At 34.4% G+C, this 232,742-nt stretch overlaps 46 protein-coding genes, 2 long non-coding RNA genes and 1 other non-coding gene across 93 annotated transcripts; 23 read left to right on the top strand and 26 right to left on the bottom strand.

The window, feature by feature from the left end:
* Positions 1 to 8,776: 8,776 nt before the first annotated feature.
* LOC143183659 (uncharacterized) lies at positions 8,777 to 32,318 on the bottom strand. The gene is made up of 3 exons (XM_076385318.1): positions 32,180 to 32,318; positions 17,090 to 17,180; positions 8,777 to 9,390 (listed from the first exon to the last, which is right to left on the bottom strand). Exons 1-3 carry the CDS (start codon positions 32,219 to 32,221, stop codon positions 8,777 to 8,779), a joined length of 747 nt encoding a protein of 248 aa, XP_076241433.1. The 5' UTR covers positions 32,222 to 32,318.
* Positions 32,319 to 35,431: 3,113 nt separating this feature from the next.
* Positions 35,432 to 43,132, bottom strand: LOC143184017 (apyrase). 2 transcript variants are annotated; one of them, XM_076385939.1, is made up of 13 exons: positions 43,035 to 43,067; positions 41,475 to 41,488; positions 41,205 to 41,394; positions 39,557 to 39,788; positions 38,723 to 38,839; positions 38,578 to 38,658; positions 37,814 to 38,015; positions 37,309 to 37,414; positions 37,126 to 37,220; positions 36,614 to 36,768; positions 36,322 to 36,507; positions 35,902 to 35,996; positions 35,432 to 35,831 (listed from the first exon to the last, which is right to left on the bottom strand). In XM_076385939.1, exons 3-13 carry the CDS (start codon positions 41,333 to 41,335, stop codon positions 35,594 to 35,596), a joined length of 1,638 nt encoding a protein of 545 aa, XP_076242054.1. In that variant the 5' UTR covers positions 41,336 to 41,394; positions 41,475 to 41,488; positions 43,035 to 43,067; the 3' UTR covers positions 35,432 to 35,593. The 2 variants fall into 2 exon arrangements, with proteins under 2 accessions (XP_076242054.1, XP_076242053.1); XM_076385938.1 differs by having other exon boundaries at positions 41,205 to 41,488; positions 42,945 to 43,132.
* A 4,905-nt stretch (positions 43,133 to 48,037) lies between these two features.
* On the top strand, positions 48,038 to 54,869 carry LOC143184015 (protein 5NUC). Its single transcript, XM_076385937.1, has 7 exons — positions 48,038 to 48,501; positions 50,834 to 51,080; positions 51,756 to 51,987; positions 53,082 to 53,681; positions 53,780 to 54,217; positions 54,288 to 54,477; positions 54,638 to 54,869. The coding sequence occupies exons 2-7, from the start codon at positions 50,950 to 50,952 to the stop codon at positions 54,823 to 54,825; spliced, it is 1,779 nt and encodes a 592-aa protein (XP_076242052.1). The 5' UTR covers positions 48,038 to 48,501; positions 50,834 to 50,949; the 3' UTR covers positions 54,826 to 54,869.
* A 59-nt stretch (positions 54,870 to 54,928) lies between these two features.
* LOC143184014 (protein-lysine N-methyltransferase SMYD4) lies at positions 54,929 to 58,404 on the bottom strand. 4 transcript variants are annotated; one of them, XM_076385935.1, is made up of 6 exons: positions 57,710 to 57,970; positions 56,504 to 57,610; positions 56,164 to 56,444; positions 55,906 to 56,064; positions 55,675 to 55,818; positions 54,929 to 55,599 (listed from the first exon to the last, which is right to left on the bottom strand). In XM_076385935.1, the coding sequence occupies exons 1-6, from the start codon at positions 57,807 to 57,809 to the stop codon at positions 55,351 to 55,353; spliced, it is 2,040 nt and encodes a 679-aa protein (XP_076242050.1). In that variant the 5' UTR covers positions 57,810 to 57,970; the 3' UTR covers positions 54,929 to 55,350. The 4 variants fall into 4 exon arrangements, with proteins under 4 accessions (XP_076242050.1, XP_076242049.1, XP_076242048.1 ...); XM_076385934.1 differs by lacking the exon at positions 57,710 to 57,970 and adding an exon at positions 58,368 to 58,404 and having other exon boundaries at positions 55,675 to 56,064; XM_076385933.1 differs by having other exon boundaries at positions 55,675 to 56,064.
* A 1-nt stretch (position 58,405) lies between these two features.
* Positions 58,406 to 62,833, top strand: LOC143184013 (uncharacterized). Its single transcript, XM_076385932.1, has 7 exons — positions 58,406 to 58,543; positions 59,564 to 59,993; positions 60,069 to 60,302; positions 60,379 to 60,650; positions 60,725 to 60,883; positions 60,969 to 61,185; positions 61,261 to 62,833. Exons 2-7 carry the CDS (start codon positions 59,605 to 59,607, stop codon positions 62,291 to 62,293), a joined length of 2,304 nt encoding a protein of 767 aa, XP_076242047.1. The 5' UTR covers positions 58,406 to 58,543; positions 59,564 to 59,604; the 3' UTR covers positions 62,294 to 62,833.
* Positions 62,834 to 62,959: 126 nt separating this feature from the next.
* Positions 62,960 to 64,723, bottom strand: LOC143184018 (dimethyladenosine transferase). Of its 2 annotated transcripts, none has more exons than XM_076385941.1 (5): positions 64,527 to 64,723; positions 64,022 to 64,388; positions 63,552 to 63,897; positions 63,376 to 63,482; positions 62,960 to 63,281 (listed from the first exon to the last, which is right to left on the bottom strand). In XM_076385941.1, exons 2-5 carry the CDS (start codon positions 64,324 to 64,326, stop codon positions 63,239 to 63,241), a joined length of 801 nt encoding a protein of 266 aa, XP_076242056.1. In that variant the 5' UTR covers positions 64,327 to 64,388; positions 64,527 to 64,723; the 3' UTR covers positions 62,960 to 63,238. The 2 variants fall into 2 exon arrangements, with proteins under 2 accessions (XP_076242056.1, XP_076242055.1); XM_076385940.1 differs by having other exon boundaries at positions 62,961 to 63,281; positions 64,478 to 64,723.
* Positions 64,724 to 64,956: 233 nt separating this feature from the next.
* On the top strand, positions 64,957 to 69,237 carry Rassf8 (ras association domain-containing protein 8). Of its 5 annotated transcripts, none has more exons than XM_076384300.1 (10): positions 64,957 to 65,056; positions 65,135 to 65,373; positions 65,776 to 65,886; positions 65,977 to 66,288; positions 66,367 to 66,729; positions 66,805 to 66,966; positions 67,031 to 67,147; positions 67,217 to 67,356; positions 67,431 to 67,738; positions 67,813 to 69,237. In XM_076384300.1, the coding sequence occupies exons 2-10, from the start codon at positions 65,302 to 65,304 to the stop codon at positions 67,911 to 67,913; spliced, it is 1,686 nt and encodes a 561-aa protein (XP_076240415.1). In that variant the 5' UTR covers positions 64,957 to 65,056; positions 65,135 to 65,301; the 3' UTR covers positions 67,914 to 69,237. The 5 variants fall into 5 exon arrangements, with proteins under 5 accessions (XP_076240415.1, XP_076240416.1, XP_076240417.1 ...); XM_076384301.1 differs by having other exon boundaries at positions 65,043 to 65,141; positions 65,247 to 65,373; XM_076384302.1 differs by having other exon boundaries at positions 65,046 to 65,373; positions 66,814 to 66,966.
* Positions 69,238 to 69,677: 440 nt separating this feature from the next.
* On the top strand, positions 69,678 to 71,192 carry Rfc38 (replication factor C subunit RfC38). Its single transcript, XM_076385685.1, has 5 exons — positions 69,678 to 69,809; positions 69,945 to 70,082; positions 70,204 to 70,369; positions 70,442 to 70,760; positions 70,832 to 71,192. The coding sequence occupies exons 1-5, from the start codon at positions 69,723 to 69,725 to the stop codon at positions 71,187 to 71,189; spliced, it is 1,068 nt and encodes a 355-aa protein (XP_076241800.1). The 5' UTR covers positions 69,678 to 69,722; the 3' UTR covers positions 71,190 to 71,192.
* Positions 71,193 to 71,309: 117 nt separating this feature from the next.
* Positions 71,310 to 72,504, bottom strand: LOC143183904 (succinate dehydrogenase cytochrome b560 subunit, mitochondrial). Its single transcript, XM_076385699.1, has 5 exons — positions 72,400 to 72,504; positions 72,272 to 72,328; positions 71,883 to 72,082; positions 71,663 to 71,805; positions 71,310 to 71,558 (listed from the first exon to the last, which is right to left on the bottom strand). The coding sequence occupies exons 1-5, from the start codon at positions 72,417 to 72,419 to the stop codon at positions 71,454 to 71,456; spliced, it is 525 nt and encodes a 174-aa protein (XP_076241814.1). The 5' UTR covers positions 72,420 to 72,504; the 3' UTR covers positions 71,310 to 71,453.
* A 260-nt stretch (positions 72,505 to 72,764) lies between these two features.
* Positions 72,765 to 75,262, top strand: Phb2 (prohibitin 2). Of its 2 annotated transcripts, none has more exons than XM_076384077.1 (6): positions 72,765 to 73,022; positions 73,210 to 73,472; positions 73,544 to 73,861; positions 74,250 to 74,327; positions 74,397 to 74,493; positions 74,730 to 75,049. In XM_076384077.1, the coding sequence occupies exons 1-6, from the start codon at positions 72,896 to 72,898 to the stop codon at positions 74,921 to 74,923; spliced, it is 1,077 nt and encodes a 358-aa protein (XP_076240192.1). In that variant the 5' UTR covers positions 72,765 to 72,895; the 3' UTR covers positions 74,924 to 75,049. The 2 variants fall into 2 exon arrangements, with proteins under 2 accessions (XP_076240192.1, XP_076240193.1); XM_076384078.1 differs by lacking the exon at positions 74,730 to 75,049 and adding an exon at positions 75,058 to 75,262 and having other exon boundaries at positions 72,768 to 73,022.
* Positions 75,263 to 75,395: 133 nt separating this feature from the next.
* Asprs (aspartyl-tRNA synthetase) lies at positions 75,396 to 78,315 on the top strand. The gene is made up of 12 exons (XM_076385680.1): positions 75,396 to 75,563; positions 75,782 to 75,819; positions 75,885 to 75,969; positions 76,053 to 76,236; positions 76,321 to 76,423; positions 76,486 to 76,807; positions 76,874 to 77,045; positions 77,126 to 77,273; positions 77,347 to 77,536; positions 77,612 to 77,692; positions 77,773 to 77,884; positions 77,968 to 78,315. Exons 2-12 carry the CDS (start codon positions 75,782 to 75,784, stop codon positions 78,129 to 78,131), a joined length of 1,599 nt encoding a protein of 532 aa, XP_076241795.1. The 5' UTR covers positions 75,396 to 75,563; the 3' UTR covers positions 78,132 to 78,315.
* A 1,719-nt stretch (positions 78,316 to 80,034) lies between these two features.
* Positions 80,035 to 83,670, bottom strand: Fest (wurstfest). Its single transcript, XM_076384913.1, has 8 exons — positions 83,585 to 83,670; positions 82,163 to 82,586; positions 81,771 to 81,974; positions 81,403 to 81,693; positions 81,092 to 81,216; positions 80,914 to 81,031; positions 80,553 to 80,719; positions 80,035 to 80,471 (listed from the first exon to the last, which is right to left on the bottom strand). The coding sequence occupies exons 1-8, from the start codon at positions 83,668 to 83,670 to the stop codon at positions 80,246 to 80,248; spliced, it is 1,641 nt and encodes a 546-aa protein (XP_076241028.1). The 3' UTR covers positions 80,035 to 80,245.
* Positions 80,597 to 86,279, top strand: LOC143183899 (prostatic acid phosphatase). 3 transcript variants are annotated; one of them, XM_076385684.1, is made up of 10 exons: positions 80,597 to 80,744; positions 81,081 to 81,253; positions 81,331 to 81,871; positions 83,535 to 83,910; positions 84,101 to 84,177; positions 84,678 to 84,776; positions 84,852 to 85,091; positions 85,169 to 85,354; positions 85,429 to 85,764; positions 85,848 to 86,279. In XM_076385684.1, the coding sequence occupies exons 4-10, from the start codon at positions 83,859 to 83,861 to the stop codon at positions 86,022 to 86,024; spliced, it is 1,167 nt and encodes a 388-aa protein (XP_076241799.1). In that variant the 5' UTR covers positions 80,597 to 80,744; positions 81,081 to 81,253; positions 81,331 to 81,871; positions 83,535 to 83,858; the 3' UTR covers positions 86,025 to 86,279. The 3 variants fall into 3 exon arrangements, with proteins under 3 accessions (XP_076241799.1, XP_076241797.1, XP_076241798.1); XM_076385682.1 differs by having other exon boundaries at positions 80,598 to 80,744; positions 84,101 to 84,186; XM_076385683.1 differs by lacking the exon at positions 81,331 to 81,871 and having other exon boundaries at positions 80,598 to 80,744; positions 84,101 to 84,186.
* A 98-nt stretch (positions 86,280 to 86,377) lies between these two features.
* On the bottom strand, positions 86,378 to 92,489 carry LOC143183893 (putative ATP-dependent RNA helicase DDX23). Of its 2 annotated transcripts, XM_076385673.1 has the most exons (10): positions 92,364 to 92,489; positions 88,877 to 89,475; positions 88,462 to 88,794; positions 87,977 to 88,399; positions 87,774 to 87,900; positions 87,576 to 87,699; positions 87,400 to 87,515; positions 87,070 to 87,330; positions 86,813 to 86,987; positions 86,378 to 86,738 (listed from the first exon to the last, which is right to left on the bottom strand). In XM_076385673.1, exons 2-10 carry the CDS (start codon positions 89,467 to 89,469, stop codon positions 86,515 to 86,517), a joined length of 2,376 nt encoding a protein of 791 aa, XP_076241788.1. In that variant the 5' UTR covers positions 89,470 to 89,475; positions 92,364 to 92,489; the 3' UTR covers positions 86,378 to 86,514. The 2 variants fall into 2 exon arrangements, with proteins under 2 accessions (XP_076241788.1, XP_076241787.1); XM_076385672.1 differs by lacking the exon at positions 92,364 to 92,489 and having other exon boundaries at positions 88,877 to 89,745.
* LOC143183903 (DAZ-associated protein 2) lies at positions 90,598 to 103,994 on the top strand. Of its 7 annotated transcripts, none has more exons than XM_076385698.1 (5): positions 90,598 to 90,714; positions 98,943 to 99,017; positions 99,109 to 99,206; positions 99,418 to 99,570; positions 99,679 to 103,994. In XM_076385698.1, exons 1-5 carry the CDS (start codon positions 90,699 to 90,701, stop codon positions 99,850 to 99,852), a joined length of 516 nt encoding a protein of 171 aa, XP_076241813.1. In that variant the 5' UTR covers positions 90,598 to 90,698; the 3' UTR covers positions 99,853 to 103,994. The 7 variants fall into 7 exon arrangements, with proteins under 7 accessions (XP_076241813.1, XP_076241812.1, XP_076241811.1 ...); XM_076385697.1 differs by having other exon boundaries at positions 99,103 to 99,206; XM_076385696.1 differs by lacking the exon at positions 90,598 to 90,714 and adding an exon at positions 93,346 to 94,470.
* Positions 103,995 to 104,097: 103 nt separating this feature from the next.
* Positions 104,098 to 106,174, bottom strand: LOC143183905 (protein FAM136A). 3 transcript variants are annotated; one of them, XM_076385702.1, is made up of 4 exons: positions 105,850 to 106,174; positions 104,804 to 104,971; positions 104,506 to 104,646; positions 104,098 to 104,426 (listed from the first exon to the last, which is right to left on the bottom strand). In XM_076385702.1, the coding sequence occupies exons 2-4, from the start codon at positions 104,888 to 104,890 to the stop codon at positions 104,226 to 104,228; spliced, it is 429 nt and encodes a 142-aa protein (XP_076241817.1). In that variant the 5' UTR covers positions 104,891 to 104,971; positions 105,850 to 106,174; the 3' UTR covers positions 104,098 to 104,225. The 3 variants fall into 3 exon arrangements, with proteins under 3 accessions (XP_076241817.1, XP_076241816.1, XP_076241815.1); XM_076385701.1 differs by lacking the exon at positions 105,850 to 106,174 and adding an exon at positions 105,671 to 105,754; XM_076385700.1 differs by lacking the exon at positions 105,850 to 106,174 and adding an exon at positions 105,047 to 105,205.
* Positions 106,135 to 109,362, top strand: Atpsynbeta (ATP synthase, beta subunit). Its single transcript, XM_076385681.1, has 7 exons — positions 106,135 to 106,292; positions 107,120 to 107,326; positions 107,453 to 107,716; positions 107,787 to 108,130; positions 108,205 to 108,430; positions 108,511 to 108,740; positions 108,828 to 109,362. The coding sequence occupies exons 1-7, from the start codon at positions 106,187 to 106,189 to the stop codon at positions 108,999 to 109,001; spliced, it is 1,551 nt and encodes a 516-aa protein (XP_076241796.1). The 5' UTR covers positions 106,135 to 106,186; the 3' UTR covers positions 109,002 to 109,362.
* A 46-nt stretch (positions 109,363 to 109,408) lies between these two features.
* Positions 109,409 to 111,352, bottom strand: Nse4 (SMC5-SMC6 complex kleisin component Non-SMC element 1). Of its 4 annotated transcripts, XM_076385689.1 has the most exons (8): positions 111,097 to 111,256; positions 110,784 to 110,899; positions 110,618 to 110,710; positions 110,419 to 110,549; positions 110,233 to 110,347; positions 109,867 to 110,157; positions 109,676 to 109,791; positions 109,414 to 109,606 (listed from the first exon to the last, which is right to left on the bottom strand). In XM_076385689.1, exons 2-8 carry the CDS (start codon positions 110,884 to 110,886, stop codon positions 109,547 to 109,549), a joined length of 909 nt encoding a protein of 302 aa, XP_076241804.1. In that variant the 5' UTR covers positions 110,887 to 110,899; positions 111,097 to 111,256; the 3' UTR covers positions 109,414 to 109,546. The 4 variants fall into 4 exon arrangements, with proteins under 4 accessions (XP_076241802.1, XP_076241803.1, XP_076241801.1 ...); XM_076385687.1 differs by lacking the exon at positions 111,097 to 111,256 and adding an exon at positions 111,276 to 111,352 and having other exon boundaries at positions 109,409 to 109,791; XM_076385686.1 differs by having other exon boundaries at positions 109,412 to 109,791; positions 111,097 to 111,259.
* Positions 111,353 to 111,487: 135 nt separating this feature from the next.
* Lt (vacuolar protein sorting-associated protein light) lies at positions 111,488 to 117,018 on the top strand. The gene is made up of 14 exons (XM_076385671.1): positions 111,488 to 111,585; positions 111,652 to 111,789; positions 112,042 to 112,324; positions 112,396 to 112,594; positions 112,676 to 112,830; positions 112,905 to 113,145; positions 113,230 to 113,494; positions 113,567 to 114,058; positions 114,133 to 114,487; positions 114,563 to 114,799; positions 114,869 to 114,913; positions 114,998 to 115,071; positions 115,155 to 115,213; positions 116,945 to 117,018. Exons 1-13 carry the CDS (start codon positions 111,565 to 111,567, stop codon positions 115,206 to 115,208), a joined length of 2,559 nt encoding a protein of 852 aa, XP_076241786.1. The 5' UTR covers positions 111,488 to 111,564; the 3' UTR covers positions 115,209 to 115,213; positions 116,945 to 117,018.
* Tyrrs (Tyrosyl-tRNA synthetase) lies at positions 116,954 to 124,079 on the top strand. 2 transcript variants are annotated; one of them, XM_076385679.1, is made up of 16 exons: positions 116,954 to 117,088; positions 118,512 to 118,592; positions 118,659 to 118,883; positions 118,956 to 119,145; positions 119,220 to 119,354; positions 119,426 to 119,621; positions 120,153 to 120,254; positions 120,314 to 120,435; positions 120,510 to 120,599; positions 121,488 to 121,891; positions 121,961 to 122,223; positions 122,314 to 122,529; positions 122,603 to 122,797; positions 122,870 to 123,134; positions 123,208 to 123,349; positions 123,425 to 124,079. In XM_076385679.1, the coding sequence occupies exons 1-16, from the start codon at positions 117,069 to 117,071 to the stop codon at positions 123,536 to 123,538; spliced, it is 2,760 nt and encodes a 919-aa protein (XP_076241794.1). In that variant the 5' UTR covers positions 116,954 to 117,068; the 3' UTR covers positions 123,539 to 124,079. The 2 variants fall into 2 exon arrangements, with proteins under 2 accessions (XP_076241794.1, XP_076241793.1); XM_076385678.1 differs by lacking the exons at positions 116,954 to 117,088; positions 118,512 to 118,592; positions 118,659 to 118,883; ... (4 more) ...; positions 120,314 to 120,435; positions 120,510 to 120,599 and adding an exon at positions 121,029 to 121,111 and having other exon boundaries at positions 121,505 to 121,891.
* Positions 123,807 to 125,343, bottom strand: LOC143183389 (neuropeptide Y receptor type 2). Its single transcript, XM_076384912.1, has 5 exons — positions 125,245 to 125,343; positions 124,762 to 125,171; positions 124,460 to 124,685; positions 124,187 to 124,389; positions 123,807 to 124,101 (listed from the first exon to the last, which is right to left on the bottom strand). The coding sequence occupies exons 1-5, from the start codon at positions 125,341 to 125,343 to the stop codon at positions 123,807 to 123,809; spliced, it is 1,233 nt and encodes a 410-aa protein (XP_076241027.1).
* A 576-nt stretch (positions 125,344 to 125,919) lies between these two features.
* Positions 125,920 to 130,048, bottom strand: LOC143183895 (uncharacterized). 3 transcript variants are annotated; one of them, XM_076385676.1, is made up of 8 exons: positions 129,656 to 130,047; positions 129,236 to 129,349; positions 129,065 to 129,167; positions 128,674 to 128,993; positions 128,235 to 128,603; positions 127,810 to 128,164; positions 127,426 to 127,730; positions 125,920 to 127,351 (listed from the first exon to the last, which is right to left on the bottom strand). In XM_076385676.1, exons 2-8 carry the CDS (start codon positions 129,236 to 129,238, stop codon positions 126,800 to 126,802), a joined length of 2,007 nt encoding a protein of 668 aa, XP_076241791.1. In that variant the 5' UTR covers positions 129,239 to 129,349; positions 129,656 to 130,047; the 3' UTR covers positions 125,920 to 126,799. The 3 variants fall into 3 exon arrangements, with proteins under 3 accessions (XP_076241791.1, XP_076241789.1, XP_076241790.1); XM_076385674.1 differs by having other exon boundaries at positions 129,236 to 130,048; XM_076385675.1 differs by having other exon boundaries at positions 128,728 to 128,993; positions 129,236 to 130,048.
* A 505-nt stretch (positions 130,049 to 130,553) lies between these two features.
* Bug (thioredoxin domain-containing protein bug) lies at positions 130,554 to 131,985 on the bottom strand. Its single transcript, XM_076385549.1, has 5 exons — positions 131,936 to 131,985; positions 131,737 to 131,803; positions 131,446 to 131,660; positions 131,140 to 131,366; positions 130,554 to 131,062 (listed from the first exon to the last, which is right to left on the bottom strand). The coding sequence occupies exons 2-5, from the start codon at positions 131,780 to 131,782 to the stop codon at positions 130,708 to 130,710; spliced, it is 843 nt and encodes a 280-aa protein (XP_076241664.1). The 5' UTR covers positions 131,783 to 131,803; positions 131,936 to 131,985; the 3' UTR covers positions 130,554 to 130,707.
* Positions 131,986 to 132,339: 354 nt separating this feature from the next.
* On the top strand, positions 132,340 to 136,151 carry LOC143183811 (uncharacterized). 3 transcript variants are annotated; one of them, XM_076385547.1, is made up of 5 exons: positions 132,340 to 132,595; positions 132,669 to 132,908; positions 134,356 to 134,545; positions 134,691 to 135,074; positions 135,168 to 136,151. In XM_076385547.1, exons 3-5 carry the CDS (start codon positions 134,519 to 134,521, stop codon positions 135,924 to 135,926), a joined length of 1,170 nt encoding a protein of 389 aa, XP_076241662.1. In that variant the 5' UTR covers positions 132,340 to 132,595; positions 132,669 to 132,908; positions 134,356 to 134,518; the 3' UTR covers positions 135,927 to 136,151. The 3 variants fall into 3 exon arrangements, with proteins under 3 accessions (XP_076241662.1, XP_076241660.1, XP_076241661.1); XM_076385545.1 differs by having other exon boundaries at positions 134,306 to 134,545; XM_076385546.1 differs by having other exon boundaries at positions 132,340 to 132,908; positions 134,306 to 134,545.
* A 641-nt stretch (positions 136,152 to 136,792) lies between these two features.
* On the top strand, positions 136,793 to 143,283 carry Rcd1 (Reduction in Cnn dots 1). The gene is made up of 8 exons (XM_076385508.1): positions 136,793 to 137,260; positions 137,419 to 137,795; positions 137,870 to 138,455; positions 138,538 to 138,819; positions 138,890 to 139,582; positions 139,656 to 140,022; positions 140,117 to 140,308; positions 141,970 to 143,283. Exons 2-8 carry the CDS (start codon positions 137,542 to 137,544, stop codon positions 143,106 to 143,108), a joined length of 3,513 nt encoding a protein of 1,170 aa, XP_076241623.1. The 5' UTR covers positions 136,793 to 137,260; positions 137,419 to 137,541; the 3' UTR covers positions 143,109 to 143,283.
* Positions 143,284 to 143,532: 249 nt separating this feature from the next.
* Noc3 (Nucleolar complex protein 3) lies at positions 143,533 to 148,213 on the bottom strand. 2 transcript variants are annotated; one of them, XM_076384500.1, is made up of 11 exons: positions 147,612 to 148,213; positions 147,024 to 147,096; positions 146,560 to 146,828; positions 146,202 to 146,484; positions 145,834 to 146,122; positions 145,418 to 145,752; positions 144,972 to 145,342; positions 144,738 to 144,902; positions 144,315 to 144,672; positions 144,102 to 144,199; positions 143,533 to 144,026 (listed from the first exon to the last, which is right to left on the bottom strand). In XM_076384500.1, the coding sequence occupies exons 2-11, from the start codon at positions 147,027 to 147,029 to the stop codon at positions 143,804 to 143,806; spliced, it is 2,397 nt and encodes a 798-aa protein (XP_076240615.1). In that variant the 5' UTR covers positions 147,030 to 147,096; positions 147,612 to 148,213; the 3' UTR covers positions 143,533 to 143,803. The 2 variants fall into 2 exon arrangements, with proteins under 2 accessions (XP_076240615.1, XP_076240616.1); XM_076384501.1 differs by lacking the exons at positions 147,024 to 147,096; positions 147,612 to 148,213 and having other exon boundaries at positions 146,202 to 146,479; positions 146,560 to 146,666.
* On the top strand, positions 147,433 to 160,648 carry Mino (glycerol-3-phosphate acyltransferase mino). 3 transcript variants are annotated; one of them, XM_076384498.1, is made up of 14 exons: positions 147,433 to 147,647; positions 153,694 to 153,812; positions 154,210 to 154,388; positions 155,901 to 156,056; positions 156,139 to 156,533; positions 156,616 to 157,039; positions 157,133 to 157,304; positions 157,385 to 157,569; positions 157,647 to 157,833; positions 157,895 to 158,118; positions 158,185 to 158,295; positions 158,374 to 158,566; positions 158,662 to 159,168; positions 159,664 to 160,648. In XM_076384498.1, exons 2-13 carry the CDS (start codon positions 153,704 to 153,706, stop codon positions 158,847 to 158,849), a joined length of 2,523 nt encoding a protein of 840 aa, XP_076240613.1. In that variant the 5' UTR covers positions 147,433 to 147,647; positions 153,694 to 153,703; the 3' UTR covers positions 158,850 to 159,168; positions 159,664 to 160,648. The 3 variants fall into 3 exon arrangements, with proteins under 3 accessions (XP_076240613.1, XP_076240612.1, XP_076240614.1); XM_076384497.1 differs by lacking the exon at positions 147,433 to 147,647 and adding an exon at positions 148,619 to 149,650; XM_076384499.1 differs by lacking the exons at positions 147,433 to 147,647; positions 153,694 to 153,812; positions 154,210 to 154,388 and adding an exon at positions 155,656 to 155,701.
* On the bottom strand, positions 159,397 to 161,816 carry LOC143183090 (tektin-3). The gene is made up of 9 exons (XM_076384506.1): positions 161,664 to 161,816; positions 161,446 to 161,600; positions 161,112 to 161,363; positions 160,791 to 161,023; positions 160,616 to 160,725; positions 160,380 to 160,528; positions 160,081 to 160,303; positions 159,852 to 160,006; positions 159,397 to 159,781 (listed from the first exon to the last, which is right to left on the bottom strand). The coding sequence occupies exons 1-9, from the start codon at positions 161,709 to 161,711 to the stop codon at positions 159,571 to 159,573; spliced, it is 1,536 nt and encodes a 511-aa protein (XP_076240621.1). The 5' UTR covers positions 161,712 to 161,816; the 3' UTR covers positions 159,397 to 159,570.
* Positions 161,817 to 161,910: 94 nt separating this feature from the next.
* LOC143183091 (uncharacterized) lies at positions 161,911 to 163,969 on the top strand. Its single transcript, XM_076384507.1, has 3 exons — positions 161,911 to 162,252; positions 162,330 to 162,680; positions 162,765 to 163,969. The coding sequence occupies exons 1-3, from the start codon at positions 161,983 to 161,985 to the stop codon at positions 163,305 to 163,307; spliced, it is 1,164 nt and encodes a 387-aa protein (XP_076240622.1). The 5' UTR covers positions 161,911 to 161,982; the 3' UTR covers positions 163,308 to 163,969.
* LOC143183088 (heparanase) lies at positions 163,963 to 167,094 on the bottom strand. Of its 2 annotated transcripts, XM_076384503.1 has the most exons (9): positions 166,881 to 167,094; positions 166,675 to 166,775; positions 166,515 to 166,599; positions 166,179 to 166,422; positions 165,617 to 165,936; positions 165,291 to 165,537; positions 164,859 to 165,218; positions 164,341 to 164,785; positions 163,963 to 164,276 (listed from the first exon to the last, which is right to left on the bottom strand). In XM_076384503.1, the coding sequence occupies exons 4-9, from the start codon at positions 166,246 to 166,248 to the stop codon at positions 164,114 to 164,116; spliced, it is 1,605 nt and encodes a 534-aa protein (XP_076240618.1). In that variant the 5' UTR covers positions 166,249 to 166,422; positions 166,515 to 166,599; positions 166,675 to 166,775; positions 166,881 to 167,094; the 3' UTR covers positions 163,963 to 164,113. The 2 variants fall into 2 exon arrangements, with proteins under 2 accessions (XP_076240618.1, XP_076240617.1); XM_076384502.1 differs by having other exon boundaries at positions 166,580 to 167,094.
* Positions 166,631 to 167,296, top strand: LOC143183387 (uncharacterized). The gene is made up of 3 exons (XR_013002592.1): positions 166,631 to 166,720; positions 166,838 to 166,861; positions 166,959 to 167,296. It is a non-coding gene; the product is annotated as an uncharacterized LOC143183387 (long non-coding RNA).
* Positions 167,297 to 167,556: 260 nt separating this feature from the next.
* On the bottom strand, positions 167,557 to 171,737 carry Brd8 (Bromodomain containing 8). Its single transcript, XM_076384494.1, has 3 exons — positions 171,574 to 171,737; positions 168,220 to 171,275; positions 167,557 to 168,143 (listed from the first exon to the last, which is right to left on the bottom strand). The coding sequence occupies exons 1-3, from the start codon at positions 171,590 to 171,592 to the stop codon at positions 167,967 to 167,969; spliced, it is 3,252 nt and encodes a 1,083-aa protein (XP_076240609.1). The 5' UTR covers positions 171,593 to 171,737; the 3' UTR covers positions 167,557 to 167,966.
* A 73-nt stretch (positions 171,738 to 171,810) lies between these two features.
* Positions 171,811 to 174,457, top strand: LOC143183093 (tetraspanin-33). Its single transcript, XM_076384509.1, has 5 exons — positions 171,811 to 172,146; positions 172,311 to 172,514; positions 172,584 to 172,757; positions 172,837 to 172,968; positions 173,052 to 174,457. Exons 1-5 carry the CDS (start codon positions 172,054 to 172,056, stop codon positions 173,286 to 173,288), a joined length of 840 nt encoding a protein of 279 aa, XP_076240624.1. The 5' UTR covers positions 171,811 to 172,053; the 3' UTR covers positions 173,289 to 174,457.
* Positions 174,458 to 174,562: 105 nt separating this feature from the next.
* On the bottom strand, positions 174,563 to 175,763 carry LOC143183094 (AN1-type zinc finger protein 1). Its single transcript, XM_076384510.1, has 3 exons — positions 175,624 to 175,763; positions 175,117 to 175,549; positions 174,563 to 175,041 (listed from the first exon to the last, which is right to left on the bottom strand). The coding sequence occupies exons 2-3, from the start codon at positions 175,540 to 175,542 to the stop codon at positions 174,661 to 174,663; spliced, it is 807 nt and encodes a 268-aa protein (XP_076240625.1). The 5' UTR covers positions 175,543 to 175,549; positions 175,624 to 175,763; the 3' UTR covers positions 174,563 to 174,660.
* A 961-nt stretch (positions 175,764 to 176,724) lies between these two features.
* On the top strand, positions 176,725 to 183,673 carry LOC143183085 (uncharacterized). Its single transcript, XM_076384495.1, has 12 exons — positions 176,725 to 177,145; positions 177,298 to 177,559; positions 179,627 to 179,840; positions 179,906 to 180,139; positions 180,233 to 180,364; positions 180,440 to 180,639; positions 180,718 to 180,841; positions 180,910 to 181,016; positions 181,945 to 182,123; positions 182,183 to 182,643; positions 182,715 to 183,467; positions 183,538 to 183,673. The coding sequence occupies exons 1-12, from the start codon at positions 176,998 to 177,000 to the stop codon at positions 183,655 to 183,657; spliced, it is 2,934 nt and encodes a 977-aa protein (XP_076240610.1). The 5' UTR covers positions 176,725 to 176,997; the 3' UTR covers positions 183,658 to 183,673.
* Positions 177,543 to 179,414, bottom strand: LOC143183092 (uncharacterized). The gene is made up of 7 exons (XM_076384508.1): positions 179,266 to 179,414; positions 178,902 to 179,145; positions 178,623 to 178,818; positions 178,416 to 178,543; positions 178,147 to 178,329; positions 177,913 to 178,082; positions 177,543 to 177,842 (listed from the first exon to the last, which is right to left on the bottom strand). The coding sequence occupies exons 1-7, from the start codon at positions 179,277 to 179,279 to the stop codon at positions 177,710 to 177,712; spliced, it is 1,068 nt and encodes a 355-aa protein (XP_076240623.1). The 5' UTR covers positions 179,280 to 179,414; the 3' UTR covers positions 177,543 to 177,709.
* LOC143183089 (peroxisomal N(1)-acetyl-spermine/spermidine oxidase) lies at positions 183,648 to 185,996 on the bottom strand. The gene is made up of 9 exons (XM_076384504.1): positions 185,792 to 185,996; positions 185,451 to 185,706; positions 185,162 to 185,375; positions 184,840 to 185,076; positions 184,643 to 184,774; positions 184,372 to 184,574; positions 184,169 to 184,289; positions 183,941 to 184,107; positions 183,648 to 183,881 (listed from the first exon to the last, which is right to left on the bottom strand). Exons 1-8 carry the CDS (start codon positions 185,994 to 185,996, stop codon positions 183,970 to 183,972), a joined length of 1,506 nt encoding a protein of 501 aa, XP_076240619.1. The 3' UTR covers positions 183,648 to 183,881; positions 183,941 to 183,969.
* Positions 185,997 to 187,339: 1,343 nt separating this feature from the next.
* Positions 187,340 to 189,506, top strand: LOC143182821 (serine protease snk). Its single transcript, XM_076384072.1, has 4 exons — positions 187,340 to 187,777; positions 187,858 to 188,137; positions 188,211 to 188,458; positions 188,626 to 189,506. Exons 1-4 carry the CDS (start codon positions 187,723 to 187,725, stop codon positions 188,967 to 188,969), a joined length of 927 nt encoding a protein of 308 aa, XP_076240187.1. The 5' UTR covers positions 187,340 to 187,722; the 3' UTR covers positions 188,970 to 189,506.
* LOC143182820 (palmitoyltransferase ZDHHC16A) lies at positions 189,335 to 191,330 on the bottom strand. 2 transcript variants are annotated; one of them, XM_076384070.1, is made up of 6 exons: positions 190,853 to 191,330; positions 190,631 to 190,778; positions 190,189 to 190,498; positions 189,913 to 190,103; positions 189,544 to 189,854; positions 189,335 to 189,472 (listed from the first exon to the last, which is right to left on the bottom strand). In XM_076384070.1, exons 1-6 carry the CDS (start codon positions 190,897 to 190,899, stop codon positions 189,382 to 189,384), a joined length of 1,098 nt encoding a protein of 365 aa, XP_076240185.1. In that variant the 5' UTR covers positions 190,900 to 191,330; the 3' UTR covers positions 189,335 to 189,381. The 2 variants fall into 2 exon arrangements, with proteins under 2 accessions (XP_076240185.1, XP_076240186.1); XM_076384071.1 differs by lacking the exon at positions 190,853 to 191,330 and having other exon boundaries at positions 190,189 to 190,505; positions 190,631 to 190,765.
* Positions 191,331 to 191,507: 177 nt separating this feature from the next.
* On the bottom strand, positions 191,508 to 198,205 carry LOC143182822 (A-type potassium channel modulatory protein KCNIP2). Of its 3 annotated transcripts, XM_076384074.1 has the most exons (6): positions 197,875 to 198,205; positions 197,662 to 197,805; positions 194,640 to 194,867; positions 194,105 to 194,175; positions 193,803 to 194,021; positions 193,537 to 193,676 (listed from the first exon to the last, which is right to left on the bottom strand). In XM_076384074.1, the coding sequence occupies exons 2-6, from the start codon at positions 197,672 to 197,674 to the stop codon at positions 193,566 to 193,568; spliced, it is 642 nt and encodes a 213-aa protein (XP_076240189.1). In that variant the 5' UTR covers positions 197,675 to 197,805; positions 197,875 to 198,205; the 3' UTR covers positions 193,537 to 193,565. The 3 variants fall into 3 exon arrangements, with proteins under 3 accessions (XP_076240191.1, XP_076240190.1, XP_076240189.1); XM_076384076.1 differs by having other exon boundaries at positions 191,508 to 193,676; positions 194,640 to 194,834; positions 197,662 to 198,204; XM_076384075.1 differs by lacking the exon at positions 197,662 to 197,805 and having other exon boundaries at positions 191,510 to 193,676; positions 194,640 to 194,834; positions 197,875 to 198,204.
* A 1,843-nt stretch (positions 198,206 to 200,048) lies between these two features.
* Positions 200,049 to 202,780, top strand: LOC143183386 (uncharacterized). Its single transcript, XM_076384910.1, has 4 exons — positions 200,049 to 200,132; positions 200,260 to 200,475; positions 200,829 to 202,113; positions 202,215 to 202,780. The coding sequence occupies exons 1-4, from the start codon at positions 200,049 to 200,051 to the stop codon at positions 202,778 to 202,780; spliced, it is 2,151 nt and encodes a 716-aa protein (XP_076241025.1).
* A 1,659-nt stretch (positions 202,781 to 204,439) lies between these two features.
* Positions 204,440 to 205,373, top strand: Mrps26 (mitochondrial ribosomal protein S26). Its single transcript, XM_076384379.1, has 2 exons — positions 204,440 to 204,852; positions 204,925 to 205,373. Exons 1-2 carry the CDS (start codon positions 204,608 to 204,610, stop codon positions 205,349 to 205,351), a joined length of 672 nt encoding a protein of 223 aa, XP_076240494.1. The 5' UTR covers positions 204,440 to 204,607; the 3' UTR covers positions 205,352 to 205,373.
* Positions 205,374 to 207,796: 2,423 nt separating this feature from the next.
* On the bottom strand, positions 207,797 to 213,215 carry Med (Smad/Smad4 homolog Medea). Of its 6 annotated transcripts, none has more exons than XM_076384373.1 (12): positions 213,098 to 213,215; positions 212,822 to 213,027; positions 212,572 to 212,720; positions 212,200 to 212,479; positions 211,759 to 212,016; positions 211,160 to 211,300; positions 210,766 to 210,951; positions 210,514 to 210,687; positions 210,198 to 210,452; positions 209,837 to 210,118; positions 209,623 to 209,753; positions 207,797 to 209,547 (listed from the first exon to the last, which is right to left on the bottom strand). In XM_076384373.1, the coding sequence occupies exons 2-12, from the start codon at positions 212,886 to 212,888 to the stop codon at positions 209,467 to 209,469; spliced, it is 2,004 nt and encodes a 667-aa protein (XP_076240488.1). In that variant the 5' UTR covers positions 212,889 to 213,027; positions 213,098 to 213,215; the 3' UTR covers positions 207,797 to 209,466. The 6 variants fall into 6 exon arrangements, with proteins under 6 accessions (XP_076240488.1, XP_076240487.1, XP_076240491.1 ...); XM_076384372.1 differs by having other exon boundaries at positions 207,798 to 209,547; positions 210,766 to 210,954; XM_076384376.1 differs by having other exon boundaries at positions 207,798 to 209,547; positions 210,766 to 210,924.
* Positions 213,216 to 213,878: 663 nt separating this feature from the next.
* Positions 213,879 to 218,180, bottom strand: LOC143183653 (uncharacterized). Of its 4 annotated transcripts, none has more exons than XR_013002628.1 (4): positions 218,104 to 218,156; positions 217,853 to 217,897; positions 215,557 to 215,626; positions 213,879 to 215,478 (listed from the first exon to the last, which is right to left on the bottom strand). It is a non-coding gene; the product is annotated as an uncharacterized LOC143183653 (long non-coding RNA). The 4 variants fall into 4 exon arrangements; XR_013002631.1 differs by having other exon boundaries at positions 213,882 to 215,463; positions 217,735 to 217,897; positions 218,104 to 218,180; XR_013002629.1 differs by having other exon boundaries at positions 213,884 to 215,463; positions 218,104 to 218,127.
* Positions 214,124 to 214,195, top strand: Trnaa-cgc (transfer RNA alanine (anticodon CGC)). The gene has a single exon. It is a non-coding gene; the product is annotated as a tRNA-Ala (tRNA).
* A 4,451-nt stretch (positions 218,181 to 222,631) lies between the features above and the next one.
* Vps51 (vacuolar protein sorting 51) lies at positions 222,632 to 226,005 on the bottom strand. Its single transcript, XM_076384622.1, has 10 exons — positions 225,888 to 226,005; positions 225,680 to 225,814; positions 225,318 to 225,539; positions 224,627 to 225,222; positions 224,340 to 224,553; positions 224,037 to 224,258; positions 223,630 to 223,964; positions 223,387 to 223,564; positions 223,050 to 223,162; positions 222,632 to 222,973 (listed from the first exon to the last, which is right to left on the bottom strand). Exons 1-10 carry the CDS (start codon positions 225,966 to 225,968, stop codon positions 222,865 to 222,867), a joined length of 2,205 nt encoding a protein of 734 aa, XP_076240737.1. The 5' UTR covers positions 225,969 to 226,005; the 3' UTR covers positions 222,632 to 222,864.
* A 170-nt stretch (positions 226,006 to 226,175) lies between these two features.
* Positions 226,176 to 228,720, top strand: LOC143183051 (uncharacterized). The gene has a single exon (XM_076384426.1). The coding sequence runs from the start codon at positions 226,533 to 226,535 to the stop codon at positions 228,462 to 228,464; it is 1,932 nt and encodes a 643-aa protein (XP_076240541.1). The 5' UTR covers positions 226,176 to 226,532; the 3' UTR covers positions 228,465 to 228,720.
* A 375-nt stretch (positions 228,721 to 229,095) lies between these two features.
* Positions 229,096 to 229,623, bottom strand: LOC143183385 (uncharacterized). The gene is made up of 2 exons (XM_076384909.1): positions 229,372 to 229,623; positions 229,096 to 229,298 (listed from the first exon to the last, which is right to left on the bottom strand). Exons 1-2 carry the CDS (start codon positions 229,508 to 229,510, stop codon positions 229,096 to 229,098), a joined length of 342 nt encoding a protein of 113 aa, XP_076241024.1. The 5' UTR covers positions 229,511 to 229,623.
* An 88-nt stretch (positions 229,624 to 229,711) lies between these two features.
* On the bottom strand, positions 229,712 to 231,158 carry Vps24 (vacuolar protein sorting 24). The gene is made up of 4 exons (XM_076384283.1): positions 230,943 to 231,158; positions 230,823 to 230,883; positions 230,365 to 230,759; positions 229,712 to 230,286 (listed from the first exon to the last, which is right to left on the bottom strand). The coding sequence occupies exons 1-4, from the start codon at positions 230,985 to 230,987 to the stop codon at positions 230,122 to 230,124; spliced, it is 666 nt and encodes a 221-aa protein (XP_076240398.1). The 5' UTR covers positions 230,988 to 231,158; the 3' UTR covers positions 229,712 to 230,121.
* Positions 231,159 to 232,742: the final 1,584 nt, after the last annotated feature.

Below are 232,742 nucleotides of genomic sequence, written 5' to 3'. Positions count from 1 at the left end.
TATCGAGGAATCGACGTTAATTGCCATCTGGTTTAACCCAGTGACCAGGCAAAACACACTTGGAGCTTGACATACAGAAGCATTTAAATATCATTTTCCTCTTAAGCGGGAAAATTCTTTAGGGATACCTTCCACTCCCAACATTTTACGTTACATAAATTATTATCGAATAGTAAAACCTACAAGAATTCAGAACATTAATTTTTCCTTAATTGCAAAATACTTATTTTAAGGAAGAAAAGAGAACCTTCATGAATAAATACAAATTTCCAAGTTCTATTATCAAAGTCTTCTCAGGATAGCTGTAAGCTCCAGAACTCACCATGAAAAATAAAACTCGTCGATTCTAATTGTAATTAGAGGTTTTATTACAAGATTTTCTTATCAACTGTGCAAATAATAATACTTTATGCTCATCAATTTCTGTTCTCAACTTTCTCAGACACTGTCAATTCCTATGTTCCAAAAAATTCCAAAGATTCGAAGATCACGCAGAATGGAGGACAAAATTCCTGATTTACTACTGACAATCTGAATTCCTGCAGCCGGAAAATCAACGATCGGAGGCGAAAATGGACCCCGTTCTACTCGAACCGTCTGCATTCCTCGACGTCCACGACGTCGTCATGGGATCTGCTGCAACCCATTGTGGAACGTCGAGGGAATCGAGTAAATTGGCTGAATTGCCACGTCCGAGAATCGTGGCACGTCGATGCAGACGCGAGATAGAATCGCTCGAATTACAGCATGGAATAGTTCGGGGACAGAGACGATGCAGTTTCCATAGACAATGTGCCCGGATCTTCCGGGATCTAGCTAGCTATCCTGCACTCTCTTCTAGAAACGAATTGCTTCGTTTTAGTTTTTCCTTCAAGCTGAATAAATGAAGCTGATAGAAATTTATATGGAATTTACAGAAATATCCTTCAAACAGTATCAATGCTGCGAGAATAACTTTGAATTATTTATATTTTGATTTTCATTGATAATTAGACATTGTTGAAATATTTCTATGGTACGAGAATAATAAATAAAATTTTTAAAGGTTCTTTGTTTTTCGTATAAAATAAGTCGAAAACATTTTACTAATACCTACTGTAAAGTAAAACCATTTAACCAGCACACGGAGTCTGCTCATTCAGACACGTTTGTAAAAGCCTTGAATCGGAACGGAGCCTATTTTCCTAGTGGAAGAGGGAAAAAGCAGCTCGCTATAAAACTACTGAAACACAAAGTACGACGCGTATACCGACAATAAAAGTCTCGGCAGCAATAACTACGAAAGTGAAAAGTTCCGTGGAGGCGACAGATGGTTCCAACATGTGCAACGAGTTGCAAGATATTAAAAAAACAGTTCGACGTTCCCGCGTTGCCGCGGAATAAAACAGCATACATATTTTGCCCTGCTATGCAGTGGAACAAACTTCTCAATCAAATAATAATCCTCGTAATCTCGATCATTACACGTTGCACCTGTTAATAGAACTACCAATGAGTAGATTATAATGATTATTAATTGGCGTGAATGTATATCTTATGATCAAACTTTGAATAAATTTGAGTAAGTTAAAAAACCAGGAAGCATATTTTTGTTAATGGAGTCGAAGGATCGATAACCTTACATCAGTATTTCGAGAATCTGTCAAATATATCGAAAATTGATTTCGCTGAAAATCATCGAATCCCCACCAGCTGCGCCTATTCTTTAATGGCCAATCGGCGCGTGCAGCATAAAGGCACACGACACCACTCTTACAGCTGCCGGAAGTATACATCTGCCGGCTTCTACTAACCGTACCGTGGAGTTTGGCCCACCTTGCCACTGCGATAGACAGTCATCGAAATTTCGTTTTAAACCAAATTCCATGGAATCGATCGCAACGTGGAAATCGAAATGATTAGTTTCCATTTGTGAGGGAAAGTGATAGTTAATCTTGATAAGGGGAACGATATCAACGTGCAAGCGAAGAACGTGGAGTAGGGGAACCCTCCTTTTGGAAAATCAGAAACATCTGCCAGGAAACACTGATCCTTGATTAGGGCCAGGCTCGTGCTGAACACCTTGGCATCCTGATCGCTGGATCTCTTGGAATTTTTGACGGCAGGCGGCCAAATTCAGACAAAGGATCGCTTGAATTCAATCGTTGGTTGATGGTATTTAGAGTTTAAGACACTCACAATGAAAACCTTGAAAATTTCGACATTGAGAAGATTGGAAACTTGACGATTTCAAAGTATGGAGAATTTGAGAAACTAAGAATTTCGAAGCTGAAGAGAATTTACACTAATTGAAGCATAGTGAGAAGATATTGAGAATTCGTTACCACCAGCAATTAAAATACTTGGCAATTCCTTGTTCAAAATTTTTACCATCAGGATCAGACTCAAGACGGCGCTTTTACTTTCGCCCCAACAGTTCACGAATAATTATGTATTTTTGTCTGGTCACAAACCAGACACGCTTTCTCAAGCGTCGCGCGTCCACGAGCGAACGTGTTCAGCATCAACAAAGTTACTGTCCAATTAATCTCATCGAAGATGCGTGTAACCGGTCCCTTCGGGTTTAATTACTGCTTTACGAGAGATAAACGTTTCACTGATCAGACCTCAAATTTTTAACTCAAATGTTCTTATCCAAAAGATTTAATCTTCAATTAACAACAGAAGAAGGGTCTCGTCTTGTGTTCTGCTTTTTCGTGTTTTCATACTATATAACCGAGCTTATCTTCTTTCAGGTGGCAGCAGGGGGGACGAGACTTGCCTTTGAAGACCAACGAGAGAAGAAACTCTTTGAAAGCAGTTCAATGCGGTCTGCAGAAGTTCGCCACAAAGAAACGGGTTGCGCGTTGAACGTTTAAGTGTCTTTTCATGCTTAATGGAAAAGTCCACCGTCCTCAGTCTAATTGTGAGTTTCACCCCAATTGACTCTTCAATGGAAATCTCTTTCCCTGGTCACCGATAAGAGAAGGACCCTCGTGAATGCATCACATTCAGAACGATACTCGACTTCTTAGATTTCTCAGTACATATTCCATACTTTCCAGGCAGTTCTACTACTACCTTATTCTGAAGTATTATTATACAAACATTTATTATATCGTGTTAGTATATTATCATTGTGATCCACCAGTGATTGTGAAACAGCAACGAGATACTAAACGTAGGTATGAAATATTTTACTAGTGATTTTAAGGGTCAATACGATCACATGTTTGTCTTTGTTTTCTCAGTTACAAACAACGAAGACAGACATAATCGCAACGAGATCGTGCGTCAAAATATCGCTCGCGTGCATCGAGTCTATAAGGAACAAGAACGAACCAGAGAGGCATTTCGGGAATTCGTCTCAATTTTGAAGTTCCAGCATAATAAACAGATTTAAATTTTATCGACTATCTACGAGAATCATCAAGGGAATTTAAAGAATCCAGAACTACCTGACCGAAATTCGTCCATATCGTAATTTCATATGTGTCCTAGTTTCAAGCATCTGCTGGACACTTTACACCATACTCATACGATCAGAGGTTAAAAAAAAAAAGTCGAAGAATCTTGATCTCACGAATATTCGTGTCTCGATTTTCCGATCGACCTGGTCCAGAGAATTCGGCTATCGCTGGACCTGGAGCTCCTCTCCTCAACCCTTTCTCGCATTCTCACCCCCGCAGCTGACGAGTACGGAATACCACCTGACGGTTGGCCAGGAACAGCTGTTCCCTCCTCTTCCAGCCACCCTCTCCGTGGCCACCGTGGCCCACGAGCCCCACCAAAAAATCGAAACGATTTCGGTTCCGAGAAAGAAAGCAGAAAAAACGGCGACAGACAATCTGAACACCCGGCAGGATGTTCCTGCTGGGGTGATTAGAGATCGTTGGAGAAGTTAACGCCGGAGCGAATTAAGCTTTGAGGAAACTCGGCTCTCGCCGGGGTGTAACGACCAGATAAAAGGATTCGCGTTTATGGATGAAATCTACTGGCCCGAGGGAGCGCGAAATTCAACGCCAGGTCAATTGGAAAGCGGGCATTATTCGAGTTCGCGAGTTTTCATCGTGATTGTGAACTCGATCGCTGGAAGTTGTTTCTGATAGCAGTTTGCAAGTTCTGAACTGAAATGATAGTTCGGGATTGTAACTGATTCGGTTAGATAATACTGTTTGCCAAGAATCTGAAATTCTGAAATGGAGAGAGTTGCGACAGGAATTATGCAATTCTAAAATATGGATAGTAAATGGGTTTGGCAGCTCTTTGTGAAGTTATAAGTACAGATTAAGGAGCGTAGAATTATAAAAAATGTAAATTAATAAAACGTAGTCCAAATGGACTTAGTCCTGAATTTTACAAGGATTCAAATTTTAAATAAACTATTGACCATGTACCTCCAAAAGAAGATACAATCCAGCAAGTACATACATACTCAGTAAAAGCCTCACATCTAGAACTCTCTATACTCATCAAGAAAAGAATCACCCCTCAGACAGCTGTCAAACATCGTACCAATCTCTAGCAAAAGATGCTCTCAATCACAAACAGAAGCTGTTCTCGCAGGACTACACAATCTCCACGCAAAACAAGTGTCCTCAACGTCGATACAATCTCCCCTCAAAATCAACCACAAGAATCCAGCAATCGCTATCCACATTCCTCCAAATTATCAAACCTTGCTCGAGCTTCCAGTCAGCCGAGATCCCTGAACGAAAAATCCCAAAGATTGATCAGAATCGAGGAAGGCTCGGGAGCCGACAAAGCCCCAGGCTTGCTAATTACGCGGGCAACGGTGGGATGTAGATCTTTAACGGAAGATCGACGGTGGATGATTCAGTGGCGGTAAGAAAGCGCATAGATTCCCTTGGTAACAGCAGCCTCGACTTATTTTCGCCGGACGAACGTCGAAGACAACAAAAGTACCTCGACGGAGCAGATGCATGGCATGTGCTACGAACCGACACCAGATGCCCCATTGGCGTAGAGATCCCCGAGGCAAGCTGCCACGATAAAGCTGCCCATGGGATCCTTTTCAAGCTGGTCGCGTGCCAGGTCCTTCCTACGAGCTGTGCCACAGCCCGATGGCGTCCTTTTCCGGGCTCTAGCCCCTGGATTCCCTCGAATCTCCATCGATAGATCTGTTACACGAGTGGAGTCGTTCAAGCGGCAGCTGAAGCTGGGAAACAGCCTGGAAAATTATCTTTCTGGCGAGTGAAGTGTTGGATGACCAACCTTCTGTTGGCCCTGCGTCGTCGACAACCGCTGCTAAATAGTCGCTCAGGTTTTCAGTTTCTATGTCAAAGTGCAAACTCGTCAGGGTTACTCATAGTTATCTGAGGACTCTGGTGATCCTCTTCCTATCATTCGTAATAGTCTGTAGAAGAACACATCCTTAGACGTTCTTAGACATTATACTAGACTACTTCAGTCTACTCTAACTCTCTGATCAAGCTCATCCATACACCACAGTCGTGTACTTCAGTTGCACTTACTACGTGTCGTTACATCGATTACCTTAGTATTTTTAGTTGTAACTGGTGTTGTAAATAGAAGTGTTACTGATATATATTATATTTATACAATAGAAGTGACGGGCTTTTGTTACTGAAGCGATTCGTGGAATGCTGTTGAACCATGGTGACAGTGACTCGCATTGTGAAGAGAGACTCATGGTTAGAATTTAGAACATTTGGCAATGTGGGTTTGAGGTAGCAGAGGTGTCTAGAAATGAGAGGATTAATTAACTTAGCGCTCGTTTATTTACTGGTCAATGTTATCTACAATGATTTATTGTAAAAGTAACAATAGTCGTGTATAAGTTAAAACGATATATCATACATATGTACAGGGGGATGTGTATCATGGAGATTAGGTGGAGGAACGTCCGCTTCTTTCTATGGAGAACGAAAGATCTCGATGAAAAGTAGGGGACGTCGTCCTTCACAGAATCCATCGTGCCGAAAAGTTTCCTTCGATTTTCTGGGCGAGTGATTCCTGATCGAAATCGATCGTCGATCCTGAGCCACTCGCTGCCTACGTTTTCTTCGCTACGATTTCTCTATCGATCCAATGTCGACGTTGAACACAGTTCGTCTCGTGTATCAGGAACGATATTTCTTGTCGATTTTTAAATTTACATGTATACGTGTCGTACATTTATCTAATATCGATGAACTCTTGTTTAAGTAAACTAAGTTGTAATTAACCTCCTCTCCAGGCTAAAATATCCACTTTCTCAGCGCTCGACACTGGATCCAGTTACTCGTATACAATTTTCCAGTCGTTTTCGTTAAACGTTGCACCGTATTAAACTATTTTCGTCTGTGGTAAACTTGGAACAAGAAGTGAAAAGTTTCACGAGATGAAAATCAAGGGAGTGATACTCCAATACGATGCCACGTACGATTAAAAATTTTCTTTTGAATCCTGCAATTTACCTCCAAACTCTCACGCACTTATGGTAAAATAGTCTACGAATTTCTCCTAGGGTCATTTGAATTCTAATTTCGAACCTTTTCAAGGTTTCCCACTTTTCAACCCTCCAAACGAGTGATTCAAGTCTTTAAATTTTTAAATATTTCCACCCACAGAATCTGTTCAAAACAACGAATGGAATTCGATCCCAATCCAAATGAACTTTTCCTACCAATCGTGACTCGATCAGAGGGTCAAAAGGCTGGAAACGCCGCGCCAATAAAAATTTGAAAACCTGCGTTTCGAGGAAATAGTTGCTTCCGAAAAGATTATCCCTTAACAGACTTAAGGGATTCACTCCATCAGGGTGTGCGAGTCCCCAGAAGAAAATCTCGTTCATATCGATCCAGCGTATGAACCTATATCGCATTGACATCGCTTATTGACATTCGTTTCCCGCGGAGTGAATCTAACGTCCAATGGGTCGGAAGCGTTTGAGAATGAACGTTCGCGGTTTCCTTATCCTAAGACGATTATCGTAAAATAAATAACGATATTTATATAAGAATGATAATAGCTAATAAAGAGCAGCGACCACGATTACAATAGCGCTAACGACGATATCATAAAAAGGGATACAAAAAAGATAGAGAAAAAAGCAACTCACTCCTCGCGAATGTTAATTAATGAGAAAACAACGCGTGCTAATTTGATGGCTGAACGCAAATTACGCGAGTTAAGCGCCATTGGATGTTAAGTTCAACCTCCTTCCGTTTCCGCGGCTCCTTCGCCTAAGAACCATGGATTCGTGGAGCCTGGATTATCGATTAATCACCGATAAGACATTTTGGTGAACGTACATGATTCTAGTATAAAACGAGGGATCGCTTCTTCGCTGGAAGATCGACAGGAGCTGAATTTCAACCCTTCCATCGCTGGCCACTCTTCAGCTTGCTTAAACACTTGCTAAACCCATTTATTATAAACTTCTCTGCGTAAAAGAAAAGTATGTAAGATAAGCGTAAGAATGTAATCCAAGCATTTCTGTAGCCAAGAGATCTTTGAGACCCTCTAAAAAATGATATCACGGATTTCAGCAGAATTAAGTACGAATTAATTCTCGTGACGAGCGGTCGAAGGGTTGAAGTTCATTATTGATCCGATAGTCGAAGACAACACGAGGCGAAATCAGTCGCCTGAGATTCTCACGGTAATTGCTCGGCGAGAAAACTCGTCCACGAAAGTTGCCCGGATAGAAGCACAGCCACGTCCTCCAGAAACTTCTGGAGAAGTTCGAATCCACTTCACGAGCACAGTCTCACGGTCTGAAAGCGCGTCGTTTGCTTCACAAACACACCGTGAATGCATGTTAATCTGAATGAAAAGAGATTCCTCTTTTATCGCGACAGGAACTTCTGCTTGCGCGAGATCGTCGCGCGGTCGATCCGTGAACGCTCCGTCGAGGCGATTGAGGGGCGAATCTGGGACAAGTTTCAAGCACCAGTTCGTTAAAATTTTGCTTAGAGCATAAAAGGGAACGAGGCACCTTAAGATAAACCTTAATTTTCTTCTTAAAAGAATTCTTCTACTAGTATCATACCTTCCAGTTGTATTCAAAATTGAGGACTCGGAGAACTGATAAGGATAATAATTTCTGTAAATGATAGGCTGATTTACTACTCGCGATAATAACTTGAAATAGTTTAGTATCTATGTTTAAACTATGGTTCGTCTTTTAACCAATAACTTCTGGTTGTATTCTAGCTTGCTACGACTAAAAAACCTTGTAAAGCAAGGGACTATGTAATATTTAATTTCCTGAATATTCACTATTAATCATTTGTCTAACTTATTCGTGACTATCGCCAATGTAAAAGTATCTAGTTATAGTTACGATTTCTGACCTTAGTTAGTTGGGTTAGTTCTTTTTGCCATCTCCATCAATCTGTTAAATTTTTAAATGTTAAAATATTTCAGTATTAGATTCTCAAATATTTTAATATTCAAATACCCATAATTTCGCACGGCTACCTAGAAATGTAACTATAACAGGAACCTCTGTACTTCTGCCTTTAAGCTCCATACACACAAATTAGTAACAGCCCTACTAAAGTCCAATATCTCCAATCAAACTTAGCATTCCTCTACTAATACGGAAACAGCAGGTGCTAAATTAGCTTTCTTAGTCCCAAAAGCGTACAGATTTTGGCATCGTTTAGCCCATGTTCGCTCCTCGATCCCCAACTGCAAGCAAGAAACACCCTCTCGCCCCAATCGGTCCCGATCGCGACTGACCCTCCCTGAAAGCATCTCTTGGCAAAAGGCAGACTTCCTTAAAAAAGAAAACACCGTCTCGGGCGATAAAATCGGGGCGATTCGTTTACGTGGTGTACTGGGCGAAGGCTCGTTCCCTCTGCAGCTCCAGATGGTCCTTCATGGCGAGGACCGTGGGATGATGAGGCGGCAGGCCCTCGTCCTCGACGAGGTATCTGAGGGCTTCCGTGGCGCAAGCGTCCCAGCCTGTGCTCCAGGTCGCTGAGACTTGCCCCTGATGGCTCCTCTGCTCCTCAGGCTCCACGTCCATCCTCAGACGCTGGTCCAGGCACTCCACCAAGACCTCCTTGCCGAACGAGCAGGTCGTCTCTTGCCTCTGACGCTTCTCAGGGACGCTGTCGTGAAAACGACTAGCCCCCTTGAGGTCCTGACCCTGAAGGCAACTGTGCTCCAAGTAACTGGTGTCCACCAGGTCCATCTGGTCCCTGTCGAAGGGACTTCTCGCCAGAGGCCTCGTCGCGGACTGCTTCTGATGAGACTGCTTCAGCTCCTTAGCCAAAGAAGCGGCCAGCTGGTGCAGCAGCCTACTATTCTCCCGCTCATCTTCCTCGTCCTCCAGCTCGTCGACGTCCAGCTCCACTCCTTCATCTTCAGACGAAGACACCAGGTCATCGTCGTCCTCGTCCATGCCCAGCAGCGTGAGCAATCTCTCCGCGGCATCTGTGCAGACGAAGGAACGGATTTGTGACAAGAGGTAATTAAACTTAACAGCAAGTGATCTCCCTGAGAAACAGGGAGATGGGATCTATTGAAACCTGTCGGGTGCTTTGTGTCAATGTCGACTGTTCAAAGAGTGGCGGAATAATTGTGTACGCGTCGCGGATTCATGTCAGAGAAACGGAAACATTGGAGGGCGCGAACCAGATCGCGTGAAAAGCCAGAGAACTCGATTCTCTGGTCGCGAGAGAACGAAGCAGACTCGATGAAGAGGCTGAGATCCGTGAGGATGAAAAAGGACCGGAATTCGGCTCGACTCGGTGGCCCGGTTTCGCGCTCTCCTGTGGGAATCCTGCACCATGAGCCTCCCATGGGAACTACCTGTCGCTACCCACCCCATCATCCGTCCTGCGAATCATCGAATTTCGCACGAGCCCCTCTCCGTGTCGTGGTGAGGGGCCACGCTGTACACGTACACGCGCCCCCTTATTCGCACACCCTTGTGAGAATCCTTCGGAGGAAGGGTCGTCAGGTACGGCCAGTTCGGCTTACCTGTTCCTGGGAACTACATGGATACCATCGACGCAGGGGGTGTTCAATTAAACTATACTTTATGGGATGATATTTCGGGGATCGGTGGCCAGGCGAACTGTGGCTCGGTAGAAGGGGACGATGAGAAAGAGAGCTGATTAGAGCACTGGATACACTTTGTGAGAGGAAAGAAGTGGGAATGAGGGAAGATGAAGCTTGGAAGACAGGGAGGTTGAAGGGAAAAGCGATTGGGGTTCATTGGGGAAGGGTGAAACATGAGAGGATTTAAATCGTGGGTTTTACCTATTTTGGGAAACTGTGGATATCCATTTTTTGTTAGATCTCTTAAAGATGGAGGGTACAAAAAGAGAGCTTCTGAAATGTAGCATTCAGTATCTGTTATTTTATGGATCTCGTTAGGTTGAATACATCATTATCCATTTGTAGAGTATCTGACCAATTTAATAAATAAATATCTATCTAACAATCACAGATTCTTAAAAAATTAAAAAATTCGAATATCTATTAATTCGACAATTTCAGACTTTCTTAAGTCTATCGATTTCTAGGTTTTACAAATCGACAGATAAAAATTCCACAAGCAAAGTAGCAAACCTGCAAAACTGCAGAAGCCAATTTTCAAAGAGTGTAACGCGGTATCATAAAAATATCTCGCAAAATTGAATCGAAAGGGGAAGATCCAGAAGGCAATCTCGCAAGTTTGAACAAGTTATTATTTTTCGTGGGAAGGCGGGCAAGAGGCAGGAGGGGTCTCGGGCTTGTTATGAATTATGTAACAACATGTTGTCGTTGGGCGAGAGCAGTTGAGAAGCAAAATTTGCGTCCGCTTATGGAAACGGCGTTCGTATGGATACATCGTATTTACCTGCACGATGAGGGAAGGATACAGCTGTTGATAAATGGCGAGACGAAGGAAGTAACTTCAGAGAAGTTGAATCTTCCATTTGGCCACGGAAATAGAACTTGTACCATTTCAAATGCCATTAGGTGTCTCTGCTACTCCAACTGAATCCTCCGAGCATCGATAAAACCTCAAACGATGTACGCAATAATGCAAATGAACTAAATTCCGCCAAGAAACGCTTCCCTCTGTCCCCATCGCTCCGTGAACGACCTAAGCTACCTGACTTTTCTATCAAAGGACTTAGATCCCGATTATGATCTCAGGTCGCACAGCTCGTTCAACTCGACGTCCCGCGTGTCGAGCGATCTTTTTCTCGATGGGACACTTTTTCAGGGGGCTCGCGCATTAGCAGCTCCCTTTTTTCCTTCGTCCCCATCGACACCGACAGAAGAGAGTCCAGACCAGCCAGAAACGAGTTCATTGTTTTTTCTCCCTGCGAGGACAACCCCCTAGGACGTGGACGCCGGACGTTCCCACAGGGATACCCAGATTTAAATGCCTCTCCTTTCTATGGCCTCCGAGACGCGTTGCGGCTGAATTGAGTTAGGTTAGTCAACGATTTAAAGGGCTCGGGAAGGGCGACGTATCCGCGAAGGCTTCGTCCCACGGATGAGGCCCAAAAACGATGTGGAAGCTCTTGAAGGCTTCCGATCGCCTTTCAGGAAATGGATCAAGCGAAAATAGAAATTGTTTGCGATCTGAGAGAAAAGGGTCTGAAATATTCCCTCTGATTTCCACCTTTGGGGAGATACTAGTGCGCGAATACGCTACTGTGCTTAAGTATTTAGACACTTTCACGTATTTCAAATATGTAAAAGACACTGGGTAGTAAAATTCTATAATATATTTTTAGCTACAAATCTTATCTCAGACGATTATATAAGGTCCACAAATATCTTTGAGAATACCATTAAATATCAGTTAGTATAAATATAAGAGAGTAGGTATTTTATGCGTTTCCAATAATGTGAAAGTGTCCAACTACGTATGCATGGTAGAGTATATATTACTATGCATAAAGTATTATATTAGGTGGAGTTATTCGTCAGGTACAAGGGATCCTATATCTGTGGCTGTAAAGTAAAACGATCTGTGTCACATTTTCTAAAAAATTTCAGTTGATGTCTCAACTGAGATTTAGAATTATAGAATTAAAAGGAAATGAGCATTAAAAGAATTCTTTACTTAAAAATAAGGGAGTCCATAAAACACTATGTATTAAAATTAAAAAAAAAAAATGTGACTTAAGTAATTTTACCTTACAACCTACATCTTCAAAGAAAAAGTGGGAAAACTACTTTCTAGCGAAGGGATGTCTTCCTATCCAGCTTTTTCATTAGCAGAAGAAAACACTGTTGAAACAGTATCGATAAAAGTTATCAGGTGAAATAGAGACAGACGTGAAGTATCATTCCAGTGGGTCGTTAAAAAGTCCAAAGGGGGCATAAAGCACTCAGGGAAACGAGAAATAAACTCGTTCCCTTAACTTCTCCTACCCTTGAACGTCGATCGAGGATCACGTAAAAGTCGACCGAATAAATTCTCCGAGGAGCATCTTCTGCAGCGAACAATCGCCAGAATCCATCGGAAAAGGTAAAGGGCGAAAGTGGGATGGCTCTGTTTGGACGAGCACGGAATTTATAGATCGTAAATCGATGGGACGAGCTCGATCGAAGCTGGTCGCTCTATTATTCAACTGCTGCCCCGATGAAACTGCACGATGCAATTTTCGTTGGGAAGATTGAAATTCCTACGGTTTGTAACCGAGCGTGGATACAACCGACCGACGCCATTAGCATGTAAAATTCATATTTCAAAAAGGAGCCAGCGGATACGGAACGAAAGCTGCTTTGCCCTGTACACGAGACACGTCTACATGTCGTATCGTTTCTCGTGATTAATGGTAACGATCCACGGAACTTTAATGAGTCTTATAAATGGACTTCTAGACTCTCTTTGAGATTGAAGGATCGATGGAGGGCTTGCCTTGAGTTCCATAGCTTTCGAGGAGTTCAAGGAAGCTTGCTCAACTTCCCTGGAAATTTGTTTATCCTTGTTTGAGGGTAATTCGTGGAACATGCTGTAGGATACGTTAATATTAACACGGATAAAGTTGGAACGATTAAATGGAAGTGCTCGGATGAGAGAACGATGAAATTGTAATAAGACGTAATGTAATGAAAATGGAATACCGAGACTTTAATATAAACACTTATTTAATATTCTAAGGCAATATTTAAATACGAATTATATTTTATTATTTAAGATAAAAGTGGATGCATAAAGTATAATCAAACGCAAAATTTATTCCTAAGGTAAAATAACTCTTTCAGTAAAGATGTTACACGAAAATTCGAGGCTACCAAGAAAAGTTTAACTTCAAACATCAACAGCGAAATGGAAACTCAAATGGTAGTCTCCTCGCAACTTCTGAACTGTCCTTATTTTTATCAGAGCGCCTAGGGAGTCTCGGGTGAAACTTTTATGTAACTTTCGATGGAAACTGTTAGAAGAACCATCTCGCTTTTTGACGAGTTGCAGATAGCAATTCTGCGCATTCCCCTTTCAAATTTTTAAATTAAAGAAAGAAAAAAATCTCTCTCCATAAAAAGTTAAATTTCCCAAGAAAAGCATACTCTCTAATTAAAACTACTGCGAAATAGAATAATTTGAAATATCATCATTGAAGTAGTTCCCTTAGAATACATACAAAAATTAGGTCGTTCAAATTTTTCCAGGTGTCAAAAAAGCATGGGAAGTAAAAAGTTCCCCAAAAGGTGTCCAACCTTTCCCACTGGGACGTCAAATAAAAATTTCCTTGGGATTTTGACGCATCCTACAGAAGCAGGTAAAAGGGATCGAGGAAACGTTCCTGACTTGCAGGAAGGCTACAGAATTTCCCATATTCCCGAGGAAACTCGATTACCCCTGTTTCCTCTGACAAAGAGCCGCGTTTAACCACCGAAGAAGAGAGGTAGTGCTTGTCTTTATTTTTACGACATTATAAAGTCAAGGGAACGAGGTCCGTAGCGACATTCACAGATTGCTGGGGTCGAAGAATTGTACAAACAAGATTTAGAGGGTTACTCACTAATTATGGAAAATAATTTATGGAAATAACTTTGAGCAATTTACAACAAATTACTTTCTTATAAATACACATGCAATATCAATAGATATGTATCTCTAAATTAAATTATTCCCTATTTATATTAAAATTTGTTTGTACCACAAATTAAAAATTAAGATTAAGGTTTCTCAATCAGCTGTAAATCCCCAGCTAGATAACGAAATAGAAATCAATGTCACAGATTTAATTATTGAACTACATAAAGCAGATTGCGTAGAATGCACCTCAAAAAAGCTTAAACGAGTCAGAGGCTATTATTAAAATTACAGCTTGATTTCTCCAACCTCAATTATTCCTTCGTATTGAATCCTCCAACCCAACCGTACACAATCACAATAAAAACTTTCAACAGAAGCTGCAATTTACTTCGAACTATAAAATTTCATTACGAAGACTCCATTGAAATCATTGTCCACAGTCCACAGCAAAACCTCTCAGGAATCAGTAAACTCTGTTAACAAGGATATTCAAGACGACCCAAGACAATCAAAACGTCGCGCCAATTAGTCACTCGGAGCATCTTCTTCGCTGAACTGTAGACCGATGACATTCCCCTCGAAAACAACGCTGTTCTCAAGCCAGAACGAAACCAGCGTGCCGAATAATCAGTACTGCACAGCTTCTTCGATTCCTTTAACAGTAACGAGACCCATTCAGGAAGAATATAAGCTGTCTGGAGCGCAGGCGATCCGACAGGCGAGGTAATCACAGCCTGAGCCAATTAAAGACACTTACAGGGGCGACTCGATCGCTTGGATCTCCGATCCCTCTCGTCCTCTACAAATTATCGATCGAGAACCGATCCACGCCACGAGGGTAGGCAATTAAACGCGGTCCCAGGGGACTCAGAAGAATTCGAAGGTGGAGCTGGGCCAGGACGGAAGGCGAGTCATTTCACGCGTGAAACCAACGTCCAAGGGACACCTCGTGATCGATGCGGGTTTCGAGGGATCGCGTGACCGAAAATCGCCCCCAAGACGAGACTCGAAACGGCTTCCAATTCGACAGTGAAAGACCAGGAGAGGAGACCAGGTAATTAGGAACGATTACGGGACGCGTTTAAGCGGACAGCGAGAGCCACGGGAGAGGGAGGCGAGCTGGCTGATTATAAAGTGGTAAACCGAGGGTATACTTTGTCGTGAAGTCGCTGGGACAGCGGGCGCGATCCAGGGGGACGTAATTACATGGGATCCTGGACGATTTCGCCTGACACGCTCGCAAGGAATTTGCTCCGCGAAGAAATTGCCTCGGTTCCCTTTTCCTCTCTTCGTCGTATCGGCTCCTCGAGCGTTGACTCGGCTTCGTGGGACCGAGAACACGGAAGCTACTACACACGCCCCGTCGCTCGATTTTACTCCCCTGTGTAACCATTTGAGTATACTTCACAAGAATTGCGAGCTTGACGGTGTTCTTTTGTGTGGCCCTGCTGTTTCCTTCTTTCCAGTTAACGAGAATTTACTGTCAGCGTGTGGAACTTCATGAAGCTCTGTTAAAGGGGTTGTAAATGGAGTGTCTGTGGCATTTTGGTGTGTACGTTGGCAATTATTGGAGAGTCTAGAAAAAGGACTTTTTAAAGACGATAATATAATTGGGAAAATAATTAGATCGTAGAAAATACACATTTTGTGAGTAGAATGATGGCAGAAGGTTGGACGAAAAGAAGATTGAAAGAAGAAGCGATCAAAAATTTGTTTGGGGGTGAGTGTGAAGGAATTTAAAATGAGAAGATCTTTTACAAGTACTTACTTATCCAACTCGTAAGAAAAACTCCCACAATGTAACAATTACTTTCTTATATATAGATACATATGTCTCTGCCAATTTATAGAACTCGTTAAGCGAAGACATAATAACCCAGTCAAGTATACTAGAATTTCCTAAAAAAGAATAATAACCTAACTACGAATCATTAAAAAAAAATTCTACCACAGAATATTGTCCCAGTGACCAGAAGCAACCTCGTCCAGCCTCCCTTCTTGTGCCATAAACGAAGCCGTTTCGTGACCAGCACACTTTCCTCAAACCTGAAACCAGACGAGGAAAGCTTTTCCTCCGTTTTCGTGAATAATCCAGTGTGTCAGAGCTCCGAAAGGGACGAAACGTTTTAATGATACGTTTATAACGCGCTACCTGCGAGCGGTTTCTCTATTGCGAGACGGGGCACAAAGTGAAAGGCCGTGACAAAGAGTTTTCTTGCGGCTGTAAATAATTATTCCGTCTCGGGGATATTCGGGGAGCGAAAACATTCCCCTTTGTACGAACGGCGGGAGGGAGGGGAGGGAGTAGGGGTCCAGTAATTGCATTCCTGCCAATTTCCCCCTTGCAGTCGAACGTTTGTTTGGCTTAACAATTTCGCCCTCCCCCCCTCCAAGCACCCCCGTCATTCAGACAGCGTTATTCTGTCTCGTTACACGTTGGACGTTCTCTCTTACTACCATCGCCCCTCGCGATCTAATTAACGAGTAAATAAAACGTGCGAGCGCCGTCAGTTTCTGGGGGTAGGAGGGTGTAAAACAAGAGGGTAGTTAGGAGTGGAAGTGGGACTGAGGATATTGCGAGGACCGTTTGAATTACGAGGGACTTAGGTAGTTGGAGGCTTTATGAGAATCTCGGGAAGATAACTGCTGTTTGTTGCGAGGAGAGGAAGCTGACAAAATGAGGGAAGCAGTTGTAAGCAGAATGTTTCTTTGAATTCTTTGTGCAAAGATGAGTCAACGGGGGACGTGGACGTTTGGTACCTTTGGAAGAGTATAATAAGTTCTGAATTGGTTTAGATTCTATGTGAACGTAAAATTGTACGTATTCATTAAACGATATTTAATTTCTTCAGAGAGATTTACAGATATATGGAAGTGTGTACGCTTAATTTTTTATTTCAAGTTTTGTTCTGTATTTCGTAAAATAGAATGATCTGATTCGAGTTTGAATCAGCTTCAATTTCTGCTACAATTATTATATTAAGTATTATTGAACTTGTGTTTTAGTCATCAAAACTTTTTCACCCTTAATTGTGTGCACCCTCAAAGGACTTCTCGGTTTAAACAAAGACGCTGCAGTCAGCATCCTCGAAGTATATCTTGCCACCAAGAAGCAGAGAAAAAAAGGAGTTTAATTACCTCGAATCGTCGGGGCCGAATCCGCGACGTCAGTAGCGAGGTCGACAAAGTCCTCAAGCCCTCCGTCACCACCACAGTCCATCATCGTGTCCTGAAACACAAAAATCACCGATAAGTATACATACATATATATATTTAAACAGGATCAATTACCTTGCTCATCATTTCCCTAAATTTCTACTGAATTTTTTATCACCTGCTCCGATACATACCCCTCCTTGATTCTCCAAGGCATTAACTTCCCAGCAAAAATTTCTTATACATTCAAACAAGAAGACTAACCAGACAAGCTACGAAATCGTACCACACACTACACGATGTTACTTTGAAAGCAATTTCGCGTACAGACACGGTGCATCGACGGTACAGAATGTTAATCTTCATTAACGAATCCCAAACGGAGTCAATCGCCAGGGGGTGGGGCGCTTAATATAGTCATAAAGGGCGACAGACGCGGCGAAGGCCAAGGGAATGCAACGAGAGCCACGGGAACGTGGGCACTGGCCGTGGCCCGAACGTCAGTTTCGTCGAAGAAAAAGGAAAAAGTGTCCGTCAGATGACTTAACGAGATTCCGCGGGGCTGTCAGCGCCTCCTGTCGACACGGGGGGCTGGCCAGGCGGTCGTTTCCAAAAATTGAAACGCACAAAAAGTCCGGATGCATTTATATTAACCGAGCAGGGTTCGGTCGTATTAACGTGGCACTTTGTGATCGGGGAACACTCGTTACGACTTTCTCCCGAAATGACGCTTATTTGCAACAAAATTGCACGGTGCACGGGACCGTGACTCGTGGCTCGTCCCGCCGCGAACGTTTAATTACCCCCGATTTTCCATAAAACTCCCCGCCCCACCGATCCCCGACTGCGCAGCGCTAATTCGAGCGGCGTTCGTTAACCAGCGAATTAAACAGTGCCCTTCGAATTCCTTGACGAGCACCGACCAGAGGATGGGGCGGGAACGAGGAAGAAACGCTGGACACCGTAAGACCATTTGGGAATTTTATAAGGTGCCGAGCATCTGCCTTGAGAAAGCGAGAATCTGCTATCGGGAACGTGAGTGCTCTTTTTCTTGGATTTGTTTCGCTACGCTTTGGGCGGGACACGATCTTTCACTGATATTGGTATTGCCTTTTTTTGCGAGTAAAGCTGGCTGCAAAGGCGGTGTGTGCTTGTTAGCAGCTCGTGCAATCGATGCAGACGACAAGTTTATAGAGAATAAATAGATAGTTTTGTTATTTAATTATATCCTGTGAAAAGACTTGTTTAGAGAGTAGTCAAGTTAGTTGAATTCGAGACATTTGGATTTGAGTAGTTTGATATCAAGTTTATGTTCACACAGGTCAAGTTATTTCGATTGATGTGATAGTACACCTTGTACTTCAAGGCAAGGGAAAGTTGAAAGGACCTCTTCGCTTGAAACTTGAAAGGATATTCCAAGTCAAGTAAAGTGAGTTAACTCAAATCATTTGCATTCAAGCTACTTGTATTGAAGTAACTTGAATAATCTGAACAGGCCTTGTGGCACAAATGAAAAAATGAAGCATCAGTGGGTACAGGTGAGACACTTATATGGAGAAAGTACCTACCTACTGTATTATTTAAGTGTTTTTATATTTTTAACAAGTACTCGTCTCGTACCTTCTTCATTTATCCGAATTTTACTGCAAGATAGGATGATATACACCAACTCCCTCGTTAATTAAACATCAAAGAGATCCACCTACTTTTAATTACCGAGAGTGCCAAATTACGACAAAAAAGAAAGAATTAAAACAACAGTAGTTAACTTCCTGGAATTCCCAGTTCTCTCTTCCAATTGCATAATATAAGTAGAAATAGTAAACGATAAACAGACAAAAAGAATCTTCAAAAACGCAAATTTTCCCTTCATTTTCACACGAAAAATCAGTCCCTTCCTGCTCCCAGAACGAATTACGCCTCACCCTCTGTGCTCGAACAGAGCTGAGAAGGATCAACGAACCCCATATCCGTGTACAGTGCCAACTTTTCCAAGCAAATTCGCTACCGAGTGGCCGGTTTATGGCTGACCTTGGTCGTCCGTAAATTCAGGAAATTTATTGCGAGCAGTGAGGGTAGCGGTGGCGGTGAGGGAAAATGCGTGGCACCCAGTGACCCAGAGACACCAGGGCAGTAAACGTGGAAAGCTACGGTGGCCGAGTTATATTGCGCCTGTGTCCAGTGGCGATTTTTCTTCTGGGACGATCGGGCCTAATTTTACGGTGGCTGGGACCCTTGGCCCAGGGTCGATCGAAAAATCCTCGACGCGCCGAGATTTATTTCCGAGGCTGTGGAACGTGATGAGAATAACGGATGGTCGTTGAAGGGCGAAAGGAAGCTGCTTGCGTGGCGAAAAGCGATGGAGTTGGAAATTAAAAAGGGGAGGCTTTCATATTGCTCTCCTGTCGTTTTAGCCCTCGTTATTGCCTCATTTTTCATCGCTGTAGTTTTTTCAATGGGAAGGCTGTATTTCTGCAATTTTTCTGTTTCAGGGGAAACTTGGGAATAAATCTGCACCTGAGAGCCAGACTAACCCGAGTCCATATTTTTCAACATTAAGTTTTCTACAGGATCTTACTGCTTTTTCTTCGTTTTATTAGAATAACGGGGACTTAGTTAAGATATGTTATAAGTGAATGAAATTGAATAGTATAGAGTAATTTAAATACTATGTTAAGGAATGGGTAATCGTATTTGCTTCTCGACTCTCCTGAAAAATAACAGAGAGGGACTTAGGTCACGTTGGATCTTAGGTACAGAAATGAGAGGTTCTTGAATTTATTTGCAACTTTTGTTTGGTGAATTTTGGAACATCAACGAAGGAAAGAAGATGTTAAGGGAGGGACTTTTTTAGTCGTTTACGAGGTCTGAAACCGGTGCAAAATTCTTGAAAATCCTTGGTGATTTCGTCGCCAAACGAGGTAATTCACGAGATGACGCGAAAGCGCATTAAACAGGCGGTCAGGGAATCTTCAAGCGCGTACAGTTTTAATCGAGCAAAAAACTTAATCTTGCATGGGAATATGTATGTATGTAAATCCTCGCATACATATTTTATATTCTTTAATTATCTGCTTGGCCAAGGGGTGGGAATTTGTGGACTTGCTCCACCCATAAGAACTCATCAATATTTTTTCCTGAATACTGTGTTGTATCAGCAATTCAAATTAGTTACATTTTTTGGAGCACACAACATTTTAAACATTTAAATTACCTAGTTAAAAATTTATGCGAAATTATAACCGAGTGGGTACCTCCTGCCTATAATTTCAATACTCAATACATACATTACAAAGAGGCCTTACTTTATAACACAACCGTAGATAATTTTCGTTCAATTAAAAGGACTTCTTAAAAAATAATAAAACTCAATAATGATAGTATCAAGTAACTTAAAATACCACTATCAGTCATCGTCGAACACAACGATCCCATCTTACTTGCGAATTACGAAACTCTTTTTCATAAAAAAAAGATGGAAGAAAACATTCAATTTCTTCAAAAAATATACATATACGATTATAAGGTAACACTGTTATAAAGTGTGCCCATTTGAATGTATCAGGAAGCATGTCTCAGACAGATGCTCTGCAAAAGTGGCTCGGAATACATAAATACATATTGGGGCGCAATAACTTCTTTCCACGGAACGTCGAATTCGTAATTAAAGTGGATTGCTCAATTTATGCGTGATTAAACGGGAATCGGATCGATCGAACGGTTGGGGCCGAGCACACGAGTCGGTTCATTGTAATTTCAACGAAGGAAACACCCTTTGGTAGCAGCTCCGCTGGCTAGGAAGGTAAAAAAGGGGATTTTGTTTCGTTTCGCGGCCAGCACCCTCGGGCAGAGATGGTGGACATTGTACGCGAAACGAGGGTAATAAACGCCGATAGAATAAGTCGAACAAAACGCAAACGAGATGACTTTCAACGCGACTCCGTTTTAGAGACTGAAACTTCTGGTCGGAGTGAAAACTTGGCAAGGAGATAAAAACGGAATTACCTTTCTATTACGACGGGAAGGAAATTTGTTCCTCCATCTGATTCAATCTTTTCATTCCCCTGTGTCCGTATTTTCCTGCCTTATCCTTCTCCTCTTCCAGCCTTAAATTACTTTCCAGGACAGCTCTCTGCTTTTCGGTTCAATGGAAGAATAACGATGGCAATTCTTGCTCTAGTTGGAGAGAGTGATTGCTTGAGTAAATAAGAGAGAACCAATCGGTGAAAGGAGGATTTCGTTTATAAAGGCTTTGCTAAGGGGAAGATTTTCTTTGATCCATTATCAGCCTCAACTTCAACGTTGGTGATAAATATAAAGGATATCGACGAATTAATAATTCAACTACAACGGATGCTATTTTATATTATGTAATAAATTTCAATTGCAGAACAGTATTCCTCAATTTGGTAATAAAAATTGCTCAATTTTGGAGTTTCTTAAAAATGAGATATTGGAGAGAAAAATGTTTTGTGCTCGAACATATCTTTTTATGTATGCGGGATTATTTCTGTTGGTCGTAAGATTGATAGCACATCTGCAATATTGATTTCACAAGCAAATAAAACTCCTCTACAAACTGACCCGGTTTCCACATCAGAACTAAAGTTAATTGAGGCCTTGACACGGACAAGGATACAACCATCAGAAATGCAATTTTACGAGAACAAAGAAGCAGTACAAGTTAAGAGGACTACTGTGCAGTACTGTGTATGTACACTACAGTGTATCAACTTTTCCATTTAACGGTGATCCCATTCTAAGTTCGTCACGGTCGAAATGTTAAATTTCCATTATCTTCTTTGAATAGGGAAATCTGCAATCCTCTAAAACCTGAATAAGCACGAATGCTGATGGCAGCACTTTGAACTTCAAGAGAGTTAAGAGTTTAATACTTTATCAAGATCCAACAGTAAAGTTTTACTGATTATTAAAATTATTTCATTTCGTAATTTCTTATCTGATGTCCACAATTTTCTCATTGCTTTTCACCCAGAGGGAACTTTCTTATTTTTGATCAAATTAAATTAGTAATTTTTTTATGAAATAAACATTCTCCTAGGCCAGAATTCAACTCGAATCGTTTAACAAGAGACTGAATCATATTTCATAGAGAATTATTCACCACTAATCACAAACAAAAAATAAAATCACTGACAATGAACGCCCGCGACAGAAGACGCTATCAAGGGTTTGTTCTTTTTAAATCAGTATACTTTACGTAACAAAGCGTCAGCTTTCTGCGACGAAAACAAGAGAAGGAAGCGCGGCAGGCCACTATGTACTCGTTAAATAAAAGTCTGTAACGAGGTAGAAAATGAACGTAGGAGAAGATGGATTAGCGTGGAACAGAGGCGTACGAGTAAGCGAGAGTACAAATAGCCTTGTGCCAACATTAAGTAGAACCGTGTCTTTATTCTTTCAGATTCGTCCTCTTCACTTGGAGTATGAAATATTTAAACTCCAAATATGTTCAATAACAGGATTTTATCAATAACTTATAGTCTCTTGACATACTGGGAGAAACACAAGATAAATAATATGTACTAAGTAAGACCTTTACGATAAGTCTAAAGTGAAAAAAAGAAATAATAATATAAGAAAGATTGAAGTATAATGCAGTAGAAATGAGAGTAATAAGATTACAAGCAGCTATCAACTAAACGACTAACAATATTAAAAACTTGAGATCTAAATGAATCACATGAACAATTGAAGGAATTTAATACATTAGAAACGACGCTGACATTCATAGATATTGAATTGAGTAGCATTATGTGACTATTACATTTATGTTCAACAACAGTAATATTCGTTTAAAGCAATGAATGATGTCAAAGTACTTAAGTAAAATATACGACTTGAAAAGCTGCACGCCAGGAAAGTATAATTTCAAAGTAGCATGGTACAATTTAACATTTAAATGGCGCAATTAAGAATAAAGGGTTTTAATTAGGACTCGATTTCTCCGGATCGAAATTTCCGAATGAAATCTTCGTTTCCATTCCATATTATTTCTGGACGAATCAGACTAATTTAACCATGAAACGGTAATCGTGAATCAACCTCGTTACGGATCGGGCAACCCCTCATCAGACTTATCAATTTTAAACGCGCATAAATGCCCGATAAACGCAACTAATTTGCCCCATAAAACGCTCGCGCAAATTAGTTCCGGTGCACTCGTCGCCCCGTCATCAATCTAAATTGCAAATCCAAAGGAATTTTAACAACGCCTCGGGTCGTTCACCCCCGCAGTGTCTTAGTGTGAAGTAGATTAATTAATTATACTCGAGAAACTGTCTTCCTCATTCGTTCATTTAACTCCCGAAATATTCAACAAATTCTAATAACAGAAAAAACTCACAAGAAAATTCTTCATGAGCAGGTATTGTTCACAATTTTAGAACTTTGAATGACACAGTCTTATTTCCGTCAGTCCTTTCTGTACGAACTGCTCCAGTACGCTTAAACGAACATTTAATTACACTAAGTAATAGATAAAAGTGTCGAAAGTCAGTTATTCAGAAGTTAAATACATTCTACAGAATCCATTCTCAGAGATTCAACTGACACGCATACACACAGAAAAAATATAGTTATCCAAGCACACATAATATTTTCGTAAAAATATATCATCCATCAATTTCAATATTTATGTATATAAAACAGTTAAAGTATTCTATCAAAAATCTACTTTACCAGATAGGAGAGGCTCCAGCAAAAAAGCTCCGCTCCATATTCTCCATGAATTTTTCCACATAAAATCTGCTTTCATAGAATCGGATAACATAGTTCCGGAATTATAGTTAAGAGCAGAACGAAACGAATCCAGTCCAACCGTGTACAGTTTCGAGTGAAAGCCACAGTCGCGATCACCTGCGATTTTTTCCATTTCTGACGCGTTCGTGTCGGGCAATCGCGTAATGGGGACGTAATAACGATCAGACGGAAGCTCGATACGGCCTATAAGATTAATAAGCAACGGTCGTTAATGAATGCGCATTCTCGGGTGAACGCACCGTTTTTATCCACGTGTTCCGTGTACCGTTTAATTCTCGTAGCTACATTGTAGCCAGGTCGATGCACTACCTCGTATCGAAAACCAATATTTTTACCTCGTAGGGGGAAAGCGTGCAGCGCAGAGAAAGAGGCGGTAAAATATTGACTCGATACAATAAACGGTCCCGTCGATGGCCGCGCCGAATCCTCCTCGTATCGAATCATCGAATTTAAATCTATCCGTGCTCGCGTGTCGCCTGTAATTAAAGGGGCAGGAAGGAACGAATGGCCGAGCGATAATACGACGCACCTCGGGGGAATAAAAATTCATGACGGATTATGGGAATTTAAATATCAGATTTGTACGCGCACGGGCGAACGTAACAACTGAAGGGGAGTTATAAAATCACGGAATCGAGATTTAACAATCTCTTAACTGACTAGAGTGAACTATTATAACATACTATGAAACTTCGAGCACTTTATGACTGCGTACGTTCTGTAAGGAGGGATTTAGAGTTCCCTAATGGGAGACAATATTGCTCCAAGGAAAGTACTTATTGCTCTGTAGTAAAGAAAGTTTATTTTGGAGCAGCGAGAAGAAATATTTTTGTTCAATCTGAGGCATCAAAATGAAATAGATAGTTTAAAGTAAATGTTTTGTCTTCTTCTGGTAGTAGGTATTATGATTAAATAATAAGTAACTGATTGAACGAAACTGTGAAGAGCTTACTATGTGCAAGCACGAGTGCTGATATAGGTAATTGACTAATCCACAGGAATAAAAGTCTGTAAGGAGTTTCGAGTTGTAATTTTCTCCTAGTATTTTTATAGATTGGCCGTTTTATTGAAACGTAGTTATCGGGCAGGTAGTGATATCGAATATCGATACCTTTACGCGAAGCGGATGCGCAAGGTGTTCGTAAAAAGTGCAACAAAACATAGAGTTCGCCTCGTAAACGATATATTGATATATCGTAAATACAGATATGGAGCTCGTTCGTTTTTGCATGTTATAAATCGATTTTACACCGAGAAGCGATAAAACGGGACATTTAACAGAGACACCGTTGTATAGCTCCGATAATGCTCTCTCAGCATTAAGAGAGACAGTATGTATATTTGATTCTGATCCAACATGCACATAAGCAAGGAAATATTATCATCACTTAGGTACGTGCCAATTCATACTGGTGCATGCAATCTACCGATAGTCAGTAATAATTTTATGACACTATTAAATGGGGATTGATATACCTATCGTGGAAATTGAAATGCACAAGGTCTTGAAAACTATAAAATATTCAAATTTTTAGATCTGAAATATTCAAATTTTTTAATTTTAAATATTCAAATTTTTAAATTTCAAATATTCGAATTCTAAATATTCAAATTTTTAAATATACAAATTTTTAAATCTGGAGCATTTTCAATTTGCAATAGTTATATTTTCTCAACCTTATCTTTTCCACACTATTCTACGAATAGCAAGAAAAGTAGAAGTTACAATATTCCGAAATACAAAACGTATTTACGTACAAATTATATATTACCCATTTCAAACAACTCTTTATTTGTTCAGGAGCGGACAGTATTAAAAGTTTCCAAAGAAAGTCGTAGCTTCGCGCCAGATTGAATTCACGGGAACAGCTAGGTGGCGGGAAAAGAGGGAAGAAGTTCAAAGAGAAGTTTGGCTGCGCAAAAAAGCGGAAAGTTTTCGGTCACGAAATAAGTTTCCATTTGAAATTTAGATTCTACGTCAGCGGAATGAGAGTCGAGGGTGGCAGGGGGGTCTGATAAGGGATTCAAAAGAAGAGATGGAGAGCGGGTAAGGTCGAAGGAAGTTGCTCAAACTTCTATGAAACATAACAGACTTAGACAATTCTTGCAATAGCTCGCTGGAGTCCAATTTTGAGAGAAATTTTTGTCGTTGACGAAAGTTGGAGGACCTACAACTTTCAAAGTCTATTTGCAGATCCTTCACGAAAGTAATTGTAACCCTAGCGAACGAATCATCGTGAATGAAGCATGCTAGAATAAAATGCAATTTAATTTCTTAAGAAGATTTAAGAGCATCATTGAAAAGGAAGAAGAGCTCTTAGTGGAATTAATCTTCCACGACGATCGATTACTTTCACCAAGTCCCATAAATAAACATCATTGAGCGCAATTGAACAGTTTCCCATCGTAGAATAATGACAAAAGGAGTGAAACACCCCGTGGAAATTCGAATCGATCCATGAGGAAGCATTGTGGCTCCGATTAAAGTTGCAACTACGCGGAAAACCGCAATCTAGCTGGAGATCGACATCGTATGTACATATAATGTATACTGGGTGGGCAAAAGCTATTGGATTCGACTTCCATTGTACCTTCCATGAATAGAAGTAAATGCAAACAGCATGGTATTCAAAACTGTACATACTGTGTGCCAACGCAGCGACATCGATCAAAATTATACCTATCAATCGTCTCCATTGTTTTACACAATAAATACATGTACACATCTCGTAAAAACAAAATAAATAAGCTCCAAGATTGTTATCCAAGAATTGCAATTAACACTTCAGACTCGGCTTTTCACTCTCATAACGCACCACCAAAACGACCATCCATCATTTATTATCATTTAATTTTGGAACACCCTGTACATACACGTACCTGGCCAGAAGGGAGAAGTTCAAAGAGGAGAGAATTCGCGGTTGGAAAGTAATATCTGCTGGCGGGAACTTATGCGGCAGCCGGCGTGTAATCGCACTTTGTATTTTATCAAGATCCTGATGCGACGGTGAATTATGTAATTGCGACTCGCCCCCTCGGGTCTTTGGAACGCTGAAAACCTCCACCCCCGCCCGCCACCGTAACCAGTGGCAGAGGGAGGCGAAGAAGAAAATGTTTTTCCTCCCTTTGACGCGCTGTTTAATACGGAAGAATTGCGGATGAAACGTTCCCAGCAGTGGAAATTGGAGAATGGAGAAACTACAAGGAAAATGTGGCCCCGTTTTTCCTCGTGCAACTGCTTTCGAGGAGATTGGAATTGAACTTTTTCATTCGAACGCAGCTTTAATTAACGCCAATCGATATCTTTTTACCCTGGCTATTCTGGATATTTGCTTTAGCTTTGATTGTGATTTGAAAGCTAAAGCGACTGTAACGAGGGAAGCTAGTGTATAAATCCACTAATGGTAGCTACGAAGTGGATAATGTAAAGTTTTATTGTGTCTACATATGGTCATTTCACTATTATATAAAACTTTTCAGAAATGTTTACTTTAAAATAGAATAGAACCTCCGTCATCCAAGTCCCAATTATTCACAACTGAATCAGTGAATTGAAGGACAGTACTCAACAATCCAATTTCTATTATTTAAATTTCAAATTAAAGATATCCCAAGTACATAATAAGTAACAATAAGAATTCAGTAGAACATTGATTGATACTTAAACAATTATTTAACAACAGTCTGTCAAAGATAAGAAAACTAGCTATCAAAAAGGTACTTCAGGTTTGAATCTTCTTATATTTCAGACAATCAGAGGTTTTGCTGCATTCCATTACAGACACAAAGGGACAAAAGGAGACAGAAATTTCTACATACGTGTAATTACATAGGTAATTTCGTAAGGTAAGTTACGAACTCACGACAGACTCCTCGTTTTTCCGCGGATCGGCGAAATCATGGAGCCCCGACAGAGGCACGTTAATTGAATTGCTAATCGAGCCAATGGAGCAGCGTTTTCGAACTTTGTCATTCGAGGCAGCGAACGCTTGCATAATTTCCTAGGTCGTTACGTCAGGGAAACAGTGTTTCTTCAGTAATAATTGCTAACGCTCGGTGAAGAGGAATCGAGCGGAGTTACAGCAGAAATAACAGACGCTTGGGACCGTGATTTTCCTTACACATTCGCGGCCGATCGTTCCGCAAACAATTCTAGCGGTAGATTTATTTATCTACGAGCTCGCCGAGACTCGAAGTAAGTCAGAATTCGCAAACATAGAAGACTTCCTTGAAATCTTTGTAACAATAGAACCTGAAGATGTACCTAGAGACTAAGGCTCCAAAACTGAATTTCCTTAAGCTCATGTTTCAACAGTGAAGCCTTCTTCGAAATTTCGAGAATATTCAGAGACCGATACGTTGATCTAGGATCTCTGTTCACAGAAATTTGAGACGTTCAGTAATGTCATCAACTCTCAATACTTAATAGCTGCAAGATCATAGAGAGACTTATCATGGAATCAAATATTAGCTAACAAAATTTCCAGTTTCTATTAACCAGATCCTGTAAACAATAATTAATAAAATATCTAAATATCAAGATCTCAAAATTATCAAAGAATCAATTTTGAAACATTCTCTAAATCACAGTTTCTCAACCCTCTTTAGCTTGTAGCTCTCTCTCGACCATCAACCACCTCTATGACCTCCTCCCTCTTTTTTTCCTATCCTCAATTTTCATTTCGTCCTCACCTCCCTTTTCATCACGTGTCCCCGAAAATTCTGTGTTCAACCCCTAGGGAGCCACATGGCCTCCATTGAGAAACCCTGCTCTAGATCCTGGAACCATCAGAAATACCAGTTGCCTTTAATTAAAATTTCATACAGATTCAATGCAATCTTGGGTCGTTCAAATAAATGGGAAAAGTTTGACGATGAAGTTTACCATTTAGCCGAGTTTCAGGCGTTCCAGAAGGCAACCCCGCGGGGTTCAAGCTCAGAGAGGGACATTCTCTCGACACGACGATTATTAAACGCACCGTGTTACTGTTAATACACTCGACACGGACGCGTCAACTTTAATTGATACACCGCGAGTGCCATTAACGTTTTAATTAGCGACAAGCAAGCCTGATATGTACGTCGGCCGACATTTCCTCCGCGCGATCGATGCATTACCCGCTAAACGGCAAGCATTCTATTTATAGGCATGCAACAAACACATTTTGTTCCGTTAACAGAGGAGGCTGCTACACTCCACGGAAAGTTGCGCACGATTGGAAACTCGATGGAATCCAATTAACGGATTTCATCGGTTTTCGCGACTTCCCTGTTCACCTATGGACAAAATCCTTCTCTAGACATTTTGTTCTATTACGCTTGGAACTAGAACTGAGGGAAAATAGCTGTCTGTTTCAAGTATTTTTATTTTTATCGACTGTTTTTATAGTAAATTATACCATCTCCGTTTCGAATTTTTTGTTCCTTGTATTTGTTTTAAATTGTATTCGCTTCTTCATTATTACCGAGTAAATTAATTTAGACTAATTTCGAGATTAATTTAGTTTGCTTTGAAACCTTGATGAGACTTTCTGTGTTCTCCTTTTGCAAATTGTCTTTCGGTAACAGTGAGTTTAATTAACTAACTCACTTTCCTGTAAACGAAATAATTTTCTTCTATGCTATTTTCAAATACGCTCGTGTAATTAAAGTTCACTATTTTCTTTCTCCAGCGTACAAGTATTATGCACACAATTTAAACCTATTTTATATCTCCCCCAGCTCAGCTCGGAACGTTCTGTATTCTCAACGAGCTACGTTCCTCCAAGTGGCTCCGTTTTGGGTGAAACTTTAACGAAGACCAGCTTGAAGAGTTCTTTAGTTTTCAAAGGAGGGTGCACGGACAGAATCTCTTCCACTGTGTTAAGTCCCTGAAGTTCAGGCACTTCGAGTCATTTAGAAAACAAGAATTCCCTTTCCAGCAGAAAATATATTTCTCAATTATAATATTTATCTTACGAATTATAGTACATAATCTAAAGACAAGCTAATTAAAGAAAAAATTAATTGCTTCTTTAGCGAAAGTGATCGTGGATGCTCAAAGAAATTGAATCGTGAGAACGTCGGTTGATTGTAGCGAACTGGTTCTGTGGGAAGAAGGAAAATTGTCTTCTAAAGTCGAAGTCCTCTTAATTGGCGATGAAATTGTAGCGAAGCAGCTTCTGTAGTAGGAAAGAAAGTTGTTTGTCACGACATTGGTATTTTCTTAATTGAATGTGAACCATTCGATGGATTTCACGAGAGAAGAAGTCTGTCTTTTCAATCGATCTACGACAATGAACATAGAATATATTTTCTACGTATTTGTGACGAAGAGAAACTGTAGAGAAACTACTTCTCTTTGCGACGAAGTTGCAAAAATATTGAGAGGCAAATAATTGTATGCCACGAGATAGAAACTCGTCGTACAGAAGGGTCGAATGAATCGCGCATAAAGGAAGCCATAGAAGTCGAGCGAGTGTATCCGAATGCAAAACGAATGCAAATTTACCGTAGACACGGAAGAGCATAACCGATAATGGTCCTGGATTCATGATCCCGTGCGCATACGTGCGAAATTCAATGCGCCGATGCAACGGGAAAGTGCATCGAATCCAAAATAACACGATCGGCCGACAATGGTGAACCGAGCAAATCCAAATACAGTAATTTATCACAGGTGATGCAAACAGGTGCAAATTCGCGCGCAGGCTCGTTCCCAAAAATATCCCGCGAAAGGAAAGTACACGTTTCCTTCTCGATTATCTGAGACAACTTCATTTTTTGGCGTTCCATGTCGCTATGGAATCTCAAGATTTCGAAGAAAGTTAAATCTGCTTTTAAAACGAAACCTCAATATTCTATGTCATAGAAAAGCAGGATTAAAAGAAACACGCAATAGTGTTAAATTTTATAATTGCTACCATAAATCTGCAGGTCTTAAGTCTTTATAACTGCAACCTTTTTTTTCCTGCATTCATTTATTCATTTGATGAAAGTTCCTCTTGCAATATGCATACGTGTACTGTAAGTACGCGGAGCATGAAACGTGTTAACCCTCTATAATGCTATGTAAGTTGATAGTTACGCATGTCCCATGTGTGCAGTATACATATGCTTTAAGTTTAAATGTTATTTCGTTTCCTCGGTATTATAAACCGTTTTATGAACTCATTTTCTTTACCTTTGTGCTCTCAGGGATTTTATGAAACGAATTCAAGAAAAAATTTACTTTAGTGTATATTCGACCAGACATACAAATGTTTATCTGTGATACATTAAGACTAGTAGTTATACATTTGTATAATATTACATAAAAAACACTTGTTAGTCAATGTACTCGTGTGACTTTTAAATTCATACTTTGAAGTTTAAACAAACTGTATATCCGAGAACATAAAGATACGAACCCTGAACATACACTCTAATAAGTGTTAAAGTTAGCATTCACGTTGCAAGGAAATATTCATCAACTGCTATCCAGCTACCTAATCTTATATTCAACAAGCTACATTCCTGATGCCCCTGTTGCATAATAATAATTTCCAAGCAAAGAGAGAAATCAAGTTACTCGAAGTTAATCTCTTTACAGGAAATTATACAAAAGTACATTACGCGCGAGAAAAATGTTCGTTTCCCCTATCGAGTGAAAAATCTAATCGACAACAGCGCGAAGGAAATTCCAGCCCGAATATTTAGGTAAAACGTGAGTCACGCAATTTTCTTCCCCCTCCCATTAAGAGGGAGTAATCAGCATTAAAGCGTTCAAGGAATTTCTAGTAGAGCACTCGCTACTTCTCCGCGCGTAGAAAATTACTTCCGCGAAGCAGCGGGCGAAAAGGGAGGGCATTTTTCCTTCCTTCAGACGCGTGTAATCAGCGTCGATGGTTGCATTATTGCAACGTTAGGGCCCCGTATAAACACAGCGTTGAAAGATCCGCTCGGAAATTAGAGTGGAGGCTTAATGGTGGAAGACACGGAGCGTAGCCCCGTTTCCTCGCCGGGACCTCCATAAACGGGCCACTACACAAGGTGTTTCTAAATCGCGGAGTTAACTCTCTCCAGCGCAAGTGTCCCGTAATCTTGCCCCGTTCCTCCTCCGCGGCATTATTCAGTACCACGTTCCTCTCGTTCCCAAAGCAAGAGGCTCCGCGACACATCGTCGTGTCCCAAGGAATCGACGCGAAACCGAGCGAGACCGCGAGCAAAGGACCCACCGATCGACACTGTCCCGTGCAACGGGTTAAACGAGTCCGATCGGAGCAGGCTGGAGGGAAACGAAACGAGGCCGATTTATCAGCTATTACATACCTCGGACAAGGCGTCCTCCATCATATCGCTGGTATCTCTCATGACTCCGAATGGAAACTGGCACCGACAACAATCACTCAACGCCCACGTTTTATCCGTTTCTAAGACGTGTCACTCTCGTCCTCCTTCTTTCGCAGCTACGACACGGGGAGGAGGAGATCGAGAAGGAGCACGCAGGAACAAAGACGCGGCCGATCACTATCCTCCGCAGAGCCCTCCGTGGATCTCGACTCCTGTGGGACCCCCGTCCTGTCACGAGCACATTGTCCCGTCCGCTCTCGCGAAGCCTGCCCGTTTAAACGCGCGTAACAACTTCGCCGTTGGTTGAATCGATCGTATCGCAACGTGTCACGTTCCCTCCCTCTCCCCAGGTGCAGACCCCGTTCCCGTACGGGTCCTCCGCGACGTCGCGCGACGCAGAGCCTCCGAATTCCGCGGTTCCTCCGGCGGTTCCTCCGGCGGGCCGGTCTCGCGGCCCGACACCGTCGTTCGGTGGCGTGAAGGGGATGACGTGGTGGCGTCTCCGAGCGTGGCGAGCTCACGGGGCTCACGGGGCGATCGCGGGCCGATCCATCGGTGTACGCGGCTTTGGAAACACTGGCGTGCGGTGTCAGGTAAGCCAGGGAGCAGGTCGACAGACAGCCAGCAGGCCAGACCTGCCTCCATGACACTGCTCCCGTCTTCCTTCTACCCTCGCCGCGTCTCTCCCTTGCACCGACTGCTTGCAGCTGCCTTTCCTCCCCTCCCTGTCCCTGCCCTACCCTTCGCTCCGCGCCACCCCGACGTTTTCTACGTTTCGCCCTCTCTGCGTTCCCCTTTCGCTGGAACCGACCAGCCTCTCCCTCGTAGCCGCTGTTTCTCCTCTCGTTCTATCCACCACGACGATACCCCGCCGTCCCCTTCCTACGGTGCTTCTCCAGCCTGCATTTTCCTGCCGTTTCCCCTCCATCGACTCCCCCACCCTCTGCTACGGTCCTTCACTCCGGCCCCCTCTCGCCGACGAGCCGACGAGTTTCCCACAGACTTCGACACGGACGCTTCTTCCACGCAGACTGTTCAGACGGAGACGTCGGGCCAGCGTAGGACCGCGGATTTCAAACGCGGGGAAGGATGGTTGTGTGCTCGCTGGGTTGGCGGAGTTTGGGGATGGGACTATCTGAATATACGGATCATGGCGTTGTGGATTATTCGTGAGCCGAATTTCGAATGTCTGAATTTCTTTTAAGTAACCGGGTAAACGAATATCGGTTCGATTTACGTAGCTACGTCTTTAAATAACGATTTAACTGTGTGAGTTTTATTCGAGAACGTAAACTACAGGGTGCCAGGCTTGCAATCATGCAGAAATACTCGATCTACCTCTATTTCTGTCTTAAAAAAGATTTTTTTAGTTATTTGAAATATAGGAAGGATCGTATATATTTTAGAAACGACAGTAATAGCAATAATTTCGTTTTTATGTATTTGTTATTTAGTATTATACAGGATTACTCGTTTCAAGTTTCGCGTGTGATTTATTATATAGGTAGTTGTATTATGTTAGCTACGGCTTATCTTACCTATTCAGATTATTCCATTATTGTTTTGAATATTCGAATATCTGGATTATCAGGATAATTAAATAATCCGGACCATTAGCCCAGCCATAGTCAAATTGTGGGGGAGTTGGATTAATTTCGATAGCTGATTTCGATTAGATCATAGAGGATGGTTGGGATTTGAAGATTTGAGATTTGATGGTAGGTAGAGGAATCCTAAGAAGGCAATTATTAGAATTTGTGGAGTTAGAGTGATGTGCAGCCAAATCGGTTGCATCACTGAGAAGCTGTCTTGTGGGGATCTTGAATAGCAAAGGATTGTTATACAATTTGCCTTTTTACGAGTTTGTTTATAGAGTTATTTTTTTTAATTGTTTCTGATTTATTTTTTGGAGCAGGACCTGCTCTTTTTGGAGTGTATTGTTTTTTGATAGCTTATGTAATCCATGGTATTTTTGTGGTTGACAGAAAGCAGCTCCTAAGTATAAATATTTCTACTTGCATTTTTGAGTATGCTGATTATTTAAATAAATTACTCCAAAGAAATAATTGAGTATACTAGCTTTTATATTTAGCTATTTTAAAAAAGTAACCTTATTTAATTGCAAAACATTGTTCATTACTAATAAGTAGTTCTGTAGGAAAAGAGAAAATTGATGTTAATTATACCATCAAGCCTGTTCCCTAATTAATAACCGTCATAAAGCAATAAACATGCATTTTAAAGACCACTCGATGCACATTTGCATTCAATTATTCCCTTAGGCATTCATTATTTACTTATTACTAGATTTATTCGCCCCATTTTCTCTCATGTCACAATACCTGCGCTACAGCTGAATGAAACAGCATCATACATATTTCTTATAAATTCTCATCGATCATTTTTTTCCAGATTACTGCCATTAGTCTCCTCTCAAATTTTCTATCCAGCCTGTGAACAGTGGAACTACTAAAATTGTCGAAGTAATTACATTAAAATGTTTTAAAAATTTTATCAGTTCATTTTCGCTTCTCTTTCTCTGCAAGGATAGATCGAGGGTAGTTTTTATCTTGGAAAAAGATATTTTATTCCTCATTCAAAGATGAATGATGATGTAATCGAAAAAGTTGTACAGAAAAAATCTTCCAAAATAATCTTCACCCTCGAATTATTCCTCACTATCGCATCCTTGCAATGAAAAATTAACAAAATTTATTAAATGATAAATTTCCATCGTTGGAAAAACGAAACTGAAAACGATGTCGCGACAGAGGGAATTTTTGGCTGAAAAAAAAGCATCCTCGCGGTGGTACAAAGCGGTTCACGCATCCTGGCGCAGGGCAACGATGCAGACGAACAGCTGCTATTTCACCTGTTCGATATATTATTTAAATGCTTCACCTGCCGCGATGTCAAGATACCGCGAGATAAGCAGCCAACGTTTCCTGCTTTCTCGCTGCGATATCACGCGAGATTTTCGGCGCTGTTTCTTTCTCCGAAGCTCCTTTTTTGCGAGGTGCTCGAGAACTCGCAAAATTCGCCACCAAATGAGGATAATCGGTCCTTGTTTCTTCCTTTTTTGGCCGCAGAGACAACGAAGAAACGACGTTTCCCTGCGGAGACAGAAACTACTTTGTCGATCGTGAGAATCTCAAGTACATTTTTCACCATGTAACTTTCAATGGAGGATATTAATATCACTGATATTTTCATTAATAACCGGTATTTACAATCGTATAACAAATTTATTGAACATATTATTATAGGTACAATGTACTTATAGGAATTTAAAATGGTAATCAATTTTTGTAACATGCTACCAATTTTTATTGTATTGATTTTTCGAAAATTATAGTAAAAAAAAGTTAGACATTTTTTATAAGAAATTTCATGTCAATGATTCTCTAAGAATGTCATTCTACGATCCAGCCCGACTAAAATTGGGCTGATCTTTTTCATGTAATTCATTAATAGCTCCCAGTCTACTGATGTCCCAACTTTATGATTTCTGCCGCAATTTGGGAAAGTAACAAATCCATCGCCGCCTTGGATTAAAAAAGTTGGAGTTACAATTCTGTACCATTGATTGTCTAGCAGGTTCTCATATCTTGGCACTTCACAGGCTTGACATCTTAAAAAGAAAGGTAAATATTCAAGCTCTCAGTGAAGCACAAACTTAGATGAATTTGGATAGTGATTACCTTATTTTAACATCTATTACTCCTCTAGGATATTTTGTACTATTATATGTAACTTTTAACCCTGACCAGACCAACGTAGTTTTGGACTCTAAAATCTGGAATTAGTAATAGTTATTTACTATTTATAGTCTCAAGAGCAGTCACTTTGGAAGTAGGAGTGGAAGGGATGAAGAGCCTTAAGACTGCAACCATCACTACTCTTCAGTAGAGAAAGACACTCCTCGATAGGAGACAGACAAATAAGTGTTACGTAAAAAATCAGTTTCTAATACTAACAATATTTCTATAAATCAAACACAGAGTTTCAAAATCAAAGTACCATTTAAAATTTCTATCAAATATAATCTTAAAAAAGTCTCTAGTAAAAAAATAACAAAGAAGATTAATCCCAAAAATGAAATGCTTTGATGTTTCCTGTACCTCCATAATACAATTTCCTTTCAATTCAATAGTATCCCACGTGTTTTCAAAAGGCTGAGCCATTATCAGCTGACCAAAATTGATGTCCCTCTCTGAGGAATCGATGGGAGTTCGTATTCCTCCTGGATTCATACAAGCTACAGCAGCGTGCGTCCAGTGACTCTTACTTTCTGCATATTCCACATACTGAAATCATTTAAAATATCAATTAAAAGGATGTTGATCTCTTCTAATATACACTTTAATCCATTTGCATCTAATTGTTTCTGTTTCAGGTACAAATTTCACGCACAGCATCCACCATTGCGTCGACGATTAGGTTCCCAAGATTACATTCGCTTATGCGACAGTTGTTATCTAAGTAAACCCTTGTCTGTCCAACCTTCGACAGTGCTACCTTATCTACCCCTTCTTTCCAGGGTGCTAGAGCCTTTAGTATTTCAGGATCTAAAATAAGAAGAAAAGGCTTAAATACCAAAAAGAAGTTTTCATTAGTGAAACATATCTACTATTAAACTCGATTCTTTATTGTCTCTGCTAAAAAAATTGTGACTTAAAATTCAATTAAACAGAACTATATTCTTAGTAAACTTGTTCTTCACTTTATGAGGTTATTCCCTTTTTCTAGTAACTACCATTAAATATTCTTAATATTCATTTTACTATACCAAATAAAAAAATTAAAAAAAAACACTTTAATCTTTCTCCTTTTTCTATTACAAGAAATCACCCCGTATATTGAGAGTACGTCGAGAAAACCATTTGCTCGAGTAGATTTGTTCAATACCATTCATTTAAGCTTACCTTCTTCGATAGAGTAATCAAGAAGAATCGGATTTCCGCTCCAATCAACCACCTCGCCCTTCTGGTCGAACCACACCGTCAGATTCCCGAGATACCTATTGGAAACAGGCAACGACTTCTTCACTCTTGAGAAGAGAAACACAAAGTTTAAACGGAGGGTTTTGTCGAGAACGAATTACCAACTTGGTGAACGCTGCTGCCTGAACAATCAGCACTGTCCTGTTGGTCTTTTCCTGCACTACCACCACAGGGTATTCATCCTCAGGGGTGTCAATAAATGGAGGTGGTCCTGTGAACGGCACAATTTACTCTAGAAAACAATTAGTAGAACGAAACCTCCTCAAAATGTACTTCTCAGCAACTTTGTGGCTGACTGACTCTCTAATCAAATCGAGGAAGAGTTAGTCAACTTTTACAGAAGGTGTGGGTAAAGAAAGTTGAAAGGAACTGCTTAAGGTATCAAACTTCATCGAAAATTTTCGTTTACCTTTTACGTTTCAGATCATTATACATTTTTCATCGACGCTTTAACGAGAAGCTTAAAATTATTACTTTCGTTAAGATCAATTTCGTTTCGTTTGGATCTTCGATTTTTCATCGGCGATTAAAGATAAATCAAGCAGATCGATATCTCCTCTGCAGGAGAAGTGAAACCGATAATTAAAAAGAAGTTTTTCTGGACACGTGCCTGAGTACAGGAACGTGTGTGAGTGTCCCCCGACGATCACATCGATTAAAGGACACTTGGCTGCCATTATCCTGTCCACGTCCAATCCACAGTGACTTAGAACAATGATAACGTCGACACCCTGAGCCTTCAGTCTCTGGGCCTCGTCGTTCACTGACTCCACCTCGTCCAGGAACTTCAATTTCCCGGTATTGGCAATTGTCTGGCGATTTGCAAAGGATCAATTTGAAGAGCGAAAGGAAGCGCAGAGTCACTCTTCCGGTTAAACCTTCGTCCCTGCAATCGGTTCAGCCTCACACCATTGTTCGTAACGATGTCTACTTTCTTAGAATTCGTTTGATCAGATCGTTCAGGAATGAACTTTAATTTAGCAAAAAAACTTGACGATGTTCTTTCTTTCAATCTTAATTGCGTAATTATCGTGAAAAGAGTGTGAATGAAATCTTAGATTTTTCAGAATTTATTCGACTGGAACTGTACCAATTTTTTTTAAGTAGAGAAACTACAAATTTTGAGATGGTTTCGTTTTAATGATCTAGATTGGCAAAAAGCTTGATTTCATTATAGCTGGTGGTCGAAGCGTGGCGAACATTTCCCGTTTTGGTCGATTAACATCGACGGAGGTTTAAGCATTACGAACAGAGTATGTTAAAGAGGTCCATAAAATGATCTGAATGCTTCATCTAAATTACTACGTAAAAAGGCGTTAACAAGACGTATCGTAAAAAAACATTAAAAGTTAATGGAGACAAATTAATACGAACGTTGGTGGTCGATAAAATGACGCCGATGACCCCGATTTTTGTACCATTCCTCTCGAGGACCGTACTGTTTCTGTAGAGGCCCTGAGTATCAGTAAGAGAATGTTTTAACAGAATATCCAATAGGCATTTTACTAAATTAACCAACCTTCATTGTAGGTTCCTCAGTGTCGTCTATATTAGTTACTACTACTGGAGCTTTCACCATTTCCAAAAAGGGAACGACACCCTCGACTCCATTGTCGAATTCGTGGTTTCCTATTGTCTGAAAGAAATTTAACAATTGCCTTCAGTACCTATTTCTATTTATTAGGTTATTAAATTATTTCATAAGTACTGTCATCTTTAAAAATTGAATTCAATTATCAGATAATTTAGTATTGAAATTCCCTATTGAAAAAATTTTTACTTTCTCGACTCAAAACACGTAAATTTTCCCCTTTTCACTCTTCATAAAATACTTTCTTTAACCTGGGATCACTGTTATAATTATCGATAAGATCTCAGGTTACTTCAAAATCTAGGTCATCTTACCCACAAATTAATTTTATGAAGATAATATTAATCGATACTATCTATAGCATCAATTATCGCGACTCGATCCAATAACTATCATTTGCGAGACATTGTAAGTGGAACTGAACAGAAAGTAGCACTTCTCTTATTTTTTCTACACTATGGGACTAATATCTCAAGATTCGCTCTCCATTCACACCCTCTTAATCTAGACTTGACTAACTGAGGATTAGATAACGTAGTACTTGCAAAGGAGGATCGAGTTCTTGTGCTTTTAACGAAATTTGGACGAGATTTTTTCATTTTGACGACGAGGAATTTCGTTAAGTAACGGAACAAGACTCTGCTCTCGAATAATCGATCGTTAAACTCTTTGACCCAATTAAGCGAACCGAGGCTGAAAGAATCCACCGTTTATTCCATGCGCTTTTTTTCTCGACACGTTACTCCCTCGTGGTCGTTTTACCATAACATCGTGAGGCAGCATGTTCATGAACGTCCCAGTCACGTTCCAACGATAAACGTTGTACCATAGCGTCCCCTGGAAATGATCGCCTGCATTCAGAAAAATCGGGTTCGGTCTCTCGTCGATTAATCGATTCACCGCGGTGGCTACCCTCGCTAGTCCACCCACGCAATTCCCACTTTCCTTGTCTTCTTTGTTACAGAGGTCTGAATGGGAACTTGTTTGCTCGAATCTGAAAGAATTTCAGATAGTAATTAGGGAAAAAGGGGCAAGAATCACTCTTAATTAATTCGACATCCTTTTTACTTCTGTTCCTTCTAAAAAGCTAAGTGCAAGTGTCTTTTCAAGTGGATTTCGAGCTTTTTTCTTTATTAATGAATTATAACTGGTGACCTACAATTCATTTTTTTTTTTAATTTTATTTTTTTCTAGCTTATTTATATAGAACATAAAAGTATTCTTTTTTAGCTAAATCTATGAAGAATTAAAAATATTGTGAAATTATTGAGACATCTTTTTCCCAAATTTCAGTTTAACTGTACCAAATACAGATTTCTCAATTCGTTTATTTATACTTTAACTAAGAACCCGCTCTGCCACCTGTTGCTACCTGTAGCCTCGACATGCAGGGTGGTGCACTCACTTTATCCACCCTGAAGTATTTTTACTACTTCATACGTTTAGGAAAAATTAAAAATAGATAGTGCGATGACAATGAGTCCGATGAAGAAGGCTCCAAAGTGAAGTCAATCCATTTAAACGCAGTGACTATTTTTAGAGTGGTGAATTCATATCGAGTTTTTCCATAAGTTGTTTTCAGAGAAACGCAGTAGCAACAAACGAATATAATGGAAGTAATATTCCCAGAGTCACGCGTTAGTACGGACGTTAAGCAACAACTCTGATGTATAGAAAAAGTCACGATTAACCCGAATCATTGCCACCCTGACCCTGAGATTTCACTTCTAGCCTCGTGCCAAGATCGTGCTTAGACCTTTCGATTGTTCGTATATCCCTCGATTATGTAACGATCGTTACCATCTTCTTAATAACGAGACTCCGATTCTACGCGATTCGACCAGCGATTTCACAATCGAAACCACGTTATCGGTGTTACTGTTATCGATGCATCGCTAACGATCGCGACTGATCAGCATACTCGTTCGCGACGAGGCGGCCAAATTAAACTATGCAAATTTCTATAATAAATCTTAAATGGAAATTCGAACCAGGAATATTAATTAGCCTATTGCGAAATAATATTCAGAATGGAATATTCTATCTTTAAACAAAAGATTTAGGGAAATGTGGTCTATGAAAAATTAATGTGTATTTGAAAAAAACGTTTTTTTATCTAAGTAGGTATAAATAAAGGTGAAGAAAGGTAATTTAGTTAACAATATTCCTCATTGCTTTTCTTCTCGTCGTTTTACTCAGTTCTAATAAACATCAAACTGTAAGGCGCTCAAAGTTCACTTAGCTTCTAAGTTCGACTGCTACTAAACACGATAACTATGCAAATAACAAATCCTTATGGGGGTCACGAGGCAAATGTTTGTCGCTATTAGCAATAATTAACCAGAAACATTTTCAATGACCCCCTTTCACATTTACGGCGTCATTTATGTTTCCATTCGAATCGACCTACCTTGCGTGAAAATCGTTCAAGTGTATCACCGATAGCTCAAATAAATCTGACCGTCCCGGGTAATGTAGCCCTCTTCCGGTGAATCCCCAGCATACGTGGAACAGAAAAAGCAAAGGCCAAATGAGCTTCATCCTGGACTTGGAGCAATCAGGAACGCAAATCACGATATGCGCATAGAATTGCAGCTTGTCTTAATCAGAAGACTTTTTTAAGATTCGTTTACTGCAGCCAGACGCTGGACTAACTTAATGTCGGATCAATCTTGACTACCTAGAGTTCCTTTTCTGAAACATAAAATAATAGCTGAAGTATATCAGTGTTCATCAAGATCTCTGTAATAAGCTTTCTAATGTTTTTATTTTTAATCACTTCCGTTATAGATTAATCAGCGTTAGTTCTGTTTCTTCCATCGTTAAGGATATTACAGAATTTTTTCATAAATTTCACAATATTAAAAACAAGTAGTGATAATAAATTCGAAACACAGTTCGAAATTGCTGTAGATAAAATTTTATTCAAGAAATATACAGGAAAGTTAGAACATGTCGTATTTATATCGCTGATGCGCAAATGATTAATTGTGTGCTCGATAAAATCAATAAAATATTCAACCTTTCCGAGATCGTACTTTCAACGACACTTGGTTACGATCAATCATCTATTGTTATTAGATTTTATTCTGATTTTAATGAGTTACCTGTAGCTATTTTTTCCTTTCATAGTGATTCATTGAACTAATGAAAAAATTAGGTGAATGAAAGTCCACGTAATAGTCAGAACTTTCTTTACGAATAATCACAATGAAAGTGATACAAAAAAAGCGTTGATAGAAGAGAAAAAAGTCATTTTTATCTAACACTCTAAGCACAGGCAATTCACTGATAAGTCTATTAGAAACAATAAGAATGAGATCCACAATGTCGCTGACAATAGGATTCACGATATCGACTGTCTGTGTCTTCTTTGCTGATAAGCTTATCAAGAGGAAAGAACGTCGAACATGACAAGACGTAGAACAAATTTTCGTTATTATCCCCTGTTCTGAGATCCGCTGAAGGTTCCTCGAATTAATTAAATTTGTTTGAATTATTTTTCTGTTCGCGATTGGGTTAACAAACAAGACCGAAATAAAAATGCTCCTTTCATTCGCTTCTTATCGCGCGTACCACTTTTATCGGAAACGGTACCAAGCGGAAATGGTCGAATAATGTCACGAAGAGTACTCAACCCCCCTGGTTTAACGTTTACGAACATCCAATTGGGAGAACGAATGCCATCTTCAGGGGATACAATAAACGTTTCCATGATCAATTGAAAACGATTACGACATCGCTGTCGCGGTATTCTATAGACTTACAGCGAATTAATCATTTATGTGGCAACAGTAACAGAAATAACATGACATTCAGCGAACAATAAATTATATCGAAACACTTGTACGTTTGTATCACAGAAATTTTATTTGTTCCAACTGGAATGGAAGAAATGGTTCTCTTAACAAACATTATCTCTGTGAGATTCCTATTCGGTGAGCAATGATTTGTGAATGGCAGTAAGATAGTGTGAATTACGGAAGAGGAGCACTTTGTAAAATACACAATGCGCTGAGGATCTCATTGTGACGTAATTGAGAGAAAATTAAAGTGACTAAACAATAGAGGTGAGGTTCTAGAAGAGAGCACGAAATAATCGAAACGATTCCACACAATCAGAGTGAAGTTTCAATGGAAGGATACTTACATTAAGCTTGTAATGTAGCAGTTTGCTGAAACACGACTCTACTTAATCACAAATCGCTATAATTAATCAGAAATCGAATGTGTAACGCACCTGTCGACCGCGAAGGCTCGAGAAGAACTGGCTACCTAAAAGCGACTGTATCTTTTCCTCCGTTCACGAGACAACTCAATTATCCGAGTAAAATGATGCCTGTCGTGATAATAGAAATCGCCGGCAGTATAAATTGCCATTTTGCATTTCGAGACACTGGAAATATTAACCCATTTGCATCGTTAGCGCGTATATGAAACATGTATCAGAACGCGTGTGTGCATTCTAAATCCATTTGCACCAGTGCATATATGCGATAATAAAGGCGTATTTTTTATTTTTCTGTATAACACAAATGGCTTAACGCGATGAAGTTTTGCATTTTTCACAATACAATAAACTATTCATTAGATGTATTACTCAGTTTTTTTCTCAAATGGTGTATTTCCATTTGTTTATTTTATTTTATTATTTCAAGTAATAGATGAAACTATTTTCTGTAATCATATGTAATTATTGAACATTACTTCGTATTATTTTATGATTTTAATTGGAACTACAATTACTATTCCTTACTATCTTTTCAATTATCTCATTTTTCATTATATAATGTAGATGTCAGCTAAGTGAATGTCGAATGTGTTTACGCATGTCTCATGACCAGAAATTGAAAGACTATCACGCACCTGATAGTGATGCACAAGAAGCCTATCAGAAAATTCTACGTTCAATACTTTTCATTAGTTTATTGTTTCAGTTTACCTCAAACCGTACGTATAAGAGAATTAGTGAGTATCGACACGTATCCTGCTTATCTGATAATGATGAGACAAGACAGTTTTGCAAGAGACTACGCAGATCTTTATTCTCATAAAAATTTCAAACTGTTCGATCAGAAATTCAAGTTTTCACCATGACTCTGACAAAACTGTAACTATTAATTTTTCAGAAAAACGTTTGAAAAATACTTACACTTTTAACAGCAACCAATCTTGATTGTTTCAACTCGCCAGCGGTGGAAGATGTGTAACCACTAAATCGTTCTCGGGCCAATAGCGAAAGAAATCAAAAAGGCAAACAATTCGGGGAATCCCTTGCTACTAACAGCTTTAGCTATTTAGAGGCAAAAAGGGATACACGTGTATGCGTGTGCACGTGTGTTCAGCTAAAGGGCAAGAGGGGGAAGAATTTGAAACAAAGGTAGGAATTCTTGGATGCTAACCGCGGGTTCTCTTTCTACCTGGCTCACTCAGTCGGTGCATGCCCTTCGAACAAGCTGTCTTGTGGGACAGGACATACGTGACGCACAGTGTATCGCAACCCCTTGACACTCGACGTCTTCGCGTCGAATGGGGATGAGTGACGTACAGTCAGGTGAAGTGTTACTACTATTAATAGTACTGAAATGTACATTTATTTGTTAGCAATTTTAGGTACACACTATTACTTGTGAATTACAGATACCATTACTGCCATTATATCATTTCCATAGTGGATTTCAGTGATAAAGAGTTGGTTAAAAGCTGGAAAAATTTGTGAAGGAATAAGGTGGAATTTTAGTGAATAGATACTCTTATTTTTTTTACTAGCAAACTAAATAAAAAGTCTTTGTATTAAAAATAGTGTAATAGAATAAACGCAAACGGAGAGATTCAAGAAGAAACATTTTTAAGAGGGTGAGTTAGTAATATAACTAACAGAAATCAAAGAATTCATTTTATTCAATAAAATATGTTTTTTAAATGTTAGTATTTATAGAATTCTAGTAAAGCCTGATGCAAAAACTAGGAAAATAAATTATCAGGATAAATGTTCTTTCAATTTTATTTCTTCGAATATTTAAAATTTAGAATTGCCCAAGTGCTGAAGGAGCTGAAAAACAAGCTATCTACGCAGTGCAGTTGTTTCGTTTTCCCGTAAACTGGTTGTTAACATATAGCACATGGTTATAATATGAATAATTTATCCACCGACGCAAGATTTTTGCACGTACTACCAGATAAAAATAACGATTCAACATAGAACACGATGATAAACTGCGTGACGAATCAGTTTCACATTACGATTATCTTGTCAACGGGAAAATCTAACGATATCCGGGAAAATTCCAATCATTGCGCGCAATTAGCGAACTAATTAACTTTTAAGTGGATATTTACACACTCGTGATAGTACAAATCTATTTCCATGGTGTAGACTCCCGCTACTTGGATCTAAGTAACAATTTATTCTAAAAAAACGAATTAGTAAACGTAACATTTAAATTAGAAGCATTGAAATAATGGGAAATAATCGCGAAAATTACCGTATATTACGTTTATTATAGAGACATTTGCGAAGACACGAAAAAACTTTTACGAACCTCTTTCATTGCCAATAAGAGCGCAATAATTTTTACTGAAGTTTACGATCACCTCATGCTGCAATTATTATTTTATTTCGCCAATTCAATTACGTCAACCGTTCGAAATTAATCTCTTAAACCGCCTTAAATTTACTGACCTCCAAGCTTACTCTCTAAAATTCAAAGCGGCAAAAATCCTCGAAGAACTTTCTCATAGCAAACGTTGTAAAATCTGTCAGCATTAAGTAGTCATTTATAGCACTTACGGTACTGACTTTTTTGCATCCATAAACGTCATCGCGATTAAATTTTACGTCAAACTACTTCGAGCGTTGCTCGCGGATTTCTTTCACTGAAATTGATCCAATTTGAAATTAAATGCTAAACGAGTCCCGTTGCTATTATGAATTCTGAATGCATACATTTCTTAAGATCCGTTGTTTCTTCGATGAATCAAGAAAGGACGTTTCCGCTGGGCTTTGGGGAGACGAAAAACGATATTAAGCGATACTCGTCATCACTTCTGGCACGCTGTCAAAAAGATCATCCTATATTCGAGCTCTGACCATATACCATGATTAATAAAATACCGACTGCGGGAAATGGTTCAAGGAGAATTTCTTAGACGATAATATCGAAGAAGATAGAAATATTGACATAAATTCAGATATTATCATAATTACAGATATGATCTGACAGTGAGGTAGAGTTACGTCACCCTAGGATACTACTTTTTGCTTCCTTTCGGATTTCTTACCAGATCTGGTATTTGCTCAAAGGAAAAGGAAATAGACGAAAGCTTCGTTGATTCCTCGTTTAACTCCGTTATGGTTAATTAGTAATGGGTGGACGTTGACCTGGAAAATATTTAGAAAGCAATAAAATACCAATAAAATAAACCAATAAAATACAATATTAGGAATAGATAAAATCTGGTTCATTAGAAAATACGGCTGAACTTTTTCTATGAAAGTTATCTATTAACATTTTGACTACAACATTCTATTATCTATTTTGAAATATAGCTGTTTACAATTACATGCTTTGCTTGTTTTATAATACCTTTTTTTCTATTTAGCAACATGTAAGTAGAAAAAGCAATATGCCCCACAGCGATAGATATAAATTAAGGTAAATTGAATATATGTATATATTATCTACAAGATACTTATATAAACTAGTTTCCAATATGACTTTCATGAACCTTCAGTGACAGCAGTATTATTCCACGCATGTAATACCTTAAATTACAAATGTTCATGTCATGTGTCGCGATATTATTGAATGCGTATATTAAAGCTTCTGGTTTCTGAAAGACAATGTGTACTCAGTCAACAAATCGAGCGCGAGGTATTGGGAGACAAGTAGTCGTTTCCTAATCAACGATCGGACCATCCATATAAACGAGGGGACAGGTATAATTTCTACTGTCTGGTTGCGTTATGTAGATTCGAAGCGTTGAAATCACTAGATAAGAAAGCGTTGCGAAATAAGCATATATTTTCGTATTATCTTTACCTGTTTATAAAATGCAGTAAATCACGATAATATAAAATGAAAAACATTTTCTATACAAATTTTGATTAATTATTGTCCAATATCATTGCTGTGATAGTAAAATTGAAACTAATAACGTGTCCATTTGTACAACAATTAATAAAATGAATGTTATCTGGAAAACACAGATGCGCTTATCTTTATAATTTATGTACTCCAGATGTGATAAGAAAGATTGTTTGAACTGAAACTCGAAAATGTTTAAGACTGTCTCCATGTGTAGAATAACGAAAAATAAATAGGATAATGTGTAATAAGAAAAAAAGGACAATACTATTAGAAAACCTTATTAGACCTCATTGATCGTGACATAACAAAACGTATCTTTGAACCAGTCTTTTTCCTCAAATGATGTACAGCATACATACTAAAACCTGTCCCTATTCAGATAACATCGTATCATTCTCCAGTGAGCAACTCAATTATCGAATGCCAGTGTAACAAATTATCAACTTTTTCTTTTAGAGGTGGACTGATAATTACTACAACTTCAATAATCGATAAATGAAATATTGAAATAGAAACACTTAATTCAGTTACAGCTTGTTCCAAATACAAATCCATCACTGTACTTTTCTTCACAGTTTCATGAATCTTCATCACACTTTTAATTCAACAGCACTCCCATTCTTTCAGTAATACTCACTGAAGATTCTTACTGATATACCTAGTCCCCAATCACATCAATGAATATTTACAATCATGTAAATAAGCCTAGCACGCATACATATACAAGTAACCTAACAGTACTAAACTACAACCCTAGCGAACAAATATACCCCAAGGACTGCCATCGCTTCTACACATCCCCAAACATCACGTCCACCCCTAGAACCGCCAAACCGTCACTCAAATCGATCCCTTCGTCACCTTCACCCAAAAACCCTCGCTATCTGATGGCGAAATCCTTCCTCGCTCCTGTCGTTCGCGAAACGACCTGGTCATCAAAGACACATCCACCCTGTTCGTCCCATCAGCGCAGGGACTCGGCGAGGCACAGTGGCAGCGAGAAGCCACGCGATAAGCTTCGCGATAAGCTTCGCTGCTCGATCTATCCCCGTGGTTGAACGCGGTTTATCCACGGTGGCGAGTCGCGTGCGAGAATATCGGGGGCGTGGGAAGGCTCGACGGAGCTTTTCAACCGACGATTGTGCTCAGTCTATGCTGGTCGCTCGGCAAAATCGGCTCGTCGGTCCGCTCGGCCAAGTGGTTCGCGTTGTGCAACCGATCCGTCATCTGTTCGGTCTAGACGAGCCTGCCGCTCTCGCGATTGGCATCGCGGCTATCAGGACTCTTCTCTTTGCGAACCGAACCGTTCCTCGTCTAGCCAGCGTATTTTTAGCCCGACGAAACATCTCGCGTTAATCGACGCACACCCCGATCACGATACTCGTGCGTCTGCGACCAAACGCTTGGCGACGATTCACGAGCGGGTGGGTGGTAGACCTAGGTACACAGCGAACTCGTTGATCGGTTCCTTCGGCGACACCTGGACGACAGCGTGACGCTGCTCCGCGAGGAACCAGAGAGTTTGACACTGTGCCGCGTTTCTTGACAGGGCTCGCGGGTCAGCTGGTACTGGTTTTGCTTGGTAGTTCTATGTGGAGGCTGTCGTGGATATGCAAAGTGAGTCGTGAAACTGTTGGCACGGGATAGAATTTGGTAGATACGTGTGCGAAATGAGGAAATAGGGAAGGTGGATTTATGGGTCTTCGATAAGCTGCGGGTAGATTGAATGTAGGAATTGGAGAACAGTAGATTGTTCAAAATCCACTGTTTGAGGTTTCTGGTTGCTATGTGTACTTCTGTGTATTTTACGTACGTGGACTCTAGAGCCAGAGTGTATTAAGTCCACTGGTTCTTTATGTATGAGTTAATATACTTTGGTTTTGGAGCTCAGATGTAGTTTCCAGATTATTTGAAAATTACTAATTTTGGACATGTATTATTCTTCACTTTATCGACTCAATTGTTTAATCGCTCTCAGTACTACTTTGTCAGTGATTGCTTTAACAAATGGTAGCGGTTGTCCGTGAAAGCTGGCAGTTGATAAAAGTGATACGACAGTTAGGTGAGAGGGAGATGTTATCTTAAACTGGAATATATACAGTTTAAGATGTTTGCTATGGATTTTACAAAATGTAGAGCGAGGAAACTGAAATCTGTATAGAACAACTAAATAACGAAGCTTAATAATAGGAATGCCTTCAAGGAAATTGTGTTGAGCAGAATGATTTAGGTTTTATCATACATTTATTACTTACGTACAGAAATTGTTTGTACTACAGCCAAAGTAGTAAAGTAGGTTTTAGCTACTTGACTTAAACCTGAACTATTCAGCTTGAACTTCCTTGTTTAAGTAATTTGCAAAACCGTGACAAATATGGGTACTTCGTATTTTCATATCGTGATAGGAACTGTCAAAGTAAAATACGATGTTTTTTTATCATCTGTTACATAGCCATCGAAGTATCAGCATATTGTTATGTAAAACCAATGATAACATTTTAGATAAACTGAATCTTCAATTTAACCATTCACATTGATGCTAATTATATATAATGTAACATTATCTTCCAGTAAAAATTAAATACGTCGATAGTTGTATGCTTCCTTTTTTTTGTAACATTATTTAATGATCACTTATATGGTCTGAAAGTTCGTAGAATATTACTAATATTGTACAGTCAATAGTAACTAAGATTCAAAGCTAATGAATGACCAAAGGCGAAAACATGTACACGTACTCATCTTATACGTACACCTACAAATAACTAAAAAATAAGGGGTACAACTACCTATTCATAAAAATCGTTGCCTTAAAAGTCTCATGTTTCTGCTTATCAGACATTAGTCGAAAAATTTAATTCAATTTTACCCAGAAATTCGAACGTACACAAAATTTCTGCCGACGTATGTCAAGCGTCAATTGGTGAATCAAATTTAGTTAAAACCTGCACATTTATATTCAAAAGAACATGAATGAATCGCCAACAGCAGAGTTACTGTCAAGGTCATTCTGAGTTATGAAAACTATTAAAATCATATTCTGCCCTTAATTGACACAGCATTGAATTGATATAGACACTTGTCTGTTTTAATTAAATATACAATCCAACAAGTACCGGTTATTGGCTTGAAATGTCGTTGAAGTCAGCGATCTCAAGTTGGAAGCTGTCTTTGGCAGCATCCAACATGTTTCGCAAGAAATTATGCGAACTCGTGTTATAGATGACACGTCGTCAATTATTGCTCCAACTTCTGAGGTTCAATGTCGACATTTTCATAAAACTTTTTTATGGGTAGATTCGGTTTCGCAGCATTCGCTATTTCTGAATCGATGATTCGGTCGTTTTGTAATCATTCTTACTTGCTATAGTTCTTTAATTTTTGCTTGAACAGTTCTCTTTCTCATGCAGACTGTAAACGTTCAAAGACCACGTCTTTTATTCGTAAAAGGGGAAGTGGTAATGTTGCATTGGAAAAAGAAGCATTCATGATATAGAATGTAGAGCCCACAAATTGGAACGATTTTTACTTTTAAAAGTTTAAATTTTTAAATAATCAGCTGTCCGTTAATGCTAACTGCCACTGCTTAAACTGACAAGTTCTTGAAAAAGTGCACAGTTCAGAAAAATAATCTTCATTTCTGTTTTGTATTTTCATTTCATTTAATATCTCATTAAAATACACTCATTCAAACACGAAATTCTATATCACAAATAATCGTATAAATTATTCAAACTACTTAACGCTTTTGACATTAAACAAATTGTCCACAATAACAATTCCAAAGATAAACTTCATCGCCCATAAAAATAAAAATTAATGATCTGGAAGAGAAGCGAGCATCTCTGTGAACAAACTGGAATCTTAACGTCAGTTATCTTGCAGTTTTCAATAACTTGGACAAGGTCTCCAATAACTGAAAAATAATTCTTTTTCTTCTGTTTTACAGCCAGGCAATATCAAGGCAAAGTATTACAGAAATATTGAAAACACGAGATAACCATACAACGTGAAAATTTAAGGATACTGTAATCAAAGCGCAAATTCTACAACTGTCTAAAAAAAATGGGAACAATTTGGATTTTTATATCCTGCATCCTTGCGGTGCTGTCTGATCAAGTTTTTGGCCTACCTATAACGAAAGAGGCCAATGGACTCACTATTAGAATCGTTCATACGAATGACATGCATTCGAGGTAATTAGTAATAATTAACATTATTCCGAGAAAAAAGAAAGCAATTAAATATTATTATGAATATAGTTCGAATCGTTTAACTATTGAAAATGACGATAATTATACAAGATATTCCCCTGAAGCAACAACACAAAACTCTTTTTCTATGTATGACTTGCAAAACACAAAGCTTTTACACACTACCTTCATTTTTTTCCGAAATGTAAAAATTACCATTTATATCTTCTATTTTAAATGGAAATTTTATTTCAAACGAATTTTTTTTTTGTATATCTAATTAGAATGTTTCTAAATACAGCCAAAGGCTATACACAAACACCATACAATTTAGGAAAGTTAAGGATAGAATTCATTATCTATAGGAGATTAGTTCAAATGATAATTTCATCGAGGTAACAAACAATCAATCAAGAAAACAAATTTTTAAATGATTTCAAGTAAACTTTCTATACCTAGTTAACAATAGTGCCCACGCAATTAAAACTCTGTCAATATCAAAAGTATTTTGTTTTCCATTCACCGCTTTATCGATACTTTAAATATTGACTGTTCCTCAATCTATCTCGTCACACATTCAATAATATTGACACGAAATATTAGTTATTAACAAACGTTCAAACTGCCCAGAAACTCAACTCTACGTCAGACATAAGGAAAGAACATCAATGTCCGCAGGTTCGAGCAGACGTCGAAGATGTCGAGCACCTGTTCGCAAAAGGACGCTGACGCGGGCAAATGTTACGGAGGATTCGCGAGAATAGCAACCTTGGTGCGACAAGCGAGGAACTCCTCGGTTCCTTGTCTCTTCTTAAACGCTGGGGACACTTACCAAGGCTCCATTTGGTACAACGTGTACAAATGGAAGGTTGTCTCCAAGTTCCTGAACCTGCTCGCCCCGAATGTAACGGTAGGTTGAGCAACCACGAAATTTATTACACCTATGTATATTTGGTTGATATATAAGTTCGTGCTGCTATACTTCTCTCTTTTATATCGATAAAATTATTAATATCCTTGCGTCAGTATTAAAATACTACTTTATAGCATCATGTTTCTGATGCATAAACGTATTGTTATTGAGTTTATTAAGTTGCTGGTGTAGTTTTTAACATAAGCCAAGTTGAGAGAGAAAAAAGAAGAAGGAAGACTCTACTTTTCAAGTTTGTTGCAAAAATATCTAAAATTCATATGAAACGTGTCTGACTTGGGCTTATTCTACTGTCGACGCCGGCGAGTACTAGCAAGACAGACACAGAGAAATCAGTAGAATAAGTCCCAAGTCAGACACACTTCACACATGTGTATCTTAGACAATTTCTCGATAACTAATAACTCGAAAACGATGCCTAAAACACAATTTCGCCTATCTTCATTTTCGTTTATTTTATCATTTAAAATTACTCTCAGAGATTTAAAATCATTGCAATCAGCGCTCATTTAGAACGTACAAATTTTTCTTCGTAAATACTCGACGCTTGAAAAAAGGTATCAGAATTATATAAAACAAAGTCTTTTGTCTTCTCTATTCATTTGGCTTCCTACGTTCTCCGACTTTTTTACTACCAGCAAGTTTCGAAACGATTAAGGACACGTTTCGTACACTCAAGGCTGTACTTCGAATATTGCTAGTCATTGATGATAATTTAGAGAGGCGGAAGTACGACCGTGGTATTAGAGTAAATAACTGTTGGCCATGGCATCATGCGAAATTTGGTTGACTGAATGAAAAGAAGACAGGACAAGGTCATTTGACGATAAATTACACGAAATTACAAGAGTATAAAATCCTCCATCGTACCATTTGAAGCAAAAGATATTCTGTCTTTGACTAATTCTTTTAAAATTGACTGAAAACAATACAAAAATAAAAAATAACAAAACTGCGACTGAGCCTTTGTTTGTTAATAATGATCGTTTAAAATAAGTACTAGTTACAAAGAATCAAAAACCAAAAACCGAAAATTTCATTAAAAAATTTAACAACTCCCCTTCTCAATGCAGAGTCTGGGTAACCATGAGTTCGACGATGGAGTGGATGGTCTGATACCTTTTATCCAAAATGCTACGTTCCCCATAGTAACTTCGAACCTGGATCTAAGCAAGCAGCCAAACCTGGCAGCCACCAAATTGGTAAACAGCACAATTTTGACCGTGAATGGGACGAAAATTGGTGTGATCGGTTACCTGACACCAGAAACAAAAATAATCTCGAGAACGGAAGAAGTGATCTTCTTGGACGAAGTGGACAGCATCCGCAAGGAGGCCAAAAGACTGAAAAAGGAAGGAGTAGGCATTCTAATCGCTCTTGGTCACTCTGGATTCGACGTAGATAAAAAGATCGCCAAAGAGGTGGAGGATATCGATCTTGTGATCGGTGGACATACAAACACGTTTCTATACAACGGCAAACAGCCCGATTTGGAGATGCCTGAAGGTCTCTATCCCACAGAGGTAGTGCAAAAGAGCGGAAGAAAGGTGTACGTAGTGCAAGCATACGCGTACACAAAGTATTTAGGGAATTTCTCGGTGACCTTTGACTCGAAGGGCGAGGTGACAAACATCAAGGGGAACCCCATACTCGTTGACAGTAGTATAGAACAGGTGATTGAAAAAATGATTCTTTTTATAGATCTCCTATATATCCTTCTTTTTATATAGTTTTATAGAACTTTTTAGACAATTATATTAATTCCAAATAGGCAAAAGATATTTTAGAAGAGTTACAGCAGATGAGAGGAGCTATTGACAATACAAGTCTCACAGTGGTTGGGCAAACTCGCGTCCTTCTGGAAGGGGACAGCAAAGTCTGCAGACGCAGAGAATGTAATTTGGGAAATCTGATCACAGACGCTATGATCGATTACAACGTTGGAGAATACGGAGGAAAAGCAGGCTGGACTGATGCTGCCATAGCTTTCCACAACGGTGGCAGCATTAGGACCTCTATTACCAGGAATAACGATAATAAAGTTACTATGGAAGATGTTCTCAGTGCGTTACCATTCGACAACGCCATCCTGAAAGCTTCAATGACTGGAGAACTAATAATATCTGTCCTTGAATGGAGCGTTCAGAACTTGCAAATTAATACAACTTCCAATCTATTTGGAGCATTCGTTCAGTTCTCTGGACTTCAGGTACTCTCCATTGCCTTACAATTCATGCCCTTTTTGTTCTGACATTAACAGAACATTTTACTTCCCAAAGGTGGTTTATGACTTGACACGACCAAAGAATTCAAGAGTGATTTCTGTATACGTGCGATGCGCATCTTGCAGCATTCCAGAATTTAGAGAACTTAAAAGAAACGAAACTTACACTGTACTCTTAATCGATTTTATGCAGAGCGGTGGCGATGGATATGAAATGCTAAAAAATCTCAAGACTCAACCTTTAGGTATGACTTGAATTTAACATATCTACATAAGGAAAGTTCTTTTTACTGCTTTACGTAGTACAAACGTGCCTGATTATGGCTCCGTTTTTTGTGTGCTAAATTTTTTCAATTACTGCAACTCTAACAATCATATTAGAAATGTAACAATGTTTTGTATTAGGTGTTACTACAACACATGTACTGGTTGAGTACTTCAAAAAACATAGTCCAGTGCACCCTGATGTTGAATGGAGAATCATCTATATGAATAATAGCGAAGGAAAGGACCACAATAATTCAAACAGCGTCCATCGATCAGTCACATTGACAATTCTGTTACCAATAATCAGCTGGCTATTCGTGAGATAAATACATTTTCAAAATACACTTTGAACAATCAGGATTCAGCAGTATTTGAAATTTTGTAATTTATATGAAAAATTTTTTATGCGCGTACTGTTATATTTCTACCTCAAATACATGATTTAGCTATAAGTTTTAATACCAGTTAGTAGCATTACTTGAAAGACTGATCATTAATGATCGGCAAAAAGAAATCGATTGATACTTTAATCAAAGATAAAAGGGCAAAGATTTACATTGATTGTATTTCAAACCGTTTAATTCATCACTTAAATTACTTCAGTCCGTACTTACAACATTCTTACATACAGTTCAATATATAGGGTCAGACATCAAAAGCAGGCCATTTGGATAACTGCCCAACCTTTAATAGAACAAAATTTATAAGACCAATATCAGTGATCTTTTTAGATGTACCATTCTGTATATTTACACATATTTGAACAAAACGTTTCAATATTACTAAAAAAAATCAGAGAGCGTGCGTCTATTTTTTGGCAAAGAAGATACTAAATGGCATACGAAACAAGTTTACAGTTCAGGAATCTCGAATTTATTTCCGCTCAAATCGTAGACACGTTTTAATGTCTCTACTACATTATTCAATTCCTCGCAAGGCATCGGTGCCAGTTTGTATAAAACATTGATCATTTTCAATAGATCATCTCTGATGTAAGGTTTATCTGACACCTTGCCTTCAGCAGCAATGTTGACATATGTGTTAAATTTTCTTAACGCATGATTGATCCTATTTTCATCCCCCTTGTTTTTGACTAGACTCTATAATTGAGCAAATAAAAAAATGAACTTTCATATAACCTTTTAGAGTATCCATTGAATTATCAAATAACTCACTCTAAATGATTTCAGATTATAAAATAACGGCCAGTTTTCTTGACATGCTATGCAATCGCATTTAAAATAATACTGTTTTAAAAGCTCTTTCTGCCTCGAATCTCTTGGAGTAATAGCGTAATGTTCACCATAATTATCCAAAATCTTAGAAAAAATGATTTTTTTTAATACACTGGAACAATACAATTTTATATAAATATTATACGATTTAAATAAGTGTACAAAAAATACCTGCTCGCCTTTTTCGATTGGATATATAGTATAAATAACTATATGGTTAGATTTCGAGTGTCTTAGAATGTTCGAGCTACAGCTATGATTAATCAAACTACAAAATGGCATAACTGCGACACCGCGTTCAGCTGCTTCTAACCCACGTTCTTCGCTGAACTGCAAATAGCAATTTAGTAGTCAAATAATCTTTTATTATATAAAGGATTAACTTAAAACAGTAACCACAGTACTCATACTCTTTTAGCGATTACATACAGAGTGAAAATTACAAGGAATCATTTGCTTGTGCCTTAATATGAGGCCACCGACGAATGTAACATCAGTATTTTTCACTAATGTAGATAAATCTTGTTGCAATGGACTTCCAAACATATCAGTACATGTCGCCAAAAAATACAAAGTAAAACTGGCAGTTACAGATCTTGCAAAGAGATCTTGTACAGAACGTTTCTCAGTATTAGTCACAAGACCTAATAAACTTCTGTACTTGTTGCTTTCAAAGATTCTGTTCTTAGAAAACCCTTTAACACGTGGATCTGCAAAAGGATATGATTAAATTTACTACTTTTCACATAAAATATATTAAATAATTTACCATCACAGCTGTCAATCTCTTTCAATTCTTCTCGTAATTCCTGTATACTTGGACTTTCTCTTACAGCCTGTATAGCAAGCCTCAAACATAATAAGTCTGATTTTGAGAAATTCATCTTTAGCATAGAAGGGAATACTGAACATTCTACATCATGAAATTGCTTCCACTCAGCAGCTCTACATTCTTCAGAGCAGTACATAGTATAAGTACAGTAGTTACATGGTATGTTAGCCCAGGATACCTCTAAACAATTTGAGCAATGTGTGTGTGTATTATCTGGTGTTAACAACAATGAGTAAGGCTTTTCAACAACAATGACTTCCCCAGGGTTTATTTTACGTGCTGCTACAACATGCCTACCATATTTTTCATTATATTTTACCATTATTGCATTAGAGGCACAAGGAACTTCTGGATTAACAGTCTTTATTTTAGGTAGTGAAGGTACAGTTTGATGTCTTGTAGTATTTTGTTTTTTTGAATTACATCGTTCTGGTGTTCTTCTTATGGATGTAAGTTTCTCATTTAACTTTTTACGATTGCTATCATTCAACGACATTTTTTCCAACCACTGCTGTGCTTCTTTAGCAACTTCTTCTGCATTAGAATCCTTCAAAGCTTGCAAACATTCAACTTTTCTTACGTAAAGTTTGGCTCTTAAATTATCCGGATATGCCAATGTTAATGCTCTATCTATATCTTGAATGCACTCTTCATACTTGTGCAGTTTTATCAAAATTGCAGATCTGTTGGCATATGCCAAAGACAGCTGCTCAGATTGACATGGCGCGTAAGCTACACTTTTAGTGTACAATTTTAACGCTTCAACACAAGTAAGATTTGTTAATGGTATTGAAACAAATATCTTGTTGCCCTGTTCCCTTAATCTCTCAGACTCTTTTGCATTCTTTACATCTTCACATACTAGAGGAATTATTCCATACTCTGACATGATATTCAGAGTAAATATTATCCGTTCTTCATCTGTAGATAGCATCTTATACTGATTAACAAGCTCTTCATGTTTATTAGCAGCAAGTATCTTTTTACCTAATGTACCCATTATCTTCTCCATTTTCTTTTCAGTCTTTAAATTATAATACGCAGCTACACATAAAAGGAAGATATACATTATTCAACAATTATTTTTCAAAATTAAATGAAGTGTTATTAAAAATAAATTAATTTCATTATTTCGAATGATACCTTGCAGTATTTGATTTAGTATTTCTATTATAGTTTTTTTTTCGTTTGCAACAAAGAAATAAAAGCAGCTTGTGTATGTACTATGTACATATGTACACATGCACTTGCTGCCTACTTGTCCCTAAAATTATAATACTACTACTACAGCTAATTCAAGTATGCACCATGCAGACGCATGCGCACTGAAGATTGGGCCCGAAATACACTAAATTCTCAGTAGTAGAAATAAAAATACCAATGAAACGTATCAGAGGTGTATGCATAAAGAGCTCAGTGTATTATTCATTTTTCAATAAATATTAAAAAATAAAGAACTTTTCATGCAGAAACCTGAAATATACAAAAAGAAACACGAAAAAACATTGAACTAGATTTTATATCATAAATACATTTAAATACAACAAAACATTATAAACTGTTATTTTCATTGATTGTTTAAGATTTAATATTGAAAATATTGGTTACCCTGTTTTCGACTACTCGCAAACTTCAGCAACTTAACAGAAATTTACACTATGACACTAAGAAAAAATTAATGCAATAATTGAAACATTAGCGTACGATTTTAATCGAAGTGTAACAGATGTTGCATAGGTTCACGGTTCGCTTCGATCTAGGGACTTTTATTTCGGACATCACTGACAACAATAATTCTTACCTTCGTTTAATATCTGTCTCATTCATGGCCATGGCATTATGCTACACCAGTTTCCGCTTTGTGATCATGGGCTTCTATACGAGTATTCTGTCTGAAAAAATAACAGCTTCGTCGGAAAACTAATTATTTCCCGTCTGAAAGATAATATTCGACGCTTTTTTTTCGGCTCTTTAAAGGTAGGATATCACACCAATCGAGTTTGCATGATTTACGGAGAAAAAATAATGGCATCGATAATCGATAACAAGTTGGATAAAATGGAAACATACCGATTATCAAACAGCATTACGACATATTCTATCCTTCTCTATCTTGCTTTACGAAAAAATAAGATTCGGAGCATAGTCTCAATCGTATCGTCAATCGTTGAACATTTAAGGGATTGAAGATTTGCGTTGTTCCCGTTAATGTTACCTCACGAATATGACAGATCGACTTTAGCTAACAATAAGACGTAAATAGCATCGTGTATATTTCGTCCTATGTCTGCATTATGCACTGTTGTATTAACATCACGTAAATGCCTTTTTTTGCATGAGTGTGGTCAAGAATGAAGACAATTTCTTGTAAAACCTAGCTTGCAAAACGTTTTAATTTCATGTTATAATTTATGTATATTAAGAAATATTCTGGAATGATATTAGAATAAACATGGCCTTAATATATTTCTTCAATTATTTACAAGTTTCATATAATGAAATTATTTCAGTTAATTTATAGAAAGCATAAACAGGTTCATATTACAGCATATGCGTAAAGTATATCTTTTAACACTACCAAAAATTAAGAAGCATATAAGTTTAAATTATGATTCAAACTAATAAAATCTGTATGTAAATTCTCCTTCAATTTTTCTTGTATTCTTTAAATTATTATATGTTTAAAAAATTTGACTGTCTTTATTTTAAGTAAAGGTAAATTAATATAACTTTTTTCTAACAAAAAATATCATATGTATAGAAAACAGACAAAACAAACAAACTGAATATTATTGATGGAAAAATAATATTATGTAATTAGATTTATAGTCAACATAGTTTCTTTCACATCAAACTCTCATCCACAAATCAGACTTTATTGAATTGTTGTTGATTTTTTGACCACACTCAGAATAATTTTCATATCATTCATTAATCATATATTTCATTAAGGTTTTATTCTTTGCTTGCAAACTTCAAGTCATATATATGTTTTAGGAAAGTTCCTTTTAATGGATGGTCAAATGTATTAGCTTAAAATGGAAGGTCCATTAGAAGTAAAAGATTCTGCCACAGGTGCAGAAGAGCCTATCAAGTCAGAAGCACCTGTGCAGAATCCAGATAGCAGTGATCGGAGCGATGGAGCAGTATCACCACCTCCAAACTGTAGTATTTGTTTAGGCAAGCTAGTGAACACATCGTTTACAGACAGCTGCCTTCATCAGTTCTGTTTTACTTGTTTGCTTCAATGGTCCAAAATAAAAACAGAATGTCCCTTGTGTAAGCAAACATTCAAATCAATCATACACAATGTCAGGTCGGAAGAAGACTACGATCAGTATCATGTGCCTAGAGAATTGGCTACTTTGGACCTTAGTTTTGAACTTGCGCATCCTGTGGATACAGTTGGGCCTCGGTTTCATTATAGGTATTATATAAGGCTTAAATTTAAAATTTTTACTGAACAATGATTAAATATTTATAATAATTTTAATTATTTCAGAACGACTATGATTGGTCATCATCGACGTCCACACGAAGTAGTACTCAATCCAGAACAAGTTGCAAGAAGAGAACAGTTGCCAAGCATAGCGCCACGAGTTCCATTAGGAGAGCGTTTACATAGACGTGCAAATCCAGTTGATTATCGTCGTACCATTTATAGGCATGGAATTTGGGCTACCGCTTTGCCTGATGTATTCGGCCGTTTTCGTGAATGTAGCGCTGATTTTTATCGGTTGGTTTTCATTCGACTAATTCACACGCAATATTGTCAATAATAATTAATAACGTAACATTTGTTTTATTCATAGGAGGGAACCAAGGGAATTAGATCGACTTATACCATGGTTGAACAGAGAATTACAAGTGTTACTTAATAACAACGCTTCACACGTTGCGTATGTATTAGGAATGATATTGGACGCTCTTACCCTGTATGATATTAGAAGTTCTGAATTCCGAGATCTAGTGCGTCCCCATTTGGGATCGTTCACAGATCACTTTATACATGAGTTACTCATTTATGCACAAACTAGCTTTGACTTAGTTGGGTATGATCAATCTGTGACCTATTTACCCCAAGGTATATAATTTTATTCCAATTGTTGTGAACAACATTATATGTTTTCTTTTACATGAAATTAATATTTCTTATAGGACTGTCTGGAGAATATGCACCAAATGTTGTATCACCTACATCTAGTAGTAACAGTAGCAGTTCTGACGATTCAGACGTTCGAGTTCTTGATGAAGCGATCGATCTTAGAATGAACACAGTGATGCCTAGTGTAGGACCACACACAATTGGTGTACCTGGTAAGTTCTCTTTATTCGTACATGTTCCCTTACCTTCAAATTAGGTTTCTATAGTACTATTCATTATATGCATTTTTTTTATTAGGTCCAAGTACAGTGAGACAAACATTTCAATTGGATATGTCATATAATGTACCAGATGTGTTGACTATTTTGTCTGATTCCTCTGTGTCAGACAATGAATGTGAAGTAATTGGTTACGTGAAACCTCGTCACGAGAGAACACCTGAAATTATAGAATTAGTATCGTCGGATCCTGAAGAAATTAACGTTTCTCATGTGTCAAATGATAATACTGCACAGTAAGTAGTATTATTTCTTCGCTTTAAGAATTTCAATTTTCGTTTGTACTAATTGCAATTTAATGTTCATATTAGATCTTCCACGTCTACTTTTTACGGAGATAATACCCAACCCAGTACATCACACGCAATTAAGAAAAGAAGTTCGTCTTCTTCATCTACAGAAAGTGAATCCGATTCGGATAGTGATTATACCTGTAGAAGGAGCAGAAAGTACCAGAGCCGTAGTAAAAAACTAAAATTAAATACATTACTAAAATATAAAAATCGTCCGAACGCTAAGAGACGTGATCGCTCAGTCGAAATGCGGACTCGTAATCGGGCGAGCAGGAACGTATCTAGTTCGGGGGAAAGTGATACTAGGAAGAAAGGAACCAGAAGAAATATTCAGCGCACAATAAAGAAGAAATTAAGTAGCAGTAGTGACTCCAGTTCTCCTGAATCCGATTCTAAACAAACGAATGAAAAGAAATCGAGAACCGCACAGTATTCTGGAAAGGGTACTGTGCATGTTCGCAAAGATTTAACTAAAAAAGAAAATCGTTACACTGACGACGAATCGTTCAGTAGTGATAGTAGTAGCGTGATACGAAAATCTAAAAGAAAGTACATCACTAGCTCGAGTGATTTTGAAACAAGTAGAAGTGAAAGAGTAACAAGGACCAGAGGCAAAACGAGACAAGCATCAGATGCGAAAGATACTCATCGAAAGGGGTCGAGATACAACGATGATCGACAATCCATGTCTAGAAGTAGTAGCGTCTCTTCGTACGCGTCGCAAATAGAGAAAAGTATCAGTGCTAAACGACGTGAATCTCAACGAGAAGAAAGTGATGATGATAACAGTTTAATAAATAGAAATATGTCGAGGAAAGAGCGGGAATCGAAATCGAAAATGAAAGCAATGATTCCAAGTAGTTCGTCAGATTCTGATGATGATCATTATCGATCGCATAGTCAGTGTAGTAATTATTCGAGTAAATCGTACACACATAAGAAAAAGTCAAAACATAAAGACAGGCATAAAAGTAAAAAGAGGAAACGATCTAGCAGTAGAACGTATAGTTCATCGAGTCGCTCACGGTTAACTCGTCGACATGCTGTTTAAAAGTTAAAATGTACGTGTAACATTAACAACATTCCGACTTTAAAAATGGTTTAAATAAAAAGTAAAGAAAAATGTTCAGCTCCGAGAAAAATAAAGGAGCCAGAGGATATCTCAGGGTAACACCAAATCAAAATCAACAACAGAACAACGATCTCATTTAATCGTTGATTAACTCGAACCTTAAATGTGTTACTGACGATACAATTAAACTGAAAATTTATCACTTTTTTTTTAAACAATTATACGTGCATAAACTATAAACAACGATGAAGCATGGTGAACTTCTGCCAATTTTCCACAATCCATGGATTTTGGACAGAGAAATACTTTGTATTATACAAAATACACATTTGTATTATTTCATTTCTTTGCTTTCTGAATGAAAATGGCTTCCACTTCTATTATGAAACAATAAAAATATGTATATATGTATACATATATGTATATGTTCATGTATATGTATATGTGTGTATATATATATATACATACTCTGTATAAAAGTTCCGACAGTAATTAATAGATTTTCCTATTTATAATTCATTCTTCGGTGTATATTACTTGGATAAAAAAATACCCAGATTCAATGTTAAAAATTTGAACATGTGAAAGAAGGCAAAGCTTATTCTACACGTTGAAATCAATAAGTTCATTATCTTCATCAATCTGCAAAAAACTTGGATTTATTTCATTACAACTTTGATTCCCAAAGAATGTTTGTAAATATATATGTATCTTACAATTATACATGTTATATGTAAATCACAAAGTAACTAATTCATTAGAAATGTAATACTGATTTTCCCTTCTTTCTAAAATATTATTACATATTTCTAACATTGACTTCAAATTTAAATAGGAATATAATTATGTTATTTAGAAAATTTATTTTTTTTGTACATTTCTTTAATATACAATGTATATTTCTTTTTACACAATCCATTTGAATTACATAAAATGCACTCCCTCTGCATTAAACGCATGTAGAAGACTAAAATAAAAATTTTGTTGTAATATTAACAATGAACCATATTATATAAAAGTAATACCTATTGCCTATTTGAATTTAAATACATTTGTCATACCTGATAAAGTCATCTATATCCATAGTTCTAGCACGTTTATTTTCAGCATCTGCTTTTTGTAAAATATTGTTTACCATCTCTTTAATGTCAAATTCTTCTGGTATTATCTAAATATTATATAAAAACGTTTGTTAAGCATACAAATATTTGTTTTTTAAAATTATAAAATTACTTACCTTATCATTTAAACTACAATGAAGTTTGTAATTTTTTTCTAATGTTGCTAGCACTGTAGTCTGCTTAAAAGCTGCAGAAAGTGTCTTATTTTTTCTGATAAATGCAATTCGAGTTAAACCATCCCATTCCTGATAATTAATTGGTGGTGGTGGATTACGGGGCTCTATTCTGACTACATTTGATTCCACTTTTGGTGGTGGTCTAAAATTATTTTTTCCTACTTTCATGAGCAAGTCTACTCTTGCTAATAACTGAGTGTTTATACTCAAGCGGCAATACAATTTATCCCCTGGTTTTGCCACTAAACGTTCAGCAAATTCTCTTTGAAACATTAAAATGGCGCATCTGTAGAAAACAATGTCCTAATCAAGTCCATTCTCTCTTGTGTTTCCTATATGTTAAAAATTCTCACTGTACTTTTACCATTAATGTTTTTAAATTAGTTTACCAAGGTTTGATATTAAATTACCTAAATAATGGCCTGTGTAGAAGTAACTTGAAAACCAGAGGGGACGATATTTGATACGGTATATTAGCAACACACAAGTCAAAAAATGGTAAATCTGTCTTTAGAACATCTCCTATCATAATTTGCAGTTTTGCCTGATATGGTGTACCTTGTACACGTTTCTGTAATTCAGCAACCATCCTCGTATCTACTTCACATGCGATTACTTTTTTTGCTTTATCCAATAATTTAACTGTCATATTACCAGTACCAGGACCAATTTCTAATACAACATCCGTTGCCCTAACTGCAGCCTTTTCCACCATACTTTGAATTACAAGTGGATTTTTCAAAATATGCTGTCCAATATCCGTATTAAACAAAATACCTAACATACATAAATTAATATGTCAAGTTATATATAATATTTATTTCCTTCAGTAACAACATACAAAAGTACTATAAAATATTTTGTACCCTGTTTTGCAACTTCTTTATGCATACGAAATTGTTTTTCTGCACGTACTTTTGGCATTTTGTTCACACCTTTATTATTCTTCTTCTTTTAATTTACACAGGAATATTAGTAAAAACAAACTCACGATAAGTACCACGTGCTACTAGTATGCATAATGTATTTTTTATTACACATATACATTTAATAAACGTAAAATAAACCAAATTCTTGTATTAAATAGATCGTAATACGAAAGGATTAATGCAGTTCTGTGTTAACGTTCGCAGCTCCCTCTTGTGTAGGAAAGCAAAATTAAAATGTGACATGCTCTCAATGACTGAATCCTTTTATATTAATATTTCACTATTATTGTAAATTAAATAAATAGCTAACCCTTAAACATATAAAATGTAACTGTTAGAATATATGATAAAAACGCATTTATTAGACGATAATGAATAACAGTTGGTTACTGATTACAGAAACATAGCTTTAGCAAGTTAACGTAACGCTACTATCACGGAAAGTTAAGGTGTAACGTTTGCCCGTCTTCTGCACTATCATGGACGTGAACCTGTCATTTTGATTACACGTTACAGGTTAAAAGCAACGGATTTTACTGTGATGTTATTGTAAACATTTTAAAGAGACTGCTGTCTAATAAAACTTATGAACAGTCGTTAGGTAAACTGGCGTAGTAAAGAACAACTGTGATCTCCAAATTTCGAACCATCCTCTCGGACATTACAATTTCAATTTAAGTCCAACAAGTGCTCTATAATGTTTCAGTATCAAGATTTTGCAATGCAAACGTCTAATCTTGCAATTATAAATTGGTAACGTTATGGAGCTAAAAGTATGGGTAGAGGGTATACAGCGTATTGTATGTGGTGTTACAGAGACTACTACGTGTCAGGTGGGCATTATTTGTTTACGTGTTTTCAAATTATATCATAGTTATATCATAGTATATATATATATATATATATATATATTATATCATAGTATATAATTATATATATATAGATGAAAGAATATTTAAGGGTTGATTCTAGATATCAGAATAAAACGAAAATCAAGAATAACGAAACTGTAGTCGAACCTTCACTTGTTAATTAAAAGTGTTTAAAAACTGATAAAGCCTGGGTAAAGAGTTACAAAATTCTGTTGCAGCTGACAAAGTGTAATTTTGATATTCTTGATTTTGGTTTTATTTTGATATTTAGAATCATCTTTTAATTTACCATTATTTATAGCCAAACATTCTATATAATTTTGTTAAAAAGCAGGTGTATAATTATATAAAATTAACATTTAGGATGTAGTATATGCTCTTGCTCATGCTACTGGACAAACAGGTAGATTTACTTTAGTGGAAAGATGGAGAACTAATGAACGTCTTCTAGCTCCTTATGAAAATCCCTTAAAGGTATCAGTATGAATAATTAATGATCAAGTCAAAAAATTTGTAAAATCTATGTAAACAATAAGTATATAATTATATAATTTGTTTAATAAGATTTTAATGAAATGGGGAGAATATTCAGCAGAAGTGCAACTGATACTAAGACGTTCTACACCAGAAAATAGTAAAACTCTAAATTCATTAGGATCTCGATTAACTCATGGTCCAAGATCAAATGGTATTATAAACTCTGCCTCAGAACATATTACTACAACCAATAGTGGGCAAGATGATACCAGGGGTATCACAGCAGCCTCAAATTCTGAATTTGATGATGTTCAAGGATGTCTTGATAGAAATCGTGACACTAGGAAATCATTAACATTTGGAGGGTTGCATGGAAATATTATGGAAAGTAATGCAGAAGTAAGTAATTTTCAGATTTTCCTACATATTTTCAAGAATTACTCATGGAATATTTTACCATACTTTGTACTATTATAGATTCAAATGGAAAATGTTGCCATAGTTCAACCTACACCTCATTTAAAGAATAAGGAATTGAACATAAGAAAAAATATACAAAAACCAGCTCAATCTCCCACTCGTGCTAGCAGCAGTGAAACTAAAATACATATATCACAGAAAAAAGTGCGTGAAGTTCCCCCCTATAGGGATCCTCCAGGCCCAGCTTCCCCACCTTTGAGAACTTTACCTCCATATAGGGACCCTCCTCCACCTAATTTAAATAGCCCTGGAAGATCACAATTTCAGTCTAGTACAAATATTGGAAGTCCCCATGTTCATAATAAAGAGGATCAACCATCTTCTAGTAATTCTATTAAACCAAAAAGGAATCTCATTCAGGTTCTATAGAAAATCATTTTTAATAATATGTATAATTAATTTCATATAAATTCTTAATCTATTTCATGTATTTAGGAATTTCAGGATACAAAGGGACAAGCTCAATCTGTAAATCAGTTACCTGTTCAAACTCCAAATATGGTCACTGTTGCTTATACTCAACGATATGTTGAACTTATTAAACTAGTCAACAAGCAACGTGACACAATTAATGCACAACAAGCTGATCTTACTAAAGTACGAAAAAATATAATATCTTCTACGAAATTTATGAAATAAAAATTAAAATAATTGTTTTTAGTTTGATGCTGAAATATTATATTGGGAAACTAAAAATAGGGAGCAAATGCATCAAATGGATTTCATTTCTCAAGAAGTAAGCCGTATGGAATCTACAGGCCGCCTTATCGAAGAACAGGTACGTATTTTAAACATAATTAAAAAAGCTAGTACATCCCTATTAACACGTATTTCCATATTTCTTTAGCTAAAAGAATTGGCTCATGTAGAGGAAGAAAGTGAAATAGTTAGGCAACAAGAAAAAACGTTGAAATCAGAAATTACTTTACTGAGATCAAAACTTGCAAACTGTGAAACTGAATTACTTCAATGCAAGAATAAAATTAGGTAAAAAGACACTACTACCATTAAATTCTTTGCTAACACAATATGGTACCAATTTTTTATTTTTTTTATTGCAGATTAGTTATGGAAGAGCTTGCTATAGAACAACATAATATAAGTCGTGAAACCGATGAAAGACAAATAATGGAGCGCAAAATCATTAGCGAAGTTGAGCATCTTCAAAATGAAGTGGAACAAGCCAAACGTTCTGCTGAGCTGGCTTCACAATGTGCGGAATCACTAAAACTTGAAGTAGTAAGTTTAGAATCGGCCATTGTCGAGAAAAAATTACAAGTCGAACGTTTGGTTGCTGACATGAAGGAAGCTAATTTACAGAGTCTAGCTGTTGCTTGCCAAGACGAACAAGTCAAGTCATTGTTAGAAGGTATTTGAATTATATTTTAATTAGAAAATGCAAAATTCAACATTGTAACAATATTTGACTTGTATATAACTCAGGTGCTCACAAACCCGGCAGTACACGCAAAATGATTGGCTCTCCAAGGCAATTAGAAACTGCAGTACCCACGAGTAAAAATCCGCATGGTGTTTGGGTATAAACTTATATTAATTTGATATATCACAATATATCAAACATAATGTTATATCGACACAGCACAGTGAAACATTTTATGTAGGAACACAAAAAGTTCCGTGAGATTTAATAGGAAAAACGTGACTAAAGAAAATATTTTTCTTTAGTATCATTTATACAAGCAATTTATAATTGTTTATTTTATGTACTGGCCATATAATTTTCAATAAGCTTAGAAATAAGTGTTAAAAATAGTAATTTTAAATGTAATTCGTGCATATACGGAAAAGACAGGATTGGACAATACATTTATCCAAAGTATTAGTATTTTAAAACATGCGATGCATTTCCATCGTGTAATCTATGGGAACTATAAATTGTTGTGAACTTCATGGAACAATTAGGAAAGATAAGATTTATATATTTTCTATAATCAAAATGATTCTGTGAATTAAGAGAACATTTACATACTGGTGCACTATATAGTTGAAATACAAATGTAGTTCGTTTACTATACGTATCTTGTACATATCGTTGAAAGTATGTGATAACGAAGTCTGAAACACATTATTGAACACACTCTAGTTTACATTACACGCATTTTTAATGTTTAAGAAGATATCTTCTTAAATTTCAGTCTTAAGTTCAAGTTCAAAGTACCTTATTGAAGGAATATCGATTGTTCGTATGAAATCTAATTACATTTGTTAATTAGAGAGAACTCTTTCTTTATTCTAGCGAATAAAATATTAGAGAAACTTTCATTGTTCTGTACATTCATTATTAGCATGCATAGTCAGAACAATACACACCCACTGCCATTACTATTAGTTATAATTTTTAAAGTAGACTAATTCAGTTTATTTTGCGTATAATTTCATTTTTTATACAAAACTAATATACTTTTGATTATTTTATTTCGTTGTGGATAATATCGGTCCGTTTCTTACGAAAAATTTATTGTATTTGCCAAAGTGTGTTAACTTTTTATGAAAAAGCAAGCACTTATTGTATAATGAAATTTACAAAATAAAATTTAAGATCTATAGTAAAACTATCGATCCCATTCTTTTAATTAATAATAATGTATATTGAACGTAGCAAATACCTGTAATGACGAGCTTAAAACCGACTGAAAGTTCGAATTAATTTGAAACTGTGACGTAAGTTCCAATTACTCTATCTCGATTGAGGTAAGAAGTTCTTGAGAATCTGAAATTTTTAAACAAATTGTATTTTAAAAATTTCGAAAGTGAAAGTATCAATTATTAACTATAATTATTTTCTTTTCTGTGCTTTGCTTAGCCTCTGTTAACTTATCAGGATATCTTGTAACAGTATTAAAGAAAAAATGCAATTATGTAATAAACAAATGTAGGATGAATAATATAAATATATTTGTATATAAATTTACTAACCGTTCTTTGATATTTAAACCTTCGACACTCATTAATAGCCTTAAAACCTATCAAAAACTTTTATTCGTAGTAATTGAATAACTTCGAATACTCTCAAACTCAAGATTTAAACGTCCGTTACTGATTTCATGTGGAGGACCAATAAGATTGTAAGAAGCATTCGCGCGCTTTTAAACTCGTTAGATTTACTCAGATTTACCTATGTCTCAAAGAAAAGAAGCAGTGAGTATTTTTATTATTAATCGAATACATGTAAATATGTAAATAGTTAAACAATCAAATAAAACATTATGTATCTATGCGATGTAAATATCAAAATATAATTATGATATTATAAGTTAACAATTAATTTTAATCCCTTTCAGAAGTTGCAAAATAGATAGAATTTTACTGAAAACATTAACAAATAAGCAAGGATGAGCCTCTGGGTAGACAAATATCGTCCGACGTCCCTTGGAAAATTAGATTACCACAAAGAACAGGCAGAATATTTGAAAAATATGGTAAAAACATTTACCGATATTTATACGCATTGAAAGAGAGGTTATAAGTGGCAGATACTAATTGTAAAAGTATCATGTTTTTAATTAGAAAAAAGACCTCAATATCTGTTTGATTGACTTAGTATGTATTTACAGGTTCAGAAAGGAGATTTTCCACATTTATTGGTGTATGGGCCACCAGGTGCAGGAAAGAAAACTCGTATAATGTGTATTATAAAAGAACTATATGGAAGTGGAGTTGAAAGATTAAGGATGGAAACTATGAATTTTGAAGTATGTTCTGTAATGTTATTGCATTACTTATCTATCTTAGAAATTTAATTATTATTTTTAAAGTTACTTTTCATTTTCAATTCTTTTATTATGTCTAAACCTGATTTTTTGTATCTGTTAGACACCATCCAAAAAGAAATTAGAAATAACAACAATAAGTAGTAACTACCATATAGAAGTAAATCCTAGTGATGTAGGTATATACGATAGAGTTGTTGTGATGGACTTAGTGAAAACAACTGCTCAGACTCATCAAATAGATTCAAGTGGACAGAGAGAATTCAAGGGTAAATATTAAAATTGCAATTAAAGTAATTTATTACTGTTTAATTCATTCTTTTATTATTAATTTACTCTAGTGGTATTATTGACTAATGTGGATCAGCTTACCAAAGATGCACAACATGCACTTAGACGAACAATGGAAAAATATGTTTCTACATGTAGGCTTATACTTTGTGCAAATTCGACATCGCGGGTTTTACCTGCTATTAGATCTCGATGCTTAGGAATTAGAGTACCAGCACCATCAATTTCGGAGATAAAAAGTATTTTACATTCAGTTTGCAAACGTGAAGGTTTGACTTTACCGGATGAGCTAGCTGTCAGAATTGCCGAAACCAGCAGCCGAAATCTCCGACGCGCGATACTGATGCTCGAAGCTTGTAAAGTTGAACAGTAAGTAAATTTGTCTGTGCGCAACAATCCATACAAATTGAAACATATATCTAATAATATTTTATTCTTAGATATCCATTCACTCCCGATCAAAAAGTTACGGAACCAGATTGGCAAGTGTACATTCGTAATACAGCTAATATGATGGTTAGCGAGCAAAGTCCAAAAAAACTCCTTGAAATACGAAATAGACTGTACGAGTTATTGACGCATGCTATACCTTGTGATTTAATATTCAAAGGACTTCTACAAGAATGTATTAAAAATTGTGATCTCCAATTAAAAATTGAAATTGCCACGGTTGCAGCCGAGTATGAACATAAGATGCAGAGGGGGTCAAAACCGATTTTTCACTTAGAAGCATTTGTTGCTCGATTTATGGCTATTTACAAAAAATTTATTGATTCCTCCCTTGAGGGTTTTATTTGATATGTTTATTCATATATTTAAGTACACTAAAAATTCCTAAAAACATAAATAAACTTTTTTAAATAAATTATTACACACATTTCTAAATTGTTTTACATTTATCAATTGTAAACTAATTGATAACGTGTAACAAATTGTTTTATTCTAGATTTAACATAGTTTGCAAAGTACAAGACATTTTACACAGTGTATTTGACTTACTGATCTGATAACACCTTTAATTTTCATTGAAAATCATATTTCAATATACCAATGCAATTAAACTTACAATGCAGCAAGATAAAGAGCAGTCGCTATAGCCAGGCCCATTGTTATATACCCAGAAACGTACACCTCTTTAATTGAGAGGAACTTTCCAAAATCCCAAGTCTGTAAATTATGACAATCAATGCTTTAGTTGATTTACATATTTAAATTATAGGAACAACCATTATGAATGCATTAGGGACACAAATATATAATAAAGAATATACCAAGTGACGTATTCCATTGAATGTGTGGTATGTAAGTGGAAGAACTAGCAGAAATTTTGCCACATAAAGCGTAGGAGAAGATAAACATAAATTTTGAATCATTTCTGCAAGACAAGGTATACCCCCAGGAATAACTAATGTTCCTAAAACATAAGATAAATTATATTTTTAGTATTGATTTCATTAGTTTTCATGCAATAGATAATTAAATTAATTTTACCTAAACCAAGTGTCATTGCATAAGCTGATAATATCATCCCTGTTGCGCGATGTGTTACTGAAAGAGTAGATGTTAACTGAACTTGATAAATAGATAAGTGGGGTGACATAGGTCTTTTGAGGCGCATATTCTTTTCATCATGGGATTCACAAACTGTGCTTCCCATAGACAGTGGTTTTGAAACAGCAACATTAAGTGGGCTAAAAAATTTGTTTCATTAGGCATTGTCATTAAAATAAATGTCATAAAATATTGTAAAAGTCAAAATAATAACTGTCAACAAATAGTAAAAAATGAATTAACTTCTCTGCGTTTCGAAGCACAAATGACGATTTTTAATGACGAAAATTAAATGAAAGGAAGATTATGTTGATTATGTAATGTGTTACCTGCAAGTGTATAAACTCCTAAAATTACGAAGATCGATGCTTCGTCGACACAACAGCCTAAAAATTTATACTACATGTAATATTAAATAAAATAAAACATTATAAGAAATTAATTGACAACTCGCTACCTCGTATAACACAGCGCCATGTTTTTTGTGAATATTCTGTATTTTCAACTGTGAATAAACTGTTTTTGTAGATGTGCTACAGTCAGATACTTTTTCAGAATGAAGAGTTGATATCGTAATTAAATGCAGGTGAGATTGAACTCTTCTGATAAAAATACATTTTAATGTTACATACTTACTGTTTTTTACTACTAAATCAATTTGTATGCCTTTAAAAATATATTTATATGGAGGAAAAAAAAATAGGAATAAGTTTTTAAAATTGAATAAAATAAAAAATATATCTTGGAAAGGGGACTTAAATATATATATATATATATATAACATACGCTCCCTCTGGTGTTGTTTTCGGGAGTTTCAGGCTATGAGCTGCATCGTAATCGTGCTTTCCATTTTTAATAGAAGTTTGTCGGCATTGTGGCTTTGATCTTGAGCACGTTAGGGTACATTTTATTAGTTCTTAATTCGCCGTGTCTGTATATAAAAGTCATCAATAATGGCACAACATAAAGTTAATATTAATTTTTATCAATTTTCTAATCCAAATGGAGTACCTCTTGGTATTAAGTTACTTGCAGTAGCCGGCGTGACGGCCTATGGTGTTGCGAAAGCCATGTACACAGGTTAATTTTGGTTCTTATATATTTCATCGAGACAGTTTTATCTTACATCCTTTGTAATACTATTTTTTTATGCAATATATTGAACGAATCATGAAGAAATTTACTTGTGTAACGTAATATTTGAAACAGTATTTAAAATAAAACTTACATTCAAAACCTTTTTCATTGTAAAAACGTTTTCTTGCAGTGGAAGCTGGTCATAGAGCAATATTATTCTCTCGTGTGGGAGGCATTCAAAAAACAATTCTGAGTGAGGGACTTCACTTTCGCATTCCATGGTTCCAATATCCAATTATTTACGATATTAGGAGCAGACCTAGAAAAATATCCTCTCCTACAGGATCCAAAGATTTACAAATGGTCAATATTTCTCTCCGTGTACTTTCACGACCTGATGCAGCAACTTTACCTACAATGTACCGTCACTTAGGTCTTGATTATGACGAAAAGGTTGGTAAAAATCTTAAAATATGAAAATTGTTTAATGGAGTTTTAATAAAAACAATTTAATTGTACTTTAGGTTTTACCAAGTATTTGTAATGAAGTATTAAAATCAGTTGTTGCAAAATTCAATGCATCTCAGTTGATCACACAGAGACAGCAAGTATCAAACTTAGTAAGAAAAGAGTTAACTGAACGTGCTCGCGATTTTAACATTGTTTTGGATGATGTGTCCATAACTGAATTGAGTTTTGGTAGAGAATATACTGCTGCTGTAGAAGCCAAACAGGTAGCACAACAAGAAGCACAGAGAGCAGCTTTTGTTGTAGAAAGAGCAAAACAAGAAAGACAACAAAAAATTGTCCAAGCAGAGGGTGAAGCAGAAGCAGCAAAAATGATATCCTTTACAAATTATATGTAAAATAGTAATTATTCTCTATTGATACACATAAGACTTCATACAGTTCTCACTGTTAATATTTTGCAGTATAAGCCATGTTTATTTGGAAATATTCTAACATTTCATTTTCCAGTCAAAAATCTTTTTAACTGTTCGTTTTAGAAATAGTTTTAACACCTAAATGGTAAATCACCACAAAGCACACATCATTTGACCTTGTGATGAAACTAACTACAATATTTGTGAAATGTTGGAATATTTCTTTTAAAGGAATATGACTTACATCCAAAAGAGTTAACAGTGAAAACTGTGTAAAACAGGGCCATGAAAGTCCCAAATTTCTGGTATTTCATGTCTAAAAGATACATCCTTAACTTCTGTGCACCTTGGTTTAGCTGTTGGTCAAAATCCTGGTTATCTAAAATTGCGTAAATTACGGGCGGCACAAAATATTTCCCGCACGGTAATTACAAAAAATTCTTTCTATTATACAATGTCAATTCGTATAATACACTCATTATTTTTGTTTTAGATTGCAACTTCCCAAAATCGCGTATACCTTAACGGTAGCAGTCTGATGTTGAATATTCAAGATCCAGCATTTGATGATTCATCAGATAAACTGAAAAGTAAGAAATAAAGACAATATGAAATTTTCTTATACTTATTACTTTCCACTATAATCAACGTTACATTATGCAAAATAGTTTCCAATGTTATATATGTATACTGGAAAAAAAACTGTGAATAAGATTCATTAGTCGTTTCTAGATGTAAAATATCATTGCCCCTACACTTGTTCCTCTCTTTATACCCTATCTTGCGATGATGCTCGCTCGCAAATCTCGAGCTCCTATGTTTTCAGGTCATAAAGGGATAGGCTGGAAAAGCTGGAGTGACACTACGCAAACCACAATGAAAACTTTAAAATCTGACCGTCAGTCATCTGTGAAATCCAATGAAAAGCCGTTAATCACGAATGTGCCGATGTCTCCGGAAGAACAAATGTCTATTTTATTGGATTCAGCTGATGATGGGGCAAAACTGATAGTTTCTTGAACTGCTCAATATTTTGAGGTTTGAAGAGATCTTGCGATGCGAGCTCGTCTTTTCTAACATATTCCTTATCCAAATCCTGTCATTGTTACGTAATATGGGAAGCTTCTCTTATATTATACCACATAAAATTTCAGAGCTATACTGAAGCTGATTCTGAAGAATGCCTTATTACATACTACCAATGGGAATAAATATACTTAGGTTTATAAACCTTTGCTTTATCCTTGTTAAAATGTCTATAAATTAGTAACACAAATGTTTATATCTTATTCTTATACAAAACACTATAAAATATATGTATATTTTTTTTAACTCATTCTAAAAAATTAAAAATCATCAGAAGTTTTAAATTTATGTACGTATATATTTTTTTCCTTGAGAATTGAAAATGGAGCTGTGAGATGAAATTATTTGTCATGTACTTATCATAGTATCTGTATCTTTATCTACTCTAGCTAAAGATTTCTGAAAAAGATAAAACAGACAATTTCAGGATATTGTACTTTAGAGTTGCACATTGAAGTTCCGGCAAATTTTAAATTAGTGTCGAAACTATATTAAATAACCTGTGCCAACATATGATAAGGAGGAGTAACATAGTGATATTTACGAATAAGTTTTAAATTTAAGCGAAATAAAGGTACGTATCAAAATGTTAAGATTTCTAGATCATGATCTGAAGTTAACCTTCATTTTTAACTGTATCGTATTATTTTACGTAAAACAATTACTTATAATATAATGTAATTTATAAATTTCATTTTTACATATTATATGTTATACTACCATATGGATTTTTTGTTACAACAAAATTGTGTTTTATTGTAATGTTAATACCGTGTTGCATCATTTTTATAGATGGTAGAAGATAAACCTGTAGAATCAACTGTAGGAGGGTAAGAATATTTTTTGGAAATTTCATCTAACTAAACAATATTTTAAAAATATATTTTTTTTAAAGAGATGAAATCTCTAAAAAGGCTCTTAAGAAGCAGCAAAAAGAGGCAGAAAAAGCTGCAAAAAAAGCTGAGCGTAAAGCTCAAATTGTAAGCTAAATTATTTTATATGTTATAAATAATTGAATGGAGAATTTCATTTTATGATAACATGTTTGGAATCACATGTATAGCAAGCACAACAGGAGGCAAATCAAGAAGAGGATGTATCCATTGGAAACTATGGAGATACAGGGATGATACAAAGCAAAGATAAACATCCTGAAAGGAAATTTACTGATGTTAAAAATTTAATACCAGATTTGGAAAATCAGACAGTATGGTTAAGAGGACGTTTACATACTAGTCGTGCCAAAGGTATATTACCTAACAGAAAAAGTAACTACAGGCTACTGTATATTTAGTATTGATCATTTATTGATTAAATACATTTAATTGCAGGAAAACAATGTTTTGTTGTTTTAAGGCAACAATCATATACAGTACAAGGTTTAGCTGCAGTAAATGAAAAAACTAGTAAACAGATGATCAAGTTTATATCAAAGTAAGTTACCATATGAAAATCTGTGTTATAATTGTCTTACAGTTACTAAACAAATTTTGCAGTATTACCAAAGAATCTATTGTGGATGTAGAAGCAATTGTAAAACGTGTACCCTCTAAAATAGAATCGTGTACACAAAAAGATGTAGAGGTTCACATTACAAAAATATTTGTAGTAAGCGCCTCAAAGCCACAGTTGCCTCTACAGATTGAGGATGCTTCAAGACCTATGGGAGAAACTGACGATAATGCTCTTAATATAAAAGTAAATCAAGATACTAGATTGGACAACAGAGTCTTAGATTTGAGGACACCAGCTAATCAGGCTATATATAGAGTTGAAGCAGCTGTTTGTAAATTATTCAGAGACATCCTTACAAGTAAAGTGAGTAATGATTGGACTAGTCAAATATAGTTAAACTAATTCACTTAATTTTTGTCTTATTCATAGGGTTTTGTTGAGATCCATACCCCAAAAATCATATCTGCAGCAAGTGAAGGTGGAGCAAATGTATTTACAGTGTCATACTTTAAAGGAAATGCTTATTTAGCTCAATCTCCTCAGCTTTATAAGCAAATGGCTATAGCAGCTGATTTTGATAAGGTTTTCACTGTTGGAGCAGGTAAGTTTGAATTAAGAACATAATTACCAGACTTGTTTCTTTAAAGTATATTATGTGTATTACATCTGACAATTACTTAGTTTTTAGAGCTGAAGATTCTAACACGCACAGGCACTTAACGGAATTCGTTGGCCTTGATTTGGAAATGGCATTTAAGTACCATTATCATGAAGTAGTCGATACTATCGGACAAATGTTTACAGAGATGTTTAAAGGACTTCGTGACAAGTTAGCAAAAATTTCTAACATAAAAAAATGAAAATGTACCACCATGGGAATTTTACTATATATTTAATTATAGTTACGTTGCCGAAATCGAAGCTGTACGTCAACAATACAATGTATCACCATTCAAATTCTTAGATCCACCTTTGAAATTAGAATTCAGTGATGCAATTGAATTATTAGCCGAAGCCGGAGTTACTTTAGGCGAAGAAGACGATTTGTCCACACCAGATGAAAAATTATTGGGTAAACTCGTCAAGGCAAAAGTAAGTTTTACAAAGTATTATTTATGTTTATGAAAACTGTTGCGTAATATATTTTCTTTGTTATTCTAATTTCAGTACGACACTGATTTTTACATTTTGGACAAATATCCATTGGCAGTGAGACCTTTCTACACGATGCCAGATCCGAACAATCCTGTAAATCAGCACAGTTTCTTATACAATTTTTTGTTATTATGAATACGACAGTGTTTTCGTTATTAAAAAATTAATTGCAGAAAGCATCGAATTCCTACGATATGTTCATGCGTGGTGAAGAAATTATTTCTGGTGCTCAGCGTATCCATGATCCTGAACTTCTTACAGAACGTGCGAAGCATCATGGAATTGGTAGGCAAATTTAATTCGGTTCTTACAGTTTTATTTTCAGATACTCTATATTTTGAATATATCTAAATTTTTCGCTATTTTAGACATAGAAAAAATCAAGTCGTACATCGATGCGTTTAGATATGGCTGCCCTCCTCATGCTGGTGGTGGAATCGGAATGGAACGCGTTGTTATGTTGTATCTTGGTTTAGATAATATCAGAAAAGTTTCAATGTTCCCCCGTGATCCTAAACGTCTTACACCTTAAATTCTAGTGCTTTTCTACGCAATCTTATAACCATTATAATATGCGCTAATCATAAAAGTGTTTAGTAAATTTATAGAATTTCTATTCACTTTATATCAAAAGCAAATTAATAAATGAAAGATTTTTAATTATTCTTAGATTCTTTATAAACGTGCATAAATCTTAATACATATCATGTAAAATGTAAATTAAGTGATCGGAAAATAACTTCTTACCTTTTTCAAATGATAAACATGAATATAAATTTATGTTCATAGATGTCGTTGCTATATCTTGTGAAGTGCGAGTTACATCAAACAAAGTGTATTAGTGTATTTAAGCTGATTTAAGCATAAATAATAAATTACTTACGCACCATAAATTAAAGATAATAACGATAAATATTTCTGAAAAGTATTACATTAAAACTATACAATTGTTCACAATAATAATCGTATTTTCTGAAGGTTAGAAAATGGCAAGGAGCAAGTCGTTGATTATGAGCGGTTTCAGAGAAGATTGCGAACAATTGATTGTTCGTTTCGAACGAGCAAATGATATAAGATTTCAGACTTTTTCTGAAATATGGAAAGAAATGAAATTTTCGCTAATTTTTACGTAAGTTTTTTACAAAACAATCTATGAATAATGAAATTTGAAAAGATTATTTTATACAAATCAATCCATTATAAACGTATTGTAATGCATGAATTTTTGCTGTTCATATTTTTAGAGGACGTCCAACGTATATAGAGTTGTTAGAATTTTGTGAGGAAGCTTTAAATATATGTAAACAGTTCCTTTTAATTCCACCACGTTTTAAAGAACGCATTGGGGGATTATATCTTTTATATGGTATATATTATAAGATGCCAACAGATCAGTTTAAAATTAGAGTTAAACTTGATGATTGGCGAAGTATTATGGAACTTCATGCTGAAATAAAAGAGGCAGAACATTTAGATGCTAATTATATATTATGTAAATTAATAGCTGATAATGCATTTCACTTTTGTATTTTCGATAAAGAGGTACAATGAATTAAAATTTTTAAATAACAATAATATGAATGATATGTTAAGTGATTTTTTATTTTTAGTATGGTTTGGAAAAACATTACCGTGCCAAGGAAGCACAATGTTTCAATCCATATTCTGTGTTACCAATGCTAAAAGACTTGACTGATAAACATCAACTATTGTCAAAAATTAGTGAATTAAGTAAAGCTTATGAAGAAACAAAGCAATCAGTTATATCTAAACATAAATCAAATACTAGTTTAAATTTATTTGATGCACAAATTTCTGAAGAAATTATTAATGATATTCAGAATTTTGAAGAACAAAGAAGAAATGAGCAGATGAGAAGTATTTGTGGCTCTGACAAAGTGTCTGATGCTTCTACTTCGAAAGGAGAACTTAAACCATTGTATGTTAATATTATTTAATATAAATTATTTTTGTTGTATAATCTACTGTTATATAACATTTCAAATTTCAGGAAAAGTAATTACAAGAAAAAGGTACGACCATTAATAGAGAATGAACTTGAAACAGATTTAGAAGAATCAGAAGATGAAATACTAGAAACAGATGATGACTCTGATTTACAAGAAAATTTTGATTAAAAAGGAAAAAAGGCACAAAAAATTCATCTTTCATCTGTAAGTGTATTATTTTTTTTGTAGTAGTAAAGAATAAATTACAACAATCCCAAACTGTTAATAACTTGTACAAAAAGTATATTATGTGGACAGTGCTTGAACAAGTCAGTTGAAATATCAATTGTTCCAAATTTAAAGAAACCCATTATAGAATACATCATATTCTATCTCATTGTGGCTGTTTTGCACAGGCTCTAAATGAAGACAATTGAATTAAATTACTAAACATCTTTAAAATGGAATTAAAGTAAATTTCTAAACTTAAAAAGCTGAGCAGAATATTTCATAAGTTTTGAATGTACATTACTTTATCAAAGATCAAGTTTCAAAGTTATAACTTTTCATTTCCATGTAGCTGTAGTATGTATATTGACGACGTTAAATATGAATCTATATACTGGATGCAATAATCATGTTGTCGTGAATAAACATTTTATAAGCTCACAGTTTCGAATTCACGTACTAGAATTTTTCAATAAACTTTTAATTGATTGTTGTCATCAAACCCAGCACTATGACCTGCGTTTCGTACAATAAAACTAGTCCCATCGTAATGCATGCGTCTTTCACCACGACGGACGAAAAGATGAGATGTTTGACCCAAAGATGCAGTACAATGTAAAAACGGCGTTGTCAACGAAGCTGTTCCATTACTAGGCGACGTGCGCAACTGATACTTGTTACTGTTTCGTGCGATTCTGCAAAAAAAAAATTCATATTTTTACCTACTAACATACTATAAGTGCAACGTTTTATAGGCATAACATTGATTGAAATACCTAACAAGACCGTCAGGTGTCTGGGAAACTCTGACGTTATTAATGATCCAATTCTCCACGCCTTCATTAGTCAACCAATACTGAGCACCACTTAAAGCTGCTGCAGCTTCTTGCAAACATGCTGGACCGTGTCGAGAACGAGAGTAAAACACACTCAAAGAGAAATCCTAGAAATTCACTTTTTAAATAATGGTAAATGCATACAATAAAAATTGAGAGTGTATGGGGACCTCAGCCTTGATTCGGATTGGAATTCTTTAAGATTGTTAGTTCATTAGGGACCATGGATTCCGGTCCAATCCGAATCTGTAATCTCGGGTAGCCGCACACCCCCAATAGAAACAAATTGCTTTTATTATACCTGACTCATATCAGAAAATGAGTCTGTGGTCGTTCGCGTCCCCGCTGTGTCCACTAGATAAACCAAAGCGCACTGTTCTGAAGTAAAGCTGACCCCTTTGTACCACATCTTCGCATACCTGATAAAGGACAATAATGTTCGTTAATGGTTCATTAACAATGTTACAGATACCACTAACTTGTTATTGCCATGGGCGTCGTGTGCCAAGATTTCAACTCGTGATCCATACTGATATATTCTTCCATTAGGATGTAGTAATGCCGCAAGTGCCCCAGAACCACTTAACGATAGTACGATGTTATTCTACGCTGACGACAAATGCAATTCAGATAAAAATGATGTAAGTATGCCATATATTTCTTTTATTAAGAAATTGTAAACTCTTATTGCTGATCTTGTGTATTTTTTCGTACATAGGGATATTTGTAGTATTCTCCTAAAACTATGAAAAACTGGATATTCCGCTATAAAGCAGGAAAAAGGAGATACCTTGAAATTGATTACTCTAACTGCACGATCAATGGTCATATCGACTCGAATTCTATTGTGAAGTCTTAGAGAAATGGTTCCATGTGGTGTGGCAATTATAGCAGCATCGGTATCATGTTCTCTCCAATTTTCCGCATAGACGCACGTCTCCTCATAATAGGGTGCAATAGTTTTAGAATTTCGTGGCTGTCGCCAAAGTGCTGTCGAGTTAGAGAATGCTGTTGCACTAGTTAATCCACCCCATTGTTCTGACGGAGGTGTCTCGAAATATTTAGAAAATTCACTGTATCGCTAGAACGAAGAAAAAAGAAAGATTAATGTCCATTTTAAAAATGGATCATTTTTTTAAGCAGCACTTTCAAAAATACCTGGTAATTAGTTTCATCTGTCTGCGCGTGATAACTGTGCGCTGTATAAAGAGATCTCGGTCGCATCGGCGCTGTCGAAGTACTTTGATTCTGAATAGAAGGTACGGAACATGGCTGTTGACTTGTTGCTTGTGTTCCCGTCTGTGCATTAGACTTTTGAACCTCTTTTCGATACTCGCCGCAAGGAGCTGCCATAGCTTTTGCCTTCAATTAATATCATAACATGAAAACTTAAGAACAAGAGCAACGTTCCTCTGTAATTTTAGTTTATTATTACTACTAAACAAAAATTGGAGCAAAATTTCTAAGAAAGAAAGCAAACGAAAATAAGAATAAATTGCAATTAATTCACGAATTTAATATCTGAGAAATGGGAAGCGAAAAGGAGGAACCTTGGAATTGGCGTTCTTCGGCTTCTTGCGACGGGATTTCCGGGGTTTCGACACCACCGTTTGGCCACCCTCGTTTATGCGATCCACGGCTGAAACGGTGTACGTATCAACAGGTTCAGGTCCTTGAAACAAGTCCGCGTCTTCAGCAAGGATTTTCGATGCTTCGACTTTACAGAAGCTCACATACGTGACTTTGTTTCGCAGAACTTCTTTTTTAGCGATCGAGAATCCGTGGATCGCGTCAACGGGGATCAAGACTCGTAGATACTTGTACGAACTTATACCGAGGGTAACGCGATTGGAAAGTACCTCGATAAAACAAACGAGTGTCTTGATTTCTCGTTGCCCCGGACAATAAAAAATGACAAAAGATAGACTCGAGAAAAATTCTATTGAAGTGAGTTTAGGAGAGGTTTTTTGAATTCTAAATAGAATATATATATTTCAATCTACTAAAATAATGAGAACAATTCTATGAAAATTGTATTTTATACTACGCTATTTTAAATTTTAATTTGAAGTTTATTTTTTCATGATTTTTATATAGAATTACACTTTCGATTTATATGTATCTGTATTTCCTGCGGAATAACTTCCTTTCTTCTTCAGAATATGAAACGCTCGAAAAGCTTCTGTTTTGTATCATCTTTAAAGTTCTAATACTCGGAAATAGTTCGCAACAGCGAAGGTGAAGGTCACGAACACTAACTAGAAATTATATAATTATCATTTGTCAACTGTTTGACTTTTCGCAATATCATTACGATAATTGTGTTATCGTCATTCTTTTCTAATAGATTCGATAATAGTATGACTATCAAGCACGATAAAATATAATTACTATCAATGTACGTTAGAATATTTCTTACTATTATGCTAAATAATGCTAACCGTTTCTCAGTGTTGTATTGTAATATTCGCATTTCATAAAAAACTAGTCGATACCGGTTTCAAGGCATGTTCTTTTTCTGTGAAATTTATAAACGTGAATTCAAAGGCTTTGAATTTTTTTATTATCTTTGCAAGTCAATGATAGTTGTTCGCATTCTACAACTGTTGCAAGACTGCCCTAAACGTTTTCTAATATCACGTAATTTTTTTTCAAGGATAGGGATAGAATTGTAACAGCTTGTTTCCCGGTCAAGAACATGTAAGACTCAATGACAAATTTCGAGACGTGATTTGAAAATAGAGATTGTTGCATATCAATGAATCCATTGCATAACTGCACAATCACCGCTTCCTTTGTGCTTCCTACAAATGAATTTTGTATTGTGTAAAACTGAAACACGATCAATATTCATGGAGAAATAGACTGTAGCATAAGCAACTTTTTGTCGGTATTTCGTTAACACATTCTAAATGTTTTTAGGTTCCGTAACGTGACTGTGGCACATGTATAAAGCAAGAACTGGTACATACACGTGCAAGTGACATGGCTTTTGTATTTCACGCGGTAAAGCTGACATCAATAGAATAAATGTTGGACACTTGAGCATATAACACATGATAGTGTTGTTATAAGTAACATTATATTGTATAATGCTGCTTTTCATATGGTGGGGATGCAAGATTTATCTACTGACACATAAGATCCCAGTGCGTGTTCGTTCTGCACGTGAGTGACTCGTGCGAGTTCATCGGTAGATGGAGGACGGTCCCAGACAGAGTTCTACCTAACGATCGATCTTTCAAAATGATTGTTCTTGAACTCCTACTTCTATCGAGTGTTATTTATCTGACATTGGGTAATTCTTATTATCTACTATTTGAATTTAAAATATAAATCACAACTTCTTAATTCATAGCAAAAATACTACACACAGAGTAATCTGCGAGTAAAATTTCTGCAACAGACTTATTTTAACACTCTAATATTTACTTTCACGAATGTCCTTGAAATAAGTATTTGGAGTATCATATTTTCCCCATTTCCAGGATCGCCGACATCAGTTAGCGATGTTACAGATGAAAGGAAAGATGACAGAAAAATTCGAAATAATTCTCTTCGACTGGTAACAGTGGTAGATATTAAAAAAAAGAAATATTAAATTAAAAAGAAATCTTCTTTGATAGCATGTCAATTTCATTTTATGTGAAAATGTATATCTGCGTACATATTAGGTGTATTTGTAATTGGATTAATATTATCAAACAATCAATAAAAGTGATACAGAGTTTGTAGGGTATCTGAAAATAAGTGTTTCACTTTCTTTATAAGTGTAAAACTAGCAAAAATAATAGATGATAACATCTTGCATAACATAGTCGTTTATTGCAATATTAGCTAGCCATGTGCTGACATTCTTGCTATGACGAAAACATATCTTTAGCTTTTAGTTAGTAGCTAGCCATACACATAGTGGTATTTTTCCATGAGGAAAACTTTTGCTTTAAAAAGATTAAAAAAATTATTAAATCGTTATCCATTAACTCAAGAACTTTCGCGGAAAAATGCCAGTGTATAGTTAGCTATTGTCATCACAAATAAATGACTGTTAACATAAATACACAGGTCGCGCGACATGGAGAAAGAGCACCAATGGATACTTATCCTAATGATCCTTACGTTAATAATTCTATGGAACCTTATGGTTGGGGACAACTAACAAACGTAATATCTTATTCAACTCCTTTTTTTGGCATATTAATATTTACAGTACCATTGTTTAACAAATATATTATATAGGAAGGAAGAAGAAGCCAATATAGCCAAGGACTTTTTCTACGAGATCGATACGATGATTTTTTGGGTCCAATTTATAGTCCCAACATATTTCATTTGCAGTGTACTGCAGTAGATCGTACAAAAATGTCCGCATTGTTAGAAGCTGCAGCTTTATGGAAACCGAATGAAAAGCAGTCTTTTAAATCTGATCTACCATGGCAGCCAGTTACTTTGTTTTATGAACCACTATCAGAAGACTCGGTATGTGTGCATTAACTGTTTTCGCATCGATTAGAATATAAATTAATTTCCAAACTTCAATTTTTATATATAAATAGTTGATGTTAACTTGGAATACCTGTCCAAGATATGCCAAACTGAGGCATGCAATTACAGCTTTACCAGAAGTACAAAAAATTCAAGAAGATAATAAACAATTGTACGAAGAATTGACGAATTTAACAGGTATGACAATTTCAACACCCGATGATGTCAATTCACTCTATGGAACACTTACAGCAGAGGTTTGTATTATCTGTCTTAAAAACTGAATGTAATGAGCAAACATATTATGATCATTATAAACGTATTATTTTAGAAACAAATGAATTTATCCCTCCCTGAATGGATTAAAGATTATTATCCAGACAAACTGATACCTTTGACGCTGTATCACTTTCGACTTAACGTATATAATGATCTTCTTAAAAGACTCAAAGGAGGACGTTTTCTTAAAAAGATTATCACTGACATGGTGGCGAAAAAAGAAAATGCTTTAGAACCTGATGAAAGAAAAATGTTCATGTATATTGGACACGACAGTACCATCGTAACTTTATTAGATATAATGCATGTGTGGAATAATCAAATGCCACATTATAATATTATGATTATGATCGAATTACACGAAAGTGATAATGAATGGAATGTTGAGGTGAAAAGAAATTTATATATGAAATATGTTTTACTTAAAAAAGAAGTGTTTTTAAAAAATTTACGTTAATTTTATATTTCCAGGTGTTTTTAAGAAACACAACTGATCATGAACCCTATCCTCTCACTGTTCCGGGATGTACGACAGTTTGTCCTCTCAACAAATTTATACAAATTTTAAAACCAGTGTTACCCGACAATTGGGAAGAAGAATGCAAAGTTAAGGATGGATATACGCCTCCACCTCCCCCACAACCATGATTCCAATCATTTTTACTTTAATTACGCAAATAATTAAAAAGGAATCAAGTATTAACAAAAACCAGAGTACGGAGTATTATAAATTAGATTCCTCTTGAAGCAGAGAGAAACACATGTTTATTGTATTATTAGTACTAAATAATTCGCGTGTGAATAAACAAAATTTTATGACGAACAAAAGAAAATGTGTATTTTGAAAAGACAACATGTATATATATAATAAAATACAAAGTAATATTTACTTTTCAAAAACGATAGTTACAATAAAATCATTTTCTTGTTTTTCTGTTAGATTATATTTATAGATTTTCAATTTATTCAAATAATTGAAAACAATAATACAACAATTAATTTTCATAGTATATATTTACATTAATTTTGTTTTTATACCTCTGTGTTTCTGTTCTATGCATACACTATAAAAAATATATACTCATACGTAATACACAATCATAGATAAACAAATGTGTACGATTAAGTGCATATGTTTTTAGGCAAATATTTTTTCTTCTCGACGTTTTTTTGTAACAACTGTGCCAGGTTTGTGTTGAGCATCTGGATGATTTAGTAATTCGGGGGGACATGTAGAAATCGGACTCGCAAGAATTGTTTGTTTCAGATCATAGAACAGGTGACTATCGTCTTTCGTACAGAACGAAATAGCAAGACCAGCTTTTCCTGCACGACCAGTTCTACCAATACGATGTGTATAATCTACAGAAGAGAAAAAATACAATGTAAGTTTGTTCTTATAAACTCTGTGAAGTTATACATTTTATTCTTTTTACCTTCAATAGTTTTGGCCATGTCGTAATTAATGACCATAGATACATCCTTAATGTCGATACCACGTCCTGCGACATCAGTAGCGACCAAAATATCTTTACTCCCACTTTTGAGAGATGCAAGTGCATATTCTCTTTGTTCTTGTCCTTTACCACCATGGAGGGTGCAAGCATTGTACTAAAATGTGATGAAAAGCATTAATATCAACATTATGGTTTACAGACTAGAATACAGTAATGCTTGTCATAAATAAACGTACGCCTAATTTCTCTAGACCTCTTGCAAGTACGTCAGCGCCCTTCTTTTGATTGACAAATATAATCACTGGCGGTTCAACTCCTCTGCTGAGTATCTCCATCAACTTCTTACGCTTATCAGCCTCTCCCATAATATGAACAATTTGTTCTGTTCTCTCAGTTGGTTTTCCTACACTACCAATGTATACAACAGCAGGTCTTCTTAAATAAGTTCTAGCTAATCGTTCTACCGCAGGAGGCATAGTTGCTGTAAACATCACAGTCTAAAAACATAAAAAACTATAAATTATAAACTATATTAAATCAAGAAATGCAGTAAGAATATTTCTTGCCTGTCTATATTTTTTCTTTGTATTATAATTAGCTAAAAGTTTTTCCTCGTTTTCAGCGTCCTCGTTATCTGGTTTTAAATTTGTTACTGGCATGTACTCCAAAATTTTTTGAACATCTGTTGAGTTATGTGTAAATTAATATTTGAGTATATAAAAATACATATTAAGATATATACCTGGTTCAAATCCCATGTCTATCATTCTATCAGCTTCATCCAAGACAATATAGGTACACTGATTTAAAACTAAATATCGGTTTTCTAATACATCTATCAATCGTCCGGGTGTGGCTATCACGATCTATAATAAGAAGAGTTAAATAAATATATCCATTAAATAGGCTTTATAATAGTTGCATTATATAAAGTTAATACCTCACAGCCCATTCTTAATCTGAATCCTTGTTCTTCTCTTGAAAGACCACCTACAACAACTACTGTTCTTATACCTAATGGCTGTCCAAATTTATTAGTCTCTTCTTCAATTTGCTGAGCCAATTCACTAAAAATTATTATCATAAATTTTGGCTCTCATAATGAAACTAATATTTAATAATTAGAACATAAAAAATATTTACCGTGTTGGCGCTAAAATTATACTGTAAGGGCCTTGATCTGCCTCTTCCAATCTTTCAATTTTTGGTAAACTAGTAATCCACAATAATAATGGAATTAAGAATGCTAAAGTCTTTCCTGAACCAGTTTCAGCAACACCAATAATATCACGATTTTGAAGCCCTATAGGAATGGCTTGTCTTTGAATAGGTGTTAAATCTTTATATCCTACTTTGTCAATGATATCAAGAATTTCTTTGGGGAATCCTGATTCTTTCCATGATCTAATTGGATCAGGTATACGTCCTCCCTTTATTGTAATATTATAATCTTCTCTAAATATTCGCCAATCCCTTTCTGTCATTTCATGAAGAGCTTTCTCTGACCAATGTCTATCATCCCACTTTTGTTTTTCTTCTTTTCTTTTCACCTTCTTCAATCTCATCCTATAAAATAGAAAAAAAATATTTTTACATGATTAGTTTGCAATTTTAAATAAAATACATACTTTTCCTGTTCCTTTTCTGCTTCTGTTCTTCTCTTTTCTAAAAGTTCTCCATAAAATTTACTCTGATCCCGTTTTTGTGCTTTAATATCTATTCCAGCAAGATTTCCTCTCCCAAAGAACTGAACTTGATGTCTTTCCTTATAAATACTATTATAATCAACAGATGTGTCTTCTGATGTGTCCCAATCAAATACAAACTTTCTATCATTCAATCTTCTAACACGTCTTTTCTTTTTTACCAATCCCAAATAACGTTCTTTAATAGCTTCTACTTCTTTCTCCTTGTCTTTATCCTTGATTTCATCTTCTCTTGTACGCTGATTATCCCTACGCCTATTTTATAGATTATTAATAAAATAAACTAATTCTTTAAAATGATTTCTTAAATAAGTAAGGAAACTGAAATACTACATACCTATCTCTGTCATCCCATTCTCTGTCCTTTCCAACACTGTCATTGTGGAATAGATTTTTACGTACTTCTTCCTGTTGTTTCCTCATAGCATCCACCTCTTGCTGTCGTTTTTGCAATGCTAAAGCAGCACGTTCTTCCTTAGTTAAAAATTTTGGTTTAGCACGTGCCTCTTCCTCAGCTTTCTTTTTAGCTAATAGTTCCTCTAAACTAAGGGGTTCTTTTTTCAGAGATGGCTTTGACTTCTCTTCTGCTTCTTCCTCCTCTTTCTTAGGCTCTGTTGCATTATCTTTTTTCTTGTCATCCTCTATGACAAATATAGGACTCGTCTTCCTTTTCTTTTCATCCTTTGATTTGTCTTTAGATTCTCGTTCTCGTTCCCGTTCTCGTCTTTCTCTGGATCTGTCCCTATCTTTTTCACGAGATCTATCCCTTTCCCGTGAACGTTCTCGCGATCTCGAACGTTTTCTTTCTTTCTTCCGATCCTTCGATCGACTCCTTGATCGTCTTCGATCACGACGTTCTCGATCCCTTTCACGATCACGTTCTCTTTCACGCGATCGACTTCGTCTTACAGTCTTCTTATCGTGTGCCATCGTGCACTGTTTAAATCAATTTATTCAAATTATCTACGAACAATGTAGAAGTCTGATAAGTGTAGAGGTTAGACAGTTGGAGTACCAACGCTTGTCAACTTTCTAACAACGATTAGATTATAGCTTAATTAGATTGAGTAATTACTTTCTATTAATAATTGTTTTCTATTTTAACAACTCTTTTATGCATCAAACTAAATAGTTTTAAGACATTTCTGTATCAGATGTTATTGAATGTCACAATAAAATTGAACGTGTAACATGCAATTATAAAATATAATTTCAGCAAATTTCAAAATCAAAATATGAGAATAAATATAGTATCTTTTATTAAATTCACTACGATAATACTATTTCTTTTCTTAATGTAAACAATATTAGAAATAAGGATAATGATTGCATACACAGTAATACACACATTATTAAGCTTCAAACACAACACGTTCACGTCCTTTTTCAATGCATGTAAACTAAATCGATTTTCATAGAAACGCTTATAACCTAAATACTTAAGAATAGCATTAATACAATAATCTAATAGTATTTGTTAATATATTAGAAGGAAATAAAAAAGTAATATATATTTATAGTTTAATACTTAGTTTATTAAAAAATGATTACACAAACTTCATTGCAAACACGCATTAAGTAAATCGATAAAACGAAATAATAAGTATAAATGTGTTAACACACATATGATGTGCATTTACACAACTAAGAAACAAAACCTTGGATATCTCGAAAAATTCTTTTACTATTAATAGTTGTACATGATCCAATGGATTTCAGCTTTTTCAAGCCGAAAAATCGAATAAAATACACATATCATTTAAAATGGTATTCAACATAGAGGTCGTTGCAAAGTGCATTCTTTTTTTTAATAATTTATTATAATTTCAAAAGAATAATTAATGCTAAATTTGTTTTTACCGAAGAAAATTTGATTTTTGATACAGAAATTCTTAAGCATTTCTAGTCATTAGTAGTTTGTTAAATTTTTGCCGCTCAAACATTTGTCGAACACTTTACATTCATTGGCCAGTTGCGCGTAAAATTTCGGACCAATAGAACCGAAGCATCAGGAGAGCCACAGGCAAGCTCGATAAAGGGCGCTAGTGTCCGTCAAGTGTCACAGCCGTTGCTCGTCGTCCTCAGTGTTATAACTTAAATCGGTGATTTAATTAGGAATAACGTATTTTTTTCTAGAATTTGTGAAACAATAAGCAATAATGACCGACAAGAAAGGTAACTATACACCGTAATGCGCGCAATACGACTAGCAATATGTGTTACACACATTAGAAGTATCTCGTGTTTTCGTGTCGGGATTATAATACCACTTGTCACTCGTACGACGGGAGAATTTTTTTCCATGTAAAGCGATGCTATATGACACACCAGTGAACAATTGTGCACGTTCAAATTCGATCGAAGCTCGGTATCGTTAATTACACGAGCAAATACCTCGTCTTCGTACGAGACGGGAAAACTTGAATTTCTGCCCAGTGACAGATAAATCAATACCGCATTCTATGTGGGAAATACAAAATGGCTTCCAGAGTTTGTCCTGGATAATTTTCATGATGACTCTTCCTTTTTTTCGTTAAAATTGATGTGCTATTTGAAATGCCGTGGCTTTTACTGAAACATTGTCGGTACCGATCATTTTATGTTATATTTCACTTTAATAATGTATTTTTCGTTTGCCCAACCAATGTGCATAGTTGTATTCATTGAGCCAACTAACGTGCATAGTTGTATTTATTGGACCAACTAATGTGCATATTCGTGCATGTTTTAAAACACTTGAGTAATAAACAGTAGATTGTTATTACGTTGTTCTGTATGTTACTATGTTTGTTTTTGGCAGTAACATACGAAAATTATTATTTTTTTACAAAGTATAATAATAATGATAGTATATTTAATATTGAAAGTAGTCACAATTTTTTACTGCAATATTTTTTATAAGCCACAAAAAGATTCCAATAAGTTAAAGGATTTTTCAACATGAGTAGAATTAAAATATTATTTATGTTGTGTTACTTATATAAAAGAAATTACAAAGCCAAAATGCCTGTGATTAGAGAGTAATAACTTTTACTTCCTCTGATAAATAAATTATTCTTAATTAACTATAAATTAAAAAGGAAGTATAAAATTAATGAAAGGAGAGTTAATATTATAAATATTTTAAATTATTGTTAGATCATTAAACTAGACCTCTGGAAGTCATCTTTTAAATAATATTTTCCTTTATTTGACAATGGTAACAGATACAAATACAATAATTAATCCTACATAATTAACACACATTTGACAAATTCTAATTTATTCTAAATTGAAAGTAAAGTCAATTGTAATATCAAATTGTAATATCCTAAAAATATTAAATATATTAGTATTGAATTTAAACAAAATAATTGTGTCATTTACATTGCGAATCTAAAACATTCAGTTATATCAAAATTAATCAATGCTAAAAGCACTGTTAATAATTAATATATACATGAAATTTGACCACTTTGTTAAAAGCAAGTTCTTCTATTACTTGTACGATCGAGGTACACGACTTAATGTTGCCATAGACTTTACTCGAGTTTTGTAACGTGCATATGGAAACATTCAATTGACGTACAGCTCGGACCACTACTGAATTCATAGTAATCCACCGTCGTACATGATTAACAGCTTAGACACTTATGCGATTATTCCTAATTCAGTCCGCTCTGTTCCTAAGGCAGACGTGTGATTACAGAGCATAGCATTTAAGGGATGTGTAAAAGTTTTAGTCTGTAAGTAGATCAGTATACACTGTGTTGTAATGATACAACCGGAAAATACGTAATACAAGAATCGAGGATTATACTGGTGCATATCTGCGAGCGTATTACCGTGACGATATAGCCGCTAAAAAACCGAAGGATAGCGCCTACAGTTGTGGCTGTCAATATGTTTGCAGCGGACCATTACAAAGACGATTTGATCCCAGTCAGTAGGTGGAGCTTCGGAGACCGGCGTTCGCGCAGCCTAAGCCACGTATCTAACCTCACCTTACTCTATATATTACCTTACTCACTACGTGTTTATATACCAACGTATATTACGTATACACACACACACATATATATATATTATTATTATATATTATATATATATATACACCACCAAATATATATATAAATATATATGAAGATATAGACGCACCGTGCGCCTCCCGATTCAAAAAGTGAAGAAAGCTATATCAAATCATCGACTTCTAATTTTGTTCTTCGCCTCCAGCTATTTGCTAATCAAATTTTGTTCAGTACCTTCTGATTCTTCGCGTCGCTAATCTTATTGGCGGATCGCGCGACGCCAAGTGATAATCGTGGGACCTTTGATTCGTCAAAAAGAGCGAAACGTCAAAAACATTGTCAACAGTGAGCTTCGGGAATTCGTGTCCCATCCATCGAATCGATTCGTTAGACTAATTTCAGTTTCCCCGTTTTTCCAGGCCTACTGCATTGGTTATATTAATGCAATGATATTAAAGGAGATCGAGAGAATCCGTAACCATGTGCCCACGAGCTTGTTCGTTGAAAATCTGCCGGTCTAATGAAAACGGAAGTGTAACGCACGAGTACGGTCCCGAATACGATCGAAGAATGACTTCCGGCCGCGTAGAGTTTAATCGCGGGCTTCGTCGGACGAAGCTGTTGATAAAACGAAACGTAGAGAAAATACGTGAAAAGCACAGATCGTTTAAGAAGATCGACTTGGTATTCGTGAGTCCCTGCGAGAGATGAACGAGCTTAAACGCTCGATCGAGGTTTATACTTTTTGAATTGGAGACGTCGGCTGCTATATATCCAAATCAATATGAAAGTAAGATATTGATATGGGTGTACAAATATTTCGTACTGAAACCGTGGTATTGGCTGATTGCTTAATCTATTCTCGTTTTTTCTTCTTTTTTTTTTTTTTTTTTTCATTTTTTCAAACGCCCATCGTGCCCCGCTCAATTTAAATACTCCACTCTATCGAAGTAACTATAGTCGAACGTTTGCAAATTCATTCGTTTCTTCTTTGGTTAAATTGAGAACAAATTCAACTCGATAGAATTCGCCACGAGATGGCACGGTGGGCGTAGCGGGGTGGACACGAATGCTGTATCTAAGTTCAGCGTATTTATATGATACTTCTACTCGATAGAAACTTGGTAGCTCACTTTTAACAATAGTGCATGTTGCTTCGGCTCTCTGGCTACAAGTTTCTCATTAATCAAAAAAAAAAAAAAGTAATAAACAGGCGTACCATAATTCGATTCGCATAGGATCAAGCAGTTGATCAGTCTGCCACTGTAATGACACTCCAAGCCGAATCGTGAGAAGATCGGTGGATGATGGATCAAGACGAAACTTGTAGTCAATTTTGCACGTGTTTGTAGTCGATTTATCGATAAAAAGTTTATCTCCTTTTTCAATAAACAGTAGCGACGTAGCTTATTCCCGTTTACAATCAGAAAGAGAAATAAAAGTAGCGTATATACATCTGTAATACGTATTCGTACGATGAATATTAACGGTAGTAGCGCTAGCAATTTTTGCTCACAGTAAAAATAATCGCGAAATCGGCGCAAATGCGGGAACAGTGATATGGAAATCGTTAAAACATGCTTCGTCGACAATGGAAAAAAAAATAAGCAGACGACGACGCGTGTTTCGTAATTGTCGCGTGTTGAGCGTGTGCAACACGTATGAAACAAAATTTCGAAATTCTTTCATCCCCTGCATCCTGATTGGTTCTATGTGCAAGTATATTTATATACATATATATATATACACATATATGTATATATATATAGCTTTAATGATTTTTCACGTGTTTGTTATTTTAGTTTGCATGTTTGGAATGTATTGGTAGAAAGACACGGTCGACGCGCGACCACCTTCGACTGAAAACTTATTTTCAGGTTAGGCGTACGATCGTTAACAATGGATGGGATAAGATACGAAATTCGTGAGTGATTTTAAACAGTTGATCGCGCGTTGTACCACAATGCATGCTCGTTGATATGTTGTGATAGATTTTTCCATAATTCTATCCTTTATGTTCACTCGCTCGTTGCCTTCTTAACTCGCAAATATTTTAATGTTTCTCGCGCCATCGTTGGTGTTCCTCCTTTCGTCGAATTCTACTAAAAAAAGAAATCGAGGACGCGTTAAGAAGGAATCGAACGAATCGTTTCTTTAATCGTGTAGCTGAACAGTTTTTCGTAGACTGTCTTTAAGACCGATATTATATACTGAGAGAAGTTCCTATCTTTATTGCGAAGGAGACACATCGAATTTATAACACGTACCCGAAATTTCGTTCTTTCATTTTTATTCTTTCGGCTATTCGTTGAAAGACTTTCAAAAATGTCAGAATAATTGGCCGACCGAACGATTCAATTGCGGGCACATTCCTCGCCCTGTGATCATAGGAATCTCTCGAGCATTTTTGAACTGCATGTGCATGGTTGGCAGATTCTATCATGTATACTGTTAATAGTGAGCTTACATATTGAAGTAGCGACTCGACGATACTAGAACCGAGAATTGTCAAGGATGTAGAGGGTACCTCTAATTTCTTGAAATCCAGCGACCTAAACGTATCTTCGACGCGATATATAGTGCTCAAACTTTTACGTAGAAATTAAATATTAAAATCAATATCGACATTAGAATAATGAGAAATAATGGGTCTTTAAAAATACATGATTTGCCTGACTTCGTAATCTTGGATATCTCATATTTGGAAATTGTACAGTATTCAAGAGAACTCATATTTACAAACATTAATTACAAATTATTTTACAATCATCTCTTTTTTTATTTGATATTTTCCAATTCTACACATTGGAGATCAATTTTATATCAAATTATTTCGATAAGAAAGAAAAAAAGATACATCTTTTTCAGAGATATGTATACGTATAGCTCTCATTATCTAACAGAACAATTTACGAGTAAACCAAGATTATCGAATCGGGCAAATTGTACGCGAAAAAAAGAGTGCAGGGAAAGCAAGTAATGAAAAGGCTGTTTTAAAGTGAATAAATCTAAAAAAAAGTCGATTACAAAGGGGAGATATTTTATAAATAACTAGAGAAGGCCCTTTTTTCCAACGTATTGGAACAACTTCTTTGAGCAGTAAAACGAAGGTAGTCGATGATTCCTCGGTCGCTGGGCTCGGTCGAGGACTGTTCCACCGAAGCATTTTGATGGGCAAAGTCGCCCAGCAATAGTAGATGGGGGATCGAGGAGGAATGGGGAGAATTCTCACCCGATTTCTCTCGCGAAACGGGCGGAAACCGCGACAAAGGCCACCTGGCTCTGACGGGAGGAACTAGGTCGAATATGCTCCATTGGGATAACTTAAGCCTTGAGGGAACGGGGAGGGGGGCAGAGGGGAGAAGAAAAAAGAGACGCAGAGGAATGCGTGTGCGTGTACGAGAGAAAAAGGAGTCGAGTTTAATAAAGAGAGAAAAGGGAAAATGGGGGAGGAAGAGTTATAGGGGGGAGAGAGAAAGGGCACGGAAAAGAGAAAAGAAGGAATAATTAGGGGAAGCAAAGAGAACGTGAAGAAAACGGAAACACAAAGTCCTTTGTGTTTAACTCCATTGCCAGTAAACTCGTACTAGCATATTAACGTTACGATCAATTGTTTTTGGATTCGATGATTGTTTGCACCGTGGCACTGACACATGAATTTATTATTCGATTGAAGGCTGGTCCGATCCGCGGGGCCTATGAGCCTTCTCCGCCACCTCACCCCCTCCCTACTTCCGATCCGTAAAATCATTTCGTTGGATCGCATCCAATCAGGCGGAGGACGAAGGCAAAACGGTTTAACTTCTCGTCCTACACGTGAGATGATACTGCGAGTAATTGTAACGTAATTCGAGGAGCGCTCGTTTTCCGCGCGTTGGACCAGCATTCAATTATCATGGACAACTTGGTGTGGGCTGACGTCTATGTTAGAGTACAACATGTCCATCCACTGCTGCTGGGCTTGAGTTATTCCTCATACGCGAGCCGAGCCCACGTTCCAAGAGACCTTGCCTCGAGGACGAGAAAAGAATAACATTGTGTACGATGCATCTGTTTTGCTTTCGGCGAAAGAAGCTTTTCGAGGAACGAATTTCGCGTATGTTGAATAGCGACACGGCGCAGGGCGTAATTTAGTTTACTAAAAAGAAATTGGGCGTTCTCGTGATTCTGTTATCGAGAGACGGGGAGAGGTCTCGAATGAGATCAAAGACGAAAGAAAATTTCTCTCATGGCGAATACTTCACGACTGAACGCCCAATTTGATAATATATATATATACATATATATGTATATATATACATATTACGCAATTACGAAGAACTTTTAATCATGTTTGACCTTTATTTATGGATATTTGCAGAAATTTGTGGTTTGCTGAATCTTGTCACAACTTTTTGAATGTGTGGAACTTGATATACATAAACGAAAATATATATATGTATACTCAACATACACATATATATATATATATACATAGAATTACTTTTTTTTCAATCGTACCACTGTACTCATTGTATAAATTACACATTCACCGCCCGTTAAGAACGAATAGACGGTTTCTCGGTTAATCGAGCCGTGAATCAACTTTAATTGAATTGTTTGTACGGTTTATCAAAAGTGTCTCTCACTTGATCGGATCTTGATTACTGGGCTTGTTTTTTATAATAACTTTTTGGAACAACTCGTTTACCCCTTCTTACCCTGGCTTTATTTTAGCTCTGTTTTTTGTCATTTCTTTTTTTTTTCTTTTTTTTTTATGTGGTCTAACTTGAGAGACTCATCGTCGCTGCATCTTCGAACTCCAACTCTTGAATTTTGCAATTAGTACTTTCGTCTTCGACCTTGTATCGCATGGTTGACGGTGTGAAAAGCATGGGGGAAATTGAAATTAATTTAATTGATCGTAAAATGTGCGATATATAAAAGGGAAAATTATCGACGATGAATACTATCCTATTTTTCGGTTAAAAAATGATGCCAGACGATGAATTTTCTGTGGTTCGACCATTTAGACGAATGTATTTGGCTTTTACCTTGATTGCGTAACGCTATTTGCTTTGAGATCGGTTTCGTATTATATCTTAGTTTTAGAAGTAAAGGTAGGTCGATCAACGCGAGTTTTCATTTGAGAATAGTTTCTCATTTTCTTCATCTTCTTCACGTTCTTCTTGTTCTACTTCTTCCTTGTTTGTTTCTTTAATTCTCGACCGATTGCCTGGCGAGTCTTTTGACTGTCTCGAACTATTACATACATATTATCACTCGTAGTGGCTGTATTGTTAAATAGACATGTTATGTAAAACTTTTATGTGTATTTACGTTCTAAGAAAGGTGAAAAGAATTCTCGACGAATTTTTATTTTTTTGTTTTCTATTTTGTTTGCTTATTTTAGTCACGATTCTTTCCGTATCTCTGTTTTGTTTCTCGAAACGGTACCCGAGACTGATTTTATTCGAATCAGTGACAAGATGTTACCACAGATTGCACTACATGTCAGATACTGAAGATATGCATAAGTACATGTTTCTCTTTATTCACGGTTAAGATGTCGGAAATAATAGTTTGCTAAGCTATTCTCAAGTGTCTCGCTTTCAACTACGCTTCTATCGAGAATCCTTATAATGTGTATAACTCGAGTATATTATATTTGAATGACCTTTTAAAGAACAAGTCAGAAATGTGTCTATAAATATGGATTTTCGAAAGAGTCGTACGTGTTCCTTATATTTTTTTTAACTATTAAAGCCTGTCTTGTACCAGTAAAGTTTACGCGGATGCATCGTGAACTTTGTTACACGTTTTCTCCCCTGGTTGTGATCATTCTTTGCTATTACCACTTACCACGAATGAAACTATGTGAGCTGCGGTAAACTCGAAAGGTAACAAGAAGGCAACAATACCGTTTTTTCGGTTATTTCTTTTCACCATTATTTAGTGACTAACATTGTTTGAGCTTTGAATAGTACCTTGATAAAAACGGTGTATGTCATGTGTAAGATATACTTGGGTGTGGGTGTACCACTTTTGGAATCGAGACGTGTTCGACGTTCCGCAATGATTTTTCATTACGGCCGCTTATCCAAATAGAAGCAAGATGAATGTCCAGCTGATATAGTGAAGCATAACGACGAAAACGAACGATGTCTCTCAGACAGGACGTTGAGAACGTCTCGATGCTGACAACACGAGTCGTAAGATCATCAGAGAACCACAGAGAAACAATGGAATGTAGCGCATAGTATGCAAGAAGGTTGAATGATATCAGTGGTTCCTCTGGATTTTCGAAACGTGTCGTCTTTTGTCCTTTCTGGCAGTGGTACCACGTACCGTTGGCTTAGATCGAACCTACAGCCAACAAAATGAACGGACTTGCATTTTCCATTGCATGTGTTACAGCATACCCGGTGACACCTCATCCATCAACAGGTTTTGTCCCTGCGCCGGCACAGCCTGCTACCTACGGTGGTACACGTAAGAAAAATCACATCTCTGTGTTTCAATCCGTCAATTTGACCATGCTTCAAATGATTTGGTTGCATGCGAAAACTTATGATAGTTGCAGGTGCCGCACCGTATGGAGTATTTCCTAATCAGCCACAGTTGTATGCAGCGCAAGGTCCACCACCTCCGACATATGATCAAACGCTTACACATCCTATGGTAAGAATTTTCATTGTCCTTATGGAGCCTTCTCTCATGGTGCGTTTAAACCAAGCGAATGAATTCTCGTTGTTTCCCCGCTTCAGTTTCCATGAAACTTTTATTATAGAGATACTAAAACATCTGTTCTGCAGGAAGTTTTCTTAAAAAAGTTCTAATGGTAATATTTTTTACATAAAATTGATATGTATATTTTTTTTAATTTGTGCAGATGTATCAGCCAATGTATGGTCAAGGATATCCAGGATACTTAGCCGGTTATCCTGCATATGGACCATTGCAATATTATCCGCCATTGGCTGCAGCTGCAGCGTATTATCCAGCGATGCAAGCGCCAGTTAGGCCCCCCACACTGGTAATGCCTGTAAGTTATCTGTAACTGTATGTAAATATTATTAAGAGTTCGAATAGGAGTTAGAATTTTACTGTAAATGTTTTCAATAGTCGCTGATATATTATTTAAATTTTACAGAATGGGTTCGATGCCACTAACCGATTCGATAGTATCTCGCAACCCGTCTTGCCACCGCCCCCGACAGTTCCAAACGCCGCCCAATTAGCCGCAATGGCAAGTCACAGCGTCGCTATATCGCAAAAGAAGAACTTCCTAGGAGGAGGAACAGAAGGCGGTTACACCTTTTGGTAAACCATTATACCTTTTGTGAAACACTAAGTTTAAAGAAAGGCATTGTTGTCGAGATGATCCATGTAGGCAAATCTGATTTTTGTGTTAGATTTCTCTTATTTTTCACATTGGGAGCAGCTATATTGATTAGTATCATCTTGAGCGCAGATCGATCGCGAAGTATTCGTGTTTTTAACGCATAATTGGCGATGTTCGAGAACTAAACCATGCGGAAATGCACGATGACAATCGATGCATGAATGTGTGATCCTAAGATCTTAGCGATTGGTCGGCTGCTCGACATATACGTATATAAAAATTTAATAAAAGAAACATTAAGAAGGGAAGACTCGTGCGACCCTTGCATTACGATTCCAAAATGGCTAATCCATAATTGAAATAACCAGAAGTATATTTTGTAAAATGAAAGTGAAAATTTCTTAAAATTCAGCGGCTTTCTTTTCGAGTAAAAATACGCTATGATCTTGGCGGTGACATGAGAACGATCGAGCGATACATGAATCTTGTCTGACGTACTTAAAAAGTAAAATTTAAGGTGGCGGTAATTATTTAAAGGAAAAATGCATTGTTTTAAATTATACAACTGCCAATGAAGTAATTCCGAAACAGTAGCATCGCGACGCGAATCTGATATGCTAAACATAATACGAAACTTAAAAATCATTCCCAAGTACGTTTTGCTCGATTTTTCTGTATTTAACGACTGATAGACATTAATACGCACGAGATGTTCCATTTTTTTTTGTTTTATTTAATAAAGGGTTGATGAACGCGAGCGAGAGTAGGGAACACGGTGTTGTTCTTCTTTTTAGAGTTAGCGGGTGAATACGTGCACCGGTGGATGCGAGAGTTGTCTCATTCGCCTACAGGGATCGATATTCAAAGTGTGTTCTAAGCCTTTTTTAAGCGCGACTTGGTTTTCTGCAAGGCAGACCGAAGAGCAAAAGGGGCTGCTCACGCTGTTTCTGTTAATTACTTTTTTCACGACTATTTTTTTCGAGATTTTTTTCTCTCCTGGTGTTCGCCAGTGAGAAGGTCTCTTTTCCAAAGTACATTCTTTACTTTGGAAGATAAGAAAATTGTCATGGGTAGCCCTAACGTTTAGAGAAAAAATGAACATGTACGTGATAGGAGCCTGAGGAATGCGTGAGAGTCATTCGCGACTGCGAAATTATACGACGCGCTTTGTATTTCGAATTCAACAGATAGGCTAATGATGATCATGTTCCTTTGACAAAAATTGTAGCGAAGATAGGATACCTATCAAAGGTTTCTTTCTTATCAATTTTATTAGATCACAAAATCGCGACATTTTTTGTGACTTAAAAGGTGTAACGATGATATTCAAGGCTCGAGTGCCAAAACAAGAGAAATTAAGTTGATAAATATTGTTCATTATTACACAGAAAGAAGAGAAAGTTTTGTAACATCACACTGGACATTTTATAAACATAGCAGCGGTAAACTCATGACTTCTTCTTCAAAGTACGAGGGTTCGTTTGCAAAAGATTGAACTTTAGACAATTGCGCAGGGACTTGAACTCTGTCAGTATTATCACGCTTGAAATTAGGAAAGGAAAAGTTGCTGCTACATCTATTGGCCCCTTGAATTTTACTGCTGAAATATCCGATGTAACGTTGTGTAACTTTCTCGTTTTTCTATATAAAATTGAACAAATACCACCGAAGATTCTCACGTATTCGACGACTTCGAAGATACTTACTACTCTACCTAAAAGTACGCACTCTCTTCTTTGAAATCAGTAGTCTTTCCTCCTAGTTGTTTCATGTTTCTTTTTTAAAATGCAGATTAGCTAGGTCGGCTAACAAAGTTATTATTTAATTAAAATGAAAGGCTTGTTCGTGACGTTCGAATTTTCTAAAAGCAGGTGAAATTGTGCTTTGATGGAAACACTTACCATGCAGTGAATCTAAAGTACTCTGTTATACGTTTCATTTTTTCATAGATGGATACATTTGAACATTCAACTTACTTAGTACTTATCATTTTAACGTTTACAAATTTATTCTGTTCTGAATATTTTGAGATTGTCCAAAATTATCTTCAGAGCTACAATGACTGTATGGGAACTAGTTTCGACCGAAGCTCGTAAAGGAAATAAATAGTTGACTCAATTTCAAAGTACAAATTGAATACCCACGTAAGTAGAGGAAGAAATTCGTAACGACGCGGCCAAGCCTTTATGCCAGCCATATTAGGCAAGTTGCAAAATGATACGATAAGCAATACAGCCAGTTCGGAATATTCTACTATTTAGATACGGTGCAGAATTACTGACAACCAACTATTAGTAACATATTTTCTGAGGATTTGAGATCTATTATAAGAGTGAAAGACACAATTTCTGATGGAGATGGTGATAAAAACTCATGGCACAGATACGAAATGACTGTTTTGCTTCGCGATCATAGCATATAGTGCGATGTGAGCCTGCTGATAGGACACATTTTAATGTTCCAATCTGCAGGTGCACAATTTAAACACGATATTAATTAAGCAATGAAGACGAAGAAACTAATTTACAATCGGTGATAGCTTAGGATAGGACCAAGAAACGCAGTTCTATTTAGAAATTTTTCAAATGGGTGTTCCGGCAAACTTGACCAGTACTCTTACACGTTTCGCATTGGACTTTAAATGGATAGGTAAGCGATTGAACCTATCCCTCGTGTTGTAGAAGTGATTTCTACTCCTCCATTGGAGATTAGAACAAATTGCAATTTAATTGAAATTGAATCAAAGTGATTTCCATTTTGCCTTAAAGACTATTAGTTGAATTTCTAAGAAACATTTATCGCTTTGAAATTTTACAACCATTTTCAGAGCATTCTCAGCATTTGAAATTTGCATTTTTAAAAACAAGTACTTCCTGAAATTGATACGGTTCTCTGTATTTTTGTGATATCTGATTACCTCGAAATCTGAAGAATATGTAGATACTTGTCTTCTTTTTGTACTGTTTTAACGAATCATAGTTCAGAAATCCACGAGGAAAAGAAATAACAAGCAATAATCGGAACTGAAATTTTTATAAAAGCGAAACGCATGACTGGCCAAATTTGTTGCCACAGCGCTGCAACCTACGTTCACCTTGTACCTTCGATTCTTTTTCTACCAGACGTACCTACAGCTACTCACACATGACCAGCGTTTGACAAAGCGCGTAATCTCAATCTTATTAAAAGAAAATGAAAAATCTAGTCCGAAGAGTCTGACTGATTGGGATACAAAATGTGTTACATAGACCTTTTTTTCTCAATCCGTGCGACGCCAGGTGCGAAATATATCCACACAACATATTCACTTATTATACCTCGAGAAATCTGAGAAAATTGACATTTTCCTCAACAAAAAAAGAACTCATGCCATTCCACTTTATGACATTGAGACACAATCGACACATGTACGAGTAATATTTAGGAATTGGAGATACACATATAATGTACACGCGTACGGTAAAGAAAATGAAGATGTGTCGTTGCTCGAAATGTATACACTCTCGTCGAATTTTTGCGAGTTTGCATATCAGCGAAGGGGCTACCTGTTAATACCTTACTTCGCTTATGCTTACATTGCGTAACAAATGCACTAAGCCACCTCAATCTTTGCAGCTACGACATGAATCTTAAATGCAATTAAAATTTACCATTATATAATTATTAATTTTCGAGGATAAAAGTAAGAAAGAGCAAAAGATACAACGGAGCCCAATGTCAACTTTCATAGGAACTCGTACACATGAAGAATCAAGTGAACTGTATTGTGTTAATATTTATATTTAAATTATTATTATTTAAACGATTTGTTTGCAGATTTCTACAATTTAGATCAGAATTTACGCGACATATTTTGACCGATTATTTTGTATCGAGCGAGAGTGGTGGGAAGGTTTTATATCATGAAAAAAGTGTGCAATAAGCGTAATGTCTATTGTAACAATAAAGAAATGATATTAATTGCAACGGTGAATTTGTTATTACGTTGAGCGCGCGCGCGAAAGAGAGAGTGAGAGAGTGAGAGAGAAAGAGAGAGAGAGTGAGAATAAAAAGAGAAACGAAAGTGTATCACTGCAATCATCAAGTGTATTAGTTAATAAATACTATGATCATGAAATTCGTTATATCCGTCTTTTTCCTTATACGTAAACACCAAATAAAGAGTGTATTTACAAAGATAATGCAAGGAACTAAAATGAATTATGACAATATAATAATAAGATTGAGTAACATGCAATCAGCATATAATTACTTCTAAGTTCAAAAATATATACAAAATGTATCTGACAATAGTTTGGTATCGAATGTAAATCTGAAATTTCTAAGTCACCAAAGTATTTGTTCTATTTACAATATTACTCATATTGTTTATTAGACAGTACTTTCTTCATTGTCTTTTCTAAAGATGGCAACATTTCACAATAATTATCTACACATTTTGTTGCACATTTATCAAATTCATCACTATACCTATCCACATCCTGCTGTGTAGGGTTTGGTCCTATTTTGTCTTTTATTTTATCATTGCAGTCCATAACACATCTTTCTAACCGATGCTGAAAATATATACTTTTCTTATTAAGTGCATATGTCAACATGCAATTAATGTTTGTTATTTTATAAATATAACTATACCTGAACTCTTGTAAATTCCCCTTGGACATATTCTTGAGCTTTGTTTAAAGAATTACTGCAATTCTGGATGCATTTATGCACTGTTTGTATGCTGTAGCTGTTATTATCACAACAAGTTGCAGCACATCTGTGCATATCACCCTAAAATTAAACGTTTTATACTTTATTATTTCTGTCAACATTCATAAACAATAACTTAAGTCATCATTTACTACAGAATTTCACGAAACTGGAAAATTATAAGTAAAATGTGTTCCATGTTATAACTTAAAAATACTTTGCAGTGAAATTAATGTACCTGCATTTTCCTCAGATATGCTTTGTCAATTTCCTCCACTATTTTATTCATGTTATCTTCAACTCGTCTTCTTTGTTCCTCAACCATTTTGTACTAAATATATTTACAATAGATTAGAATTTAAATAACCGGTCTCGCACAGAGTTTTTCCCTCACTATATAAGTGACCTGTGAAAGATAGGTGTTTTTTGGGGTTAGATTCACATTTATACACGTGCTGTTATATAACCTAATCATACAAACATTTGTAACTGGCGCGTTAAAACGGTATATAAATGATTTTCAACGGCAGAATTGTAATTAAAAACGAGAAAAGGGGTAGCTCTTCATGAGATCTGAACAATTTTAGAAGTAAAAAAGTATCTGTATCCCATTCTTTTTAATAACGTATTTATGGATAAAATAGTATTTTAATAATTACAATTGTTACAGGTTCTTTTACGTAAACCTGAGAATTTATTTCTTATACATATATATTATTTTATACTAGATTAAATTACTTTTATTGTATGGATTTAATATGTATTACTAGACATAGTGTTAGATAACAGGTAAAAGAAGATTTGAGGGATGATTCTACACGTCAAAATAAAACGAAATTCGGATAATCTTCATTTTAATAAACGAATTAATTATATAATATAATATAATTAATATTATAAGCGTTCAAAAATTGTCACCACAAAGGATTGACTAGATAAGAGCATTGATTTTGATTATAACTGATATAGTCGCTGTCAAGTCACACAATTATTGATTTTCGTCTCACTTTAACATCTAAAGTCAACCTTTAAATTTTCCTCCACGTGTCTAATGTCATTTACTTTATGCAAATTATATATAGGGTGTGTTATCTAAGTTGAGCACCTTAAATAAATCACTCGATTTTGATAACTGGAAAAAATGTTTCAAACAAAAGTGGAATTGTAAAATGGTTTCAAGAGGGGTATAATTAAATGTAACTAGTCCTTTTATAGATAGACACAGGGACACAGAAAACGTATGATGATCAAATTCGCTTTTTGAAATGAAATTACAATACCTACATGTTTATTCTTTCTTAATATCCTGATTATCTTTCATTAATTTCTGACTATCGTTTTAATCTAAGTTCATAAGGTCAAAGAAATCAAACGATGTAATTGAAAATGCATTATTCAATTTTATTGATTGCTAAATGTTACTTATTTTCAAACTATTTTAACTAAACTCCGTTTTTATTAGAATTCGGCTTAAGGATAACTGCAACGATCCAATAAGAAAACTGCGCGGCATTTGTGCGCAAAACTCAAATCGTCTAACACGCAAGTGCAGTAACTGCAGGGTACGGTCCATACGAATCGGAAACCATTCCGGTCGCCTTTCCTCACTTGACCGGCCGAGATGTTGAGCGCCGTATCGAAGGCAGCCGCTGGGGCCCTTAGGGCCGTCAAACCTACCCTTCTTCAAAATGAAGTGGCGAAGATTTCCGGGGCATTGTCCGTAAACAGTAAGTATTTAAACTTAATCAGAATTTTTCACTTCTACAGGCTACATTTTCTCACAGTTATGACACGATATTCTCAGTTATGCTTCATGGTGTTACTCAAGAAAGAGATCGTATAATCAACACCACCCTGTGTAGATCTTTACTTTATTTTGATGCTCTATCGATTCAACATTCTTTTTTTCCAACTGACACATGAATTTCGCGAGAAACTAATAATGTATTGATTATATAATCCGTATTATTTGACCGTACTACAGCAATGAACCACTGTGCCAATATGGCGGCATTAAGGTCACTTCTAATTTTTGACTTCATTGGAACTATTTACTGGCATGATTACAGACAATATTTGTCTTTAACTTGAATATGAATGAAATCTATTTCCCCTCCTTCAATACTATGGTCTGATGGGTGTTTCATTCTTGTTCATTTTACTGCCATCATCAGTCGTGTCTCGTGGACAATCGATCGTTCTGATTTTCGGATGGAATTATACAAAGTATCCCCTATGTATAGTAATACGCGTCTACTATGAGAGATTTAAATGCCCACGACTACACATATAATTGAAAATGCGGAATTTTGTAATTGTGATTTGATGTTATATCAATGTAGTTTGTATTATGTAACTTACCTCTTACAAGCATTATCTAATATTTTATTTCGTTGATATTAATTTTACTAATAATTCTATTGTATGAATTCATTTTTTATAAAAAGGATATTGATCTACAGAATAGACGTTTTTTAAGTTTGGTACACAATGAAATGTTATACTTACAAATGAATATTGAATACTATCCAATTGTATATTTTTTTATAATCAGCTAGGGACTATGCAAAAGCTGCAAATGCCAAAGGTGGTGGACAAGGAAAGATCGTAGCTGTCATTGGTGCTGTTGTTGACGTGCAGTTTGAGGATTCCCTTCCACCAATTCTTAATGCTTTGGAGGTCCAGAATCGTACTCCCAGGCTGGTGCTTGAAGTGGCTCAGCATCTGGGAGAAAACACAGTACGAACCATTGCTATGGATGGTAATATCATTTTTGTAATTTGTTGAAATGAATATAATATAATTATTTGAATATGAAACTATAAATATTCAGTATAAATAATTGTCTATGTCTAAACAATAACTTAATATAATGTAATTGTAATAGGTACTGAGGGTTTGGTGCGTGGCCAGACTGTTTTGGATTCTGGTTACCCTATCCGTATTCCTGTTGGTGCTGAGACCCTGGGTCGTATTATCAATGTCATTGGTGAACCAATTGACGAACGTGGACCTATTCCTACTGACAAACTTGCCCCCATCCATGCTGATGCTCCTGAATTCGTAGAAATGTCTGTCGAACAGGAGATTCTGGTAACTGGAATTAAAGTCGTCGATCTCCTCGCCCCTTATGCCAAGGGTGGAAAAATTGGTAAATTTAACATTTCTTATGTTTCCATATAATTTCATTTGTAATTGCTAATATGAAATGGATTAAACAGGTTTGTTCGGTGGTGCCGGTGTCGGAAAAACTGTATTAATTATGGAGTTAATCAACAACGTCGCTAAGGCTCATGGTGGTTACTCTGTGTTTGCTGGCGTGGGTGAGCGAACACGTGAGGGTAACGATCTGTACCATGAAATGATTGAATCCGGTGTCATATCTTTGAAGGATAAAACCTCGAAGGTAGCGCTGGTATATGGACAAATGAACGAACCACCAGGCGCTCGTGCTCGTGTCGCCTTAACTGGTTTAACCGTCGCTGAATACTTCCGTGATCAAGAAGGACAGGATGTGTTACTCTTCATTGATAACATCTTCAGGTTTACTCAAGCTGGTTCAGAGGTATGTCTTAAAAATACATTGTATTATCAATTTAATTTCTACAATTTATTTATTCATGTTCCTCTTCTTTAAAGGTATCTGCCTTGTTGGGTCGTATTCCATCCGCCGTAGGTTACCAGCCTACTTTGGCCACTGACATGGGTAGCATGCAGGAACGTATTACAACAACAAAGAAGGGATCTATCACTTCTGTGCAGGCCATTTACGTGCCCGCTGATGACTTGACAGATCCTGCTCCAGCTACCACTTTCGCTCACTTGGACGCTACCACTGTATTGTCCCGTGCTATTGCCGAACTTGGTAACTATATCAATTGTTTTTTACTCGTTTCCGAACAAAAATCACGATAAATCGATAATGATAAATCATATCGATAATAGGTATTTATCCTGCTGTCGATCCCCTTGATTCTACCTCCCGTATCATGGACCCTAACATCATTGGTCCTGAGCATTACAACGTTGCTCGTGGTGTCCAGAAGATCTTGCAGGATTACAAATCACTTCAAGATATCATTGCTATTTTGGGTATGGACGAGTTGTCCGAAGAAGACAAACTTACTGTAGCGCGCGCGCGTAAAATTCAGAGGTTCTTGTCTCAGCCATTCCAGGTACGTTTAGATTTTGCATGTTTCATTATTGCTATAACTTTTTACTATGTCGTTCTCTATTGACTAATATTAATTACTTTTATATAGGTTGCCGAAGTGTTCACTGGCCATGCCGGTAAATTGGTACCGTTACAAGAAACTATTAAAGGATTCCAAAAAATCTTAGGAGGAGAATACGATCACCTTCCAGAAGTTGCGTTCTATATGGTTGGTCCGATTGAAGAAGTAGTAGCAAAGGCAGAATCGTTGGCTAAGCAATAAGCCAGCTCACAGTCATCGTAATCATGTCATTAATAAATAATTAAAACGATCTTCTAATAAAACAGGCCTGTTTCTTTTTTATGTACTGAGAGTATTAGCTTTTATTCAGGGGTCTAACTGTGTTCGAGCAAAATTGCAGAATGAGGATTAGAAGATTGTTTTCCGTTGTTTAAAGTTCACAGTCATGCAAAATTGTTGAGAATATCATGAGTATAATTCAGTAGAAAATATACATTTCATGTCATTATACTCAGAATATTCTTATCCACGAATCGACTCAATAAACATATTGTTATTACTTAACATATACTTCAACACTATAGTATATGTTAGAAATTAATAAAAATTTTACAAAAATGTACGGATGAAGGTGCAATTCAAGAATCCTTTATTTTGGAGAATTTTTTTCTTATATCAATGGAATTAGAAAAACTGCTTTTACTTTGGAGTATAAAAAATATATTTTTATTAATCATTATAATAATTAAAATATCTTTGTTTGAAGTAATACTATTAATTTTGTTGTAATTAAATTAAATTGAACGTTACGTTCCACTATCAAAATCAATCATAGGTTTTTCTAATCGGTATGTGTCTCTTAGAGTCTGAAACAAAAAGTAAATATTAGATACAAAATAACACTCAATTTCATAAGTATGTAATGGTAATATTACCTTCCACTGTTCCATATTTAGATACATAACATTTTGAATATTAGGAATTTTCTCTGCTTTTACTTGGTTTATCATATCTTTAGTACACGGTTGGACCACTAACATTCCAGCACTGTCTATAATTAAAATAGTACATCTTTGAATGCTATCAGGGTAGAAATCATATTTCTATAGTTATCAAAAATAGATACCTTTTGATAATTTTACTTTCCCATCTCGTACAAGGAAAGATATTTGCAACATATTCTCAATAGTTTTTCCAAAATCCTGTGGATGCAAAATTAATTGGAAGAAATCAAGAGGTCTACGGTGGGTTTTACAGTATCGTGTTATAAAATCCTTCATTTTCACAGTTTGTTCTAAGCCTACTTCTTCCTTATCAACTGTTGTAACATTTTCTGGCCTCTTTATTTGTGCATGAGTTTCTTTGACTATTGGTTTTCTTTTATTAACTTCCTTCTTTTCTAATGGTGCTAAAGTACCTAAAGATAAAAATAATTATTATATTGAATTCTTTATATATGAATAAAAATTTTGACAGAAGAATTCTATGAAACCTAATAATGTGCTGTAGCTGGGAGTTCTCTTAAAACATTTTGCAACTTGTATTTCTAAAAGTGACCAATCTGGCCTTTCTGATTCAACATCTGGAAGCTGCTGTAGATATTGTACCTAAAGTAAACAAATGTTCATAATTTATTGAAAAAATTATTAAAGTAAAACAGTAATATTAAAATACATACCACTCTTTGGGCAAATTCTACATGATTATATGAACATACACTTTTTGTTAAAGACCGGGTACATTGTTTTAAAATTTTAGAGGATATGTTCATCATTTCTGAATCCAATAGTACTTCCTCCTGATTATGTACTAAAAATAACATGTTAAGAAACTAGAAATGTTAAAGTATATGAAACAGATAAATATTCGAAACATACTTTTTTCTTGCAGACTTGTTTCTGAATTTATGGTATCTGTTTCTTCCATACATGATTCCAGTGTTTTTATGGTGTTATCACCAATTGATTCCTCTAAAAATTATTCTCTAATTAAAAACTGATTCTGCCTGAATATTTATTATTTATGTAGGTAGAAAAGTCTTACGTAGAGATTCAGTTCTGGTAATAATATTTCTTAAAATTTCTTTACGTTCTTGTGGAGATCGTAAAATTGACGATCTTTCGTCCGAGCTAGAATTCCTAGACATTTTGAAGCTCTTACTAAAAAAATAATACAAATCATAACAATAGAATGTAATGCTCTAAAACAACTTGATTAAAAAATTCCATTAGTTTAGATAAGATAATAATAGTTCCACACTTATTAATTATTAATATAATTGAGATTATATAACGTTTATAAAAATAAGAGTTGTATTATAATAATCGACTAATTTTATCTCGGCTAGGATACATACTTTTACCATATGTTACCAAGTTTAACGTAAACGATTCTGGGAGCTTGCAATAAACAATCCACAAACAACCAATTAATTAACTGAAAATTGTACGTGACAGTGATTTCATTGTTAGTAACGCAATACAACAAAAGCCTCTTAACGCTTAATCAACAGACCTAACATTAACTGATATTAACCTTTCATCACTGTGAAACGAGCTATGCTAATATTTACGAACCGATCCACTGTAGTGGTATGATCGTTCTTCAAAAAGTTGTTTATTAACGAATATTTTTATGCGAGTGTTTTTTAATAATTATTTTTATGACGTAAATTGTTTTAAATCACGAGTAAAGGAAAGGGACGTGAACAAAGAACAGCCTTTGATAAATTCTAAAAGATAGATAGACCAGGAGAAGTTTTGACAGTTCGTGGTTACGAACTATCGTGCGTTTTAGTTCGACCAAAAAATTTAAAGAGACGGGCATGGAAAACACCTCGAACAAGGTAATGTTTTTCGTTATTCGATAATGCTGCATAAAGTTGTATTAATGTTGTGGAATTAATTTGCAGGAAGAACAAAATAATCAAGATGATTCAGACTCTGAGATAGACGAGTTAGAGCCCAGACTTAAATACGTCAGGGTGCGAAATGATCTTGAACATATATTACAAAATGATGCAGCAAGTTGCATTGCTGTACATCCCAAAGTATGAAATAGAATTATGTAATATTTTTATAAGTTTTTTCTATTAAAGTTAATTCAGTGAACATATAAAGGTTAAGCTATTTAACTTAAATATATTAAGAATCCTGTAACATGATACAGTATTCGTACTGACCAAAAATTTTTGATCATGTATTTGATTTGATTATGTATTTTACATAAATATGAAACTTTATTTTTTATGATCCAATCATATTGCATCATTGTATATTACAGCAGCTTAATTTTTGTTTAGTTTCTGTGTTTAGGTTCTCATTGGGGTATGATACACCTCTTAGATCATCAAGGCAATAATATTCAGTCTAAGAGTCTTCAGGTTCACACAGTTGCTGTAAACCAAATTTCTATAGATCATAATGGAGACTTTATTGCATCATGTAGCGATGATGGAAAAGTTTTTATATATGGTCTTTATAGTACAGAAAATAATCACAATATGAGTATGGGTAGATTAGTTAAGAGTATTGCAATAGATCCAAATTACTATAAAAGTGGAAGTGGAAAAAGATTTATTACAGGTAATTTCTAAAAAGTTTACATGTTTCACTTTCTGTTTATTGATAAAAAAAACTAATATTATTATTTTTAGGAGATGATAAATTAGTTTTGTATGAGAAAACCTTTTTATCCAGAATGAAACTAACAGTCTTAATGGAAGCAGAAGGTGGAGTAAGGTCAATTGCATGGATTGGACATCTTGTGGCTTGGGCATCTGATACTGGTGTTAGAATTTATGATTTAAATGCAAGATGTTCATTATGTCTCATTCAGTGGCCTAGGTCTCCAGAGTAAGTAAAAAACTAATGTATGAAATTAATATGAGATTTTAAGAATAGACACATTTTCAATCCTTCTGTTTACATTGCTAGTGCATTACCAGAACACTACAGGTGCAATCTTCGATGGTCAGATGATAGAACTTTATTAATTGGATGGGTTGATATAGTAAGAGTTTGTCAGATTAGGAAGAGATCTGTACAAGAAATGGTCAATAGAGATTTACCAGAATATGCAGTGGATATAGGTATATCTGTTATGAAATAAAATAAGTAGTTGTAACGAATAATAGTAACAATAATAATAACGTTTTTATTTCAGTTTCAACATTCCAAGTGGACTTTTACATTTCTGGTATTGCACCTTTAGAAAATCAATTAGTATTATTAGGCTGTTTAAAAGAATTAGATGAAACTGGAAAAAGTCAACGACCAATATTACATGTTGTTGAACCAAAATATCAAGGTTTTTCCATTGTTTGTGGAAATTCTCTCACACTTCGTGGCTACAAAGAATATAGTTGTAATGATTACCATTTAGACTGCTTACAAGAAGAGAATAGGTATAATATCAGGAATTTTTAATTCAATTTCTTTAGATCTATGTATTAATCGTACACATTAAAATTGTTTTTCTTTGTATTTAGGTTTTTCATTGTGAGTCCAAAGGATATTGTTGTAGCTAGTTTATACGATGTGGATGATAGAATTGAATGGTTGTTAAGTCATGGAAAATTTGAACAAGCATTAGAAGCAGTAACAATAGATAATGGCAAAGATTGCAAAAAGCATACTTTAGTAAACGTTGGTCGTGTATATTTAGATCATTTACTAGCTTGCGGAAAATATAATGAGGCGGGAAAGCTTTGTTTAAAAATTCTAGGAAAGGATAAAAAATTATGGGAGGAAGAAGTTGGTATTATTTATTAAAATATGATATATTATCTCATTTATCAGTTCAGTCAATGGTATTCCTTTCTACAGGTATATAAATTTGCAAGAGTTCACCAATTACGATCTATTTCATCTTATCTGCCAAGGGGAGATGTGACATTAGACCCGTTGATTTACGAAATGGTTATGTATGAATATTTAAAAATGGACCCTGATGGATTTCTTCAGCTAGTTAAAGAATGGTCTCCGAAGTTATACAAAGTTGCAGCTGTTGTAAACGGTGTTCTGGAACATCTTTTAGTTCATAATCAACGACAAAATGTACTTTTAGAAGCTTTAGCCATTCTATATATTCACGATGGAAAATACGATAAAGCATTAGCCATGTATTTAAAATTAAGGCATAAAGATGTGTTTCAATTTATTCAAAAGTATCAGTTGTACTATACCGTCTACGATATGATAGAAGGTTTAATGGATTTAGATGCAGAAAGGGCAATACAATTTTTTTTAGAGAAGGACAAAGTGCCATCAGAAATTGTTGTACAAAAGTTGCAACATAATCATCGATATTTATACTTGGTAAGATTGATAATAGAAAACATATGAAGTAAACAGCTCACATTTTATATTGTATTGAAAACTGTTAATTTCAGTATTTAGATGCATTAGATAAGAAAGGTACGAAAGATTCAGAAGATTTGAAAGACTCGAAGGGCAAGTACCATGGATTACTAGTCAGACTTTATGCTGATTATGCGCGAGATAAATTATTGCCACTTTTACGTCGCTCTGATAATTACCCGATACAACAAGCATTGGATATTTGCAGCCAACGACAGTTCTATCCAGAAATGGTATATCTACTTGGTAGAATCGGAAATACTTCTGAAGCTTTAGCGCTGATGACTAGAGAGTTAAATGATATGGAGAGCGCTATTGCGTTTTGTCAAGAGCATGATGATGAGGAATTGTGGAATGATTTAATTAATTATTCTCTGGACAAACCTAGTACGTAGCGTATATATTTACCCAGCATAGTTTACATGCTATACAAAGATGTTAAATCAAACTACTTCGTTTCAGAGGCAATCACATTTCTACTTCAGAAAATAGGTACTTACGTAGATCCTAGACTTATGGTGCAAAGGATAGACCCATCACTCGAAATTCCTGGCTTAAAGAAAGCTTTAGTTAAAATGATGTGTGATTACAATCTTCAAGTATCTGTACAAGAGGGGTGCAAAAAGATTTTAACTAATGATTATTTTAATCTACTCGAAAAACTAGTTAAATGTCATAAGAAAGGAATATTTGTAAATGGTTCGTATGCATAAGATAATTGACATACTTGCAAATATATTAATAATTCACAATATTTCTTATCATCAGATGACCAAATGTGTGGAGCTTGTCATCGAAAAATAATCGTAAGAGGTATTTATTGAAATAATGTGAATCTATTTGGATTTATTAATAACATTACTTTTATTACATTATTGAAATTATTATTTATTACAGAACCTAGAAATTTAGTTGTATTTTATTGTAAACACTCTTTCCATGAAGACTGTCTACCGAGTTTCGAAATAGTGGTACGTATACGTACTTTAATACATATTTTTGTGTTAATTCTAGTTTTTAATACATACGTATACATACGTCAATTTTTTCCTAGGAAAACTGTGTCATATGCAATTCACAAAAGGATACTCTGCTGGATAGAAAATGATACAGGTAAAATTTACACGAATATCCGAAAACTTTCTTCAAATACTTGTGCTGGCTATCTCTACATATTTTCTTTTAATCTTTGCAATATTTGATCAATGACGGAACATTTTGCACATATGTTAAATACTTTAAGACATCCAGGGCATTTTGAAGAGGACTGGAAATTTTACATTTTTATAAATATTAATATATGAAATACAATATAAAATTTTAGTATATATAGATGAAATATAAAATTTACTTTATTTGCGTGGCAGGTTCTAACAATAGTTTGACATTGATCACAAGTTCTTTTCAATTGTGGTCCAGTCTCAGAAATACACTTTTGTTCGTCGTTGCCCAAGGTGGAATAGGAACTACTATCGCTTGTTGATGATTTCGAAGTAGAAGTATTTTTTTCTTGTCGATTAGTTATATCAGAAGATTTCACACCAACGGATCGTATAGAATTATCGGAATCCTATAATTAATTTCTCATTTTAATGACAAACTTATTTTGAATTTTAAGATTCTTATTACCTCCTCCGCACATTCGCCTGCAGAAGTTCTCGAGGAAGTTTCTTGTAACATGCTGCAGTCTATGCAAAATCCGCAAATGTGGCATTCAACGTCCGATTTTTCTTTCGCTAACTGTGACATTACATCAATGTCATCTGTTTCTTCTAACATACAACTGGTCTCCCAGTTTTTTGGATCTTTGTCAAATGCTTTGAAATGTTGAATCGTGAAGTCTATTACGTTCTGAGGTTTTACTGTGGAGACCAGTAAAATATAAACTTATTGTAAAATGTTAAAGTGTTTAAATATGTTTGAGTGACCTGTTTAAGAATAATTGGTAGAATGTTTGTCCATGTAAGATGTGGATTACCAACTAAAAGAGTTTGAGTATAATCTGCGATTAATTTTTTTATTTCTGGATGATCAGCTAGATATTCTGCTTGCTCAGCCTTCTTGGAGTACTATTAAAATAACAAAGTGTATATTTTTGTTATAGATTGTAAATTAATGAAAATATTTAGCACTGTCTTTTACCTTCATATCCAAATATTTGGACAACATTTCGATGTCTTCTAACCAATGATCTCTTAATGGCATTTTGATTTTTATCATTTCACTTGTAACCTTCGGATCAGCTAGTGGATTAAGTTTCAGAAAATAAGGTACATCTAGCCAATTGTGTCGAAGTATTCTTCCTCCCGAAGTTAAATAAGTTCTGATAGTATGCACAGTTCCATCTTTCCAAAACATTTTACGTTCAATCGTATACACATTTAAAAAGTGATCATCTATTTCCATCTGTTCTGCTGGCGTGCATGTCTAATGAAAAAGATATCTTAGTACCCGAATTCATTAATATACATTCATGTTGTCTTACATAATTGGATGTAGTAATATCACCATCTATAGTAATGCTATCAAAGGACAATGTTCCTTCATAATTTATGAGTGTCAAATACCGCATAAGTAATATATTTATTCCTTCGCTTATTAATCGACTATTGAGTTGACAAGGTAGCTGTTTAGTTTCTGCAGATGTATCGCATGGACAAGTGCGTGTCAATTTTACATGATAGAAATTATCTTCCGCCCCAATGAAAATTGTTTTCTCGTGCAATCCATCGTCTTCATATACAAACCTAAAATATTCAGCCTCATTTAGTATGAATAAAAAATGTTGAAGGACACATTGGAGGATTTATGAAAGTTAATTAACTCTGTTCTTTTCTCTTCTAGGCAATTGAATTTCGATGTTGCTGAACTGATAACTTTCGACCCACCGAAGTGATCGTCAATGGACATCGAAGATTGTACATGCACTAAAAATTCACATGCCTGAGGCCCAATAGCTTCCACTAGAATGCAATATCCGCCTATTGGGTTTGTATCGTTTGCAAATTCGTTTTTTAAACAGATTAACAAAGACTCCCGAAAGCATAAAGCTATTCGTTTCGCATCATCTGAAGTACAAAAGAAAAGAAGGGGGTGTTTAAAGTATATGACATGGTAGATTGTCGGAATAAATATTGCTGTTCAACAGTGGAAGTTATACAGTTTGCCAGGCATAGACGTACTACATTCCATACGTGCTTGATTTTTTCAGCGATGAATAAACCTATCGAAAAGTATATTATATATATTTTTCTACACCACACTTGATTATGCACTATTTCCGTGAACATTTTTATGTATCAAATATCTTTATTCATCGTTGAAGAAATTTGGTTAAAATAAATAGTTCGAATGGAGTGTTTAGACCAAAATCTTTTACTTGTGAACTTTCCAAAAAATTTTATTATTCTATTTAAGATTTATTGGTCATAAGCCTCTAGTTCACTGTATATACTAATGTATAAATTAACACTTTTGAGTGAAATCATTCTACAATAATAAATAGTGATACTAAATGGAGCAGCGAATATTGTGTGCAATGACTTTTTATAAAAAAAAAAAAAAAAAACTCTTCCTGTAGCACTATGCATCAGTATGTACAGTAAACAATTTAAAAAATCGTTAAACTATTAAATATTCTGCGTTTTGTACAGCAATGTGCCATTACTGTATAAAAATTTTAGTACTCTCTATAGTTTAAGAGATTTATCGATATCATACGATTCATACGTGCATATACCTAGTATGCTCCATCTAGATCTTCGTGTAAATATAATTTCTGAATTAGAACGTAGAATAATAATATATAAAATGTAATTAATATACAAATTTTTCACGTCACATTCAAAGTTGTACGTTAAAAAATTTTTAAGGCTTCTTTGCGATAATTTTTATAATTAAAGTACATTACGTCTACATGGACAAGAATTATTTTGTTCCTCTCGATTCAAAGTAGATTTCCGAAGTATTAATTAATGAATTAATTTACCGATCTGAAACTCAGGAATCCATTTTTGAATATCCATGAATTTACAACAAATTTCTGTTTCGTTGTTCGTCATGTTAATTAACTTTCTTCATCAAATATACAAAGAAAAATAATCGGAAGTTAGTAATTGCAATTTGATTTGAAGATAGCTTTTTTCAGAATGAAAGTAAAACTTCAGAAGTCTACTGAATGTCATTGTACATTACATGCATTCTTTGAACACGAAATCTGCAAAATGTATACCAAAAGATTATCAAAACGGCGATTATTAAATATTCATATTTGCGAATTACCAAAAACATCCGATAGTAATTTACCAAAATTACCACCAAATGCAAAATTTTATGTTCGCTGGAAAAGAAATTTTCAAAAACTCATTTTGGTTTCTATACATCATCCATTAACGCGTAATTTCTTACGTAGTTATGCTGCTATAGCTTTTGAGAAAAGAAGACACGGGCGTTCTTCGTTTTGGTGGGTGATACATCCTTGCAGCAGCTTGAGGTAATTTTCGATTTTAACAATTCCATTTTCAACTAGAATTTATTGATAAACATTTTCTTTATACAGGTTTTACTGGGACCTTATAATGACATTCACTTTTTTGTACACTTTCATAGTTGTACCATATATTTTGGCATTCCACAGAATAGCCAAAAGTTCTGATCCAGAAATTTGGAGTGTAGTGTATCCTGCATATATAACGTGTATAATAGATATTGTTCTAAATTTTATAACTGGATTTGGCTCATCTGATGGTCATGAGATTTTTCTAGATCCCCTTCTGATAGCACGGTAACATTATTTATTTTCTTTTTTTTTTAAGTAATGAATTTTATTTTTACTTAAACTATTATTTTTGTATAGGCATTATCTACGAAAGTATTTTATTATTGACTTTGTATCTTCAGTTCCATATACATGGTTTTATAAAGTGAAGATACTTCCTCCTGGTCCTAATTCAACAAACTCTATCTTTTTGATTCCCGAATTCTTACCACTTCTGAAGATCTTACGTATTTGCACATTACGTTTTTATATCAGGCAAATAACTAATGTAAGAATTAGAAGAAAAGAAATAAGCCTTAATAAAATCTTCAAGAATGGTTAATTACTAATAAAATATTACAGACTTTTGCACTTTCACATGCTGAAGAAAAGACCACTTGGTTGGTATTGTTGATGTTATTAATATTTCATTGGTGTAGCTGTCTATCGCATCTTTTCCCATTCGTTATTGCACATATATTTGGAATTACAATGGAGGTACAATCTAAATTTATTCAATAAATAAAAAAAAATATTTTTGTTTTCTTTACCATTCACTTTAATTTCAGGAGTCTAACATATATCTGATTGCTGCAGAAATAAACAAAAGATCAAACTGTGAAATTTACTTAGTATATTTACATATTGGTGTGAGCAATTTCTTTGGATCAACTTTTGTTGAGTTCAACAGTTTGGGTAAATTAGATGTCATTGTACGCGTTATAATTTTACTATTAGGGAAAGCATGTATAATTTATCTCATAGGTAATTTTCAAAAGCTATATTAAATCATTTATCGAAACAAGTATATAACATAATTTTGTTTCTTAACAGTGATAATCTTGCAATTAATCAAATCTGCCGCGGAACCAGAATTGAAGTATCAACGGATTCTGTATCGAGTGAAACAATACATTCATGACAAGAAACTTCCGAAAAATCTTAGGAATAAACTTATATCTTATTATGAATATCGTTTTCAAGGCAGTTATTTTAAGGAGAATGCCATATTTCGCACGTTGTCGAGTTAGTATTTCATATAACAAAATTGAGCTATTTAGTAATAGTGGGATGTACAAGTATCCGAGATTACGAGTTTGTGTCGAGTTGCATTTGATTACACGTTATGAAAGTTTATTTAAAACCCGACTGAAAAAATCATATTCATATAGTTGCACCTTCGATATCCCGACTCGATCTTAGACTCGATACCTATAATTTTAAAAAGGTACACCTCTAACTATTACTTTAAAATGCGACATACGACAACATGTAATTCTTCATTTTTTTATTTAGATCATTTGAATGAAGAAATTATGATTAACAGTAGTCGCGGATTATTAGAGATAGCTACAATTCTACATACTTTACCGCGGCATGTTATTGCAGCCTTAATGGGTGAGATACAGAAATATCAAAATGTCTTATTTCTTGTTATAACATAGCCGTACTTTTAGGAGTTTTACGACCAGTTATTTACCTTAACGAGGACATCATTTACAAATGCGGAGATGAAGGCGACTGTATGTTCTTTATAGTAAGCGGTACTGTGGCTCTAATCACATTTAATGGGAAAGAAGTATGTTAAATTCAGTACCTATATTTTCTTTATCAATCGAGAAAGGAAAAAATAATTCATCTTTTTTGTGTAAGATATGTCACGAAAAGGATGGAGGCTATTTTGGCGAAGCTGCTTTAATTTTTTCAAATCGGAGAAGACTAGAATCCGTGATCGCGTTGGAGGTGTGCGAATTGTTATGTTTAAATTTTCGCGACTACAAGCGCATGTTTTCTTCTTCGTCGGATTTCCATAAAAAGCTAGAAGAGTTTGCGAAGGAGAGGCAGACGAAAATTAATGAATTAAGTAATGGTCAAAGCAAAGATTTAAACAACAGTAAATCTGTTACAGCAGTACCAGAGAGTGTTGAAAATAATCAGGAAACAGAAAATGTTGAAATCTTAATTAACGATACAAATAACATGGAAATAGAAGAAGATAATAATAAAGGGAATAAAAATTATTAATATGAAATAATGTTTCTCAAAGATTCTGTTGAATTTAACATTCCATTACAAGTGCATTCTTTTTATTCAGAGGAAGGGGTATAAGCGTCACACAATCGTGAATTTCATCACACGGTTTCGTCTGCATTGACTGGTCAACTTGTTACATGCGCTCGCATGCGTACAATCTGCCAGCTTTTTCCGGTTTCGCGACTTGCGAAATTTTGGAATTTTAACCGCAGTAACGCTGTGTAATTAGATTTCATTGTAATACAAAGTGTAGAATTTTTGGTAACTAATTGAATCATTTTTATCATTGTAATTTTAAATCGATTCCTTCTGAACAACTGCCAAGAATTTGTTTTATTGCATGTACATATGTCACGTTTGATTGAATTTTTTAACCACAGAATTTTGTTTATTAATACAGAATTGTAATTTTATAACATAATTACACGAATTACATCTGTAACACTACTTTGTCAATAATTAAAAATGAGGTTGTCAATATAGTAAGAGGTTAAGCTTGCAAACTTGACAAGTCTATTTTGCACGTGGCCAGCATACGCATGTCATTTTGGTTTAAGATTCAAGTTTATTATAGACTAATAATTTGAAAATCTAATTTTTTACTGTTTATTTAGAGTCACAAGCATGGTTGAATTAAAATGGGAAGAAAAATATAGCCTTATTACTCGAAATTTGGCTGAGTGGCTGGGTGATGAAAAACTTAAAAGTATCCTGAAACAGCGAGATTTGAAGCTGTACTGGGGTACTGCAACAACGGGTAAACCCCACATTGGCTATTTTACACCAATGTCTAAGATAGCAGACTTCTTAAAGTCTGGTGCAGAAGTTACTATATTATTTGCCGATCTTCATGCTTACTTAGACAACATGAAAGCACCTTGGGAACTTTTAGAGCTTCGTACACAATATTACGAAGCTGCCATTAAAGCAATGCTTAAATCTATTGATGTTCCTTTAGAAAAGCTGAAGTTTGTGAAAGGAACAGAATATCAATTATCCAAGTTAGTATCATTTGTAAACATAATAATTAATTTCAAGGATGTGGTATGTAAAATTCTCTTTTATTTTAGAGAGTACACATTAGATGTTTATCGTTTAACTTCGGTTGTAACTGAGCATGATGCAAAGAAGGCTGGTGCAGAAGTTGTTAAACAAGTTGCTAATCCTTTGCTCTCTGGATTGTTATATCCAGGATTACAAGCTTTGGATGAACAGTATCTTAAAGTTGATGCTCAGTTTGGTGGTGTAGACCAAAGGAAAATTTTTACTTTTTCTGAAAAATATTTACCAATGCTTGGATATGAGAAGCGTATCCATTTAATGAATCCTATGAGTATGTATATGATAATATAAAAATAAATGGTAAACACATTCAGTAAAGATTAAAGTTAAAATAACAGAGCAAATTGAATTTTCATTTCAGTTCCTGGATTAGCAGGGTCAAAAATGTCTTCTTCTGAGGAAGATTCTAAAATTGATCTTCTAGACAATGCTGCAGTAGTTAAGAAAAAATTAAAGAAAGCATTTTGTGAACCTGGTAATGTTACAGACAATGGAGTTCTTTCATTTACCAAGCATGTAATATTTCCTTTGTTCAAGGAAGGAGAATTATTCAATGTACAAAGAACTGCTGAATTTGGTGTGTGTAATTTTGTAACATTATTAACTTGTATGGAAATGAACTTTTATTCATAATGAATATTTATTTACAGGTGGAGATATATCATTTGATAATTATGAAGCCTTGGAGACAGCATTTGCTAAAGAAGAAATACATCCTGGTGATTTAAAAAATTCAGTTGAAATTTATATTAATAAACTCTTAGATCCAATTAGGAAAGAATTTGAAGCAAATCCAAAGCTAAAATCTTTGGCAAGCAAAGCATATCCTCCTCCACAAAAGCAAAGTAATGTTTGACATTAAAAGTTACATAAATTACTTGCTAAAATATTAATGTAAGCTTCTATTAAATATTTAGAAGTTGTGGAGGAATTAACACCAGCCCGATTAGATATCAGAGTTGGGAAAATAGTTGAAGTATCAAAACATCCTGATGCTGATTCACTTTATGTAGAAAAAATAGATCTTGGAGAATCTAATGGACCTCGTACCATAGTCAGTGGTCTTGTAAATTACGTACCATTGGAAGAAATGAAAGACAGAATGGTAGTTATTCTTGCAAACTTAAAACCAGCCAGTCTTAGAGGTATTCAATCTCATGGAATGGTTCTATGTGCATCTGTGTATGTATTTACTAAATAGATTCCTTCATTATATCATGCAATTTTCTTTATTGTACACTATAATTACATATAGGGATGAACCTACAAGAAAAGTTGAGCCATTGAGGCCTCCAGCAGGCAGTAAACCAGGTGAAAAAGTCGTTGTGGAAGGGTATGAGGATGGAACGCCTGACGATGTACTTAATCCAAAGAAAAAAGTGTGGGAAAAATTACAAGTACGTGTATTTTCTTATATTACAATGTCAAAATCGGTGCGTCTATAACTTATTTGTATCTTATTCTTCTCACAGGCTGACCTCGTAGTAAACGGCAGTGGAGAAGCATCGTGGAGCGGGAATCTCTTGTTCACTGCAAGTGGTGGTAAAATTACAGCAGACACTCTTAAAAATGTAACAATTAAATAATGCTGTTCACTTGTTTAGGTATCCAAGCATTTTCATTTTTTACTTATACAGGAATAGATTATATCTCAATTTTTGGAACAAAATTATTTAATACTTACAACTGCCATTTATATTTTATTTTATTAGCAATTACATAATAACATAATTTTCTATTCTCTAGATACGTAATGATAAAAATAGATAGGAAATGCATCTTTACAACAAATTTATATATTTATTATATTTTACACTTTCTCTTTATACTCGTGTATGTAGTTTGTACGTTGATTTAGTTTGGATTGGAGTTTAAATTTGTTCGTATAATAACTGATGAAATGTTTGGGTTAATAACTCTCTCGTCAGATTTCGTTCGAATGCAAGGAGATCGTGGCGTTAAACAGTGAAAACGTTCTGTTTGTATTTGCGATACACTACATGGTTTCGATTCCCGCTGTTTTTTCTTACAAATGAGCCAAGCTGTAGCTGGGCATAATGCTAACTCTTTTCTCAATGAACTGCTGCTACAACCGTATAATAAAGGATTTATTGCTGCATTAACCAATACTAGGTATCTGCTTGTATACCTGAAACGTAAATCGTAATATTATTTATATCGGGTAATCGATTATCGTCACCATGTAAAAAGATACATTTTTTAGAAATATTTACCATAGAGGGTACATAGCTTCTGCTTGCCCCGTTTTTGGAGTTTCTTTCAATAATTGGGCTCTTTGAATTATCAACGCAGTAAACGGCACACGGCATATAATAAAAGCTAATACTATAATCGCTAAGATTTGTGTTACCCTTCCTTTGTAATTCACAACAATTGCATATTTACTCCTTAATGCTTGTGATTCATATCTATCTAACTACAACAATACCGTGTACAAAATTCAGACATTATATCCTTGCATGAAAGACAAGAGAGTAAAGTAGTACCTTAATAAGAATAGCTGAATAACATATTGCCATGATTGCCAGTGATGCCCATACGCTCAATCCTGCAAAAATGTGCCAGTAAGGGTAGACTAACACTGTATCTTCAGTGCAGTATGTTTCTAAGTAATTCTTCCATTGCCTTTCATAATAATATCGGAAGTAGGCCAAAGGAGCAGCAACAGCTATACCAGAAATCCAAGTGGCGACTAGCAAAATATATGTCGTCCTTCAACATACAAAACATTTATATTTAATGTGCTATATGATGTACTACATACCTAGATACTTTCACTTATCCGTACCTTCTTGTTAGTTTTCCTGAACAGTTGAAGACAATCGCAGAGACTCGATCATAACTAATTGTGCTCAAATTGAAAACGGCTACTAATGTCAGAGCATGAACAAGAAACCCATCCAAGCGACAACCAATTTCTCCCAGGATGTAGTTCTGAAATAAATCGATACAAAGGAACATCCAGGGGCATATGAGGCAAGTGCCTAAATCTGCTATACACATATTCACGATTAGGAGATTCGTTGTGGTCCGAAGAGATTTTTCCTTCACTACCACATAGATCAAGCCAGCGTTAGCTAAGGATCCAATGGTGACGATCGGTAGGACACTAATAATTTTTATAATTACTTCCCAAGTGGGCCTTATTCTCCAAATTTTTGTAGGAAATTGATACTTGGTAGTATCGATATCCTCCCACTGGAAATCCATAGATTTATCAGTTACACGAGTAACAATAACACGCAATAATTTGTTTAATAAAATATCATACTTCAGAATTAATAGTAGTAATGTCATAGTTATCCTTAACATGACAATTCCATTGTACATCTAAAATGGTACTTTCATTCTGAAAATACCAGAAATCCATATTATTTATATATTTTACAATGCTACAAGAACTATATGAATTCTAACAGAGTACTGAAGACATAATAATAATTGGAAGAGCTTAGCATAGTTGTAACAGATGGTCCATTAGTATTAAGAGCAAGTCTGTTTGCACATCACTCTATAGATATAAAATTACAAGATGTGCCTTGCTTTTTAAAGCAATTAATAATGAATTCTGGGAATATTGAATGTAAAAGAAAATCTAATAATTTTTATGAACAATTCAACAATCTATTGATTTTCAATGTTTTATTTGGTTGCGTGTACATATGTATACATGAAGTGTTTACTGCAGATTTTATTTCTAGTTCACAGTGAATTTTTGCCAATGTTTAAATTGATTTTGACTTTACGTATGCTCACGTATATAAATTTATATACGTTATATTATAGAGTATGTTACATGAGTTCTTCACATTATTTGTACTTCGTACTATTATTTTCTAATCAGTCATATCCAGAACTATCTGGATAGCCATTTTTCTTATCATTTTCGAGGAATAAAATACAATATATCTGTTTTCTCGATATATGAAAAATATATAAAGTTCTGTCTCAGAGATTTTAATTCTATTTCGTTTTTTTTATGGTAACAAGTATTATTTTCTTAAAAGAATTAAGATAATAATGTTATTTATTGAAGTGGTACTTATAGAGTGTAACACTATTAATAAAGTATAAAGTTACCTTTTTAGCTAAAAATATAAAGTGTTTTGTAAAGTTCATTTTATTATGCACTTTTCATATCGTTACGAATAATTAAGAACTAAAACATGACGAATTAGGAAAGGTTTTAAATGAAAAAAATTTTTATAGTAGTCAGTAACAGAATTCAACTTAATTAAAACAGGTTACCAATTAAATAATAAAAATCATTTTTACTTTAATATATTAAACAGACACAATAAAACTATAGCTTCTCATAATACAAATCGCCTTTCGTATTTAACATGTTCTATGATACCCAATGGAAGAGATATAAATCCAATAATACGTTATTTACAAACAAATACTATCATTCTAGTCACAGCATTTCACATTAGAATGTCTCTTGTTCGTCCTTAAAAACTAAAATTTTTATAATTCAGTGCGTAAATTGAGATACAGCAGTGCTCGCTCAACTGTTGCGTATTCAGGACCTCATCAAGAATATTAAATAACACCAAATGCGAGAGAGATACAATAAAATAATATCTAGATTATTGCCAATCGCAACGCATAAATAACAGAGGCCTGCTTCCTGAAGTCATTTCTAAAAATGATTAAGGATAATCCACGATAGCTATGCGAACGTTACAGCAAATAGTCGAGTCCTGCAAATAGTCTTTGAATGTTATGCAAATCTATGAAATTGTCCATTATCATTTCCATCGGTATATTGAACAATATTTGAACTACAATTTATAACAAACATCTGACTAGTTTTCATAGTCTCATTCAGTATCTTCAGCTTCCGATGACTGCGCAACGGGTAACGGCGACGGGATGACTAATTCATCATCTTCAACTTCCTCCTCTGCGAGCAAAAAATCTTCAGCCTCTTGAACTTCTTCCTCTCTTGCTGGTTCCGGCGGTGCTAATACATCCTGGCCATGTTGTTTCAAGTGATCTTTCAAAGCAAACGCTCTACCGTACGACGCACCACAAATATAACAACTGAACTTTAAATTGTTATCCTTTTTATGAGTCTGTATGTGAGCACGAGCAGCATACAGCGAAGCAAACGGTCGAGAACACTCAGTACATCGAAACGGTTTCGTGTGACTATTCTTGTGGCCTGCCAGTTGAACGCGTGTCTTGAACGTTTTAGGACAATACGGACACGTATACGCACGTTCCTCTCCGTGCGTAAGTAGATGATGATTGTACACAGAGGAAGCTTTAAATCTTTTACCACAATGTTGACATCCATAGGGTCTAACTCCCGTGTGAGTTCTCATGTGCAGAGTCAGACAGTAGGATACACGAAACGTTTTGCCGCAGACCTGTTACACAATACGGTGTTTCTTAAGACGAATTTGCACCTCGTACGATTATGAATTGTTTTAGTTTTACTTACTTCACACGCGTGTGGCTTTTCTCCAGTATGAATGCGTTCGTGTTTCACTTTCTCGTGAGGTCTTGTGAATCTGCGACCACAGTGCTGGCATTGATAAGGTTTTTGACTTTCCGTGGGCTCGGTGGTTGTAGTGTCCGTGCTAGGCGGTGTTGGTGATTGCGATTGACCGAGTTCCGTGTGTACCGCAGCGTGCATTGCTAAACTATCAGCAGAATCGAATTTTCTATTGCAGACTGTACAGGTTACAGAGTCACCGGAATGCAATGCCATATGTGCTTCTTTATACGATTCCGCTAATGTTTTACCTGTAGACAATGTGTAATGAATTTGAATATTTATTAAAGTCACAAAAACCGACATTCTTCAAATTAAAGAAAATATTACCGCACTCGGGACACGTGAATGTTGCACTAGGCGTTCCCTCAGGTGCGTCTACGTGTCTTGCTCTGACTGGTGCATGCATTCGGGAATGCAAGCGTAAACTTTTGTGTGAACAAAATTCTGTACCGCAAGTTTCGCAAACGAAAGTTTTTTGGTTTGGATCAGGTTCACCTTCGTGTACTTTTGCGTGAAGCTGTAGCGCTTTCGGTGTTGCGAATGTTTGATCGCAACTATCGCAACGATTATTACCATGAAGACACGCATGGACTCGGAAGTTTCCTAATTTGGAGAACTGCTGAAGGCACTGATTACATCTGTACATTCTCATTGGCGCTGCGGCCAATCGTTTCTCGCGTACCTATAATAAATTTAATTCAGTTAACGCTGAATTGTAGGTTATCTAATAGTTGCGAAGATGTATTGCGTACTTTTACTCCTTCGACGTTAGAAAAAAACTTTTCAATCATTGGTGCTTTAGCAGATTGGAGCGACGTTTGAGCTGGAGTCCTGTCCCAAAACCTTTCTATTTGTACTACTTTTCTCGTATATAGTCTACCTTCGCTATCTACGCATTCTTCAGTACGTATAGTATTCATACTTTGTCTTTGTCGTGTATTAACGACATTGCCTGAATCTGATGGTAAGGTATTAGTTGTGGGTACTGTGGATAAATCATCTAATTGATCAGCTATTTCAAGCAACACTTCTTGTCCATCATGAAACTGTTTTATATGCTCCACAACAGAATTAAAGCTCATATCACAACTGGTACAGCTATAAACTGCTTCTGGTTCTATCTGTGAAAGTGAAAGAAAAGTGTTCACTGATACAATTTCATAAATATTTGGAAGTATTAGTATTTTATACCTCACAAAGTTCTTGCTTAACATGTAATAATCCATCCTCATCTAATTCACCTACATCATTTATGTGATCCATATTTATCAGAGCACCAGTGTCTCCATCAAGGAGTTCTGAGCCATCAGGTAAAATAGTAATTACATTTTTATTTTGGTGTTTGTCATCTGTTTCTGAAGCAGATATTGTTACTAATTGATCCTGGGATAAAGACTTTTCTTCTGCTTTGCTCATAGTACTAGGAACTTTTTCTGTTATCTTAAATTCCAGAGAATTTTGCCCCAACTGTGTTTCTTCAGTTTCCATTTTCTCTACGACCTTAATCTCTCCTGATAGTGTTGTTAGAAGCAATAGTCAAATAAACAGAAATAATATACATTAAATTAGGATTTCTACACACCATTTTCATCAACTTGTATTGTCTGGGGTCCCCCAACTATCATAATTCCACTGTCATTTACAGTTGCTAGAAAACTTTGATCTATTCCTTCAACACTAGTGTCCTGAAATACAAATTGTCAAGCAAAGATCAGAGCAAACATAAACTTAGTAACTATTCTTTTCTGCAAACCATTAACACCCCAGCATCTGCTTCTGTTTCTTGTTGAGCTTCTTGTTGGACAGACTCATGTTCTGGTTCAGGAGATCCTTCTGATTCAACACTTTGTCCACACCGGTCCAAATGCTGAATAAGTGCCATAACCGAATCAGATCGTTGTGAACAACCAGGACAATATAGGTTGTCAGTCATGCTTAATAAATGATATTTTAATGACTGTGGATTATTAAATGTTTCGCCACAGCACATTGGACAAACGAGGTTTAATGAACCCATATCTTTCTAGTTTTGAAGTTGACCTCGTACAGGGCTTGCGATAACCCTAACCTGCCCCTCTACTTTACGATTAATCTAACTCGATTTCTTTTTACGTTCGCCTATCCTAGCTTGAATTTAAGAACAGAGCCGGCTTCCTGCTGATGAGAACCTAACCTGATATCGAATCACAAAAATCTGTAAAATCGCGTAAACCTGTCCGGATACCGAACAATGTCATGTTGTTTCTCGGGAGAGTTGATTTTACGACTAACAGTCTATTTAATATTAAATAATTATGTTACATGAAAGTAAACAGCACTCGTCCCCCTGTTAACTACAATAACAAAACTCATTAGAGACGAACTTCAGCGCAAACAAATGCCGCACACAACAATCATGAAGTTAGGGAAGTGATAAGTGAATCGCGAAGTCGGCCATTACATGTGAGTTTCAGTAAAGAACTATCCAAGTCAAACTTGAGCTTCCTTTTTTTTTTTTTTTAAATGATAAACTTTCCATTAGAATATAAATGGTAACAATCTTTTGGCTTGCTCATTTTAAAATATGTATCATATCTAGTACATATACTAAAGCTGTTGAAAGCTATCGAATGCGAATTGGATGCTCAATTGACAAGAAATGCGCATCATGTTGTGGTTCCGTTTGAACGTGGTTCCGTTTGAACAAATTTTGCGATTGTGAAACTTCCTTTCATTATATTCATGTTTCATTCATTGCCAAATTTATCATTTTATATTACAGTATTTTTTTCGTATTTTGATCCTGTTCTATGCCTCAAAACATAGGCATTACTGTCTCCATTATTATGGAATTACAAATTTAAATTTCTTATGAGCATTTACTGGCAAATATTTGAAAACACGAAATGGATGTCACTAGTTATACGTTAAGTGTAGTTAGAGCTACTATCCGAATCCAAATCAAACAAGTATCTGGCTCCTTAAGATTCAGATATCTATAGATCAAGTATTAGTAAAAACTCTAATTAAAGACACACGAAATAATAAAAATCGGTCAAGGGAAAAATATTAATGAAGCAAGACATTTGTCAAACAGTTATATTACTTGTTTATGATGGCATATTTACATTATCTTAATTAACGATTACCACAAATATTATCACGCAATTCAATAATCTTCTAATACCATTCGTATTTTATATTATACTCTTGTGCACAGAGCATTGAATAGTTTTTTTCAACATTTCAATCAGCATGCTCGTGTTGCGCGTTACTTTCACGCCAGGTGTTTTGAACTAATTCTACAAACTGCTGCCACCATCTGCTTTGTGATGTGAAATATAGAGCACATGCGGCAATAAAAGCCCAAGAAAGAACTAGACAGTAATCTGTTTCATTAGAAGGTGTGCTGAAAACAGGACCAGCAAAATCCAGGGATGTAACATACAATGATCCATTTGGCTGTAGATTAGTCATTTGTGTTATAAATTTTGCAAAATATTCCAATGTGTAGACAGTATAATTAAATTTTGCCACTGGTTTTCCATTGTGAACTAGCATCAGTGTAGGAACACCAACAATTCCATACTGAGCGTTGATGCTGTAAAAGTGATGAATTTACAAGTTATGTATAAATCATTGTAATATTTCATTTTACAACTTATGTAAGAGCATTACTTTTGGTATTTTATAGCATTGATTGCTACTGCTTTAATATGTGGGAAAGAACGTGGTAGTGCATTAAAATGTGGAGCAGCCTGACTACTGAATATACACCATCTTGCATAAAACAGAACTATTACACAGGTTCCAGGCTGCAATCTACCTTCTTTATCATTTCTGCTTCTATTTGATGGTCCAGGTTCTAAGATTAACAACTTCATTAACCTGGTAGCATTGACAATCTGCAAAAAAATTGTAAATTTATATTATCATTCTTGCATATTTTAACAGAAGAAACAGTTGGATTTTTTAGAATCTTACTTCTACTGGTCCATAAACCTTATCTGTTAAACAATTAACTTTAGTCACATTGGATGTAGAATTATTTATTATCATAAGTGATTCAATTGTTTTATTCTCTTCTTCATTTTTCACCTCTTCTGGTTCAGGATCAGGCTCATGATCCGAAGTCTTAAAAGGAATAGCTTGTGTGACCTCACATTTATCCATTCGCCCAAAGACACTGATCATTTGAACTAAATGAATGAAAAAAATTACAGTTCAGTGACTGTTACTTAAGAATTTCTTTAAGGAATAGCTTTGATATCTTACCTAAAATTATAATAAATAAACAGATATTCCCCTTAGAAGTGTGCATCTTATGTGGATAACCTGAAAACTGTGTGTACGTTTTTGTCAAGAATTTAGAAGCAAATGCATTAAATTCATAAATATCAACGCATAATATTTAGCGAACAGCCATTGTCACAACATTATTCATGTATAATACCCATGATAGATAAATTCGTACATTATTTTCATTTCCATTCTCGATTACGGCTTTATAGTGATAATCGATTGTGCCATGGTCACATTAATCGAGTATCGCATAGTTCGTAAATCGATTTATTCTTTTGCGCAATTTCATTTCATATACTTAAAATTTTACTGTGTGCTTCAAATAAATCCATATTTTGTTTAGTTTTGCATTGCATATTATAAACAACAAATCAGGAAACTTCAAATGATTACTTTTGTTTTACTTAAAAGTTAATTAAACTTAATAAGTAACATTGAGTTTATTCGATTTTTGTTTTCAAGTAGCGCAACCAATTCCAAATATTCAAAATTTCGAATATTCTTCTACCCTAATTTTCATTTTTCTGTTTTTATAAACTTTTTAAGTTCTATACTTTAAAAAGTAGGTTTTCAAATAGTCGTAAGTATACCGACAAAATTTTATCGATCAAATTTGTATCTTTATATCCTGCTTCTATTTATCATGTACTGCATATCCTGTTTCAGATATAATGCACAATGATATTGTGCAACAGGACGATTAATAACTTTCAGTTATCGTTTGTTCGTCGTAGGTGACAGATTTCTTTTGCTACGATTTTCACCTTTCAGTGTCCTGAATTTGTCAACTCTGTTTTTCTACGTTATTTATCCGTTTTTAAATTATAACAAGGTATTAAAGAATTCTTATCCCTTTAGGGATCACGATATTGTTACCACCGATCTATTTGTAAATTACGAAACAGTTAATTCATAACGAGAATCTCACGCGATGCTGCGATCAAGCTCGCCACTCTCGAGCGTGTTCTATACGTCGCCGGAAGAAGAAGGAAAGGAAAAGACTTTTAGTAGAAGTCACTGCGCGTATCCATCCACTTTCATTGTTATCCGATCCTTCGAAGGTGCACGCTGAGTACTCTGTTCTCCTTTCTTGATCAACACCTTTTCACCTTTTAAGGACAACTTAATTACATTTTGAACCTCCAGTGAGTACCTAAATTTTTTAATGAATACTTTTCGCTTCTACTTACGCGCTGTACATACCATTGTCTTGCATTCATAATGATCAAAGTATGTATATACTCTTTTTATTATTACTTTAAAGTGTACAGAAACTTATCTTTTTTGTTTTAATTAATAAGAAGATTCTACTCTCATATTAATATAACTAGGAGAAAAGAATAAAGTTTAGTATACTTTTATGCGTATTTAAAATATCTTAAATAATACGTTGACAAGGTTCCAAAGTACGTCCCGTTAATCTTTAAAAACTTAGAAAAAAATAGCTATATCAGAAGTAAAACTAAAGTCGGGAATACAAGTACTACTTAGTTGAAAATTAATTTCTCCTTTAATTATATTTCTAGTAAGCAATTACAATTCATTCAATTTCTGAATCTTATATAATTAAATATTGTTTTTCTCGTATCTTTGATTATTGAAAGAATCTCTTACTCTGATAATCAACGAACCGCGAAAAACATTGTTACAATCGAAATTATCTCTCGCATCAGCGACTCGCCACATAATTAGCATACAAAAATACATTCTCGCCAAGCTGACTTTTACTGACCTTACGACCGAGATTCATTCATTCTACGCGAACAATAAGATTTAAGATTTCGTGTATGTATGTATGAAGATACATACATATAGTCGTATGGAAAAAGTATGTAAGTTCATATGTACACTTCTATGATGTTAAGAGAAGTAGGATATAGATATTAGTTATCACTTCTTTCGTCTAAAAGGAATTACAAAACGCTTTCTTCAACAAGAAAAAAAAACTTTCTTTTACCAGCAGCGAACAATTATATAGACTTTTTATATGTAAACTTTTACAATTTAAAAAAATACTTAGATTTCGACAAAGTAAAAAAACTGCTCAGAATCCTTCAGAGTTATTGGTTTACTTCTCATCGTATTCGCCTTTAATTAGCGCTGGGAAATAAATCACGTTTCAATTTAAGCGATAAGTATTCCGGAGGATTAATAACAATAGATGAGTACAATAAAGAAACATAGTCTGGACTGAACAAGCCGAATTATACTTCCTGGTTTCACCCGATTGTCGCTGAAACAGACGGAAGGAAGACGTATTCATGCTCTGTTTCAGCGACTCGAATTCACTGAGTTTCTACAGGATATGCCTGCAGAGATATTTTAATGGCACCGACCACGCAAATGCACCTTCTTTGTTTTCCATCTATCCCAAGAATGTTATCGCGATCGTGTTTAAAATACCGATTTAAAAAATTTCATTCTTGCTTGGGAAAATTTTTAATGGTTTTTGATTTACGAAAACTCAACTGTAATTTCGTTAATTAAAAAATTCTATTTCAATTCATGAAATTCTCTTAACTAACTTTTATCATGAGTACAGGTAATGTCGGTATCCAAACTACCAGTGGTCTTTCTGTTCGTGTTTTTGAGAATAAGCATTGCTCTCACGAACATTGGAAATTGGGAAGCCTGTGGTGGAAGACTGGAACGTGCTTTGGATGCACTTCATAGAGATTCCAGTAGAAGAAACAGATTAGAGGAAGAGGAGGCGAGCACATCTTATCAGCAAGAACTCCATTCTGCACCACTTGAGATGTCAGTCTCGCGGATTGCTATTAAAGTAATATTTATTGCAAAAATGACATTAAAGTAATGGGAAGCTGGCATCCAGTTCTTCTGAAAGTAGACTCCAGTACAAAATCTAGCTGTAGTTAATTTATAGTTTTGTTGACTGCTTCCTTCTCTAATTCTTCTTTGTTTTACAGTTACCACAAGATGCCAGAGACACTGGTAACCCATGGGCTAGGGTAGAGAAGTGTATTTATGACCCTAACAACAATTCCCTTCAAACTCGAGTAATGTTTAATGATCTAACAGTATCTGGTATTATATCATTGACGCCACGAGACCATCAGCCTCCAATTCCAGCTGAGTCCTGTAGAATGACATTGAGACTGAGACGATCGGGCATTGATTTCTTGACAAATCCAATTGCTCGAGGCAGAGGGCAAATGCGCATTCGAACGGAATCTAGCTTCTTGGAACCGAGATTTGCGTCCATTTATGCTTATGGCTGCCATGTTAGGCGTTTAGATAAACAAATCAAGAGACAGGATAAGTGGCCCCCATTTTACACTCCTCATGAGGAGGTAACTGAAAAAGCTATTATTAAATAGGATTAAATAGGATTTACTCAGAGTGGCTTAGTATTATAGTCATTAAACAATCACTTCTTTTCACAGTTCACAGTATTGCCTTTGACATCTACTGACGATTATGAGGCAGCTGAACCACGTCAATTGGTCGGCGTTTCGAAAGAAGTGGATGTTGTCATTCCTAACGAAACTCGCCAGTCTCGTTTCCTAAATCCACCTATTACGAAATTGGGCATCTGGCGTAAAAACATTTGGCTCACCAAGGCATCACCTCGTGAAAGAAGAACCCTACTACCTCCAAAATCTACTTCTGATGTCCTCCAAATTCTCTCAAGCATACCCCACTTTCCAGGATCTTTCGAAAGTGATCAGGAAACCAGTCATCATTCTTTGAGAATCTCTAGATCGACAGAGACTATCACTCCTCAAGATTTCGCAAACGCGTTGACGAGCAAGCGAGACAAGACAAATAAAACTAGTGACTGTGTTGAACATCAAAATATCAGCAACTTGGATAACACCACAAAGAGTTTTTTGATGAATGCAACTAATAATGAACCAAAGTTCAACTTTAAACGAGAAAATAGCTATGAAATAAAGGAGAACAACACTCCTAGGGAACCTAGACAGTTATATGAAGATGAAAACTTAGACAATGTCTTTTCACTTGATTTAGAGAATGATAGTAGAAGCTGGCAGTCAAAAGAGCATATTGCCAGGGAAATGGAAGATGTATTCTTGCGAGGTGCTAGCCAGGCATTAACTAGATATATTGAAAGGCAGTTACATCCTGCTATCAAAGAGACATTGATGATTTCCATGGGATACACAATAAGTTATGGATGAAACCTATTTTTGAGTTCTACCATTAGTGAATTTTAAAGTGATTTTTTCTCATAGCACATTGTGTAGAAATACCTAGAGTATTAGAAATTGGAGTCACACTTTTGATACTGATGTCTAGTCTTATTTTGGGAATAGTAAAATTAGATGTATAAGAAATGATTAAAAAAACATTGTCAAAAGATAGAATAGTAAATTGTAGATATACTACTTGTGCAAATTTTTTAATTTTTGTACTGTGCAATCATAATAGTAAATCTATCTTCTAAACCTATTAATTGTGATAGTAAATAGATAAATACTTCGAATTACATTTTCTCTTTAGACTTCTTCTTGTGTATTAGTTTAATTATCAAAATAATTTGACAGTCTAACAAATAACAAATGTTAGATTTTGTATATTATGTGCATGTAATAAATACACAGTATTAATTTGTACTAAACAAATATATATCTATATATGTATGTATACTTTTATTGACTAATGCATTTTCTTACACTCATTTGCTCAGTAAAGAAATGAATAAAAGTTGCTACTTATATTTACTTGAAGCAAATGTTGAAAATGGTTTTCATCTGTTTTTGTAGAGTCTGTTTTCATCAATTGTTTAGTAGAGTACATATGTTGTGTAGTATACACATACACAATATTTTTACATAGATAAATATATACATGTTATTTGCCACATAACATTCAGAGTATTATGTAATAGAGTAGAGCAAAGTGAAGCAGTGAATCTTATTGAGAATCAGGCTTTAGCGTCGCGTTAAAAAATGAACGCTTACATCCTTTGAAATTCTTTTACATAAGAATGATAAGAATCAAATTAAAAGAACTATTTCATTTGATATTGTGAAACCAGAATCATTGCCATAATTTCTGAATATTCTTTAAGCAAGGATTAAAATTAAATGAAACTTCCTCGTCCACAATTGGACATATTTTGACCAGATGCATGAAAGGTGTCAGTGGATATCTTTTGTCGTTCTGAACGTCATTTGCATCATAAATTAGAATTTATATATCTACTTGCTTATGTGACTTTTTCTCAATTTCATTCTTCCTCATTTTATGCACTATTATGTTACATATCAAATAAGCTGATTTGTAGTGTCTACCTTTCAACAATAAGATATTTGTTTTGAAATCAATGCGTTACGACATAGGTACCTGTACTCTCACAACGTAAATCATGCGTATTTTCGAATCGTATTCTCTATATTCTGGATTATATCACAGTGTTTTCGATTCAGTGAAGTACCATTGTGTCTTATAATAAAGTAATGAACATTGTGATGTCATAACCAACAAATTACCACTCCAATGAATTGCAAAGGTTAGTTTTATAATGGAAGTAGAAGTGGTTTTATTCTTCATCTATTTTATCATTTGATTTTTCTTACATACATTTGTATGTAATTAGTTACTCAAACAATTATTTTTGCCTAATATTTAAAAAGGTAATAAACGTTAATTACATGTTATTATTTTCAGCGTACATTCGAGAATGAAAATAAAAGTCATGAAGGGGAAAGCTTGAACAATTATACCAGTATTTATTAAATGAATTAATTTCATTTATGGATATATTTTACATTGTATATATATAAAATAATAATGTTGACAACAATGTCAGCAATACCTTCTACATCGTTAAGTGGCTCTAGAGTAACAAGTCCTGTCAGTGATATGCTTGATGATAATCAAAATAGATTAACCACATATTTGCATCAGCTTGCTGGTTGCTATGAAATAAATGTTGATGTGGTTACAAAAGATCATTGTTATGCTCGTCCATGGAATTGGAAACCAGAAAATGTTTATGTAAAGCCAATAAAAAAACTATTTTTCCCCAAGAAAAATATACCAGTGTAAGGAACAATTTTAATAACATTCAAATATGATTATTAAATACAAAACAATATATTAACTTTTAATGTTTTAGGGAGCAATCTGCTCAGGATGAAGAAATTGATGTAGAAGAAGATGAGGGAGAGCAACTGGTCCCACCAGTAGATTTAACAAGAGCTCGACATCAAATGGATGAACTCCAAAGGTTAGCAACCTTTGCTCGACCAGATGGACCTGAAGATTGGGAAGAACAACTGGATAAAATATTATGGTCACCTGTTCAAAATCGAATATTTACCAAAGTTCTAAAAATATTAAATTCAGAAAGACTTGCAAGATTAGCTAGAACAAATAACCCTATAGAACCAGTGTATCGACGAACGTCGGTCGATACAGCTGCAAGAAGATTTCGAGAAACGTTGGCATCAGTTAGTTGGGATTGGAGGCTTGCACATTGGCTACATAGCCTACTGTTCGATCATCTTCCGCAAGAATATCTCGGAATTTATCTTGACATATTGCAGAGTTTAAGACTGAAAATTCCTCAACTCATTGATAAAATGATCGCCATTCATCCAAATATCAATGCGAAAACAGGTTCTATAACGTGGGAAACTCTTGGATCACTTCTTAAACGATCATGGGACCCAATTACTCCAAGCTTAAATAGCAATAGACTTGTAATTACACTTCATCATATAGTTTATTATCGTACATCAACATGCATACATATAATTATTATTGCTATTACCATTATTCTAGAAAAAATTACCAGGAAATCCAATCTTAATAATAGCTCCTTCTGGTGTTGGTTCTAATATCTCTTCTCGACAACACAAGTGGATTTCTCAGTTGGGAGCTCTAGGAATGGTTGTTACAGTTCACACACATTTAGGATTAACAGCCAATAGAATGACCATGATGGTATGCATTGATCAACTGGCTCAAGCTACAAGGACTAAAATACAAGATATTAGAAGCGATTGTCCTGGCCGACCAATAATACTTGTTGGTTTTAACACTGGTGCTGCTCTTGCATGTCAGGTATATACTTATTATTTGAGTATTTCTCGTGTAAGATAGAATTCGTAATAAAATATTTGAATATTTATAGGTAGCGCAAATGGAGCATGTGACTGCAGTTATTTGCCTTGGTTTTCCATTTTCTACGGTTGAAGGAAAAAGGGGTACACCAGATGATACATTGATGGATATCCGGTGTCCAGTTATGTTCGTTATAGGACAAAATGCGACACTTGTAAGAGCTGAAGATTTAGAAGAGCTCCGAGAAAAGATGTTAGTTGAAACAAGTTTAGTAGTTGTTGGAACAGCTGACGATAATTTAAGAATATCTACTGCTAAAAAGATAACAGAAGGTATTACGCAAAGTATGGTAGACAGATATATCTTGGATGAAATTGGAGATTTTGTTGGCAGTATTCTTTTACAACCACATCCATTACCGTTAAGATCAACATCATTATCAAATTATGAAAATAAGGGCAATCGAAAAGAACCTAGAAAACGAAGAAATTCAACAAGTAGTTCCGTTGAAAGTGAACCAAATTCTCCAACTATAAAAAAATCTCGGCCAAACACACCGATTTCTTTGACAGTATCTGTTGGTCAAAATACACCACCAATTACCATTTCCAAAGTAGGAACATTTAGTACACAATCAAATTCAGTCACAGTGAGCGGAACACATACAAGCCATACACAGACGATAAAACGTAAACCTCGAGTTATTAATAATCAGAAAACTCATTTTGTAGAACATTTAATAACATCTAGGATTTCTGGGCAGGTAAATTACTTATACTTAAAACTAGCAGTAATTTTATTGGAAAAAGGAAATACAAGAATATTTTTTATTTCAGCAAAGTGCAAGTTCAGATAGCGGTGGTATAACGTTAAATATTGGCTCTTTAGCAAGTTTGGCACCAATTGGTCCTATACGCTTAGCTCCAGCGTCAGCAGCAAATCAAACAGTATCTCCTGCACTTAAAAATACTCCTAAGTCTTCGGTCGCTACGACTAAAATATCTAAAATCGTACCAACGAATATACAGTTGCAAAATGTTTCAAAGATGAAAGCAATTGTATCGTCGAATAAAAATTTATCTAAAGTAATATCGAATAACTACAGGCACATTAACGTTCCAGACAAAAACAACGATACAAAATTAGTTAATGTTTTAACCACATCAGGAAGTCAAATTAGAGTTAATACTTCAGCTACTACAGGTAAACGTTACATTAAAGTATTACGCTGTAATATAATTTCCTCATGTTGATTTGTATTGCATAAAATATCTATTAATCTAAACTTTTTCCATAGCAATGCATACTAAGTCTACGATTGGTGCATCAAATGGAACCTTATCAAATATATTACAAAATGGGAAGAGTTCTCTGACACTTGCGTCCAATTCACCGTCTGCGCGTATATCAGCACCTTCCAGCATTCTGTTGACTCCAAACAATTCTGCTACGACTAGCATATCTTCAACGACATCAACAATATCAAAAGGTAGAATATTATTATCTAACCAAATATTAAGTAATTTACCCACGTCGTAGTCTTTTGTTTTCGGACTAATGTACACAACTTACGAGTATAAAGTTACAAAATTTTTAGTCTAAAAGAGTAACTATAAAATTAACATACACGTATGACTTCTGACGAATTTGACGGCTATCAAAGTCTTTGTATTATGTAAAGTTTTTTTTTTTTGTTACTTTAAACAAATGATACTTTTTTTTATATAAACCGTATTATGATTTCCTAAATTCGATAATAAATTTTATACATATGTATATAAAAATAATATGATTGTAATATATATATTTAAAATATATTTGATATATAAGTAACGCATATATAAAAAATGATAACAAGAACCAATTTTCATATTATGACCTAAAACACAAAATTGATAAAAGTTGAAACAAAATAAATTTCCATCGCTAGAATACGTTTATTAAATTAATGCAAGAAGAGGATATACATTTATCGCGTTAACAATTTAGGATCTAATGTTTTAAAAAATAGGGGTATTGAAAAATCGTTTATATTATCCATTATTTTTTATTTATTTGTCAATTTCCCATTTTTTATAACGATTTATTAATTTTTTTTAAATAATGGTATTCTGATTTAAATATATTGCATCACGTCACGGGGTATATGTATAATATGGAATATATCCATGTATATAAAATCACATGCATGCATAAAATGAACACCATTAGTATATGAGTATTATGTTATTTTTTTTACGTAAAGTATTTGTATGTATAATTAAAGGAATTAATTCTTTTTTTTTTCTTTTGTGTATATAAACTGTCATTTTAAATTTCTCCACTTTTATTTATTCTTAGTCTGTTATGTGCAAAGTAGAATCACTTAAAATAGATTAATGAGATTTGATAGATTTTAGTTATTTATAGTTTTACTTCTCCTAGTGCATTTATATATTTTCTCGATTTTTGTACATAGGACACATTTCTTTTTATACATTACTTTCTCCTTATATAAAAATATTAAAAGGATTTTGCTAATGCTAAGAGAATAAATACATGTAAATGTTTGTTTAGCATGTAATGTGACAAACAATTGCTCCAAGTATAGCACGTATTTATATTATTTTACGAGTTAATATAAATTTATATACTCAAAAATATCTGAAGTAATATGTTGTAAATATATTTCTACCATTTTTTATTTTGTATTAAATAAATATTTTTTCATGTAATTTGAATTTATTTGTTTCCTGACCTCAATCCTGTTCAACATTAACAATCTATGCAAAATGTTGCTAGTAAATTAGAGACACTAGGATTTTTATTTAATAACAATTGAATCGAGGCTTTTGTTTAGTTACATATCATGTTACTTCTAACTACTATTAGTATCATTCCAATTTTGCTCTCTGGTTAATAAAAGTAGGCGAAAAATTCTGTAAAATGATCATAATGATTTAATTATTATAACAAACTACATATACATCAGGAAATTTGATGAACACTGATCAAAACATTAAATAAATGTTTTAACATGTGTTTGATGTAAAACATATTCATATACAACTTTTAAATGTAAGTTTATAATTAAATGGTGTTCATAATAAATCAATTATTCATTAATTTATATTTTAAAAATTTGTTGAAGCATACCTACGTATTTTATAGTGATGGACGACATGGCAACAACTACCACTAGTTCTTCACATGCGATGCTCAGTTCTACTCATTCATTGGACGCGCTCAAGATGTCACAATTATCCCGCCAAGTAACAACCTGTAATAACAACGATAACTCTCATAATACATCGTGTGGGAATATAATTATGGTTGAAAGTTCTCTTAATGCCAAACCCGTTTATTCATCAGTGATAGTACCATTGAATAGCCACAATTCTGGAACTATTTTACCATTATCTAACAAATTAAAAGCTATTCACAATAAATCTACAAAGGCAGTGCCAAAAATTACGGTCAATGCATCTAATTTGCAAAGAATTCAAAAATCAAAGCCCCAGGCAATGCAGAAGAATTGTCTTGGAAGCGACATTAACGACGATTTAGGAAATATATTAGACATACCAATAATTTTTGCAAAAGACGATGATAATTTAAATTCTATTGAAAAAAATCCACCTTTGCCGCAAGTATCTGTACCTATGGACGTTCATGAAAAGAATACATCTAAATTAAATAGCAACACTAAAGTTGTTCTTATAAGTAACAAACAAGATAAGTTGCAACAGACAAGTAACAAATTTGTAACTCCTTCTACCCAAACAATTATATGTCCTAATATGGGTCTACAAAATTTAAATCATGTCATATTGCAAACAAGACCTCAAAACCCTACTATAACTAAAAGTAAAAGTGCAATCCCGATGCAAACTCGTGCAAATCAACCCACTATTAAGTACACTAAAATAATTCTAGCAAAGAGAAATTCTCAATTATCCCACCAAGAAGAAAAAAACGAACAAGTTATTGTAACAAAAACTGTTGACAAAACTAATAATACATCTAAATTAATGAATCTTGACAAGGATGAGCATAAATATGCACAGATCACGCCGAAACAGTTAACAAAAAACGAATATAAATTTACAGATGAAACATTAGAAATAGAAGATGCTATAAAAATGAATATTATAGAACGCAAATATATACCTGTACAACGAGTTGATTTGACATCACTGACAAAACAAGACAATGTAAAACAGACATCAACTGAAACAAAGTTAAATGTAAATGAAGAGAATAATTTGCAATGTACTAAAATTGAAGGTGCAATAAATTTACAAACCTAGAATATATTACTGTGACTGAAAGTGTATATCTGTATAAAAAATGAATAATGTAAATGTAATTAATCAAATAACTTTAATGATTACCAATTAGTATGTATAATTTTCTGAATCTGTAAAATTTTAAAACAAATTGAATAGAATACCAAAATAGAATTATTCTGTAAACAGTGATTAATGCAATGTTTTAATCAATAACAGATTTATCTTTGTTATTCACAGTTAGTAAAAAGAAAAAGAGATACTTTTAGACTTTGTAAAAAGAAGTTAACAACGAATGTATGTAAACAGATGTTTAAGCAAGAATTAATGCGGTATGAATGAATCTTTTTTATTGTAAACATATCTCAATATGTTACTAAAGTTCCAGATGTTAAAACAAAATTATGCTTCGGTGTTTATAATTCATTTACCTTAACTAAACAATTTGAAGTTCTATTAATTGTGATAATAATTAAAGATATACTATAAACAGAAAATAACAGTTTACAAAATGTAAGTCAAACATTTTATAAATGCCAATATGCATTTCATTAGCAAGTGTTGCAATTACAATACAGTTATATTTTTTTTCATAGCTCGATACGAAATCATTTAGAAATCTAAATCTATCATACGATTTAAGTTAACAAAAAGATTGTATTTACAAATACGCACAGTTTCAAATGATATAATAGTGCTCATTTCATTTTCGTAATTTATGTCATATTATGTTTACTATTATATGCTTTATAGTAATCTCTATATCCATCTGCTAATAATTCCCTGTCGTTTACATTATTAACATAATCCTCGAATTCACTATTCGTAAAGTGATGATTCGTTATCGATTTTTTAGCACTGATATTTTTTGGAACTGGCACTGCTGGTTTGAATACAACTCCACTAGGATCATATTCAGTATAAAGTTCTTCAGGAGTTCTAGAAAACATAAAATAAAGTTTGCACTATGATAGAATACTGCTGAAGTAGCTAACAAAAACAAATTACACTTACAATTTTGTAATTTCTGAAGGCAAGCTACCTTCTCCAACTGGTGGTACATTCCAAGCTATATTTTTTGCTATTTTTTGTACAGTACTGTGATAATGTCGCTAAAAACAATAGTAATAATAATAAGAGTAACAAAAATTACTGTTAAGATATATGTATAATTATTATACATTTAATAAGAGTATATATATATTCATAACTTATGTGAATACGTACTTGCAAAGCTGCAAGTTCCCACAATGCTGAACAATGTGCATTGCAACACTCAGGTTCTTCTAATTCTGGTTGATAAAAACCATCTCCAGAAGTACAGTCAGTATCTAACAAAACATTTGCTGCTTTGCCAAGTTGCATACTTTGTTTTATAATACCCAGAATACTAAGAGCAACATTGTGTTGTGATTGCAAAGATGCAATAGCTATTCGTTTCAAAAATGCTATTAAGCGACTTTGTGTGATTCTTTTTCTTCTATTAATTAGAACTTGTACTAAAGTCTTTATAAGAATTTCTGCTTCTGAATGGGTTTTACCACAGTGAATGTTTAACAAATTTTTATATAGATGCACATAAAATCTGCAGAACATAATTATAAATTTTTTTGTTTTTTGTAATTATTAAACATTTTCTTCAACACACACCTGTAAGGATCAAGAGTTAACGTTGAACCTTGACCCGATAATATTGTAAAGACACACTGAATGCAATGTAATTGATCCCTTAGATTTAAATTGCCTTCATCCATTAATTTATCTATAACAGTTACTAAATCTTGATAGAAATCCAAATTTATGCAATGTGCAAACCTGTAATTATTACATATAATTAAATTTTATGATACGAATTCAAAATTAAATATAACAGAGATACTATACTTTGCCAAACCCTCCAAACAAATAGATAAAATTTTACTATTTGGAGCCTGTTTTAAAATTCTGAAATAAATTGTAAACACTAAGCTTGTTATTTCAGTAAGTAGCTTTTGTTTAGTTTGTTTATTTTCTTCAGCTTTAGTTTCAAGTAATTCTCTCTCTACTTGCTCAAGTTTCTTATTTCTCTTCCTCTCACGTTTGCTTAAAGCAAGAATTCGTTGTTTATGAGACATTAGCTTTTTTTGTTTAGTTTCTTCTTCCTTTTCTTGATCTAAATTTACTTCTTTTATGCGAAGAGATAAAAGTACAGACAAGCATTCAGAGTGAACAGAATGAGCCTTCACTTTTATATACTGATTTAATTTACGTACTATCTAAAAATTCAAACAATGTAAATAATTTTCTTATACAGCTTCTCAAATAGTGTTACAAATATTTAAACTTCTTACTGTAAGTGATAATTCAAAACGTTTGTCTTCCTTGAATATTTGAGAAATGCAGTTAGCAACATCTTGTCTTATAAATTGATATTTACTATCTAAGAATTGTAGAAGGAAATTGGCGATGTTCGCAGAAAAGTTAAAATATGGATGAGTTGTTAGGAGATCACACATGCATGTTATGGCAAGTTTTCCTAATTCAATTTCTTGTTCTTTTACTAGTCGTGTATCTCCTCTCTTTTTCCTTAATACACTAGCCATTTTTTCTAATTTTTGCAAATAACGTTTATAATTACTTAGTAATGCAGTTTCATAATTCTGTAGTGCTAGTGTCTCTTTCTTCACTAATGATAAAAAAAATGGTTATTATTACTATCTGTGTATATTGTAGTACCATATTATTATTACTTGTAATAGCTACATACATCGTACGTGTTCTCGTCGAAATTGAAAAATATGGTATGATGGTAACAAATCTTTAAAAACCTCCAATAAAGATACAGTTGCCAACTTTCTGACAGTAATATATACTTCTGGATTAGATTCTTCCATTAATTCTAATAATCCTCTGAAATTTTCAGACTTCTGTTCAGGTGCTTCTAAAAGTCTACTGGAAAGTAATCCTATTTTCAAACGTTTAGACCTTAATACTTCTTCACGATATGCTAGAAGTTCTACCATAGACATAGATTCCCTATTTTCAATTTTATCATCCTGAAACATTAATTTATATACAGAATATACAAAATTTGTATAGTTTTGAACGTTTGATAAAAACTTAATTCAATCTTACATATAAATCTATCTCCACTTCCATATCATTGTCTTCAGTATTATGTACTTCATCAGATTTAGGTTCATTATTTTGATCATTATTTTGATCATTATTTTGATCATTTTCTTCAATTAATCTTTTTTCTAAAATTCCATTTTGAGTTTTTGTAGGAAGTAACATACGAACTTTCTTTCTACCTTCTTCCTTGATTATTTTTGTAATATTATTTTCATACATTTCTTCTATTGTTTTTCCATTTTCCTGTTCTTTACTTTTATTTTTCTTTTTATTATCAACTGTTCTAAATAACACACAATTAATAATTTTAAATCAAAATATAACAATAATTTTAAATCATAAAGACATTTGATCATACTCTTTAAAACGTATTCGTTTCAATAAACTATAGGATTTATTAGAAATAGCTTCTCTAAGAAAATTTAAGTCATCTTCTTCAACCATGTTCATAAGATCTTCGCCATGATCACTTTCTTCTTCTTCTTCCACTGATTCTGGATGTAAAGTTGTTGGTTTCTGAATTTGTTTTATTACAGGTTTATGTCGTCTCATTTTAAGTTTTCCTTGTTTCATAAGTTTAGTCCTTCTTTGGTTGGTCCTTTTAACCACACTGACTTTTACTTTTTTCTGTTTGATTGAAAATGATATATGATTACAAAACTTTCCTTCTATAATATAATTTATGACGATATTGAAAATAATAAGTATTTAAACAATTTTTAAAACTAATGAATCTTTATAATTAATTGTAGAGTTACAAATAAAGAAAGTAATTAGGTTAATTTTTTATTATTTTTTAATAATAAACTTAGTTGTACTTACACCCATTGTTCTGCAGTTTCGGTTATGTTATAATATAATTTTTACTCGTTACAATATTTGAAATAATTTATTTCTGTAAAATTAAAATTACTTTTAACTACACCTCAGTAAGGTTTACCGTGTCAACACGTGTTTATAGTTTGTACACGCAACGCGCGCCACGTTCCATGCATAGTTCGCAGAGAAATATACGTGAATATACGTTTTATCTTCTTGCGCAGTAAACATAGAAAATAAGTTTAAAAAGATACTTAATATTATTTTTAAATACTACATATTGGTTGTTCATTGATGATATTTTATGAAACTTTATTATAACGTTTCTATACCATGAACATATAATATTGTTATAACCTAATGAATCTATCAAGAAATTTTATTTTTTAATGTTAATATTGACTCGTGGTTATACATTTGCATTAAAAACATTACAGTATTCCTAATTCATGTTTCTAATTTAAAGGACAGATTAAAAACGCGCTATAAAATAACGTTTTTTATTTTTCGGGAAAAAAAACGTGCAAAATATGTTTCAAAGTATTTACAAATAGTTACACGTGGTTTCCAAATGCTTGATGTAATACGTACATTTGTGCAAGGATCTACTTGAAATATCAACGTGAGGTGAGTTACAATTCATTTAATAAATTTAAAACGTATTGCCTAAGAAGGTTATGTTTCACATTCGTGCCGCTTTAGTAGTATAAATGAGTTGTAATTTAAAGTATCCAATACGCTCTAATTCCTATCTACCTTTACTAAATACATAACTTTTACTGCACGAAATACAAATACTATTATAATTATATCTAATTATATCACATAATATGCATGTATCTCATTCGATCAAATTTTGATACATTTCTTCCGCGTAACAAACAATAGCCTTAATTTATTAGGCCACAATAATTTACATTTTATAACACTAGTAACAATAATAAAAATAGTGTAGTATAACAGTACATTAAATAAAAAATTCACTGCATTTTTAATATTGTATTTATATGGTTATATTTAATTGACGATTAAGAAAAGAACGTGAAAAACATAAAATAACATTGGTTGTTTACATTCACTACTTTTAATTTGTGAAAGTAGCAATCGTGACGTACGAATACTTAATATCATTGTTCTTTCACGAGTACCTACTCTCACTGCAAACGAAATCTTCCCGAACGTGTGTGCAAGTAGAAAATTCTTTCGTGCGTTCTTTCAAATTGACGTACAATAAAGACCAGCACGAAACGTTGATGGCTTTCAATAGGATTAATTTACGAGTCGCATGAAGCTAACTAGACATCAGGTCATGTAGCTCGAATTGTTGTTCGTCCTACGTGGGCAAACACCGTGCAAACATACCGAGATTTAAAATAAAAAACATGGGAAGTGTCTTAAATCCAAAACGTTGAAATTTTCCGACTGTATTAATGTGATGCAGTGATTGATTAGTGTATGTTATAAACGAATCGTTCAATGTGTGATTTTAAAAACGTATGCTTTGCATCGTAATAACGATGAGTTTAAATTACCTATGTGATGGAGGATAAACGAGAAGTGGCAATCATTTCTTTTTATTTAATTACCAGAGGTATTGCGAAACTTCAATTTTTCATTTACTGCAGGAACATTTTCGCGAGTGCATATTTCGCCAATATTTGCGAATTGCCGTCTTATCGCATTTAAAGTTGATATTAGTGAGCGATTATGTGCTCTATGGAAGAAAGGAAAGTAGCACTGTCAAACTGATTATTCAGCAGTGACTGTGGATGGTTATTTACCGCGTATACCATGTGATTCTCAGTGCAGTTATAATTCAACCTTTGTTGTGGTCGCATCGGTTAATAAAATCGAATCGGAACTTTGAGTAAACTTTCTGTTTTTATTGCGCGACACTTCTATGTGAACTGATATTCTACAGAAAACAATCGGACTAAATGACTTTCACTGAGTTTCGTTTTCCTTAAAAAGTGAAATCGCCTCCCCTGTACTAAACTATTTAATTCTGTGGTTGAAGTCGATCGTACATTTTTGAAATTAAAATATTTTTTCTGCTCAGAGTATCAGGCTTCTTTTTCATATAGAAGTAAAATACATATTAAATTCAAATTCACGCGAAAATGCGACGATCGTTCGTCGTTTAATACAGTTATAATTTGTAGCGAGTTCAATTTATCCAACGTATGAGTATCGTTGGTAATTTAGTTAACGTATTCAAAGTGATAAATTGACCTACCGTCGCGACCGAGACACCCTTTCGATTGTCCAATATTTCGGGGAGGATTAGGAGACAAACATTAGTATTCGACTCAGTGTTAACAATTTTGCGGAAAGATTACGTTGGGTCTATGGATTTGGCGAACAGCAAAATTTGTGTGACAGCGATCAACGTACGGATCAAAGTTTACGCGATTGTCAACGGTCGTGATCAAACGAAGTAGATAAAAAGATGACCGAAATTATGAAAACCAGCAGTTGAATTTCTGAACGCTCCTTCTACGGGTTAACAAAACAAGCAAGCATTGTCATTTTTTTGGCGAGCGACGCATCACGCGATTCAACGCAGAAATGGATGGCCTTGTTGAAATTTTCCTTTTCTTCGGTGTCCTCTTCTATTTTTTCAATTTCAGGTAACTTACTTAACTCTTACCATTTTTTAACGTAACGTTACAGCAGAATTTCATTCAACGATTTCTTTTCTTTGTGTGTACAAAAGTGCATAAAAATATTAATACATTTTATTCGAATGTTCGCTATGAGTGATAACAAAGTATTTTCAGGATTATTAACGATGTAATTAGCATACGCCATATCGTACTCTTCTTTTCATCGTTCGCACGGGTTTACGTGATACTCACCAGAGGGTGAGTTTATTTTTACCAGGGGTCGAAGGACATTCTTGATTTTTTCCAATTTCGTTAAAATTGATATTTTATGTTTAATGAAATTTGCTCTTGGCATTGTTTCGGAAACAATTTTTCTGCTAATGTTGTATAATGGAAAGTTCGACTTTAAATTGTTACTTCAATAAATAGATGATTTTTGATCTTTATTAATTATAAAGTTTCATAAAATAAATTTATTATACATTTATATCATACTATAGAAAATTATAATATTAGCTTTGATTCTTGCTTTTCGTTTATCTTATTTATTGCAATTCTTCTAAATATTGTTGACGGAATGAACACTGCATTTGGTATTTTGGGAAGAACAAAAATCATTTTTAATGAACCTTCCTTTTTCATGAAGTTGCTCTGTAGGTTACTCGAGGTTGACCAGTTTTTTCGCGCGTTTTTTATCTAGGGGAATTATAATTGAAATGAGTTTCACTCTTATTAAATATGTATTTAATAAGTTAAGTATTACATATATATTTAATAATTTAATAATTAACATGTATTTTGTACAGCCTGATAAAATATACCGCTTAGAAATGTTTAGAACCAATCATAAATTATGTTACCAACTGTGTTTAGCAGGTTAGTACTGTTAGAATTGTTAGAGCATGAGGTTATGTATTTTTTCGGCGGGATCTGTTACATATCCGCAAAAAATTCTAAATACAAGTCATATATTAAAAAAATTTGACCTCATATTAAGTTTATTTATTCGAATGTATAAGATTAACTTCAACTTTTAACAGAAGGAAACTGAAGTGAAGTTTCTTTTCACGAAAATAAAAACACTTCACTTATGTCATGTAGCTCTGCAATCACAGTTGCGGAAGATTTAATTCAAATGACAAAGCATGTGTATGTAGAGATGCGTATTTAACACGGAAGATTAAATTTAAATGATGAAGTATCTGTAAGTTCAACGTTTTCGCGTTATCGTGTCAGAGTTGATAACCCCAATTTAACAACGCAGATAATATCCTAGCGCATGTTTTCTGAAATAAAAATACAGGAAACCAATCATCGGCTGAACCTCTCTTCGATCTGAGAAATTGCAGTTTACGTACTTGACGTATCTCTAACCTTTTTCAACTTGACACTTTTTATAATCCATCGATATCAATATAATTCAAAAATAAAAGTATGATACGCAAACCAGTTGATGGCTTCTCGATCTTATCGATTTGTCCCTCGACACATGCAATCGTTAACAAACTTATATCTTCCGAAAGTGGAAGTGCCACTTAAAAAATTCGTATGATTTTGTCGAACATAATTAATGGATTCTAATTGTACCACTTCAAGCAATAATTATTTATAATACTCTAGCATAGTAGTTTCGTACTTATTATTTCAATATCCTTATCGGTTTGGACCTTGACAATAACTATTGACTCAAAGTAAATTGATGTTTCTGAAACTGAAAAAAAAAAAATGAAATCGAAAACGTAAAAAACAAACGGCGCTGATCATTGTTGTTGAATTGCATATTGATTACAGATAATTTCTCCTCCTTCGACTGGTACAATGTCCGCGTAGAAGTGAGACTACGATACGAAAACGAAAATCGATATGATTCGTAGATGAGACAATATCTCATTGTCACTTTGTTTTCTCACTTTTTATCTTCTTGTGTATTATCGATCCAGCCAGTCAACGATATTAGAATTTATTTCTGTTCGAAAGAAGCTGCGATCATACGAGCAATTTCCCGATATTCTTATTCCTAACACGGATTAACACGCAATATTTAATACTTATTTATGTAAGCGATACACGATACGTTGCACTTACGATACAGATCATATGGCTATGGTATAGCTGAGTACATATATGGATACATATCCTCTTTTTCGTAAGCATTCATATCGATTCGATCGCTTCATAAATTTGTCACAGTATCCAGTGATACCCTTAATGTTGAACCCCTTACACTGTTAATTTCAATTCTCAAACGATTCTTGAATTGAAAAGTGTTGATTTTAGACGAAAGTCTTTCATTTTCAATTTTCTTTTTTTTTTTTTTTTTTGCATTTCACATGTTAGTATGTATATAATGTAGGTGTATTCGATATAATTAAGTTATTACACATCTGATCTTACTCAATAGTTGGTGTAAAACGCAAACTGGCACCGCATATATAATTAACGATGAATTATATTCATTTAGGCGATTCGAGGTGCAGAGTTTGGGGACCTCGCCCAACATTTTGAGATATTAAATGAATTTGTAGGTATATAAAGACAAGGTAAATTGTAAGCAGTTAAATATTGAGCTATAACTGTAAACACAATTATGCTGATATTTGATAAGTATATAGGAGGTAGTTATTATTAAAATAATGAATAATGTATGAACATTTTTGTGAAATAAAATTATACAGTGAAACAGTAACAACTCTTATCGTGGTCAAGGCGTTTACCTCGTGCATGTAAGTGACATGACAACATTTTTTTGCAGTCTACTATTAAATGTTCTTAAATACCCAGCTTTAAATATACAAAAAATTAAGTTCATACTAATTCTTTTTCGAATTAACTCATTTGGTTTAAAATCGGAGCAAATTTGTCATTTTGAATACATGTACATCTCTGTTGAAACACGTTGATACATAACAAGGTGAATTGTTACATCACTGTAGAATCATACAAGTTTAATAAAGGATAATAGTAACTTCGTGTCTTACAATTATTTGTATATTTAGATAGAGTCTGAGCAATTTTACGCATTGGATTTTCATGATAAATGTTAAATGTTGAAGGTTCTGCTGTATTTACCCTGTCAAGAACAAGGCTCCTCTTTTCAAGAAACAATCGTTTTTCAATTAATAAACTTATTTGTGTTGTACGTAGCTAGTAGTACGCATTTTAATTTACTTTGCATTGAAATCTCTTAATCATTCGCTTCCGGGTCGCGAGATGGGATTCACAATGTCGTTCGATATTTCGCAGAAAATTTTTGTCGCGTAAACAAAATTTCTGACTATGTTGATGATGCTAGCGCTTATCGGCGCATTTTAATTGGTACATACATCGGGTGACTACCGACACGAGTATCTTACTCTAAGGAATATATCTGCGGCTATAAAACAAGACGACGTAAATCACATTTAACATGCAAATCCATAATATAAAATTAAGATTCAAAACTTCGAACACGTGGATATCTTGATAATAGGACAATAACCACTCGTGTCGTTTTGCCTTGCAACCACAGATACACTATCGAAACAAGGAACTCGTGTGCATCGCAACTGCATTCGACTGTATCGAACCGTTAAAAGTGTCAGAGATCGAGGACCGTGAATGATGCACAATTATAATTCAAGTGCAAAACCCATGAAATTGTACTCGAGTGACATTCATGTCGTCTCATGAAATTTTAAAACAACAGAAAATGATTAAGATTACAAATTAATCAAAATAATTGGTAAATTAGATAATTTCCCATAACGGTCAGATTCATTGATCGCTAAAATTTAATGTTAACATTACTGGGAAACTGAAAGATAGTGTTCCCCCTTTCACCTAACTTGGTCACCTTACATATCTTACTTGTTTTTAATGATAGAAAAAGCTGTTTCAGACTATTTTTATCCGTATAATTCGTCTGAAGAAGTTACTCTTCATTTGCAATAAATGACTGTGTCTTATTATTAATAATTTATGTTTATATTCATTTACTTATTTGAGGAATTCTTTGCACAGACTTTCGGATTTTAAAGTTCAGTTAGTAAAATTTTTACTACGTATACTATTCTGATTTAAAATTTCAGGCCTAACAACATGGTGGACATACTTTCTACGCGTTTGCAAGAGGTATACGCAAAATGGGAGACCAGAACGGAAGTATCAAGGAATTCAGAATCGGTTACAACTCGACTTTCATTAGAGGGTAAAATTTTTTTCTGGCAATAATTTGTCATGGTCGTAATTGTTATAAAAATCTTGTTTCAGTAACAAGAACTTCCTTCTGTGTAAAAATATATTGGAATGTTTCAAAATACGAAATATAAGTCGAAAGATTCCTCTTGGAAAAAAATCGAATAAACGTATGGGGTAGAACTTTTCCTTACATGAATCATGTATTTTAAAACAGGAATCCTGTATGTTTTGTATAATGTTTTGCTATATAAAAAAATCGGGAATCGCAATAGGCAGTTATTTTCCGCTAAAAAAATCTATCCATGCTTTTTCTTTAAGAATATCTGAAAAAAATCATATCATGATCACCATCGCTATTACAACAGTAAATGTAAGAATTTGTTAGAAGTAGATTACGTATGTTTCAGAACTTCGGCGGGCCGGCCAGCAATTACACAGAAAAAAAATACAAGAAAGGGAACAAGCAAGACAAATTCGAGAGAGTTCTTTGTTCAAAATTAAAGAGACTGAACCATTAGCTCCCTTCATTAAGGAAAAACCATCGTTTCTGTATTACTGCTGCAGAAGTTGTACTCCGTCGTCCAGAGTAAGTTTTGTATTTAATTTTTCTTTTTTATTCAAATTTCAAGGAAGATACTCAGCGATTACTTAATCACATTAAATCATACTATGTGTGATTGTAATGTTCAGCTGTTGTTGCAAGTCTTCATTTACAAAATTTGAATCAATGAATATTTAATTTTCTCGATTTCCTCGACGGAAATATTCAAATCACAACGTACTTTTGTTTTTCGAATATTAACATATGTTTAATAATTGATGTAGTCAATGAATAGATGCGTCTGCGGCGGCACTCATATACTGCACTACATTGACGTTGTGTGCTCACATGCCTGCACATTAAAATTATATTTAACTTGCGAACTTACCTACGATCAACTAAGTGTTCAAAATCGTATACCATGGCTGCATATGCATACGTACGTTGTCTTTTACTCTGGGAATGATATACTGATAACAATTCATGTAATTTAAAATTACTTAACGAACGCCTTCGGTTGCCCTTAATGGTTACTTAAGGACGTTGATTCGTAACGTACATTGCGTCAATAAAGTTCGAAGTGTTTTAAACGTTGCAAATTTTCGAAATGGAATCTCAGTGCTATATTGTGTGAATAGTAATGTTTTATGGCGAGTAACGTGTTTAAAGCAGAAAGTAGGGAATAATAGTGTTGAAATAGTTTAGAAGTATAAAAATATAAAATTCAAGTGCATCGATTTGAATAATATACACTTTAATTCATGAAACTTAAAAGCTTTCATACACTCTTCGATTCTCCTGTACAGTTTCGGTTTCGAGTGCTTCAATAGCACTACGCTACAAAGCTACAAATCTCTTGCTACTTAATTAACGCGCCATCTTTCGACGTGCATTTAATTACGTAACTGTTCCATCGGATTCTGTTGAATCCTTTGATAAGTAGAATAATTACATTCTACACGTGATTATTGAACATATAGAAAATAAAAAAACCTCACGACTGGAACACTGTGACTGTCTTCCATTTTGACATTATATAAAAGGAGAAACAAAATTAAATACGATGTTACCTTTATTGAAAGTAGCAATTGCGGTCGTTATGTAAACATAGAAGTCGATGCACTTCTAAGATAAAGACTTTCCTAATGTTAATCTGTCCTTTAAATGAACTATTTTAATGTATTAATATTCGCGCATCGATGTATCGTGTATGAATAAAGAAGAATTATATGCAATCGTTACATTAGTTATGGTAATTCACGCGAGAAGACAAACAATCAAAAGAAATGTACGAGAAACCACGTGGGCTATTTTCGCGATGGTTACGTATCGTCGTAGTACGTGGATATCCAGAAAATGTAAGTCAATGACAATGAATTAAAATATTCACTTTTAATATGTGTATCTTCCTTGAATTTTTCTATCTGTTAATCAGAATGACACTTAAAATGACTTGTCTTCTTTTCATAAATATTTAGTAGAGAAAAATGAATTGTAGAATGAAGGATAGAGTGAAAGAAAAAAAATTTGTGTCATTTAAATTTCGTTTCTTTGCAGGATTCTTTGGTAAATACCATTACCAAACAACATATGCCTTTTGGTGTAAACATATTGGTAATTAAACCAGGTTCTACATTTTTTTCTAAAGTATTTTATTGTCTTTCACATGTTTATCACCGTAAAGAGTATAATTATTCAAGAGTAACACAAACAGTAAGTGATTCAAGATATATTTTATAATTTTGTAATATAAATCCTGTACTTTTATATTTTAATACATGAATCTCCTTTATAGGTCTTGGAAGATGAAAAATTAAAAGAAGCAATCAAACTGACTGCTAGGGAAATGGTTGAAAACGAAGGTTGTACAGAGAAGAAGGCTTTGGCAAAGGCAAAAGATAGAGCCAAGATGATATTACTTGAAATGGAAAGCAGGATAAGCAATTTGTTACTTAAAATGACTGCATGGCTTCTTTACAAACTATTGCCATATTTTATACAATCAGCTATAATATTACCTTCACAAATAGAGATGCTGAAAAAGGCAAATGAGACTGGTCTTCCTTTAGTATTGCTTCCTTTGCATCGTAGTCACTTGGATTACATTCTGATCAGTTTTATATTAATCATGAATGATATTAGAAATCCATTAATTGCAGCTGGTGATAATCTCAAAATTCCATTTTTTGGGTATGTTATATAAATACATATTCTCTAATCATATTTTTCTAAATCTTTGCGTTTCTATTAATTAATTTCATATGCTAAATAGGTGGCTTTTACGAGGTTTAGGCGCATTTTTCATAAAACGTCGAATTGATCCAGTTGCGGGTCGTAAAGATATTCTTTATCGCGCTACTCTTCATACATACGTAATGGAAACACTACGCGCAGGTCATAATATAGAATTCTTCATAGAAGGTGGACGGACAAGAACTGGTAAACCATGCATGCCAAAAAGCGGCATTCTGAGTGTCATTGTTGATGCGTACATGGATGGAACTATTGAAGATGCACTATTAGTACCTGTTGCAATGAATTATGAACGTCTTGTAGACGGAAACTTTGTTAGAGAACAGCTAGGTCAGCCAAAGAAAATGGAAACATTTAGATCTACAATTCAAGCTATATGGTCAACCTTAAGGGGCAGCTATGGTTATATTAAAGTGGACTTTTGCCAACCTTTCTCACTCAGGGTAAAATATTTCTCACAATATATGAACATATTTCATTTTGTAATTAGATAATCAACTTTACCTTTCTATCAATTGATTTTATTCGACTAATAGGAAATGTTAAAGTCTCTGCAAGTTCAACAAAATAAATTAACTCTTGGGAAAACAGTCCCTGTTGAAAAGCCTTTAAAATATACAATGTCAAGTTCCTCACTTTATGGTACAGATGTTATTGTGGAAGAACATCGTCAATTAGTTGATAGTATTGCACGACACGTTGTATATGGTAAAGAATGAGCTAATTATTTAACCTTTATGAATATAAATTTATAGTATATAGTGTAATCGATATAAAACAATTTTTAGATTGTTCTGGGTCGACACCAATTATGTCAACTAATGTCGTTGCCTTTTTACTTTTAAATAAATTCCGAGACGGTTGTACTTTAGACAAATTAGTTGAAGCATTTGAATTGATGAGGCAAGAACTAGAGACCCGTAATAAGGATGTTGCTTTCTGTGGAGAAGCAGTTGATATTATAAATCATGCTGTTAGTAAGATAATTATGTTTTAATTATTTGATTGATACAAAAAAAAACACATTTTTTCTATTTTCTTATTTTTTAGCTCGATATTCTGGGTCCTGGGTTAGTAATGCAACAAAAGCAAGAAATCGCAGAAGCGGTTGATGACCAACCAATCAAATCGACAGTCGTTACAGCAATTCGTCCTGTTTCTATATTACCAAATGTAATCGAACTCTCTTATTATAGTAACACGATGTTAACGTGTTATGTTATGGATAGTATAATAGGTAAGAAAATACACTGACTTCTAATTTACTCAGTTTCTTAACGCACTTGTTATATTTTCAGTGACAGCTTTATATGCTGAATTACAATCACAGATCAATGACCCAATAGCTATTGCTCAAAACAATATTACAGTATCGCAAGATCTTTTGGTTAAGAGGTCACTTAAGCTTTGTGATATCTTTAAGTATGAATTTATTTTTTGCAAGCCATGTGAAGAACTAGAACGTGTTGTTATAGAAGCTATAGAAAATCTTTCTCATACAGATATCATTACCTTACAAGAGGTATTGTACACTAATGCATTAATTTTTTATATTAAACTTCAATTACTTATATAAATTATTTGTTAGGAATGTTGTTTACAAGAAGAATTGTGGAGTAAGAGGTACGCACAAAAGTTCGATGATAGTTCAGACGAAGAATATTATAACAGAAAAAATGCTAAAAGTATTCAATATAAAGTAAGTTACTTTTTATCATCTTGGGTATATTTTTTACGATGGTAAATCGTGATTATTTTTAAAAATTTTTGTTAATAGTTGAGTTTAGTACCAGAACATGCAAAACGTATGGAATTTCTTCATACGTTGTTACGACCATTGGTTGATACGTATACATTCAGTGCCTTCACTCTTAGAAAATTGGTAGGACGATCGCTTTCTGAACGTGATCTAATTCATGAAGTTTTAAGTGAACTAAAGACTAATTTGGATCGTGGTATAGTAAATTATGGTAAGCATTGGCAAATTCTTTTTGAATAATTATTGAAATTATTTTCATAGTAATCATGTTAAATAATATACATTTTTTTTTTTTTTATAAAATAGGTGAAAGTTTATGTGTTGATCCAATAAAAAATTCTTTGAAGTTATTTGAAAAATGGAACGTCTTAGAGTATCATCCACAAGAGAATATCAAAGTGTTTTACTTAAAGGATGAATATGATACAGATTCAGCTGTAACGGACATCTACGAAACTATAGCAGCTTTTAAATGGACCAGAAATACGAACTGAGAAAAAATTCTTAGAAAAGATTACGTACAAGCAATTTTCATAAAGTACTATATTTTATATGAAAAGATTCTGACAAACTTTTGTACATAGCAATTTTCATGTATCAAACAAGATATATATAGCACTAAGGAAGATAGTGGTCATTATATATGTACATAAATATGTATAATTTGCACACGCATACACGCACACATGCACATACATATCTATGTATATATACAGGGTGTTCGATTAATGTGTAATTTTCAGTTATAGATTAAAATCGAACACCCTGTATTAAATTTACATACGGAAATTTAAATTATACCGACCGGTCTTGGTGAGTAGTTTTTAATGTCGTTTATAATGTACAGTTATACACATTGAACTTCAGTTATTAGTTCTGTTATATGTATAAAGTTTTTACATAAATGGTTAATGTGATACTACTGTATGTCAATATTAAAATATTCTAGGTTTGCTATTGTTTAGTTAATGAAAATAATCTTAGTATACCCGTTTGGGTATCAGTCAATTTTTTGTTGAGATTGGCAAATAATGAAAAAATTTTTGAAAGAATATAAATATTTTTATTACATTTTTACAAGGAAAGTAAAAGAATATATAAACAAAGTAATAAATTTTGTATAAGACACTTTTTTATGCGTAATATTAGAAAACATGAAAATACGAGTACTTTAATTCATATTACATCTGCAATTACAAATTTATTATTTATGATTTAGAACTTAATGACTGACGCGATTGGATAACTCCTTCGCATACCCATACATTTTTCTCTATCGATAAATAACGCATCAACTTTCGATTTCAGATCGGTCTCCAAATTCGATCTAGTGCGTAAAAGTTGCTGTTGTTGTGCTTCGAAACTTTGCAATTTTAAATTCATTTGGTTTATCATTGAGTTTATTGTTTCCACCTCTTTGATCATTCTATAAAAATATAATTAGAAATAATAATTACCTAGATTTCAATCTATTTATAGTACTTTTTAATATGTACCTGAGTTGAGCGTAATCTTTACATAACTCCGCTTCGGGCCGATGCGTTCTACTTTCAAGACGTGTGTGTGCAACTTTTAAAGCAGAACTTTTATCCGCAATGGCTTTTTGCATTAATTGCAAATTTTTTTCAATTTCAAAAATCTCTTGTTGTATCTGCGATCACAAATGTTAATCGATAAGTAACTCCAAGAGCTGATGTGCCAAAAATATTTATTAACATCAATTACTTTGTGTAAGTGCATTTGTAATTTTTCTTTTGCCTCTAGCATTTCCGAAGCTCTTCTAGCCAGTGCATTATTTGTGTTGCCCCATGCTTCCCACATTTCATGCCCAACTGCGTTTATCGCGATGTCAATGTCGCTTCGTAGCTGGTTAGATTTCGATCTTTCTGTTTGCGATTTTTTCACAACATTATTGGACGCCTCCGCCCATGATTCGGTTTCTGTAACGCTAAATGTAAATTTGAATGTAAAATGATACAGGTTTGAACTGTGAACCAGGTTTTATGTCAAAGACTGTGTGTTACCTGTTATCATATTTTTCAATACCGCCGTAATATTTTAAGCCACGACTAAAATTATTCATCTGATGACACGTAATATCAATTCCAAGTGCAGTCTCTTTATTTCTTATGTCCAGCTCTAATTGATTCTGTACAGCTCTGCTGTTCGTAAGCTGAACGTAAAATAAGATTCGTTTTTATATTCGATGTTCAATGTAATATTATAGTTGAATTTTTCAATTAAATATTTTTATACATACTTGATTAATACACTTATCTGTAAAATGCTCCAACTTATTTTGACAGTTTTTAACAACTTCTACTTCTTTGAGAAGAGCATGCTCAGCCTGATCGTGAACCAAGTCAGAACCTATTTGCGTTCCCCTTTATTAAACTACTAACACTTAATGAATTAAGATTTATAAAATATAAGACCTGTCCTAGCTTCACGATAATATAAACATTCTTGTGCTATGTGTAACTGTCCTTCCAAACTTTGTATCGTCATTTGCAAATTCCGTCGGCATTCCTGCATCTTTTCATTTTCTATTATCAACCTTGCCAATTCTGCAGCCACTTCGTTTCTCCAAAAAGTGGTGTCTGTTATTCTTTCACCCAATTTACGACCCGTTTCAGTTTGACCATTTTGTACTTTCTCGTCAGCTTCTCTAAACGTGATATCGGTCAATTTGAATAGAAGCCATTACTTTGTTAAATCATTCTATCATACTTAATAAAACATTACAATAATTTTACCGCATCATCCGGACAGTGTCTTGTCGTAGACTTTCCGAATAATGTCTATTGCTATCCGATTCATTATAAAGCTTCAACTGATTCTGTACCCATTCGTACGAGCTATATCTCGTGTACAGTGCAGCTCGCGCTGCATGAGCAGGATTTCGATCAAAACCAGTTACCAAATTTGGAAATCGCAATGGCTCTGTGGCCATTCCTTTTGGCATGTAACACGTATTAGCCAACAGATTTGTCATAGGTTGTGCGGGTCTAGGACAGTTACGAAATTTTAATAACTTTTAAAGCACAGTCGTTTACATAAGAAATACAGGTAATTCTTGTAAGTCCTTACAGAGCAGACGCTTCTACCATTTCGTATCCTAATGTAGGACGCCATGGGTGCGGCTTTGGAGTTTTGTAAAATTCTCCGACTCTAATTGGTATCGGGGGACCAGCAATTTGCTCCATGCAAGGCAATGCACCTACTGTACTCCATGGTTGAAGTTGCTGGAAATAACCAAACAGTAAATGAACGTGATTATTTGCAGATCGAACCTATAGAATACGAACCGAGTACATAACAGTTTCTGTCTTCCTTTCAGTATTATTGTTAGCCATGGTTACTTTAATAATTTCTATGTCATCGATACGATAGCGTTTACTGTTTAACAGAGATTTTATCCATATGAAATGTTATTTGAGTGTTTTATTCAAAGAGATGAAATGTTTTGTGCGTCGGGAAACACGTTTATTTGAAAACCGGAAACAATGTTGTCACGTGACGTCTGTCATATGATTCTGGCCTAGTCAGGTGCTCCGTTGCCTTCTGCTCAGTTCCAGCCGATCAGTATTTGTCTGACTCGCCCTAATCTGTGTAACTGAAGGTATCATGACGCGATATTGCAGTGCTTTTAATTTTCTGCTAACGTTAATCGTTGTGCTTCAAATTTCGTCGTTACGGGCTGATAACGCGGTGCCTGTATTATTATGGGATGGCTCGTCTAATTCTGATTCAGCAACAAGTGCAGTGAATCCATTTTTAAAGACTAGTCGTGAAGAATTTGATGCATTTTTACGTAAAAAATTGGAGAATTTTCCACCTGTTTTTCTTTTTGTGAAAGATAATCTGTGCATCGAGGACCTGATGAAACACAAGCAGGTTACTATGCTCGAACAACCTTCGGTGTTACTTGTTTATTAATGAAAATATTAATGTCAAATTTTGTGATATTTCAGCATCTTCATAAAATTATTGCCAGTGATTCGTTATATTATTTCCCTGCAGTTGAGAAAGCTGTAAATGTTATAGAAGATTTGCCATCGTACAACCACACTTACAATGATTACATGGATTCGATATCTGATAAACAATTATTGATTATGCCAATCAACAATTTAGACATCATTCCAGATGTATACAAAACTATAAAAGAATCCAGTCCAAACTTAATAGCTATTCTTACAGGAAGGTCATGTAGTTACAGGCGTTCTGAGCGAGTGAAGAGGGACACTCCCACAGATAACTCTACATTTGTTGTTAAATCTAATCGAGTGCTTTTATATTCTAGTCAACCATTGTTGTTAAAGGTAACTTTGAAGCATTAGTATCTAATTTTTTAAGTTGATACATCTTAATGTATTTTTTTTAATTCATAAACATGTATTTTAAAGATTTCAGAAGACAAAGATGTTATAAAACTTCCACTCAAACCTACATTTGATGAAACTGTACAAGGTACACAACTGAAATTGAACCTCCAATTTAATGGAACTGATTCAAATATAGTGAAGCATAAACTCATTTTCATATTTGAAGTCAAGAGTTCAGGATATTACACACTTAGAACAGTTAATTATGAACCTGTTGGATACAATAATATTCAAAATTTAACAACTAACATAGATATTGTCTTTCCATATAACTTTTCTTATCATTGTTCGCATAAAATTATTTTTCAAAAGAATGCTACTTCTTTGAATATCACAGACCTACAAGTTCAAATTGATCCACAAGTTAGCAATGGAAAGGTATCATTTAGTGATGCGTATGATTGTATTGGTTTTACTACCATTCCAATTTGGACAGGAATATTTGTAACTGCCATACTGGCTTTAATCATGATTTGGGGTCTTTCTATGATAATAGATATTCGCACTATGGATAGATTCGATGATCCTAAAGGGAAAACAATTACTATTTCAGCTCAAGAATGATATAATGATGTTATGTTAGCAACGAGAGCATTCTCATGTAAATATATTATATAAATAGTAATGATCTACTAAAATGGTAAATAGATTGTTTATCCCATGCTGACTATTCACTCATACACGTGTAATGTTCATTGAAAATAACTGATAATGCTTCTTTAAATATCTTAAATTTTTTTAATACATTCAATTATAACATCCATTTTACTTTGATGCAATAACGTGTTACTGTAAAAATATAAATTTAAGCATTCCATTCACTTCTGGTTATGTATGTTTCTTTAGTATTTGTCTATTTTTTTTTCTATAAAGTATTACTTCTTTCTCATGTCTGTAACAAGATAGTACATATATAATTCATAGAGAAATTCCTTTTATAGTAAGGGAAGAAGAACACAATACTATGTATTAATAAATACGTAAATAAGTACATTATTGTATCTTGTAATGGTAGAACAATTTTGTAATATATTAGCGATTGATTGAAAACAATATGGAGTTTATAAAAAGAGTCACATGTTTGACACATCTTGTGTATTATGTTACATATTGACTGTAAGAGTTACGCATACATAGTTTAACAAGACATACAATATATATATATATAGCATATAATTATTTAGATGTATTAAAATATACACAAAATGTTGCATAAAGATTCATCCAATTTTTCAATTCTTTTATTGATTTTTAAAAAAGTTTGTTTGAACAAGAGATTGTAAGAATACGTTGAAAGTATTATAAGCTTTTAATATATAAAAAATGTACAATATAAAACTGTATATTTGGTTCGTCTTATTGCATGGTACCTATAATCTACATGCTGGAACATCTACACCATGTATCACAATGAATACCATAGAATAAGGTGGTAAAGTAATCACTTGTGTAGGTTCTAATATGATAGGCAAAAATGGTGGCAAGTCTCCATTTGGTTGCAATTTTAATATATTTTCATTCATTTTTATAGCTCTAAAAATAAGTAAATTTAGATAAAATATTTAATATAATACATCACTGATAAGTGGGTACTTACCTTGACTGTAAATCATCAGAAGTAAGTGTATACAAAAAAATTTTAGCACTTTTATAAAGTAGAGAAGAAATTCCCCGAATAATTATGTGAGCAGGAGCTTTATCTATATTCACTCCATATACTGTAATTGCTGAAACTCTGTTAATCAGTACTTTCTCAGGAGTGCAGTGTGCATAAAGTCGCACGCGCTTAGAAATGTTTGGCGAGACCAGTTTTAAAACTTTATCTGATACAAATTGCTTATAAATTATGCTAACCCACCAATCAGGATTTGGCATAAGGTCAGGTCCAATCATTGAATAATTTCCACCAAATAATGATTGCCTGATCACAACATTTACACCTTTGCTGGCACTATATCCTAATTTGTCAAGCCATAAAAAACCAGCCACAAATCTGTCTGATAACTCAGGAGCACCTCCACCATAGGCTGTACTGGTTTCAGCTACATAAATACAGATTCATGTTATTAATTACTATATAGCAATATACATATAAATATACAGTTAAATACATACATAACCACATAGAAACATTTTTCCCTGAAAATTCAATTACATCTTGCATAGATTTAATTTGCATTGGTAAGTAATCAAAGGTGGAAACATTAATAAAGTCAATTACTCGAGCTGTCTTTCCATTAAGGTAATACTGATGCCAAGTAACATAATTCACACTATCTTCATCATTTTCTAAGAATGCTTGTGCATAATGCTCTCCTTTGCGATTAGTATCTCCTATATGATTCACTTCTGGACCAACTAGAATACTTTCATTATATCCTAGTTCATTTAATATTTGCCTTAATTGATAATAGTCATTAGCAAGTTGTGTTGCATTAACAGTTCTATTGAATACATGATGAAAGGAATTTGGTTCTAAAATAGTTATTAAATGTTTAGTAAAATGAGAAACCAAAATACAAATAGAATACAAAAACATGAACTTACCATTTCCTAATTGCCAATCTAATTTCATACCCTTATTGTGAGCAAATGAAATTATACTTTTGCTGTTAGTATCATTCCAGGAATTGTCTCCATTTCTAATTAATACATTTAAGTCAAAAATCATTCGCAATTTCGATTTTATTGCAAACTTGTATAAATTTTCAAAGTCTATGTCAGTAATTGTAAAGTTACTTATATCTTGATCGTTTACAGGGCTAATTATTTTCTTAGGAACCGTTTGCGCTGTCTATACTTAAATAAATATAAAGTGAATTCAAGCTTAAACAAAATTATATATTATTTAATTGATAATAATTCAAACCAACCTGATTAAATGCAAAATATAAACAATCCGAAGATGTACCGCCCACACGAACATATGCAGGCGCAAGCTGCTTAGCTAAGTTGATAAATTTTTCATTTTCAATTGGAAAATTTTTTATATCACGCAGTAAAGATGTATCGAGACCGAAGGACAAAAACTTGTTCGATACTGTGCACAAAGGAGAATATCTCCGGTTCAAGTAAAATACGTGAACATTGCTTGTGAGATTTATAGTATTCTTGAAATTCCATGTTGACAATGTTAGAAATAATACACAAAAACCTATTATTAGTAAACTAAAAATAGGACGTATTATTGAATCTGAAAAGGACAATAATTTTACAAAGTTTTTAAGTATGTTCGAAGTTTAAATTTTCAATATTCGAACATGCACAAGTGACAGAATCGCAATAACCATACGCATGCCGGCAACAGAACTTAGCAATAATGCGTGATATAATTTGTAATATATATTACTACGTGAATTCTTAATGGAATTATGTAGTATGTATTATGAAACGAATTTACAAATATAATTTACATAAGATATAAAAATAACTTACGAGATTGGACTTCGTCGAGTCTTTCATATTGATTTTTACCACGTTCATTGGTTGTTACAAAATAACTCATAGTATTGAAATATTCTTTATGTATACTTTTATCCTCGATAGAAAAGAAATACGCTTGCTCATTAGTTGAACGTTTACTTATCTACCTAAATACGTTCATAGCAACCATAGCAAACAATGTAAAGGCAAATGAACGTGAGATTGTATCAGGAATGAATGCGTTATGAAGAGCACCCTGTTATAAATATTATTTTATTTAGATTTAAAATTTAAAACGTGTTACATGTATCGTAATTGAATTCACTTTAATTTAATTATATATTCTACCTTCGCTCTAACGTTAAGAATTCATATCAAGGATTATTTATTGAGGATTATATTCCACCACTTGCCTGATAAATCACTAGATTCACTAAAAATGAATTATGTTTTCGTGTATGTTTATGTCATCAATAAGTATTTTAATCGTTAATAAAAAAACAATTACTTTGTTACGAGCATATTTTTTATTTGTAAAATTGCATCCAGGTCGTGTAGGTTTCGTATTAAATCGATCCATGAATCGATTACATCTTTGCTGTTTGCAAACTATTATGTATAAAAATTATTAAATTAGGTATATAAAAATGACTTTCTTTTATTACTTATAGGTTCAATTTGTAATCAGAAATAACGTAAGTATAATAAAAATACCTTTTGCTATTCGTTCAGGTACTGAATCCGAACTAGAATCTGATGATTGAAAAACTAAGGATCTACTTCTATGTACAGCAATTCGATTACGATAAGAGAGACTACGACGACGTTTCTGTTTCTTATTTAATTGCTGCTTTGAATCTGAGCTACTCAACTCATCTTCAGCCCAAAACTGTCGATCAGACTCATCCGATATCGGTTGTATCGGTGTTAAAGGCTTAAGTATAAGTTTTTTCGGATAAAAGAGTGTATTTTGTTGTAAATATACTTATGTTGGGAACAACTTACAATTCCTCCTCCAATACCTGATCGAGATAATCTTGTAAATGGCGTTGTATAGGATAATTGATTTTCATAACCTTCGTCTTCTTCGGAGCTGTGTATAGTTTTTCGTGTATCACCACTAGCATAATAACCCATTATTAATCTTACCGAAAATTTCATGTATTTTATATAATTGTAAATTTTTTCTTTTTTTTTTTTTAAATTTGTTTTAAGATACTAGTAAATTTTTATACATTTTATAGTTGTTCAAAGTTCAAATGTTTATAACAGCTACATATTTGAAATGTACAGTAGGTTTTTTTTAAATAGAAGTACAGTTTTCATCAATGTATGAATTGGAGTTTACAAAATATTAATAAGGTATATTTTTCTTGTTAAAAAATAAAAATTGCATTCACAAAATGGTTTTATTAGATGTTTGTCAAAACAATAGCCAATGACAATAAGTTCTTTCTTTTACGTACAACAATGAATTATAAACAAGTGTAATTTTTTTGTACATATAATATGTTTTTATAATAGAGTTCAAAAGGAAAAAATAAACAAATTTTATGTCTTGAATATAAAAGCTTCTCTCTTATTTCATGGGAAAATAATGAAATACAATGCAAACTCATTGCACTTTGTCTCATACATTTTATGAATCCTTCATGTCCATCACTCCTTCTCAATGCCAATAGGACAGATATACCTCCTCTTTCATCTTTTTATAAATAAAGTTCCAATGAACTTTACACTTTTAACATTTATCACATTATATGTTTATATATATGGGCATATATAAACAAACATAACTTTTTAATCATTTTCTGATTTTCTGCGTTTCTTTGATCTAGGACTCTCAGTATCATGTGGGCTTGGTGTAATATGACTTCGTTTTCTCTTTATGCTATTTTCACTGTTTTCACTGCTGCTGCTAGCAGCAGTTCTTGTTTCTCTTCTAAGTGTTCCCTCACCTGTGACTTGTACTAATATCTAAAAAGTACATACATATAGAAATATTCACCAGTGACACTAACAATATATTAAGATATATCTTTTTAATTCTTACCTGCATATGTTGTAAACATTCTTCCTGCATTGAAACTGCCATTTTATAAATAAATGTATCATGTTTATTGTACATAATGGCATTTTGAAACATAAGCATGACATCACGTTGAAAATGCATTGTAGACCTAATAGTGCCATTGTCAATATTTTTTTTAATAGTTGATAAATCCATGGGTCTAAAGATAACAGAATGATAGCCAGGTGCTTGGTCTTCTGTAATAGGTCTCAGAAATACAGATGCATATTTATGAGTAGCAAGACGATTATAAACTAACATCACTGCCTTTTTCCATGCTCTGTAATCTGCACCTTCCCCAGTACCTTCATTTTCGGGTTCACTATCAATAGAAGCATTTTGTTTTTTAGAATAAGTTTTCATAGCACGTCCTCCACTTAATTTACTTAAAGAAGATTCTTCTTCATCCAATTCAACTGTATCTTCACCAGTATTTATTATAGATTCTGTTTCCTTTTTTATAGGGTGTTCATTATCTACATTTTTCTTATCTTCTTTCTCTTCTTTTACTAGAATGTCTTCCTTCTTTACTTCTGGAAGAACACTACTTTCTAAGCGACTTTTAGGTTCTTCTTCCACTTTTGACTCTTCAAATACATTTTCTTCTTTTTTGATATTGGAAGTATCCATTTCAGATTTAATTGGTTCCACAGGTTCTTGTTTTGAACTTTCTATCTCTTCAGAAGGCATTGATTGAGTAGTGTCCTCTACAATTGCAGTTTCTTCTATCTCTTCTTCTTTAATTTCTATATCTTGTAGAATAGAACTTGCTGTATCTTCAGAAGAATCCTTGGTATCTTCTTTCTTGAATTCATCTGTATAAATTTCTAAAGTTTCTTCTGTCTGTTCTTCTTGAGATTTTTCTATTGATTCCTCATTTATTTCTTCAATAGCTTTTTCTTTTATTACAATTACAGATTCTTCTTTAAAGGATTCAATTGACTCTGTACTCTCAATTGTATTTTCTATAACATTATCTTCTGTTATTTTCTTTTTATCATCTGAACTGTGTGTACTTTCATCATCTTCCAAGATTAAACTAATATCCTGTGACTTTTCAGTATCTTCTGCACTGGGAAGATCATTTGTTACTTCAGAAGAAACACTAACCACTTCTGCTGATGGAACATCTTGTTGTTCACCTGTAATTTTAGCAAGGTGCATTTCTAATTGATCTAACTCCATATTATCCTTATTTTCTAATTGCTCAGAAGAATCTCTTTGCAATTTATTACTAGGAGATCTTTTAGCCTCTGTTATAGTTGTCTCTGCTTCTGTTTCATCGTCCTCTTCTTCCTCTTCTTCCTCCTCTTCTCCTCCTTCTTCTCCCTCTTCTTCTTCTTCTACTCCTATTTCTTCATCTGCTACATCATCTATAATTTCTTTTGTAGACACTTTGGAATCACTTCCTTCAGCTTCAGCATTTGAAGTGGAGTCCATAGTATCAAATTCGTCAACTATTTGTTTCTCTTCTAATGGTACATCTTTGCTATTCTCCCCATCACGAGTTTCTAATTCGGGAACGAATTCATCAGTTAACGTTACCCTTTCGTCGCATGTACTTTCTTCAGACTTCACTTCCTCAGACGTGTTTGTCATAGTTTCAGATATTTCTGCAACAATAACTTTAGGTTCCTGTGGTTCTATTGCTACTGTCCCTATTATTTCTGCAATATTTGATGTGCTGGAATCAATTTCTTCAATAGCCATTTCACTTTCACTTTCTGGTGAATTAGAAAGAGACACAACTTCATCTACATCTCTAGGTTCTGGCCGCTCTGTAACCATTGGTACTTCTGGAATCTGAGATACAGTGAGAGTATTAATTGTTGTAGGAGTTGTATCCAAAGTCTGTGGGCTTCCAGTTATTTCTTCCTTTATTAATTCTTCTATATCTCCAATAATTTCATTAATCTCATCTTTGTCTATTACATCTGACATTATATCTTTACGTATTACATCATCTATATTATCTATTATCTGTACCATACTTTCTGTGACTGGAATACTTGGTGTATTGATTGCAAGCGATTGTGTAGCTGCAGGTGTTTCATTTTGAATTGTTACTTGTTGGACAGGTGGTGGTTGAAGAGTATGAACAGTAGTAGGTACGTTTTGCTGGGACACAATTGTTGGAGCTGTTTGTAAAATAGGTAAGGGGCCTCTTTGCGTATTAGCTGGCATTTCCAATAACATAGATAAAGTTGGTGCACCAACTGAGGGACGTTCTGGTGGAACATTTGAAATTGCAGAAGAAACCAACTGATGCAACTGTGGTGGTACATTTTGTGTTAATTGAGAGGTTGGTACTTTAGGACTAGAGCCAAGTAAACTTGTAATTGTAGGAGAGCTAACTTGTACTGTAGTAGTTGATGTCTGAATTTGTGTTGTTGGACTAGGTGACTTTAATAAGCTTGTTAACAATGGAGATCTTCCACCTCTATTTTTCTTTTCTTCTTCATCCACAGTTTCTGTGATTTCTTGTGTTTCCATAGTGTTCTCTGTAGGTTTCCGTTGATTCATAGTAGATACAACTTGTGGAGAATTTAATTCTTGTTTCTGTTGTCTTTTTGCAAGCCATGCAGAATAAGCTTTTGCTTTTTGCTCTTGTTCTCTTTCTTCTTGTTCAATTGCAATCCACATTTTTTGTAGTTTATCTTCTGTTATTGACCCAGATTTCAATATATTTATTTCAGTTTTGAGTTGTCGATATTCATCTCTTTGAAATGCTAATATCTGTCCTAGTTCAGCTATTCTTTCTTGTGTTAATCTCCTAACTATGGATTCACCCGTTGTTTCTCCACTTTCCCTTTTTTTCCTCTTTGGAGTATCTGCATTTTCTAACAAATGTGCATATTGAATAGCACAAGATTTTTGAGAGAACCAATCAGGTGGCCTTAATGTTTCTTTTTCGACAAATGCTTTTAAAGATCTTGATACACTCATCCAGTTTTGGTCACCTGACTTTAACACACTGGATGCTAAACATAATTGTTCACGTGTACTCCAATTATCATAGGATCGTTTTAATTTTAATCCTATAAATGAATGATAAAAAAACATGATAAATCGAATGAAATTTTAAAGCAGTTTTAATCTTGTTGTTATGTACTCATAGATTGTTTACATTGTATAGGTTAAGATATAACATTAAGTTATTTTCTGTAAAAGCAAATAATAGCGTGGTGTATCATACGATATTAAAATAAAATGCCTATAAACTATCGTTATGACAACTTGGTAATATTTCAAATACTTGAGAATAGTATATTAATGTTCCTTAACTTTGTTAACCTTAAAATTATAAACTACCGCGAAAATAAATTATATACTTACTATCTTGTACCGATGCCATCGTTTCAAACAGCAATTTCAGTCTTTTGATAGTATATGCGTATAAATATCAGTACACGTAGATAAATTAATTATTACGGAGTTGATTCGTGAAAATTTTGCACATTTCATTCATAATATACACACGCATCGTTCGCTTTATTCCACTGAAACATGGAATGTGTGGACAGCTGATTTGAACTGAAAACAAGGAATATAGGAAACAGAACTGTAATGGCGGATGCAAAGTAAGCTGTCAAAGTATGGTTCATCATATTTTCGCTTTAATTCATGGATGGTATAGTACAGCTTATCAATGATCAAATAAAAAGCTAGTAAATATGTGTTCAGTATGTGAATTCGTTGAATTAGTAACACGATCAATGTAATATGTATATAAATGCATGTACGATTGAAAGTGTGAGCTTCTTGCATTAATTGTATATATCAACTAATACCTGTAAAACAGTTTTTTACTTTACAATGACGAATCTCCGTCAAAGACGAGCAAATAACTTCACTTACGTTAGTTCATGCGTAAAGTACATGATATTTATGCTTAATTTCGTTTTTTGGGTAAGTGAATTTCACATAATGTCTTTCACTGCTTTGTACTTATACTTGTTTGTAAGTAACTATTAGATTTATAGATCATTAAGTGACATATTATATTCAATATACTCATTATTTATCAATAGAATATATACAAGTAAAGGTTCAAGTATAATCTTGTATTATAGTTATTTGGAGGATTATTAATTGGAGTTGGTTTATATGCATTTGTGGATAAATGGCAAGCAACTGGGTCTGTACGAGTGGAAAATGTATATGATGTGGTTCTGAATATTTCACTTGTGATGGTTATAGCAGGAGGAGTTGTATTTGTTGTTAGCTTTGCTGGATGCGTTGGAGCATTACGTGAAAATACTTGTCTTCTCAAATTTGTTAGTATCATTCAATATTTACTTTATATAATTTACAAGATAGACATATAATATTTATTTGTTTTTCAGTATTCATTGTGTCTACTAGTATTCTTCCTCCTTGAAATGGGTGTAGCTATTGTTGGTTTTGTGTTTCCACATACTTTACAATCTTTACTGGAGGAATCATTTACGGATAAAATCATACAAACATATAGAGAAGATCCTGATCTGCAAAATTTTATTGACTTTGGACAGCAAGAAGTAAAAATTTTCATAATAAAATTCTTACTGCGACATATTGTTAGAATGTAAATCTTATTAATCTTTTTTTTTTGGGCAGTTTCGATGTTGTGGTTTAAGCCAAGAGGGCTATTTGGACTGGGGAAAGAATGAATACTTTAACTGCTCCAGTCCAAGTGTAGAACGTTGCGGTGTACCATTCTCTTGTTGCATTAATGCCACAGACATATCAGTAAGTCTATAATAGTAGTTACAAACAATATTTTGTTGATATACTTGTGATATATAAAAATGATATACTATTTTAATTTTCAGAGCGGTCTTGTCAATATAATGTGTGGTTACAAGGTTCAGATGCTACCAGTATCTGAAGCAGGTAAGAAAGTATGGACAAGCGGTTGCATTGAAATTGTGCGAAGTTGGGCAGAACGTAATCTATACACAATAGCTGGCATTGCTTTAGGCATAGCTCTTAGTCAGCTATTTGTCATTTATCTTGCTAAAACATTAGAAGGCCAAATTGAACTACAAAAGTCTCGTTGGCATTCCTGAGCTTGACTTCAGGCCACCTACCGTTATCAAATTCATTCACCCCCAAATAGGCAGGTGGCCAATGGCCGATCACGAGGCCAGGAGATTGAAACGAATGTAAATGTACGAATGACATTACTTGTTCTTTTCGCGATCTCCGTATACATACTCTGCATTCTTTCTTTGATTAGACTTGTTCTCTATTTTAAAAATTATTTTCACATATATTTAAACAAAAATTAGGTTTTATTTATTTTTAAACGTTATTCTATTTTTCCAATTGATATTTTGATTTCTTTTCTTTTTGTTATTATCAAACTTTGAGTCAGCCTTATACTTTCTTCCTTAAAATTTGACACAACTTACATAGTGCACAAGTAACAAATATTACTCAATTTATATATTAAGTTATGTACGAATTTCCTGTTGCAAAAATTACTCAAGTGCAAAGACAAAAAGTTTAATCAATATAAAATTTAATCGAATGTACAATAATAAGAATATACGAAGTTAAGTGATTTTAGATAATATATACTAATTTTCTTTGAAAAGTACATATGCTTGAATGATATTTCATTTCACACAATAGTAATTTTTGCATCAGAACTCCAGGGTGTTATCCATATATTGTACCCAATGTGTATTTGTAAGTAACAATCGAAATCTTTAAATATTTGATCTGCAAAAGACTTAGTAATATAACATAAGTTACAAAGTAGATATTATCTATAAGAGACTCAAACTTTTTTATACTATATGTTTTTTCTCAATATATTTAATTAAGTGTTCACAGAAATACTCTGATTCGTAATCGATTTTTATTTGAAGTAAGAGCTTTTTACGTTTTAATAACAGGCAATAATGATTTAACATGACAAGGTACAATAAAAAAAATTACACGGATAAATCACGCACATCGCTTGAACACTTTTAACTTGAAAATATTTTCACTATGTATTCATCTTTTTCGATCTTTATATGACCATATTATAAAACTATCAAGTAAGCATATAGTTATTTACGAGTTAATATTGTTGATTTTTTTATTATACTATATTAGTGTAATTCAAGTGCATAAGTGAAAAAACGTCCAGTGCCAAAGTCAGAATATTGTTTTACACTTTTATTTAGAACAAATCTGACAATAAACTGGTGTAAACGATTTGTTCATTAAAAGAGCATACAGTGCATCTGGGTGTCTTTTTATCAAAAATAACTGTAAAACTGATATATGAAACCATCTAGTTTGTAATAAACAAGTATTATTCTAACATTGTGTTTTTCCAGTCACCAGTAAATTATTATATGTCAACAATATAGTGTTTAATAAATTTATAAGATATATTCTGAGACTGAATAAAACAAAAGAACATATTATTTACTGTAAAGTAGTTTATTTGTATAAAGTAGTATCTACAGATGTATCATTGGAATACTCTAAAATAACACTTTGTCCATCAACAAGTTCAGAATTTTCAAACAGCTTTGTTAATGGTATATCCATTGCATTAGATATCAATGTACCAGTTGAATGATGAAATAAGTGTAATTTAGCTGCATTTTCTATATTGTTATTGTTTGATATTTTCAATATTTCAGCCATAGAATCTATAGCTTTTCCAACTGTCCAGTTCATGTTTACATAAATACCTTTTGATGGTCCTACATTTTTGTTGCATGCTTTAACTGATACATATACATGAAAATAACAACGCTCATTCATTGGTACATTTTTTGGACCAACAGCAGAACCTTTTATACGCATGAGTCTTACCTAAATAGGTAATGTTTAAAATTAGTATATTATATTTAATTAACAATTATGAATTATTTAAACAGTACTACATACTTTGTTTGCCATTGCAGTATTTTTGGATTTTTTCAGATTATTTGATATCTCTTGATCTACTACAGCTTTAGCTTCTGCAAACTGTTCCTTTGGTATTTGCCATTTTTTTAATTTTCTTGTCCTTTCTTCATTTGTATATTCTAAACACCCATGATATCTATGTTGCAAGCAAAAATGTTTTTTGCATTTAATGCATAGCATTTCAATAACTGAAGTTTGTTTACAAGATTCATCAGAGCACAAGTAACTTGACAATTTTGTTTTATTATGTACAACATGTGTATGAAAATTCTTACAGTTATGAGAATCTACATCAAAATGTTTTATGCAGAAAAGAGTAGAACAATGTTTACATGGAAATGGTACAAAGGTTAATTGTTTGCAATCTTCAACGGAACATCTTACACCTAAATTAGGAAATTCCATTTTGAATCTGTAACAGAAATGAAAATAAACAAATGGTAATAAGATGATTATATAAATATTATTAATATAATCTAGTACTACCTCCTCAATTGTGAGAAGGTGTTGGAGAATGTAAATGATTTTCACTGAGAGTTCCTAGAGCTAAATTATTCCACTTCTGTTCCAATTCTTTTAATGTCATATGAGAGTCACCATTATCACTTTCAGGATCAGGTAATTCTGCAATTGGTACTACAATATCGTCAATAGGTAATCGTTCCTTATGCCATGCCTCATCGATTAAATCTAATAATCTACCGTCCCCGCACACTTGACTGTCCATACCGTCGTAAAAACCACTGATCTCTATATCTGGATACGAAGTGGGGTTTAGTTCGATGAGAGCAATAGAGGTGCTGCCATGTTGTTGGAATACAACAGATGCGACGCTTGTGGAGGACCCAAGATACTAAGATTTCCAATTTACATATATGCGTATTTTTTCTGTATATTTTACACAATTCCGAAAATCTAGTATCTTATGAATTGTAGAAAATTTTCACATAAAAATGTTTATACCGAACCCAAATGACTGTTGAATGACGTCGAGTGAAGTCAGATAGTATCAAATAGGTATCCATGTGAATTGGAAGTCTTAGTATTTCTGATCCCCCACAAGTGTCGCGCATGTTATATTCTGACAACATGGTGGCACTTCTATTTCTCTCATCAGTTTCGTCAAGTTTATTCGGTTGCCTTACACAATTTATACATACAAATTTTTAACTTTTACATTATATTTTTTTTTCTTTATGAGGGTTCTTTCTATAGGAAAAATAAAATATGCTGTCAAAGTAGAACCTCCTATTTTGGTATCACCCTGTATATTTTACTAGGGTATTCTAAACTCTAAACTAGGATATGGTTTATCAATCAGTAAACCTATAACACTTATAGATATTGAATAATAGAAATAGTATATACACAAAAGAATATAATTATTTAAAATTATGTAGATCAGAGATTCACATTTAATCTCTATTTAACATGCTTACATTTTTTATTTAATTTTATTTAAAATTTTGAATTTTAGATGCCGCGTGATGCGTAATGTTCTTTTGCAATGACATCTATGATATTAGAATAGGATGAAAAGCTATGTATTAAAACAAAAAAATTTAACTTAAAAAAACTCTTTTTATCAGTTTACTGTCAATATTTATTATAAATTATAAACGTTAATGTCGATGAAGTATTAGATTAATTCATACGCAACGTTAACGTTCAAGACGGAAATTTATTCATAACCATAACCGTCCAAAATTGTTTATAATACTTCCTGGAACTGATAACGCCGAGAGGCTCAGTAATCTGCATGTGATAAAGATTTCGGTATATCAAATTACAAATCTATTCCATACTTTATTTGTGATTATATGAATAGAAAACTTGGTTATTTAAGTGTGAAACAAAACAATGGTTAACAAATCACAAATAGTAATTATTGGGGCTGGAGCTGCAGGAATCGCTGCAGCAGCTAGATTGTTAGAAAGGGGTTTAGAAAATATAATAATTCTGGAAGGGAAAGATCGAATTGGAGGGAGAATACATACTGTAAAATTTGGTGAGTAAAAATGAACATGAATGTCTTTCATGAAGCAATATTTTATAAAAGTTACCATTTTATAATAGCTGATTGAAATAGTGTAAAAGATTTTTATTCTGTCTGTGTAACATAATAGAATATTGTTAAAAACATTATTTCTGTATCTTTAGCTGATAATGTGGTAGAATTAGGAGCACAATGGGTTCATGGTGAACGTGGTAATATTGTATTTGATCTTGCTTCTCCATATAAACTATTAGATTCGTCTAGATGCTTTAACGATTTTAGTGGACACATTTTCATCACTGCAAAAGGTGAAGTGATGACAAAAACAGAAGCTACAGAAACATTAAAAATATATTATGATATTTCTGAACAGATGTCAGATGATATAAATAATGCAAGATCATATGGAGAATATTTTATTAACAAGTAAGTACATGATAAGATTAATTAAAAATAATTATTTATTATTATGTTAATAAATATAGAATCATATGTGTATAAATTTTATACAATGAACAATGTTAGTGTTATATATAAAAAATTCTTTAATTTGGCTGGTGTGCATATGATAAAATATTATCTTGAGTATTTTTGTAGCAGAATATTTCCCACAAATTCATCAATATTGCTTTCCTTAAACCATGCTTGTAATGTTGGATGCAAATTTGCTCTCATAACTGTGTAAATTTCTTTATCAGGAACTATACATCTAATAAATTAAATATTTTTTAAATTAGAAATAACAAATAGGAATAGTAACATTTTATGGAAAAACATACCTTACACGATAATTTGTGCAATGATTTTTCACATATTCATATCGTAACAAAGAATATATATACTTTAAGTATTTTATGTCTAATTTACTTTGATCTTCAACATACATATCCATAGGATTATTTATTCTTTTTATATAATCCTCTGTTAAAATGGGTATGATAAAGTTCACCTGCAAATAACTAATTTGTGTATTCTCCAATTTGTTTAGTTAAAAGCACAGAGAAGTAGATTACCTGTCTAAAACAATCATCTATAAACTCTTCTGCTCTACTATACACATAATTTTCTTGTTCTTGAAGTATCAGCACACCAATTCTAGGCTGTTGAGACCTAAATACTTTTGCTATATATTTTGCTGTTTCTAAACCATCTTCAGCAAATGTTAGCATAACAATACAACCATACATTTTTTTGGTCTGTGAAAAATATAAATAAGCTTTTTTTTTATTTTATGATACATAAAAACTTGCAAATGATATTTGTAATAAATGCTGTAGAGTACCTTTTGTAAGTTATCTTGAGAAATTGGTTTAGCATCAATTTTTCCCTTTTGTACTTCTTGTATTACCTCTATAGGAGTTAAAACTAGTGGTGCTCTTGGAATTGTTTTTGCTCTTAATATGGCACATTCTATGTAAACATTACAAATTCTTATTATTAACATAAAAAATATAAATAGTAGTATATTTTACAACAATTATTAAAATACCATTTACTGTAGTGTTTAGTGAAATTGCATCAATTAAATCAGAAATGTTGTCTTTTATCTGATTAATTATGTCTAATCGATGCATTTTTTGCAAGGCATTTAAAATCTTGTCTATAGTTGCTTCACCTTGTTGCACATAAGCTAATAGCACATAATAAGTTGGATCTTGTAAACCCTTGAAATCATAATCTATGCACTATAAAAGAAAGTAATTAATGCAGTGAATATTACCCATAATATTTTTGATAATAAATCTAAAGATATTTTATGTATACATACACGTATTTGTTCCATTGTTAAGCCCATGTGTGCTGCAAATTCTTGCCATCCACTGTATATTTTTCCTGTAGCAGTAGAGCTTAATAGTAAACATAATTTTTGTAATGTGGATTTTCCAGTGTGTTCAAATAAATAAGATGCATGAATTCGTGCTGTAGCTCTTTGTATATTTAAAGCTACTGTGTCCAAATTTGGTGGTCCACCAACTTCGTTTCTCAGTTTTTCTAGTTCAGGATCAACATTTCTGAAATTGCAGATATCTTGCACTTTTTTGATAATCAATAGTGTTCTCAATTTCATTCTTTAAATAATTAAACACTTTAATTAGAATTAATGTATAGCACTATTATTAAATTATTCTTACCCTTTAGCAAACATGTTGAACAATATAAACAAACAAAAGAATGCTCAAAACTTTTTTTTTTAGTGTAGTGTTGTACATCCTTTTAAATCATGATGTAACTAAAGGCATATTTTTATAAGTTATATAATTTTAAAATATCGTTCATGGTACTAAAAGTTACTTAAATAAAAATGTGAAATCGTTTTCATATACGTGTATAAACATAATATAGTCTAGTTATAACAAATGTACTATAGTTTCCCCACCCCTATTCATTTCAAGGCTGATGATCCAACTCCATTTAACTTTAGCGCTAAAATTTAAAATTCGACGAATTTCATGTTCGTTACACGTAGGAAATTTATCTATTGAATCTTTTCAGATTTTATCAAATTTTTGAAAAAAATCCATTTACTACTCGCGAGAAAGCGGAGCAATTACTGGATTGGATGCAGAAGTTTGATAATTCAATTCAATGTAGTGACTCATGGTTTGAAGTTTCTGCAAAGGAACTTTCAAAATATTGGACTTGTGAAGGAGATCTTGTGCTTAATTGGAAATACCATGGCTATAAAACAATATTCGATTTACTGTCTGTAGGTATAGTTTTTAATAACTACAATGATATTATTATACAATATTTTATTTTCTTCTCATTTAGCAAAAGGTTTTAAATACTAAAAGTACATCACCTATAATGGAAAGAATAGAATTTAATAAAGGTGTTACTAATATTGACTATTCATCCAGTAATAACATAATTATAAAAACAAATGATGGCTCTAAATATACAGCTTCTTATGTGATATTTACTCCTTCTCTTGGAGTATTAAAAGAGAAACACAATACAATGTTTACACCACCTCTGCCTGATAAAAAACAACATGCAATAAAGGCACTGTAAAAATCTGACATTGTTTGATAATATTTTTCATATTTTTCACTGCATTATATATTTAATTTACAATTGTTTATAATAAAATTTTAGGGTTTAAATATTGGAACTGTGAATAAGATTTTCTTAGAATTCTCAAATAGATGGTGGCCAGAAGATTGTGCTGGTTTTAGTTTAATATGGTCTAGAGAAGATAAAGCAGAATTTCTCAAATCTTATGGACAAGTATGGTTACACTATTTAATATTATACAATACGAATATAAACATAATTTCTATAAATACATTTTATGTGTTTTAGGATTATGAATGGTTATGTGATATTTTTGCATTTATTCCTGTAGACTACCAGCCACGAGTATTATGTGCATGGATTTCTGGTAAACATGCAAAAGAGATAGAGCTGCTTTCTGACAATGATATATCAGATGGACTATATTTATTGTTGGAAATGTTTCTTAGTAAAACATATAACATTTCAAAATTTGATCAAATGCTTAGGTAACAATTTCAACATTGAGAGAAATTTCAGTAATAATCTCATTGTCAGTAGTAATACATCCTCTATTTTCCTTACAGATCATCATGGTATACAGATGAATATTTCCGTGGATGTTATAGTTTCCGAAGCAAAACGACTGAAAAGATGAACGTAGAATCAAAGGATTTAGCAGATCCAATTACGGCAACTGATGGTAAACCAGTACGTATTTAATATAGTTTAATATTCAATACAAAGGAAATAGTACACATTAGATTTTTTAATTATAGATCATACTTTTTGCTGGGGAAGCAACACATGATCATTACTTTTCTACTGTTCATGGAGCAATTGAAACAGGATTCAGAGAAGCAGATAGAATAATACATTTTCAAAGGTAAATTTTAAAATGTTTTACCAAAAAATATGTAGTTATAGTATACAGTACCAATTCTTTTGGTCATTCATCCTAGTTATGAAAAAGGATTATTATCTATAAGTAGTAATTCTGTGGATGATTAAACAACATTTGACTCTGAGGTAAAATCAATTTTTAATCATTGCATGGTTTTAAAGAGTATATTTTATAAGTTTCATCATCCTAATTTATGAGTTACAGTGAATTTGCAACTCATCTATATCATACAATAGTTTTTCTTTGCTTTCTAGTGTTAGGCATAGGAATTATATTTGAAAATAATTTATAGCACAATTCACTATTTCTATTTCATTTTTAATTATTTCTAAATTCGATTTATTTTGAAGAAAAGAATGATTGAAAGACCAATGTATACTAATTTTTATATTAAATCGAGTGTCCTATTGATATTGATTAGCATGCTTTTTCTTAGGCAATTAAAGTCACAGCTCTAACCAGAGCCACATGTGTCTTCATAAAGGATCACGGTAAACTATAGATTTGTTTGTTGTCTTACTACAGTTAAATCAGATCAACTTTTTTATATAAGCATTTATCATTTTTTAAGTGAAAGATATAGGGTGAAAGCGAGGATTTACAAAGTATTACTATATTAAATCTTTAATTTTTTTATTTTATTCTTTTAAGGAAAAGAAAAAAAAATATTTTTGTATTCAATATGTACGTTCAATCGTGCTATATTGTTATTGTTGGTTGTTCTATTGTTTTTTCTTGTTACAAATAATAAATGGTGTTATAGGGAGAATTAAACGAACTTATCTGTCATTATTTTGTTTTTGTCAATTGTGTATACATAGTATTGTGAATATACATGTATTAAAAATTTTTTATAAATATAAGTAAGCAAATCAGACATTAATATAAAATCACGATTCAAATCACATAGAATGTGTGGTTGGTTAAAGCAAGTAATGAACAGTTTTGATAAAATGGGAACAACTGAGAGCAACACAAACCAAATAACAGTAAGAACAAAACTGGTAATAGTAGGTGCAGGCATTGCAGGACTTGCAGCTGCTAAGACATTAGAAGATGCAAATTTTAAAGATTACCTTTTAATTGAGGGTAAGTCAATTTTAAATGTTTAAAAGTAAAAATATTTTCTTATTGAAAAATTGTTTTAGCTCAAAACGAAGTTGGTGGTCGAATTAAATCAATATCATGGAATGGAAGTGTGATAGAAAGTGGTGCTCAATTTTTACATGGCGATCAAAGTCAGTTAGCACAATTGTGTTATGAAAATGACTTACTTTCAGACATTCAGTGTAGAGATGGTCAAGGCATTTTCATTCGTGATAATGGCGTTAAAGTAGATGAGTTTTTGGTGAAAGAGATTGATGATCTTGTACGAAACACTTTAGAAAAACATGAGAATTACGAGGATAGGAGAATCGAAACAAGTTGTGAAAGTATTGGTAAAGTGTTAAAGACTTCTCTCAAAAAACACCTGCAACAAAAAAACGATTCATCAGTGATAAAAAGCATAAAAAAAGAAATTTTTGATTGGAACATTCGATTTCTTGTAATTGATAATTCTTGTTTGAAGTTAGATGAATTATCTACAAAATATTGGGGAAAATTTAAGGTGATTACAAATCACTTATAATGTTCAACGTGTTACTATATTGAAATAATGTGTATAAATATATTTTACAGTATGTTGGTGGTCTGGAACATCTCTCGTTCAAAGCTGGATATAATTCTGTAACTAAACTTATCGCTGATGGATTAAACGAGAAAAATTTATATTTAAATACATCCGTAGATTCGATCCAGTGGCAACAAGTAGTTGATGGTGATCTCGATACTCCTATTATACTAAGGCTCTCTGATAACACTACAGTTTTATCTGACTGTATCATAATTACTTCCTCTCTTGGTTATCTAAAAGAGAATTATAAAAAAATATTCACTCCAGCTTTACCACCACTCTTTAGTCAAACAATTGAAAATCTGGGATTTGGTTTGATTAACAAAATCTTTCTTGATTTTGGCATGCCTTGGTGGGAAGCTAGTACAAGAGGATTTCAGTTTCTATGGAAAGAAACCAAATCAGATATATTTTGTAGCGGTACACTCGCTCAGTGGACCAGAGATCTTACAGGGTTTGACGTTTTACCAGATCATAAGGGTGTGTTACTTGGTTGGGTCGGCGGACAAGGAGCTTACATCGTTGAAACCTTAAATGAACAACAAGTGGCGATTGATTGTGAAAATTTGCTCAAACATTATTTGAAGCATGATAAAATTCCTCCTGTTAAAAGATGTTTACGAACACAGTGGCATGCAAACAAATACATTCGTGGTAGTTACAGTCACATTTCAACGAGATGTGATAATAGTGGAGTAACGCCAGCTGCATTGGCTGAGCCAATCTGGGGAAAAGTAGTAAGAAAACATAGTAGTACGGTAAGAAAATTCATGTGTCTGATTGTGAAGCATAGTGCTTGATTTTAAAACCAGAACTGTTTTATTCTAGGACATACCTATTATTTTGTTTGCGGGCGAAGCAACGCATGAACATTTTTATTCTACAACTCACGGAGCTTATGATACAGGTGTAAAACAGGCACAAGTTTTCTTACGACATCATGTTTAAAAAAAAATTTATCTTTTAATTTTATAAAGATATCTCCAATTACGAGTATGTTCCTTGAACATATGTATCTACACGTGTACGTACGCACAATTTTAGTTTAAAATGGACAGAAAGAATTTTTATATTTGGTACTATAGAATAACACCTGTGATTGCAACCAAGTCAGTTTACAACCATATTCACAGAGTCATATAAACGTAAAACACATCATACATCTTCGACATCTGTAAATATGATTCATAGTAAGTAAAATTTATTTAAATAATTCTTAGTAATTTATTACCGTATTGCATCGATTATCTACGATAAAATTTATGGACTATCTTCAGCTCCAGTATTTTTGCGGTATAAATTTATCAGTCTTTCAGCTTCTCTCCATCCTGCACCGATGGCACCGTGCACTGTAGAGAAATGATGCTTATCGGTGCCTTCTCCGGCAAACAGAATTACCTGAAACACGATGTTAGTTTTTGACTTTATCTTCTCGTAAATAATCTGTCAAGGAACTTACTGGTTTTCCCATTTTCATAATCGGTTCAGATAATTGTGACATGCTCGAGTTCGTCCTTGCTGTTTCCATGCTTAAGTAGCTATACGTACCCCGGAAGTGTTTATTCTGGTGCCATTTACTCCTATCAAGTAACCAGTAAAGTACATTTCGTAATAATAAGATACGAGTTAAAAGAAGAGTCTTCATAGAAAGATGTCAGATACCTTATCATCGCTGTTGGTCTACTGACATTATAATGTTTTGATAGAAATTTGTGTAACACATCCACTGTCTGATTAAAAACTTCATCGTCAGTAAGATCATCCATTAGACGCGCACCCTTTCCGGAAACCCATGTAAGTAGTAAGCGAGGCTTATGTTCAACAACGTAAAATCCCATGGCATAAGGTAACCACATTGTTTTTGGCTAAAAAGAGAGTACAGATCTGTCTGAAAATTGTCATTACATTTATTATATAACTGTAGCGCACATACGTTGCTCTCAAGTTGCTTTCTTTCTTCTTCAGTCCACAAAAGGTTGAAACCCCTGTTCTTCACTTCTCCGTCATTGAACCAAGTGTCGTTAAATGCCAAGATTATTTTACAAGCATTCCCAAATCCTAATCCCTAATAAGCAAGGTGATCATGTGGTTTAAGCTACAATTTTTTTAACAAGCGTTAGCACGCAATACCTTAATATTTCTGACTTTCGATCCTGGTAGTTGAGGATTGAATAAAGTCTCGTATTGTTCTTTGAGTACCCCTAGAGAAACCGTCACAATTACGTGATCCGCTATATATTCTTTCCCATCGAGTGTCATCAATTTGACAGTACCGTCTTCGCTTGAGTAGTCGATCTTCGTCACCTCAACCCCAAGAATCGTTTTATTTAGTACAGGCAACTCCTCTTCTGGATTTGGAAACTTTTTCTAAAATAAAGTGAGAAAATATGTATATTTGATGGACTGTACTACATGGGCATAATTTTATCTTGTAGTATTGATATATAAGAACCATTAGTATATCTAAGATAGTGCCATAGGTGCGTTCTTTCCAGTTAATTGCTTGGTCTCCCTCATTCATTATATACTCCCCATATTGTTTCATTGATATATTGTACCAGGAATCGGCAGGGTCAAGACTGGTCTGCCTCATATTCAAATGCCATAGTAATTGTTCCTGCATTGTTTCATTTACTTCAGGGTATTGTGCAAGATATTCTTTTATCCTAGTAATGCAAAATTGATGTTACAATTGAACATATTGGGAGTGTCATGGTGAAGTAGCTACTCCAAAATTGTACTTGTTTTCAAAACATTCGCCTACAGAACGAGTACAATATTCTCCGGATATCTCATCCCCTGAATCAAGGTATTTCAAATGGAGCGCCGAAATGTTCTTTATTATTATAGGGTCGACTAATTCGCCAGATGAAGTGTACATCTCGTCGTAATAAGGACCTGAGTGATCTGTGATATTCAAAGGAGCAGCCAATTCGTATACAACGTTTCCCTTCTCTCCATGGATCCATTGTGCGCCTAAATCGACCATGTAATCGTCTGTAAGAGATAACAGGTTTATCATCGACGGAAATCTACACATTGAAGGTCTCATTTGCGCTTACAATTTCAATTTCAAACTCACCGAATTTGACCGAGTTCACTCGTCCGCCGATTCTGTTCTCAGCTTCTAAAATCAAAACATTCTCGAAGCCGTTTTCAAGCAGTTTCGACGCAGCCGCGATACCTGAGGCACCGGCGCCGATAATCACAATTCTCGGCGGGATTGCATGATCCACGCAAATCGCCCTAGTAATTATACAAAGAATAAAAATTACGCGATAAAGCATTTTTGCGAAGCCGTGGCGAACTAACACTAACTTTGATCAATTGACAGAATGAACATCTAGTTTTGCTCGATGACCCTTATATATACTTTACGCAATTATTTGCATAGCAATTTGTCTTTGTGAGAGACCAGTACAATTGGTGGTAATACTCTTGGAGCAACAAGTAGCGAGAGATAATGATTTAGGGTAAGACAATTATGTAATTGCTTGAAGGGGGACGAGGAGGGTGAGCTCGCCGCATCTACGACTAAACAAATATTTATCTCAAACATAATCATTATCGACTAGCATGGAAATGTGTTGCAATGTTTAATACAAGTAATATGCTTAAGTTTATATAACTTTAAGCGAGTGCTTTAAATATATCTGTTACTCTGAAGCGCGAATGATCATTAACTATATGATTAGTTACAAAGTTTGAATTCTATATAAGTATCAGAAATATAATTCTTTTTATTGTTACATTTAATAAAAAAAAATGTCATTCAATTTTAAGTTACTTTTTATTTGAACCTGCAAACCGTTTTTACTATGAGAATATAAACAGAATTTAGAAAATTTAATTAAATTTTAGAAGAGAATTAAAAAAGTTGGGAGGAGTATATTGTAACATATGTAAAAGTATGACGTATTTATTTATTATCCTTTTTTATTCGTGTGTATTTGAAAATAATATAAACTGAGATACATAAGTATGATTGTATATTTCGAAAAGGAAAGATTAATAACTCTTCATGTGAAGAAAATTTTAAGACTTGACTTATCTATCGCAGTCACGTAATATAAGAAATAAATAAGGGAAAACCAATCAAACATCTCTTTGAATTTAAATATCTAATGATCCAGTCACTAATGATCGAATCATAAATTCTGCTGATTCCGGAAATTATTGTTAATAAACATGTTTTCCTAATATCATCACTCAGTAATTTTAATTAATAAAAATACAATGAATGATGAGAGCATGGTATAAATGATGACGAAAATATGTATTTTATCTATCTGGTATTTATCAGTAACGGATAAACTTTTTTTGCATTCCGTCTTATACTAAGTACAGACAAAGTTGTGTTGCTTACAATAATGACACCTCGACTTTGTGTTTTTATAATATATTTATTACTTACCGTAACGTTTGTGTCTGCAAAACATTCAGGTTAACTATATTATTTTTGAATTTACACAAGTTTAAATATTATAAATATTATACATGTAATATAAATATTGTTTGAATGGTATCTTTCTTAAATATTATAAATTATGTTTCATTAACATATAAATTGTACATATTACAGTTCTTTTTAAGTACTTATAAATGTAATTAAATTTATTTTTAGGGAAATCAGAGAAAAAAAAGTCAAAATCATCAAAGTTGAGTGAAAACAGCAAAGCTCCAGCTCTTCATGCTATCAGTACTGTAACATTAAGTAAAAATATTAATAATAATCCATTTCTCCAAAATCGTGGTACATTAAGTAAGAATTTTAACAATAATTCATATCTCCAAAATCGTGGTATATTAAGTGAAAATATTAACAATAATCCATTTCTCCAAAATCGTGGTACAATCATAAATACACCCATCTTTTCATCTTCCAATAATGGCAGTAAAATCAAAATTAAAAATGAAAATACACTTCAAACCAATCAAGTACCTGAGGCAATAAATAATGAAAATATTGTTCTCAATAAAAATAATCCATTCTTACGAGGTGCTGTTGAAAGAATGGCATTTGATGAAACAATTACACATGGAATTACAAAATCAAAGTCAGAAATTAGTACGTATTTATACATAAAGTCAATTTTTACTGTTTTGGCATATGAATTATCATATTAATCTATAGTTCTAACATTTTAGAATGTGAAGAATATGAAAGACAGTTTTCAAAAACAATAGAAGTATTGCCATTAATTGGAACAAGTTTAAATGTAGATAATGTAGTTAATGTAATCAGTAAAACATGTACAAATGAAAATCCACTTATTGTTGGTGGTGTAACAGCTGCTCCTGGCGAGTTTCCTCACATGGTTGCATTAGGTGGAAAAACTGAAACAGCAGAATTTAAACTCATATGTGGTGGTACACTCATTGCACCAGAATGGGTACTTACTGCTGCACATTGTACTCCTAAACTAGGGTATTATTTTATGTTCTATAAATTTATATATATTATTTTTAAAAGTGTACATCACTTATATGTAATTTAATAGAAATCTTACAGAGGTTCGTGTAGGTGTTCATGATTTGAGAGATGATCAAAATGGAATCAAAACTACAATTAATAAAATCATACCTCATCCAAGTTATAAACTACCTGAAACATATAATGATATAGCTCTTATAAAATTAAATACTGTTATCAGATTTAATAAACAAATAAGACCCGCTTGTTTGTATCAGCAATATGATACTGATTCTAGCAGAGTTTGGGTTAGTGGCTGGGGTGTCACTGAATATGGTAAGTGTAAAATATTGTTAAATTATATTTACAATTGACACATTATGCAGGAAAGGTATTAATACCGATACCACAGACTGACGTCGTGCCGCGACTTACACATAGTGTGTTAAGATATCATATGTGTACTTTTTAAAAATATATTATAGCATGCCATATGCTTACAGGAAACGAAACCACCAGTAATCAGTTGCAAAAAGCTGAGCTTGATATTATTGACCATCTAATATGTGTTAAGAAATATAGTAATAATGATGTTCTCAGAATTCCATATGGAGTTTTAGCAGGCATGATCTGTGCTGGAGATCGTAATAATTGGAAAAAAGACACGTGTCGAGGAGATTCTGGAGGCCCATTACAGACACTTATTTCTCAAAGTTCATGTCTTTTTCATGTAATAGGTATCACTAGTTTTGGACAAGTTTGTGCAGCTCCTAACATACCAGGAGTATATACCAGAGTTTCGCATTACTTAAATTGGATAGAGGATATTGTTTGGCCAGAAGCTTAATTTGTAATATGAATGTATACTACAATTTGCAAATATAAAAAGGGGATTTATTCTCTGTTTTCAATTGATCTGAATGATTTGAGTATAAGCAGTTTAAAATACATTTAATATTAATATTGTTTAACAATGTACATCAAAGATAATGTTTTTTTAGAAATGTCTTTGTTGATACTATGATCAATACATGTATGTACAAATTCAGCAATTTTGTAGACGTAAAAAAAGGATATTATTTTTACATTAACATTAGATTTTTGAAATATTTTACATCATTCAATATATTTAATATTTGTATGGCAATATATAAGATATTAAACGATCGCAATTTGACTAGAAAGAGTTTAAAATCAACTCAATCATGATTGTAGAAAATAAGTGTAAGTATTGCTATTGATAAGCATAGGAATTACACTCAAGATATCTTTGTATCATGAATGGTTTTCCATGTGAGTCCATCACCATATGGCCCATGATTAGATGGAAACAGAATATGCCACCAACTCCTGTATCAAGAAGAATAAACAATTTTAACAATTCCATTATTATATTAGAAAATAATAGTCTGTTAAGTTACCTTCCAATTATGCCTAAAAATAATTTCCAATTCTGTCTTGGTCCAAAATTGTATGGATTTTGATATATTTTTCCAAGTGCTTTATATTTTTGTGATTCAGTACTGTTTATACGCGCCTCTATGCTTGTTTCTCCTCTACTAATAAGATTCGCGTGCCACCACATTAACGCTCCTAATGCTGCGAAGGTAGCTACGCAAATTAATGCTGCGAAAACTATAAGTCTTCGTCTCCATTCTTTAGCATTTGTATCTGCAGCTTGCTTAGCTATTTCTGCTAATTCTTCTTTACTTAAACGGTCCAGCGACTCAGTCTAAAATAAACAATAAGTGTAATAATTGCATAAAATTTTATTTACTGCAAACCCTTACCACTGGAATTATTTCTGAATTATTAATGCGTACTGGGTGGCCATCTAATTCTGGATCTTGTGCTGGGAAAAATTCTTGATATGCTATTTCAACACCAAATAACATAATAAATAAAATACCAAGTACTGTAAAGGCCATATATTGGAAAAAATGTCTGTGATTATAATGACCAACACAGTTATTCAACCATGCTATTATTTAGGTCAAGAAATATATAAATATTTATAGAAAAATATTTATTGCAAGGAAAACGAATTATTGCATATAAAAGGATACGGCAATGATGGTCCATCTTAAGAATACATTTATTACATACAGAACAGTGATGTGTTCTAGGTGGTTTTGGTTTGATGCACTTTTTACAAATGCTCACAGCCTCAGGAATAAGACCACCTTGCGGTGGGTAACCAGCTGGAATGTTCACGCCCATGTAATAATGAAAACATACATTTACTAGTAACCAATTTCCAACCAATAGGAGGATTATTGTCATCGATGGACTTTTCTCCCACCAATATGGTAGACCAATGTAATATGAAATATACACGATACTCGCAGTTAAAAGGCTTACCATTACTACAAATACCTGTAAACTGACAGGCTTAGTAAATATATTGTGAGCAATATTAAACCTTTTTATATGAAAACTTTAGGTAAATAAGCATTGAAAACTAAATTGTAACATAAATGAAATTAGAAAAATTGTAAAAATAATTACCGGTCCTAAACAGGCAGTGAAATTTTCTACAAACCAAAACATTGGCTCCAAAAGAATATCGCAGATGTAACTCCAATTCAAGAAATCATTATAAAATAAAGATTTTATGATGATTTGAAAACGCCACCATTTTTGTTTTACATTAAGTCTGAAAATAAAGTGTATATTAAAGTTATATGTTCGAAAGAATGAAAACTGTTTTCTGTATTTTTGATGACTTACATAAAGATATTTGGAGCCTTTGTCAATGACCAATTTATTCGCACCATTTTTATTTATATACAGATTTTACTGTGCTGTTATTTAAAGCTTCATTATAATTTAAAAAATAAACCTTTATCTAAGGATACGGCTATTGTTAGTAGCGGGTGGTTAATTGGTTAGGCGGTATATTATACAACATTGTGATGGATTTTATGTTAGAAACTTTATTGCAGTTATTTGACGAGTAACTGTGAACTTTTTTCCTTTGAGAAACATTAGCTTAATATATTCGACTACGTTTATCAAATAGAATTATTGATAACGGTTATTCTAATCAAACTTCAAATAGAAACAAACCATAGGTGTAAGTGTATATTGCATATTATACTATAGCTGGAAGTCGACACTGCAGCGCCACCATTAGCTATTATCAAAAAATTCAAAATTTTCAATTTAAATTGCATTAGTCAAGATTTTCATAGAATTTTAAAATGGAAATTTGTGATAATCTATTTAGAACTTTTGGACTTTGATGTTTCTCAAATGTAAGTAAGATTTTATAGTAAAAATATTTAAGCTAGTTAAGAAAATGGGTTTTAATTAAAATGTGATAGGTATAATATAATTATAGTAGTTTTATTTCATGATAATTTTTTTTTGATAATTCAATAAATTAAAGAATAAATTATCAGTATTAACATTATCTTAAAAGTCGATTACGATATCTTCGGTTCCTAAAATGGAAATTTAAGTTTCCATAAAATAGAAATTTTTCTTTTACAGACAACAATTTTTAGCTATCATCCATAGAAGATAGATACACTGAGACTATTTCAAAAACTTTTCAAGTCGTCGATATATGTATGTATTTTGAATACATACGCAACACAATGTAAAAAAATCGATTCCCCAGACGATTAATAATCGTTTCAATTAAATCATTACTATAATTCAATGCAAAACTAATGAATCGATCTTTTTACACTTACAAACGCGTGAAAACTTTCACCTTTGACGTTAGTCCTTCTTATAATGGTACATTACAAGTTTTTAATAAACTTGGGAAATTCAACAAATTCGATGACATTTGTACGCGTAAAATATCATTTTTAAAATATTTCGAATATGTTCCAACAATTTTTATATTTAGAGGTGTGATAATATATTATACGACAAATAGTAGATGATAGGCAATGATATCGATAATAGGCAACTGTATTAATAACGATAGTTTTAATGTAATATAGTAATAATAAATATAGTAAGGTACGAGAGAATCACACGAGGCGTTGATCTTGCAAGACCACGTTTCTCTTAATTGGTCGAGGATACTACACACTATTATTATTGGATCACTAAACTACTTACTCCATCGTGCATGGGTCATTGAAGATATTACGATACCTCTATTATCTATTTAACAGGCATATGCGAACACCTTAAAACTTTCTAAACTTTTAACAGTCAAGAAGCAAATATCGACTTCACTCTTTTATTTTCTTTCAATGTTCATGAACAAGAAATGCAATTTGAAAATATTGTCGTATTCATTAAGCGATTGTCAAACATTATTCGCATATGCCTAATACCTAACAAACTTCAAATGGGAAAACAGGATTTATTCTTTGCCTATCCAATTCCTTGTTTTCAGAATTCTATATTATTTCAGAATTTTTTGGCAACTTGAAATTCTTGCAGATTTATTTATTGCAAAAGTTCGATCAGTGCGTGTAGCAAGATGTCAAAACGACCCGGACGATGGGCAATAGTCCAAGTTCCTTAAAAATCGTATTAATCGTACTTAACTACCGCAACTCGACGTAAATTTCGCTGCTTTTAATTGGAGAATACTTCAAATTTGAGAAACATCATAAAAGGAATGCTATAGAATATAGAAATTTGAAGTTCGCATTCGTGCAAGATGGTACTTAAAGCGACAATGAGAATTCTTGAAGTTTAACGTCACCATACGTGCAAGTATCTGATTAAGAAACTTCTATCGTTTTTGAAGTTAATCTTGTTGGAGAAGGGTAGTTCAATGTGAATTAGGAAACAAAATTATTTTACTTAAAAAATACAAGCGATTTGTAATTTTAAGAGCGACAGACGTTTCTCACTTATCTGAAATAGTATTGAAACGTAAAATATAATCTCCACTTTAACAAACCGAGAGCCTGAGTTGTTCTCTTCGTATCGATTTCAGTTAACAATTCCGTGATACGTGACAGTCTGACAGTCGATGGGTCACACTGAATTGTTAACTTCGTGTCACTGAAATTTGAATGACGACGATGGATTCTTCGTTCTTTTAAGAGAACATATTTCAATTCTCTACTCTTTCTTAAGCTCACGTTTTCGTCTTATTTACAAAAGGTCATCAGAGTTGATTTACGGACACACGAATATTCAGGGCGACAGTAAGGTATCAATCTTAGCGTTAGAAGTTCGGTAATACTGTTAATTCCATCGTGTTTTTGATAACACGCTTGAAAGACTGGGTAGGTAGGGTAAATACATATTTACAAATAACGTTCGACGAGCTCTGATAGTAATTTCTCTCAAAACTGAATCCCCAAATTTCGTTCGAAAAACTGAGACTTCGATACAACAGGAAATCGAAGTTTTGTAGAAACTACGCGTAGAGCTCGGTCAAACGTCTAGTTACTATCTCTAGGGAGTGAGGAATTTTCGGAGATTGGATAACAAGAGTTACAAAATAATCGTTAAGATCTCATAAGACGGTGTCAAGAGTGTCGAGACTTCGCAGTAGTTGCTCGTCCTTGGAACACCACTGTACCAACTCCTCGATCGTCACCACGCCGTCTTTATTCGCATCCATTAACTAGGAACAGAATGATCTGTCTGTTTATCCAATCGCTCTTTCGACAGAGCCAAGACCTCGATAAATCTTCCATCACCGAAGACGATAGTCAGATTAGATCCACGTTTTCTATTTGGAAATACTCACGTGAAAAATACGATCAACGTGTTCTCGAGCAGCCAAATGCGGTTCGACTATTTGCGGCTGAGTATAACGACCTAACATCTCGTAAATGGAACCAACCACGTCTAACATCTCCTCTTTACTGATCAGCCCATCTCCATCCAGGTCGTAAAGTCCGAACACCCACTGGAGTTTCTCTTCTACCGATCCTCTGGATACTTTCGACAGAATAGTTAAGAATTCCTGAACGAAAAGAAAACGTATGCCTGTAGAACAATATCTTAAAATCAGTAGTGTTGAATCTGTTTTTTGAAAGCAGCTCTTACTTCGAAACTTATTTTTCCAGATGGTTTCCTTTTCATGGTGTTGAAAACATAGTGGGCGTATTGACTGGCATCTGAAAGTGTAAATGTTAAACTTGTATTCGTGTTTATTAAGTTTCTATAGTGCAAAGATCTTCAGTATAATTATGTATTTTAATTTCAATTATAATACAATTTATTTTTGTTTTCAGAGAATACCGATAAAATTGAGACCCATTTCATGCGTATTTTATTTTGGCATACAGAATCCTTTTTTAAAATTTTAGACACCTGTTATCAAACACTTCGTATTATATAAAACGCTAGCCCATATTTGCACAATATGTTATCCCCTTTAAGATCCTACTAAGTCTAGAGATATTCTGGCCTTTTGAATGAGTATCACCTTGCACACAATATAAAATAGTGTGTAACTAAAAAACTAAGCGTTTTCAAACACATATGCACTTAAGTTTTTCATCACCTTCGTGTCTGGAATCTATCTTCTTAAAATATTCTAGCTTGCTTGACACATCCTACATATTAAGAAAATTCTTACCTCCCTGTGGAAAGAACTGCGAGAAAATCTGCTTGAATGCTTCTTCATCAACGAGACCAGTCGGACACTCCTGTTTGAAGCCACGGTAGATCAGCTGTATTTCCTTCCTGGAGAACCTGGTGTTGGCAGCGAGTGTCGCCAGTTCCTCCGGTTTGTGTCTGCCACCGAGAGCAAGGGCACCGGCAGTGGAACCCCCTAAAATGCCCCCGAGTTCTTCAAGTTCGCCCTCTGCAAGTTTGCCAACAGGCACTTCGCTCCTAAGACTGTACCACGCGTTCGAGATACTCCCCTCTCACCTTTGACAAATGCTTTTTCCTCTACTTCAGGCTAAGGGAGGTAGATCTTGTCGCTCCTCTCTCACTAGCAGGCAGGAGAGGAGGCGGCACGAATACTACTTACGGAACAAGGTGCAACGAGCTGAAGAATGTTATTACTTTGCCGGGAGAAGATATGCCGGGTGCCAGAGAGCCCAGCACCGCTGGTCCTCCAGGCAACCTGCCTACACTCCTCTGAGCATAATCGGGGTTCTACAGGAGACAGTGCGCGCGTTGCCAACACGGACAATACCTGGAGATATACAGGTGCATAGACTTGCAGGCGGAGAACTCGTGAGCGAGAGACATCGGGGAGAAGAAGCCCAGGTAAAACGGTCTGATCTGAAGTCGAACTTTAGAGCACGTTACTCGTGAACATGGAGCTTAACGAAGACCGTGTTTTACTTGGGAAAATATAGAGATGCACGATTCCATCATTTGTTATTAAAGATTGACTGTGTCTGATTTGTTGCTTGCACGACGATGGAAAGATGCGTGAAGCGAAAAGACAGAGGGTAAAGTCGCTAAGTAGGAGGACATCCTCGAATTAACGTCCTGTCTTGGTCTCACATACGCTTTCAGCTTACTCCAAAATTTCTTAGCGTCACGGCCGTTTAAACTTGTTTTATACTGAAGCGACGCATCGTTAAGATCGATACTCATTCACAGGAGCCGCTATAAATATAATATAATTACCGACGTCTAAATAAAATTCAAGAGCAAACGAAAGCGTAGCCCAACGCTACAATTTACAGCGAGCTCTAAAGAATAATTGCAATATCTATATATGATTCTAGGAGATGCACCTAGTCAAAGAAGTTGCCTAACGAACGATAATCTACAAAAGTATTCTATGAGAGTTTATAAAGGGTACTCCTTACTCTGCGGTACAACTGAGGAGATGATGATTTCTTGTCTAAAAATATACTAATAATCAAAAGTTTGGAGTAGCTTTATAAATTGAAAGAAGTAGAAATTTTTTTTATTAAACAAAAATGAGCTTATATAGTTACTTAGAATTTGAGAAGTTCATAGTGTTTACTAAATGTCTACCAAATTGAACATAAAATATTTTTGTGTAGGGATATTTTTATTATAATATTATTTAAGTAATAATATAGTTGCATCAAATGAAACTCTACTATCCAATGTACTTTTCAACAGCGATTTCAAACTTTTGGGCGGCTATGAATGGGAAATGAAGTTCTTGTATATAGAAACAGTAGAGACTAGGATAGAAATAAATGTTCAGCTAAGTTTTGGACAAGAAATCACTCTCCCATTGATGATATATACTATGAATTACGAAACACTTTGCATACTACTACGAGTATACAAATACTACGTATTTATGGAAATATGCTACGTGACGATCGCGATATTGATGCCCAGTTAATTACTATTAGACAGCTGCGAATTCTCTGTTTTCACAAATTTAATACTACAATTACTAAAACAATTTTTTAAGAATATTATATTCTCTTTGAATTGATGCTAAAAATTAAATAATTTAAACGTCAATTTGAAACTTGCAATCCTTTTATAAGCATTTATAATAAATATTTTTGTGTCTAGTAACATACATGAACCAAGATGAATAATGAAGAAAAAACATATGTCTCTAACTAAACAATCTTTCCAATCATGATACATAAAAATGAATTCGCTCGTGTCTACCTATCATGCAATTACTCTTTACGCATGCTTCCGTTCATTACAGAAAACGACCAGGCGAACCGTCCAACCGACGTTCTTTCAAACAATACCCACGATCGCCCGTACGCGATGTTTTCATCGATCAAGCAAATAAAATAACCCAATATACGACCCGTGAAAAAGCAACCGGTCACTTCCCGCGCTTTCCATTCTTCCCAGCGCGATTTCTACTCTCCTTGAAAAAAACCGTCAAGCTTGTCATTCGCGTCTAAGGTAGAAGCTTCCCATTGATCGCTGCTAAAATTACAATCGCGAAACTACGTAAGGTAGCAGCAAATATCAACCCCATTAGGCGATTACACGATACTATAGAGAGGAGGCTACAAAAGCTGGACCAGGGATCAATATGCAGGGTGTTTCTTCGAATCTATGGCGAGGCTATAGACGAGTTCAGAACTTAAAGGCAGCCTTTGAATCCCAAACTCGTCTTCGGGGAATATATCTCTGCCACGCGTCACGCTATGTACGGGAGTCTGCGTTCAAAGTGTCTACGTTGGTGGCGAAGGGGTTGCGCAAAGTGGCTTTCAACGAAAATTGCTCTGGCACACCGTCGTCGTTCGAGAGCGTCTGAAGCACGGCCGTGCGCTTTGAAGTTGCTTGTATATACACATTATACATAGACGTGTACGGTCTGCAGTCTGTAATTCCACTAGCAGCTCTGATCCCGGGCATCCGGGGTCACCATGGCAACGGGAGAGCTCCTACCCCGTATCCACCCCACTTTACGGATTTCGCTTACTTTCGGAGCGATTTGTCAATTAACAACCCGCGGATTTGGAGATGCACGAGGTACATAGACGAAAGTAGAAAAGGGGCTACGATAGAGGCAATAGCATCGTCGCCATCGGTCGGTTCCCTAGCGGATTCAACTAACTCCAAGAAAGGGGGCTAACTGTCAGAGGGTGGTAGTCGCAAAGGGAGAGAAATAGGGGACGAGAATAGAAGAGATAGTTCAATTCGTTTTGTTCTTCTCTGTCGAGCGAGTCTCGCACCTTGCCGTTGCATCTTTGGTAGCTGTTTGCACTGACACACCGCCTACGAACGCGCGCTAAACGGGGAGAAGATCGTTCTGGGGCCTGGCCTGTGTCAATCCCTTCGTCTCAAGGAGGATCTCTTTCCACGGCGTATCGACTGGCCTGCACCGATTTACTTGGAGAGGAAACTCGAGCGGCACTACAGTCGCCCTGTACGACTCATCAACTTACTTTTCTCGCGGCTCTTACGTGCCTTCATTTGGCCGTTCCACGGATTCGACGCTGATTCGAAATTGGAACGATCGCTGTCCGCGATACGTGACTCAAGTTCGATCGACTGGAAACGATCGATCTATAGGTTTCTCTTCCGGATGCCTTTGATTGATACAGAACCTTTTATCTCTTGGACCTTCCCGTTTTTCTCTTCTTTCGCTCTATTGCTTCCCTTTCTCTTGGCACGAGAGATTCACCTGTCGCTCGAAACGATCGCGACGCGTGCGAGCTAATTCACCGATCGATGCTTCGCGACGGACTAACGCTACTTCGGCGACTGACTCGGTAACGATGTGCGCGACCCTCAACGTTAATACATTGAAAGACGTGCCACGCAAAAGCACCGAGTTCCCTTGCTCGCGCGCAAGTCCAGGCTCTTTTTCCGAGCGTAATGACAACAAAGCCGGTAGATGGGGATTATTTGAATAAACGATCCTCGTTCGGCTGCCCATCGACGAATTTATTCCACCGCCCACCACCCTACTTTCGACGCTTCTCAGTTTTTTCATTTGACCTCTCCTTGCCTACTTACTTCTCCGATATTGTAATAATTTGCTTGTCGTATCATTTACAACCTGTTCTTTATGACAACACACTGTTTTTCTTTATACACTTGAATTTTACCTTAAGTAATTTATCCATATTTCCTTAAATAATGAAGGTATTCAAACGGTCTGCCTTGTAAATTCATTACAGAAATTCTCCTGATAGAGCACCCTATCAATTAATAATAAAAAGAAATGATTTTCAGCGAAAAATTGATTACATTAATAATTGTTTTCTCTAACACTTTCCAGTATAGAAACATGATGAAATTGTTTTACCTTAAACCAAAGTATAACGAAATCTTTCCGCTACTTCAACAGCACAGAAGGAAGCAAAGACGAACGAATCTAACATCGTACTTTGCTTCCGAAGAACTGATACCATCTGTGTGAAAGAAGACGTTTGAATAGAAGGTCTGTACTTACATCACCGTGAAAATAAAGTTTATTTACAATTCCATTATAGCAGACAAGTGAAACCATCGATAAGAATATCTTTCGAACGTGATACAATTTTAGCCTAAAGCATTTTCGTCTGTAGCGATCAGGGAATGTAAAGCGCCGTGTCTGACCATAAACGACTTTTCTACTGGCAACGTGCGCTGTATATGACGAATGTACTACTTGTTCCCTACGTTACCAATACCAAGTATATCTGTTTCTGTTGCAAATTAATCTAATGCATTTGATAAGAACAATGATATACTAGTGTGTGTGCGTTCCATATATCATTTTCAGCAGTGAACAAATTATTGAAGATTACTATACATATTTTACATCCTAGTTCGACAAATACGCTGTTGAGTAAACACGATTCATATCCTGCTTTCATCGATTGAAACCGAGCCAAACATAGTTCAGAGGGCATACGATTTACCTAATTTATGTTGATCGTCGATAAACGTGCTGTAGCTATGCCAAACATTGTTAGCGAACAACAAGTAGTATCAGACGTTCAATGTACCGCCTGACTAGCACAAAAGAGAACATGGAAATTGTAGAGCACCAAAATTACATTAAGGTGCTTACACAGCATTTTATCAGACATCTATGATGAAGGACTTGGCAAAGATCCTTCATCAAAAGATGGATATCGAGATAATAATATCGTTCGTTCCAATATCTAAGCACAACAATGCGATCAAATGGTAGGCTTTTTAAGAGTATCTATCGTCAGTTTAGGAAACTACCCCAGCAGACTACATTGTTATACGGATAATGAGGATATAAATATTATCGATCGATAATATCGATTTTAAAAATTCATTTCTAGATGGCAGGATAATAGCGTTTATAACTGGTAATTTGCTGGTTATATTAACGTGTACGCGATAAAATCAAAGAAAAATAATCGTTTAATTGAATTTTCGATCTCTCATATTTGTTTTAACCCGAGGGAAATTTTCTAAGAATGAAAGGGAGAAAAATTGAATAAAAAATAATTACGAGTAACATTGAAGCCTCTTGCATATTTCAAATTAAAGAGAATCGGTAGATTCAGTGAGCAGACGAATTTTTCTATCGGCCATATCAGAAATGTGTAAGAACCAGGGAAAGGATTGCGGCTAAGTGCCCAGATTTTTGAAAATGAACAGCAAGGATATTTCAAGCTTATCGTACAAGGAGTTGCAGGCCTTAGCTCTCAGATATCGCGTACCTGGTAACATAAAGGTAATTGATTTATTATCAGAAGTCATTAAATGGAAAAATCGATGAACTTGCATTGATTGCGCGATTTCTATCATAAGACGACAAGATAATTGATTTTCAAACGATCGATTGGGATTTTTGGTCGTAGAAGAAATTGCTGGTCAAAGTGTTGCAAGCCGCGAAGGGCGGAAATGAAAACGAGGTTGGCAGGTTACTACAAGATCACAAGCAGACTCGTAAAAGGAAAGTGAGAAAACTTAAAACCGGGAAACTTCTCGGGCTAACCTCCACACCATTACATAGTCCTGATTACGTTATGGCCGATGATCGTTATTGTCCTCAACAGCAACCACCTTATCAGTGGGTGAGTTGATTCTATTCATTACGAAAATTGGTGACTCCCTGAACAGGTCATTGACGGATGACCATCATCGTTCAAGCAATTACCACTACTACGTATTTTGTAACTCGAAATATATCGTTAAAAATGACGTAGTCAGGGAATAATTTCACTTTTGCATGTTCAAATTCACAATTCAAATATTAGATTGTAGAATTTACGTTCGTAAAACTGAAGAAAATTATTATTATTTTTATTAATCAATTGTTTAATACTATTAAAAATTAAAAAATTATTCGTAAAAATACAAGTTTCTTTTGTTCTTCTGCTTTTATAAATAATATCTATCTGGTTATGAAGATTTTTTGCTTTCTTAGGTTGGTGCTGAAGAAGAAATTATAAGTAGGGATGATGATAATAGAATTCCACATTATGAAGAATTTAAACAATTTTTGTTAAGGAGAATACAGAGAGAGTTTCAAACATATGATACAAATAACAATCAGGTTCAAGATTCAACTGTTGTGGATTTAAGAACTGCAACTATTTCATCTGATGTACAGAAAGTTACTTTAGATACCAGTAACTATAATAGATCTAATATAATTGCTGTTAATAATGTAGATTCTTTTATATATCAACCAACTGATCATGTAGAATATCAAACACTAGAAGATGCAAATAATAATGTACAAGGGTCTGTACTTCTGAAGAAAATGTTGCAAGCACCAGTTGGGGCAAATTTGGGGGAAATAGCTAGTCCTATGATAGGTGGTTACAGATTCTGGGCAATGGATCAATATCAATCCACTAATTTATTAGATAATTCTGATACCTTAACTGCTGAATCAGATAGTCAAGATAATGAGGAAAATTTAGATAGTAATACAGAGTGTTATGGACTTCTAAGTGGTATTAAGGGTGAATATTTTTTAAATGAACCAACTTTTGTGAAAAATGTAGAAGGAATTGGTCAACAAATATCTAATGTTCTAACAAATGAAAATATTAATCAATATAAACATTCTTCTACAAATATTGATATGCATCCAGATTATGAAAATTGGACTATTAGTAATGTAATGGATGCAACAGATACTAACTATGCAACATCAGATGTCCATTCTTCAAAAATACTTCAAACTATGTATTATGACAATATAGGGTCTGATACTTTAAACAAACCCATGAATGATGAGAATTTAATGTGTCAATACCGTATAAATGATAATGTACATTCTTACAATTCAAATCAGAACCTACTGAATTTGAATCCTTCAGAGGAAAATCAATACTATGAAACAAACATTATTTCCAATGCGCAATCTGATTCTGCTAATTCATATTATTTACAAAATATGGTTAAATATAATGCAGAAGGTAGTGGAGATTATCTGCAAAATGCACATACTTTTTCAAATGCAAGTTTACATCAAAATGCCCATACATCAACTACATCTACACTTTCTCAAACATTTTCAAACAATAATCAATACAATGCTGATCTGCCATATGAATATTCAAGTTCACACAGTAATCAAGGGCATATTCCATTGTCTGAAAACATGGAACAGCAGGAACAAAACTGTGGTGGTACAGTACAAAATGAATCTAATATTAATAAGAATGTATCTTCTACAATAGGTAAAACACAAACCAATGGTATGTAAAAATTCTTCTTTTATTTTTTTAAATTGTTCATGTTAGAATGCAAAAGAATATAAAATTCTAAGTATACAACATTATATATTCACTATTTTCAGGAGAACTGGACCCATTTTGGCCACAAAAAAATTCTAAAATTTCCACAAATTTAATTTTGGAGAATATTTTGAATTTTACTAGTACTAAACGCGTAGATTTTTCGAAATTAGATCAAACGTCTTGCGTATATTGTTACATGGCGCCCGTAGTCACGCACACGCCAGTATCGTCAAATACAACTTGTTCTCAAAAGGAAAAATTTGTTGCAGAATACAGGCAACATTCTTTTTCACCATATTGGCTACTTTATAATGATACTTCGTCTGGAATGCGAATGGCTAATTTACAACACAGACGTGATGAATACGTATCAGAGGAAACGCGAGTTCTGCACACATCGACGCCAAACAGTAATCCCGATTTAAAGCAATCGATTGATGAAAGTGGGGACTCCATTTCCGAAGTTTGGAATCAGAATGATAAGAATTACGAAACGACTCTAGAGAAAGATACGAATGTATGTGAAGACTTAAATGTAGAAGTCACAGATTGTTTATTTTCAGTAATAAATACTGAATCATTGGTCAGTGAGGTAGATGACGTTTCTAAGAACCAGGTTCAATAAGATACGAACTGTTGGCGGTATATAAAATTGTATGTATTATCGATCGGAATACGAAAAGTACAAAAACATGGATACTACTATTGATAATTTAAAATAAAAAATGATTATGCATTATTTATATATTTAAGAATAGAAAACAAGATCCAACACGATCAATGGAAAATTACTTCATTTATTCTAATTGAAGAAAAACAATTGTGTTATGACAATCATGTAAAAGTATTTTTGTAGCGTTAATAAAATATGATAATTGTAGAAAAAAATTGTCGGAAACACGAGAAAAAAATGAAATTTTTATTTTCGTGTATTATTAAATATTATGGGGATAATGTATGGTGGAAAATAAAAAATTATAACGGTAATGTCTATGATATCTAATTCATACTTAATAGATGTAAGAAAACATACAATTTTCTGTATGAAAAGATGAAGATGAAAAAAAACGAACACAGAGAACATCGTCACGGTCAACGAAAGGAATTATACTTGGAAATGATTTTTAATTAATTTCGATGTCTTATCTTATAATTTCGTTCATTTTCATTTTCTTTGATAAATGTTTGTAAAATTATATATTTCGTTAAGAAATAAACTGAAAGTATCATTTAAATCAACGTCTAAGAAAAATATGTATGTAAAGCCTTTGGTCCATGACAATGTATTGCAAATATGTAGTTTAAATCGAAATTATAAAAGTTTTTTTATGAGAAACAAGCTTTCGCGGGTAAATCATTATCATAAGTAATTCATTACAAATATAACGTAATGTTTATTAGCAAACGTTTACTTACTTGGTGACCCCTCCGTTTGCATTTGTGTCTTGAGATAATTAAAAACTTTAACGGGAATCGATTCTTTTCTTCGATTCTTGTATGGCACCATTTCGCCGTCCACATTTTTCGAAGTACCTTGCTTCTCAGAAGATCCACTTGGATTTAAATGAACGCTGTACATTTTGTTTTTAGTGTTAGTTATATTCACTTATTCCATCAAAAAATTCACAAAAGCTGAATTTCACATTTTTTTTTTTACAACTTTACGGAATAGAATTGATTTATAGAAACGATATTAAATTTAATATTTGCGGAGAGAAAAGAAAAGCAAGTTTACACAAGGGATTCCGAGTATGGAATGAAACGAATACTCACTGGAGCAAGATCTGTCACACCACTGCTTTTAAAAAAGCAATACAGTTATGTAGGTGAGTACAGTGGCGCGTCTCTCTGTATCTAATGAGGTTCTTGAAACGTGAGACTAATTATTTCAGTGGTTTACCCGCCTTTTGTTTAAACGAAGAACGAAACTTCAACAATACATTTACGATACTGAGTTTGCAACTCTTTGTATTATAAAAAACATAATGAAATTTATAAATCGTAGAGATTTTATTTTTTTAAGAAATTAACTACAAATATCATGTCCTAAAATATCTAAAACATATATTCTGTAAGATCATTATGTCCAACGAATCAAAAATAAGTCTTGGAGTAAAGTTTGTTACACGAGTTTTTGTTTTTAAATATGTAATCAATATTTAAAATATGTACTTATATGCGCGTAACATGGTTCCTGTGATGTCGCTTGAAACAGAGTTATCTAGAATCTAGATAATCGTTGGGTGTAGATACATTTCTACGCAGCATCAAATTCTAACCTAGTAGTAACTTTAATTACAACTCGAGGAAAAATATATTTAATGACATTTTAAAGAACATTGATTTTAATGAAAAATTTTAAATTTAATTTACACAACAAACAGAAATATACGGTAACTTTAAGACTCCAATATTCTTTCAAAATAATATAATTTTGCATAATCTCTAAAAAATGATACGAGTATCAACAATAATAAATGCCAGTACTTTAACAATACGAAATTTAAACGGTTATGATCATTTAATATTTAATGGACCTAATGTACAATGTGTACGATGGAAGAGGAAACCAATTTGGTTACCCACAGCAAAATCAAAATTATTTAGGGTTCCGAAAAGGCCAGTTATACCGGAAGAAGAAGCCGCTGAACTTAAACGGTTGTTTAATAATTATAGAACTTGTATGAAATCTTTGAGGTATGTTATTAAATAATGATTAAATACTGATGTGATAAAATATTACTCTGACACAATATTTTTCTGTTCCAGATCCTATTTTGTGAAACTAGAGAAAACTAATACACAAGAATTTGATACTGAAGCTATGAAACGAAAAGCAGAAGAAGATTTCATAAAATGTTCCAAAGTAAATGATTATTGGAATAAACAAGTAGCTGTGGAACGACAATTTAGACAAACCGAAGAAAGAGCAAAACATGAGGAACAAATTCTATTAAAGTTAGAAACAAGAGAACAGGCAAATATAAAAACTCAAATGAAAATAGATGCTGAAATCAGAAAAGCGAAAATAGAAGCAGTAACATTTATTACTCCTGATAATATAGATCAAGCTATTGAAAATGTATTACATACTACTGTAGATCACAATGTTGCAATTGATTTGAATGGTAACTTTTATACAGATAATTATACAGAAACATTGAAAACTACAAATAGTGCTGAAAGTACAATGTAAATTATATAATAAATTACTCATATCTAAAGTAGTCTTCTTTTAATAAACACAAAATGTCTGCAATCATATTTGTACATTTCCTTCTTCACCATAAAACTTCAGTGGGATAAATTTTTCTAATTCACAGAATATGTTTATTGAAAATGATTGTATATATAATAATGTAATGTATTTATAATATACAATAACAAAAAGTTTGTAAACACATTCATTCAAATTTCATAAGCTTATGTATTTTACAACATGGTGTACAGGCACTGCATTAACTATCTCTAATTCTATAGCCTGCTTAACCACATCGTTACAACTTATACTCAGCACATACATAGACAAATTTTATTTCAACAATCTGCTAATGCATTATCGTCATACAATTTTACAAATGTGCAGAAATGGTTTGCAAATAGAAATTATCTATAATGTATTGACGATAATCACAGATATTAATTTGTAATTCGTATGACGCTCGTTTTTGTAGTATTCACTGAGACATTGTCACTCCAACACCATAAAAATCTACAGCTGGATGAGATTGTATTCGAATGCATGATTTTAAATGTTTATACGCGGTTCTACTTGCATTAGGTATTGCGATGTATTTGTTAAGAATAATTACCTTTACATTTCATACATATTTGTAACGTATCATGATGTAATCGTATTATCTTTGGTTTAAACATACACAATTTGTTTGTGAGAGAAGATTCATGATAATTAGATCGCCGTTTTTTAACTGAATTTCGAAAGACTCAAATATGTTCTAACACATGCGAAGATATGTATGCTATGAAAACAATTCGTGTTAAGTCACGGTTGTAAAGCCTAGTAAAAAAGGTATTAATATATTACTTTACAAGTAATTCTTTAGTTCATACAAATAGCAATGGTAAATGTATAATTCTATTCTGATATTTATTGTACGTGCTTGTGTATATGCTACTAAAGTTTAAAAAGTCTTTGAATCTCAAGATCTGTAATTAACAACGAAGCCTTATGTTCAAATATATTATGTCTGATATTGATGTAAAATTAACATATAGAATAAATAGTGAGTACGATCAGCGAAGATAAAATAAACGCCACGATTTTGCTCATTCGACTTGAACATTACTTGAAGCATGCATAAAATATTGAATGATAGAAGGCTTCGTCATTGATTGTGACATTAAGCAAATCTGGTAAAATCCTTAAATAGCAAGTTATACTGCATACACTACCCTGGTAAAAGTGAAAAAAAAAGCAGTAATAATTAGAGTATAGTATCATTAAATTACCGTTATTATTTTTTAATTATTAACGTAAGTCATATAGGCGTTTTCCACTTAGTTTTATAACTATTAACTACGGTATCTTTGACATGAAACAGGGCTATTGCACTTTGACACCAGTTCTAATTATATGTATGAAACTCTTGTTCGGAGGCATCAATAAAATATCGTATGAACACGTTTTGCTAGTATGACTTTGTTATAAAATGTTTCAGCTTTCGGTTATCATATACCAATTCTTTTTCCATTTCGTATGCGCGCACGTGGGTGTATTCTATTCGTGAATGCTACAATTAATTTCGGGCGCATTGGTTTTTCGAATGCACATCACGTTCTCACATACATTTCATTTATCTTAATATAGATATACAAAGTTTTTTTCTCTGGATCCCATAAAATCTATGGATCTAGGACATACCGAAGCATCACACTTTAAATATGTGTTGCATCGTGATGTATGAGTTCGGTAAAAAATAGAATTTATAAAAAATCTTACACCTGTTCGTTATTTTGTGTATGGTATGTATGAAAATGATGGCACATGTGTTTCTAAAGCAAACTTGGCGATGAGTATGCTTAAACGCGACTTTGTTTTTTATTTGAGCTCTGTATCCTTTCATTCAGTATGGACAGAAATTGATGGAAATAATGTTCCATGTATTTCACGTTAAGAATTAGTTTAGTTAATAACATTACTTTTCATTCATTAACAAATGCACATCCCTTTTTTATGTTTTATATAACTTCTCTCCCTATTTCCTTTAGATTGCGTTATTTTAATGATGCTGGTAAATTACCTCCTTTCAGCTATTTTTTGTCATATAAGGTGATAGAAAACTACATAATCAAGAGAACAAAACAGTTTGTAATAATTGAATTCTTGCTTAATCAAGGGTAACACCATCCTTCCTTGTAATACATTAATAATTATAAACATGCTTATATACACAAAATTCTGCTCATATCTTTGTTAATGAGACTGAACTTGATTAAGTATATTATAAAGAAATGTAAGAGCAACATGAACACAAACAGCTAAATAATCTCTACTCAATTACAACAAAGCAAGAATTTAGAATACTATAATGTGCATTAATTAGTAAAAACAAGCAGTAAACTATTCTCTTTGTTTGATATAAATGAAGAGGAGATGCCTGTTGCATATATATACATATGCGCGCATATATGTATATATATATATATATATGTATATATATGGATAAGTATAAAATTTGGTCAACTTTTTCTCTGTATGATAATATTATCAAATATAGCATATATATATAAGAATATTTTGTACGAATATAGAATAATAAAATGGTTGATAAACAGTAAGTATAATTATTCAACAAGTACTACATGACGATAGTAGTAACATTGGTGGTTAATTAGAGGGGAAATAATTGAATTCAATTAGCCACAAAACATGATCAGTTCTTGCTTGATTTTTTAAATACAAGATCATACCATGTTTTAAATGTTTCCAATTATTCTCACCTCTAATAACTACGCTAATAATTATAATAATACTAACTATAGAATTAATTCATGTCCTTACAGGGAAAATAATGGTAAAAAGGAAACATGAAACATCATTATTAACCAGACATTGCAGGTATTTATGTAATGATATTTTTTGGTTGTAAATTATAAAACCGACAACAACACAGAAGGTTATTCTAAGAGCACAGTACTAAACCACTGCCAGTACAACTAATACAGGTATGACAAAAATATAAATTCCTAATACAGTATATATTTTTTCAGTATTGTTGCTCCCATTAATGTTTAACTATGCAAAATCTTTTACCGAATTTCGTTTCTGACTGCATGCTACGATTTTATTTTGCTCTAATACTATAGTCCAGTCCTACACAACTACAAAATACTCTGCTGCAACAAGCAAGAACAGAAATTGTCCAGGACTTTACGAGACAGGCTTTCAATCGCAGCAGTTTTCTATAGTAAGGGTAATCCAGAGGTATGAAAACTCTGCACTTTGAAGCAATTCCCCTACTCTGTTTTATGGTTATTTAGTGATGTCACCTGCTTTTGTCATTACTCTGAACTTTATCTGCAAGCAATTAACAATGCTCTTGTTCTTCGGAGCTCAGTTGTGAAGGCCTACTATAGAATGACTTATATTGTATTTAGTACGTCTACGTTCTAAAGCCGGTATCCGACAGTATTTTGAAACATATTGCATTTTTAGAAAACCTTCCTACTGTGCACGCATGTACAATCGATTTCTTCATTGTCTGTTCTATTAGACATAAACATTGAGCTTAAAATTTGTCTTCGTTCTTTTAAGTAGGATGTATGTCAATTAAGCTATCTTACAAAGCTAATCTCAAAAACGAGATTATGACTATTCACGTTTTCAAAAGTATCACGTTTTACTCACGCATTGTTGCTGAGCTCACCAGGCCATGCCATGGAAAATGTATGTTTTTCCCTTACATCGGACAGCGTCTGCCTAATAAAATAGAAGTCTCTCATCCTACCTTTGCTTCTTCTTGTAGATGCACTTCCTTTTTCTTAAAAAATAATTTTTCATAAAAAAAAATAATATTTCCTTTGCATAACGTTTGTACGTTGACGATAATGCAAGGCCGTGGCACACACTTCATTCTATGCAATAGATCACGTGTGTAAAATATATAAAAAATTCAATGAAAGTCCTGAATTTTCAACATCTTTTGTTGAATTCTTCCGCTATTTTTAACAATATCACTCAGTATATATATATATATATATGTATTTTATACATTTTGCACACTTGATGCAAAGTCTGTAGCAATGTGATGTCTTTTTTGCAACATAAGTATTATCCGAAATTAAATAAAATTAATCAATTCCCCGTGGACCATCTATTGGCATAGTATGTAAAACTTCATCCAGTAACTGAAGTGCTCTATGTAGATGTACCTGTACCAAATAGATAAGGTTGTTATTTTGCAATTACCGAACTAAAAACTTAAGTTAAATAAAATGATTTTATACCTCTATCCAGCATGGAGTTTCCTTTATACTTTGTCGAGGGTAGTCAGGGCCCCAACCTTTTACGAAACTTAAACGTAGAATGCAAAGTCGTCGGAGATCATCTACGCCTATGCCAGCTGCTGCACTAAGACCTAATTAAATTATATAATGAAATGTATGTTAAAGAGTACTTGGAAAATTATGCTCATAATGTTTGCGAAAGAATTATACAAACTTTTAGTAATTGGTGCTCCGTGCGTTAAATGTCCTGCTACGGCAGCAGCTTGTGCTGCCGCTGCAGCTTGAGCAGTGGCAGCTTGTCCTCTCATTTGTTTGTGACATTGTCGTAAATCGAAGACTTTAATATATGCAGAAGGATAAATTTTGTGTACTGCATCGCCAGGTGCACGACCTGCTTCTCTGTCTAAATAATAAGACTGAACAAAGACACTATGTTCACTTTGGCATCTTAACCAAACGTCTCCTTCACCCCTTAAGTCTAGGACAACTCCTTTTCCTATAAAGTATAGAATATAATCATATCTGATCGTCACAAATGGAAATTAAAGAAATGTAGGTATTATAATTGGGAATACCTATGTGAAGACGTGCTTTTTCGCTTTGCTCTGTTCTATGCACATTACTCAATGCTCCTAAACAGAATCTATTACCACCGCTGGGATCAACATATCCATCGACTGTAACTGTAGGGCAACCACTGCTTACTTTAAATGTTTCGCCTACTTGAGTATCTAATTCGAAATAACCGACAGAACACCAATATTCAGGTGCTGGCTGAGTAGAAAGTAAACCACCAATGTTTCCCCCTACTTCACCACCATGACCTCCCCCTAATAGGAACAGAAGTTATGATAGTACTGCAGTGAATGTATTGTTGTTTTATTAACTTACAATAAGAAGTAGGATGAAGATGTCTGTGATCTGGAGGCTGCATACTCTGTGTATAAGTTAGAGTATTTGCTCCTGTCCATTGTGGTGCTCCTGAATTATAAGTAGCTGTACCTACTGGAAATCCATTTGGATGATGAAGATGTACAGGTGATACAGGTGAACTCTGACCTTCACCTATTAGATGATCAGATTTAAAGATAAAGTTGAACAGGTACTTCAAAATGGTTTAAAAGTCAATACTAAATTATTTACCTAAAGATGCTGTTAATGCATCAACGCTTGGTGGTTGATTGAGATCTTGAGGAGGTGTGTTAGTTCCATAGAAAGCTTCAGTGGATTGTCCTTGTGAAGGACTCAGCATTTGTGCACCATTACCTCCACTAGATGTAGTCAATGACTGCTGTTGGCTACCTACGGTGTGACTCATTGGATGTACTACTGCTGCAAAATTAAATGTAACTCGTACACAATACAGGCAACATAACAGAAAATTTCAATTACACTCAAACGTTTCTCCAAAGATTCTGAAATTAATTATATGAAGTATAACAGCTCTAAAACTAGACATAAAGCAACCAGAAAAAAACTAATCAGCAGTAGATGGAAAATAGTAAGAATATAAAGAAGCATTCTATTATATACGTACGATGATGGATGTTACGTGTTGTAGGATGATGAGGTGTAGGAATCCAGGTTTGCCTGGGGCAATTATTGTCGTCCAATTTATTATGGGGGTTACCACCATTATTCCCTCCCCCATTACTGCCAAACATACCCTCACCACTAGCTGTGCCAAACAATAAAAGGAAAAAGAAAGAATAAAGCTAAAATGAAATAGAACTAGCAACACAAAGTAATACCAAATGAAGCAACATTAATAAAAATAATTTTGCAAGAAGAAATAAAATACTTTAATAATCTACAAATGTAATAGCAAAGCTTTATTCATTTACTATTTTAATGCATTATTTAATATAATAAAATACTGATCATATAAACATGCTTTACTTTACAATAATTCAACACATCCCACATACAATAATATATTTACCAACTAAATTACAAAAATAATATAGAAAATTTAAAAAGGTGTCACGTTAAAACATTTAATTTAGAATGCTAACATCATTGAATACCATAAACACAAATGTTTCACTATGTACTAATAAATTATTAGAGAAGTATAAAATTTTTATAAAATACAATTACTATGTTTCAAGGAAAGAGGTACAAAATTTTACTTACTTGGATTAGATGGTGCTAAGCCTGGTATGAAGGTTTGTTGAGATGGTTGAGTGTTATTAGATGTTGTAGGTTGCGCAGGTGGATGATGTTGAATAGTTTGGTTCATTTCTCCATCAACATCCATTGGAGACCCTACTGCACCAGCTGCCGTACTTCCTCCACCTCCCACAGAGTATTCATCTTTGACCAATCTACCGCCTGGTCCTACGCCTACTCCTGATTGCAGAGTCAGTCCAGACAGGTCTGTAAAGAACGGGTCTGTGCGGGGGAAACCAACCCATTCCATCATACACCAAGGCCACAACAATAAATCATTTACACTTATGGCGCTACAAATGAATTCACAGAAGCTTTGGAAAGAAACAATGCAAGAAAAGGAATTTTGATCGAAGCATATGAACTCTCTAAAAAAAGAACTAAAAAATATATTTCATGACATACCTATGCCTGGAGATACAACTCTCTCATAGTGATACGGATTTACACATACAGAATCGCACTTTAAATCAAAAGCAAACTGGCAGTATTTGACATGTTTTAATTCGTTTTTGTGTAAATCTGGCCATCTCCAGATTCGTGCATAAATAACATGTGGGAAACCCTTACGACCGGCAACTTGTAGCCTACCGTCAAGAGTTCTCTGTATTGTGACACATTTACTGGGATGTGCTCCATTTGTGGTGATAGCAGTTATTAAGCTATCCAATTCATCTCGCTTTTCCTTAAATAAAAAGTACACGTATGTACATATTACCTAACATGTATTAATGAAATTTTTTAATAGAACAACATAATTTAAGGAATAATAAATACTTTAAGCTTCTTAACCAAAGATTCAATGGCCCGCTTGCTAAATCCTTCACTTTCACCACCTTGTCGATGGCACATTAGTGAATGTACTATACTTAAACAAGCATCTGCACTAGTCGGAGCACTAGGAGCAATCCCTGTCATTTCTCTCACTGCACAGAAGTATTTGTTTTATATGACAAATATGCATCAATAGTGAATTAAGCAAACACTTAAATTCTGAATATTTACAAATGATGTTATCAGAACTTACACTCTGGATTAGGTTGCATTGGGGGCGAGGGATACAGATGACCTCCCCCGCCCGCCAATCCAACCATCTCTGTGAAAGCCGTGGCGAATACCGTTCCAATTCTTTGATTGAGGCACTATTCTTATCCTTGGCTTCGACGCGCGCAAATCTTTATGATTTACCATCTAGCAGCGATCTGTTAGCCATGTGTCGTCAATGTAGATTCGCTGAAAGTGAGAAATAGTTAAACAAATCGAAAGTAATCGGTTATGAAATATTAACAAACACAGAACAAACCTTATCAGTTGACGAACTAATTGCGAGTTGGATATGCACAAAATAACCTTAATCTAGTCGCTTTACAATGACGTACCGTGAACTGACAGTTACTTCGAGTAGGACGCTGCCAGTTTTTTTCAGGAGGTTAGATTGAATCGTTGCGACATCAGTAGTAGAACCTGGTAGAACCGCACTTATCTCTAGTGTCTAACTGTACGATTGGCGAAGCGACTAAAGCGCCAGACTATAATGCGCAAGTTTCAACGTTCGCATCCCGCTGTCTCATCTACTCCTTTTTCTTGTATGACATATACCTTATGCACACTTACGTATTTGCCGTTCGAGTTTTGGCTCTGTTTGGTTTTTATTTCACCCAGTTTGATACCGAGTATGTTTTCATAGGTTAGAGAATGGAACGGAACAACATAAAATCCATCGTTGTACACATAGTAGTTAACCCCTATCGCCCGGGAGTTGCGAAAAGTACCTTTTGAATCTATTTATCCCTATCTTTTGTCCCACCCTTCCAAGTTGTTATGGTTTACAGGCAAACCAGGACCTGACGCGCTTCAAGATAGCGTTAATGGAGTAACATTAAATCATTTTTTATTTTATACTTTATTCGTTTATTATTTCAATTTTAAAAATGTTATTTGTTTTAATTCTAAGGATTAATTTTCAAATTAACAATACGCGTATTGCAACTTTATATTTTACAAAAGGTGGTAAAATTTATTTTGATTTAGTCATTTTCAATAATACAGAGCACATATTTACAATTTCAATTGAAATATTATCGTGATAAAACCTCCTGTTTCCAGTGTATAATTTCTTAACAAAAATAAGTGATAAGACATAATCAAATTTTTAAATATTTTTTATTAGACATTTTGTATTTAACGCAGTCTATAATAACATAAATATATTATGAATTATAGGAATAAAATATACGTTTGGAATGAAAATACTTTGTTCAATATTTTTATTTTAATACAAAAATGTATATTCACAACATAAGTCAATTTGAACGCAATTTATGTAATCGGGGGTGTAACTCAGTGGTAGAGTGTCTGCTTCGCATGCTGAAAGTCCTGGGTTCAAATCCCAGCTCCTCCAATCAATTTTTTTCTTTCTTTTTTCAATAAAAAAAATGTATATAAAAGAACACCTTTTTTGCATGTATAATATATTTCCAGGCTTAGAATGTTACAAAAACAAAACACGAACAAATTTGACAAAAAAAATTAGAATTAATTTTTAAAAAATAGTAATATGTAACTTGGCGAGTGGATGTGCGCCCCGACCCATTGATAAGCACTTGAGCAGCAGGAGATATGGTAATTTTTAAACCAACCTAATCACTCCTGCGGCACTAGTACTTAGGAACAGGACAGGATTCATTTCTGACCCATTGGAGTCCATCTGTTCCGGACACCAACAGATGCAAAATCTTCCGATTATGTCGTGACACTTCAACACCTGTAAACAAATTACTATTACAACTGACAACTATGAACATTTAATATATATTAATAAATATCGTCGTACGTTATGAATTATGAATTATCTTACATCTTTTATATCGCAAAAACATTGGACTGATACTTTTTAGTACTTGTATGATAAGCTTATTTTTTAGGTATAATAATCACGAAATATATGAATTAATAATAAAATCAGCAAAAACTCATGCAGTACCTAAAATTGTTAATTAGTAAGATATTTGTAAAAATAGAAAAATATTACAACATCGAAAGACGATTACTAGACAATTAAGCAGAGCGGGGGGAAATCCTAATATAACTTGCCCACGTTTCGCTATAATTTAGCGCAAGATTAGATAATCGGTAGAAGAATATAAGTAGAGTCCATAGATACTGCATGACGCATCCACTGCGTGCACACAATAATCGTTTCACCAAACGGACAGAAGTCTTAAGTCAATTAAATTAGCCTATTTACGAGATAAGGATTACTTATAGTCAGAAAAAAATTTCTCCGAAATTATTATTCAATCAACGATTCTTCGACTTGACCCCTGTTGTGTGTTTTACCTGTCTCCCACGAAGAATAGTAGACGTATGTTTCAAAACGAGAAATTAACAATCACGCACAATTACATAGCTGAAGTAACACCAAAATTGTCACGAACCAGTACCAATAGTAAGTTATACGATACAATTATTAGCACGCAGCGTCGCATACTACACATCGTACATAGTGTAATGATACGATGACACACATCATTGAAGTGACCTCGAGAAATCATTAAAGTCGCCCACTACCAACAGCTCTCTTCGCTCTTTCTTCCTCTGCCTCTGTCTCTCCGAGAAATTTTGAACACGACACCACGAGCACCACGCATGGAAACCTGTTGCTTCTGGCTGAAATAGTTTCAACTACTCATACTGCTGGATCGAACTTACGACTATGCATACTCGAGACACGTGCCTCTCGGTAGTACTAAAATCACTTACCATTGATAACTTCGATCAACATCGTCATCGTCACACGAGGAACTACACATAGCTTCCTGCATCTGTTACGCTGAAAAACACAAAGAGAAACAAATATTGAATCTAGAACGGTTACAAAGACCACGCGCGTTGAAACGATGAAAGCGATAAGGAGGGAAGCCATCGAGCGAAACAGAAGAAAACGATGGAATAGGATGCGAGTGACTCGGGGTAATATCGCTCACGGAAATGCGAGAGCTTGAGATAGAAAGAGAGCTCACAATCGAATCTTTGATTTCTGTGTGTCGTGTCCCTGTTTAACGCTCGTCGTTCAACGGATGGAATGATTGTGCATTCATCGTTCACTTGTAGCAAGAATCGACTGACCCAACGTGGATTTTCAAAACTACATTCCTTGGGCTACACCGAAGCTTGAAACACCATCGTTTCGTCCATTCGAGAATATTTGCAAGCAAAGAGAGCGTGTGTAATGTCTTCGAGAACGCAGCTTTAAAATGCAAAGCCGCATAAGCCAAAGAAGATTATTTTAATATAAAGAACGTTGCGGATTCAGCTGCAGGCGCGTGGCCCGTCTTCTGTCCCGCATCTTGCGTTCGCGCGTGCATTTCCAGCGAGGCTCATTTTTTTCAGTGGTTGCTGGGTCGGATGCGTTAAACGAAAAAAAAGACGACCGTAGCGTGCACACGCGTGGACGGAGAAAGGAAGAGAAGCATGGAAAGACCAATTAACGCTAATTTCTGTTAATGTCGGCTCTCCCTCTAGACGTTCATGAGACTCGTCAACTTATTAGGGAGCGATGCGCGAATTGTGGGTGGATGACAGAAAGCGGGCGAGGGGAATTCCAAGAAGGGAGAACAGATAAACAGCTATCCTGGAAATGGTGGCTTCCGAAAAATCGAACAGCAGATAAAGAGGCCTCAGAATCACCGCACAGGTCCACGTCGACGAGAAAGATAGCGTTCTATTTCGAGTATTCGAAGCAAGATTCGAATTAAGATTAAGACGATTTACGATTTTTCTCACGGTCGATTTACAATTACTCAACACATAAATGCGTCATACAAGAGAATCACCCGCAGATACTGATAACAGAGATGAAAACAGTCCAAGAAACGATGACAGCGGGGACAGATTTAGTAAAGGCTGATAGTCTTTTCATATCGTATTTAGTCGATCGAGGCATCGACGCAAGCGGTCCGATCTATCCTGGATATTCCAAGTTTATAAGCAACGACTGCTTCTCTGCCGCTTTCTATACTATCGTCCGCGCGGGGTCAAGAAGTCGCCGAGATAAAGGCAAACACGCCACCGCATGCTGTTACATTTTCAGAATAACAAAATGTCGTCTCCGATTGTGCGACGTTTCTTTCCGCGATCGCCCGTGGCTCGATTCGATCGCAAAGAGAAACGAAACATTTGTTTTCGTGGCAGTCATCAGGATCGTTGGTACTTTGCGATACTTTTTTCTCAAGAGTTCAGATACGATCGCTGAGCGTCAGGCTGGACCGATACTTGCTCGCAGCGTTACGCGTGCAGTCACATGCGATCTTATTTCAAGCGTAAGTTGAGCGTGAAAAACATATTCGGGAAGCATCGACGACGGGTGTGGGGAGGACGCGAGAACAGTGGCGTCTGTTTGATTCACCGAGGAATCGAAGCGGGGGGATAAATAGAATTTTTAGCTCGACGTTTTCAAGCGATTGGAGGAGAATGCAATTCTAGGTGGTGTGTATTAATTCCCGCCAGATCGACCATTGATTTTAGTTGAATATTGCATTAACGATACCGAGTTTGTTAATTGAAACGATAATGAGATATCTTAAAGCACGAGCGATTGTTTCGATCGATGTGATGTGCGATACTAGTGCTAAGTACATTGCTTCTAAGTTTAGTGTCGTGTAAAGTCATTTCGCAAGTCAATATCTTTTATCTACTGGTTAGAAGTTGGACTCTTTCTTATTTGGAAATGATATACAATCGAAACAATCGAAGGAAATCTCATGACCTTTAACATGTATTCTACGTTACATTGGGTACCGAGGTGTTGTCGCTTATTAACATTAGTATCATAGTACATCTTCAGAAACACTGTTTTATACAGTCTTCCAACCACCTCAGACATAACATTGCCGTAAACTCTGGATAACACTACACTGTTCTTTCAAATTGAATAATTACCTGAAGTTCGACTGATGAATGGGAATTTGAGAACAACACTGAAGGAAATGATCGAGTGTTATCATACGTACGAAACCTCTATTGCGTATCGAGGAAAGCGCATTCCTGTTTTACGAACCCTTTGCACAATTCTCCTCTCCTCTCTCTTCATTTGTTGAACCGCCTGTTAGCAATGAATTCCTTTCAATTTAACGAACGTGCGATTAGTCAGGCGATTTGAAACGTTCGCGACGGTTCATCGTCGCCGAGAAGCGGACGAATGCGTGAACGCGGTGTATAGAAGCAATAATCACTGAACGATCGTCGGGACCGGCGAACGTTGCAAATAACTCCTGACAGGAAAACATTCTTTCGATTTTCTTCTCTCACGCGATTCATTTGTCCCACGAGTTACAACTGCTGGACAGAGGAGACGGCACGCACGCGCACGACACACGCGGCACGACAGCAGACCGACGACTGAGCGATAAACTGTTCTTGATTGGCTTAATATAGTCGGACGAGCGCTGTAATTGGCCGCTCCTTGCCGCGCGGGAAATGATTGGTCAATTTAATCCTAGAAGCACGGTGCATTAAGCATTCAACCAGCGTTCAGTACCTATTAACGGTTCGCAAGAGAGGTACTGCCACTGCCACCGCCATCGTTTTCTGCGCTATGCGGCGGTACACCCGGTCACGGTGTGTGCTGGTGTGTTGCCTCTTTCTTTATCTCGTCTTCTGCACACTATGGTCCCGGGGCCCCCTAACCTCCCTCGCTCTCGTCAGCTCCGCTGTAACCACCCATCTTTCTCTCTTTCTTTCTTTTTTTTTCTCTCTCGTCATCGTTCCAAATCAATTTACCAATTGAAATCAGTGCCGGACAGTGAAGAATCGCGTCACTGAATGGTCCGCCAACCGACGGGGAATATGCGTGCTCCCCTGTCCCTGCCTTCCATTGCTCGTTATCAAACCATTCACCGGCTGACCAAGTCCTTATTGCCTCGCCTTGGCACACGATTTGAATCGCGCGGCTGGCGACACCACCGTTCGTTAGATTCCCTCTATGACAGTGCTTTTCAACCTTCTCTCACTGGTCGAATTACAGATACGCATCGGAACGTGATTCGAAATGGACCGCGAATTGAACCGGAAATGATGCTACATAGCACATACGAGAAACTTGTTGCTCCTTTCGATTTTAATGAACAGATGTTGAGGAGGTTTAGAAATATGTAAAATAATAGAAGAGACTGAATTATTTTTTGATACTTGTTTTAATTCACTCTCTTATTTATTATGGTATTTATTTTATTTACAATTGTTATCATTTTGGTTAGGATATTTGAGTAATGTTCTAAGTTATATGAGGTTACTATTAAAGAATAGATTAAAAATAACGTTTAGAGATATGTATTGAAAAAGAAATCAATTATTGTCTACGTATTTCTAGAATGTAATAAATATTTTTATTTAATTTGACACATGTAGTAGGTGGTTAAGAATCGCGGGTCCGGATGATGAGCGTTCTCGACGCTGATTGGTCGATTCCCTTCCGGGTCAGATAGTGTTAGTTTTTCAGAGGTGAGATTTCCCGCGTCACAGTCTATTATTCTCCGAATAAAATTTGCTTTTACAAAGGCAATAAATTGTTTTCTCCATATTGTAAGTTGATCAAAATTGCAATAATAACGTGCACGACAAAATTCGAGTATCCAAGAAGACTGTCGTTAGCAATTAACGAGTAGAAATGTTTCTAAAAGTGGTGACCGTTACAAGCGGACATTCCAATGGCGCTAACCAACTTCAAACTCCAGTTCAACAATCTGTAAGTATTGCATTCGATATAAAATTATGTTACCTGACGTGCTTCCTTTGAAATATTGAATAAGTTCGCAACTCTGGATTCGAATGCCCCTTGAATCCACCGTTGTCATTGCGTCTCTGCGTGGAAAGTAATCGTGTCGAAGTGAATTTGTACATCATCACCTACGGCACCACTACTTAGCAGGCAGATTAGCAAATTAAAGCGTCGTGGCCAGCTTTTCTCGACTCCTTCTGTCCCCAACAGGCAATTGCTTCTCGACTGCGTTGTTTGAAATGCAGGGCTCAAATATATACACCGAGTTCAGATGAAAGTTCAAATTTTCCGTTTTCTTATCTTCTCTTGGACTTGCCTGCGTATGTATTGACCAATGGCGCGCGTTTGCTTTCCACGAAAAATTGTTTGATGCATTTGTCATTCTCTTTGTCATCATCTGTTGAGAAGATAGCTCAATTTGTGAGCGTAGCAACGAGCGTGTATTTCTTTTTCACCCATTGTTACAGTCACAAAATAAAATATCTTCATTTGAAATTCGGAAGCGGAGGAAGTATAGAAATCTCTGGAAAAAATTGTCACAGTATTTCTTCTTTAAAATTAAGCAATAGAGGGCGTGGGATATAGATTTTTCATATGTACAAGGTGTCTTCAAAATAGGCATAAAATTTGATTTTTTTTATGTAATACGAACAAGGCGTGGGAAAATCTTATTCGAAATTTCTTTTTTATGTTTCATTTGGACGTAAGTTAATAGCGTATACTATGTTTACAGATCATACGTTCAATTTATAATTTAAGTATTATTATTATTATTATCGTTATCATTTTTGTTTTCTTTTATTTTCATACTTTTACGTCTGATCTGTAATCAGCATACGTTCCTCCGTATATAAACTTTATTTGCATAAAAGTCCTGCCCCATAAATAACTCAATCTCTCCAAAATTTTATCGCGTATTTTGGGCCATTCCTTGCATAGCATTAGTCAAAGCAAATAAACATAGGAACAAATACCTCGGTCTCTTCCATTACGTTATCATAAATATCGCCTCTTATTAAGCAGGCACAGCAAAGTACAAGAGACAGTGTACCTCAAACAACCTAATCAGTCGAAATAGTCGGCGATCGCGTGAATCACGAGGCCCAAAGTAGTCGGTTTCCACGGTCTATCTCATTGTGACAAACATCGGGGCTGGAAACGGTGTCGTTCGCCGAGCAAATAATTGGTCGAAGGTCCGTGAGTTGGTCCGCCGTGCAAATTGACGAAGAATGAGGCTGCTTCTATAGAGTTTAACGAAGGAAAAGGACAGCCCGTTGATTAATGCACGCACGCGGTGCGCCCCTATGCCACCAAATGCGCCTCTCCATAGTTGCACTCTGAAATAGTTTGGTCATTTCGTGATAATCGTGGTTACCCCTGTCGCGTGTATAGGTCCACGCTTGGTTTTCTCATGCGGGTCCATTTTACTGATTTAAAGCAACCTAGACGTACGGCACCTTTTATTAGGATACAATTCCTGTTACGTGGGCTTCTCTTCCGTCGATGACGATCCATTGTACATCGATTAAGGCGATCTCCGGCCACGCGAGATTCGAACGAAACGTGAATCCATTCGATGCCATCTTCTTCAGATGTAGTTCCAAGGGATCGTGTAATTGTGTCTGCTAGGATGAAATTTTCTATTTTAAATATTATAGAATTTATCGTTGAACGAAGAGTGAGTTAGCTTCCTTGCTTCTTAATTAGCGAAACACTGCCATCGCGGTATCAAACTATCGCATATGTTCGATCGAGCATGTCAATACCTGTGCTTGAATACTGTTTGAAATGTTGGAGAATGTTTATCCTTGTTCGATTATATCCTGCTGTAGATATTGTGTTCCTGGGAAATATTTTTTAACGAAAAACGGAGCGTAGGAAATTTCGTTGATCTTCGATATCTATGCGGCAACGGGTTAAACTGGAGTGACTACTGCATCAGAAACGCTGCTGTTGGTAGCGTATAGAAGTCCACGTGCACAGGTGTTTTCTGAGATCACGTGTGCCACATATGCCTTGGTAACTATGTCGTTTCTCTCTAGTTGTAGAGAATTATGTGTGTGGATTCTAAAGTTGTAGTCGAAAACAACGAAAGATTCAAATTTTTCGTTGCAATAAGAATTTATTTATAGTCACGTTTAGTTTCTGTAATGTAAACGGCTTCTGGTTAGCCGCTTAGACCTGAATGAGGAAGTAAATGCGAAATTTGAAGAATAACGTTGCAGACGAATCCAAGGGGACAGTTAATTCGATGGGAGTCTGAGGGAAATTTTAGTGAATTTTCCGTGGATTTCCAGGGAAATTCATGATTGAACGAGGGAATGGCCCCGGCCGAGTAATTTAGAAGAGTTTATTAAATTGGGTAGAATGCTGTGCGTAGGCCTACGCCGGATACTCGGAGAATGAATCTCATCCAACGAGAGGAAGTTCGAATTAACTCGAGCCACTGCCAAGGGGTACGGCAGAACCCCATATACGCTATAAGCTCTTGTCCCATTTATACTTTGCACATTTGTGCGTTACATGCACGGGAACTGGCGAGAGAATAACGTTTCGATAACGATTGTACTAGCTTTCGATCCTAGTCGTGTATTATAATTTAAAATAATATCAACTATTTTCTGTGGCTAATGTTCTCTATTATTGGAGCATACGAAAATATCTTCACTATAGAATTAATTTGTATATCATGGCGATGAAGAGAAAAAGAAGAAGCATTTAATGAAATTTACGTGATAAAGTTCAAAAGTGCAGAATGTAGTAAGGAATTAAGACTTATTAGAATCATTTGACCCTGCTTCTTATAGCGTATTAAGACTTTGATGAGTTTATTTTATACCGGATAGGTGGGGAGGGTAAAGAAGAGGAAGCGAAGGACTGTACCACTGAATCAATGGAGAGGGAAAGACAGAAAAGCACGTCGTACATCGCGTTATTTCAGTCGTAGTGCTTTGACACTCCGCTTAAACTCTATAGAGTATTTGATCTGCGTGGGCGATCATTTGAAACGGATAAACCAATAAAGGAACGATTGTTCTGAGGAAGGAATACCTTTTTTTCAATAACGATTATTGTGAAATTTATTCATGGAATGTACAGCATGTACAATGAAATATTCACATATAAAATATACAAGAATATATACAATATTATATATTAATAATTATATTTACTAGATTTTATAAATAATAATACAATACGCTGTAATATTACGAAACACTGTACAACATGTCATTTAAAATGACCAACTCACATGATGCGCTTAATGTTCAAACTCTACGCAACTTAGTTATTCATCCTCTCTCGCAAATGATATCGACAACGCTAGGTTCCATTAAGACTGGTTCCAAGCATCTATGTACAGCGCTTCCAAGTATTTCGTCCAGCAAAAAGTGCACAACACTTGAAAAAAAATTCGCGTGTCAAAGAATTTCATGGAAACTTATTTTTGCATAAAGAATTGGTTAAGTAAACTTACTTCTCATCTGAGACAAATCTCCACAAATATAGCTGTAAATAATGCGTGTCGACCTGAATTTGCTGCAGTCCGTATTTACTGAACGTTCGTAGCCTGACGCATTCCAGGAGAGTCTGTAAATACAAATGGATTCGTTATCAGAAGTTTCGAATGAAACGATAATTCTAAGTAGCATTGAATGCACAAAGTGTGTTGCGTAGTAACTCAGCATGCGCAACGGGGGGGAATAAGGTATTCCCGCGATGTAAAGTGGATAATGATTGTGCTATTTTATCATTGTGACTACTCGACAGCACCTGTCTCTATTATGGTGCTCTGCCTATTAAATGTATTTTACCTTTAAACTTATTTTGATGATTCCGGTCAGAATGGAGGCTTTATTGAATTGAACTGATGAAAAGATTTCGATGCGTTCCGAGAATAATTTATGAATATTTGTTACTAAAGAGGAATCGATGTGACTAGGCGTATACGATGACCAACTAGATTTGAAGTGATGCCTCGATACGCTCATGCTGAAAAGGAAAAAAGATTACTTAGTATGAATCAAGCGTTATCTATCACCTATAGAGTTTAATACCTATGAGTTTTTCTACTGCTATCGCTGCTTCTGTCGATTTGACCATCAGAATCATCGTACAGAGCAGCAACTTGAGTATCAATTACTGTTATATCTTCCACGACTCTCTTCATTACAGCTCTAACTGTTCTTGGCTCGATTGTGTGTAGCCAATCTCTCGTTTCGACTGATTTTCTTAACAACTGCGATACTGCTAAACCTTGAATACGAACGTAATGATTTAGTAAATTCTGTGCCGCTTCCTGGAACTTTTCACATATCTCTGAGTCAGTTGTAATATCATTTTCGGATGATACATATTGTTCGATGTTAAATAAATCGTCGGTTGTTATAAGCTGTAATAAAAGTATATAACATAATTTTTTACAATTACACTTTATGCTATTCATCTATTTATTTCAACTTACCAAATATTTGACATTATTCTCTTTATATTCAATACACATTTTACTCAAAAGTAACAAAGTAGGTGGAACCTTTGGAACATCAGATCTAGTACAAAATCCACTGGCAGTGGCTACTAAATGGTGTAAAAATCCGATAACTAGTCCTTCTCTAACTTCATCCACACAGAAATTTTGTAAAAATTGCGTTTTTAAATTGAATGACAAATCCGGTTGTAAAAAGACCTAAAATCATATTTCTTCTTTAACCAATTGATTTCAGATAGAAATAATATTATCACAAACTATTGAAGATAAAAAACAAACCAGTAAGTCTTGTAAAACTCCTTTTACTTTCTCAATAATAGGCATAATAAGTAATGCTTGAAGTTCTTGCAAGCTACCATCTCCTTCTTGGGAAACTTTGGTTGCTAATATTTGTCTTACTTTGACAAGTGTTTCATTCAAGTGTTGTTTTAAACTGTCTAAGTGATTACGACACTGTTTTCTACCCGCATTTATAACAATGTCCGTACCTATTCTGATGGATAAAAATATGTCTTCATATAAATGTATAGCGTTAAAATTTTTAATAAAAGTTAAACTTGTAGTACCTTGCAAAATCAGTTTCTTTGCACAACATATTCATAGCTTGTAGTCTTCTTTGAAACTTATCTAATGCTCTTACTAAAATTGCAGTATCAGCAACATTTTCTACTCTTTTTCCAATTAGGTCAAAATATTTTTTCATATTTTTCATAATGAAATTATTCAAACGTGCAATGGCTTTTGTATCAAAATCATCAGTAAACTCGTTATCATCAGGTGGTGGTCTATTTATAAACAAATCATTGTAAGATGCAACAATAAGGCATAAATCACTGAGAAACCCAGAACTAGCCATATCTACAAATTCTATAATATCATTTTCACACATGTCTTTTAGATTTTCTAATTGCTCTGTTAACCGTCCATCTGCATGTGTTAAAAATTCAGCACATAAAGAATCAGCTGGTTCTTTTAGCTGCAGTAGGAGGTCTACATTTTCTGCTAAAGATTTGGTTGATGCATCTCTTTTGTGAAACTGCTTCCTTAGCCTTGATTTAAGTTCCTCTAAAATATCTTCACAATCTTTCTGTATTCCTTGGAAAGAGGGCTTATTACCATACTGATTTAATACACGCTGTGCATGAATATAATCTTGTACTGCCTAAAAAATTTTTAAATATTTTTTCATACATATTTATATAAGTATAAATTTTAATGAGTTGTATATAAACTTATACAGGGATGTTAAGTATAAACCTCTGCATAATTTTCTTCGTTCATTTTGTCTTTTAGATTACCAGGCAACTTGAAGAGAAATTGCAATTTCTTCAGGAGTGCATGTACTGAAGACAACTTAGCAATTTGCTGTCTGGTACCTGATAATGTGGATGAAATTTGTTCTGAAAAAGATGTGATGCTATCCATATTTTTTGCCAGTAAGTCCATGCTCTCTTCCATTTCTTTAAAGTCAGTTTTCATCTAGATAATGAAAAAGTATATTATATCTTAAAGAAGTTACTAATAAACTTCTTATATAAATTTATATTTATACGACTAATAGCTATATGCACTTGGCATAAACAGTAATTAAAATTTTGTAATTCAGAATTATTAGTCACCTTTCTAATAGTATCTGTAGCAGATATAAACTTATTATAATTTTCATATACTAATGTTTGCATATCAGAATGTAATGTTTGCGTATTTTTTATAATTTCTGCTTCATGATCCATAATTTGCTTTAAAGTGCAATCCTAAGGAATCAAAGAAAACATTATCTCAGCTGTCAAGTTTATATAAAATATCATAATAGAAGAATAAACTTACTTTTAGTAATTTGTGAAAATACATATCAGGATTAAAATGTTGTCCATTTATATCATAAGGATTATTTGAATTTTCTGCCATTTTGGGAATTTTTTAATTACAACTGTGAGATTTTGACAGAAAGAGTTTTCCTACTTTTGAGCGCACTGTTACTGTTAGGTTAGCTGAAGTATTGTCAACGTAGAGATTTATTTTATAAAAGGTTAGGTATGAGACGCTGTAGCAAGCAACATAACCTCTTATGAATTACAAGACCAAGCAAGTCTGCGAAATATAAAAGATTGACCTTTAACGCTTGTTTTTTAAAGAAAGGTATTTCAGAATAATTCCTGATTTTTTAAGCTTTTTTAATTGAGTGCGTTTTATGAAACCATTTAAAATTAATGATACGCATAAGATTACAAGAGAATGAAGTGGTCTTCATATTTCATTGTTAAATTTTATTTCTCAAATATTATAAAATCGTATCGCGCACATAAAGAATATGAAAAAATACTTTAAAGTGAAATTGTTTGAGGACTTCAGTAGTTGTAATAGTCAGAAAATAATTTCTGACTTAGAATTAACCTGTCACATTCGACTGTGTTATGACAAGATGGGATTGTTCATTTAACGAATGCATATAAATATAAAATAATCGAAAAAATGCCACACCCGTGTGTTGTGTGCGGCCGTTCGCGTATGAATCCAAACAACAGGGAAGAAGAATATATGTTTTTTGGATTTCCCGTTAATGACGAAGCTCGATGCAGAAAGTGGCTGGAATTTTGTTGCCGCGAAGATTTGTATAAACTTACGAAAAAACAATTGCTTCAGCGAATGGTCTGTTCGAAGCATTTCGAACAGAAAGATTTCCTAAATGAATATCTCGACAGATTAAATGCTACTGCAGTACCTTCAGTTTATGATCCTAAACAAAGTTTATACAACATAACCTGTGTATTGTGTGGTCGTTCTCGAATAGATCCACCAGGTTTGGATTATGATGGAGCAACATTCCATCATTTTCCTGGTGAAGAGTTCAGGTGCCTGAAATGGCTCGACTTTGTTGGAGTAGACTCATATTATAGATTGACAAGGAAAGAAATTTTATTCTGTTACATTTGCTCAAAACATTTTGATCACTCACAGTTTATGCCTGGTTATAAAAGCAGATTAATAGACTACGCTGTTCCTAATATACGTAATCCTGATCAATTAGATGGATCTGAGCAATATATTATGGAATTTGTATCTGAAACAAAGCCATATAGTTCATCAGAGAAACCTAAAAAATTAGATCCATTACCACCAGCTGTTTTAGAAAGTCAAGCATGTGCTGCATGTGGCAGATTAAGGTCTGATCCTAGAAACAAGATAGAAAGATATAAGTTTCATCCTTTTCCTGCTTATGAAATTGGAAGGTGTTTACGATGGTGCCAATTTTTGGGTAGAGAAGATTTATTAAAAATGTCTCCAAATCAAATAAGAAAATTAGTACTCTGTTCTAAACATTTTCAAACAGGACAAAACTTTCATACTGTAGGACCATGTGATGCAGTACCAACAATAAAAGATATATCACAAATAAATTCTGTCAATTCTTTAGAGCAAATAGAGGATGAACAAGACATAGAAGAATCTAACTGTACCAATACAGTTAAAGGAATTAAAAAACAAGGTTTTCCAAGACCATTAGTATCTAGTAAAAAGCCAAAGGTAGATAATAAGCCTACACCTCTTGCAAAAAAACGAGGGAAATCTAAAAGGCCAACACTTATTAACATTCCAAGGCCTGATCCAAATAATATTGAAAATCGTGTTATAAGAAAATTACCTCTTCCCCCTAATTCTAATTGGAAAATCCAATTTGCAGATCAATTTCAACCCATTACAATTGCAAACAATATCACATCAAACATTACAAATAATATTGAAGGTAACATAAAGAAAGTGATTTTACCATTTACTGGTGACATATCAAATTTAGGTGCCCCTATTCCAGTGCATAGTTTATCTAGCATTCCTCCTGGCTTATTAATTAAAATAAATTTACCTAAGCAAGAGCAACAAAAGCCAGCAAAGATTAACAAAAAGCAAACTAAAACAAAAATTACCCATATTCCTACTACTTCTAATGAAATTGATACAAGACAACAAGTGTGGTTGAGAAATGGTCAAACATCAGTTGCATTACCTGTAATAAAACAGATTAAAGAAGATACAGATAACAATTTAGTTGAATTTTTATCAATTTCTCCAGAAGAAACAGAAGTTAAAATAATTCCTGAAGAATTAGATGTACATGAAGAAGTTATTTTGCCACATTCATTGGAAGTACTAGATGAAGAAGCAGCCAATATAAAGGAAGATCAATTTTATCAAGGCTTTGAAGAAGTAGAGTGTTTGTCCACAAAACAGCGGAAACCTGTACGGCGTAAAAAAGTTTCGAGCACAATGCGTAGAACAATTTTTCCTATCAGAAGTGAAGTCAGATATTTTTTACGTAAACTTGCACCTCATATGCATAAACTCCCAAGGAAAGCTAGGGCACAAATAAAACTCTCAATTGTTAATATGGTCATTGATCACTTGTAAATTTACCGAGATATAAATAAATAATAGAATTTTTTAAAGTTATTTAGTCACATAGATGTATTTAAAATTTATACATATACATACAATTACATGTACATTAAAAGTGACCAGATACATACTCTTCAGACACCGATAATTAAGGTTTAATATAATATTATTTTTATTATATATTTACAAAAAATGGTGATAGGTATGATAATAATAGATTAAAGCAACAAAAAATTTTGTAGAGTACAAATAATGCATGTAGCATATTCTTTAACCATTTTTATGTCATTTGTTTTATATAATTGTTGAGATATCCATTTCTTAATGTAAAATATATTAAACTTCTTCAAAATTTCACTAATATATATCAGTTTGTTTTAACCAGTTAATTACACATCAATCAATGTTATGTTTAAAGGTTTTAGCAAGGAGAAAGATTTATAATATTATTATAAATATTTATGTGAATACATTTATATTTATATGTATGTACATAATGTATATACATATATTCCTGTATTTATAAGCAAGAAACATAATTATTATATTGTAATAAAATGTATAAAAACATTTATTGTATGATGAAATTTGATGAGGAAACTACTGAAATATAACAAAAATGGTTTGTTGAAGAATAAATTTTTTATCGTTCTGAATACACTTTTTTGCCATATAAATTAAAAGATCTTAATGACATATTTGGAAATAAAGGTATCCATATTTTATCCACGTTACAAGCATTAATATCTGGTTGTACTTGAGAATATTGAAGTATTGGTTTTGAAATATCTTCTGTCAAATTTAAACGATTTCTTATCCAAAAAACTTCTGCTGAAGCAATGGGTTCTGTTATAAATTAATAAAATTAAAATACTAATTCATTTCTCGTGTAATACGATAATATAGCTTTTTTGCATACCTATGTTTACTTTTGGTAGTAAAGGATGTTGCATACCAATACTATAAAATGTAAATTTATCAATTACTTTTTGGTATTCTGCACACTTGCATAATATACCAAGAGGATGTTCTAAACAATTGTTAGATTTGGCACTCATGATTTTTTATATGATGTTCTTTGTGATTTTTACTTTGTGCAAATTAATATCAAAATACTGAAGTTAAAACCAAGTGAATTAAGCAACTTCTAACAATAAAAAATATTTAATTTTGATACAAATAATGTTTGTTTATTTTCCATTTATTAAATTGTGACACACTAATTAATGAGGAAAATGTAAAGGAAAAGTATACAATAATAACAATCAAAGTCATTGTTTATATATAATACATATTAGTACAAGATTCTAAATTGCTATTAAATAATGTAATGTGAGGTTTAATGTAATACAATCAAGAAGCCAGCTTCTCTAAATTTGTGACTTGACCTACAGTCAAAATAGTGGTATCCTACAGATAACATACAGATTATAAAAGCTGGATATAAAAACTGTACAGAGGAAATTAAACTTCTTTTTTTCTTTTTAATAATATCCGACCGCTTTTTGTTTTTCAATATAAAAGCATTGTTGAAACATTTCTCAGAAATATTAGTACAATACATTAGGCATCTGTTCCATACATCTTTGTATTTTCTGTATGTGTACGTTCAATACGTGCAAGCTGATTTTAACATTAAAGTCAATGTAGATTAATTATTTACATATATCTAACTACGGAGGCTTTGTAGCCTCATTTTCATTTCTTCAAGTTCCTTGTCATCTGCTTCTTCGCCTTCTTCTTCTGCAGATGTAGATGCTACCACTGAACCTGGAGTTTCTGTAACAACAGCAGGTGCTGTGCCTAACTGACCTGCAGTGACCTCCCATAAGATCTAAAACAAGTTTCAATAGATTTATGATTACTATATTTTTGCAAATGTCTATAAATCATACATACAACTAAACATTACCTTGTCTATTTCTTCGTCTGCTTCATCTTCCATTTCTTCAGAGTCTTCAATAGAATCCATAGTTTCATCTAACATTTCTTCAATGATCCCTGCTTTCATCATTTCCTTTGACAATTCTCTCATAGTAGCAGCTACTTCAGGTACTCTTACCAGTGATTGCATTGCTTGCATTACTTCTGTAGATTTTGAGACTGAACCTGCAACCCTGATTGTTGCTAATTGATTTTTCATTTGTAAAGTCACAGAATTCAAGTGAGCTTTTGACGTATAAATCTTGTTACAGGCCTTGCGTGCACGTATTATCTCTTTAGCTAGAATTTTACAAACATCTTTGTCACCTTTCTTTGCTGCTTCTTTTAAAGAACGTTTTACTTTTTCTTCTTCTCTCTGTATTGCTGTATAGAAACACCAATATCGATATTATAGTGGATTGTGTGTATTATCTTCTAATAGCTTACCTCTAACCTGTCTATCCAACTGATAGCCCTCCTTTCTTAATTTATGTGTCCACTCTTGAACCTGAAATACGATTTCATGTAAAACATCGAACAGTTATTAAAGTTTATTTTGTTTCTAACCATCTCTTTCGGATTCTTTTCCTGGGATTTGCCGAATAAACCCATTTTCTTGCTACGTTGACAGAAGTGTCAAAGGTGGTATATGCATTCGCTCCCTACACCTGCCAAACATAACCAAACTCTCTTGCATTGATTCAACTCGCAAATAATTCGAGATGACCATCAAGATTACGTCATTGTTAAATGAATCACTGATCTACTTGTAAGATAGGATGGAATTAAGATGAAAGAAAGCGATAAAGATATGAAAACTATGATCGGATAATATCTAATGTGACAATAAACATTTTAATTGAAGACTTCAAAGTCGTACTGAAAACAGAATATTCGAAACATTGACTTAAGTGGAAGGTGCATTGAATCAAGGTTAATTTTAGATATCATTTTTAAGGTTTATTTATTCACTTAACTTTGTGTTACACGAGTCACTAAATTTTTACTATTATTTTGCGATTATAAAAAAAGATATTAAAGTACAAAATATAAATGAATTACAATAGTTACAAATACGTCATTAAAGATATAAGATAATGAAGTTAGTGTTTTTCAGAAATCGTGGTTAGGATCATTTCTCTTAACCAGTTCAATACACTTTTTACTATCTCTGCTCGTTCGTTAACGGGTTCATCGATGTTGCGCTCATATCGATATCTATTAAAGTTCCTCTGTCTTTGCCTTCTCGGTCGGTATTCAGAATGCATTTCATCACTCTCCTCCTCCGACTGATCATCCATCCTTTGCACTCTCATCATACTCGTCTCCTCGTTACTATTTTCAGGACCTGCGTGAATGGATAACAAATCATGACCATAAATCGTGTCTGCATTGTACTCTTCTTCATTCTGCAAATTTTTCGTTCGCTCATTAGGACGTTCATCAATATTCCTCTTTACCTCAAAATTCCATGGAGCTTGCACTTTTTCCAAGTTCAAGGACAGATTGTACTTCTTTGCGAAACTTTCCACAGGCATCGAGAAAATTTCTAACTTATTATCAGTAGAGTCCCATTTTTTTATTTCGTCTGGCAAAATCGATTTGAACGAATCGCGTTTGGAAATCCTCTTCGTCCTCCTGCTCGTTTTAATCGTCCCCTCAACATCCTCTGCCTCTGTGTTCTTTTTCAAAGTTTGAACAACGTGACCTTTCACGGGCACGCAACAGGGGCATTCCTTGTTCAACAACTGTTCGCAAACTTTCCTGGAGATTGATAACGCGAATGAACCATCGTCTAGTTTCCTTATTTCTAGCGGTAGCTTTACACCGTCGCCTACGTAATACAACTCTGAGTTTTGCAAGCTCTGCACATTGTCTTTATTATTGTTCTTCTTCACGGATATCTTCCCCAAGTACGTATAGTCGTGTTCAGGGGAAGCATCGTCAGAAGGAAATTTTGTGTTCGTACTTCCTTCTATATTTTCTGAATTTCCTTGATCTTCACCTTTATTTGTTGAGGCAACAGCTGCAACATTAAATGAAGTTTCGGTGGAGACAGTTTCTCTGTCCTTAACTTCTTCAAGTTGCTCTGTAATTCCATCTGTATGTACCGTCGGATGAACAATAGTCTCTGTTGACGATGATTTAGAGTAGTCTGGGAATTTAGGAATCCTTGTTGCTCCCACTATGTTATGAGTGAAAGGTTTTGTAGTAGATGGAACGATAGCCTCAAGATTTTCTTCGCGAAGTATGCTTGTAAAGGTTCCCGATGTTTCTGCTGAATTTGTCGTTTCTTTTTTGCTCGAATCTTCTGAGGAGACGTCCTTCCGATACGGATTTGTAACTTGCTCTGGTTTTGCTTTGTCA

The sequence above is a fragment of the Calliopsis andreniformis genome, chromosome 9, assembly GCF_051401765.1.
Source record: "Calliopsis andreniformis isolate RMS-2024a chromosome 9, iyCalAndr_principal, whole genome shotgun sequence".
NCBI classification, from domain to species: Eukaryota; Metazoa; Arthropoda; class Insecta; order Hymenoptera; family Andrenidae; genus Calliopsis; species Calliopsis andreniformis.
Note: the sequence above shows the minus strand (reverse complement) of the source record. Positions and strands in the feature narration are given on the sequence as shown.

What these genes read in the sequence shown, in the direction of transcription:
- LOC143183659 (XM_076385318.1), bottom strand. Translation starts at nt 32,221, where the DNA reads ATGAGAGATACCAGCGATATGATGGAGGACGCCTTGTCCGAG. An exon ending in TGGAGGACGCCTTGTCCGAG is followed by an intron (nt 17,181 to 32,179) that starts GTATGTAATAGC and finishes TTTGTGTTTCAG; the next exon opens with GACACGATGATGGACTGTGG. An exon ending in TTCGGCCCCGACGATTCGAG is followed by an intron (nt 9,391 to 17,089) that starts GTAATTAAACTC and finishes TCGTCTGCACAG; the next exon opens with ATGCCGCGGAGAGATTGCTC.
- LOC143184017 (XM_076385938.1), bottom strand. Translation starts at nt 41,335, where the DNA reads ATGAAGCTCATTTGGCCTTTGCTTTTTCTGTTCCACGTATGCTGGGGA. An exon ending in ACACACGTTCCTGTACTCAG is followed by an intron (nt 37,415 to 37,813) that starts GCACGTGTCCAG and finishes TGCCGTTCACAG; the next exon opens with GACCACCTCCATTTATTGAC. An exon ending in AAGGAAATTGTATTATGGAG is followed by an intron (nt 35,997 to 36,321) that starts GTACAGGAAACA and finishes TACTAATTCCAG; the next exon opens with ATTTTAGAGTCCAAAACTAC.
- LOC143184015 (XM_076385937.1), top strand. Translation starts at nt 50,950, where the DNA reads ATGGGAACAATTTGGATTTTTATATCCTGCATCCTTGCGGTGCTGTCT. An exon ending in TGCTCGCCCCGAATGTAACG is followed by an intron (nt 51,988 to 53,081) that starts GTAGGTTGAGCA and finishes TTCTCAATGCAG; the next exon opens with AGTCTGGGTAACCATGAGTT. An exon ending in TTCAGTTCTCTGGACTTCAG is followed by an intron (nt 54,218 to 54,287) that starts GTACTCTCCATT and finishes TACTTCCCAAAG; the next exon opens with GTGGTTTATGACTTGACACG.
- LOC143184014 (XM_076385933.1), bottom strand. Translation starts at nt 57,809, where the DNA reads ATGTGTACATATGTACATAGTACATACACAAGCTGCTTTTATTTCTTT. An exon ending in TTCCTTGTAATTTTCACTCT is followed by an intron (nt 56,065 to 56,163) that starts GTATGTAATCGC and finishes TGCTATTTGCAG; the next exon opens with TTCAGCGAAGAACGTGGGTT. An exon ending in ATAATCTGAAATCATTTAGA is followed by an intron (nt 55,600 to 55,674) that starts GTGAGTTATTTG and finishes GCTCAATTATAG; the next exon opens with AGTCTAGTCAAAAACAAGGG.
- LOC143184013 (XM_076385932.1), top strand. Translation starts at nt 59,605, where the DNA reads ATGGAAGGTCCATTAGAAGTAAAAGATTCTGCCACAGGTGCAGAAGAG. An exon ending in TGTGACCTATTTACCCCAAG is followed by an intron (nt 60,651 to 60,724) that starts GTATATAATTTT and finishes TATTTCTTATAG; the next exon opens with GACTGTCTGGAGAATATGCA. An exon ending in TCAAATGATAATACTGCACA is followed by an intron (nt 61,186 to 61,260) that starts GTAAGTAGTATT and finishes TGTTCATATTAG; the next exon opens with ATCTTCCACGTCTACTTTTT.
- LOC143184018 (XM_076385940.1), bottom strand. Translation starts at nt 64,535, where the DNA reads ATGCCAAAAGTACGTGCAGAAAAACAATTTCGTATGCATAAAGAAGTT. An exon ending in ATTGTAGTTTAAATGATAAG is followed by an intron (nt 63,483 to 63,551) that starts GTAAGTAATTTT and finishes TATAATATTTAG; the next exon opens with ATAATACCAGAAGAATTTGA. An exon ending in GATATAGATGACTTTATCAG is followed by an intron (nt 63,282 to 63,375) that starts GTATGACAAATG and finishes TTTTTATTTTAG; the next exon opens with TCTTCTACATGCGTTTAATG.
- Rassf8 (XM_076384300.1), top strand. Translation starts at nt 65,302, where the DNA reads ATGGAGCTAAAAGTATGGGTAGAGGGTATACAGCGTATTGTATGTGGT. An exon ending in CAAAAAGGAATCTCATTCAG is followed by an intron (nt 66,730 to 66,804) that starts GTTCTATAGAAA and finishes TCATGTATTTAG; the next exon opens with GAATTTCAGGATACAAAGGG. An exon ending in AACAAGCTGATCTTACTAAA is followed by an intron (nt 66,967 to 67,030) that starts GTACGAAAAAAT and finishes AATTGTTTTTAG; the next exon opens with TTTGATGCTGAAATATTATA.
- Rfc38 (XM_076385685.1), top strand. Translation starts at nt 69,723, where the DNA reads ATGAGCCTCTGGGTAGACAAATATCGTCCGACGTCCCTTGGAAAATTA. An exon ending in CAGAATATTTGAAAAATATG is followed by an intron (nt 69,810 to 69,944) that starts GTAAAAACATTT and finishes ATGTATTTACAG; the next exon opens with GTTCAGAAAGGAGATTTTCC. An exon ending in TGGAAACTATGAATTTTGAA is followed by an intron (nt 70,083 to 70,203) that starts GTATGTTCTGTA and finishes TGTATCTGTTAG; the next exon opens with ACACCATCCAAAAAGAAATT.
- LOC143183904 (XM_076385699.1), bottom strand. Translation starts at nt 72,419, where the DNA reads ATGGCGCTGTGTTATACGAG. An exon ending in TGCAATGACACTTGGTTTAG is followed by an intron (nt 71,806 to 71,882) that starts GTAAAATTAATT and finishes CTTATGTTTTAG; the next exon opens with GAACATTAGTTATTCCTGGG. An exon ending in TCAATGGAATACGTCACTTG is followed by an intron (nt 71,559 to 71,662) that starts GTATATTCTTTA and finishes CATAATTTACAG; the next exon opens with ACTTGGGATTTTGGAAAGTT.
- Phb2 (XM_076384077.1), top strand. Translation starts at nt 72,896, where the DNA reads ATGGCACAACATAAAGTTAATATTAATTTTTATCAATTTTCTAATCCA. An exon ending in TGCGAAAGCCATGTACACAG is followed by an intron (nt 73,023 to 73,209) that starts GTTAATTTTGGT and finishes GTTTTCTTGCAG; the next exon opens with TGGAAGCTGGTCATAGAGCA. An exon ending in GTCTTGATTATGACGAAAAG is followed by an intron (nt 73,473 to 73,543) that starts GTTGGTAAAAAT and finishes ATTGTACTTTAG; the next exon opens with GTTTTACCAAGTATTTGTAA.
- Asprs (XM_076385680.1), top strand. Translation starts at nt 75,782, where the DNA reads ATGGTAGAAGATAAACCTGTAGAATCAACTGTAGGAGG. An exon ending in ACATACTAGTCGTGCCAAAG is followed by an intron (nt 76,237 to 76,320) that starts GTATATTACCTA and finishes ATTTAATTGCAG; the next exon opens with GAAAACAATGTTTTGTTGTT. An exon ending in TTTAAAGGACTTCGTGACAA is followed by an intron (nt 77,274 to 77,346) that starts GTTAGCAAAAAT and finishes ATTTAATTATAG; the next exon opens with TTACGTTGCCGAAATCGAAG.
- Fest (XM_076384913.1), bottom strand. Translation starts at nt 83,670, where the DNA reads ATGTGTTATATGCTCAAGTGTCCAACATTTATTCTATTGATGTCAGCT. An exon ending in CAGATGAAACTAATTACCAG is followed by an intron (nt 81,694 to 81,770) that starts GTATTTTTGAAA and finishes TCTTCGTTCTAG; the next exon opens with CGATACAGTGAATTTTCTAA. An exon ending in CATTTTCTGATATGAGTCAG is followed by an intron (nt 80,720 to 80,913) that starts GTATAATAAAAG and finishes GTGAATTTCTAG; the next exon opens with GATTTCTCTTTGAGTGTGTT.
- LOC143183899 (XM_076385683.1), top strand. Translation starts at nt 83,859, where the DNA reads ATGATTGTTCTTGAACTCCTACTTCTATCGAGTGTTATTTATCTGACA. An exon ending in TGTTATTTATCTGACATTGG is followed by an intron (nt 83,911 to 84,100) that starts GTAATTCTTATT and finishes CCCCATTTCCAG; the next exon opens with GATCGCCGACATCAGTTAGC. An exon ending in AACCACTATCAGAAGACTCG is followed by an intron (nt 85,092 to 85,168) that starts GTATGTGTGCAT and finishes ATATATAAATAG; the next exon opens with TTGATGTTAACTTGGAATAC.
- LOC143183893 (XM_076385673.1), bottom strand. Translation starts at nt 89,469, where the DNA reads ATGGCACACGATAAGAAGACTGTAAGACGAAGTCGATCGCGTGAAAGA. An exon ending in ATAATTTTAGCGCCAACACG is followed by an intron (nt 87,901 to 87,976) that starts GTAAATATTTTT and finishes AATAATTTTTAG; the next exon opens with TGAATTGGCTCAGCAAATTG. An exon ending in CATGGCCAAAACTATTGAAG is followed by an intron (nt 86,739 to 86,812) that starts GTAAAAAGAATA and finishes TCTCTTCTGTAG; the next exon opens with ATTATACACATCGTATTGGT.
- LOC143183903 (XM_076385692.1), top strand. Translation starts at nt 98,906, where the DNA reads ATGAACGGACTTGCATTTTCCATTGCATGTGTTACAGCATACCCGGTG. An exon ending in TGCTACCTACGGTGGTACAC is followed by an intron (nt 99,018 to 99,102) that starts GTAAGAAAAATC and finishes AACTTATGATAG; the next exon opens with TTGCAGGTGCCGCACCGTAT. An exon ending in AAACGCTTACACATCCTATG is followed by an intron (nt 99,207 to 99,417) that starts GTAAGAATTTTC and finishes TAATTTGTGCAG; the next exon opens with ATGTATCAGCCAATGTATGG.
- LOC143183905 (XM_076385702.1), bottom strand. Translation starts at nt 104,890, where the DNA reads ATGGTTGAGGAACAAAGAAGACGAGTTGAAGATAACATGAATAAAATA. An exon ending in CATATCTGAGGAAAATGCAG is followed by an intron (nt 104,647 to 104,803) that starts GTACATTAATTT and finishes GTTTAATTTTAG; the next exon opens with GGTGATATGCACAGATGTGC. An exon ending in GGGAATTTACAAGAGTTCAG is followed by an intron (nt 104,427 to 104,505) that starts GTATAGTTATAT and finishes ATATATTTTCAG; the next exon opens with CATCGGTTAGAAAGATGTGT.
- Atpsynbeta (XM_076385681.1), top strand. Translation starts at nt 106,187, where the DNA reads ATGTTGAGCGCCGTATCGAAGGCAGCCGCTGGGGCCCTTAGGGCCGTC. An exon ending in TGCCAAGGGTGGAAAAATTG is followed by an intron (nt 107,717 to 107,786) that starts GTAAATTTAACA and finishes TGGATTAAACAG; the next exon opens with GTTTGTTCGGTGGTGCCGGT. An exon ending in CCGTGCTATTGCCGAACTTG is followed by an intron (nt 108,431 to 108,510) that starts GTAACTATATCA and finishes TATCGATAATAG; the next exon opens with GTATTTATCCTGCTGTCGAT.
- Nse4 (XM_076385687.1), bottom strand. Translation starts at nt 110,886, where the DNA reads ATGTCTAGGAATTCTAGCTCGGACGAAAGATCGTCAATTTTACGATCT. An exon ending in TAGAATTTGCCCAAAGAGTG is followed by an intron (nt 110,348 to 110,418) that starts GTATGTATTTTA and finishes TGTTTACTTTAG; the next exon opens with GTACAATATCTACAGCAGCT. An exon ending in GAAAGTAAAATTATCAAAAG is followed by an intron (nt 109,792 to 109,866) that starts GTATCTATTTTT and finishes TTTTAATTATAG; the next exon opens with ACAGTGCTGGAATGTTAGTG.
- Lt (XM_076385671.1), top strand. Translation starts at nt 111,565, where the DNA reads ATGGAAAACACCTCGAACAAG. An exon ending in TGGAAAAAGATTTATTACAG is followed by an intron (nt 112,325 to 112,395) that starts GTAATTTCTAAA and finishes TATTATTTTTAG; the next exon opens with GAGATGATAAATTAGTTTTG. An exon ending in TACCGAGTTTCGAAATAGTG is followed by an intron (nt 115,072 to 115,154) that starts GTACGTATACGT and finishes ATTTTTTCCTAG; the next exon opens with GAAAACTGTGTCATATGCAA.
- Tyrrs (XM_076385679.1), top strand. Translation starts at nt 117,069, where the DNA reads ATGCAATATCCGCCTATTGG. An exon ending in GATCCCCTTCTGATAGCACG is followed by an intron (nt 118,884 to 118,955) that starts GTAACATTATTT and finishes ATTTTTGTATAG; the next exon opens with GCATTATCTACGAAAGTATT. An exon ending in CCATTTAATGAATCCTATGA is followed by an intron (nt 122,224 to 122,313) that starts GTATGTATATGA and finishes TTTTCATTTCAG; the next exon opens with TTCCTGGATTAGCAGGGTCA.
- LOC143183389 (XM_076384912.1), bottom strand. Translation starts at nt 125,343, where the DNA reads ATGGATTTCTGGTATTTTCAGAATGAAAGTACCATTTTAGATGTACAA. An exon ending in ATTCAGCTATTCTTATTAAG is followed by an intron (nt 124,390 to 124,459) that starts GTACTACTTTAC and finishes GTATTGTTGTAG; the next exon opens with TTAGATAGATATGAATCACA. An exon ending in GAAGCTATGTACCCTCTATG is followed by an intron (nt 124,102 to 124,186) that starts GTAAATATTTCT and finishes TTTACGTTTCAG; the next exon opens with GTATACAAGCAGATACCTAG.
- LOC143183895 (XM_076385674.1), bottom strand. Translation starts at nt 129,499, where the DNA reads ATGGGTTCATTAAACCTCGTTTGTCCAATGTGCTGTGGCGAAACATTT. An exon ending in CAGATGCTGGGGTGTTAATG is followed by an intron (nt 129,168 to 129,235) that starts GTTTGCAGAAAA and finishes TTTGTATTTCAG; the next exon opens with GACACTAGTGTTGAAGGAAT. An exon ending in ATTCACGTGTCCCGAGTGCG is followed by an intron (nt 127,731 to 127,809) that starts GTAATATTTTCT and finishes CATTGTCTACAG; the next exon opens with GTAAAACATTAGCGGAATCG.
- Bug (XM_076385549.1), bottom strand. Translation starts at nt 131,782, where the DNA reads ATGCACACTTCTAAGGGGAATATCTGTTTATTTATTATAATTTTAG. An exon ending in AGGTTTATGGACCAGTAGAA is followed by an intron (nt 131,367 to 131,445) that starts GTAAGATTCTAA and finishes ATTTTTTTGCAG; the next exon opens with ATTGTCAATGCTACCAGGTT. An exon ending in AATGCTATAAAATACCAAAA is followed by an intron (nt 131,063 to 131,139) that starts GTAATGCTCTTA and finishes TCACTTTTACAG; the next exon opens with CATCAACGCTCAGTATGGAA.
- LOC143183811 (XM_076385545.1), top strand. Translation starts at nt 134,309, where the DNA reads ATGTCGGTATCCAAACTACCAGTGGTCTTTCTGTTCGTGTTTTTGAGA. An exon ending in TCTCGCGGATTGCTATTAAA is followed by an intron (nt 134,546 to 134,690) that starts GTAATATTTATT and finishes TTTGTTTTACAG; the next exon opens with TTACCACAAGATGCCAGAGA. An exon ending in TTTACACTCCTCATGAGGAG is followed by an intron (nt 135,075 to 135,167) that starts GTAACTGAAAAA and finishes TTCTTTTCACAG; the next exon opens with TTCACAGTATTGCCTTTGAC.
- Rcd1 (XM_076385508.1), top strand. Translation starts at nt 137,542, where the DNA reads ATGTTGACAACAATGTCAGCAATACCTTCTACATCGTTAAGTGGCTCT. An exon ending in GTGCTGCTCTTGCATGTCAG is followed by an intron (nt 138,820 to 138,889) that starts GTATATACTTAT and finishes GAATATTTATAG; the next exon opens with GTAGCGCAAATGGAGCATGT. An exon ending in GACATCAACAATATCAAAAG is followed by an intron (nt 140,309 to 141,969) that starts GTAGAATATTAT and finishes CGTATTTTATAG; the next exon opens with TGATGGACGACATGGCAACA.
- Noc3 (XM_076384500.1), bottom strand. An exon ending in TCGACGAGAACACGTACGAT is followed by an intron (nt 145,753 to 145,833) that starts GTATGTAGCTAT and finishes TTTTATCATTAG; the next exon opens with TGAAGAAAGAGACACTAGCA. An exon ending in CCTTCAGAAATTACAAAATT is followed by an intron (nt 144,027 to 144,101) that starts GTAAGTGTAATT and finishes TATGTTTTCTAG; the next exon opens with AACTCCTGAAGAACTTTATA.
- Mino (XM_076384497.1), top strand. Translation starts at nt 149,589, where the DNA reads ATGGATGGCCTTGTTGAAATTTTCCTTTTCTTCGGTGTCCTCTTCTAT. An exon ending in TTGATATTATAAATCATGCT is followed by an intron (nt 157,570 to 157,646) that starts GTTAGTAAGATA and finishes CTTATTTTTTAG; the next exon opens with CTCGATATTCTGGGTCCTGG. An exon ending in ATATCATTACCTTACAAGAG is followed by an intron (nt 158,119 to 158,184) that starts GTATTGTACACT and finishes ATTATTTGTTAG; the next exon opens with GAATGTTGTTTACAAGAAGA.
- LOC143183090 (XM_076384506.1), bottom strand. Translation starts at nt 161,711, where the DNA reads ATGGCTAACAATAATACTGAAAGGAAGACAGAAACTGTTATGTACTCG. An exon ending in ATGGTAGAAGCGTCTGCTCT is followed by an intron (nt 161,364 to 161,445) that starts GTAAGGACTTAC and finishes TAACTGTCCTAG; the next exon opens with ACCCGCACAACCTATGACAA. An exon ending in TTATCGTGAAGCTAGGACAG is followed by an intron (nt 160,726 to 160,790) that starts GTCTTATATTTT and finishes GAACGCAAATAG; the next exon opens with GTTCTGACTTGGTTCACGAT.
- LOC143183091 (XM_076384507.1), top strand. Translation starts at nt 161,983, where the DNA reads ATGACGCGATATTGCAGTGCTTTTAATTTTCTGCTAACGTTAATCGTT. An exon ending in ACCTGATGAAACACAAGCAG is followed by an intron (nt 162,253 to 162,329) that starts GTTACTATGCTC and finishes GTGATATTTCAG; the next exon opens with CATCTTCATAAAATTATTGC. An exon ending in GTCAACCATTGTTGTTAAAG is followed by an intron (nt 162,681 to 162,764) that starts GTAACTTTGAAG and finishes TGTATTTTAAAG; the next exon opens with ATTTCAGAAGACAAAGATGT.
- LOC143183088 (XM_076384502.1), bottom strand. Translation starts at nt 166,248, where the DNA reads ATGAGTTATTTTGTAACAACCAATGAACGTGGTAAAAATCAATATGAA. An exon ending in AGATTGGCAATTAGGAAATG is followed by an intron (nt 165,219 to 165,290) that starts GTAAGTTCATGT and finishes TAACTATTTTAG; the next exon opens with AACCAAATTCCTTTCATCAT. An exon ending in TCTGATGATTTACAGTCAAG is followed by an intron (nt 164,277 to 164,340) that starts GTAAGTACCCAC and finishes ACTTATTTTTAG; the next exon opens with AGCTATAAAAATGAATGAAA.
- Brd8 (XM_076384494.1), bottom strand. An exon ending in AATGTTTACAACATATGCAG is followed by an intron (nt 168,144 to 168,219) that starts GTAAGAATTAAA and finishes TGTACTTTTTAG; the next exon opens with ATATTAGTACAAGTCACAGG.
- LOC143183093 (XM_076384509.1), top strand. Translation starts at nt 172,054, where the DNA reads ATGACGAATCTCCGTCAAAGACGAGCAAATAACTTCACTTACGTTAGT. An exon ending in TGCTTAATTTCGTTTTTTGG is followed by an intron (nt 172,147 to 172,310) that starts GTAAGTGAATTT and finishes CTTGTATTATAG; the next exon opens with TTATTTGGAGGATTATTAAT. An exon ending in TTGACTTTGGACAGCAAGAA is followed by an intron (nt 172,758 to 172,836) that starts GTAAAAATTTTC and finishes TTTTTTGGGCAG; the next exon opens with TTTCGATGTTGTGGTTTAAG.
- LOC143183094 (XM_076384510.1), bottom strand. Translation starts at nt 175,542, where the DNA reads ATGGAATTTCCTAATTTAGGTGTAAGATGTTCCGTTGAAGATTGCAAA. An exon ending in ATACTGCAATGGCAAACAAA is followed by an intron (nt 175,042 to 175,116) that starts GTATGTAGTACT and finishes TTACCTATTTAG; the next exon opens with GTAAGACTCATGCGTATAAA.
- LOC143183085 (XM_076384495.1), top strand. Translation starts at nt 176,998, where the DNA reads ATGGTTAACAAATCACAAATAGTAATTATTGGGGCTGGAGCTGCAGGA. An exon ending in AGATTACCTTTTAATTGAGG is followed by an intron (nt 182,124 to 182,182) that starts GTAAGTCAATTT and finishes AAATTGTTTTAG; the next exon opens with CTCAAAACGAAGTTGGTGGT. An exon ending in AATATTGGGGAAAATTTAAG is followed by an intron (nt 182,644 to 182,714) that starts GTGATTACAAAT and finishes TATATTTTACAG; the next exon opens with TATGTTGGTGGTCTGGAACA.
- LOC143183092 (XM_076384508.1), bottom strand. An exon ending in ACTAAACACTACAGTAAATG is followed by an intron (nt 178,544 to 178,622) that starts GTATTTTAATAA and finishes ATGTTTACATAG; the next exon opens with AATGTGCCATATTAAGAGCA. An exon ending in TAGATGATTGTTTTAGACAG is followed by an intron (nt 178,083 to 178,146) that starts GTAATCTACTTC and finishes AGTTATTTGCAG; the next exon opens with GTGAACTTTATCATACCCAT.
- LOC143183089 (XM_076384504.1), bottom strand. Translation starts at nt 185,996, where the DNA reads ATGCTTTATCGCGTAATTTTTATTCTTTGTATAATTACTAGGGCGATT. An exon ending in AGTGAACTCGGTCAAATTCG is followed by an intron (nt 185,707 to 185,791) that starts GTGAGTTTGAAA and finishes TATCTCTTACAG; the next exon opens with ACGATTACATGGTCGATTTA. An exon ending in GGCGAATGTTTTGAAAACAA is followed by an intron (nt 185,376 to 185,450) that starts GTACAATTTTGG and finishes TTGCATTACTAG; the next exon opens with GATAAAAGAATATCTTGCAC.
- LOC143182821 (XM_076384072.1), top strand. Translation starts at nt 187,723, where the DNA reads ATGGCATTTGATGAAACAATTACACATGGAATTACAAAATCAAAGTCA. An exon ending in AAAATCAAAGTCAGAAATTA is followed by an intron (nt 187,778 to 187,857) that starts GTACGTATTTAT and finishes CTAACATTTTAG; the next exon opens with AATGTGAAGAATATGAAAGA. An exon ending in CTGGGGTGTCACTGAATATG is followed by an intron (nt 188,459 to 188,625) that starts GTAAGTGTAAAA and finishes ATATGCTTACAG; the next exon opens with GAAACGAAACCACCAGTAAT.
- LOC143182820 (XM_076384070.1), bottom strand. Translation starts at nt 190,899, where the DNA reads ATGGTGCGAATAAATTGGTCATTGACAAAGGCTCCAAATATCTTTAT. An exon ending in AAGGCTCCAAATATCTTTAT is followed by an intron (nt 190,779 to 190,852) that starts GTAAGTCATCAA and finishes CTTTATTTTCAG; the next exon opens with ACTTAATGTAAAACAAAAAT. An exon ending in TAAGATGGACCATCATTGCC is followed by an intron (nt 190,104 to 190,188) that starts GTATCCTTTTAT and finishes CCTAAATAATAG; the next exon opens with CATGGTTGAATAACTGTGTT.
- LOC143182822 (XM_076384074.1), bottom strand. An exon ending in GCAGTTCTTTCCACAGGGAG is followed by an intron (nt 194,176 to 194,639) that starts GTAAGAATTTTC and finishes TTACACTTTCAG; the next exon opens with ATGCCAGTCAATACGCCCAC. An exon ending in ACGTTGATCGTATTTTTCAC is followed by an intron (nt 193,677 to 193,802) that starts GTGAGTATTTCC and finishes TTCTGTTCCTAG; the next exon opens with TTAATGGATGCGAATAAAGA.
- LOC143183386 (XM_076384910.1), top strand. Translation starts at nt 200,049, where the DNA reads ATGAACAGCAAGGATATTTCAAGCTTATCGTACAAGGAGTTGCAGGCC. An exon ending in GCGTACCTGGTAACATAAAG is followed by an intron (nt 200,133 to 200,259) that starts GTAATTGATTTA and finishes TTTTGGTCGTAG; the next exon opens with AAGAAATTGCTGGTCAAAGT. An exon ending in AGGTAAAACACAAACCAATG is followed by an intron (nt 202,114 to 202,214) that starts GTATGTAAAAAT and finishes CACTATTTTCAG; the next exon opens with GAGAACTGGACCCATTTTGG.
- Mrps26 (XM_076384379.1), top strand. Translation starts at nt 204,608, where the DNA reads ATGATACGAGTATCAACAATAATAAATGCCAGTACTTTAACAATACGA. An exon ending in ACTTGTATGAAATCTTTGAG is followed by an intron (nt 204,853 to 204,924) that starts GTATGTTATTAA and finishes TTTCTGTTCCAG; the next exon opens with ATCCTATTTTGTGAAACTAG.
- Med (XM_076384372.1), bottom strand. Translation starts at nt 212,888, where the DNA reads ATGGTTGGATTGGCGGGCGGGGGAGGTCATCTGTATCCCTCGCCCCCA. An exon ending in CTTTGGTTAAGAAGCTTAAA is followed by an intron (nt 212,480 to 212,571) that starts GTATTTATTATT and finishes TTTTTATTTAAG; the next exon opens with GAAAAGCGAGATGAATTGGA. An exon ending in AACACGTAACATCCATCATC is followed by an intron (nt 210,955 to 211,159) that starts GTACGTATATAA and finishes TTAATTTTGCAG; the next exon opens with CAGTAGTACATCCAATGAGT.
- Vps51 (XM_076384622.1), bottom strand. Translation starts at nt 225,968, where the DNA reads ATGGCAGAAAATTCAAATAATCCTTATGATATAAATGGACAACATTTT. An exon ending in ATTTTCACAAATTACTAAAA is followed by an intron (nt 225,815 to 225,887) that starts GTAAGTTTATTC and finishes TTGATTCCTTAG; the next exon opens with GATTGCACTTTAAAGCAAAT. An exon ending in AGAATAATGTCAAATATTTG is followed by an intron (nt 223,965 to 224,036) that starts GTAAGTTGAAAT and finishes CTTTTATTACAG; the next exon opens with CTTATAACAACCGACGATTT.
- LOC143183051 (XM_076384426.1), top strand. Translation starts at nt 226,533, where the DNA reads ATGCCACACCCGTGTGTTGTGTGCGGCCGTTCGCGTATGAATCCAAAC.
- LOC143183385 (XM_076384909.1), bottom strand. Translation starts at nt 229,510, where the DNA reads ATGAGTGCCAAATCTAACAATTGTTTAGAACATCCTCTTGGTATATTA. An exon ending in ACTACCAAAAGTAAACATAG is followed by an intron (nt 229,299 to 229,371) that starts GTATGCAAAAAA and finishes AATTTATAACAG; the next exon opens with AACCCATTGCTTCAGCAGAA.
- Vps24 (XM_076384283.1), bottom strand. Translation starts at nt 230,987, where the DNA reads ATGGGTTTATTCGGCAAATCCCAGGAAAAGAATCCGAAAGAGATG. An exon ending in AAAAGAATCCGAAAGAGATG is followed by an intron (nt 230,884 to 230,942) that starts GTTAGAAACAAA and finishes ATCGTATTTCAG; the next exon opens with GTTCAAGAGTGGACACATAA. An exon ending in GTTGGATAGACAGGTTAGAG is followed by an intron (nt 230,760 to 230,822) that starts GTAAGCTATTAG and finishes GTTTCTATACAG; the next exon opens with CAATACAGAGAGAAGAAGAA.